The sequence below is a fragment of the Geotrypetes seraphini genome, chromosome 17, assembly GCF_902459505.1.
Source record: "Geotrypetes seraphini chromosome 17, aGeoSer1.1, whole genome shotgun sequence".
Classification (NCBI taxonomy): Eukaryota; Metazoa; Chordata; class Amphibia; order Gymnophiona; family Dermophiidae; genus Geotrypetes; species Geotrypetes seraphini.
In genome coordinates, this window is record NC_047100.1 from 5,970,882 (window position 1) to 6,237,841 (window position 266,960).

General features: G+C 43.0%; 2 protein-coding genes and 1 long non-coding RNA gene across 10 annotated transcripts; 1 reads left to right on the plus strand and 2 right to left on the minus strand.

Moving 5' to 3' along the window:
- Nucleotides 1–8,033: 8,033 nt before the first annotated feature.
- COL7A1 (collagen type VII alpha 1 chain) lies at nt 8,034–177,759 on the minus strand. Of its 8 annotated transcripts, none has more exons than XM_033926742.1 (119): nt 177,472–177,759; nt 167,155–167,239; nt 165,782–165,962; nt 164,407–164,566; nt 163,282–163,375; nt 160,897–161,058; nt 159,840–159,991; nt 156,282–156,411; nt 155,429–155,548; nt 150,322–150,471; nt 143,253–143,372; nt 142,212–142,358; nt 135,638–135,754; nt 135,367–135,516; nt 133,136–133,261; nt 132,275–132,421; nt 129,057–129,182; nt 128,468–128,611; nt 127,993–128,118; nt 126,980–127,123; nt 126,539–126,664; nt 126,150–126,296; nt 124,972–125,094; nt 124,438–124,584; nt 124,192–124,328; nt 123,237–123,363; nt 121,003–121,146; nt 119,651–119,817; nt 117,704–117,730; nt 113,857–113,883; nt 112,918–113,010; nt 112,255–112,326; nt 110,641–110,676; nt 110,507–110,551; nt 109,944–109,997; nt 108,938–109,051; nt 107,187–107,213; nt 106,951–107,004; nt 104,591–104,662; nt 101,988–102,047; nt 100,974–101,009; nt 99,816–99,860; nt 98,307–98,342; nt 96,878–96,922; nt 95,291–95,326; nt 93,997–94,032; nt 93,528–93,560; nt 93,059–93,130; nt 92,465–92,524; nt 91,470–91,505; nt 91,151–91,231; nt 88,997–89,032; nt 87,030–87,074; nt 86,871–86,942; nt 86,675–86,719; nt 85,174–85,200; nt 84,753–84,785; nt 84,050–84,130; nt 83,251–83,286; nt 83,074–83,109; nt 80,652–80,732; nt 79,278–79,313; nt 78,279–78,350; nt 77,495–77,539; nt 75,166–75,201; nt 73,579–73,614; nt 72,163–72,267; nt 71,095–71,130; nt 70,036–70,071; nt 69,549–69,596; nt 68,588–68,623; nt 66,866–66,997; nt 65,867–66,076; nt 65,339–65,374; nt 62,953–62,997; nt 62,238–62,309; nt 61,054–61,098; nt 59,364–59,426; nt 58,929–58,973; nt 56,686–56,721; nt 55,119–55,154; nt 52,615–52,659; nt 51,688–51,720; nt 50,718–50,780; nt 50,318–50,353; nt 49,316–49,396; nt 47,381–47,449; nt 46,942–46,977; nt 45,645–45,686; nt 43,484–43,528; nt 43,236–43,280; nt 42,913–42,948; nt 40,772–40,831; nt 40,064–40,189; nt 39,598–39,669; nt 37,851–37,886; nt 36,331–36,390; nt 35,559–35,603; nt 35,433–35,468; nt 33,600–33,635; nt 32,227–32,283; nt 31,582–31,653; nt 30,915–30,986; nt 29,375–29,410; nt 29,206–29,286; nt 28,212–28,265; nt 27,171–27,224; nt 27,023–27,085; nt 26,835–26,897; nt 25,823–25,939; nt 24,313–24,390; nt 23,771–23,824; nt 23,002–23,050; nt 21,464–21,472; nt 19,452–19,547; nt 18,173–18,286; nt 16,880–16,942; nt 13,847–14,041; nt 8,034–13,032 (listed from the first exon to the last, which is right to left on the minus strand). In XM_033926742.1, the coding sequence occupies exons 2-119, from the start codon at nt 167,228–167,230 to the stop codon at nt 13,010–13,012; spliced, it is 8,937 nt and encodes a 2,978-aa protein (XP_033782633.1). In that variant the 5' UTR covers nt 167,231–167,239; nt 177,472–177,759; the 3' UTR covers nt 8,034–13,009. The 8 variants fall into 8 exon arrangements, 7 of the variants coding, with proteins under 7 accessions (XP_033782633.1, XP_033782634.1, XP_033782630.1 ...); XM_033926743.1 differs by having other exon boundaries at nt 13,853–14,041; nt 117,704–117,733; XM_033926739.1 differs by having other exon boundaries at nt 117,704–117,733.
- On the plus strand, nt 42,397–149,761 carry LOC117351455. The gene is made up of 3 exons (XR_004537417.1): nt 42,397–42,526; nt 110,539–110,660; nt 148,790–149,761. It is a non-coding gene; the product is annotated as an uncharacterized LOC117351455 (long non-coding RNA).
- A 44,914-nt stretch (nt 177,760–222,673) lies between the features above and the next one.
- Nucleotides 222,674–246,615, minus strand: LOC117351136 (cytochrome b-c1 complex subunit 1, mitochondrial). The gene is made up of 13 exons (XM_033925988.1): nt 246,462–246,615; nt 244,609–244,749; nt 241,304–241,390; nt 237,320–237,449; nt 235,299–235,497; nt 231,229–231,308; nt 229,791–229,906; nt 228,254–228,397; nt 227,943–228,103; nt 226,865–226,950; nt 226,320–226,408; nt 224,383–224,458; nt 222,674–222,925 (listed from the first exon to the last, which is right to left on the minus strand). The coding sequence occupies exons 1-13, from the start codon at nt 246,525–246,527 to the stop codon at nt 222,861–222,863; spliced, it is 1,440 nt and encodes a 479-aa protein (XP_033781879.1). The 5' UTR covers nt 246,528–246,615; the 3' UTR covers nt 222,674–222,860.
- Nucleotides 246,616–266,960: the final 20,345 nt, after the last annotated feature.

Here is a 266,960-nt window from a genome sequence, read left to right on the forward strand (position 1 = left end):
TGGAGAGTCAGTGCCTGGTGTATCCGAAGGATCCGTCTTTTACCTTGTCCCACCCTAGTCTAAGCTCAGAATTTGCCTGTTTGATCTAATTCCGAGGAAGCCTGTCCATAGTGAGAAGGCTAGGGTCTCTTTTGATGCTTGGTGCTTTTTTTTTTTTTTTTTTAATATTATTTATTCAGTTCATTATTTGTACCTGTAACTATATTTTTTTCTGGAGATTCTGAGCACAAACTATTTCACAGAAGAGCAAAAATGCTTAGGTGAAGAGAATGACACGGGGAAAAAATTTGTCCCTGCGAGCTTGGTCCCGGTCCCTTAAGCTCCAGCCACTCCAGCAGCCCAAGCAACTCCCTCCCTGCCCCTTCTACAATCGTTGATCCAACAGCCCTCCCAATCGCAGGTCAAATGCAACCCCCCCCCCCCTCAAAACCCTGCAACAGCCCCTACTCTTTATCAATGAAACTTCTAAGAGGCTGGTAGGCCCAGGGCAGGAGTCTCAGGGGTTTTTCTGTTGTTTTTTTGCCATTTGATCCGTGATCATGAGGGCGCCGTGGGCTGCTGGACCTGCGATAGCAAGTGGGGGCTGCTAGCCGGGAGGGGAGGGGAGGTGGGGATGGAGGAGATTGGGATCCGGAAGGTTCGCCCCCCACATTTCGCCCCCAGCAATTCGCCCCTCACATTTCGCCCCCCACATTTCGCCCCCAGACACATTTCGCCCCCACACATTTCGCCCCCGCACATTTCGCCCCCCGGATGTTTCGCCCCCACACATTTCGCCCCCGCACATTTCGCCCCTGAGTGTCAGACTATTCCTCTCGCAGGCGATTTCTTTGCCGACACGACGGCGCTCTCGATGAGGAAGAGGATGGTGGGGGCGGCCCGCCCGGAACTTGCGTGCGGGTCCGCCCGCCTTAGAGCGCTGCGCCTTCTTGCCGATCGGCTTTCTGCCCTCGGCGTTTTTTAAACTTGTTGCCGGCTCTCCCCGCGTGGAGCTGGTGCAGGAGGGGGGGTGCGGCTTGCAAGGAGTCGGGGCGTCGGCCGCGCCGGCTTTCAGGGCCGCCGACTCCCTCCTCCCTGGCCGCAGGTTGCTTTGCCGTTCGGGGTCGGCTAATCGTTGGGGGGGGCGGCACCTCTGCCCAGGCCGCGGGCCGCGTGTGAGCTAGCGGCTCGCGGCACCGAACAACTCTCTTCCTGGCAACTATATGAGCGGGGCGGGTCGCCCCACACGTGCGGGCTGGTCCGCCTGCCCGGGAGCGTCGGATCGGATTCCTGCCCTTAGCCGGTAGTCTTCCCTCCTCTCATACCGCGGGCCGCGTTGGAGCCAGCGGCCCACGGCGCAAAAACGCACCGTACCGGCGCTCCCCTCCTCCCGGCCGGGCCGCTTGGGGGCTCCTTCTCCCCCTCCGGCACCAATGGCCGACCGCACCAGACCGGCGCTTCCTTCCTCCCAGGCCGCGAGCCGCGTAGGAGCCAGCGGCCCGCGGCAAAAAAACGCATTAGACCGGCGCTCCCTTCCTCCCAGGCCGCGAGCCGCGTTAGGGCCAGCAGCTCGCGGCGCAGAACGCGCGTGCCGGCGCTCCCCCTGTAGCGGCTGGCGGCGCCGACCGCAGCGGACCGGCGCTCCCCTACTGCCGGGCCGCGTTGGGGTTGTCTGCTCGCGGTGGCGTTCGGGGTCGGCTAGTCGTTGGGGGGGGGGGCCGCGCCTCTGCGCGGGCCGCGTTTGTGCTGGCGGCTCGCGGCGCCGAGCGACTCTCTTCGCGCTGGGGGGCGGCGCCGGCGTTCGGGGGCGCATCAGCATACTCCCTGACTCCTTAAAAAAAAAACCGCTACAAATTCAAAGTGCACAGCTGGCGGCCCTGCAGCTCCGGACTTCCCCACACCTGCTCTCTCCCCCCCCCCCCGATCACTATTATTTTAAATGTTATGGCAGCCACGGCGCTGTATCCATCGGAGGAGACTTCTAACCTCGGCCTGCCCCGGAACTCTTCCTGCAACAGCAACTTCATGGCCGAGGTTAGAAGTCTCCTCCGATGGATACAGCGCCGTGGCTGCCATAACATTTAAAATAATAGTGATCGGGGGGGGGGGGGGAGAGAGCAGGTGTGGGGAAGTCCGGAGCTGCAGGGCCGACATTAGAGGCAGTGAGAACAGCCAGCTGTGCACTTTGAATTTGTAGCCTGCCGTCGTGTCGGCAAAGAAATCGCCTGCGAGAGGAATAGTCTGACACTCAGGGGCGAAATGTGCGGGGGCGAAATGTGTGGGGGCGAAACATCCGGGGGGCGAAATGTGCGGGGGCGAAATGTGTGGGGGCGAAACATCCGGGGGGCGAAATGTGCGGGGGCGAAATGTGAGGGGCGAATTGCTGGGGGCGAAATGTGGGGGGCGAAACTTCCGTGAACCGAGGAGATTTGTGGCAGTGATCCTTTACTGTGGGAACAAGGCCCTTTACTGCTCCCACGGGGCAGTGAAAAGCCTTGTTTCCTAACCTGCAGCAAACGCCCACATTTTTCCCCCATTCCTGTGGGTTTGCCATGGCTTACCACTGGAAACAGTCACTGTGTCATTCTCTACTCTGGAATAAATTGGGGCCACCTAAATGTTAGGTTGCTGAAGGCCATCTAAGCACACTTAGGCAACACTAAGCATGATTCTATAATGGGCACCTACGTTTTATATAATGGGTGTCTATATTGGTGCCTAACTTTAGGTAGACTTTATTGAATCAAGGCCTAAGTGCATACTGGGACAGCCTGAAGGCCCATCAACCCCACTATTTTGTTTCCAACTGTGACCAGAAATAAGCAGTGGATTTTCCTCAAATCCTGTCCATCTTAATAATAATGATTTATAGACATTTCTTCCGGGATCTTGTCCAAAGCTTTTATACACCCTGCTAGCTAACAGCTTTTCCCATGTCCAATGACAATGAATTCCAGATTATAATTACATGATAAGTGAAGCAATCTATTTTTCTGATTTGTTTTAAATGTGCTACTTAGCAACTTCATTGAGTGCATTTGATCAATTTTGTGCAAAATGCAAATCACAGGTCAGTATTTGCCTGTTAATGCTATACTGAAGCAGTGACTAGCATCTTGTGCTGTTTTCAGATAATTAGTCCTGTTTCTTGATCAGTATTAAGAAGCTTACCAAGTAGACTAACCATCCTAGTTCAAAACTGCTAATGGATATGAAATAAATGTATCTGGATGAGCTTTCTTTCACCTATGACAATTAAGAGAGCCACAAGTAAGAAGCAGAATAGCTACCACATGTCAAAAGTAATAATGAAAATGTACCTACTATAGAAGTAGTCCTCTATGAACATGTCTATTCAAGCTTAATTCCAGATTTTAGTTGGAAGATGGTTTTCTTCTCTCCTTTTTTTTTTACCTGCACAAAGCGTCAGGACATGTCTACAGAGCTTCAATGTACTTTGGCCAGTGGTATCACATCTCCTCATCCTTATCTCATAGTGCTACTAAAAGCCTTGGAGCCTGCCCTTGGTGATACTGTAATTTGCATTTCTGAAGAAGATTGGTTCGCGTGTGCACAGGGGCAAAAGGTTGCAATTATAATTTGTTTTTGTGTATTCAGAGCAGTTTTATTTTCACATTAGTAATTGTTGATCATACTGAGATTTTTTGTGTTGGTGAGCATATGGTGAGAATTGTGGGGGAAAAAAAGCTTTATTCATTCAGGTTAAAGGGACATCGCCAACATTTCCACATTACCTTAGAGCAGTGGTTCTCAACCAGTGTGTCACCACACTGGTGTGTTCCCAAAAGAGATGGAAACATAAGAAATGCCACTGCTGGGTCAGACCAGCGGTCTGCTCACGCGGCAGCCCTCTGTTCAAAGACCAGCGCCCTAACTGACACTAGCCCTACCTGAGTACGTGCCCTACCTGAGTACTGTGCCATAAAATATTTTTTGGGTGTAGACAGCAAGCCAATGTTTCTTTTACAACCATCAGTGCCTGCTAGCTGGGAAGACCAGCAATTTTGAGAGTCATGTTCTTGAAATTCCTGTAACTGGTCTCTATTTCTGTTTCCCCACTACCCTCAATAATAACTGCTGCCTCCAGCCCTAGCTGAAAATGTTGCAGGTCCGCTGTCCATCGATGCTGTTTGCTATATAGTTTTTGAGTGGCATATTTACAGGTTTTTGTGTTGCTTCACAGAATCTGACAGCGGAGGGATTTTGTGGTGTTGTTACTGAGGTGAAATTTGAATACAGATCATCTTCCCTTGCCGACCTTCACATTTAACGACCGCATGGACTAATGGCCAATTCTCCAATTAGGGGATGTAGATTAATATTTCTGCGGCTCTCATAGGCCGCCAGCAACTTTCTCCACATGTTGCCAATAGCCAACCCAAAAGACTTTCCTCTGCTTTGCTTTGCACAATACTGAAGAGAGAAAGAAAGATACGCTCCCATGGGAGCCCTAGAAAGGGAGGAGAAGAAATGCTGCACAAGCTGGGAAGGAAGGGAGGGAGGGAAGAAAAGAGATGCTACATGGATTGGGAGGGTGTGGAAGGGAGGGAAAGAGCTGCTACATGGGCAGGAGGGAAGTGGGTAAGAACTAGTGGCAGCTTTTCACTTATTGACCAATTTACTTAAAGACCTAGTCATAAGAAAGGAACTTCTTCGTTGGTTGCGATACTGTTTATCAAGAAATAAACGGTTTACAAAAATATAATGTACTTAAAAAACTAAGAACATATACAATCAATTAAAAGAGAAAAAAAATTGCAATAACAGGAAGAAAAGATTTCTTCAGATGAAACAATGTTATTTCCGGTTCACGGAAGTTTCGCCCCCCACATTTCGCCCCCAGCAATTCGCCCCTCACATTTCGCCCCCGCACATTTCGCCCCCCGGATGTTTCGCCCCCACACATTTCGCCCCCGCACATTTCGCCCCCCGGATGTTTCGCCCCCACACATTTCGCCCCCGCACATTTCGCCCCTGAGTGTCAGACTATTCCTCTCGCAGGCGATTTCTTTGCCGACACGACGGCAGGCTACAAATTCAAAGTGCACAGCTGGCTGTTCTCACTGCCTCTAATGTCGGCCCTGCAGCTCCGGACTTCCCCACACCTGCTCTCTCCCCCCCCCCCCCCCCGATCACTATTATTTTAAATGTTATGGCAGCCACGGCGCTGTATCCATCGGAGGAGACTTCTAACCTCGGCCATGAAGTTGCTGTTGCAGGAAGAGTTCCGGGGCAGGCCGAGGTTAGAAGTCTCCTCCGATGGATACAGCGCCGTGGCTGCCATAACATTTAAAATAATAGTGATCGGGGGGGGGGGGGGGGAGAGCAGGTGTGGGGAAGTCCGGAGCTGCAGGGCCGCCAGCTGTGCACTTTGAATTTGTAGCGGTTTTTTTTTTTTTAAGGAGTCAGGGAGTATGCTGATGCGCCCCCGAACGCCGGCGCCGCCCCCCAGCGCGAAGAGAGTCGCTCGGCGCCGCGAGCCGCCAGCCCAAACGCGGCCCGCGCAGAGGCGCGGCCCCCCCCCAACGACCAGCCGACCCCGAACGCCACCGCGAGCAGACAACCCCAACGCGGCCCGCGGCCCGGCAGTAGGGGAGCGCCGGTCCGCTGCAGTCGGCGCCGCCAGCCGCTACAGGGGGAGCGCCGGCACGCGCGTTCTGCGCCGCGAGCTGCTGGCCCTAACGCGGCTCGCGGCCTGGGAGGAAGGGAGCGCCGGTCTAATGCGTTTTTTGCCGCGGGCCGCTGGCTCCTACGCGGCTCGCGGCCTGGGAGGAAGGAAGCGCCGGTCTGGTGCGGTCGGCCATTGGTGCCGGAGGGGGAGAAGGAGCCCCCAAGCGGCCCGGCCGGGAGGAGGGGAGCGCCGGTACGGTGCGTTTTTGCGCCGCGGGCCGCTGGCTCCAACGCGGCCCGCGGTATGAGAGGAGGGAAGACTACAGGCTAAGGGCAGGAATCCGATCCGACGCTCCCGGGCAGGCGGACCAGCCCGCACGTGTGGGGCGACCCGCCCCGCTCATATAGTTGCCAGGAAGAGAGTTGTTCGGTGCCGCGAGCCGCTGGCTCACACGCGGCCCGCGGCCTGGGCAGAGGTGCCGCCCCCCCCAACGATTAGCCGACCCCGAACGGCAAAGCAACCTGCGGCCAGGGAGGAGGGAGTCGGCGGCCCTGAAAGCCGGCGCGGCCTACGCCCCGACTCCTTGCAAGCCGCACCCCCCCTCCTGCACCAGCTCCACGCGGGGAGAGCCGGCAACAAGTTTAAAAAACGCCGAGGGCAGAAAGCCGATCGGCAAGAAGGCGCAGCGCTCTAAGGCGGGCGGACCCGCACGCAAGTTCCGGGCGGGCCGCCCCCACCGTCCTCTCCCTCATCGAGAGCGCCGTCGTGTCGGCAAAGAAATCGCCTGCGAGAGGAATAGTCTGACACTCAGGGGCGAAATGTGCGGGGGCGAAATGTGTGGGGGCGAAACATCCGGGGGGCGAAATGTGCGGGGGCGAAATGTGTGGGGGCGAAATGTGTCTGGGGGCGAAATGTGGGGGGCGAAATGTGAGGGGCGAATTGCTGGGGGCGAAATGTGGGGGGCGAACCTTCCGGATCCCGTTATTTCCTTGGGGGTATCCCTGCAAATTCTTGATCAGAATTCCTGTTTTCTACGAGCCCTCTGAAGTACAATTTTTCCTTGAAGGGAAAGGAGTCACAATGTCTAGTTCTAACTGATCTCAAATTCCTGGGTCTAAGGGCTCCTTTTCCTAAGGTACGCTAGCGTTTTTAGCGCGCGCTGCATTGCCGTGCCCGCTAATCCCACGCGACGCACCAAGAAATAATGCCAGCTCAATGCTGGCGTTAGCATCTAGCGTGTGCGGCAACGCAGCGCACGCCAAATCCACTAGCTTAGCTTAGTAAGAGGAGCCCTAAGTATTTAAGAAGATGAACCACTTCCCGTTACATATTTAATTTTTCTTTTCATTGTAGACAAATCGCTCCTTTTGATATGTTGAATAAGAGTGCTGTTAGGAGTTTTCTTGCATTGCTAAATCTTTAGTAATGCTTAGGAATTGTTACTGTATCTTTGTGGCAAAACTCTGTTTTCCTGTACATTGAATATTCTCTTTGATGTAGGTGTCTTTGCAGTTATATGAGAAGCATTTTAAAGGGTAAATAAAGGCTCATGGCCTTGATGTTCTGCCTGTCTGTAGAACAATTCAAGTAGTTTATATTCATTACATGCAGGTATTTTCTCTGTCCTTAATGGGCTTGCAATCTAAGTTTTTCTATCTGGAGCAATAGGGGGTTAAGAGACTTGTCCAGGCTCAGAAGGAGCCGCCCTGGCAACTGAATCCTGCCCTAGCCATTAGGTTACATGCTTTAAACCAGTGGTTCCCAACCCTGTCAATTGGGTTTTCAGGATAGCCCTAATGAATATGCATGAGAGAGATTTGCATATAATGGAAGTGGCAAGCATGCAAATCTGCTCCAAGCATACTCATTAGGCCTATCCTGAAAACCGACTGGCCTGGGGGGTTCTCCAGGACAGGGTTGGGAACCACTGCTTTAGAAGATCTCCCTTAAAAAAAAAAAAAAAAGTATTTGTATCTGTTCAAACTGATATGGCTTCACCAAACTTCCAATACAGTTTCTTGATCATATCTCTTCCGCTATAAATGACAATATTATGATTAAGACTTAGCCAAACTATAAAGAGTTTTACCTCATGCAAAATTGTCATTTCTTTAATAAGACATTAACTCTTTTTGTCTGAGGCCCTCCAAGTACCCACAAATCCAAAATGTGGCCCTGCCAAGGATTTGAGTTTGAGACCACTGCCTTAGTTCCATGGAAAAGTGCAAAGGACATGGAAAGACAAATCTAATTAGGTCATATTCCAAAAGACAACCAGCAGATGACAGTCTGCATGATTCCCGCAATGCCTAACAATGCAGGTCATGACGCTGTCTTTCCTTATGCATTGGCTGTAATTGAAAAATTTCATATTGCAATTTTAAAATTTTAGTCTGAAAATAACGCAAGTTGAGTCTGGAGTATTGCAACATTTTATTTGTAACAGTCTTATTTGCATCCATTTGTGTCACACAGTTTTTGATGGCTGATTAACATACACAAATTGAAATTGTGGAAGAAATTCGGAAAAGCACGTCTGATCCCTTCATAGCAACCACTGAAGGCAACCCTCACTGAATCTTACATGAGTGTATACAAGCAAAGAGATCAAAACAAGGTTTATGTTTATTTGGGATTTAATGCATCACTTTTCATACAGGAGCAGTGCAAGGCAGTGTATACAATAACTTTTACAGAAAAAGGAGGAAAGCAGTCCATATATTGACAGGATGGTAGTGGGGGAGGAGGGGAAGGGGGAGAAGGAGAAACAATCAGGCTTTTCCAATGCAAGCATGGCCCATGATGTCTAAGACTCACCAAAAGCTCAGGTGAAAAGACAGATCTTTAAGCGTGATGTCGATCAGGCTGTCCCTTGAAAGGGGATAGCAGCAGCTGGGAATAGCCTGAAACTGTGGTATGTGAAATGGCCCTTTACTTAAAATACATGCAACTTGGAAAATAACAAGAATGGGGCCGCTTACTCTCTACAGCTAGGGTTACCAGATTTTCCGATGTAGAAACCCGGACACATGGCCCCACCCTGTTCTGCCTCTAGCTCATTTCCATTCTGCCCACGCCCCCCACCCCCCCACCCAAAGCCTCGCCTTTCTTCTCCAACCTCTGGGCCCTGTCTGGAGGGCCTCCGAGCATGTGCTCAGAGGCCCTCCAGACTCGGCCAGAATTCTAAAACCCAGACAAACTACCGGGTTTTGGAAAGTCCACCCAGACAGTCCTCTAAAAAGAGGACATGTCCGGGTTTTCCAAGAGTTTGGTAACCCTATCTACAGCTATCATGCAAACAATGCAGAGTGTGACAGATGTTCTGTTAATTACAGGTTGTTGTAGTAACAAAACCGGTTGTGTATGAGAATCAGAACTGGTTATAAAGTTCCATGTTACATTATTAAATGCATTGGTTATTGTTGAGGAATACATGGTTGTTGGGGCTGGAGCAGTGTGTTGCATAAAATAGTGATTTACGTGCAGACATGGCCTTTTATATAACTGCCTTCATTGTATGTGGGTGGAAGTACACCTGCAGTGCCATTTTTACACGGAGGAGAAACTCCCAGGGGCAGAGTTTAGAAATATAGACATCTTTATATATATATAATCAAAGGATCTGCAGAAGTTAGCAGCTGAAAATGTCTGCAGACACTTTTCCTGGGGCAATTTTCAAAGTGAAAGTCGATCTCGCAAAGGCCTTGGCATGAAAAGTGTCTTTATGCTTTCATCAATGCAGGTGGTTACGAAATTACCTCCAGAATTCTCAGAACATAGCAATAGCACCATAGAGTAGCTGCCCTGATGAACTTCTATCATGGTTAAGAACCATGTATTAAGCATTATACAATATATATTTATATAGAAACATGTTCTCTAAAATATTTACAGCTTTATCTCAGAAATCTCAGCTCTTGCTGGAGATCATTTCCTTTATTCAGGGTCAAGGTGAAACTTTTTCAAGTGAAATTTTTTGTTCCAACCTCATCTGGCAGCTGTCAGTTATCACTCAAGAGCAGTAGAATGCAAATGAAGTACCCTGTATGGGACCCTTGAGTCGTCTGGCAAAGCCCAGATATAGTCCATGATTTGACAAAGAATAGTAGTATCATACTGAAGGGCGTAACTACAGTTGTGACGAGGGAGGTGTCCCTTCACCAGAAACCCCAAATTTAAGGAAGACAACCTGGGTGTAGGGTGACTTAATTGAACTTTGGTCCTCTCAGAGTGACACAAAGAATCCTGCATGGATAGTCATAGCTGCTTAGATAAGTTATGTGGGGTTGGAAGGGATGGGTTATCCATTATATATGTGTAATATCCCTTTTCTAAAGAGTTCTTGAACAGTAGAAGTGAAAGACCGTTGGACTACAACTGATCTGAGGAATATTTGCATATAATTTGCATATGGACACTGCAAAGATACCTGGGAGTTGAATGCTGGCATCTAGCTTAATCCTCAGTAAGTCCAACCTTGACCGGTTGTGACCAGTGGTAAACTGTGTAACCAGTAGAGCTTGGAGTGACCAGAGGGACCAGAGTGCTCCAGCTTGATGACTGGTAGAGATTGGAGTGACCAGAGAGTTTAGGAGAGATAAGTGTGCTCCAACTTGATTGACCATGACCAGTAATGAACTGTGTAGCCAGGAGGGACCAGAGGGACCAGAGTGCTCCCTTCCCATCCCTTCCAAACCCACATGGCGTATGCAGCTATGACCATCCATGCAAGATTGACTGGCCATGACTGGTAGTGAGCTGTGTGACCCAAGTGACCCGAGGAAGTTAAGAGGAACTGGAGCGTGGCCAGATGGAATCAGGTGTGATACCCATTCGACCTACATTTTGAGGTAGGCAGAAAATTGCAGGATGAGTTCAAGGCGCAACAAAAGTGGAAATCATACTTTAATGGTAGCTTCCCATTCATGGATTTGCTGCTGCCACATAGAGTTGCTCTGTATAATGCTGCAGACTGCATCGTGCACTTTAAAAAAATGTATTTAGCATGTAGTTTTTTCAGTAGTAGCTCAAAGTGACTTACATTCAGGTACAGGTGGTGGCCTGCTGAGGCAAGACCCTAGTGCGTTGCTAATTAAGTATGGGAAGGTACGATTTGCCATGGGTAGACTGGATGGACAGTGAAAATCTTTATCCACCATCATCTACTATGTTAGCATCTCATGCTTGGTTATATGAAAACAACACAGTGGATGGAGATTCTCTCCTTATCCTAAACCACACATACCATATCTACTAAAGCAACTTGGTCATGAACATGTGACATGATGATTCTCTAGCGTTCAACAGAAGCTACATTTTGCAACAGTTTTCTCCATTCTTCTCTCGGCCTCTGAATTCTATTCTTAAATAACTAAAATAGTGTTTGATAAACTAATAGGCAAATAAGAAACTATCTGTAATATATGAGGGTCAATTGAAAAATTTCTGGTCTGACCAAGAAAGAGCAAGATTAGCATCACAATTCTATATCTATCTGACAGATGGCATTGACAAATATCTACAGCTAGATCTGATGTCTACTTATGTTGCGTCAGCCTTTTAAAGTGAACAATTGCTCCACTTTATAAAAATGGACAAAACTGAGTATTGCACCATGATGAAATTCTTTCATTTGAAGGGAAAATTGCCTACTGAAATTAAATCTGCGTTAGATGCAGTGTATGGTGATGCGTCTCCTCCATTTTCAACGGTGAAAGCGTGGGCTGCTGAGTTTAAATGTTGCCGGGCTAGCATTGTTGATGAAGAACTCTCCGGCCATCCAAAAACACCAAAATGGTTGATGAAATTCACGGAACGGTGATGGAAGATCACCAATTAACCTTAAATGAGATAGCAGAGGCTGCTGACATTTCCTGAGAATGTGTACACTCCATCCTAGATGAAAATTTAGACATGAGGAAGTTGAGTGTACAATGGATGCAGTGTTTCCTAACTGTCGACTAAAAACAAATTTGATTGGACATTTCAAAAACATGTTGAGTGTTTTAAGCACAATGAGAATGACTTTTTGTGATGGTTTGTGACTGTGGATGAGACTCAGGTTCATCTTGTACTCCTGAGACAAAACAACAATCCAAACGATGGACAACAATAGATGAACCGACTCCGAAGAAAGCGAAAATGGCTCCATCAACTTGGAATGTAATAGCAACCGTCTTTTGGGATTTCCATGGGATAATTTTTATTGATTATATGGAAAAGGGAAAAGCCATTATTGGCAAATATTATGCTGGCTTATTACAACATCTAAGCACTGAAATCAAGAAGAAATGTCCTCATGTGACCAAAAAGAAAGTTCTTTTCCACCAGGACAAGGCATCAGCTCATACATCAACAATCATGACAGCAAAATTACATGAATTGCAGTTTGAATTAATTCTTCATCCACTGTAATCTCCGGATTTGGCCCTGTGCAACTACTGTTTCCAAACCTAAAAAAATGGCTGTCTTCAGATTCTGCGGTCATAGATGCTGTAAATAGCTATTTTCCCAGTTTAGACATTTTGTATTTTACTGAAAGCATGAAAGGTCTGGAAAAATGTTGGAGCAAATGTATTGAGTTAAAAAGAGACGGTGTTGAAAATAAATTTCATCCCCCCTACAAAAAAAAAAAAAGAAGCTATTTTCTTGATTAGACCAGAAGCTTTTCAATTGACCCTCATAAAAGAGGTTTATGAATGTGCACATTTCTCAGTAAAAATGCTATTCATTGCCTACTCGGAAAAACGATGCAATGGTGGAATTACAACCAGAAAACCACCCCAGCCTGGCAATCGTGTTCCTTACATGCCAAATAAGCCTATAATTTCTACAGTACAGCTCTAAGAGCAGCTCTGAGGATGGTACGCGTGATCATGGATAAGTGATGGTAAAAACGATAGCAGAAACACTTTGACACCACCACCTGCCTCTATCCCAATGCACTTTGAACTAATATCATGTAAAAATCACTAGTAAATATAATAAGTTAAATGTTTCAGTCTGAACCTTTACAGAAAGCCATAAGACTTTTTGATGTTTTCATTTGATAAAAATTTCACCTTAACTTATGTAAAAACATTACAACGTTTAAAAATAGCACCATTTCTCTGCTACAGCAATAACGATCATGCACCAGATATTACAATCATCATAATACTATTAAAATGGACAAGATCAATTTCCCAGAGGTCAAAATAAAACCCACCTAAACTCCTTCCCATTTGTGGCACATTCTTTGTGAAGTGGATACTTCTTTGAGCTGAATTCTAAGGAATGTTCTCTCAAAGCCAGGCCACTGATTCTCTCTCTTTCCCCAGAAAACTGGGAGCAATCTTGACAAAAATATTACAAATGGCACACTTGGTTTCTGGCTTTGTTCGGGGTGTATTTTTTGTTTTAGCTTTTTCCAGCTGTTGCATCTGCAAAGGAAGTAAAAAGAGCAATTCTTTAGATGTCTTGACTTGTTATGAAGTATCTAAATGGATGACTTCGTGGCCAGCAATATTTCAATTAGTCTACGATTACAGCAGATTTAAAAATAAATCATTGGTTAATCCCCCCTTTTACAAATACGTACCATGTTTTTTAGTGCCGGCTGTAGTGGTAACAGCTCTGATGCTCATATGAGCCTAGGAGCTGATATCGCCACGACCGGCGCTAAAAACCACGCTACGCTTCTGTAAAAAGGGAGAGGGGTGGTGGTCATTATATTCTATGGACGCCTTAGCATTTTTAGCGCGCACCAAATCAGCGACTGCTAAATCGGTCAACTCGCTTTCGTAAAAGGACCCCATAGTGCGTTTTTCTTTTGGACTTTTTTTTCCCAAAACTGGTTCAAAAAGACTGATGTACCGTGCAAAACCACTTCTAAGAAATGGCCATTTTTGAAACAAAAAGACATTTTCCCCATTTGGAAAACGTGTTCCGCAAAACATCCAAAATTCGATTTAGACATCATATCGAAAATGCCCCTCCACATCATGTTGTTTCCTGAATGTGAAAATGTTTTGTACAGAAAAGTCATACTTGATCATTTCTACTTCCAGACCGGGGGGCATTTCTGGACATGATGTACATGTGGCAAGTGCTACATAAATCTATCCCATAGTGATTTAAACTACCAGCATTTAAATGTTAAGCACAGAAGAAATTGAAAATAATAATAATAATTATGGGATCAGAACCTAAAACCGTCCCCAGGATTTTCAATGTTATCATCAAACTCCAACCAACCCTTACGCCATTGGCTTCCTGCTGCTCCCATGTCTGTGCACTGGAGTGTACAATCCTCCTTTGTCTCAAAGCGGTTCAGGTTCCCGCCACAGCCACTGTAGATGAACAGTCGACACTCAGTCATCTTCTGGTTATAGTACCACTTCAGGGTGTATGTGGTGCAGTCTCCCTCATCCAGATGTAGGTTGCAAGGATCTGTTGGGCAAGGTGACAAAACTGATGCTTTTTAATGCTCCTTGCTGAATGAGAAATCTCTATTCCTGGCCATCAACTAGCAATATTTACTAAATGTATAGGAGTTATTCAGAAATAGTTTTTTTTCAGAGAGGAAAAAGAACATAAGAATAGCCTTACTGGGTCAGACCCATGATCCATCAAGCCCAGTCACTATTACCTGGCCAAAACCCAAGGTGTAGCAATATTCCATGCTCCCGGTACAGGGCAACCATTGGCTTCCCCCATGTCTTTCTCAATAACAGACTATGAACTTTTCCTCCAGGAGGGGAAACTTCTATCATCCAGGCCCTTGTATCTCCATTAGTCATCGCCTTTCCTGTCCTAGACTATGTTCAGGAGCTCGGGAAAATATGCGCATCTAGAGAAGTGACTTTGAGTGTTTGTCACGGGCTGTTTCATTGTCTTCTGCCCATTTTAAAAAGTGCTGGTATCGGAGCGTACCTCCCGCCTAACATCAAAAGTGAATTTAACTACGCCAAGTTTCTCAAGAAACTAAAAACCTCTCTCTTCGACTCTACTGGCAACTAAACCCAAAATCCGTTACATCAATCCAAAGCCAAACCCAACAGACTCCCAGAGTAATAGACGCATGGCACCACTCTCTGTCTTATTACCCTGGATGATGACTGAAACAGACTCTACCTACCTCATGACTTGCTTCTTCTAACTACGCTAGCTCTCCTGTCGCATATGCTCCTCCCCTTATGTTCCTTTAATGTACCTCCCACCACACTTTAGAGTTGTATCAATCTCCCTTAATCATACAATGGTGACCCATCAAATGAGCGCAGGACAATTGCACGCAGGAAAATTACGGCGGTGGACACTTTTTTGTCTTTTTGAGGGTTACAAAGAAACCCTCTTTTTTGAAAGGGGGTTGGGGGGACCCCCCACTTTAAAAAAATTCACTTGCTATCTAGTGTTAGGGTAAGGTTTATAGCATGATTATGAGAGCCCTAATCATGATATAAACCTTACCCTAACACTAAGGCCCTGATTTGCTGATATTCCTCAGACCCCACCCTTGGGAGGGGCTTGAGATGCCTCAGGTGCCTCAAGCCCCTCCCAAGGGATGGGGCCTGAGGAGTCGTCCTGTGCGCTTGTCCCTGCGCGCAATTGTCGGTGTACCCACACAATACATGCTCTCTATCGTTTCAGTTCCCACCGATCTTAGCCTATGCTTCTTAGCCTTGCTGTAATGTATACCTATGCTGTAAAATATTCCTAAGATTCCTTTTTTATCGCCCCTTTCAGTTCTGCTTGTTCCATTTTGTAAGTCGCCTTGAACCGATGTAGGCATAGCGCGACCCATAAATCCCAAATTAATTTAGAGAATGTAACTGGTAGCCTCTCCAGGATCTGCACATTTCCATGAAAGCGTTCATTGGTTAGGCATCACTTTCTCACATCCTATCTACAAGATATCCTTGGATTCTCTTGAACAGAGCTGTTTCCTACCTCTGTCATTCACACTGATGCAAGAGATTTAATTTCCAGCTGAATCTTTATGCAGCTCATTTACATAATATAAAGGAGAGTACCCTTCTTTGATCCGTTTCCCAGTATGTGTATTTATTTGGATTTCTCTCAGGACTTTTCATGGGTAGTTCAAAGTGAGTTATATTCAGACTAATCTAATCTAATCCTTAGGTTTGTATACCGCATCATCTCCACGTTCGTAGAGCTCGACGCGGTTTACAGTAGGAGAAATAGGAAGGAACTACAACAGAGGGTTAGAGGAAGAAGTGGGAAGAAAATTTAGAGGACTTGGGATGCCAAGATATAAGAGTTTCCTTGATTCCTAAGTTGGAGGGAGACTTACATTTTTTGAGAAAAGCCAGGTTTTCAGATGTTTGCGGAAAACTTGGAGAGAGCTCAAGTTCCGAAGAGGGGAGGTAAGGTACATTAGATAGATTTTGAGTCCACCAGGACAGACGGGGAAAAATGCTTTTGAGTACCTGAATAAATTCATGTAAAACTGTTCTGAGATCCCCTGGGAGAATGATATAGAAAATTGAATAAATAAATAACCCCTTCTTTACAAAGCCGCAGTGAGTGTGGTTTAGCGCTGGCTGCGACAGTAATGGCTCGGATGCTCATAGGAATTCTATGAGCGAAGGAGCTGTTACCACCGCGGCTGTCGCCCTTTGTAGAGGAGGGAATAAATATGGTAGAACAGGCGATCAAGTGGATCTAAAAAATGGATCTTGAAATGAGCGTCTGAACATCCTAAGCTGGTTAAGCATGGGGTCCTTTTGCTAGGGTACGCTAGTGCTTCTTAGCGCGCACTAAGTGCTAACATGTGCCTACGCGTCCATAGGATATAACGGTCGCATTAGCACGCGCTAAGACGCACTAGTGCACCTTAGTAAGCATTTCAAGTTTCTATTAGACTTTGATGAATTGCTTATTTAGTTTTACTAAGCGACATACAAAAATCCAAAATTAGTAAAATATAAACAATGGGGTAGACAATTGGACATACAGACCAACTAATACAAAGAGGGGAGAGGGGAGAGAACTACAATTTAGTATTTTTAAAGTTGAGAGGAAAGACATATATGGAAAGAACAATAGGACAGGGAATTTAAAAAGAGAAAGAAGAGGAGAAAGGAAGGAAAAGGAAAAAAAAGACCCCTTAGTCCTCTGGCCAAGGAAGAGGTTTGATAAAAGCATCCATTCTAGTCTCCCGAGACTTGATGCATTTGCATGTATAATATGGGAAGAGTGAGGTTGGATGAAGGGGTGACCGAGTCCCACTTTCATTGAACGTGAGAGTCATTGAGAAGGTCTTACCTTGCTCAGAGGTATCTCTTTTATGTCGTCTGTGCTCAGGAGTCACAGTTGAGGTCATCACGTCTAGAAATAAGAAGCAAAATAGTGATTTATGAATAGTTCCCAACAGTGGCGTAGTAATGGGGGGGGGGGGGAAGGGTGGCATTTTGCGCTGGCACTCCTCCTCCTCTCTGTCCCGCCTCCTCCCACTCCTCCCCTTGCCACGCAAGCACCCCCACCCCTTCCCTGTACCTCTAGTAGTTCAGCGCGGCGAGCAACACCACCAATGCGTTCCTGGCAACCGCGTCAGCTCTCCTGCTGACATCCCTTCCGGGTGCCGCGCATAGGAAGTGTGATATCAGAGGCGGGGTCGCGGGATGCATATTGAAAGTTGTTACTCGCAGCGGTGAAGAACTAGAGCGATGGGGGGAAGATATGGGGGGGATAGTTGGGATCGAGGTAGGAGTGGGGGGGGGCAGAGATGAGGGTGGGGGAGGGGAACCTACGCCCCGGGCGCATCTCACCCTCGCTATGCCACTGGTTCCCAAACTTCTAATGGAATAAAAAAAATGTTAAGGTGACAAGCTGAATTTTAACCAGCATTTGAAGATTATGACGCTAACCTGTAAGATGAGCCATCCAAAGAATCACAGGCTCGGAGAAGGAGAGGATCTCTTTGCACTATTCTGCAGCTATCCACCCCTCCCCCCCCTAACTGGGCAGACTTGGTTAATTGGTCTTTTTCTGCTAGGGTCTACTATTACACTTCTCCCTCCGTATTCGCGGTTTCAGCAATCGCGGTTTCGATTATTCTCAAATTATGTCAGCTTGCATTGAGAAATTGCCGATTCCAAGCGTTTGCAGAGAAAAATCACCGACTCCCGGCACTTTCTTCACCGTGTTTTGCCTCTCCTTCAGGAACAGGCCAGGTCTCCCGCCATGTTATTCGCAGTTTCACCATAATCACGATGGGTTTTTAATCGAAAACAGCAAATAACATATGAAAAAGTTATTTGCGTTTTTTCTGCATTCGAGCATACGGAGGGAGAAGTGTACTTTCAATTCAAATGCAATAAAGGCCCGTACTGAGATTAAGTCTGTGCTGGAACTGCAAAATAACAAGTTTACCAATCACAACATTTATGGGGAAAAAAAAAAAAAAAAAAAGCAATAGCCGTGAGATGCCTTACTCAGTGGAACCTTTCGTTACGTAAAATAAAATCCAGCCTAGAGGTGGGCAGAACGTGACTCTCTACTTAACAGATTCTAGACATTGAAATCTGAGGAGTTTATAGATGGGATAAGGAGACTCACCGTCCATCAATATGGATCCTTTGGTCCCGTCTGGCTCTATTTCTTCCTTGAAGTCTTCCATGCTATACATGTTCTCGTATTCAGGGTCATCGGTGTTCACAGCCGGTTTCTGTCCTACAAAATGGACATCCCTTTGTCACCTCTTTTAACATCAGGGTCATAACAACAGGAGAAAAATGAATGATAAGGAATTCTCTATGCCAAATAATGACAGGTTGGGAGATTCGGGATATCTAAGAGGGTAAAGTTAGGGGGGTGGGTCTTTAGTGTGGGCAGACTTGATGGGCTATGGCCCTTTTCTGCCGTCATTTTTCTATGTTTTCTATGTATGGTAGAATCCCTATTTGCAATTTGGACGTGCAGAAACTGGTATTTAGACACACTGGTATTACAGTACATACATTTAAATCCTGATTTTAGAAAGTTTGATATATGTGTTCAGATTGCAAAAACATGCATATGGAAAGGCAATGTGTTTTGGGCAGGGTTACAAGAATTCACATACATGCTCCAGAAGGGGAATGCATGCTTAAGTTCTCCAAGATTGATATGGAGATTTACAGCTGCTCATATTATGTGCGTTTTTGTTTTACTGAAAATATGTCAACATGTTTTGTTGTTTATACTTTATTTTAGTGGGTTTTAAAAAATAGCTTTGGTTTTGCATTAGATGGTATATCAAATTCATTGAACTTGAACTTATTTTGTTTAGCAGTCTTCTGGAGGGATTAGGGAGGTCACCCCCTTAATCCCTCCCGTGTTCCCCCTCTCTCCTCCAAAAGCAACACTGGCAAATTATATCAGGCTCTGTGATAACCAGAGATTTCTAAAATCGAAGACATGCACATAGAGTTGTATGTTATGAAATATCAACACACACGTGTGTGTGCCAGGACATACTGTACATACGCTTGTTGCCAAGTTGTCTCCACTGATATTGTAGACGTTGGCACTGGGCGCTGTTGCCAGCAAAAGCATGCATTCCTGCATGCATTGTAGAAAAGGCTCTGTCTACATCCACAGAGCCTTTTCTGAAAGGCTAGCAGAATTCGAGACGTCTCAGTTCTATCTAAAATCTTCCTTGTACCACCATATTTTACATAACCTGCTTGGAGAATGAAGCTGGTTCCAACTTGAGGTTCTAAATGCCTTTTTCTCTAAATGCTAATTGTTATAGAGGGAGCAAACTGTGCTGCAATTATGTATTGGCGGGTCTGTCTGAGGAAGCAATGCAGTTAGTACTTCTTGCTTGGCAAAGAACATAAAGGACGAGACTCACCCTCCTCTTCATCAGTGCGAGAGAGCTTTAGGACTGGAATGAGACGAGACTTAAGAGACAGGTACGATGGGGAAGACTGATAGTCAGGGAGAGCACCTGAGCGGTACAAGGACACAACACACAGCTGAAGGAGAGGTTATCCAAAGCAGGGAATACTCAAACACTGCATGCATTAATTGAACAAAGGAAGGGCAGGGCCAGTTTTCAAAATCAGTGGCGTAGTAAGGGGAGCAATCCATCCCAGGGGACACCGGTGCCTTTCCTCCTCTCTGCCCCTCCCCCGTGCCTCTTTACCGGCCTCAGCTCTTCTGATGTCACTTCCTGGTCACAGGACCACGACATGATGTCAGAAGGGTGCCGAGGCCAGCACGAGCAGCAGGCGGAAGGTGCTGCTCGCGCCGGCAAACATTTCAAGAGGTAAGTGGGACGGGGGAGGGGGGGGAGGCCACAGTGTGGTTGGGAAGATGGGGAGGTTCATGCCATGGCGGGGAAGACTGGGGGGCGCACGGAGCGACGATGCCAGACGCCAGCCTCCCTTGCTACGCCACCACTGACAGGGCTCTCTCATCACAAACTTCTTTCTACACAGGTATATGAAAATGCATAAGCCATTCCATTAGCAGAGCTCAGTCGTCCCTCCTCATTCCCTTTCAGTTATTATTCTACTTTCTGGCTCTTGCATTCTTCCTGCACCTTATTTTTCTATTTATTTATTTTTAGCATTTATGTACTACTTATAGCATAAGTGGTTTACATTCAGGTACTCAAGCATTTTTCCCTGTCTGTCCTGGTGGGCTCACAATCTATTTATTGTATCTGGGGCAATGGGGGGGGGGGATTAAGTGACTTGCCCAGGGTCACAAAGAGCAGTGTGAGTTTGAACTCGCAACCTCAGGGCGCCGAGGCTGTAGCTTTAACTGTACCACTTTACAAATCAAAAAGTAGCAAAAGTGGTCAAGTGTAGGTCATTGTGACATCACCGATGAGGTTGGCTTATTGGTGGAATGAGGCGTTATGATGTCACAATACCAGCTCTGGTTATCAGATGCTGAATATTCAATTTTCTATCCTGTTCTCCCAGGGGAGCTCAGAACAGTTTATATCAATTTATTCAGGCACTTGAGCATTTTTCCCTGTTTGTCCCAGTGGGCTCACAATCTTATCTAATGTACCTGGGGCCCAGCGTCACAAGGAGGAGCATGGGATGTTTCTCTTTGCGCTGTGTGAAAACACATTTGGTTCTTACATCTGTCTGGCTGGTGCCACATCCGAGTTTGCTTAGGTGATCCCCTGAAGCATTGATCAATGAAACTGGGCGGTTGCAAGAACCACGACACCAGCCCCAGTTGCCCGAGAGATCATGACAACACATTTGTTCACCAAGAATTGCTCTGTGCTAGCAAAGTCATCTTCAACCGACAGCCTATGCGGAGTTCTCAGCTCATCTGCTTCCAGGAAGGAGATTTATAGACCAGTCCTGAATTTTGGACTGCCTCATCCCATTTCATTACAAGGTCTGCAGGTAGGATCAAAGACTACAAATTCTACACTGCTTTGAAATGTAACTTCATGACCAGGAAACAAAAACCCCTCCCTTCTGGAACTGGGTACCCTGGCAGCTCTGGCATATGCATAGGGTTACCCGACATCCCCCCGACATGTCCTCCTTTTGAGGATGTCTGGTGGTCCGGATGGCTTTTCAAAACCTAGCTAAATCTTAATAATAATATTGTCATTTATAGCTAAAGAGACATAGGATCAAGAAACTCTTATTTTACTTTTGTGATTATGATAAACATATGGAGAGCCTCAAAATAGGACCTGGCGGGCTGCATGTGGCCCCCGGGACGCGAGTTTGAGACCACTGCTTTATAACAATTCCCATAGCTACTGCACAACTGGACACCAGTCATTTCAGCAATACATCCATGGTGTTGCTTGGTACAACAAACTGAGACATGTTTTCCTTCACGAAGGATATAGAAATGTGCAATTCAAAGAAAGGGACTGACCTCCACAAGCTGCAAAGAAAAGGAAAAGACCAGAAAGACAGACATTAGCAGCAATATAGACACTGGATGCATCGATGTTCATACAACATTGGCATGCATTTTTCCTCAGGTGCTAGCCTAAATTACCGAGACCCTACAAACTCTTTATCCCAAGAAGCTGCATTATGCTATACTCTTCAAGAAATCCCTGAAAAAGTCTTAATACTATGAGTTCCTTCCCTCTTCTTCCTGACTCCCCTGAATCAACCCGCTCTACTATTTACTCGCTCGGGAAATGACCAGAGATCTTCTTTTGTAACCCACCTTCTCTAACTCTTTTGTAATCCGCCTTGAACTGCAAGGTAATGGCGCAATAGAAATCTCTAATGTAATGTAATTACTAGAAAATCACAGTGGTCGCGCTGGGAAATTATACCCTGAAGACTCAAAAGAGACTCAGGGAATGATGGTGTTGTGTAGTATCGAGCTGGGCAGGTAATTTCCGGAAGCAATTTTTCTTTGCAGACCAGTATACTCTCTGGGGGGGGGGGGGGGGGGGGAAGGTGTTCGCTGGGGATTAGTACAGGTAGTACTTAATTGGGGACTCCTACTTACATACCAGCTGGAACCTGGTATAAATGCCAGGCATTTTGGTGCAAAAATGGGGCTATTCTATAACTCTGTTATCCCGCCACTCTCCTGCCCTTGCCCTCTTTTGAGTTGCACACCAGGGGATTTAGAAGCGTGGGGTTAGAGAACAGGGAATGGGAAGGTATGTGTGCAAATTTCAATTACTGCCAATTAACTGCATTAATTAATTGCAATTAATTGGCTTGTAAGCTAATTCTTCTGTGCATGGATCTTTGATCTGTATGCAAACGTTGCCACTAAAATCTCAGTACTATATATAGAATCCAGGAGTTAACTAGGGCCCTTTTTACAAAGCTGTTCTAGTGAGCATTTATTTTTTTAAATGTAATTATTTATATACCAATTATAACCTAAGTGGTTTATCATATTTCCTTATCAGTCCTGGCGGGCTCAAACTCTATCTAGTGTACCTGGGGCACTGAGGGGATTAAGTGACTTGCTCAGGGTCACAAGGAGCAGTGAGGGATTTGAACCCACAACCTAATCACTGTGCCATGCACTCCCATAGCTCCCTTGGCATGGCTCATGCAGCAAAGCCCTTAGCAATCGAATGGGCTATAGGTGCATTTGCCATGGCAGAATTGCTACCATGGTTTTGTAATAAAAAGGGCCCTTAAAGAATATTGTAAGTTACATATGGCCCTGCCAAACTTAGGGCTTGCACTTATGCTAGCTCTATAAATGGCGTAAAGTGAGTAGGGTTACCAGCTGTCCGGTTTTCTCTGGACATGTCTTCCATTTAGAGGTGGTTTGTGTAACCTTTTTGCTGGTCTCTTTTTGGGGGGGTTTACCAACATTGTACAGTCAGAATGTGAAGTTTGCATGGCTTACGCTAAGTGATAATAACCAGGATTTAAAGCGCTGTGTAATCTGAAACCGCACTGAATTATTCTAGCTTCCACACTCACCGCAGTGCTGACTCATCTCCTGTTTGACAAACCCACGAATCTCCTCTTCCTGCAAAAGAAATTTGAAAATGTTAAAAAAAAAAAATCCTTCACAATTGACAATAGAGTTGCCTGATGATTTGCAAATGAACCCAAGTGGCTGATATACGAGAATGGTAGGTTGCTGGTTTCTCAGCCATTTGCACGCTTTTCTCTTCATGTCTTTAATTTCTAGAGAAATAAAATTGCAACATGCTGAAATTTTATGCTTCAGTCAATTGGTTTGGACACTTATGTAACTCTCTTTCCACAGCTTGGGTGGTAAAATTATGAGCAAAATCAAAGCATTTGGCCTTAAAATCAGGCACGCTGCTGGCCTCAATCACCTGTAGTGGAAGACTATTCCAGCGATCAACCACTCTTTCAGTGAAAAAGAATTTCCTGGTGTCACCTCGGCGGGAAACTATGAGGTGACACCAGGAAATTCTTTTTCACTGAAAGAGTGGTTGATCGCTGGAATAGTCTTCCACTACAGGTGATTGAGGCCAGCAGCGTGCCTGATTTTAAGGCCAAATGGGATCGGCACATGGGATCTATTCACAGGGCAAAGATAGGGGAGGGACATTAAGGTGGGCAGACTAGATGGGCCGTGGGCCCTTATCTGCCGTCTATTTCTATGTTTCTATGTTTCTATGTGATTTGCCTGGGGTTACCATAATGCTTTGGGTGAACTTTTGCTTCACATCTCGCTACTGAAACAATGCGGTATCTGATAGGATCTTTCCCTCACCGTCATTCCAGGTGCTCCTTTTTCTCCTTTCATACCATTCAGTCCTTGATTGCCCTGAAAAAGAAAAATCAACATGGCTTTGTGACAAGAGCAGAATTCCCCTACATGGTTATGCCTCCTAACGGGTTTTTCTCCTGTTCCTGGCCCTCTTTCCTGCCTTTTCTATTCTTTAGATTTTTTGGCCTACCTTTGCCCTCTTGCATTAACTGTTGTTTACCATTGGGATTTCACCTGTTGGCGTTTCTGATTGCTCTAGTTGGGTCAGCATCTTTCTTCTGGTTCTCCTTTCTGGATCTCCTCTTTCGTTTTCTTTGAATCTGCATATCTTTCTGCAAGGGTTATTAGAGGCTTTGCTACAGTCTAACAACATCAGCGCTGGTGATATTCCTTTCCCAGGCCGGAAATTTAATTCTGCAGAGCTTAGACGTCTGCTGTATCTCATCTCAACCTCATTCAGACCTTGTTCGTAACCTTCACCCCAGTTTGTGAAAATAAAAAGGCAGCCTGCTAACAAATAAGTCAAAAATAATATTTCTTCCGACCTGTTCTCCTCGCTCTCCAGGACTTCCTGGGCTTCCTCTGGGTCCTGGAACACTCTCACCTGCAGGACCCCGTTCGCCCTGTTTCAGAAAAGATGCAGAAGAGAATTAATAGCATCACATTTTAACCTTAGATCATGTTTCAGAAGCACCCACATGACTACAATGCAGGGCTTCTGTAGCAAAATGGCTTCCAAAGAGCTTTTGGGACCCAGGGCTTTGGGAATGTGCCATTTGGTTGGCTCTGATTACGATGTGCGGGAGACAAATTTTATGTTGTTCATGTGGGGGGTCTGGAAGAAGTGAACTGTTATAAACTTACCCCAACGTAACGACAGTTGGAGCTGTTTAAATTGCCCCTTTTTTATAGAAATCAGCTTCTGGAGCTGTGGAGATTCTTTGTTGAAGGGGCATAGTCGGCTTGAATCCAAAATTTAGCTTTGCTGATCTGTACCTTGTAGGTATGTGGTGGTAACATGTAGTAGAAAATATCCTTCAGAGTATTGGCATAGTAAGGGAGGGGGCGGGGGGGGGCAGTCTTCCCTGGGCGCCATCTTAGTGAGGGTGAAAGCGCCCGCTCTCCTCTCTGCCCCCCTCCCCACCACTGCTGTGCATGTGTGCTGCTTCCCTTTCCCCCGTAACGTTTCTGGTGCGAGCACCAGCGTCGGTTCTTCCTCTGATGTCACTTCCTGGACCTGCACCTAGGAAGTGACAGAGGAAGAGCTGACGCCGATGCAACAGCCGCTTGGGGGTTACTGCTTGCGTCAGGAACATTACAGAGGTACGGGGGAAGTGAAGCGGCCCATGCGCAGCAGGAGGAGGTGGGGAAGGGGGGCAGAGAAGAGGGCATGGGAGGGTCACCACCGCCCCAGGTGCCTCTCGCCCTCGCAACGCCACTGCTTCAGAGTATGTGGTGTAACTGCAGCACAATTCAGGCTCCAGTGTTCTAGTGCAATGTGCTCACAGGAAACATTTTAACTAGCTGAATATTTTAAGTTGATGAGGATACACTGTCTGGTTCACTTTTACTAGAAAGTGAATACCGATGGTGAATATTAACTAGTCACTTATCTAGTTAACTTTAGGTCAGGTAGTTTCCTGACCAGTCTTAACTGGACAACTTAAACTGGACAGTACTGAGCATCAGTGTCTGGCCTAAGTTTAACCCTGCCTTCATTGTGCCTCTTCACCTTCCCGTATTTAACCAGTCTGTCATTTTCAGTGTTGGCTGAAAATGTTTGGGACATTTCGGTGGCAGTTTTGGTTTTGGCTGAAACTGAAATAAAAGTCGGTTTGGCTGGCCTGTAAACATAAGATTTGTCCAAGTCACTCCTGAGGTTACCAGGACAAATGTTTGTGTGATTAGAAAGGCCCAGGAACATGTTAAGTATCTGCTACTGTCTGAGAAAGAAAGGTTAGAGAAGGAGAAGGAAAGCAAAAATTTGCCCTTTCCTTACCAGTGATCTGGTGCTGAATGAAAAGAAAATGTCAGGATGGAGCTAGGGAGTCTTACTTTTTGTCCTTGAATTCCTTCTGGGCCCTTGGAGCCAACTGGGCCAGGAGAACCAGGAGGTCCTGCTGCTCCATCACTTCCTCTAGGACCCTGAGGTCCAATAGCACCTGGAGCACCCTGAGGAAAAAAGTGATAGATTAAATTCTTGATTGACCTCCATGAAATTGGGTAACTAGATTTTCCCAAAGGACAATCCGGACCCATGGCCATGCCTCCAGGCCCACCCAGTTCAGCCCCATTTTGCCTGTGTCACGCCCCCGTTCCACCCCCAGACGGCATGCGCGGACGCCCCTTTCCGACGCGATTTTGATGGGAAGCTTTTCAAAACCCGGGCAAAGTTTTGAAAAGCCGTCCGGATTCCCAGACATGTTCTCGAAAAGGAGGTCATGTCTGAGAAATTCGGATGTCTGGTAACCCTACCACGAAATATAATATATTTGCATGCATCTGACTTATCTAGTGCTGAAGAGCGGCAAAATGTGTTAGTTGTATTGTCGAGTTGTTTTCTCCTTATTCCCTCCCCTCCTTTTCTCCCCGTTAGGGTTAATTTATTCCTATTCCTTATCCTCTTTTCTTATAATGCATAATTTGTAACCTAGTTTTTTTGCAATTTCACCCTTTGTAAACTGCTTGAGTATCTATGATTGGAAGTATATTAAATAAAGTTGAACCTTATATTACTTCACTGAATGAATACGACTATAGCGGTGCATTGTTCTGTTGGACATCAGTTTTTTTAAATTAAATTGCGTCTTTTTTGCATTAAAACTTTTGAGTCGTTAGCTCTAGTTTCCTTACTGTTTCCTGAGTGAACCAACCTGTCTCTTTTGCTTTTGCAAACAATGCAACTACATACATTGGCGTTTGCCATTTCTTGACAGCAAATTTTAATTACACCTTAAATGCGTATAAGAGCTCACTGTCAGCCAGCGCTCTGCAGTCTTAACATGCCATGCAAAGAACTTATCTACTCATTGGTAGATCCTCAACTCAACTCATGGCAAGAACTTACCCGATCCCCTTTTTCTCCCTGATCCCCTTTGGAGCCCTGTTGACCATCAAAACCTCTGTCACCCTGTAAGAAGAAAATGAAGAAAGAGAGAATCTCAGAAGGGTTCAAAAGGTTTCTTCAGAACCATTATGGCTAGCGGAAGCTCTGCTTTTTAATCTCTATAGAATGTATATTGATATAAACCTTACCTTGGGCCCGACGATACCTTCTTTTCCGGGAATTCCTGAAGTTCCAGGAATCCCTGGTTCTCCCTAAGAAATAGATACAGCAGCCGTTAATTATGACTCTCCCAAAGGTGTTCAAGTGCTCTTAGGAGTGCATGATGCGTTTCCTTACCGAGTCTCCCTTTCTCCCTGGAGGTCCATTTCGTCCAGGAATGCCTGAATCTCCCTGGAGTGAAGAGACATGATAAGCTCGTGCGATTTGTGAATCGTGGTCACAGAATATTTTCACGTGCATTCCTTGCCATCAACTACATGACGCACATAACTCTACTGGGGCATATTTGTGAAAAGACTTTAGACATATATTACCACAGTAATTTTGAGTATGACACAGATCTCCAGAATTCCCTTCAGTGACCTTTATAAGTTTCAAGTTTAATTAATTGTAATATATCGACCATCGACATGCACCTGGAGCAACTCTTTGATAATTCTTATTACCCAACTTTTATCACCTTAAGATCTCGACAACTCTTTGGTACTTCTTAAGTAACTATTATGACATCTCTTATGCTAACTTTTATGTTATTCTTGATAACTCTTATATAAACTGCCTTGAACCGCAAGGCATTGGCGGAATAGAAATCACTAATGTAATGTAACTTTTACAGGACAATTCCATAAGTGGGCTTCTGCATGTATGCAGCACTCGAGAGCGTGAAGGTACACACTACCAGCCTCTATCTATTCAGTGGCGTCGCAAGGGCGGAGGTGATCCTCCCCCAACCCACTCCTTTCCCCGTACCTCTAGTTGGTTCACCGCTGCGAATGACAACATCAATGCGTTCCTTGAGACGTCACTTCCTATGCGCGGCACCCGGAAGTGATGTCAGCGGGAGAGCCGATGCAGTAGCGAGGAGCACGTTGAAGTTGTTGCTCACTGAACAAGTAGAGGAACGAGGGAGGGGAAGAGAAGTGGGGGTCATACGTGTAGCGAGGGGGGGGAGTGGGAAGAGGCAGAGGGGGGCATGCCGGCACCCCCACTAACATGGCACCCTAACACGCTACTGTAACTATCTATCTTTATCTGCATTTTTCAGATATCCAACTTATGCAGTAAAGACTGCTGAAAATATAGTTTATATGACTAGGTTTATCCCAATTTTTACAGCTCAGATTCCGAAATATCTCTCATCATTTTCCACTGTCGTACCTTATCTCCTTTTTCACCGTCCTGCCCGCAGTTGCCTTTCATACCTCTTTCACCCTGAAATGCACAGCAAGATCACATCCTCAGTCTACAAAACAATACCACAAAGACACCCAAGTACCCGTTCTTGAGTACCCGAGTAATGAGGTTTTCTAAGAAAAGAAGGATGAATTAGGTTGACAAATAAAGACCCGACACCTGCCCCACTTCATGTTCCTTCTCCCGCCCTGCTCCTCTGTAACCAACTGACTGCACTGTGGCTGCCATATCAGATGAAAAAAAAATGACACTTGTACGTATATTCTATGATTACACTTCTCCCTCTGTATTCGCGGTTTTAGCATTTGTGGTTTCAATTATTCACAGTTTTTAGCTTGCTGGCTCCTCCCCCCCCCCCCCTAATTACATCTGCTTGCATAGAAATTGAAGACAGTTTTCAGAATGAGAGGAGTGCATTATTAACCCATTATTACACATTTTGATTTTTTCTTTATTTATTTTTGTCACTTATTAGTATCACAATTATGGAGGAGACAATGTGATGTACAGGGCGAACTCAGTTAGGTTGAAGTGATTGAATATATGAGTTGTCAGCCTGGGGGTATACTGCTGGAAATTTTGATTGTTTGCAGCGCCCCAGTACTGAGGTCTTCCTCTTTGGCAATTTTAGGTTCAGAGTTTTTTGTCCTCAGTAAGGAAAACACTAAGCACAAAACCTATGCAAAAACCCACGCAGAACATTAGCATATCATAATATACTAACTCCCATGGGGCTGGCCTAAGGGATCTGACCAATCGGAATCTTAGGTTCCCTGCCGCAGCAGCTAAACTGATCACGGCAGGGAGATTCCCTTGCCGCAATCGGCTCAGCAGCCGAATCTATTTGAAATGTAGACAGCTACCAAGATCCTGAGAATAAAAATTGCTCGTTAATATGACAAGGTTCTATCTGTCCAGCAAGCGGATTCAGATATAAAGAAAAACAGAGGTATCCAACCTTCGGGCCTCGCATTCCTGCAGGCCCAAAGTCTCCCTTCTCCCCTCGACTGCCTGGAATTCCTTCTTTGCCTGGCGAACCCTGAGAAAGAAAGCAAAATAAAGTGACCTTTCATGGCTGTAGTGCCATATAGAAGCAGATGAATTAGTGTCTTGGGAAGGGTCCTTACTGATTCTCCGGGTTCCCCAGGCTGTCCAACCTCACCCTGGTAAAAAGACAACATAAATGTTCACATTAATTTAGTTATGCTTGCATTTTAGTTACAATGTTTGCTCTTTTTTACTGTCTGTCTTCTCTTCCTCTTCTGTTTATGACTTCATTATAAAGATATTGCAATGAAGGATGGCACGGAAAATTTTGAATAAACATAACCCCTCCCCTACCTCCTAGGCTACTAATGTAAATGACTAGCTGCTGGCTCATGATCGCCTGTCTCTTTAAGAGGGCGTAGCTGGAAGGGACTTAATGCTGCTGAAATTTGTTTACATTAGTTAAGGCGGGGCTTGCGATGATAACAGGTGGAGCCTGAAATAGTACATACATAAAATCTGGTAACCCTAAGAAGGGGCCAGGGACAAGAACCTCATGCCTGGGCTGAGTTTTTGGGTCAAAATCCACCCCAGGAAGGACAAATATCCTAAAACAGATAATAAAGGGAGGAGACACAACATGAGGGAGAATAACAGGGCTGTTCATCTCAGCTCACCATCTCAGGTTCATTTTCAAATGCACATAGCTGCAGTTGAAAATGAGACAAAATCTGCGCAGTCCAAAATGTTTCTGCCTAGATTAGGCCTGGCTTTTGGATTCTATGGATCAAAGGCTAAATTTAACCACTGCGTGCAGAAAATCAGTATGAGGTAACTAACTCTTCCCCTCATCCTATCCTAGGACTGCCCATTTTTTCAATAGCTGAAGCCAGCTGTTCTGAGAGAAGAAATGTTTCCGCTGTTGAAAATGCATCTCAGCGTGGGGTTAGGGGCAGGACTGGCAAGTCACAAAAACTATTTTATAAGAGAGCTAAGATCCATGGAGCCATCACAACCCTAGTTTACACTGTCAACTGAATAATCATATTCCTAGAAATAAAGACCGCTTCTTTTCAAGAAATTCCTGCAAACAACTTAATACCGCTAGCTCCTTCCTACTCTCAATACCACTTCCCAATTCCCTAAAGCAAACTCATCTACTCTATCTCCTCTAGAAATTACCAGATATCTTCTTGTAATATGTTTTTTGTAATTCTTTTGTAATCCACCCTGAACCGCAAGACAATGAGGAATAGAAATCTCTAATGTAATGTAATATCTAGATGCCTCCTAGGCCCCTTGAAAATGTATGCAGAAGAGGGGCCACAATGACTTTTTATGGCAGTAAGCGGATATATACATTCTTGATATAGTTTATACAAAGCGGGTCACAGCAATTACCTACATAACAAAACAAACATCTATAAAACAGATAATTACAAAACATAACAAATATCTACATAATAAACATCTATAAAACAGACAATTACAAAACTAATCAGCATCCAGCGCTCAATTATACAATGGAATACTCAGTCCCCATATTTCATTTTGCTAAATAAATATCATTTTAGTAATCCTTTAAAATTAGTCAAATTTCTATGCTGACGTATGTATAATGGAATTTCATTCCACTCATGAAAAAGTGCTCATTTGCGACTTCAATTGTATCCTTCTTACCTTCTGACCCCCAGGCCCACGGGCCCCTGGGAAGCCTGAGGAGCCATTCTCCCCCTGCTCGCCTTTCACTCCCTGTGCAACCAGACAACATATGATCATTTGATGTAATGGAAGAGAGAAAGAAAGTTGTTCAACACATTGACAAAAATAATCAGATATGGAATTTCTGCATACACATTTCTTCCATGCATGTCCATTGTAGATATTTTGAAAACCTGATTGCCTGGGGGGGTCCCCTAGAAAAAGTCTGGGAACTACTGCCTTACAGAGGTTTGTACCTTTAACAAACAATCTAATATTACCATTCCAAATTTTGGTAAGTGTTCTCAATAACTATTGTTAAAATATTTTCTGTGTACACATCATCTAAGATGGAGCCCCAGTCACTTCTGTATCTGCTGGCACTAGTGACCCCTAGTGGTAGTCTTGCAGTACTAGTGCTAGGAGGATCAAGCTGCCTATAAGCCCTAATTATGTTATAAACCCTGTTATTACCTTTCCTTCTCTTGATAAGTCATATTCTGAAAATCCATAGTTTTAGTCTCATATACAGGCTTGATTTGTCATTATATCAGTGATATTTGCGCAGAAATCCATACTATTCCCTTCCCTCTTTCTGACACCCTTTCTTCCGTCTTCCTAGTAGAAGACTCGGTTGAACTCATACCTTTTCTCCATGGATGCCTTGATCTCCTTTATCTCCTTTTCCACCTTCTGATCCTTTCAAGCCACGATCACCCTAAAGGGCAAAATGAGGCAAAGGTAGAAGTTCTCACAGTTTTAAATCCAGGCTGGCTCCAGTTTTAAATAAATGGCTGGATTGCAAAACATACTTAAACACCCAGAGGACAATTCTAGAACATAGGTGCTAAACATTTACATGCCCATTGGTTAGAATATTGGCATACATTGTATGTATGCACCTACATTAGAAGGTGACCGAAACAGAATCTGTGGCCCAAACAGAAGGTGAAACTGGCCCAGCCCCGAAAATAAGAGCAGCCCTTATGCTCTCCCTGCTTCCACTTCTGCCCCTATTCAAAGAACCACAAGAGCTCTCACTCTCACTTCCTTCCTGTCCCCCCCCCTACCCATGGGCTGCAGATCGCTGCTGCCTGTGCTGACACCAATTCCAAAATTAAACAAACGTTCTAGAACATCTTTATGAGATATAATCCAGGGCTTGTAAAGTGCTTAATGGTTTGCACAGTGTGGCAAACGCTTCACCGTAAATCAGTCTACATTTAACATTCACACCCTATATCTCTGGTACAGTGTTTAACCATAGCATCAAACTCCATTTGGATCTTACAAGTTCTCCCTTGTTCCCTTTGGCTCCTGCAAGTCCTTCTACTGTAACTGTTTCACCCTGCAAAAGACCAAGAAACAGAAACCAGAGAGTTACAAGTCGCAAGTAAGAGTTCTTTCCAGTTGCAGTATCAGAAAGAAATGAAACATCTATTCTTTACAGTCACATTCATGGTGCAGAAGATACAATGTAAATGTTAAGAGGAGCTTAGGCAGTAAATTCTAAATTGGAGAGACGGTGATCAAACCCAACATATCCTGCAGCATCCATACCATCTATTCATCCACTTAGATACGCAAAGTGAGCTGATAACTCCAACATATTAAACATATCAGGGCTAATCTAGCCCAGCATCAGTCATGGTGAATGCATGAAACAGAGTGCATATGGAATTCTCCAACCACCATTTCTGTCATGCCTGCTTTAGGACAGTCAATCAGAGCCTTAGGCCCCTCCCCGGATGCAGCCTTCTTAGTCTTGAGCGGATAGGTTTAACACCAATTGCTTTGAGACCATCACCCTAACCCTAAAGAAGAAGTTGAAACGTGATTGCATCGGGAAGGGTGTTGCTGCAATATAAGCTAAGTCAATAGACCACTATAAGATGAATATAGAACAGAAAATACTCGTAACATAAAAAATACTTCAAAAGATAAAGAGGATTAATGAAGAATGGAGCCAAGTTAAGAGCTAGTCACTCTATCGGCAATCTGAGGAGCCTCAATAAAAATACATACAAGTGTATAGGTTTGCACTTTAGAGACTCTCCGTTGCTCTGAAAGATTTTGCATATATTGCTTGATAGATAGGCATGTCATTGACCCATCTATTCCCCTCCCATGGCCACCCTCCCGTAGTAGGTGTACATGACAGAAATTGCACGCTCATGTCATAGAGTTCCAACTAAAGGTAGCTGTGAGCTTTACTGCTAATTGGTGTCAAGTAATTCTGATTGAGGCCAACTGCAGTCTATTATTGCTCATTAATGCCGATTATCCGTTCGCTATTAAATTAATTTATATGCATAACTGATCTAATTCTGTAACTTGCACAAGCAACTTTCCATGCTAAGCGTACAGTTGAGTGCACAAGTTTATACAATCCAGGGGATAATGGCTCAATAATACATCCTTAAAACATACATATTTATGTACCACTATGTATCAGTTTGCTCATAAATATAGTTTACTTTGGGCAAGGAAAGGGTAAGTCATGTTGGCAGTAGTTGGGGGGAGAGGGGGGCATTAGCACCATCAAGATTTGGGAGAGGAGAAAGTTCTGTCCCCCATGCCCATCCCAAATGACGCTTATGATTTTGCTTTGTGAAGCTTGATTGCCATGGATCAGTAAAAGTCCTTGAGAAAATCAGAGCTTACCTTGTCTCCTTTCTGCCCCAAAGGCCCAGAGTCACCCTGTTTGATAAGAAAAAAAACAGCTGAGAGATATCCTGGTACAATATAGAGGACAGAACATATCAAGATAGCACCAACCAAGCATTCTCTAGCTTGGGATGGACGCATAAGACAGTGCTGTAGTGACTGTACAGACAAGCAGACATTGCTGCCATAATGGGCTGGAATTCTTAGCAGCACTTTATAGTTATTGGGTTCTAAGCTAGGAATCATTTCATCCAAATAATATAACCTGACTGGAAGAAGTTAAAATCCAGCGAGTTCCCCCAGTTGCAGCTATGTAAAGTTCCGGAATGCTATATGTTAAAATCTAACGGCTGACTTGGAATGTCATATCTAAGAGAAATTTTAAAAATGTATAGTTGTTACAAATTGAGAATAAAAGGACAGCCACAAGTATTATTTTCTCCTTAGATAGCTTTCATCTGCGCCATATACTTCTGCCCGTTTTTGGTTCTGTCTGTACTAAATGCTGTGGGCCTGATTCATGAAGGTATTTCCTTATTTAGATAAGAGTGGTATAATATTGTTTGTTCCCCAATTGCCTGAGAGACCTTAAACTTGACCAAAAAAAAACAAACCAGGACATAAAACAGGACAGGCGGTCTGCAAAATCCAAAACGGTCATCAACCAAAATGAAGTAACCAAAGTCGTTTTTTTGTTGCAAAGACTCAGAACACATTAAAAAACCCCGACACAGGCCGTGTTTCGCTCAGACTTGGGCTGCATCAGGGGTTAATAAAACCAGGTGGTGTCGAAACCCAGCATTCGCCACATCTTGTGGGAGCGCAGCACGCTCTTCTCAATTTCACACTGTCCGGCCCGGAGCTTCTCTTCAGCCCTATTGTGTGAAGAAACTTGTCACTGTGTTAAATGACAAGACATTGAACCCAGTGGCGTAGCGAGGGTGAGAGGCACCCCTTCCCCGCCCTCCTCTCTGCGCACCCCCCTTCCCTTCCCTGTAGCTCTTCACCACCTTGAGAAGCAAAGGTGCTGCCCGCACCCACGTAGGCTCTCCCTCCAACATCACTTCCCAGGCAAGGGACACGGAAGTGACATCAGAGGAAACGCTGAAGCGGGCGCGAATGGCATGTTGAATTTGTTGCTCACGATGGTAAAGAGCTACAGGTACACTGGGGGGGGGGGGAAGTAAGGCATGCACGTGACGGGGAGGAGGGGTGCTGGCACCCCCACCAAGATGGCACCCGGAGCAGTCTGCCCCCCGCATCCCCTTACTACACTTCTGATTGAACCCATCTATGAATACCAACTCTCTCCTGGCCACATGTCTATTTAAATTGTCTTGCTGTTTAAGCTGTATCTGGATTCACAAATTATTTCATCAGGATTATGAAGGGGTAAAGTCCAAGAGATATAGGGAATGAGGAAAGCATACTGATTGTTGTTGTTTTCCAGGTCTCGCCGCGTCTGGGTAGATAGAACCGACATTTCGGCCATCATGCTGTGGCTTTCTTCAGGGTATGCTGCAAGGCCTGCAGTTTGTCTTTATATATAGTGGGTTCACTGACCTGATTGAGAACAGGGGAGGACCGTAGGTCATGAATTTGAATTTTGGCGGGAAAGTACGTTGGTCTCAAATATGGAATGTGGCGGGAAAGTCTGTTGGTTTCAAATTTGAATTTTGGTGGGAACGTCCATTGGACACAATTTTAAACTCTGGTGGGGAACTCTGTGGTTCTACCTACCCAGACACGGCGAGACCTGGAAAACTTCAACAAATCATGACGCCAGCTGCCGAAGCCTAAGAAAACAAATAGCATACCGATAGCACTTACTTTGTCACCACGTTCTCCTCGATTCCCTGGAGGCCCCTAAAGCCAAACAATAAAACGCAACTGTTAATGTACATCTGCATTTCCCTGTCCTTCAGATGCAGAGATGAAAGCGATACTATTACTTACAAGTAGCCCACGATCTCCTTCCAATCCTGGACGTCCGTCTTCACCCTGACATCAATAACAGAGGGGAAATGCCTGAAGCAGGTTGTGAAGGGAAGGAAAACAAGAAGACCAAGTAGAAGAGAGGTCAAAAAGAAATAAGCTAGGAAAAGAGGCAAAATGAACGTGTTGACAAGGAATAAATGGGAAGGAAAAGAGAAAGGAAGGAGGAAAAAGGGAAGGGACTGTAATAGGGAAAAACATTAAAGGAACATTGATTGTTGACCATAAAAGTGCTTTCCTTTTAATGTAAAAGGGATAATTTTTGGACATACAACTTGATGACCATCCAAAATGTATCCTTCCACAATGAGAAGGAGCCAGGGAAATTCCAAAGGCATCCTTCTACTCTCTGGACCAGGGGTAGGCAATTCCAGTCCTCAAGAGCCGGAGCCAGGTTAGGTTTTCAGGATATCCACAATAAATATGCATGAGATAGATTTGCATCTCAAGGAGGCAGTGCATGCAAATCCATCTCATACATATTCATTGTGGATATCCTGAAAACTTGACCTGCCAGTGGCTCTCCAGAACCGGAATTGGAAACCCCTGCTCTAGATAAATTTATTTGTGGAAGAGGACCACATAAACAGCAGTCCTATCTCTATATGGATATAATTCATCCATATCAGTGGAAAATTTGTACACTGGATACCTTATCTGGATATCCTTATTCATATTTGGCCCTGTTGAATATTATCCGCTGTTGTGTATATCACTTCAAATTGCTACATACTCTTGGTCCTGGGTCCCCTCTTTCTCCTCTTGGGCCTGGTTGGCCAACTCCTGCATCACCCTAGATGTCAGAGAGAAAAAGGTACGAAGATGTCCTTAATTCAATTGCAAAAGAAATTATACCGTCTTCAGTCCAAAATGGAGAACGTTATTAGTTTCAACAATCAGAGTATCATTATGGCCCCCTTATATCAAGCCGCATTAGGGTTTTTTTAATCGGCAGCCGCTACAGTAAAAGCTCTGGTGCGCAGAGGAATTCTTTGAGCATTGGAGCTTTTACTGCAGTGGCTGGCGATAAAAAACCTTTACGCAGCTTGATAAAAGGGGGCCATAATGTGTTCATCTTCCACTATTATGGTTGTAAGTGTAATTATAAGAAAGTATCATTGATAGGAAAGTCAGATTAACATAATATAATAATATACTTGTGTGTAGGGTAGGAAGAGATATTTCAGTTATTTATCCAGGTAACCAAAGTTAGGATTCAAAATGCTCCCCTGCCATATAGACCTCACTGGCTTAGCCAAACTTCCCCGTATAGTTAGAAAGCAATTAGGGGAGTGCAGGGTAGCGGTTACAATTTAATTAGTTAGCAGGTGAATCGGATAATTGTAAGTGGGCGCGTTCAGCAATCCAACTTAACTATGTATATTGACTCCCTTATTTCCAAGTAGGTATCAAAGGCTTAGGTAGATTTAGGGGGCAGCTTTTAAACCCTGGAGTTTGCTCTTATGAACCGCCACAAGCTCATTTGTGAAGGAAAACGCCCTGTGGAGTTTTTATTTGGCAATTTAGGCTAGCAAGGACTGGCCAGAGATCTGCACCTACACCAGTCCAGTTCCTCCAACCAGTGGGGTAGTTAGGGTGGGAGGTGCCTGAGGTAGTGGTGCCCCCCCCCCGCCCTCTGCCCCTGTTCCTTCCACACCCCCATGCCACACTCGCACTGTCCCTTCCCAGCTCCCACACCTTTACATCTTCACGAACACGAGCAGCTTCTCTGCCTGCTGCTTGTGCTGGTTTTCCCCTCTGATGTCACTTCCTGGCCCCCATGACCCAGAAATGATTTCAGAGGGAGCAAGGCCTGCGCCAGCAACAGGCTAAAGTAGTTGCTTGCCCTGATGAAGATTTTTAAAGTGGTACGGGGGGGGGGGGGGGGAGGGAGAGCGTGAACATGACATGGAGGGGCAGAGAGGTGCCAGCGCCCCCACTAAGACGGAGCCCAGGGTGCATGTCACCCCCCCCTACACCCTCATTGTGCCACTGCCTTCAGCCATTAGACCACTTCTCCTCCCAGTTTTATGATGGTTTTGGGGTGATATATTTGTTAACTTTTATTTTTGTAGCCTTAATTCTTCTAAGACAGAATTTTGAGAAGAGGCTGGTTTATCTGGTGATGGTGGTGCACAATGCAGATAGAATTATTTTTCATCTTCACTGCTACTTTGCCCTAAACAAGCTTTGCAAAAGTGAAAGATGCTTCAGTTATTGAGCAATCAGTAAACTTGTGAAACCAAATCCTACCTTATCACCTTTCAGGCCTGCAGGACCTTGAGAACCCTACAAATGAACGAGAGGATGCCAACATACTGAATGAATGAAATATACAAAGTAGCGTGTGCCATGTTTATCTCTAGTCCCAGTATTACCCTCATGTAGCCCCCCCCCCCGTAAAAAAACAGTTTACAAATCCAAGCAGAATCCTACATTGAAGAATCAAATGTGTTTTGAGTTGCCAATGCAAATTTGGACACATGCCAATTTGAATATGCATCTTAGTTGAATAATGATGCCAATTAGTGCTGACAATTGGCATCGTAACAAGCAAATTAGTACCTAATTTTCAGGAGACGAGGGCAAAAATGTCAGTATTCTGTAAAACATCACCTAACTTCTAGGAATGCCCTCTGACCTTCCCATGGCTACGCCCCTTTTGAGCTGCACACTGGAAAAGACAGGCACAGATGTTATGAACAGCGACTAGGGCAGATGCATGCGCAAATGTAAATTGCTGCCAATGCCAATTGTTAATGCATTGTGAATTAATTAATTTGCATGCGAATCTGTTCGGTAGCATGGAATGTTGCCACTCCTTTGAGATTCCGCATGGAATCTTGCCACTCTTTTGGAATTCCGCATGGAATCTTGCCACTCCTTTGGGATTCCGCATGGAATTTTGCTACTCTTTGGGGATTCTGCATGGAATGTGCTACTCTTTGGGGATTCTACATGGAATCTTGCTACTCTTTGGGGATTCTACATGGAATCTTGCTACTCTTTGGGGATTCCGCATGGAATCTTGCCACTCCTTTGGGATTCCGCATGGAATCTTGCTACTCTTTGGGGATTCTACATGGAATCTTGCTACTCTTTGGGGATTCTACATGGAATCTTGCCACTCCTTTGGGATTCCGCATGGAATCTTGCTACTCTTTGGGGATTCTGCATGGAATGTGCTACTCTTTGGGGATTCTACATGGAATCTTGCTACTCTTTGGGGATTCCGCATGGAATCTTGCTACTCTTTGGGGATTCTACATGGAATCTTGCCACTCCTTTGGGATTCCGCATGGAATCTTGCTACTCTTTGGGGATTCTACATGGAATCTTGCTACTCTTTGGGGATTCTACATGGAATCTTGCCACACTTTTGGAATTCCGCATGGAATCTTGCCACTCCTTTGGGATTCCGCATGGAATCTTGCTACTCTTTGGGGATTCTACATGGAATCTTGCTACTCTTTGGGGATTCTACATGGAATCTTGCCACTCCTTTGGGATTCCGCATGGAATCTTGCCACTCCTTTGGGATTCCGCATGGAATCTTGCTACTCTTTGGGGATTCCGCATGGAATGTGCTACTATTTGGGTTCTGCCAGTGTGACCTGGATTGGCCACTGTACAAACAACATACTGTGTTAGATGGACTCTTGGCCTGACACAGTATGGCTGTTCTTATGCTCCTATCTGTCCTGTGTGCTCATATTTTGGAGTGCATATTGTGCTGACCTACAGTATATAGAATACAGGGACATGCCGGTGCTCGGACATGGGACATTGAATGGTCCTTAAAAAATGCTGGCCACCAATGGCTGAATATTGACTGGAATAAGATGCGACTGTTTTGTTTGTTCTGTGAAATGACACAATAAACAGAGTTGCCAATTTGTTTCACTTCTGTCCTTTTAGCCTATGCCAAGTGTTTTTACTGCACATCCCTATTAAACATCTGTAATATTAAAATTATAGCATGCATCTGTGCAAGACTTACCACTGGTCCAGCGGAACCAGGTAAACCTTGTGCTCCTGGGTTTCCATCTCTTCCTTGGATACCAATCAAGCCCTTCCAAGAAATAATGAATCATAGCGTTGCTTAATAATTGGATTAAATATATGTGTTACAGAGAGCTGAAGTCCTTTACTTATTCTATATCAACACAAATATCCGAATGTTATCCAAACGGAAGCATCCATTCTTTCTCACTCGGTTTCGTCTGATCCAGTCGACTCAGTCGTTAGCATTGATGGATTCATTTCTCCTTCATCGGGTCAGTGAATAAGTATCATATACAATTATCTAATGACATTTTTATTGTAGTAAATCCCTATGCTGGAACCCTACAATCCATTAATGGTACAATATGACTGAAAATGACTCTTCGGCTAAATTCTGCCTGGAAAGAAAGTGAGACCTCTTAAAAGGCGTGACGTGAAAGCTGAAAAGCCGTCCATTTTACCCTTTCTCCTGATGGTCCTGGGGGTCCCTGATGTCCGTTTTCTCCTCTAAGTCCTGGCACACCAGGGGTGCCTACATGGCCAGGAAGACCAGGGGGTCCGGGAGGACCAGGTAAACCAGGATCTCCCTTAAATTGAGACAAAGGAGCAGTTTCATGCTTTTGGAAATGTTACAATTATTATCCTTCAGCCACAATCTTTGTTTCAAACGTCTATTGACCGAGCTTCCTCTTTCTTAATTTCATCTTCCTCTTTAATTGCCGCAGTTCCCCATCTCTGCCACCTTTTTGTAAGGTTCATAGTCATTAGCGCGCAAGACAATTGCACGCAAACAAACGCGCGCGGTCAGATGCACGCAAGTCTTTATAGCGCAAGACAATAGTGCGCTGGGCGCAATTGTCCTGAGCAAAGTCGTCTTGCGCTGAGTTGTCTTCGCGCAATTGACTTGCCACCTTTTATGTACATGTATCCAAAATAAGGTTTAACCTCCGACTTTCTTAATAAATTGCTATTTTTAAAATCAGTTTATATGTTACATTTTTGCATAGGCTATGTATTAATATAACATTATTGCCCCTTCCTTTTTGACTATCTAATATGAAAAATTCAAAATATTTTCAGCAATTTTTTTTTTAAATTCCAGAAGACTTCAAAAAGGATGCTTTGATTTAAACTGTAATTCTTAATACGATATTGCTAAAGATGCTTACCTTCAGACCTTGAGGTCCCACCTGTCCTGGGGAGCCCTGCAATCCAACACCTGCTTCACCCTGGGTGTGCAAGATAAAAACATATTGTACTACAAACCTTGTATATCCACAGTCTGGGAAAAAAACTAACAACAACACAGTACACATAAGACAGAACAATTCAGAAACTTAGGCCATTGGATGCAGAAAAGTTCTAATCGTAGCAGAAAATGGTTCAACAGATAGCGTTCATGGTCACTGGGAAAGATTGGTATGAAGAAAGAAACTCTCTCTGTCCCATAAATCATTTAAAGATCAGCTGCTACTGAACGGAGTCATTTGGCTGAAGAACATAACAAAGGGGTTGCCATAATGGGACAGAACGAAGGTCCATCAAGCCCAGTTACAAGTACCTGGCAAGATCCCAAAGGGTAAAACAAATTTTATACTGCTTATCCTAGGAATAAGGATAAGGATTTTCCTATGTCCATCTTAATAATGGCTTATGGACTTTTTTTTTTAAGGAAATTATCTAAACCTTTTTAAAACTCTGCCAAGCTAACTGCTTTCTCTTATCAAATGAGGGGGAAAGTTATTAATGTGGGCGAACATTATGAGAAGTTATTTTATTACAATTTGTACTGTTTTAGCACAGGAGGGGCCTTAAGCAACCTGGGCCTATCAGAGCCTTAGGCCCTTCCCCAGTGCATTCCAGAATGCACTGAGGAGGGGATGGCCCGCCATTTTGAAGAGGCGGGCCTGCTGGCCGGAGGGAGTAGGCATCCCTCTGGCCAGCCATCGTAAACAAGGTGGGGGGGGGGGCGGTGGGTTGTCAGAGGCTTGGGGGGGGGTTGGGGGTTGTGTGGCGGCAGGAGGGAGTGGGCATCTCACCCACTGTCGGGGGGGGAGTTGCTTGGCAGTGGAAGGGAGTGAGCGAGCATCTCTCCTGCTGATGGTGGGGGTGTCGAGGGTGGGGGCCATTGCTTGATGGCAGGAGGGAGTGGGCATTTCTCCCGCTGCTGAGGGGGGTTGCTTGATGTTGGTGGCAGCGGGAAGGAGTGGGCCTATCTCCTACAGCTGGGGAAGTGTCGGGGAGGGGAGCATTGCTTGGTGACAGGAAGGAGTAGGCATCTCTCCCACTGCTGATCTTCGATTTGGGATCTTTTTAAAATAATTTGTGCGTTTATTCTGTGCATGTACTAATTGCTATCACCAGCAATTGGCACATGCAAATTTAGCAACCCTCCGCCAAGCTCATTTGCATGCGTGGGTTTTTAAGAATGATTCGCCTTTTTTAAATCATTACAATAGCATCTGTGACAGTGGCCTTTTGGATTTTACTACAAACATTTGAGAATCGTCCATTGCATCTCTTTTTATTAGGAGGACGGAGTTATCGCTGTTAGGCTACTGCTAAGATGCGTTATTTTACCATTAACTCAAGCTAGGTTCTAATAACGGGTAAATTAACCCATCTTTTTTTTTCAGTTCAATAAGTTTTATTTATTTAAAATGAATAAAACACTATAAAAAGTACAATGAGCATGGCGGAACATAGCCGTGAATACGGAGAAACCAAAAATAACTTTTCATATGTTGTTTGCGTTTTTTTGTAACAGCCAGCGTTTTTACTATTGAAACCGTGAATAACTTCCTGAAGGAGAGGCAATATCGGTGAAGACGGCAGCGATTTTGAGGGTGAAAGCATGGAAGCAGTGATTTTCTGAGTAAATGCTGGTATGCGCTAAACTTTTTCATCGGTACAGCACAGTACAGGTACTTTTATCATGACGTCATTTTTTGGGGGGGGGAGTCAGCATGCGAAAATTCGCGAATAAGACAAGTTTTAATAACATTCAGCAGGGTGATTTGTCTATGACGTATTTGCTGAAGGAGAATATTAGATAATTTTATTTTTATTGAACATTGCATATATTATAAAAAGTAACAAACGGGGAATTAATACAATGGACACTGTCATTGTCAAAATTCAAGTACAAAGAAGACCCTCCACCAATTAACTAGCCCACCTTAAGGAGCGGAGGGGGGATGTTAAGCAAACAATCAAAAAAGGGACAGATGTTCTAATGAGTTATCTCATGTTGTATCTAGGAGGGAATAAAACCTTAGCACATCTGTCCCAGTCAATAGTCTGCACTTACTTTATCACCCTTGGTACCATGTGGTCCTTTTGTACCCTAGAAAGATCAAAAACAGAAACATGAAAACATATACACGAGTCCCTATTCAACCCAGAGTGGTTAGTAGGTTGTTTTTTTTTTACTCCAGGCTCTTTATAATTACAATTAACTGTAGTCAATATTTCAAAGGTAATGCCATGCTCATGTTAATTCCAACTGAAGTTGAGTATGGGAATTGTCACTAAGGCCCATATTCTATAAACAACACCTAACTTAAGTGGAAAAAACTGTTTAAACTCTTGGCGTAGAGGAAACTGTGCCCTGCTGCCTTTCCGGTCACTTACATGTTCTCCAGGATCTCCTGGCTCACCAGCTCGACCAACATCTCCCTGCGAAGCAAACGGAGAAAAACCAAATGTCACAGAGAACTGCTAAAAAGAACGAGAAGATTAGAACTCCATCTTCACTATGGAAAATCTGGTAACCCTACTTTTGACATGTGGATGTGATATATATATTTCCACATGAAAATCATGGAGCAAAGTTTCTAAACTAACCCCCACCGTTTCATGCTAGATATTTGTCTACTGACCTTTTCTCCTTTGAGGCCTTGAAATCCTCGCTCACCTCTTGCACCCTGAAGAAAACAAACAGAAAAGATGACATTCTGGGTATCCCCAGCGCTTTCCTTTTGGAAATCTAGCAACTTTACCCCTCTCCATGGCAGGCCAAGGGTGTGTCGTCAAGCAACGCACACAACATGGAATACTATTCTTTTAAAAAACTTTTTATAATCAAGGTAACAAGGATTACATTATCCGATTGCCCTCATGCAACCATTGAACTACTACCATTTCCAACAACACTTAATGAAAGACATTTCACACTGTTCATATATCATGAAACTGTACATATTCAGTACCATCAATACAGGGAAAGGAACTTAACCCACCCTATTCGCAGACAGCACATACTGCTCGATTGTCACCATACCTTCCATCGCACCCTCAAATCAACAATCATCCATCATTTGCCCAACCATGTAGCCATCTCTGTTTATACTCTATGCAAACATTATTGGGACCACCATGAGATTTCACTGGGATTAAAGCCACTTAGACAGTTTCCATTTTTTTTTCCACTGTACTTGCCGTCACGTTTATAAGTTTATTGTTCTGGACTCCTATTGAAAAGAACACATACTGAGAAGGATGAAGATGAAGAATGAATGTTGAATCATTCATCAGATATTGTACCATGTTTCTCCAAGGGTCTTACAAGAGTTATTTGAAATTTACCAACCTAGAAGAAACCTAAGATCTGAAAATACAATGAGATTGAATCTAGAGGTTGTCTATTGTGCGTGCTAGGATTGGAGCAGCAATGATGTCAGTGGCTGGTGCGAAACTTTGGAATACCCTGCCTGGTGTATTACGATTTTGTGTTGGGAAGATTAACTTTAAGAAAATGTTGAAAACGCAGCTTTTCGTTCATGCTTTTCTATGCTAATGTTTCCGCAGTCTCTTCAGTTTTAAGAATACTCTGTGTTGAACTTAACATTCAACGTCTTTCTGCATTTTAAATGTTGAAACCCTGATTTGAGAATGTTTGTATTGGTGTTGTGTCCTCTACCATGGAGGGGGGATGTGAAAAATTGTGCCTTGTCTATTGTTGGTGCCATATGTGTACTGATTAAAGGGCAAGCAGAATAATATGTACGTATGCAACGTGTAAAACACATAGTTTTATACGGTATATAAATTGTTAAATAAATTTTATGTTATGTGGAGGTTTTTTTTTTTTCAGACCTACGAAGATACGGGTTCTAAAGTACGCTTTGTGAGTCCAGGAGCCAAGTTATTGAGGTCCGTTTTTCTCCACTGTTCACGTTATTGTTTATTTGTCTCAGTTATGTAAATCTGAATGGAGGGTCCAATAACACTTACACAGCAGTGCCTTTAAATTGAATATAATATATATTGATCACATCTGCGTCTGGAGAATTTGGTGTCTCCATCCCTGTTTCGACAAGCTTATCCTCCATTAGTGCATGGTTATAAATATAGTGAGGAGAGAGGCATCTTCGATATCTCGGGTGTATGACCCAAGAGCAAACACAAGTAAGGTGTGAATGAGCTACCCTCCGCCCCACTTTCCCATCAATCTTGTGGGTTTCTGTGTGTAATCCTTACCCCATAGATGCCGATAGGTCAGCCAGTCTTTATCTGCTCTTCTGCCTATAAGTGCATAACTCAAAAACAAGCCAATTCACGCATTCCTACCTTCCAACTACCCATCAGTTGTGCATTCCATAGAACACTTAGGCATGCCAGCTTGCAACAGCCGTTGACCTGTCTGTCGTAAGTGGGCACACCCAATGCAGCTTTGCGTGAGCATTCTTTAAAGGGCTGTTACAGAATTAACGCTAAGTACACCCCTTTGTAGCACCTACATCTTGGTGCCCAGTTATAGAATTGACCCTAGAGATTTTATCAGCAGAAAAGCCTCTGTTCCTATTGAAGCAAGGGCAATAAGAAAGAGAATAATGAGATTTTTAAAGCCCAAATTTCAACCTCAGTGGCACCGTCTTGGTGAGAACTAGGCATTTGAAAACATAGCAGAGAGTTAGCTTACTGACGCCAAATGTATGCAAGCAATAAAGGAGCACTATTAAAGGGAAGTGTGTAATCCATAGAGAGAGTTTAAGAAATGAGAAATACTGAATTCAAATGTACAGTAAAGCCTTCACTTACTGGCTCTCCTAGAGCCCCCTCTGCCAGAGCACCAGGAGCTCCCTAAAAAAAGCCAAAAAAACCCAAAATTATGATTAAGAATTCTAAATATTTCAAATGATCCAATTAACACAAAAATCTACAGTGATTCTCAAAGTCCATAACTGCAGCTGTCAGACGGAAACATAGAAACATGATGGCAGATAAAGGCCAAATGGCCCATCCAATCTGCCCATCCACAGCATCCACTATCTCCTCCTCTCCCTATCGGCTTACGTTCTTAACATTTGCATCTCCTCTTCCTATAGGCCAAGGCTCTTTAGACCTGCATTGTGGGGTCATAGAGCTTTATGGTTATAGAAACAGAAATACGATGGCAGATAAAGGCCAAATGGCCCATCCACAGCATCCACTATCTCCTCCTCTCCCTATCGGCTTACGTTCTTAACATTTGCATCTCCTCTTCCTATAGGCCAAGGCTCTTTAGACCTGCATTGTGGGGTCATAGAACTTTATGGTTATAGAAACAGAAATACGATGGCAGATAAAGGCCAAATGGCCCATTATCTCTTCTCCCTAGAGGCTGAAGCTCTTTACACCTGCATTGTGAGGTCATAGAACATTATTGTTATAAGATAAGGCTCTTAACACAGATAAAGGCCAAAAGGCCCATCCAGTCTAACCATTTGCAGAAACCATTCTCTCTTCCTCTCTCTAAGAGATCCCACATGCCTATCCCAGGCTTTCTTGAAATCAGTCTCTGTCTCCACCCCCTCTACCGGGAGACTGTTCCATGCATCTACTACCCTTTTTGTATTTCCTTAGATTACTCCTGAGCCTATCACCTCTTAACTTCATCCTAATAGAAACAGAGATAGGAAATAGTGGTAACCATATCACTCTGTAAAAGTTAAAATCAGAGCTTCTGCAGCAAGTTTGGGAGTCAAAAAGGTCAGGTTTACTTACATTTTGTTTGATCCTGCCTCTATGGGAATTCAAGCCTTAAGAATCAGTATTAGTTCTCTGGGATTCTCTAAACTGCTAGTAAAACTTGGATTTAGATATGGATTTTGGATTTGATCAGTTGTGGTAAGCAATCAAGGTGGTTTCTTTTGTTTATGACAAAAATGAACTGCGATTGAGACATTTATTGGTGGATCATTGATCACGGTTAATATAATTCACTTCTCTTCTTTTTTGTACCCTACAGGGATGTCCTTAAGAGTTGGGTATTAGTTCCTCAACTGCACCTGTTCTTCTGGTCATAACTTTGCTATGGTTTATGCATTTCTACACCATCGGAAAGTTGTTTCTTTACCTTTTCCCCTTTCATTCCAGGAGGACCAACAGCAGCCTTATTTCAGGAAGCAAACAGAAGATAGTATGAGTTAGCATGACCACAGAACCAGCGCTCTGCTTACTAAGCCTAGATTAGAATGAGCTAGTCAATGTCTGAGGAGCCAAATTTGCATGTAAAAAAACTGGAATCAGGAGCCACAGTTGATATTAGATAACTTGACATTAAAGTATTAATTATGTTCAACCATTGCACCCTTCCCATTAAAAAGGCAAATGGAAGGGGGCACTCAATGCATCTACATTTTTACTATGGTTACCATTCAAGGATCAGAAGATGACATAATTTATAATCGTTAGCTATATGGCGTTAACTTTGGTCCATCAGGTTATGTGGCTTAATGTCATTAAAGTGACCTTGATCTTAGTAGCTTTAGGAAACCAAAATATGTCTGGATTACCTCCCCTAGTACCCCTGCATCTCCTGGTTCTCCTTTCGGTCCAGCAGGTCCTGTTGGTCCCGGAATACCCTAAGAATAGAACATGTTGTGAAAGCCTAGGGTTTCATTAATCAAACAATAAATGTTAGCCTTAGTGTGACCAAAAAGGTTCAACTGCAGCTGGTCTCTGGTCTGTTATTAAGACATGGGGGAAGCCTCTGCTTGTCCTGGATTGGTAGCACGGAATGTAGCTACTCTTTGGGGGTTCCAGAATCTTGCAATTCTTTGAGATTCTGCCTGGAATCTTGATACTCTTTGGGGTTCTAGAATCTGTTGTTACTCTTTGGGATTCTGGAACATTGCTACTATTTGGGGTTCCAGAATCTTGCAATTCTTTGAGATTCTGCCTGGAATCTTGATACTCTTTGGGGTTCTAGAATCTGTTGTTACTCTTTGGGATTCTGGAATGTTGCTACTCTTTGGGTTTTGGCCAGGCACTAGGGACCTGGATTGTCCACCGTGAGAACGGGCTACTGGGCTTGATGGACCATTGGTCTGACCTAGTAAGGCTAGTCTTATGTTCTTATGAAATGCCAGGAAGACCATAATGCAAAAATCAGGATGGAAAAAGTGCTACACAATGGGTGAATGCTAACTATACTATTTGAAAAATTATGACTACAGCCAGGTACACAATGCTGCAGATAATATCATAGGGAATTATTATCCAAATATTTTAAATTTTAGGAGTTATCAACATGAGTCTGCTAATCAGAACATCTCTACCCACTTATCTCCCCTTATGATCCTCTCCGTGAGCTCCGCTGAGCTGGTAAGTCCCTCCTATCTGTGCCCTTCTCTTCAACTGCCAACTCCAGACTCCGTCCTTTCTGCCTTGCTGCGCCGTATGCTTGGAACAAGCTGCCCGAATCCCTACGGCGGGCTCCGTCTCTGGCAATGTTCAGGGCCTAGTTAAAAGCCCATCTCTTTGAGAGTGCTTTCAACTCCTAACTCCTCTCACCTTGGGTTCTGCTCCCCTACCCTCTATGTCATGTCCAAGTTAGATTGTAGCTCTTCTGAGCAGGGATCGTCTATCAGTGTCAAAATATATAGCGCCGTGAACGCCTTTTAGCGCTATATAAGTGATTAGTAGTAGCCAAATGGGCTACTGAGGATTTACATTTATAGCTTGTGGTGTAATATTCAGTTTATTTCCCCCCTTTGCTCTTAAATTTACAGAATGCTCTCCATCAGTGGGCCTCATAAAAATGTCTCTTTTATTTCTACCATGGGCCACTTCCCCAATAACACAGGCAGACAAATGGAACAGCCACTGATACCAGTGTACCCTCGTCATGATTTCTTCATATATTTATGAACAAATCCTCTGGAGGCCCTGTCTATTGATTTAATTGCCGAATAGAAGAAATCCAGATTTACCTAGATTTATAAAAGTTTCAAGTTTATTATAAAATTTGATTAATCGCCTATTCCAAATTCTAGGCGATGTACACTAGATAAAGATACAAAATTATGGGAAACATATCTCACAAACATGAATCTAGACAAGTTAGATCGACAGATACAAACATTTCTGGACAAAATTTAAGTCTGTTAAATATAATAACTTATACAAACAATGTCAAAACAAGAGGGAAAATGATTAAGAAATTACAATCGGTGTTTAAAAGCAGTACGTTTAAGGTAAAAAACAAGAGGAGGGGAAACAGATGTAGATTATAATGAAATATATGGGTAAAGAGAGTCAATAGCATTTCGTTTACTCATTATATGCGTCTTTAAAGAGAAAACTCTTAAGTTTGCTCTTAAATTTGTCCAAATTCTTTTCCTCTCTTATATATAGTGGAAAAAATAGTGTGACGCCTCGTGTTAATAATTTTCAACGAGGGAATGACCTTGTGCATAAAACTGTATGAAGGATAATTGTATAAATACCATTTTTCCAGGCATCCCCATTTCTCCATCTTTTCCCGGTAATCCGTCTCGTCCAGATACTCCCGGTTTTCCCGATTCACCCTGGGAAAGGAAAAACCCGTTTCACTCTGGAACTAAGTGTAATCCAACCCTGCAAGTCTCTTACATCTGACTGAATAAAAGGCAAGTGATTAACACATTTGCCGATCATTTATTTGCTAGTGTTTAGTGCTTAAGAAATCTTTGCTTAAAATAAGATAAAAACAGTTTCAGCCTGTTCTCCATATCACAGATTTTAAAATACTGATACAAATTTTAGTATCAAGTCATGTAAATTATTGCAAAAAAAAAAAAAAAAGGTGAGCAGAGATTTCAAAAGCAATCAAACTGTCATAGGTCATTGTTAAAAGCCAACATGTATATTATGCTTTAAAAAACGCCCCCCCCCCCCTTTTTTTTTACAAAAGTGCAGAAGAGCGTCAGCCATCCATCACGCTCAATGCTCTGCGCTGCTCTGATGATCATTGAGCTCCTATGAGCTTTGGAGCAGTGCAAAGCATTCCACATGTCTTACGCCGCTATAAACCTCTTCTGCGCTTTTGTAAAAGGGGCGAGGGGAGAAGAGTTTAAACTGCCCGTCTCCTATATGTTTATTTGCTTATTTCTCCAGAATGGAGAAAACATGGCAGGAACAGGAAAAGGATGCTGGGGAAAGCTCCCTCTTTATCGAGGGTACCACACTGGTTATTTATTTTGTCACCACAGTTTAAAACAATAGCTCTTGTTTTTAAGGCTTTGAAATATATTTATCTGACCAACAGGCTCAGCTGGAGTCTATGCTCAAGTGAAAAAAAAAAAATTGTGAATTCAGGACTTAAGGAACCTCATAGCTTTACCGCACTTTAGTAAAAGACAGCGAGTCTCTTGATATTGATTTTCACAAGCATAAAACTGTCAATACATCACTATGAAATTTGACCAGTAGAATCATATCTACGGGAGTTTTCAAATCAAAGGGCTTACCACTTGTCCTGGTACTCCAGCGACTCCTGGGGGTCCCTAAAGGAGAAAAAATGCTAAAGGTTTTAAAGTCTAGGATCTGTTTACTACCATGTAGAACTCAAATGTATCTGCAGGAAGAACTGAATACGGGGAGGTGCTGAAAAGTTCTCAGCCCAACCAAGAAGAGAACGACGTGGATATGGTTCGATCAATGATCCGAAAGAATGTCAAAACAGAGAATTCCGTTTCTGCAAATTGGCACTTAATGAAATAAGGTAACGCTGTTTTCAGCTTCTGTGGCAAAATAAAGCTCAGAATTTAGAAAGTTGGTTGGCACCCCTTCGTTCGTACAGGAGAAAGACAAGACAAATACTCAGGGAAAAGATAAATATTTCATTACTAGAAAATTAAAAGAACATACCACAAGTCCAGGTGGACCGATAGGTCCTGGGGGGCCAACATTTCCCTGAACACCTGGCAAACCCTAGAGAAGAAAATCCAGGTTGTAGGTTAGTTCCTTTCTTGGTAGCTATTGAAGGGGGATGTTCTCAATGGGGACTACTGTTAAGACGTGTTATTTGACCACTAATTCGTATAATTTTATGCAATGAGGCCTAATTATTGGGGTTATCAGTAAAATAGCACTCTTAATAGCTCTCCCCCTGCCAATGCTAAACTGTTGCTTTAATTTTTTTTATTTGAAAATTTTTGAAGTGTATACTGTGAGTCTATAGGACGCAGAGCCAGTTTAAGCCCCCGTAGACCCGCCTAGGGGGGAAGTGACACAGGAGGGGCAGAGTCAGGGGTGTGTGGTCCAGGAAGCATAAACGCTAAGGAGGCCCAGAGGTAGGAAAATCTGGATCTCTAGCCCCGACTCCAGGCTCGCCTAGTTCCGCCCCCAAGCTTGCCCTAACCCCACCCCACTCCCCCCCCTCACTGTCTGCTCTTGTCGGGCAGGGAGGAAGTCCACGCATGCGAAGATGCTATGTTATGACGTCTGCTACATATTTCTAGGCCAAGTTCAACATGGGACCTTGACCCAGCTAGAGTCCACCTGTAGAGCATGTTATGGCCACGGGAGGATTTTGCTTCTATTATATTCTCCCTTGCCTGTAAAATTAACAGGACCCCCTATATTTTACATTCATCTAAACGCACTATTCGGCTCCACTTTGTCCAGACTCTTAGTCCGCTCTAGCTCACATTATCACAAGAGAAAAAAGTGAAGGCAAGTTGCTGATGGATTTCCAAAAGAAGGCTGCCAGTTCACATATTAGAATCCTATTCAAAGGCCAAGATGTTGGATAGAATTTCCAATTTGTTCAGGATCACTCTTAAGGCCTAATAAATTCCTTTGTATACAGTATGTGCAACGAAGGGGGTTTTCTTACCCGCAAGCCAGTGCCAGGTTCTCCTGGATTTCCCTGCAATTGGAAAAAGGACATCATGACTTCTGTATTTTTATCTCCAATATTTGGAGCTCAATATTCAGATGACGGCGGTGAGCATTTTGTTAGTCGCCGACAGTGTTAATCCCTGACCTTCAAGGCTGAGCCACGTCTGAGTACTGGTGCCAAATATCCTGGTTTAAGCAGCGATTACGTGCGATATCCATCACTTAATCACATACGCAACACTGCATAAAGATAGAACTGACTTTTATATGTAGGTGCAGCTTATAGAATCTGGCCATTAGTGCCACTGAATGTCATGGGATAACCTGGCACAAGCAATTTAACCAGCCAGGAGCCATTTCTGGCCAATGAAACATCTATCTATCAAAGCATTTGGTTCTCATAGTGTAGGAAAACAGCACTTCTCACATGGTCCTGTCCTGAATTTCTAAGATACATATGAAGACATTTTGGGGGCTGGGTAATTTTTTTGAAGCTTCTTTATTTTTCATTTTAAGCCTATTTTACATCTGGAAAAAGGCTGTTATCATATTGAGTGGAGTTTTGCAAAAGAGTGGGTCTCCTGCAATGCATTCTCAGGGGCACAGTACGAGGAACTAGAATATTCTTCCTGTAGGATTATGGCTGAAAACTAAGTTATTGGGGTATACTGCAATGTGTGATTTATTATAATTGTCAGTATCTATTGTGGATACAGCCAACAATAAATATTTAAATATAAATAAATAACATTTTGTGGCTTCAATTGAAAGCCTTATCTATCTCTTCTATAAAATAATAGTAGTCAGAGCGAATGCATTCACTAGTCATACTAAAATGGTCGACTGGTAGATTCTTATTCATAAGAAATAATGAGAAAGAACCTTCTATTTCTTAATAAGATACACAAGCGCTCAGAGATACCTTTACTCCAGGAGGGCCCTGAGGGCCTACAGGGCCTAGGAGACCCTAGAGAAAGAGAAAAAACCCAATATCAGAACAAACACTAAATGCCTGATATCCATCAACTATCTCTATTTCCTACATAGCGATAACTCCCGGCCATATTTATAAAGAATTACAAAATGAAATTTTAAGAAAACATCTTGATATTATAGATACAAGTATGCTATAATTTCCAGAATGAGAAACTAACCCCCTCTTTTCCTAAGGTGCGCTAACCGATTAGATCACGCTAATTGAATTAGCACGCGCTAACATGGCTAGCATGCCTTAGAAAAAGGACCCCTAAGTACAAAGAGAAAAATTACAAGATTGTGCAAATTTCTAAAACACAATACACGGAAGGAAGGGAGACATCAGAAAATTAAACAGAGCATTTGATTAGGTAAATTATATACCGCCTATGAAAGGATATCTAAGATGTATCAACATTATCCCTCGTTTTACAGAACCGTGCAAGAGGTTTTTAGCGCTGGGCAACGCGTCAAATGCCCTGCACTGCTCGAACGCTCATAGGAACTCTATGACCGTCGGAGCAACGTAGACCATTCAGCCACACTGGCCGGCGCTAAAAACCCGTTGCAGGGTTAGTCTCTAGACAATATGTTATGTAAGCCTTCAGTGTTTCTCAACTCAGGGATATCCACAATGAATATGCATGAAAAAAATGTACATATAATGAAGGCAATATATGCAAATCAAGGTTATGCATATTCATTGTGGATATCCTGAAAACCTGACTAGCAAGGGGGAGTACTCCAGGACCGAGCTGAGAAGCACTGATGTACGGATTCAATGTTAGCATTAACCATCTCTTTCCCAGCAATATTCTAGGATTCAAAAAAAAGCTTCTATGCTGTTTAAGGTCCACAAAAATAAATATTTAATTTACAAACTTCAGCGAGCACTTGCATGGAAAATGAAGGCAAAACGTTGCGTCGAAACGAAGAGGGATTCAGAGAGCAAACCACAAAGGAACATAAAACAAGCACAAAGGGCCTGGTTCCACAGATAGCAAAGATTTCTTCCAAATTTGGATGTTTCTAGAAACATCTGGGAATACTCAGATGCATAAGAACATAAGAATAACCTTACTGGGTCAGACCAATGGTCCATTAAGCCCAGTAGCCCGTTCTTCCGGTGGCCAAAACCCAAGGTGTAGCAATATTCCATGCTACCGATACAGGGCAAGCAGTGGCTTTCCCCATGTCTTCATCAATAACAGATTATGGACTTTTCCTCCAGGAGCTTGTCCAAACCTTTCTTAAAACCAGCTACGCTATCCACTCTTACCACATCTGCTGGCAACGCGTTCCAGAACTTAACTATTCTCTGAGTGAAAAAAAAAAATTCTTCCTATTGGTTTTAAAAATATTTTCCTGTAACTTCATCGAGTGTCCCCTAGTCTTTGTAATTTTTGACGGAGTGAAACATCGATCCACTTGTCCCCGTTCTACTCCACTCAGGATTTAGTAGTCTTCAATCCTATCTCCCCTCAACCATCTCTTTTCCAAGCTGAAGAGCCCTAACCGTTTTAGTCTTTCCTCATACGAGAGGAGTTCCATCCCCTTTACCATCTTGGTCGCTCTTCTTTGAACCTTTTCTAGCGCCGCTATATCTTTCTTGAGATAAGGAGACCAGAATTGAACGCAATACTCCAGATGCATTTACCCATAGGCAGCTGATGGGGAAATAATTTTAATGGCCAGTTCTAACTGGGTTTCAAAAAGATGGTGTTTGAACTGTTGTATTACAAATTGTTTGCTTTAAAAGAATTCATTAAAACCTCTTTTTTTATATATATTTCTGGTGATTTTAGTCACCTTTTCCTAGAGAAGGTCATATATGTCCCAGATTATACCATCAAAGCCTGCCGAGATATCCGGAAAAATTGCCACAATGGCTAAATGCTCCTCCAAGGGAAAAAAGCCAGTGATCATTGCTAGAAACCATCATTTTTGTGAGAGGTGACCTGTGTAAACCATTTTAGTCTTCCGTTTTTACTAAGGCTTGCTAAATGCTAACGTGTCCATAGAATATAATGGGCGCATTCGTATTTAGTGCATGCTATTTCAGCTAGCATGCCTTAGTAAAAGACCCCCCCCCATAGTCCACTCTTCCTTCACCCTTTACAACTAGAAGTAAGAGCACTCTGGCTGACCACCGAGTCCCAGAGAGGTCTTTAAAAGTACATACCAAAAATAGGATTACCTCACTGAAAAGGCCTATATTTCACTTATAAATTAATTGATAAAATTAGGGTGGGCAGACTGGATGGGCCGTGGCCCTTATCTGCCGTCAATTTCTATGTTTCTATGTAATCAGCAGGTGTCTGAAATTGTATGATTTCCCGATTTGAAGTGAGCCCTAGCCATGTGTCAAAAATGTCAACAAATATATTGCAGAACTTGAAAGATCATCTGAAGTGACTTTAGTGCTATCATATGAGGATGCGTAATACTTACGGGCGGTCCTTGTGCTCCTGGATCACCAGGGTTCCCCTAGGAGAATAGAGAAAAAGTTAGTCATCGTTAAACTAGTTCTGACAATGGTATTCACTCCCGTCTTGCTTTCAAGATAGGCATACAAGCTCTCTCATACATAATCATTAGAGATATCCCCCAAACATGACCCATTGGCAGCCTTTGGTATTCAATCCTTGACTGAGTATCAAGGATTTATGAGATGGGCTGAGCTGACCCCGAAGCTGCAGAAATTTTACTGATTTTGGATGGAGGCGAGTTGCTAGAAAACACAGGTCTTTAGAACGGGCTGAAAAGTTGAACTCTGGATCACATAAACTTGACAGGAACAGAAATGTCTTTTATTCATCAGTGAAGATGTGCTACAGGGTATGAAGTCAATGATGTGTCTTATTTAACATGCCCAGGACCTCAAAGATAAGTTCATGTTCATTCTCGTTGAACTAGGTTCTGTAGGTGTGATTTATTATTAACACACATTAGGGCAGTAAGGGACGTGTAAAGACAATGATGGTCCCATGGGCAACCATAGTTCAGTAAATACACTGAATGGTTTGCTTTGAGGGTGTGAGCACTTTACAATTTAAATATATTTCTGTGAATTATTTTGGGCATTGTTTCAACATGTACCATAAAAGACCTGAAATCATAGGAACACACTGTTCCACTTTAGAGGTAAACCATTGTGCACTAAAGCAGCTTCTGTGGAGTCAAATCATTCCCAATAGCTCATTCACATCTTGTTTGTTTCAAAGTAACGTCTGACTGTTGTGCCAAGCGGCATGCAAAAGTTTCGTACCATGCAAACAGATGCTTATCATGGTGCTTGAATCCCAGCAGAATCCTGGTTTCTAGCAATGGAATACAGTACTCCCCCGAAATTCGCAGGGGTTATGTTCTGGGAGTGACCACAAATTTTGAAAAACCGCGAATATTGGATGTGGTACAAAATAACATTATCCTTTAAGTGTGACCTTGCAGAGAGAGCTGAGGACTGTTGCTCTTCTAGGCACACTAGGAACAGCAGAAATCCCTCCCAAGTACGAGAGCCAAGGGCAGATAACAGGAAGGGAAGACCTCCTTTCATACTTACCAGGGCTCCAGTACCATGGTGCTTCCTGCTCTCAGCACCCAGCCGTCGAACACTTCCGGATTCTGATCATGTGACTAAGGGAAGCCAACAGGCTCAAACCGCGGAAATAGGCGTGAGTTGGAGAACGTGCAGCAGTGGAGATGAGTTGCTCCCTTCAGAAGCTTGGTGCACTGAGACTCAATATATGATAAAAGTTGTTAAAAATTTGCAGGGGAAAAAAATGTGAATGACTGGGGTGGGGGGCGTGAATTCTGAACTGCGAATTAACAGGGGCGTACTGTATAAAGGAAAGAATTGCCATGATAGACCTTTGCATGAACTAAACCCCTTGACTAAGCAATATTGTACTCTAACACATGCAAATTCTACTTAATAATGTTTTTAAGAGATAACATTTCAGTTGGCAAAATTATTATCATCAGATGGCCGTGAGATAGAAGAAAAAGCAAAACCTACCGGTCTGCCTAGCACTCCCGGAAAGCCTGGCATACCCTGAAAATATTTAATTCAAGCCAAATAATTAGAAAAGAGCCAGCTAAAGCGTTCCCAAGTTGGTGTAGGCCTTCATAAACAGAAGTAATGCAAGGACCAAGCTGCACAAGACGATGAGATGGACAGACCAACCAACCAACCAGAGACAGTACAGAAACCCATCATGACCAAGAGCTACGGAAGCCAACTTGAGCAGTGGCTCAGAATGAAGGCCTTCTACATGGGTTACTTACAGCTGGGCCAGGAGGCCCTCTAAACCCCTGCAGGCCCTATATTGAAGGTAATGGACACAAAACAGCAACATATCAAAAAATATAAAACACTTACATTTTCAGAATGCTCGTTTTAATCAAATTTGTTTGGAATCAAAATGTCTCTTACTAACATAAGATGGCCTGCTCCTTAACAAGTCAGACCATTTTTTAATAAACAGCATTCACAAGAGCACCTGTTATCCATAAAACAATTCTTATATATGAACATGTAACAAATATATCTTATCAACCTTCACAGTTAGTAAGGTGCTATAATTGTTGCAAACTAGTTTGATTTTAATGAGCTGCTTCGTCACTGAAATATATTAGCATGGCCTTTCAAAAGGACGTCCAACTCAGAATTTGACGTCCAAATCAAAATGTCACAAATGATGCCCATCTCATAAGAAATATAGCCTTTTCTAAAATATATGCTATTCATGTTCTGGAAATGTCCAGCATGAACAGCCGTTTTACAAACTTAAAAAGTCATTTCTACTGTGTTGGTTCCCTCAAAACATTGCAAGGAAATCTCAAGGATGATGTTGGTTGTCGAGGAGTGGACAAGGGAATTTAAATTGAAACTAAATTGTTCTTTGCAACTCCAACTAAACTTACTGAGGATTGTTTGTTATTGCATGAGGTACATGAGGTATTCTTTCTACTTTAAAAATATTAGGTGTCTTCTTGGACAGAAATCTTACTATGCAAGCACAAGTGGATGCTGTAGTGAAAAAAGGGTTTCTCTGGACTATGGAAATTGCGTTCATTAAGGGCTTTTTTCGTGACTATGATTTTCACTTATTAGTTTGATCAGTTTTGGACTACTGCAATATAGTCTATTTCGATGGTCTACAAAAGAATTTTCAGAAACTGTGGTTAATTCAGAACTCCACAGTACGACTGATTTTTAATCTGAAGAAAAAAGGATCACATTACTCCTTATTTTTGTAAACTACGCTGGCTTCTGATAGAGGCCAGGATAGTTTTCAACTTTGGCTGTTTTTGTTATAAGGCACTTTATGGTCTATTGCCGTGTCACCTGACTGATCAATTTGTTTTTAATATATTGAGGCGCCCTTCACGTTTTTCTGTTTGTTTTTTTAATGTTTCCTACTGAAAGGAGCTACTCTAAATTGAAATATGTGGAAAAGATGTTGGCTTTTCAGGCTGCTAGTTGGGCGAGAAAACTAGGCCCTATAATACAAGCATCTGTACCACAGAATGCTTTTCAAGATGTTTTTTTAACAAACCTTAGGCTTATATACCGCATCTCCTCTATAACAGTAGAGCTTGGCACGGTTTACAAGAAATCAGATTCCTATAACAGGGGAACCTCCCTCAGGTTTATTAGAAACAATTCTGTATTTATAAATAAATACTTTTGCAAATTTAGGGGTCCTTTTTATTAAGGTGCGCTTACTCATTTAATAATAATAATAATAATAACAGTTTATATACCGCAATACCGTTAAGTTCTATCCGGTTTACAATAGATTAAGCGAGGTACAAATTGATTGAATTTAAGAGGGGAGAACAGGAGAGTTAAAAGGACCGGAAATGCATTGTTGAGGAGAAAGAGATTAATAGGACAGAGGAATCACTATGGAGGAGAAAGAAGATGAGTGGGTCAGTTGTCTAGATACTTTAGGAACAGTTGAGTTTTTAGACGTTTTCTGAATTCCTCATAAGTAGTGGGCGAAAACAGTTGATCTACGTCTTTACCCCACAATGCTGCATGGTGTTTTTTCAGTTTACAACCTCTAACTGGGGGGGAAACGAAGTAGGAATGAGAGCTTCTCTTGTGTCTGTGTCTTAGTGTCTGCTAAGGCATCCATTAAATCTGATGGGCGACTTAGCATTTAGCATCATGCACCTGGCTTGGTTCGCTTCCTAACCAATAAAGAAAGTATGGGATAAATGGATTTTAAGTTATCCACTAGTTTTACTCACCGGTTTCCCTTCTGACCCTGGGAGTCCCTTTTCACCAGGAGGACCCTAGCAGAAGCAAGACATTTAAAAGAACTTGGAATGATAATTGAAGTGACATTGATGTTACTGTGCATCTTAGGGACAGCACACAACACAGCAGTGATAAGGCACTATTACATAGAAACCTAGAAGCAGTTAAAGGTCCCAGTAGGAATGTTTAAATCAGTGGTTCCCAACCCAGGCCCGTCGGGTTTTCAGAATATCCCTAATGAATAAGCATGGAGCAGATTTGCATGCTCGGCACCTCCATCATATGCAGATCTCTCTTAAGCATATTCATTAGGGCTATCCTGAAAAGGGTCCTCCAGGACAAGGTTGGGAAGCACTGGTTTAATTGAACAAGTCCCATGATACATTCAGTGAGCCACAGCTTTATACTGGGAGGCAGACACTCACCAAAGTGCCATCCCTGCCTTTTTCTCCAGGTTCACCTCGGTCTCCTTTTTGTCCTTCTGCACCCTGCAATTGAAAGAGGTCACAAAAGCAGAACAGTGAATAGGAAGCTGTAGAATCTGACATCATCCTTTTAGCTCTCATCAGCATGACAGAGTTCATTTATAACATCATCATGATCATAGCTATCGATCTTGGATTTGGTTAAAATTAGAACATCCAATCCTTTATAAATTACTGGTCCTGGTGCATCTTTGTATAAACAATAAGGCTCCAAAACATATGATGGATAGCGTTCTGCCATACGAACCACAGTGCATGTTGCGCTCAGTGACTCACGTTGACCTACATATTCCGACAGTGAAACAGCTGTGACTAGCCGTGTCTAGAGCTAGCATATTTTCGTGTGTGGGTCCTCGGGAGTGGGATGAGCTTCCGGGATATTTACGACAGCAATCTAGTTTGAGTAGTTTTAAGAAAATGTTGAAGAAACACCTCTTCTGTAAGATGAAATATGGATCTTGATTTATAGTTTTTTTGATGCGAGGCACTGGTAGCCTCTTAGTAATTTGAGAAGGCTTTACATTAATATTATTACACTCCTTCCTCCTTATTTGCGGTTTCAGGACCTGCAGTTTTGCCTATTTGCCTTTTTTTTGTGTCGGGAAACCCCCCCCCCCCCTCTAGTGAATCGACCTTACCTGGTGGTCTAGCGGTGATGCGGGGCGGGAACGATCTTCCTACATTCCTGCCCCATGCAGAGCCTTCATCAAAAATGGCTGCCGTGAGTTCCTGTGGTCTTACGAAGACTACAACGGGAACTCACGGCAGCCATTTTTGAAGATGACTCTGCACGGGGCAGGAGCGTAGGAAGATCGCTTCTGCAAAATGTCACCGCTAGACCACCAGGTAAGGTCCGGGAGAGCCGGCCCAAAAGTTATTCGTAAATTTTCAATATTCGCGGCTCAGATCTGTTCCTAACCACCGTGAATAAAGAGAGGGGGGGGAGTGTAGGTTATATTGATGTTTGATTTGTTGTATTGTATGTGATTCTGTTTGTGTATGTACTTTACTGTGACCCGCCTTGGGAAAGGTGGGATCATTTGAACTTCTGTTTTTTGTTCCCATCCCCATGTTACATTTTTTATTGTAATCCGCTTAGATTAACTTTGGTTTTATTATTAGCAGTATATCAAATAAATTGAAACTTGAAACGTAAACCAGCGTGGGCCTTTCCCGTAACAGGTTACTTCCTTCGGTCATGGACTGTTGCAATTTGCTCATCGCTATTTAACCAGTCAGTGGCCATTTCTGACTGGTTATATAAGAATGGCCATACTGGGACAGACCAACCATGGCCAACCCTAGATCTCAAGAAATACAACAGATTTTATGCTGCTTATCCTAGGAATAAGCTTTGAGTATCGTAGGGAATGTGTACCGATATCGGGTTATGCTAATATTCTATAGGCACCCAGATGCCGTAGTTCAGAGCTTAGAGACCTAAAATGCTCATTGCTTTCAGGTTCTCCTGCCAATGTTTGGATTTAGATTTATTAAGTAATCTTTATGACATCAACTAGGAATGGAAATTAGTTGAAGAGGTAACAATGGCAGCTGGTCAAGGCTTTTCTCCTTTTAGTAACAGGCAGACGGCAAAAGGCAAGTCGTGAAGACTTAACTATACTCAGACCTTATCTCCTTTGGGTCCCCTCTCTCCATCCACTCCAGGATCTCCCTGCACATGAAGAAAAAGACCACTTATTAAGCATGAAAGGCAAAACCACCAGTAGAGATTGCAACTAAAGATGATACTCGGTAATATCTTAAGAGTCTTCTGCCTACCTCATTCACAAATGCAATGGGAGAGAATTCAAACTATTTATTTAATTATATACCACTTATATTCTAAGTGGTTTACATTCAGGTACTTTATCATATTTCCCTATCTGTCCCTATCGTGTGCGTGCCTCCCATACCTTTTGTTAAGTGCCCCCCCCCCTCCCCCATGCACTTCTTCAAAATCTTTGGTGGTAGCAAGCAGCATCTCCTAGTTGCTGCTCACGCTGACTTCAGCTCTCCCTCTTGCATCACTTCCTGTTCACATGACCAGGAAGCAATGTCAGGAGAGCCAAGGTCGTCACGAGCAGCAGTCAGGAGATGTTGCTCGCTGCCACCAAAGATTTTGAAAAAGTGAATAGGCGGAGGTGGCAAGGTGCCGGTGCCTCCACTAGGCCACTGCTTGTATTATACCACATGAGTCAACTTAGGAATCACTGGGGAAACGCAAAGCCTGCCGAGAATATTTCAAGAAGAGGCATGGCATCCTGGTTTTACAACGCTTGTAACTTTGGCCTTCTTTTACAAAGGTGCGCTAAGCGTTTTAGCACGCGCTAAATCAACACATGCGCTAATCACTAATGCGTCCATAGGATAACATGCAATTTAGGGCGTTTAGCGCGCCCTAAAAAGCATAGCACACCTTTGTGAAAGAGGGGTTTATGTCACCGCCTGGAATTCTTCATCAGCCACCATTAGGGCAGAAGAGCTGTCCTACTTAAGATTTTCTTCCTTTTTCTGTTTTTAAGATGACCAAATCAGGTCAGCACTATTTTATCCCCCCATTGTTGACATTTGCTGCCCCACCAAATGAGTTGTGCACAATTTCCCTGCCCCCCCTTTTCCAAAATGGGAATTATGCATTGATAGCAGGGGTACCAGCCTTCCTTATAAATTAGGGGGGGGGGGGGGGCGTTCCTTAAACCATGCAAACTACTAATGAAAAAGGAACTGTATATTCCTTCATTTTAAGATCTAATACAGTACTGCGATCCATCTGGGTTATAGGGAAACTGTCTCCTGTTCTTTGATGCTGACCTTTGCTCCCTTGAGTCCTGGATTTCCTCGTTCTCCGGGCAACCCGGCATCAGATCCTGCCACTGATTCTCCCTGGGAAGGAAAGATGCATATCAAATCATTCTTATTCTCTATTAATCTGGGGGGTCCTTTTACTAAGCCGCGCTAAAAAGTGGCTGGCGCTGTATTTCCACGTGCTGAGTCCTCTTTGTAGCGCAACTCTTACGATGACCGATAATTTTTATTATTAGTGGCCATGCAAAATTAGCACAACAGCCCTCAATGCCACCTCTGTAGCAGATGTTAAGGGCTCCCGTCCTAATCCTACACTAATCAGTCAGTGTGAGCTAATGCCCACTACTCTGTGCCCCAAAACATGCACATTGTATTCTTTTACATGCGGGAAGTGCGCCCCGATCCCGCTGTTAGCTTACTGCTCCTAAACAGCTACCACTAGAGCCATTTTTAGGCAGCAATAAACACGTTACCCTTACCACCGCTTCATTAAAGGGCTCCTTAATTTTCTTTGAAATTTATTACTTTATTGTTCAGGTTAGAAATGTGTTTGGACTATACGGTTTCAGTAATACATATTTTCTCTGCCATGAGGGGATTTCATTCCCTCCTGATCTGTAAGCTTAATTGTGTTGCTGTATTAGCTTTGCCACAAATGAAAATGTATTTACGTCTATCATTGATCCTTTTCCTTAGCTACTTTGGTACAAATGATTTTTACCTTGGGGCCTGGAGGACCCACAGGGCCTGGGTTTCCTTCCTTCCCCTGCAGAAGATAGAAACATATTGAACACATAACAGTTCTCAAATATTAAAACAAGCTGCATTGCTATATATTAAAAACTCTTGAAGACACAATTATTTGTTGAACCGTTTATGTGAATGAATTGCCTAAGAATAATCATTAATGCAAGATCAGAGACTTTCTCAAGCCGCTTTTAGAGCAGTGTCCGGCAAACTTTCTCGAGCCGCAGCACCCCAAAGGTGGTGGCCGTGGCTTGAAGCACCAGGAAGAGTGCAGATGTCACCGTGATCATATCACGTGCATGAGCGACATCATCAAGTCGACATCTGCGCATGGCCAAAGGCCCTCCAGATGGGCTTGGATTTGCCAGTGTAGGGGGGGGGGGGTTGCCAGCAGAGAAGAGGGCCGGCGAGAAGGAGAGGAGCTGGTACCCGCTGATTGCCTACAGGACCTGTAGGCAGTCAGTTGGCGCCGGCTCCTCTTCTTCCCCCCCCCCCCCCCCCGTGTGCGTCAGCACATCTGAAATCTCAGGAGGCACACAGATTGCGATATACTGCTTTAGAGGATTGGTCCAGCATAAATAGGACTAAAGACTCAAGTAGGCTAGCATTATTTCATATACATGTTTTAATGGTTTATATGTTTTTAATAAATTGATTGATTGTTCTTAAGGCTGATGCGCAATGTCCCTTCCCCACCGAAAGAGGTGGTGGAGATGAAAACGGTGACAGAGTTCAAAAAAGCGCGAGATGGACACAGGGGTCTAGAATCAGAAAATAATAGTAAATATTGAAGAACTAAGGCAAGTACTGGGCAGACTTGCACGGTCTGTGTCTGTATATAGCCGTTTGGTGGAGGATGGGCTGGGGAGGGTGTAGATGGACTGGAGTGAGCTTTGACGGAGACTTCAGTAGTTGGAACCTAAGAACAGTACCAGGCAGAGCTTTGGATTCTTGCCCAGAAATAGCTAAGAAGAAGAAAAAAAAATGAAATTGAATCAGGTTGGGCAGACTAGATGGACCATTCAGGTCTTTATCTGCCATCATCTACTATGTTACTATGTTATATATGGGGTTGTGTTTTCCTTTCTGTTGTGAGAAGACATCTCTCATTTGGGTAACTGGGGCTGTACGAGGCGTGTGTGTATGTATATATAAGTGTGTGGAAGTGCCTATGTATAGAAAGACACAGACTGATGGATCATCCTCGGTAGGAGCTATTCCATGGGTGAAACACTTCCAAAAAACACTGTGAAGAAAAGGAAAACAGGAACTATGTTGGTGGATCCATAGAAAGTGTTATAGGAGACCAGGGTTCAACTCTCATGCCATGAGGCTGCCGGCACTTGAGAGGCTGCGACCGCAGTGTTGCTGGCCCTCGAGAGAAGGGAGTCTCAGTCATTGAACAGCAATGGTGATAGTGAATGGAGAATCATGGGGCCAGATCCCGGTGCTGGTTCCCATGAGCGAAAAGTACAAAGTTGCAGGAGAAAACTGTTGGACCAAAATAACTGGGCTAATGGTCTTGAAATTGAATCCATCCTGTTATCCAGCCAGCCAGTATAAGCAGGCCAGCTATTAAGATAAGCCTCCCTAGAGTAAACTTGACAATGCACCTTACATCTGTGCTAGGAAGACCACCTCTGGAGATAAGGGGGAGGCCATCTTCCACGCCCTTTCAATCCCGATATCTCCACTGCAAAGCCAATCGGTACAAATTTGGTGGGTGTTTGATAACACAAATACAGTATAATTCATTGGGAACTGGCCAGTTGCCATTAATTAATGGACAACGGAGGTTATTACACGATATGCTCTCCTTTATTCCCTCCACCTATCTCTCCTCTTCATCCTGTTGAACCAGCCCAATCCCTGTGATCACAGGGTTCCAGCTGGAGCCTGTTGCTGTAATGATTGAGCTACGTGAGTTGAAAGGGATATAAAATAGCTGCAAGTGGGCCACGTCTGAACCTCAAATGTACTTACCGTCCCCCCTCACCTTTTTTTAGCTCAATCTGATTGCAACTTCATTTCCCTCCCTTCCCCACTTCTTTCCTGCTTGTTTCGTTTGTCTTCTCCCTCCCTCATATTTCAAGTTTATATTTTTCTTTGGTTTTTATCTTTTATTATTTTTATGCATTCATTGTAAACCGCCTAGATCAGACATGGGCAACTGCAGTCCTTGAGGGCCGTAATCCAATCGGGTTTTCAGGATTTCCCCAATGAAAATGCATATTCATTGGGGGAATCCTGAAAACCCAATTGGATTTTGGCCCTCGAGGAAACATAGGGAAACTGTTAGGTGATAAAAGCTTCACAAAACGCTGGTCTATAATGGCGCTATTTATTCATTAGTTCCTTACTTGCTGTCCTTGATCTCCCTTTTCACCCCGAGTCCCCTATAAAGAAGAGAAAGAATGTTATATACATTATTTGAATAAGCTACAGGACTCTGGGTTTTAGTAGAAAAAAACCCATATTCTCCTCTTCCCAAGGAACAGATAATAATCCATCCCACTACAATAGAAGAAAGAATTTAAGTCCTACAGTTCCTTTCATTACAATCAAGAACAAAGCAGTGTACAAAACCAATTCCTTGAGCTGGCTAGCCTTTTACATTGTAATCCACACTGAACTATCCCTAGCTGAAATGGAATATAAAAACTTGCATTGTATTGTAGGGCAGTGGTCCCCAACCCTGTCCTGGAGAACCACCAGGTCAATCGGGTTTTCAGGATAGCCCTAATGAATATGCATGGAGCAGATTTGCATGCCCGTCACCTCCATTATATGCACATCTCTCTCATGCATATTCATTGGGGTTATCCCCAAAACCCGACTGGCTGGCGGCCCTCCAGGATAGGGTTGGGAACTACTGCTTTAATACTCACTTTCTCGCCCGGTCTTCCCGCCTCGCCAAGTTCTCCTGCTCGGCCCGGCAGTCCTGGAATGCCAGGCTTCCCTGGCTCTCCCGGTTGACCAGAGGGCCCTGGGACGCCAATCTCTCCAACAGTTCGTCCTGGCGGTCCCATAGGGCCAGGGTCACCATGGTGTCCTCTATCGCCCTTCTGCCCTCTTTCTCCAGGAAATCCTATTACACCCTAGAAGAAGTGAGATACATTTTCTTGCAGTTTTAACCATCGCGCCGCTTTAACTTTATAATTTGTAAAATGTTACAGATCTATACGTTAATTCTGGAAGTAGCCATAAAGGGCCCCCCTTTCTACAAAGCCACAGTGGCGATTCTGCCATGGTAAACACCCCGAAACCCATTCAATTCCTATGGGCTTTGGTGTAGGGTTACCAGATGTCCGGATTTCCCCAGACAGCTTTTCAAAACCCGGCACTCAAATCGCACTTCTGCCCCTCTCCGTCCCCCACCTCGCGAGCGCCTTCAGTTCACCCCCCAACGTACCACTAGCTCTTTGCTGGCGTGAGCAGCAGCTCCAACCTGGTCCTTGAGCCGGCCTTGGCACTCCCCTCTAATGTCACTTCCAGGTCCCGTGACTAGGAAGTGACATCAGAAGATGAGCCGATGGCGGGCAGCAAGTTAGAGATCCTGCTTGTGCCGAGGAAGCTAAACAGGTCCGGGGAAAAGGAAGCCAGCACACGCGGGTGGGCGGAGAAGAGGGCGCCACTGCCCTGGGCACCTCCCACCTTCGCTATGCCACTGCCTGGAACTCTTGCCTATTAATCTCGCTGCAGGAAGTGGTGGGTTGAGATTAAAAGCTGTTTGTGATCAAGTGGAGGCAGAGATAAAGCTAAGCAGTGGCTTCCGAGTCCCCGCTTTCGCAGGACATTCCCGATTATGGGTGGGGATCTCCTGCTGAATGCGGGACACTTGGCAAGTCTGAGATAGTGATTCCATAAGACATTAAAAATGTCAGTACATCTTTGCCAGAGTATCCCTTCTCTCCTGGATTTCCTGGTTCTCCTTTCTGCCCTTTTCGTCGTTCAGAGACGGGGATAAGTGATCCGGAACTTTCATCATAGGTGTCCAGCATGTCTTTCAGGAGCGAGACCTGCAAAAAGAAAGAAGCCACGAAGGAAAAGAAGAAAGACTACTGAAGTGTTGCAAAGGCGTTTCAAAGTATCTTCTACATTAGGTCTACCAGACGTCCGGATTTCTCCGGGCATGGCCTCCTTTTCGAGGACATGTCCGGGGGTCCCGACGGCTTTTCAAAATCCAGCACTTTGTCCGGGTTTTGAAAAGCCTCTGTCCAAATTGCGTCGGGAAGGGGCGTGCACGGATGCAACGCAGTGACATCACGCGCACGCAATTGAAAATAATAAGCTTTGAACTGGATTTTCTTTTTGGTTTTAATTTAGTAAGGAGCATTCCACAATGCAGATGCCAAATAAAAAAAAATGCACAATCTCCAGTAGATGCAAGATGAGCCCTAGAAATAGGAGCTATGACCACTCTGTTATCATTTAGCGATCTTAATAATCGACTAGGAGGATAAAACAATACTAAGTGGGAAAGATTATGGAGGCAGTAACTCAAACAAAAGTCTATGAGTCAACACTAAAATATTACTAGTTAGCGGCTAAAAGTTGGCCAACTATATACCAGTTGGACTCTAGTCTATGGCCCAGAAATATCAAAGAAGAGACAAGTTAAGTTAATCATGTATTTTTAATGAGAATAACTAATGAGCAGATTGGATGAACCATTCAGGTCTTTATCTGCCATCATTTACTACGTTGCTATGTTACTATATCACAAGATAGCTTCCAATTTTAAGTGTTAACCAGCCAAGATTAGTGGCCAAATTGGGCCATGCTTAAAGCAGATCTACCTTTGGCTGCCTAACTTAGCTGGCCACTGCTTATAATTGACTTAGCCAGGTAAGTTTGAGTTGGCCAAAAATAAGAAAGGTTTGGACAATTTCCTGGAGGAAAAGTCCATAGTCTGTTATTGAAAAAGACATGGGGGGAAACCAATGCTTGCCCTGGATCGATAGCACGGAATGTTGCTACTATTTGGGTTCCAGAATCTTGCTATTCTTTGAGATTCTGCATGGAATCTTGATACTCTTTGGGGGTTCTAGAATTTTTTGTTACTCTTTGGGGTTTCAGAATCTCGCTACTCTTTGGGGTTTCGGAATCTCGCTATTCTTTGAAATTCTGCAAGGAATCTTGATACTCTTTGGGGGTTCTAGAATTTTTTGTTACTCTTTGGGGTTTCAGAATCTCGCTACTCTTTGGGGTTTCGGAATCTCGCTATTCTTTGAAATTCTGCAAGGAATCTTGATACTCTTTGGGGGTTCTAGAATTTTTTGTTACTCTTTGGGACTCTAGAATGCTACTACTCTAAATTTTTGCCAGGTATTAGTGACCTGGCTTGGCCACCATGAGAATGGGCTACTGGGCTTGATAGACCATTGGACCAGATATTCAATGCTGGAAACGGCCCGGTATTGAATATCAGTGGTCAGCACTGACTGCAAGAGTTAGTCGGCCTGCCTCCCGCAGTCAGAATATAGGCCCCTAGGGCACTTAGGTGTTACCTTATAGAACGCCTAATGCACACAGGTGCCGGCTTATAGAATTTAAGTTAAATTAAGAACAAGTTACTTGGAATGCGCCTACCTGAAATACTTCCTTACCTTAATCCCCATAGAATCCAGAACTCTTTCAACATTCTGGGGAAAAAAAAATATTGCTGAGGAAATGTCCTGATATTTATGCTAAAGAAGGATAGCTTACGCCTAGTTGGTAAGGAGATGTTACTAACCCCCCTCCTTTACAAAGTCACGCTAGCATTTTTAACGCCGGCCGTGGCAGTAACAGCTCGGACACTCATAGGAATTCTATGAGCGTTGGGACTGTTACCACGGCGGCCGGTGCTAAAAAACGCTAGTGTGGCTTTGTAAAGCAGGGGGCTGTTACTATGTCGGTATTCAACCTAGCCACTTAGATCTTCAGGTTATCCACAGAGAATATGCCTGAGTGAGGTGTGTTACCTGCCTTCATTGTCTATAGACCTATCTCATCCATAATCGCGATGGGTATCCTGAAACTTCGCCGGCTAGGTGTGTCCTGAGAAGACCCCAACAAAACAAAAATGTGGAAACCAACAATGTTCAAAATCGTCTTTTTATTTCTTCAGCGAGAGTTAAAAACACAATCTGCATTTGTATTGCATGAACCCAACACGGGCTGTGTTTCGGTAAAACATCTTCCTCAGGGGTCCAATGGAAAAGGATGTTATAAAGCCAAAATGTGGAGAAATCTAGGTGCTACAGCACATAACCTCATTTACTGATCTTCCAGCAAGGTTATGTGCTGAAGCGCCTATATTTCTCCACATTTTGGCTTTATAACATCCTTTTCCATTGGACCCCTGAGGAAGGTGTTTTACCGAAACACGGCCCGTGTTGGGTTCATGCAATACAAATGCAGATTGTGTTTTTAACTCTCGTTGAAGAAATAAAAAGACGATTTTGAACATTGTTGGTTTCCACATTTTTGTTTTATTGGGGGTTGCCATTTTCCCTGTGGAAACTTGGGTCGTTTTCTTTGGTTTTTGGTGTCCTAAGAAGAGCCGCTGCTTTCAAATCAACTTACAGGCGAGCTCCCGTGATCTCCTTTCTGTCCAGGATCTCCAGGCTTTCCCTGTGAACAAAAATAAAAACGGAGGAAGAGAAAGGTTTTTATTGTAGGGAGTCTAGAAAATATGAATTTACTGTCAGAGGAATCACAGAACCATAAACAGAATATTTCAAATTAAATAGTTAAGTGCTGGTTGAAAACATGCCTGTTTATGAAAGCATTTTATTTGTTTTGAAGAGAAATATTTTACAGTTCATATGGGGTGAACTATCTATTGGCATTATGCTATTTTTCATGATTGTGGGGTCCTTTTATTAAGGCGTGCACTAAAGATTAGCACGCGTTAAAATGCCAAGGCGCCCATAGAATATAATGGATGCTTTAGCATTTAGCGCGTTATTTTCCACCGCCTTCATTAACAGAGCTAGGGGCTCATTTACTAATCCTTAAGCACAGTAAAAGACCTCCCCTGTCCTTAAATCAGGGCTGTGCCAGTACTCACCGGATCCCCTTTGGCTCCCGATTCTCCTCTCTCACCCTAAAAGATCAGAAACAGGAAGGCTTTAGTCCTGCACATTCTGTAGCTCGCAAAGGACTGTCTGATTTCTCTGAAGTCTTGAGCCACTTTACATACATGCATATTCCTTGGTGTAATTTTCATTAAGTATAGTGCAATCACATTGCGCAACTTTTCTGCACTTATCTGATAACTATTTTCTCTGGAGGAAATGCACTGGGGGGGGGGGGAGGTGAGTCTCTTTCAGCTGAAACAACTGTTCGCTGCTTAAATAGCGCTAAGCCGGCCAAGCACTTTTGTTGCGAGACAGCTGTTGAATATAATCACTGAAGTTCCGTGTATCGCAAACTGTGTGCCATGGCACAAGAGTGTGCTGCAGTGAGGTTCCAGGCATGCAACGAAAGAGATGAGTCGGTCACTGCTGGCACCAGCACCCCCCTCCTCTCAGCCCCCCTCAACCCGGCAAAGGGATTTCCAAAACTCGGCAGTTTGTCTGGGTTTTGGAAGGCCCCTGAGCTCAGTGCTGCATCTACAGGGCCTCTGAGCATGCATGGACGTTGACGTGATGACATCACCGGTTGACATCCGCGCATGGCCCTGAGTTTAGTGCGCTGTGGCAGAAAAGGTTTGCGAGACACTGACTTAGCAGATAGCATATAGGCAGCCATGTTGCATGGCTTAGCTGGTCATTTGTGAAATTTAGAGCACTAGCTGGCTATGTTTAGTGGCCAAATTAGTCTGGTCTATTTTTGGCCGCTATGAACTCAGCCCGTCAGCACTGAACATCGACCTAGCTGACCAGGTATACAGAGGCCAAAAATAAACCGAATATTCAGTGCCAGTCAGCAGAAACAGCCCAGCATTGAATATCCGGGCTCAGTGCCGACCACAGGAGTCAGCCCGCCCAACTTCCTTGGTCTGAATATCGATCCCTTTCTTTCTATGTAAACATTTATCCTCGGATTGTAAGCTGTTCTATTGCTTCCTATTTTTTGTTTGTGATAAAATAATGCTTAGTAAAGTTTCTGTAACAAAATTTATCACCTTAAGTCCAGAGATACCAGGTAAACCAGGGGAACCCTAAAAAGTAAAATTTTATCATCATTACATATACAAAATGTCACAGATAAGCAATAATTTATTCAAAATGTGAAACATCTGACGTGAGAATTTATATATACTAAGTAAAGAGACTGGAGTCTTTTTGAGTATACAAAGATAACATCCATCTGCTCTGCTTTAATCTTCCCTGCCTTTGGTCTTCCAATCACTTTGCTCTTGGTCATAAAATACAACTCAGATGATGTAAGACATCTTTCACCCTCTGTGGCAGACTCGTCTTCTGGAGGGATGGATGAGCTTTCTTTAAAAAGAAGTTTGGCCAAACCCCATGGGTTCTTTGAATTAATACTGCAAACTGTAGCTAGCAAAATCTGCAGCAATTCACAGTGCAAGCATACAAAATTTGCCCAGGATTTTATTTAGAGGTACATCAAAAACCATCTAATCTGAGTATCTTCTCAGTTGAAATCTCACATGTCTCCTCCTGGTTTGCATCAGAGTATAAAAAGGAGAATAGACGAACAAGACTCCACACTACGCAGCAGGAAAGAGTAAAGATGACAAAAATCAAGATGACCAATGGCGCACAGATGCCCTTTAATGAACATCTTCTGCATGACTCATCAAAGTGTAGCAGACATTTCTGGGTCTACAGCGGCTGAGTCCTCCTCCAGCAAATAAAACCTAAGGGCTATTAATGGTCAGGTAATTGACTGGACTGTTAAAAAACAAATTAAAAGACAAAAAAAATGTAAGGGCCAGGAGGCGCCTACAAAACACGGTGCCGAAATTGTATGAACTCGGACGCCTTGCGGCACCAAGCGTCAAAAGAGACAGTTATTGGCAGAGTTGGTGTTCGGTGTGATTCGACATTGAAGGTAGGTGCCCAAATTGTAGGCCTTTAAAACCTTGGTCTACATTTCTGGCGCCTGCCGATTACGTCGCTTCTTTTAGAATCCAGGCCTAAGTGTTTTCTCTCCTCATAACCTTCAATTTCTCCCTCCCTTTCCTAGTAAGTAGAGTCCACGGCTTGTAGGTGGTATGATCTACCTGGCCAGGTGGTCCAATTTGACCTGGCACTCCCGGAACACCAGGCGGCCCAGGAGAGCCTGTCAACCCAATATCTCCCCTTTCGCCTTTGGAACCATCTCGACCCTGTTTGATAAAGAAAAAGGAGATATTTTGGGATGTATTGCAACATGAGACAGCAATGAGGAACTTTAGTTGAACTTAATTTTGTTGACGCTTTGTTAACATTGCTTTACTAAACAAGTTTTATAGATAAACAATCATTTGGTGTTGAAAATACGAGTCTATGTAGTAGAACACTGTAGATGCAACATACTGAAACTAACACGTTTTGTGAAATATTAGCATTTCATCTGACCAGCAGCAAGAAGGCTCTTAAAATCAGTAATGAATGTGCCAGCAAACAACCATCCACCAACATCCATTAAGGCAGCAGAGACCCCCTCAGGCTCCTGGTAGAGGTGGTGGAGACAAAGACAGTGTCTGAGTTCAAGAAAGTGTGGGAGAGGAGGAGATAGTAGTTGCTGTGGATGGGTCATTTGGCCTTTATCTGCCGTTATGTTTCTAGAACCATAAACCACCATGACCTCACAGTGCAAGTGTTAAGAGCCTTGGCTTATAACAATAATGCTCTATGACATCACAATGCAGGTGTAAGGAGTCTTAGCCTATAGGGAGAGTAGGAGATAGTGGATGCTGCGGATGGGTCATTTGGCCTTTATCCGCCGTCATGGATAACAGTGGGACATGACAAAAAGCTTTCCACCAGAGCCAGTTGTATAAATTTAGAGATACTGTATTTTATTTCAGAGCAGAAGAGCGGTCTGAACTCTTTCCTAGCACTGCTGAATAGTTGTAAATATGTTGGACTATACCCTTGCCCCTGAAGAAAGTTTTTGAAACGTGTCGGAAGGGGTGGAGAGATTTTTGTAACAATATATTAACAATAGCAATAGAAAAGATAAGTACAAAGCATTTAAATAATAAGATGGTTTCTAAAATAGTGACATGTTATTGATCATTTTGAAAAAAAAATTTAAAAATTTAAAGGACCTGTGAAGATGTCTGCTTGAGTGTGTTAAGCTACCACACAGCATTCTGAGGTTCGAAGAAATTTGGATCCTATAATTCCCAGATGATAAGTTTTAATCTATGAATCCTTAGTCTCTTTTCATCTCAGCGATTTGTACAGCATTGAAGTTACTGTGCACTTGACTGGTCTATCATGAATAACTAACATAAGGCCACTTTTACAAAGCCACGGTAGCAAGACCTGGTGCAGCAAAAGTGATAAAGCCCAAAGGAACTGAATGGGCTTCGTCGCATTTGCCACATGGGAATCGCTACTGTAGCCTATAACATCAAGCAGACCCTTTTCTGGAACTCTCAAAGAAAGACGAGAAAATATCAGTATTCTAGAAGGATCAGATTACTTACATCTCTGCCAGAGACTCCTGGGTCACCTTTATCCCCCTAAGCATTAAAGATGATAAGGAACATATCAACAAAAATATTCCAGTAATGCAAATGAATGACTAATTTGTTTCTGCCCCCCTTCCATGCAAAGTAGAGCATTGAAGATAATACGCGTCTTCATTTTCCGACATTTGTTGAGGGCCAAGGCTATTGTGTCAACCTGAGGTTTGACAGTGATCTATACCAGAATCCCCTGTCCATCATACAAATAAAAAGGACAACATGAATGCCAGAGGGCCGGGATGCGATATAAAGAGAAATGATTTTATTTTTCTATAGGGACCTCATAATACACAATGTCTACCAGGCTAGCTACAGGAGTGGGGGTGAGGGCTTTCATTTTCTGTGGGCTCATTAAAGTAAATTGTCCTGTTTCTCTCTTTCCTTCCCACCCTCCAACTCAAACAGGGCCTCTTTCTTTTACTCTTCTCGTCTTTTATTCCCCTCCCTACCCCTCGGCTCACGCTAACCAGTTTTCCTTCTCTACAGGTTGATCCTTGGTCCCATCTCTCTCTCTCTTCATTTCTATTTTGTTAATCATCTTATCAGTAGTGTAGTAAGGGAGGGGGGGGGACTTGTGCCAGCGTCGGCTCTTTCTCCGACGTCACTTCCTGGACTCGCGCCTAGGGTTGCTGCTCATGTTGGGAACGTTAAAGAGGTATGGGGGGAAGGAAAAGGGCCATGTGCGGTAGGAGGGAGCGGGGAAGGAGTGGATGGGGTGGAGAAGAAGGCGGGGAGGGGCGCCTCTCACCCTCGCTACGCCACGGCATCTTATGGATCCAACTGACTTCGATTCTCCCTACCCTGCCAGCAATTAAGCTGCCTTTGGAGCATCTGCAGAGCGATGGCGGCGGGGCGCTGATAAGAGTGTCAGCTTGCTGCTTTATACTCTCCTTCCTAGTGCAGACTTCCGGTTAAACAGGAAGTGCTCAAGCAGATGCCACATAGAAAAGGTAGGCTGTCGCGCAGTCAGTGGATATGCCATCCCTCTCTTCAGCTAGCTCTCCTGCCCGAAAGGTTGCTAGAGTTTTGGTGGACCAATCTAGTGTGCTAGTTCCTGTGTTACGAGGAGGGAGGACAGCAGTTTATGAGATCTGGAGAAGATTTATCAGGGAGAATGTAGAAAAGCAGTCGTGCTTCTCCTTTCAAGCCTTTAGTAGCTCCATAACCTTTTCTTTGCTGTCAGTCCCTAACTTCACCACACTCTCCTTCTTTGAAATGAACTTGGCAACTCTGCTGGCTAATCAGAGCCACAGCCCAAGAATATCCCTATCCTGCTGGCAAGAAATGGGGGCAGGGGGATACCGTAAGGGATCTGGAGGACAAGGTGAAGGAGAAATAGCTTCCCTACGGCTGGGGTTACCATATGGCTCCAGAAAAAAAAAAAAAAAGAGGACGGACTGAGACATCCAGGTTTTACTTCCATGGAAACAATGGTGGCATCTGGCAATCCTACCTGCGGCGGACTTTCATTTTCCTCTCTGCAGCCTTTGCACGACTAGACTTGCACAAAAAAGCTGCACAAATAGTCCGTGCTTCCTTTCCTACCTTTCTCCCATCATCTCCAGGGTTTCCATCTTCTCCCTTAGCAAACAAAAATCAAAGACCAGCTTTTAACTTTTTGCCCTTTGATAGTCATCAAGCTGACATTCTGATATGTTTAGGGGCCCAATGCCAGGGATATACTGTATACTATGGCCTCTAAATTGAATCAAAAAACATATTGAACAGGAATCTTTGCATAAAGTTATCTGGTTAGAATGAAATAATTACAAAGAATGTGCTCAATATATATATAAAAAAAAGGCTGAGCGCCTAAATGTAGGGGCTCAAATTATGTGGCTTAAAATGTCTTTTATTTTCAGTCAAACTTAAGAACCAAGGGGGTAGATATTTAGCCTGCGGCAGTCAGTGTGGCTTTTAACCTTCTTACAGCTGCAGGCTGAATTAACTTTGGATATTCAATGCCAGACCATATCTGGGCCCCAGCATTGAATATTTGTGTGGTCACTTGGAAGTCAGCTGGGCACTGGTAAGAGCGGATAGTGTAGCTGGTTATTAAGAAAGTCATGGGGGGCAAGCCACTGCTTGCTCTGGATTGGTAGCATGGAATGTCGCTACTATTTAGGGTTCCAGAATCTTGCTATTCTTTGAGATTCTGCCTGGAATCTTGATACTCTTTGGGGTTCTAGAATCTGTTGTTACACTTTGGGATTCTGGAATCTTGCCATTCTTTGAGATTCTGGCTGGAATCTTGATACTCTTTGGGGTTCTAGAATCTGTTGTTACACTTTGGGATTCTGGAATCTTGCCATTCTTTTAGATTCTGGCTGGAATCTTGATACTCTTTGGGGTTCTAGAATCTGTTGTTACACTTTGGGATTCTGGAATCTTGCTATTCTTTGAGATTCTGCCTGGAATCTTGATACTCTTTGGGGTTCTAGAATCTGTTGTTACACTTTGGGATTCTGGAATCTTGCCATTCTTTGAGATTCTGGCTGGAATCTTGATACTCTTTGGGGTTCTAGAATCTGTTGTTACACTTTGGGATTCTGGAATCTTGCCATTCTTTGAGATTCTGGCTGGAATCTTGATACTCTTTGGGGTTCTAGAATCTGTTGTTACACTTTGGGATTCTGGAATCTTGCCATTCTTTGAGATTCTGGCTGGAATCTTGATACTCTTTGGGGTTCTAGAATCTGTTGTTACACTTTGGGATTCTGGAATCTTGCCATTCTTTGAGATTCTGCCTGGAATCTTGATACTCTTTGGGGTTCTAGAATCTGTTGTTACACTTTGGGATTCTGGAATCTTGCCATTCTTTGAGATTCTGGCTGGAATCTTGATACTCTTTGGGGTTCTAGAATCTTTTGTTACTCTTTGGAATTCTGGAATGTTGCTACTCTTTGGATTTTGGCCAGGTACTAGGGACCTGAATTGGCCACCATAAGAATGGGCTACTGGGCTTGATGGACCATTGGTCTAACCCAGTAAGGCTATTCTTAGGTTCTTATATTCAGACCAGTGTCAGTTAACTTGGCTTTTTTCTGTCCTAACTATATCCGCTTTCTTAGCCAGTTAATTGAAGACCCCACAAATACGGACCATGTTAGGTGCACATGACATGCTTATTGGATTTCTACTAACTTTTACACCAGCGAACTGGTGCTTTGAATTACAGTGATTATATCATTGCATATACAGTTTGGTACCTATGATTTTATAACTTTTAGACTTTTAGATTTTTTTAAATAATAATTTTTTTTAAATAAATTATTCCAGTGTTATCCAGTGACGCACATTTTTTTCATAGTGGAATTTGATAAACCACCTTTCAGTGGTTACAATCAAAGAGGTTCACATTTTATGTTTAAATTATGTTTACTAGTGCACCAAAACGAAGTAACAATTAATCACAAATTCAGAACGCTAACAAAAGTGAACCTAACTGGGCACTCTGGAAATTATCTGAAACTCAACCCCCCCCCCTCCCACCCTCAAAACATCATCCCATCTCAACCCCATGTTAAAGCAGAATATCATTGGACAAACCTGAAGCAAAAACTTAATTCAAGAACCTGCAATGTTCTGTAGGGGTGAGAGTAGACCAAAATCTCTTCCACCTCCTCTGGAAAACAACCCCTTTAGCAATGGAGAAATCCTGAACATCCAAATATTCCAAGGCTAAAAGAAAGTTCATTTGCCCTCCTGCCTGGTTAAACCCATCTGAACATTGGGCCCTAAGTTTTCAGCTAGTATTCGTCTAAATTTAGAAACTTAAAAGTATTGGATTTAACGAGACCTGTTAAAAAACTACTGAAAAAGGACAGTAATGAAAAGAGAGGAGACTCAGTCCACTCCGAAGAAAGCCACTTACATTCTTTCCATTCTGGCCTGGTTTTCCATCATCTCCAGGTTTGCCCTGAACATATAACAGAATTCATTAATGAAGAGAAGAAGACTTTCCCATCTAGATAACGGTACTTTCGCTGGTCCAATTTCAGCCACAACATTCTAATTTTAGTCATACTAATGAAAGAGGTTCCATGTGCACAGCCAACAGAAAGTCTCACAGATCAGTTTGCAGTAGTTCCACTGCACCACTCTAGAAATCGAAATGTAGTAAACGTAAGCCAAGTCTAGGACAATCAAGCCATTGTGACATCACTGATAAGGTTGACTCTTATTGGTGGAATGAGGCATTATGATGTCACAATACCAGATCTGGTTATCAGATGCTGAAACTTTTCACACAATTTATTTATTCAATTTTCTATACTGTTCTCCCAAGTAGAGAATGACATGGGGACAAATTTTTCCCCGTCCCCGCGGGAACTCATTTCCCCATCCCTGCAAGCTCCATCCTCATCTGCACAAGCTTCAAACACTTTAAAATCATAAGTGTTCGAGGCTTGTGCGGTTAAGGCAGAGTTTACAGGAATGGGACAGGAACAGCGACAAAACTCGCAGGGATGGGACGGAGAAATTGTGTTCCTGCAGGCACGGGGATAAATTTGTCCCCATGTCATTCGCTAATCCCAATGAATCCTCTGAAGAGGATTACCGTAATACACCAAAAAAAGACTGAAGGAGAGAGGATGTCAGTGGGAAAGGACCCTCCCTGTGGAAAGAACATCAGTAAAGAAGACCAAACTACTTACAGGTGAGCCTGGGGGTCCTATGGGCCCTAGTGGTCCTGGGGGGCCCTGCTCTCCCCTCAAACCTGCCAGCCCCTGCAAAGAATATAAACCACTGAAATTAAACAAAGTACAATGTTTATCGCTTACTGAAAACTTCTACACTGCTGCCAAAGACTGGTGGAGTCAATTCAGAGCAGTTTATATGAGCTTTGATCATCTGGAGGATGATTTTCCAAAAGGAATTTTCTGACGGTGCTGCATGTGGATTCCACACCTGCCGTACAGCAGTTGGATGGTCTGTAGGCACTTCAGTGCACACAGGTCCTGATTCTATAAAAGACATCTAAAGCTAGGCACCTAAATGGGCATGCCTAGCCAATCTAGGCATCTAAATTAAACCCCCCCCCCCCTCTTAATCCTCCACTGGGAAAGACGGAAAAATGCTTGAGTACCCGAATTTAAACCACTTAGGCCAGGGGTGGGCAACGAGGGCCGCAATCCAGTCCGCTTTTCAAGATTTCCCCAATGAATATGCACGAGATCTATTTGCATGCACTGCCTCCATTGTATGCAAATAGATCTCATGCATATTCATTGGGGAAATCCTGAAAACCTGACTGGATTGCGGCCCTCGTTGCCCACCTCTGACTTTGGCTATAAGTGTTATATAAATCCTAAAAATAAATAATTCATATTCTAAACTGTCCCCACACCCTGCTGGCTGAGGTCTTTTTTATTTTAGGTTTATCGCTTTTATCTTATTTCAAGAATAATAGCAAGAAGGCTATCAATATAAGCGATATTATCAAATTTTGTTTATAATTTAAAGATTCAGGCTGCTGAAACAGGCCATAGTGGCCGAAACACGGACATGTCGAGTCTTAATCAATACAATAAAGGACTTGAGCGTCACAGGCCACCTTTACTGGTTTGTTTGCCTTAAATGAACAAAACCATAAACATTTCAGAATAATTCTCGTATTCACCACCGTGCAGGATGCAGATGAATCCAATACTTACATCTCGACCCGGATCACCTTGCTTTCCTTGGTCACCCTAATGAAAAAAAAGTCTGTATTGGTTCCTAATTCGATTTTGTTCACATCTCTTTTAAGTGGCTAAAAAGTCAGATGCGTATTAATTGCAAAGCTCTGACGATCCATCCACCCACGCGATAGCCTCTGGGTTTTAGTAACACTGTCATGCCAATGTGTTATGTTGTTATAAGGGGCTATGTGATTGAAGAAATACAGTTTTTGCCTAAACTGTCAGTGCAGGTGAATTGAACTGTTTGCAAAATTACTGCTTTCTGAGGCAAACACATATATTGTATCCTCTTCTTGCAACAACATTTGGGTACAGCTATATAGCCTGTGAAAAGGGCAGCAACAAAAATTGCCAAGAGGGGTCATTATTAGGACATAGTAATTTTCCACAGGACAGACTAACTTGCAGTATCTCAACACCACATGTAAGTCAGCCCTGTAGTACAAGGATAGCACTTCTTATAATCAACCACACAAGCAGTATTATTTTTCCATCCCAGGAGAATTAGCTGCTTCTTAAAGGGGTCAGGCTGAAATATTTACCCCCCTACCAAAGCCTTCCCTTTTGCTACAACCTCCCAAGATGGCCTCCCAATGACAGATTCCATCCTGAACATCCTGTCCTCCTTCACCCAACTCATCTCCGCCCCCTAGGGTCAACTGTTATCATGGCAGGAGCGATCCGCAGTCCCACCAGCTTCTTCTGGTACCAGGTTCAAAATGGTGCTAGCAGCTCCCTGCAATAATCTTGTATTATTCCGTGTGCATGGTAATGAACTGTTCTGTATGCACTTGCATGCTCTCCATCTCATTGCTATGTATCCCATAGTACCTAACATTAACATGCATTACGGTAAATATAACAATATAATTTCACATTACTATCCTTTAACACATATTAGGGGACACATAATGCATGTTAGGGTGGTAATACACCTTAATAACTATTCTCCTAAGTGGTACTAATGGGATAATGAATTTCAGATCCCTAATTTGGTCCTTAATGCTCGTTAAAACCACATAAATATGTGAACTTGGTAACGTTTGTGCAAGTGTTTGTTGATGTTGCAGATAAAATTAGACAACTGCATGGAGAACAGATAATTAAACTTCATGATCCATGAAAAGTCTTGGAAAGTTAACTATACTTGAGAAGGCACACAGACATGTGGTGACCTTCCTCTCTGAGCACAGGCAGACTCATGAACAGAGGGCATCCCACCCATAGCCCTATAAGGGTATTTAACTCCAAGTGCCCTCCAAAAACCAGACTACCTTCTCAACCCCATCTCTCACTGTTAACCTTCCTCTTCCTAACCTTGATACCTTTCCCCCTTTGTCAACTTACCCTTTGACCTGGAGATCCATTTAAACCAGGTTTTCCATCCAATCCATTCCGTCCATCAAGCCCTGGAGAGCCCCTCTCTCCCTACAAAGATAGATAGAATGAGAACTTTGATTGCTGGACAGATAAATAGAATCCATGATGTTCAGTCTTGGTTCTTCGGGTTGCACTTATGCAGCTGAAATGATTTCTTGAGAGGACATCATGACTTCTGTCAGCTGCTCATTGGCTTGCCTGATGTTCTTCATCCCACTGGGAATCTGGATGGAACTGCACAGGATCCGGTGGAATGAAGGACACCAGTGAGGGCCTTATCCTAAGCAGATGTCAGCTTTCTACAGGAAAGAGGGAGAAAGCAGGACATAGGAGAATAGCCCGTTGATAGACTTATGACCAACTATAACATCTCATACTTGTAAGAAAGATGCTTATGTTCATCAGAGAAAGTTGCTTATTTAATTGTCTGGTGATGATCAGGTTATAGTGTTTCTTATAGACCTGTTATTTCTTGAGATAATGTTTTCTTCCAAAGGGCCATGAAAGACAGTATCTGAATTTCAGAATGCTGTCAGTTAATGTAGGAGAGAGGAGGACCTTTTTCTTGTGCCTCTCGCCCACACTCACACTAATGCAAACAGGAGAGAAAAATTGCTAAAAGCAGAGCTACTCTCATAGCAATGTGAGTGCACTGTCCCCCTCTCCCCACCCCCAGATTTTGGAGAGATGACGGTTGTTTTGTTGGAGTAAACTCTTTTGGGGGAAGTGAAGAATAAGGCCGCATTTTGATTTTTTCTCTTTTAGGCTCCTAGTGCAGTCATTCGTTCTAAGAACTTTAGATTACCGTAACATATTTAATTTATCCTTATGTAAGAAAAACATCGAGAGGATGCAAACTATTCCAAATACCGCAGTCCGATTGATATTCAATTTGCAAAAGTTTGATCATGTGATGAAATATGATAAATAAATGCACTGGCTGCCAGTAGAGGCAATAATATTAAGTTTGGTTGGATCTGCATGGTCTTGAACCCAGTTATCTTCTCGATCATTTTGAATTTGTTAATAGAATACGCCCTACGCTATTTGCCTTTGCTTCTATAAAGGGATGTGTTTATAAACGATTCTTTAGTAGAATTCTATCATATCAGGCCAGTGTATGGGATAAACATCTTGGTAATTTTATATTAACAATAACAACAACTTTGATTTGTATACTGCAATACCACAAGCGGTTCAGAGCGGTTTACATATACAGCGATGTTACAGAAAATATTGTCAAGTACATTGGTAACAAAATTTCAATTACATTAGTAAGCCGAGAGAGGTTAGGTATAATCGGAAATATGTCAGAGATATAGCAAGGTGGGAAGGAGTCGGAGAAATTTATCACAGAGATTAAGCTCTAACACCTATTTGGCATTTAGAAAATTGTTAAAAACATACTTATTTGATACTGTGAATGTACAGTATCATTGTATATAGTTAACTGAGAGGTAGTTGGAATAAACTGTGAGCACAGGGGAGCAGAAAATACAAACTGCAATCTGATATTTTAGTGGGTAACTATGGGCTCCTTTTACTAAAGGGCGCTAGCGTTTTTAGCGCACGCGGGAAATTACCGCGCTCAATGCTGGCGTTAAGGTCCAGCACGCACGGCAATGTAGCACGTGCTATTCCATACGTTATTAGAGGGGACAGCAGAGCTGAACATGCAAATTGCCAGCTTCAGTGCTGTGAGGGAAATCAGACATCAATGTTATTTATTCACATAAATAATGATATTATTCAAAGCTGAAGGGTGAGGATGGAGGCATTGGAATATATAGATATTTTAAAGAAGCAGCAGAAATGTGTTCAGTGGGGAAGGCAAACTCTTCACCACAACTAAAAGGGCTAGAAAGGAAGCTTGGTGGATATAGCGGCAGATGATCCCAGGAAGCTTGAGCGGAATGGCAAGGTCTAAGGTGGGAAAGAGATCTGGTGTCAGTATTTCCCTGGACATGTCCAGGGGTCTGGATGGCTTTTCATCCCGAGACTTTGCAGACGCCCTCCTTATGCAGGCCCGGGCTTTAAGCTTTTCAAAAGCCGGACAAAGTGCCAGGGTTTGTAAAGCCATCCAGACATACCCTCTAAAAAGAGAACATGTCCGGGTAAATCAGTAACCCTGAAAAGACATTCCAGGGAGATACAGGCAAACAGCTGAGGTATCCATGGAATAATATGTCAGAGGGATGCACGGGAAACTCTTCTTTTGGTTTTCACCATTTCGGTCACTGAATTTCACAGCAGGCTAAATTCAATAGTGAAACATTTTGTTACTTTTTTTTTGGTGTTTTGCATAATTTCAGGTGAGAAATGACACAAAATGAAATAAGGAATGTTTAAAAGCAATAGCAGAAGAAGCCGAGAAACATAGCGCGTTTACCTTCTCTCCTGCCGGACCTTTGTCTCCAGAATCACCCTGCAGCGTTCAAAGACAAAAACAAGCACAGCTCAGATCTCACAAGATGCAGCGCCATACAAGAAAACAGCACAAAGGCAGACACACCGAACAGACGCGATGTGACACAGATCAGAAGCCACAGAAAGAAAGATGCCTTACTCGAGGTCCAGGGAGCCCTCTAGGTCCTTCGATCCCCTGGAAAAACAAATAAGAAATATGAAGAGTGAGTTCATCCCCCCCACCACGATAGCGGTTATTAGCGCAGGGCTCCACGCTGCTCCCGTTGCTCATAGAGCATTCCGTGGAGTTCCCTGCACTAAGAACTGCTATTGCGGTTTCGTCAAAGGACAAAGCCAAGGCTATATCTAAGGGCCTGTTTTTACAAAGCTACGCCAGCGGCTGCCGCGCAGCAACAGCCCCAAAGCCCTTTAAATCTCTATGGGCTTCGGAGCCTTACCGCGCTGCAGCCGCTAGTGCGCCTTTGTAAAACAGGCCCTAAGTAATTTATAGGCAAAAAAAAAACCACATTAATAATCATAAAAAAGTAAAACAAATCAGTCATAAAAAATTAAAACTGTCTTCCTCCTTTTGCTACTCGGAGCTACTCGTGTTTGGGACTGTCAAACCGATGGGCATTTTCCCCTTTATAATTTATACTTTTAATATAATTGTTATGTTAGTGGGTAATATACAAATCCTCCAGGCAGCTTACAGTCTCCACAGCATTTCCCTTTTGAAAACCAAGGGGGCACTTTTGTGCCAGATACAAACGGACTTCCTCACAAAGCGTGTGCAGCGATTTCTTTCACGGGCAAAGCTACACAGAAGATGGAGCAGTGCACATGGTTTTACCTGCTCTAGGAGGCGGGGCAATTTTCAAAGAAGATTCTATCTCATTTTCTATCTTTGCCATGTATTTTTTTGCTTTCACATGCATTAAGTAGCAGATAATTCTTACCCTTTCACCGGGGACACCCGCCTGGCCAGCCTCTCCCTTTTGGCCTTTCATTCCTTGCTGTCCGGGGTCACCTGCATCGCCCTTAAATATTTTTTAAAAAATCCAAATGTTTTGTGTCAGGTAACAGATATTCACTGTGACCTAGAAGTCAAATATTCTGATCCCTTTAGATTCTGCTACTTATGACGCTGTTAAGTTTCCCAGTAGGGATTTAAATGGAAGATATTTTCAGCTCATTTATGGACTTCAAGGCCAAATTTCAGACATTTTTCAATTGAGTGGAGCAGGCGAGCCAGCTCATGCGGCAAGACGTAAAGGCATGTTAATTAATGCACATTCCTTTTTTGTTAGCGATACCAACAGGCAGACCATTACTTCTACGTCTATTGTTTGTTTTCAGCCTTTTGGATGTACAAAGTAACGGATTGCTGTTTTTGCCCTGGAACATTTTAATTGCTTAAATAGAAAACCATCTTCAATTACATGAAAAGTAGAAATATGTTGAATATTTTAAAAAAGAAAGGCAATTGGGGACTGGCTGAGATCAAAAACAAATCAGTAAAGCTTTACCGAGAAGACTCCATGGGCTGATATTCCAACTATGATGGATTTCATAAAATTAAGTGAAAACATACTGCACACGAGAGTTTTTCACAGGCATATCAGAAATGCAAAAATAAATAAATACATGCTGTCACTTTACCTTTTCTCCTCCCCCTCCTCTGTCCCCGTCACCCTAAAAAGAAAGAATTAAGGAAAATAAGAAACATTTTATTAATGTCTTTGGGAAAGGTTCCCGACTTGCTGGTAGCATTTCGAAAGCAAGGGCTCAGACAGAGAACAAAATAATCTGGTTTTCATATTTATGAGAAATGTCCAAAGGGAGGTGAGAATTCTAGGCCCCCGACTGATACGTGCCAGACTTTTTCACTTGTTCGTTTCACAGAGCAATGCTGACCTCACGCGGAAAATGCCAACCCCACCCGCCTGCCTATCTTCTTCCACCCTCAGAGATGAGCGCTGTTGTGTGCTGGAGATCCCAGAGGAAGAAGAAATCGGGAAATAAAAAAGGAGGCGTAAACCTACAGAAATAGATAAAAAGCAAAAAGAAACATGTAGCTTACAGGTCTTCCTGGAGGGCCTTGAAGTCCCTGCAGTCAAGAAAAAAAAAAAAAGAGGTTAACATATTTGGGCAGATTCAGTAAAATAAGGATTTCATAAGTGATGAAACATCCCAAAAATTACCCATGTGAAGAACAATTATAATAGGAAGCTCACATTTATGAACCACTTGAGTATGCAAAATATACCGAATATGGTCACTTATCCATGAAATCGACAGCAGGGTTACTAAGTGCTATTCTGTCGTGGTATGTGTATAGATTATAAATATGAGTGGAGTATGGGTGGGATGTGGACAGCACATGGATAGTGTGGGCAGGCATGAAGCATAGGCAGGTTGTGGATGGAGCATGAGCAAGAGATGGGTGGGGCATGGGCAGGATGTGGGCAGAGTAGGGGCGGGACATGGGTGGAACGTGGGTGGGATGTGGGTAGGGCTCCAACGTACACATGTAACTGGCAGAATAGTGTCAGTAACAAGTGCCCCTTATGCATTTATACCACCGCAGCTCCACCAGCTCTGTGAATTAGGCTACTGCTCTATAACGGAGGGTGCCCGGATGCCGTCATAGAATAGGCTCTCCCGGTGCAGCGCTGGGGCACTAAATAGAGGTACGCATTGATAGACCTGCCCCTGATATAAAGTGTCACTGTTCATATTGGCACAAAGACCTTGCACCGGGTGAGTTTCGCATCTGTTCTCAATGTGAAAATACCTGTGTAGCTTTGCTTGAAACCTTGCTCGGGGGGTACAGTTATGCTTTTTTTTTCACCTGATCTCCATATACGCAAGGAGGAGCCTCCACTTATAAGGTTAGGGTTACCAGACGTCTGGAATTCCCCAGCCATGTCCTCCTTTTTGAGGACACGTCTGGGGGTCCGGATGGCTTTTCAAAACCCGGCACTTTGTCCAGGTTTTGCAAAGCTTCCCATCAGGAAGTGGCATCTGCACGCGTGACATCATTGCGTTGTGTCCGTGCATGCGCAGATGCTGGGGGGGGGGGGGGGGCGCAACGGGGCATGGCACAGGCAGAATGGGGCAGGTCTGGGGGGGCGTGGCCATGGGTCTAGATTTTCCTTTGGGAAAACCTGGTAACCCTATATAAGGTATATGTTAAAAACTTTAAAAGGTTTCAAGAAAAGGTTTATTTAGGGCCATCCGGGAAAACTCAGACATGTCCTCTTTTTAGAGAACTGTCCGGGTGCCCGAATGGATTTTCAAAGTCTCTCCAGGTTTCCTGAGCTCGAGACTGCGTCTGCAGGGTCTCCGAGCCCGCGAGGATGTGATGCAGTGACATGTGATGTCATCGCGTTGCATCCGCGCATGCTAGGAGGCCCGAGCTTGGGAACGGCAATGAGGGGACAGAGCTAGGGGCGGGACTGGAGGCAGAATGGGGCAGAGCCACACGTCCTCTTACCATGGAGAAGAAATCTGGTAACCCTAAGTTTAACCAAGTTGAAAAAATGTAAAGATCAGATGTAAATAAAGAGAAAGCAACTCACTGGTTCTCCTCGGTCACCTTTGTTCCCAGGAATTCCTGGATTGCCCTGCGGACACAAAGATAAAACAGAGTGAAGCAGGCGTAGAGAAAGAAACTTCTGACCCTTCAATGGAGGGTAACTTTATGCTGGTGCATGCCCAGGAGCCAGCTTTGAGGGGGCCAGTATTTTGCAAGGTCCTTCATTGTGCAGCACTCACATTTCTTCCCGACTCTCCCGGGTCTCCCAGGTCCCCTTTCTCTCCAGGGTTGCCACGGGCGCCTGGTAAACCCTAAGAAGAAAAGTCTTACGTCAATGCATTCAGGTAGAACTGTGTCGAACATCTGACAGCATGCTACATAGTCATGTTCATTCTTACCCTGGGACCTCTTTCTCCATTTTTGCCTGGAGTACCAGATTCACCCTAATGGGGGAAAAAAGAAAAATTGCAATAAGTTAACAGCAATACAAGAAATGGGCTTACCGTGTGCTAATACAGGACTTTCACACATACTAAGACAATTTCTGGCATGTCCCTAACATACGACTACTAATGCTTACCATTTCTATAGTGCTACTAGACATACGCATCACTGTACATCAAAACACAGAAGAGACAGTCCCTGCTCTAGAGAGTTTACAGTCTAGTCAAGGCAGACAAACTGGACAAGATGGTGCGTCTATACATTGTGCTCAGGTGGGGTAATTACAGAGGGAATGATAAGACAGATATTGGTGCTTAGCAGGTGGGTTGGAGTTTAGAATTGAAAGCAGCTTCAAAGAAGTGGGCCTTGAGTCTAGATTTGAATACTGCCAGAGGTGGAGCTTGACTATGGAGTCAGGCAGTTTGCTCCAGGCATATGGTGCAGCAAGATAGAAGGGACATAATCTGGAGTTGGCTGTAGAGGAGTAGGGTACAGATAAAAGAGACTTATCCAATGAGCAGGGTCCCCGAGGAGGAGTATGGGGAGAGATGAGAGATACTGAGGAGCCACAGAGCGAATACACTTGTAGGTCAGTACGAGGAGTTTGAACTGTTTGCGGAAACGGATAGAGAGTCAATGAAGTGACTTGAGAGGGGGGAATGGGGGCTTAGCGACATCGACGGAATATGAGGTGTGCAGCAAAGTTCTAAGCAGATTGAAGGGTAGAGAGATGGTTTAGCGGAAGGCTAGTGAGAAGCAGGTCACAGTAGTCTAGGCAAGAGGTGATGAGGGTATGGATGAAGGTCTTGGCAGTGCATTCAGAAAGGAAGGCTCTGAATTTAGCGACATTGTAGAGAAAGAAACGACAAGTTTTGGCCAATTGGATATGTGAAGAGAAGGAGAGAGACGAGTCCAAGATTACTCCAAGGTTGCGAGCTGACCAGACAGGGAGGGTGAGGGTGGTGTTCACGGAAATAGAGAACGGGGGAAGAGGAGAGATAGGTTTAGGTGGAAAGATAAGGAGCTCCGTCTTGGCCATGTTTAATTTTAGATGGTGGTGATACATCCAGGTAGTGATGTCAGCCAAGCAGGACTGAATGTCTGTCGAGATTTGAGATGTAGAGAGATAGATCTGCAAGTGGTCGGCATAGAGGTGATACTGAAAGCCCTAGGAGGGCATAAATTTTTCCATTAGCACATAGGACTTGCAAAAATATTAACACAGTTATACTTGCCACTTGCTCTTTCCGAGGGACTAAGGGGGGGGACTTCATCAACGAGGGCTAAGCAATTTAGCATGTCCTAACTCCATTAGCACATACTAATGATTAGCTTATATTAAATGCTAAGATGTCCATTATATTCCTCAATCATAGTTCCCATTGATAAATTCCCCTGTAAGTGATCAAGTTTCTTAAAAAATTTGTTATACTGCTTGTCATAATTCTAAGCGGTGGACAGGCTTCCTAAAAATGGGATTCTACTTACAATTAAAAACAGTGGATGTACGAAAGACTAACTGACGTACAATAAACAAGAGGGTAGAGGGAGAACTCCATTAAATCAATAGGACACGATAGAGTAATACGAAGTGGGGGTCTTATCCAGAATAGTCAATTAGAGAAAAGTTTCCAATTTCAAAGGCATCTTTAAATAGAAAGGATTGGGATAGAGTTCCAGAGTAAGGGGGGCAGTTACAGAGAATACAGAAGATCCCACGTTAAGCCCACATTATCCAGTTAGCACAAGGTACTGTGCTTGCGCTAACTGGATAATGCTTCCGTGCCCAGTCCCCACCCAGTCCCCCAGGCCACAGCCCCTCCCAAAAATAAGTAGCGCATCCAAAGTCGAAAACTACCGCAAAACCCTTTTTTTTCTCACATCAAGCATTAGCATATTTCCAAAAGGAGCCACATCTTACCGGTGTTCCTTCGTCTCCTTTTTCTCCCCGCTCACCCTAAAAATTGAGAGTTAACCCAGAAAAGCAAAGTTTAAGTACCGAATGCAAGAAATCCGTCGCTTATCGCCTCATATGAGACACACTGAAGCAAGAATGCTTTTTACTTTTTATTGCTGTCTCTATAAAGTTTTATTTGGGTTAGTTCTAATTTATTTTCATAGACCGCTCTATTTAAAAAGGGAAGATCTTGCTTCTACCCGGTCTGACCAAGTATGGCTATTCTTATGTTGTTATAAAGATATGTCTACAACAATTTTATATTCATCTGGCTTTGTAGCCTAAATTTGCAGTGTTCTTTCTTGCTGGGTGAGGATTTACTGGCATGTGCTTAACTATCTTATTGAGGTGTCATTATATCCCTGGAGGCAATTCTGTAATTTGGCACCGCAATGGGACATGCTTAGCGCCACTAAGTTAGAACCATAGAAACATGACAGCAGATAAAGGCCAAATGGCCCATCCAGTCTGCCCATCCACCATTCTCTGTTCCTCTAAGAGATCCCACGTGCCTATTCCATGCTTTCTTAAATTCAGACACAGTCTCTTATCTCCACCACCTCTTCTGGGAGACTGTTCCACGCTACCACCCTTTCTGTAAAAAAGTATTTCCTCAGAGTACTCCGGAGCCTATCATCTCTTAACTTCATCCTTTGCCCTCTCATTGCAGAGCTTCCTTTCAAATGAAAGAGACTCAACTCATGCACATTTATATTACTTAGGTATTTAAACATCTCTATCATATCTCCCCTCTCCCGCCTTTCCTCCAAAGTATAAGTCTGTCCCCATATGCCTTATGACGAAGGCCACACACCATTTTAGTAGCCTTCCTCTGGACCGACTCCATCCTGTTTATATCTTTTTGATATATGTTATATCTCCAGAATTGTACACAATATTCTAAATGAGGTCTCACCAGGGGCATCAATACCTCCTTTTTCCTACTGGTCATTCCTCTCCCTATGAACCCTAGCATCCTTCTGGCTTTCGCCGTCACCTTTTCAACCTGTTTGGCCACCTTAAGATCATCACATACAATCACACCCAAGTTCCGCTCTTCCGTCATGCACATAAGTTCTTCACTCCCTAATCTGTACCGTTCCCTCTGGTATTTGCAGCCGAAATGCATGACCTTGCATTTCTTAGCATTAAATTTTAACTGTCAAATTTCAGAGCATTCGCCAGGTCTTTCTTCATGTTATAGAACATTAGCGCAAACCTACTTCAGCTTTCCTAAAGTTAGGTACAAAATCACATTGGCAGGTGTAGGTGTGTCAATCGAGACGTACAACTGCTAGCAATTCTATCACGTGCATGCCAGCTACACCCTATAGCACTTAGGTGCTACACCGTAGAATAGCTCATCACGCTGATTATTGGCGCTAATGACATGTGCAAGTGGCAAGTACATCTAGGCAACCATTTAGAGAATTGCCCCAATTATGTTTTATATTTTTTGATAAATCAACTCTACAAGTGGTTAAATCAAAATTCTAGAGCAGGCAAGTACTTCAAAAAATAGCACATATAGCCAAAGTCCCTCATCAATAGTGTTATATATGACCATCTCACACACGATCAACAGAACCTCAGAAGCGGCTTACTTTCCATGAAAAATAACGGTTTTGATAGCCACAAGCTTCCTCACTGGCTCAGCTTAATAACCTTGAAACACTCATAATATATTGAACTTATCTTTTAGTGCACGGGGGCTTTTATCTAAAGACAAGCTAAAAGATAAGTTCAATATATTATGAGCACCTTATATTAAGTGTTTCAAGGTTATTAAGCTGAGCCAGTGAGGAAGCTTGTGGCTATCAAAACCGTTATTTTTCATGGAAAGTAAGCCGCTTCTGAGGTTCTGTTGATCATGCGTGAGATGGTCATATATAACACTATGGGAGTGTGTTGACGAGGGGCTTTGGCTATATGTGTTATATTTTTTGATAGTAGCACATTTGAACTTTTATTTATTAATTAATGTCTATTATTCTGTGCGATATTTAGGATATCGTATGGTTTTTGTCTTACTGCTGTTATTCCTTTGTCCTTTTTCTCTGCTTTGAGTTTTTATTTGGAAAAAAGCAGATTCCAAATGGCTGAACGAAATGAAATTACCTCTTTTCCTCGCAGCCCGATCTGCCCGAGAGGTCCTGGTTTACCTGCTTCTCCTTTTTCGCCCGGATCCCCTTGGTCCCCCTGAAACAAAACGTCACATGGAGAGTAGCTGTTACTGCTACATCAACATTTTTATAGTGCTACAAGACATCTGTAGCACTATATAGGAAGGTACAACAATGACATGCTCAAACAAGATGCAAAAGATGATCCTACATTCCAGAAATGCTTATTTCACTGCAACACAAATACATCTTGTAACTCCACAAACCCTTAACACACATCTGGAGACACTTCTTTCCTACAAGAGAGAAATTACCTTTGCTCCAGGTTTGCCTGACAGACCAGTAAGTCCCTAATGAAAAAACACAAACCAAAATATTCACACTCAATTTATAAAATATATATATATTTTTTTTTTATTAAAAACAAACAAGGCACATGATTAGGTTGTTACATGCATGAAAGCCCAATGAATATAAACACAACACCCACTAAGTTGCGAAGAGACAAAAAGTCAACAAGTATCACAATTTTAAAACACCGCAACACCCAACTACTTCCTTATCAAGTCCTCACATGGACTAAGAGAAATGAAAAGAGAATAACCCCCACTTCTACGAAACTCCACTAGCAGTTTCTAGCGCAGAGAGCCGCGCTGAATGTCCCGTGCTGTTCCCGACACTCATAGGAACTCTGCGCTAAAAACCGCTAGTGTGGTTTCGAAGAAGAGGGGGTAAGTGTTCAAGTACTCACCTCGGTCCTAGGTGGAGGGGGGTTTACTCATTTTCTTCCCCCCTTCTGAAACTGCCCTCCACACACACACGCTCCCAGGAGTGCTCCCCCTCATCAAAACATACCACAATTAGCAACCCAAAGCTCCTCTATTACAGCGCATGCATATTAGGCACGCAGAGCTTTCAATGGGACCAGCTTTCTCCATGGGAACTTTAGGGCATGCCCCCAGCCTGCCCATAGCTCACCCCACCCCACCCATAACTCCTCCCCAGTACATCTCAATGGCAGCCTGCTGCACCAGCAGTTGCTTCCCCTTCCAGTGCCAGCAGGAGACGCCTTGATGAAATGCCATCTCCTGCTGCCACAAGACCAGTTCAACAGTTCTTACCACACGACTGGCCCCTTGGCAATAGAGACGACATTTTATTAAGGCATCTCCTGCTGCTGCTGCAGGAAGGGGAAGCTGCTCAGCGGGAGTGCAAGAGATGACCCACAAAAGTGGGACTCTCCCACTGAAAGGTCTGCACCCTCTAGGGTTACCAGCTTTTCGGGATAATAAGGCCAACAGTGACTTACCCTTTCACCTGGCTCCCCTTTTGATCCTGGTTCACCAAGAATTCCATAACCAGAGGGACCCTATATTAGAAAGCAGAGAACAAATGAATGGATGCTGATCTTTGTAGGCGCTTGCAGGCACTGACCTTTTTTAAAATGACTTTTTAATTGGTTTTAAATAATGCAATTACCGCTCCATATATCACCAATTAAAGCAATTAAATTAGGCTACAGTAGAGCGCCTACAACCGCCTAACTTAGGTCACCGTTTTGTAGTATCGGCCCCTTAGTGTTTTCTAGCTGTCTCTGTATAAAATTACCCACATAGAGTAAATACATGCATTTTGCACCTTCTTTCGAGCAGGTGTCAACTTTGACATTGGGGTTTGTAGTCTGTTGGAGCTGGTTCTGGGTCCCTTTATAAAACAGGCAGATCTTTGGATCTCTCACCTATCCTCCCTGCTATATAATTACCCCATAATGTCTTAGTAGGAAATTATATACATGGTCATTAGGGAAAAGATATAATGATTGACCTTTACATAAAAGATTTTCCTCTGCTCTACCGCTGATAAAACTGTAGAAGGAAACAAAGATTTTTTAAATATAACTTACTCGTTCTCCTTTCTCTCCAGGCTCTCCTCTGGAACCTTTGGGCCCTTCTTGCCCTGTAGGGCCTCTGTCACCCTGAAACGCAGAAATACATTAAAATATAGTAGACTGAAGAACCTGTGATGTACTAAGTAGCAAGATACCAAGAATATCTTTAATCTCTCTTTCATTTTACTTGGATAAACAATATGCACTCTTACAGTATAAGGAAGCAAATCTTTATTTAAGGATTAGTAGCCTAGATCTCTTCTCCGTTCTTATGATTTGACAGTGCTGTAAGATCATCCCTCTACAATACTCCTTCATTCTAGTTGCTTCAAAAGATCATTGTACCGTTGATGAAGATTAAAAATGTACAAGTGAAACTCAAGAGCGCTATGACCTAGTGGGCAATCTCTTTAGATCTCATGATTCTTTAGTAAACTAAATTAATATAGTGATAAGATTCATGTCTTGAACTTGAAGCAATTACCTTGCCGCCTTTGCTTCCTGATGGACCACCTTCCTGAAACGAACAAACGGAGAGGTTGGATTTTAGAAGAATGGTCTCCTGCAAGCATATAACCCATCCATCTACTGAGCAGCATCTGAGGAGATCAGATCAGATGAAGCTCCTTCTTATTGTGTTCCTTTAATCGCACTCTTCTTTATCCCTTTAGTAATGTCTCACTTCACGCCAACATCGCCTACTGTACCTCATGGTGTTATAATGACAGTCTAGCCATAAGTACTGCTGGATCTCGCCACCTGACTTATTGTAATGATGAATTGTTTAGCACAAGTTAAAGGATTGTCCATCATATATGAGTGAGTCTCAACCACCAAGAATTATATTATCTATATAGAGAAACCCAAATTATTATTAATTCCTCGGTGCTTTACTCCCTGCAATATTCTCTGCAATCCAGGGACATGACCTTTAATTTACAGGAATCACTCACCAATTGTCCAGGTTCACCCGGCGGGCCTCGGTCTCCCTGATCAGAAAGAAGAATGCAAAGTTTAGCAGGTGTATAACGAAAATGCCTTACGTGGTCTTCCTTGATACCACACAGCACAGACATAGTAACTATTATTTCCGGAGTCAGTTTTCAGCCCTGAAGTCACTGCATTAATTTGAATGCCTAAACTAGTCGGTGTGCATGCAACTTAAATATTTAAGAAGCCAGTCAGCACCAATAATTGGCACTAGTGAAAAATTACGTACACAGCTTTCTAAGTGCATTCTATACAGTGTGCAAATCTCAGAGTGTGGCCAGGGGAGGCGCATGGATCGTGGGCACTCCTCAGAGGTAGGTGCATTGCTACAGAATACGACCAAGCCACATGCAACTTAGGCACAGGTATGTAGGCCTGGTTTTCATTAGCTTAAGTAGGTGCGCCTAAATGTCAGTGACACATACGGCCATTAAGCTCAATTCTGTACACTGTGTATAACTTCTATAGAATTCTGCTTAGCGCCATCCTTTTCGATACCAATCTTTTAGGTGCCAAATAGAATAGCCCTAAGTGGCTGGATAACTTCCATTCTTGACTCTCTCCCCCCCTCACTCCCCCAACCTAACTCCTAATTATCTAGATCAGTGTCTCGCAAACTTTTTCCGCTGTGGCACACTAAACTCAGGGCTGCGAGTGCAGGGACTCTGAGCATGCACGGAAGTCAACCGGTGATGTCACATGCATGTGCGTGACGACATCACGTCGACATCTGCGCATGCTCAGAGGCCCCGTAGACGCAGCCCTGAGCTTGGGGGCCTTCCAAAACCCGGTCAAACTGCGGGTTTTGGAAATCCCTCCATCGCCGGTGGGGGAAAGGGGGCAGAGAGGAGGGAGAGGTGCCGGCGCCAGCAGTGACCGACTTGTCTCTTGCGCAACACACCTGGAATCTCGCCGCAGCACATAGTTTTCAATACACTAATCTAGATAAAATCCATCCATCTGGCGATTTAAACGGCCTGCGATGATCTGGATCATGTTAGAAAATACACAGATAAGTGAGTTATGCATTTGCAATGGGTTTGCCACCTGTTGGTGAATACGTAACCTGCTATGAATATTAGGCTATCTTATTTTGTCTATCTAAATATGGAAAGTTTTAAAAGACAAGTTAAACATATGAAAGGACCAGTATGAAACATTCTTTGATTGGAGAGTTTTTCATTGTGGTGCTGTCGTGTGGCCTTGTCACCTCACTTACTAGTCAAACGTTAAGAAAAGAACTCGGAGACTTTTTACCTTTTCCCCTCGGGGTCCAGCAGTCCCTGGTGCACCCTGTTATGGAAATTTGAAAACAGGCAGGTCAGATAAACATCAACTCCCCCCACCCCACCTCCCCCCCAAAAAACAATAATGAGGTCAATTCCATCTGCAGCCGAGCACATAACGTCATATTTTCTACGTCTATCTTTCTGCGCATTTTCAGCAGAAGTCTTGTTCAGTCATCGATTCTGAGTTTGTTGGACTACTGCAATGTTATTTATTTAGCCTCTCATAAAAGGAATATCAAAAGACTACAGCTTCTCCAGAATACGGCTGTTTGACTGATTTTTAAGTTGAGAGAGTCAGAGCAATGTGACAAAGTACTATTTAATATAGAAACATAGAAGATGATGGCAGAAAAGGGCTACAGCCCATCAAGTCTGCCCACTCTGCTTACCCACCCCCTGTCTATGCCCTAATGACCCAATTTCCTTATCTTGACCCTCGTAGGGATCCCACATGGGTATCCCATTTATTCTTAAAGTCTGGCACGCTGTCTGCCTCGATCACCTGCACTGGAAGCTTGTTCCAATGATCAACCACTCTCTCTGTGAAGAAATACTTTCTGGTGTCGCCATGAAATTTTCCGCCCCTGAGTTTGAGCGGATGCCCTCTTGTGGCCAAGGGTCCCTTGAGAAAGAAAATATGTCATGTCATGTTGCATTGGCTTCCGGCCAAGGCACGGATACTCTTTCAATCGGGATGCTTCTGTTTTGAAATGTTGGCGGGCCTTGTACCAAATTATTTCATTGGTCACTTCCTTTTCATCGAGAGAAAATTAACCCCACGCAAGCTTACAACATTTGCATTTCCTTCAGTTAAAGGTTGCAACCATAAGCGCTTTTTCCAAAGAATTGTAGCCTACCAGGTTGTATTATGGAAAAGGAATTTTGGTAAACTGTTATAGGATTCTAGTTCTTATCAGTTTTTTAGAAAGGCATTGAAGACTTATTTGTTTGATAAATTATATAAATGAGTTTATAATCTGTTATGCCTGTAGAGCTCTCTTATATTGTAAACTGCTTTGAACTGAAAGATACAGCGGTATATAAGTGTATTTTTATGCTATGTTATGTATTTAAGAGTCACAAAATATAACAAACAATTCAGACGCCAAACGTTTGTTCACACGAAAGAAGAAAAAAAACCTCAGGTCATGGTGGGTCATTGAACCAACCCTACCTCCTCTGCATCACTGGCAAATCTGGCCAAAAATATTTTTATACTACGAAAATGCTAACAATCACCAATTTGAACCTAAGTTCAAATCCAAGCACCTGGATGAATGATGCAACACTGGTTTACACTAGTATTTTACTGTATCGGACAGAAAATGAGCACCCAGATGCTGCCATGGAATTAGGGTTCCAGATGTCTGGGAAAACCTGGACGTGCCCGGAGGGATTTTCAAAACCAGGAATTTGTCCTGAGGCGACTTAAGGCTTCTAGCTGGCTTATAAAGAATAATTAACACATGTAGATAACTTGGTGGTTGTAGAAAGAATGTTTTAAATTGTAACCTATTTGACCCTCAATATTATGTGATATTCAGGTTCAACTTACTGCATTCCCTGTAGGTCCAGATGGTCCTGTTGATCCTTCTGTCCCCTGAAATAGCAAAAGAGAGTCCCTAGCAGTATGACTAGAATAAAGATACTGAGTAGAGTACCATCTTTCTTAAGTGGCCCCGCCTCAAGAGAGGCAGCATAGTAGAGATTAAGGCCCTGATTCTCTAAAGCTTTCCGTGACAGTAAGAGTTGTTAAAAAGTGCTCTTACGGGCCCAGAAAGCTCCCTTCCAGAAGCACAAAAAAGGGTCTCCACGGCTACTACTATTAATTATTTCTACAGCACTACCAGATGCACGCCCCAATCATCGCAGCAGCCACCGAGATGCCAATGCATTCCAAGGAGCTCATTAGCATCCTGAGTTCCCCTTTTGATGCACTAAAGGGAACACCCTCCCCCCCAACTCTAACGAAAAATAGGGCCCAACATTTTCCAGCAGCTTTAAAGCTGCCAGTAGACGGTGTGCTTGTGTTGTGTGAGCACAGTGCACCCATAAAAATAAATAAAAACAGTAAAAATAAAATAAAACAAACATGGAGTGACTCCTGTCCATTCCCCCTCCTTCCGTCCCCCCCCATTTCCCTCCACTAGCCTGGAATCTCCCCTCAGCTGAGCCCCACAATGAAAAAAACACACCTGGTAGTCTAGTGGGCTACCGCCCCCTATACCTTTTAGTTGAAAATGTTCGGCAGGAGGGATGGCAGACCTTCTCTTCCCAGTGCATCCTTAGATGCGATGGGGGGGGGGGGGGGCTATGGTTCTTATTGGCTTATGCGCCTATGGCCTCTCTAAGAGAAGGCAGCCATTTTAGTTAGCAGCTCTGCACACAGCAGGAGCATAGGAAGATCGCTCCTGCACTGGCTTAGTACTACCAGGGATTTTACAGGTATGCTTGTTACTAATTGGAGAGGTGGGAGGAAGGTGAGAATTGTTAGAGTTGGCCGGGACAGGAGGCGGGAGGGATCCCGCCTATCCTGGCCCACCAGGGATTTTGAAGGTATGCTTTTTACTAATTAGTGAAGTGGAGGGAGAGAAGAATTGTTAGAGTCGACCAGGATAGGAGGCAGGAGAGATCCTTCCTGTCCTGGCACACCTCTGGATCATCAGGTCTTATGGCAGGCCAGATGGAGGCCTCCAACAGGTCTGGGGTAGGGGGTGGGTGCTGACCCCCATTTTGGGGCCCAAATTCCTCGGTTTATATTTGCTCAGGGTCACAGGGAGCAGTGCAGGATTTGGACCCACAACCTCGGGGTGCTGAGGCTTCAGCTCTAACCATCACAACACACCCAGGGACTCATGACACGGAGACCAGACATGTATATTTGCCTAAGACCCAATATAGACCTTTTTGACAGAGTGTAACCTATTAACATGCAGACTCTAGGTTATTTCAAGTGCTCAATTTTGCTTTCATTGGAGGCTTACCTTCAATCCAGGCTGGCCAGATGATCCCCGCTCTCCCTAATCATAAAAACACAATGATAAAACAATGCAGAAGGGGCGGGACTGGGGTAGAATGGGGCGGGACTTGGGGCATGGCCACAAGTCTGGGTTTTAGCTTTACAAAATCTAATCCTAATCCTAAACTAGCCTAATTTTCAAGATGTCCTCGATGAATATGCATGACATAGAATCACATGCAATGGAGGCGTGCACATCTGTCCCATGCATCTGCATTGTGGTCATCCTGAAAACCTGAGTAGATCATTGTCCCCTCTAAGCAGAGTGGGAGTCCTCCACCTACAGTCCTGCCAGTGGGTGGTGCTATTTCACTATCACATTTTCAATAGTGAGTGACCAGCAAGCTCTGCAGGACTCCAGAGGACCTGCCTGTCTTTAACCATTGAAAACACAATACTGAACCCACCTCCCCCCTGGAAGCAATGCAGTTGGAAGGCATCTGCTCAACTTAGAGGGAACAGTGGGCTGGATGTGCTCTAAGGACTAGGTTGATAACCAAATCGTAGGAATGTAAGTTAGCTGCTTAAGGTTGAAGATTCAAGCTAACTAAGTTGACATCTTCCAGGAAATCTAGGCACACGTGTTTTTGACTGGCTGCATGGATCCGTCTTGGTGGCAAAATTTAGCTGGTTGGGGGGAGGGGGGAGTGATAGAATACTCAAAAATAGTGGATTAACTGCTTCCTCCTGATTTTACCTGGCTAAACTTTTTCAAAATGTCTTCCTAAGCCACTGAAGCCAATACAAAGAATGTTGCTGGTATAGAATTAAGGGGAATACCAAAGCAAATTTCTGATTTATATAATACACTGCCCTTGGCAGATAGTAGAAATGGAGTTCATAAGTTTTTAGACTTCAATATGGTTTATTTAGTGATATCCCTCCTTTAACAAGGTGGGTTTCACAACAAGAGTATTACAGGGGTGCATGGCAGTTCCATAAGGATAGTGAAATACACCTCCAGTAGACACTGGCTAGGATGCAACCAACAGTTAATCAGTCCAGAAAAGCAAGCAGATTAATGGTGTTACATTTCATTGGCTAGGCCAAGCTCCAAAGCCTCTAATAAGGCATCCACTTTGAACTGTAGATGGCTTTTTTTTTTTTCATTTTCATTGATTCTTTGGGGGTAGGGGGTTGTTTCACAGTTTTTGTTAAGTGTGCCTGGTGAAGTGAACCTTGGATATACACCTCAGGATACTCAATGAACAATGACAGTAATTGCAGGAATATTCTGCTGAACACTTAATATCAACTTGATCTAATTACTACAGGAGAATGAAGAAGTGTAGAAGCAATAATATTGACCAGTGCTGTAATTCTACAATCAGTGGTTCATGCACTGGCTTCCCAGTGGATTTTAATCAATTAAAGCACTGATTAGATCATAAAGAATCCCTGAATCTCATGTCTGCCAGCACTCAACCCCAGCAGTTCCTTGCCTAAGTGACGCTCTGTCAGAAGGAGGTCTCACCTTCTCTCCGGCTTCACCAGCCTCTCCAGGAGAACCACGATCCCCCTAATGCAAACAAAAAAATATGTAAAGATGTACTAGGTTGTCACTGTTGTCCCCAATTTCTTCTCTTTCTGACTGGGAATTTTCACTGGACAATATCTCTCTCCGCCCAGTATCCCAGTATTTCCAGACATAAAGAAAGGTAGTAGAGATATATTTCAGGCAGCAAAAAGCGCCAGTGTCTACAAAGAGAGCAATATATGATTTATCTGATTTACATAAAGGTGCAGTGACATGGTGGCATAATGTCCCTATGTCATAAGGTACAAATATAGGATATATCTACAGTATATTTTAATCTATATCTATCTATATTCTTATTTACATATATAAACGTAAATGGGAGAGAAGAAAGAGAGGAAATGAAAAGCTGAGAAGACAGGGGAAAGGAGAAAGAGAAGATAGTTATTGAGTTGAGATGTAATCTATAAGTCGAGATCGTATAATCTTATGATATTTGCTGATGTATATGATTTTTAAGATGTTTAAATTCTGAAATGTGAATGTGATAATGTGAGCTGCCTTGGATAAAAGCAGATTAAAAATGTCTTAAATAAATAAATAAGAGGAAAGGGAGAGAGGAGACGGAGAGAAGATGAGAGAACTGTCGAAGACAAGCAGAGTTGCTGAAAACCATAGTGCTTACAGTTTAAGAGAAGGTGAGCAGAAAAAGCCGGCTTTTGACTGTTTTCTTGAATATAGCAATGGAAGAGGGAAGAAATTCCAAAGGAGCGGACGAAGGTATGAAAAAGCTTCTCTCTGTCTACCTCAGGGTCAAGAAAAACTGAAGCAAGTCACTCGGATATAGGAATCAAACACAATACAAATTCCTGCTCCCTGGACAACGCAAAGGAGCTTACTTCATATCGGAGAGGCTTCTATGCACTTTGGCATTTTACTCGGTCCGATGCATAAACCATGCAGGAGAGAATCAACTAAGTGACAATAAGATTATAGAACAGAAAACAGAAAGCTAATTCTGTATTGAATTTTTGCATTCATGATGAAAGTGAATTTCCTTGCGCCTGTTCTTCCCTGCCGCCTCCAAAACTCTCCACCCTCCAAATGTTTGCCTAGCGAACATTTTCCATCTTCACCTTTTCTCTCATTACTTACTTTACTGCCTTGTTCACCAGGAGGGCCTCTGGGACCCTAGAGAGGATGCAAAAACAAGAAAGCAATCATGCGTTGGTAGATGAACCTTGATGAATCAACAGGGCAGTTTCAATAACTCAAAACTATGAACATTTTACTCACTTTAATAATGTATAATCGAACTTGCCAGAAACTACTGTCTAAAATGAGCAGAATACAAACTAACCACAGTGAGCAATTATTCCGTTAACGGAGCTTTCGATGATGATTAAGGGATGCAATTCGTTAAGGGGCATTAACCACATTAGCACGCGCTGCTAAGATACCCATAGGAATATAATGGGCATCTATTAATTATTTCTTTAACACTACAAGACGTACGCAGCAGTGTACAGCGTCACAAAGGAGAAAGACGCTGCTCAAAGGAGCTTACAATCTAATGCTAACATGGTGCCCCTTGGTGAATTCCCCCCTAATTATCCTCTGAATATTAGAGGCCCAGTGTAAAAGTCACCTAGAAACTGCAGTGACCTCTGGTAAATAACCTGATCACTGGAGCAGAGCATATCATTAATGCCTGCACAGACTTGCCCCTCTCCTTTCAGTTGATTGGGCCTCTCCATGTGAGGAAGAGCTTCCAGAGATTCACAGTTTAAAGGATATTTCATCTTGCTCTCTCGAATATACAAACATCACCATTTGCTTCCAGTTGTGTCCCTCAACATTTTGCTGAGTCGGTAAACACTAATACTTGAAAATGACTCCTGATAACCCCGACTCAGCAAAATGTTGGGGGACATAACTGAAACCAAATGGTGGTGTTTGTATATATGAGAGTGTGGCTCGGGACAATATAGCTACCTCATATTTCTTTTGAACCAACGGTTGCACGAATACACAGTTTAACATGACATGTCAGGTTAGTTGCTGGTTATGTAATGTTGAGCAGTTAAGGTCACCTCCATCCAAAAGTTCCCATGAAAGGAAATATACAAGAGTTCATTTAACGAAGTTACATTTTGGACTCTGACTCACTCGATCGCCGGGATCTCCTGTACGTCCTGGTAAACCTGGAAAACTTTCCCCTGCTTCTCCCTGTAAAGGAAAAGTCAATGATCATAGAATGAAAATGAGCTGCACCTACATTTCTTAATGTTGCGAGATATACCAGCAGGGCATATGACCCGTATTCCAAGAAACCACAATGTGTTCATAGGATTTTAACTCGTGCACACGTGATTTATCGTAATATATTTGGGAAACTGAATATTCTACCCTCTGTGGAATTTGATTCTTCAAAGAAAGGAAGCGGCACCAGTGGTTTTGGACTTCAGTTCTCTCGACTAATGCAGAGGTGTCCAACTCCAGCCCTCGAGGGCCATAATCCAGTCGGGATTTCAGGATTTCCCCAGTGAATTTGTATGAGATTTATTTGCCTGCACTGCTTCCGCTGTATGCATATTGATCTCATGCATATTTATTGGGGAAATCCTGAAAACCTGGCCTGGCAGAGTTAAAGTTGAGCACCCCTGTTCTAATGTACTGATGAAGAATTCAGTTTTAGTGTTTCTGTGTAGAAAGTTTATACTCCGGGGTTAACTTCAGCATCTATCCTTCCCAACTCCCCTTCCCCCTCATAGTCCAGCATCCCCCCTTCCCTATCCTCCTCTGTGTACACCCGTCTTCTAAGTCCCACCCTATGTTCAGCATCTCCCCTTTTCTTCCCTACCACCCCCCCTGTGTCCAGCATCTCTCTGTTTCCAGCTCCTTCCCTTTATGTCCAACATCTCACCTTCCCTTTCCTTGTTCTCCCATGTCCAGCATCACCACTTTCCTTTTCTATCTCCTCCCATTGACAGTGCTGCTGTATCGACACTGCTTTCCTGCCACTGCCTGAGCATATGGCACAGTTGTCAATGCTGTGACAAAACGAGTCTCCCTAGCCCCAAGATGGAAAACTGTGTGCAGGGGAAGAGACTGCCTACGCAAGCGGTGCTCCCCCGAAACGGAGTCCCGTTGGACGTTTGGCGACTTTCTGACTGCTCACCAGAGAAGCTAAGTATCTTCCTGTGGCTTCAATAGATTGAATTTGGACACTTGGTTCTTTTGCCCCCCTGGTTCAAGGGAAGAGACTGCTCGCAGTGCACTTTTGATTTGTTTGCACAAACAGCACTTTTGAGTTATTTAGCACTAAAATTCACAGGAGAGCCCTAGGATGTTTCACAGTTGACACCTTCTAGGTGCAAACCAGTGGCAGCCGTTTCCTCCTGAGGTCGGAGGTTGGTTGTGTGACTGAGGGCTCTCCTTATAAATTATAAATTATTTATTTACTTTAATTGAGTACCTTTATACTCCGACCGCTTGCGTAGGCAGTCTCTTCCCCTGCACACAGTTTTCCATCTTGGGGCTAGGGAGACTCGTTTTGTCACAGTTTTGTTTAGCTCCCTATTTTTTCGGGTTTGTTTTTGATACAGTTGTCAATGCAGCACAGTATGGCACTTGCTTGCACTCAAAAGTATGTTAGAGGAGTCAGATGTGACAGTGTTGAGTGCGGGAAGGTGATTAAAGGCACTGGACTGGACTGACAGTTGCTCTACGGTTCTGCTGTGCCCTCCAAATTCTTCTGCCTTTGAGAAAGGGTTAGACCTGAATAGCTTTCACCTTCTAATAGCTAAGAAATTAACAGGGAGAGCTAGAGATGATCAGAGGATTATGTTTAATAGCACAACTGCTTACCTTACACACATCATGAATCTCTACAAAGAAGAAGACAGTCCCTGCTTGAAAGAGCTTACAATCTAAACAGACAAGACAAACAGGGCAGCTGGCTGGGTTGGTGGACAGTGGGGAGTAGGGTTAAGGATTGAAGACTATATCAAAAAGGTGGATTTTCAGTCTGCTTTTAAACAAGGGAAAGGGCTTGGCGGACAAACTCGGGTAATTTATTCCAGGCAGAGGGGGCAGCTAGATGAAAGGAACAAAGTCTGGAATTGGCAGTGGAGGAGAAGGGTACAGCTAAGAGCGGCTTATCTGAGGAACGGAGTTCTCTGGGAGAGAGAAGCATGGAGAGATATTGAGGGGCGGCAGAATGAACACACTTGTAGGCCAGCAATAGGAGCTTGTCGGTTAATAAACCCCAGTAAATAAAAAATATAATTAAAAGGGTAAAAAGAGAGTGAAATGATATGAAGTGTAATGACTAAGTTGTAACTTGTAACATATCCATCCCAAAGTCTACCCGAGTATGAAAAGGATTCCAGGTTATAATGGATATTTTAAACGGGCAAATGAAGAGCTGACATGGCGAAGAAACAAAAACCCAAACCTCCGCTAAGCCTTTGAAATTTAGTCACGCGACCCAGTGGCGTAGAAAGTGTGAGCGGCGTGCCCACGTCGGTGTCAGCTCGCCTTTTGACATCACTTTCTAGGCGCGGGTCCTGGAAGCGACATCAGAGAGAGTGATGACGCGGGCCGCAACCTCGCGACAGGGAAATAAAAAATATAAGAGGGAAGGCATGGGCATGCATGTGTGACATGGAGAGGGGAGGAGGAGGGGTGCCGTGCCCGTAGCAAGACAGTGCCCCCTGCCCCCCTCACTATGTCACTGACGCTACCATTTCATCACCTCACCCACTTACCTTTTCTCCCTTCTGTCCAGAAAGACCAGATGATCCTTTTGGACCTGCAGAGCCTGGCATCCCCGGAAGACCCTTTAGAATAACAGCAGAAGAACACAATGAATGAGCCAAAGTATTTGTAGACATTAAAATGATCACAAATTCTAAAAAAAATTGACCATGTTACCCCTCTGTTGAAAAAGGCTCACTGGCTTCCGATAAAATATAGGATTTCTTATTTTAAAAATGTCTCTATTAACATTTAAAACATTAATAACTACCCCTCCCCATTCATTGATAAATTTCTCATTTTCTATGAACCCTCCCATACACTTTGATCAACAGATTTTGGATTATTAACTGTTCCATCATTAAGAATAATTAATACTAAAGGTTGTCGCTCCTCTCGTTAGTCAAAAGTCTCCATTTAGTTTTGTTATCTGCATTTTAAAATTTTATGTTATTTTTTTACCCCTGAATCTTTTTTTTTATTGTAATTCGTTTAGAAATCCTGATAAGCGATCTTATCAAATTTTTAATAAAACTTGAAAAAAAAAAACCCCTTGAAACTAGTGAACCAATATTAACAATAAAAAAAAAGATTTGAACACTAAACTCCATCCTCAGGAGCATCATCTTTTCGTGGTCCCTTCAGTTGGCCAAGCTAGAGAAATTTCACTGAAAAGGTGACGCCTGCTACGCTTTTCGTAAATCTTGAGGTCTCCAATATTGGTGAACTTGAGAGATTTCTGAGGTTCGTGTTTTATTCCTCGATTTTTCAGATGATGATCATTTCTTCTAATTGACGTTTCCCTCAGAGCTCTATTTCTGCACAAGAGCATTGCTTGATTTAATTTGGAAATTACAAAAAGAAAAGAGATGCTAGAGTGATTTCATCTAGAAATGGAACCGTTTCACATCAGACACCTTTTTTTTGAGGAATAAGTTTGAGCACATAAGAACATAAGAATTGAATGTCCATCAAGCCCAATATCCTGTTTCCAATAGTGGCCAATCCAGGTCCCAAGTACCAGACAGGAACCCAAAGAGTAGCAACATTCAGAGCTGAGATTGTGATGTCATAATGCCTCATTCCACCAATGCCTAAGAGCCAACCTCATCAGTGATGTCACAATGGATTGATTGTCCTATACTTGGCTCATATAAGTACATAAGAGTTGCCGTACTGTGACAGACCAAAAGTCCATCAAACCCAGTATCCTGTTTCCAACAGTGGCCAACCCAGATCACAAGTACCTGGCAGAAACCCCAATAGCAACAACATTCTAGAGATGAGATTGTGATGTCATAATACTTCATTCCACCAATGCCTAAGAGCCAACCTCAGCAGTGATGTCACAATGGCTTCATTGGCCTATACTTGACTCATATAAGAATTGCCATACTGGGACAGACTGAAGGTCCATCAAGCCCAGTATCCTGTTTCCAACAGTGGCCAACCCAGGTCCCAAATACCTAGCTAGATCCCAAGTAGTAAAACAGATTTTATGTTGCTTATCCTAGAAATAAACAGTGAATTTCCTCAGGCCACCTCAATAATGACCTATGGCCTTCTCTTTTAGGAAATTATCCAAGCCTTTTTTAAACCTTGCTAAGCTAACTGATTTCACCACATTCTCAGAGTTTAATTACAAGTTGTGTGAAGCAATATTTTCTCTGGTTTGTTTTAAATCTTTTTAGTAGCTTCATGGCATGCCTCCCTAGTCCTAGTATTTTTGGAAAGAATAAACAAGCAATTCACATCTCCCCTTTCCACTCCACTCATTATTTTATAGACCTCTATCATATCACCCCTGAGCCGTCTCTTCTCCAAGCTGAAGAGCCCTCGCCGCTTTAGCCTTCCCCCGCACCGCCGCGACCAACAACTTCAACGTGCTCCTCGCGACTGCGTTGACTCTCCCTCCAACATCACTTCCTATGTGAAGCGCCCAGAAGTGACATTAGCGGAGCTGACACAGTCCCAAGGAAGCCCCACCCTCCTTGTAGTACACACTATATAGAGAATTGGATCTCCGGGAAAGATAAGCACCAGAAATTTAGGCCAGAGATTTCCAGCACTTATCTTTGTCATGAATCACACCTGTGGAGGCATGTTATGTCGCCTAACGTCACTTACGGACTTAGCCATGCCCACAGTAGCATTAGGCAACTTCAAGTGTCTACATAGTTGCTATTCCAGCGCCAATTTTGTAGCCGCCAGTAGACACCTTGATACTCAGTTAAAAACATCATTCGAACCGTGTTTTTTTTACTGAGCACGGGCGCCTAAAATATCATTGCCATTTAAAGAACCCTGGCCTCTGTGTATAACGGTCATCATTTTGGAAAACAGATTCTTGTTGGGTGAGTTACGTACTCACCGGTTCACCTGGCTCTCCTCTGGAAACTTCACCATTTATTAGTCCAGGGGGTCCCTACAGACAAACACAGATGCTCAGTTTTATTTTTCCCATAGAACAACCCTGTATTCCACAGGCCGCTGCACGCTCGCGGTAGCAGAGAAAAACGGACCTCATAGTTGCAAACATAGTGAATCCAGAAACATAAACCCTATGGTCCCGCGGTTTTAAGGCATGCAAAGAAGAAATTCACTTACTCTCTCACCTCGTTCTCCTCTTTCACCCTAGAATTGGGAAAACAGGGCACACGATGTAGGATGATCAATTCCATAGGTTGACATATCATAACTTACAGCTTTTACCATATGAAAAGGCTTCATGTGTTGTGTCTTCGGGCTTTGCAAAAGGGGGCCTAACTGGCAGAAGCCAAGTCTCAAAATAACCTGTTTATTTTGAAATTAGAATTAATGGCATAGAAAGGTTGGGGGGAGGAGCACCAGCACCCCGGGTGCCTCTCACCCTCTATACGCCACTGATTAGAATATAACTTTAAGGGCCACTTCCTCCCTGTTTTACTTACATAATGCCTATGTAATATCTATACCAGTGGTTCCCAAACCTGTCCTGGGGGACCCCCAGCCAGTCAGGTTTTCAAGATATCCCTCATGAATATGCATGAGAGAGATTTGCATAGCTGTCACTTCCATTACATGCAAATCTCTCTCATGCATATTCATGAGGGATATCTTGAAACCTGACTGGCTGGGGGTTCCCCAGGACAGGTTTGGGAACCACTGATCTATACAAAGAAACGGGTGACGCATCAAAACCACATGAGAATCGCACGCAGACAAACCTGGGCCGACAATCACGCGCAGGACATCAGAGCGCTGGATTTAAACTCAATTTAAAAGCGCGCCGAGGGTGCTTTGAGGGTGTGTGTGTGTGGGGGAACTCCCCCCCCCACTTAACTTAGTAATGTTGGCACTGCTGTTGGGGTGTGGGGGGGGAATACCCCCCCCCCACATTACAGAGGAAACTGAACTTTTTCCCTAAAAAATAGAGAAAAAGCCCTATTCCTCTATAATGGTGGTTCCCCCCCCCAAAAAAAAACACAACCCCTCTCAGAGTGCTTTCAAATTTAGTTTAAATCTGGCGCGCTGATGTCCTGCGTGCGATTGTCGGCCTGGCTTTGTCTGGGTGTGATTGTCTCGCGCGGTTGTAACTATGAACCAAGAAATGAGATGAGCAAGATGCCAAAAGCCAACCAAACAGGTACTTCATTATTGTGTGTAGTCTTTAAAGACAAAAGATCCCAACTAGGATCCCAGTTTCAGCGTCCGTGGATGCCTTCCTCAGGGGACCAGAAGATGCTACTCCGAGTTGCAAGTTGTTGCCAGTCGAGTACAGAACATAGCACCGGTGTCGTGAGCTGTGGTCAAGTTGTTGCCACTGAGGTCTAGAGCACAGCTGACTGGCAACATATTAATGAGATCTGGTCCCCTGAGGAAGGCATCCACGGACGCTGAAACTGGGATCCTAGCTGGAACCTTTTGTCTTTAAAGACTGCACACAATAATAAAGTGACTGGTTGGCTTTTGGCCTCTTGCTCATCCCCTTTCTTTGCGTCGCTGTTCAATTTTGTTTGCTATGTAATATCTATGCGATGCAATGTCTGAGGAGTTGCACATTAATTCTGAACAGCTGGTTAAGTGCCAGTGTTTCAAGTGTAATGAAAATACAAATGTACTTTCTTTTAAGCCTCCGCAGTTGGTGTCGTGATCGATGTGGCTTGTCCAAGTCGTGCCAGATTCAGGTAAGAGGAGCTGATGTTTTAGCCTGAACATAGCCACCGAGCAATGGTTGAAGCATCTGTTCTCCTCATCCAGATGTGGCACAAGCCAGAGAGCCAGAATAATCACAGCTACTTTACACGTATTAAATGCTCAACCCTGCGGTTTCTGCACAGATGCTGCTGTGCTCTGATTTGATTTTCTTTCATTCATACCTTGATAGATGTCCCTGGGGGTCCTTGTGGGCCAATATGTCCCGGAGTTCCAGGAAGCCCAGGGTCTCCGGAAATTCCTCTCTGTCCAGGGAGTCCAGGCTGACCAGGAATTCCCTACAGTGAAGAGACAGACTCTAAATTTTGGTGTATTAAAATCCATAAATCATACCGATTTTGTTGGAGTTTCTGTTTAAACAAAGAGTGACAAAGTAGCTGGTATAGGCTGTCGTTTGGAGGTCCTGGGAAACATCAGCGACATATCCCATGTCAGTGCATATCATTGGGTCATTAGGGCATAGACAGGGGGTGGGTAAGCAGAGTGGGCAGGCTTGATGGGCTGTAGCCCTTTTCTGCCGTCATCTTCTATGTTTCTATGTTTATCATTAATAAATAAAAAATGAGCAGAAAAGGCCACAATATTTTTTCTTTTTTGGGGGGGAGGGGGGAGTTGTTTACTGATAATATTGCACACTCTTTGCAAAAAAAGGCACACACTTAACAAAACTGATCTGGTAATGGAAAAAAGGCCAAGAAAACTTGAATAAAAATGAAAATTCCTGGAAAAAAAGTACAAAACAAACATTTTCTGGTTGTCCAAACCAAGGCAGTAGGAACCGAACTCAAAGAATCTTGGGCTTATTCTTACTTCTGGCCAGTCTGTAATGGAACAGCTAGGACATAATATGGTAGGGTTACCAGACGTCCAGATTGACCCAGACATGTCCTCTTTCTAGAGGATGTCCAGGCGTCCGGATGGCTTTTGAAAATCATTGAGCTTGGGGCTGTGTCTGGAAGGCCCCCTCGCATGTGCGGATGCCCTCCAGACATGTCCCCAAGGAAACAAAGTATGTGTGGAGCTGGGGTGAGGGCAGAATGGGCAGAAGAGAGTGTGGTCTTGGGCAGAACGGGACAGGACCAGAGGGTGGAATGGGGCAAGGCCACACACCCTCTTTTTTTTATTAGGAAAAAATCTGGCAACTCTATGATAAGGGCTCAGGTTACTCACTGGATTTCCAGGGTCTCCTTTCCTGCCTTGCAACTCTCCTGCACCAGGAACTCCCTACACAAGATAAAAGAATCAGAACCCTTGAATCATATATTCGAGTACTCGCTGTTCTACCTCTCCAGGCTCTGAACAAAACAAAGAGGATTAAGAAGGCTTTCTTCAGATGAAAATAAATTCAGATTTCTACAGGATCCTGGATTCTATTGCACAAGATTCTTGTTACAGCACTTGGAAGGGCCAAGTAATATATTTCAGCCAAGGTTAACCCTTTGTTCTGAAGCTTCACCCAAGGCGCAGACCCTGAGAAGATGCATTAGCCCCTTCCTCACATGGGTTAATCAGTGCAGAACATTTGATTCTAATGTGCAGAACACAAATGATTCTAATGTGTAGTATAATGGATAGAACGAGCTGAAACCCAGTGTTGGGCGGCTCTCTTGGTATTTTGGGAGTCCACTCAAATCCAACACTTAACTAATTGCAGGCAGATTTGCAGAAAACATGTGATCATGTTCCATGTTTGAGAATCTTCCTGTAGCTATCTACAGCCGTTAACAACTTACCGCCTCTCCCTTCTCTCCTTTTGTTCCAACAGATCCACGTTCTCCCTGAATTAAAAAGATAAGAATGGTGAAAAGAAATGTGGAAGGCTCCAGCCCGAATAATGTTCTCACATAGAAGCAGTGGCTTTACTTACAGGATTTCCTCTCAAGCCAGGTAAGCCTTGATTACCCTAGAAATGAAATGGAAAAAAGGTAAGTTGGACACACCTAAGTGGTGAAATGCTCAAGAGTGAATTAAGAACAGCCAGTTTTTATTTATTTACAAATACATGATATTCCATCGTATGAGGAAAGACTAAAACGGTTGGGGCTCTTCAGCTTGGAAAAGAGACGGCTGAGGGGAGATATGATTGAAGTCTACAAAATCCTGAGTGGAGTATAACGGGTACAAGTGGATCGATTTATCACTCCATCAAAAGACTAGAGGACACTCGATGAAATTACAGGGAAACACTTTTTAAAACCAATAGGAGGAAATATTTTTTCACTCAGAGAATAATTAAGCTTTGCAACGCATTGCCAGAGGTTGTCGTAAGAGCAGATAACGTAGCTGGTTTTAAGAAAGGTTTGGACAAGTTCCTGTTATTGAGAAAGACATGCTTGCCCTGGATCGGTAACATGGAATATTACTACTCCTTGGGTTTTGGCCAGGTACTAGTGACCTGAATTGATCACCTTGAGAACGGGCTACTGGGCTTGATGGACCATTGGTCTGACCCAGCAAGGCTATTCTTATGTAAACATAAAAAATGGTTACAATCTAAAAAGCACATTTAAAACTAGACACATGTATGAAATATCAATCGATGTGCCATAGTGAGCAACGGGGGTCATGAATGCATTGTGTGGTTTTGCACCCTATTGAGCTTTTCATGTGCTCGTTTTTCTATGCATGCAAAATAAAGGGTATGGAAATGCAGTCCATGAAATTTAGCAATGTTCAGAGTGAATGCGTATCCTAATAGCTGGGGAGCCTGCTTCAAATCCCACAGCTGCTTCTTGTGATCGCGGTCGAATCATTTAATCCTCCCCCTCTCCATTGCCTCAGGTACAAATTTAGGGGCAATTTTACTAAGCTCTTGCAAAATCTGCATTATCCAAAGAGCATGCATTACTGCAAATGCACTAGTTGGGTAATGCTTCCATGACCATTCTCTGAACCACGATGCACCTCCTGCAAAAACTGTACATAAAAAAATGCAGTTAGGACGCAGGAAAGCAGAAATATCTGCAAAATGCATTTTGCCAGACCGGCTTCCTCAGAGAACTCAAAATAAACTTCTAAATATAACAAGTAGTCTTCTTCTTCCTCATACTCTGCTGATCTCACTTCCTTTTCCTGTTCTACCTGACAACGGTTCTGAGCACATTTCAGTCAACAAGAGATTAGTGAAAATACAGGGGTACCTTTTCTTGTTTGAATAACTAATAATACAAGTCACTTGAAATATAGACAATGTTAAAGGTCAGCTGCTATTTGCAATTTGATAACTTTCTGTAACATTTTTAACTCTATACTGAACTCTAGGTAGCAATATGATGCTTGTAACCTGCCTAGAACTCTGGTTAGTAAGGATTTGGCGGGATATAATATTGCACATTTAATAAAACATAACATTCCAGTCATAAATGGAGACCTTGGAAATTAAATCCTTGGTGTGAAGGAAAACCAAATTGTTCTTGTTGGTAGGATTTAAAATCAGATCAAAGCAATAACAAAAGAAAAGAATGAATGATCTGTGACTTACAGGTAGGCCGGGGGAACCTGGGTTGCCAGGGCGACCAGGACTTCCGGGTGAACCATCTGCCCCTGGGAAACCCTGGCGTGGAGAGAAGAGCAATATTTCCTTTACTTTGCAAAACCACCATCTTCTATACAATTAACTGTCCTGATTGTTAATGTTTAGGGTGGTGGCAATAATGAAATGATAGTGGACAAAGAGAAAAATCCAGCAGTGCTAAGTTCCCCCATTTCAAGTCTGAAGGTTTTGGAACAGTCCTGGATTTCTGACCACCCCTTTCTGGTGCATTATGGTACTGGCAGCACTGATTGCAATGGGCAGGATGAGGCCCTATAAGTCCCCCGCTGTTCGGGATTAAATTCAAAACCGGGACCGTCCCAAAATCTGCAGACTTGAACTGGGGAATCTTGCCTAATTTTGAAACGACTCTTCTGTCTCTGCAAAGAGATTCTTAGTGCCACCTTTTTTCTTGTAGAGAATGATCTTGGCCAAAGCTTTAGGTTTTTCTGATCCTCTGAATTAAAATGGCCGCTATACACGTGTTTCCTGCTCTCTTGTAATCCACCCTGCTGACCTGGATAATTTAACTGAATAAGGATAAGGAAGGAAGGAAGCCTGAACAGAAGATACAGTTCAGCACTTGAGACCACATGTTTCTTGGCTACCTACCTGCTCCCCCTTCTGTCCTTGGATCACTTTAGAGTCTCCAGGGGGTCCGCGTGGCCCTGGAGGACCTGGAGATCCTGGTAAACCATTCTGCCCCTAAGCAAAAAATGTATGAAAGCATAAATAATTACTACATGTTACTGTATCACAGGGGTGATTATTTTCTTTAAAATGACTCAAAAGCAATATCTATGGTGGACATATGCTGGATTGTTTCTCTTCTGCAGAGGTTCACCCACCATGGCCTTGTAGTTTCTCTTTCTTGGTTGTCTTGCTCACTACATTTATTTATTTAAAAATTTATATAGTCAGCATATGCAACAATTCTATGCGGATAACTTCAGGGACATATATAACAAAATAAGAAGAACATAAAAACATACAGTTAGACAAATCAATACAACATAACAAAAAAGCATTAAAACATAAATCACTAAACTAATAGCAATATTATCTCCTAAATAAAAAAACACACTAAAATCAGTTTTAAAAAACCACATATAAAACCAAAGTTCAAATCTGACAGCACCTCAGATATCCTGTACAGTCCCAGGATCTACCTCCCAAATTAAAAAGGCTCGGAATCTAAGAGAGAAGGAATAGCAAAGAACCAGAAAAGCCAGTGTTTGCTTCCTATATCTCCCGCTGACACTCCTTTTGACCTCTGCCAATCCGCTTTCCTTCCTGTTGTCCCAGGTATAAACTACCCCCTGACATTCATCCAATCTTTCAAGCTCCCTGTCCCGTTCATGTCACACACACCCCTACCCACCACTGATTAGCACTTCGCCAAGTTAACCCAAGCAGGAAGAAGCTAGGTTGCATTTCTTACTGTTAAAACTTTGTATGATGCTGCTAAATATACTAAAGTTAATCCCATGTTATCTTACACATGGTGAAAAAAAAGAGATTGCATTTATTGACAGAATAAGTAATACTTACAGTTTCACCTTTCAGTCCCTTTTCTCCCTGAAACACCAAAAATCAGAACATGATTGAATTCTTCCCAGATCAGCACGTGGGAAGCAGTTCTATAATGAATTCAGCTCTAAAAACAAGGAGCTTACACAGCCCAGCCTTCCTGTAATGCTATAAAAGCATGAACTTTGAGCATGTTGCATGTTTTATTTAAAAGCTTGATATGCCGCTCAACCTTATCAGATCAGGATGGTTTACAGTTTCCAAAAAAACAAGTTTAAAAGAACTCCATTACAGTAACAGTAACAGAAAGATCTAGCCATGATCCATTCATACTACTAGTCAACATTCTTAAGGACTAATAGTACAATGTTTTCACTCATTTCTTGGAGATTTATACCTGTACTGAGTCTGCTTTGCAAGAGTCCCTGTGTATTTTGCACCGGATTTACCCGGACATGTCCTATTTTTAGAGGACTTCCCGGGCATCTGAACGGCTTTTCAAAACCTGGCATTTTGTCTGGGTTTTGAAAAGCTTCCAGCTCAGGACCGCTTCAGAAGGACATCTGTGCATGTGCGTGACATCTTTGCATCACATCTGTGCATGTGCAGATACCTTCCCGACATGGCTCCGAGCACGAGAAGAGGTTGGAGGGGAAAGCCGGATGTCTGATAAACCTAACAATGTCACATGCAGCACCCCTGAGAGATTTAGCACACTCCATTATTCTATTCCCTTAGAATACATGTGTGAAATCTAGGGCAGTGTTTTTCAACCTTTTTTGGGCAAAGGCACACTTGTTTCATGAAAAAAATCACGAGGCACACCACCATTAGAAAATGTTAAAAAATTTAACTCTGTGCCTATATTGACTATATATAAAGTAATTCTCTTGAATAGGAATCAAATAAACACAAAGAAAGTATTTTATAATTACTTTATTATGAAATATTAAGTAAACAGAATAGTGAAAAATTATAAAATACTTTATTCAGTGCGAAACCTGGGCCTGTTTGGCTGAACACAAAGCTGATATTCTGGCTGGAATCGAAGAAAGACACACACGTAGCTCTTCGTCAACAGCTCTCAGTCTCTCTCTGTATTTGGTTTTTATAGCATACAAAAATAGACAAATATACCCTCCATCCTTTTTATTAAACCACAATAGCAGTTTTTAGCGCAGGGAGCTGCGCTGAATGCCCAGCGCTGCTCTTGACGCTCATAGGCTCCCTGCGCTAAAAACCACTATTGCGGTTTAGTAAAAGGTGACCATATTGTAAAATATAGACAGCAGATATAAATTCAGAACTGTGCATAGTAAGTGAAGGGAAGTTTTCATCTCTGGGAATTTACCCAGTTAACTATTAAGTTATTTGGGCAAATTCCTTTGAAAACTGTGGTAATACTGCCTCCACTTTGCTAAATTTAAAATAAAATCATTTTTCCTACCTTGTCTGGTGATTTCTGGTTGCACTTTCTTCTTCTGACTGTGCATCCAATCTTTCTTCCCTTCTATCAGCCTGTATGCTTTCTCTCCTCCACACCTCATTCCCTCCCCCAACTTTTTCTTCCTCTCTCCCTGACATTTCTTTCTGTTTCTCTTCTTTCCTTCTGTTTCCCTGCCTGCCCCCTTTCTTTCTTTCTCCCTGCCGTTCCCCAAGCCACTGCCGCTGCCATCGGGGAACAGGACCCACCAATGGATAACAGGCCCCAAAGCCGACGCCGACGCATGCTCTCCCTGACGTCAATTCTGCAATCGGAGAGGAAGTTCCGCCCAGCCAGGCAGCGATTGGCTGGCCCGAACTTCCTCTCCGACTGTAGAATTGACGTCGGGGAGAAGAAGACTTATCGGCTCGATAGATTAGATCGCCAAGACAAAGTGAGTCCTGGGTGATCGACTCACTTTGCCTTGGCGAGCTACTGGCGCCCCTGCCTCGGGCCCCCTGTCAGCTCCGGGCCCCTGAATGCAGGACTGGTAGTACTGCCCTGATGGCGGCCCTGCGGCACACCAGGCAACATCTCGCGGTACACTAGTGTGCCGCGGAATAGCGGTTGAAAAACACTGATCTAGGGTCACCCTATGGCTCCAGAAAAAGCAAGATGGACTTAGGCATCTAGGTTTTACTTCCACTGATTTCTATGGAAGTAAAACTTGGATGTCTCAATCCGTCCTCTTTTTCTCTGGAGCCATATGGTACCCCTGAAAGCCTGCTTGTGTTTTTAGCCACTCTCAGATGAAGCAAGTTTGAACCAAAGACATCTAGCTGGGGGACTACCTAGGACCCCCTTTTACAAAGCAGCGGTAGCGATTCTCTCAGGGCAAATGCACCATAGCCCAGAGGAACTGAATGGGCCTCAGTGCATTTGCAATGGGGGAATTGTTACTGCATCTTTGTAAAAATGGCCTTTAGTTACCCAGTTAAATCCCGTTGAAAACTGTTCTCAGTGCTGTGCGTTCAAATGTATAATACAAGCAGTTTCAGACAGTGGGACTGCAGCCTTGTGAATAATAATCTATATATATAAAATCAGAGGTATGTATGTGTGTATGTGCCGCGATCACGCAAAAACAGCTTGACCGATTTGAACGAAACTTGGTATGCAGATCCCTCACTACCTGGGGTGATATGTTCTGGGGGTCTCGCGGCCCACCTGTGCACGTGGGCGGAGCTACAAACATAAAATCAGATTTCACCCATTAATGTCAATGGAAAAAATGTAAAAAGCTGCCATTCTCACAGTAATTCAAAAACGGCTTGACCGATTTGAACGAAACTTGGTATGCAGATCCCTCACTACCTGGGGTGATATATTCTGGGGGTCTCGCGGCCCACAACTCTATGTTGCTTGCTCAAGGGTGGGTTCACCCAAGAATTTATATGTTCTTGCTCCAGGAGGTGAAACTAAAATTGTTGTTTATAATCACGTTTTGCGTTAGTTGTATTGTATTCATTTTGTCAAATATTTCACATTATAATTTGAATATTGTACTTTTTATTAAGCTGTAAAAAAATAATTTCATTCACCACTATAAAGTATCTTTATTTAAATCCATTTACAGTGTTATTGCTATAATTAAATACCCGTGCAACGCCGGGGCATCAGCTAGTTTTCTATAATGCTATACATTTTTTAAAATACATTTAGCCACCAGATGGCAGTGTAAGTAGGCACTTCACCACATTAATTAATGGAAGGGGTTTTTTGTTTTTTTACAAATGTTAGATAAATAGTTTGGCAAACCAGTAAAAGCTTTGTAGATTTGTTGAATCAATTTAGCAAACTTTCTTTAAAAAAACTGATGATGCAATGACTAGATGATTTTGTATTGGCTTTCAAGAAGTTTCACTCAGTTTGTCTGGGTTATAGTGAGGAAAGCCAAAGCAAATTCAGGCGATATTTAGTAAATCTGCATTGAATACGGTTGGGGTTTTGCTAGATTAAAAACTGGCTGGTGAATCTGAATCAAATCTCAACCCAGCTGAAAGGTTAAGCTCAAATTTTCCACTCATCCCCGATTACCAGTCAAAGCAGGCTCTGTCCAGTTTCCTAGAGATTTCTTTGAGTTGAAATAATAATCTTAACATCATTTTAGCATCACTGGCTATTTCTAACGTTAATGTTTTTCACTATTGCAAATCCTCTTCTAGGTATACAATAGCTTTTTTATTGGACTAACTCAATGCATTTTATGATGATCTTTCGAAGGTAATCCGCTTTCTTCAGATCAGATCTAAAGAAGAAAAGTTACCTTTGTTGCCTTTGTTTTTTTAAAATTTTATTTCTTTATATTACCTTGGAAAGTGGACTAACACAGCCACCACACCATTTCACTCAGGTATAGAATAATAACAAAGAAATATGACTCACCCTTGGACACTGGATGGCACAGCTCTCCTGCTAACGGAATAGTGGGGAAAGAAACAGAAATTCTAAGTTAAAATTTGGCTCATGCTAGTTAACCCTCTCTCCCCTTTTTACAAAAGTGTAGAGCAGTTTTTAGCGCCGGCCGCAGCGGTAACAGCTCTGAAGCTCATAGGAATTCTATGAGCATTGGAGCTGCTACTGCCACAGCCGGCACTAAAAAACCCACTACAGCGCACTACGCTTTTGTAAAATGGGGGTAAGTCACAGTATTGCTTTGATTTCTTAATTTTTTTTCTTTATGGTTTATTTGGGTTACCAGATATCCAGATAGACAACCAAGTCTCCAACCTATTGACAACAACCCCAGACTACAAGATGTTCAGAAAGGAAATAAAAACTATACTCTTCAAGAAATCCCTTAATAAAGCTTAATACCATGATAAAGCTTAACCCCCCTCTTACCATCCCCTCCCTAACCCCAGATCCTACTTTTCCCTCTCTTGGAAACCTTCTCTGATCTAACGTTGTAACCCTTCTTCCATAACTCTTTTTGTAATCCGCTTTGAACCAAAAGGTAATGGCAGAATAGAAATCTGTAATGTAATGTAATATCCAGGAAAACTCAGGCATGTCCTCTTTTTAGAGGACTGCCTGGGTGTCTGGACAAATCTTCAAAACCCAGCAGTTTGTCCGGGTTTTGGAAGTCCCTGTGCTTGGGGCTGTGTCTGGAGGACCTCTGAGGAGGTGTGGATGTGATATTACGATGTCACATGCTTGCGCACATGCGTGTGACATCATTGTGTCACATCCACTCATGCTCGGAGGCCTGGGCTTGGGGAAGGAGAAGAGATGAGGTTTGTGAGAGGGGTGGGGCCAGGGGGTAGAACAGGTTGTGGCCACGTGGCCTCTTTTTTTCCTGAACCAATCTGGTAACCCTATGATTTGTCATTATGCTTTAATACATAGAGGCAGAGGGAAGCACCATGATCTCAAAGACTGCCCAACCTGCTTTGTGGTTCTTTGGACTCTATGGTTGCCTGGGAGATTCGCTAGTGGTAGTTGTCATGTTCCTGGCCTGAAGGCCTCTCCCTCGGTGTGGGAGATCTGAGATAGGTCTGGGCCTCTCACAGTTGAGATCTAGCCCTGACTGGTCTTACAGTGACAAGATGTAACAGACAAATTCATGTCCCATCCAAATCAAAATTTAGGTAAATGGGTTTCCAAACTAAGCCATCACTCTGATGAGGGAACCAGGGCTGCAAAAGAATGGCTTCCTGGTTTCCAGAAATCCCTTTTCCAGTCTAGAAATTCAATCAGATCCATCCAGCACTTCAGCTTCCCCCATTCCTAATGGCTAGAGCACGGTTCTCCTTCCCCACTGGATCCCTGGTTCAAGCCCCAGCAGTTGGGCTGTTCCAAGGATTTCACCGGGTGCCAAACAAGGAGTGAAGCACTGCTCTTGAGAGACTGCAAGCCATTTTGTCTAGCACAGAGCTTCCCAAACTGTGGGTCGGGACCCCATAAGTGATCACAAAACCTACATTTGAGATTGCAACCTGGATAAGCTCTCCACATGTGCATTGTTATTCTGTACTTTGGGGGGGGGGGCAGCTCATACAATTTTATTTGGCCATGATCATGGGGTCACAACCACAACAAGATTGATAAGCACTGGCCTAGTAACCATCCCTTTCACCTATTTGCCATCTGATGGTATCAGAGTCTAGTTGCCTGACACTTCCCTCACTCTTCTTCCTGAAGAAAGAATAAGCCAGGCTAGCCTGAAACCACCAGCAGCCCTTCCACTCCTATCATCTAGAAATGTTCCACCCAAAATGGACAAAGTTTACCCTACAGGTCCATGAAGGGGATCTATAATACTCCTGCAAATTCTAGACGAGGAGGATGTCATGTTTCCTGTATTGGCCACTTCAGTAGAGTTTTTTTTACCTCCTGAGCTGCGATACTGCAGAGAGTGTTCATCAGACTGCCTTCAAGCTGAGACAAGCTGTCTGCGTCTCTGGCAAAGAAGAGGTTCTTTTGGTTTAGGTCCGAGACAATTCGACGCAGCTGCTCTTGATCTGCTCCATCAAATCCCACGGCCAGAACTTGGATCCCTGCAGCACAACCCCAGAATCGATCAGAAATAGATTAGCCCTACAGAATGTCCTCAGGACCTCAACCTCGGCTACATCTGTGGTGTAAACTCTGAAATTGTGCTTTGGAAAAAGTGCAAGGTTGTCTGCTGAAAGAGAGAGCATCTTGCATTGAGATAGATAGATAGATTTTCGGGAGAGGGAAATATGGGAGTGTTATGTGTGTAGAAAACTGGCAGAACCATTTCCCTCTTAACGGGGGGGGGGGGGGGGTGTTAAGAGGGAAAGGGTGTTGCCAGTTCTCTCCTGCATCTTCAGGTTTCCATATCATTTGGAGCCAATGGTGAGATGAGGTGCCAGAGTAGAGTTAACAGATATTCTGTATGGAAAATCCAGACCCCTAGACCCCCCCTGGCCCGCACAGTCCCACCTATCCCTGCCCTGTCATACCCAGTCCCGCCTCCCCCCTTATCCGCGCATGCACGGATGCCCTCCTACCCAAAAGAAAGCTTTTCAAAACCCAGACAAAATGCCGGGTTTTGAAAAGCCGACCAGCCTCTCCCCCCCCCTCCCCCCCGGGACATGTCCTCAAAAGGAAAACATATCCGGGGAAATCAGGACGTTTGGTAACCCTATGCCAGAGGCCTTTATTTTTAAGCACCCAGGGGGGGTTCACCCTTTTTAATACCCTTCCCAATTTGCTTTAGCCAAATCATTGCAATGTTAGCTTTCAGGAGACGGATCCTTCTGGAACCGGCCTAGATGTCGTCTCATGATGGCTAGGAATCCCTCTCTACCAGGGGCTGTGAATGCCAATCCAGAAGTCTGCAGGTAAATATTCATGGAAATACCAACTCCACAAATAGTTTGAGCACATCTAGGCACACACTTTTCCCAATTTGCAAAAACATCCTCACTCTCTGCCCCCAGAGAGTAAATTTTATTTTTTTAGCATATGGAGAGCGCCCACACATGGCAAAATTAATGCGGGATGCCTCAGCACACCTCAGGGTTCACCAATTTTTTCTGTGATAAGCATACACTTACAAGGGCCCCTTTATTTCTCAAGAATTATCTAACATGAATTTTGATTCATTAATACTTGGTAATAACGATCCATGATGCTCAGAAAAATGCTGCTGCAGTTGCTTTTATGCTTTCCCTGGGCACTTTCGAAGAACCCAAAGAAGCAGAGAAAGAATTTACCAGCTGCCTTTATGTCTCTAGCAGGCTCTAAGACGTCATCGCTGGAGGGGCCATCTGCCAGCACCACCAGGATTCCTGGCACACCTGGTCTCCTTCCAAAGCTGGGCGTAAACATGTTGTTCTTGGCATATTCTATGGCGGCACCTGGAGAAGAGAACTATTTCAGATAAAATGTTGGACCAGAGCTCCTGAAAACGGGGGCAGCAAAGATCCTGCCTCCTGACCCTTCCGGGCACTCCCATAAGACTTCCAGAGATATGAAAAGTCTTGTCTATTTGTCAGTGATTGTGCAGAGCCCGGCTGTTACACTAATTCGGCTGCCTCTGTTACAAGACTCTCTTCGACACCTCGTCCACCTACCTCACGAAGCACTTCATTCTTCAGGACCATCCCCGCCCCTCCCGCAACACTCTCCTATTCTCATTCCCCACTCCTAAGGGATGTCGATACAAGAAATTCCTTGATAGGACACTATCCTTCCAGGCAGGGATCTGGACCGACACATTAAGCGCCCTCTTCCTGAATTCCCCATCTTACCAATCCTTCAGAAAATCTCTGCAATCCCACTTATTCAACAAGTTTATCTGATCCTTCAAAATCCTTCGAAACCATCCATCCCACCTACATTCCCAACATCCACCCCCTCCTTTTTCCTCCCCCCCCCCTTCTAAACCATTGCTGTAATCTTCATTTGCCACGATACCTGCGGTATGCATATTTCTAGTTTACTGTATACCGTCTTGAACTGAATAAGTATGATGGGATATAAATAAAGGTATTATTAATCGCCTTTCAGAGCCATAATACATGCATTTATAGACAGACTTTTGATCCCATATGACCCTCCAAGAGCTTTAAGATCTATTTCTCAATTCAATCTTAACATTCCATCTTTAAAAATAATCGGTACACATTGCACCTCAATTTTTTCTGTGACAGCCCCTATGATCTGGAATACTCTTCCTTTACACTTAAAAATGGAAAAAAAACTTAAAAAATTTTAAAAGCAATTTAAAGTGCTTTCTTTTTAAAGATGCTTTTAATTGATCAACTGTATTTTAGAGATTAACTTATTCTTGTTTATTACATTTATTTTCCCAGTCCCTTTTGTGTTTAACTTAAATGTTTCTCACATTTTCTATATCAATTGTATTTCTCCCCCTTTTCCTATTCGTGTTTAGGGGCCTTTCGGTCCATATTTACCTAGTATGTAATTGTTGTAAGTCTTGTAGTTTTTTTTATATACAAATGTATGTTTTAATCGTTAAATTTCTGTCTAAACGTTATCTTATATTTTGTTCAACGCTTTGTAGTTTCGAAAAAGCGTTTAATCAAAAATCTGAATAAACAAACAATAAACAAACATCCAGTAGAATTCCTCTTTCCTTCGGCTTAAATTGAAAACTGACACTAACTCACAGAGTATTAAACATAGATGGAGTCAACCCACAAAGCAGAAGTGTAAACTTGCACGTGACCACCGACAGTGAAAATACTTAAAGTCATATTATGCAAAGGCAAATAAAGATATAGAATCTCTATATAATCACCGTCACTCAAGGATGTCATCTCATGAAAAAGCACTTATCTCGTCCAGCTAAATCCCTACGGGACCCGTTTCGCCTGTGACGGCTTCTTCTGGGGTCTTAGGTTAACAACTGGTTTTCTGTGCAATAAACAAATTCATGAAAATACTTTTGAAAATCGCACTTCTGCTTTGTGGGTCGAGTCTGTTTATTACTCTGAGTTAGGGCTCCGTTTACTAAGGTGCATTAGGGCCTTAACGTGAGGAATAGCACACGCTAGACCTTAACACCAGCATTGAGCTGGCGTTATTCTAAAAGCGTAGCGCGCGGTAATTTTGTGCAGGCGCTAAAAACGTTAGTTTTCAACTTAAGTCACATAGATAATTCATGTTTAAAAAAAAGAAAATTGTTTTAATCGATGATACATATTCACGTACACAGGAGAGATTTTTCTAGAGTCTGTGATCAAAATCTGGAACCGTAAAAGTTTCGGAGTCTTTCTTGAATGTTCAAGCTCCGAGCAGGTTTCTGAGACTCTTTTCCTCAACATATATATATTTTCTAATATAGAAATAATTTATATCGAGTTAGTAACTATCACTGGGTTTCTACCATTAGTTTTTAATTTTAGTAAATACACTAAGCTTCAGAGCCTCCCCAGCGCTAGTCTTGCAATTAACGACAGAAAAGTGCCTTCGTAAGGTTTACCAATGGATGTTCCACTGGGCTCTTCAAATGGAATACTTTGGATTTGTTTTAAGACCGCGCTTTCATCACTGGAGCGATTGAGCAGGATCCAAGACCGTCCTCTGAAGCTGTAAATGACCAAGCCCACCTGCATCACAATTAAAAAAAAAAACCACCTAATTAGAGAGCATGGATCACTTGTGAGAAGACAGAAAAAGCTAGAATAAAGTGTGAGTCTGAGAGAAGGCAAGAGGGAGAAAACAGGTGCACTCAGAAAGAGACAATGAAAGTATGAGACGAGAGTTCGAGGACAGAGGTCCCTGGACAGTTTTCAGCGCTGGAGTGGACACAGACCTTTAAAATGGGTAAGACATCCATTTTAAATGACCAGATTTTCAGCCACAAAAACCTTCTAAGTGTCACTAAGGATCATCCAAGTATAATTTTAGAGCCATTTCTAAATAATTCCTGGCGTCTGGATAGTGGCACTTAGATATGTACATTTATATGCGTGGGCTTTATTTATTAATGCTGTGTTAACTAGTAAATATTCATTAACTCACATTAATGTGCATTAATTTGAGTTAAGGATTTAAAGGACAATTCTACAAAAGGCAGCTATATTTGGAATCATGAAAAAAGGTAGTGTTACTAGATTTTCTGCTTGGAAAATCTGGACCCCCTTAGACTCACCCCCAGGCCCGCCCAGTTCCACCCATGCCCGCCCCATCCTGCCCCAGATCCGCCCTAGCCCCACCCCACCCCACGCTGCCTGCTCTGGTCAGGCAAGAGGACATCCGCACATGCAACGCGATGACATGCGTGCGACATCATCACGTTGCCCTCCTGCCCAATGGCAATTTTGCGGGAGGCATTTCAAAACCTGGACAGACCCCTGGACATGTCCTCAAAAGGAGGACATGTCCAGAGAAATCCAGGCATCTGGCAACCCTAAGAAAAGGAATATCTGTATTACCTGGGTAGCAGCAGGCCCCAGTCGTCCTAGGGAAGAAACTACATTTGTAAGGAAACTTTTCACAGCTTCTTCGTTATAGGCGTTATCTCGGGTTCCGTGCACCAGAAAGATGATGTCTGCTCGGCCTTTCCCACACACTAGAGAAGCAAACAAGGACGTTCCAAATCAGAAAGAGTGAGCGTTCCGAAAGAGTCTTCTCAATAATTCCAAAGAGGATCCAGCACTCTGGATCGGAATACTAATTACCCATTCTAGCAGATATCAACACTGGCTCACTCTCACGGTTTCCAACAATAGCCGAAACTTTGATTTCGTAGAGACCACCGGGTTGTGGATTGTCAATATCAAAAGAGTTAAGATTCCCTCCAATCAGACGACTTGTCTCAGGACCATCTAAAATATGAAAATTACACAAGGAAACTTTGTCTGAACACATTTGTTTAGGACACGGATTAGTCTTCTAACCATTATCATTTCGTGAGAAATGCAACTGAGCAAGATTTCTAATACAGTTTAGATGATGCGTCTTGATCCATCAGCAGATTTTTTTTTCTTATTCCATTCTTGTATCTTGCCCAAACACAACTATGAAGTGATTTAGCATTCTGAATAGTTTGGTGTGCACAGGTCACTTCAATGGTATCACACCATTCAGGGTTATTGACTGAGATGCGCATTTTCCGCTGCCCCTGAATAATCGACCCTACAGAGGACAGAGAACTGATGTGCTACTCCAAAGGCCATAGATTGTACTAGCACTTGTGTAAAATAATTTAGTACCTTCCAGTCTCCAGCTGACACGATAACCACTGATGCCCGTCCTGACATCCCAGGCAACTTTTATTCGATCTCCTGTCGATTCTATCACATGAAGGTTCTCGACAGTCCTAACAGGCATTTCCGCTACCAATATAATCACAGGAGAAAAAATGAGAAAAATAAGAGCATTTGGCAGAATGATTAGTTTGAGAGCTCTTTTTATGACATATGATCCAGTGAGAGGTTACACCCTTCCTAGAATCTCCTTCCTGTAGCCTGTACCCATCGCCCTTTTATAGTAACACAGTAAATGAAAGCAGATAAAAACCCACCTGGCCCATCTAGTCTGCCCAACAAGGTGAACAGAGCTGTGCCAGCCACTCTGCGTGAACCCCTTTACCCTTGCTTAGATGCTGGTATTAAGTCTCCATCTTGCCAACCATAGATTTTAGTTTGTCATAATTATTTTGTTTGTTTTAATTCATGTGAACCATTTAGTTCTTGAGTGGTATAGAAATTTAAAAAAAAATAATAAATAAACAGGCAGTCACACATGATGGAGTCTTGATTATAACCACATATCATCCCCAAGTATTGCTTACAGTTTTCAACTTCAAGATGTCTCTTCCTTCCCCCTGAGTTGCATAACACCCTCCTTCCAACACATGGCAATTAAGTGATCTACAACACTGGAGATGCTGAAGCTTTTCCGGTCTTTGTGGGCCACAGACTACAGGGTCTGACTAGCATCGGTCTCAGTTCCCCCAATGCTGGAGTTGCTGAAATTTGGCAGCTAAAATTTAATTCCAAGAAATGCAAGGTCGTGCATTTGGGCTACAAAAACCCAAGGGAACTACAGTTTAGGGGGTGAAGAACTTATGTGCACGACAGAAGAGCGGGACTTGGGTGTGGTTATATGTGATGATCTTAAGGTGGCTAAACAGTTGAAAAGGTGATGGTGAAAGCTAGAAGGATGCTAAGGTGCATAGTTTACTAGTAAGACAGTTTCTTTTTCTCTCCTAGTAGAGTTGGACTGGTTTGTAACTGCTGGTTTAAAGCAAAAAGCTAAAACCCCTTTTCTGTATTTTGAATGGTCCCCTTCAACATCAAACCTTAGCAGGCACCCCATATTGTTCTACATGCACCCTTCATCTGCTCCATCCCCCAATAGCGTGTAGAAGGAAGGAATGAGAACTTACGTGTTGCAATGGTGATGGAGACAGGATCTCCTTCCCGGTTTCCTACCAGAGCTGTCACCTGCACAGAGTAGCTCATGCCTCCTTCCAGGTTGACAAGGTCAAAGGTATTGCGATTTCCAGGCACTTCTTTCATATGTTCAGGTCCACCTTAAAATATATAAAGAATAATCATTACATTACTGACTTCTATTCCGCCTGTACCTTGCAGTTCTAGGCGGATTACATCAGAAAATAACTGGACATTTCCAGGAAAAATTACAATTTAGGGAGCTGGTTACATAATTGAGTCTTGGGGAGAAATTACAAGATAGGTAGAAAAATGAGGATTACATCAGAAGAAAACTGGACATTTACAGGGAAATTACAGTTTAGGGGGCTGGTTACTTTACCGTCAATCTTGCGCCACACAATCCTGTAAGCAGTAGCTCCTGGAACTCCAACCCATGTCACTCTGATGACGTTGTTCCTTGACTCTAGTACCTGGAGCCTTGTCACTGTTCCTATTTGCTGAGGATCTAAACCATCAGGGAAAATATGAAGAGAGCAAGAAGGAAGATTAAAAGAGGAGAGAGAAGAACAAACAATCCTATAACTATGCTAATCATTTTACTTTATTACTTAAGGAAACTATAGGTGCGCCTGCCTTCAGTTTGTGTAAGCTTTTAGCACAAATCTATGCAGCTAATTCAATTCTTCCCCCCCTCCCCCTATCAAAGGCCACCTCTGCAACATATAGGCCAGTTTTCAGACATCCAAAACACAAAGAGAGCTTCTATAATAACTACCATAATCATCTAAGACATATATATATGAAATTGTTGAGAACCCACCTGTTCTGGCACTGACAGAAACTGGGCTGCCTTCTCTACTTCCAACCAGAGGCAACACTCGGATAGTGTAGGTTGTATCTGCCTCTAGATCCTTAATATCTATAAATGTGATGTCTCCAGTTACCGTCTTGGAGATCTCAGCACCTACAGGCAGAAAAGACTCTTCTTTCAGTCAACAGAAATGTATCATTCAATTGATCTGGTCCTTGCGATTGACGCTCTGTGTTTGTAGATGAGCTCTTAATTTGTTGTGAGGCAAATTTGTACACAACTTTGGTCCACTTGTAAAGTTGTAAGACTTCTGATGCAGGCATAGTTGCCAAAACACAGCCAGGTCGAGTATGTCCAATATTTTAAATAAACCTTCCATATTTTACAGCACTCGGATCCGTTTCCTTGGTGCCTCACTCTTTTCTTGTTTAATGCCTTAAGTAGACTATATAGAAAATACGAGAAGAACCAGCTCTGTGGCAATGTCAATCAGACCATGCCAGAGTATTTTGCAGAGGCCTGTGTCCATTACAAACTTAGGGTCCTTGTGTGGATCTTTCCTGTGCCCTAAGACCATTTTTACTGCAACAGTAGGCAGATTTTCCTATTTTTGTATTAATAGCTAAGTACTAATGGTGAAGTAGGCCACAGATAGAGCAACAACGTGGATCCAAGGAAGCAGATGTATTAAAGGGCCCGACACAGCCTGTGTTTTTCGGCATGTACCTGCTTCAGAGGTCACAGTTATGTGTCACAGTAGTATGACGCTTCTTGTGTCAACTTTATCCATCAAAATATAAAAATGTCCAATGGATTGATAAATTCATGGAACACGTTGGCTTTGAATATCAGCACCTGTGTCTTTATTTACCAACCATACACCAGTTAGTAAACAGGGGCAGAAGGAGAAGAGAGAACAAACGCCCATTCAATTTCTGAAAGAGATCTTGTACAACTTTTCCAGCTATTGCCAATTGCTATGCTATGTCCAGTTGCTAAAAGAAAAGACGAGTCTGACCTACCATCACTACGTCTCCAGAGGATCCTGTATCCAGTGGCCCTGGCAGCTGCAGTCCACGCGATCTTAATCTGGTTAGAACCTGTTTCCATCACACGTAGGTTGGTAACACTGCCAATAGGAACATCATCTAAAAGAATCGATGAGAAGGAATTAAGCTTTCAGAACCCAATTCTCCTGGAAAGATACCATTAGGCTGCTTTACATCTGACAACTCTCTTTACTTCAGCATTAAAAACTCATGAGAAGTGGGCAGTCAGTTTCCATTAAAATGGAGTTCTGGTACAAAATATTTGATTTTCTAACTCCAAACCAAGGTACGCTCAGTAGAATCATTTTTTTTTTCATACCAAAAGAAGACTTTACTTCTGGTGTTCAAAAATCAGGTGAGTAGTACTATCTTGGATCAAAACAAAGCTATTGTGTTTCCCCTGCTGGATTCTTTGTGTGATGAGAATATCACAAGACGGCTTGTTCACCTGTCCTGGCCGAGATGGTGGTAGGAGTGCTCTCTCTGTTCCCCATCAGAGTTGAGACCCTGATACCATAGGCGGAGTTTGCTTGCAGGCCATCAATGCTGAATGAAGTTTGATCAGCTGGCACAACTCTGGAGAACTCACGCCCTACAAATCAACCAAGCCAACAACTATGAAGCAAAATGCATAACACGTGGGTCAATAATTAATCCTCTATGAACACCGAACCTTTAGTGAATCTCTTCATAAAGGCTGTTAATAAATCCTAATAAGCCAGTACATCTAGGTGAGTGATGTTTTCCCCAGTCCTTATAAACCAACCATTACTGTGCCACCCACAGGGCCTTTTTACTAAACCGCAATAAAATTTACACTTTGATTTAACTTGGGTCTTTACAGTGAGATAGTTGCAAATTTAGGAGTCCTTTCACTAAACCATAGCATGAACTTTACTATGCGTTAACTGCAAAGATACCACAAAGCCCCTTAACGCAGTTGTGTGCTAGCAGTTACCATGCAATAAAACATGCACAAAGTCCTTAACACGATTTAGCAATGGGGCCCCCGTGTGATCTCATACCCAAAATCTTACCATCACTGTGCCGCCATGTGATCTTATATCCAGTCGCTCTGGCTGTTCCAGACCATGAAATCCTTATATGGTTGACTCCAGTGTCAATCACACGCATGTTTGTGACTCCAGGCACAAATGTCTCTTCTACGACAAAAGGAAGGAAAAACATTGTAAGTGCTTACAGTTCCAGAATGGAAACATGAGACATTAGTTCTGATTTAATTAGAGGCTGTTGGTGATTGGTTATGAGTAGAATTTTTAAACACAACTTGGGATCTAGCTAGGTACTTGGGACCTGGGTTGGAAACAGGATACTGGGCTTGATGGACCTTCAGCTGTCCCAGTATGGCAACTCTTATGTTCTTATATTCTTACATGAGCCAAGTAAATGCCAATCAAGCTATTGTGACATCACTGATGAGGTTGGCTCTTAGGCATTGGTGGAATGAGGCATTATGACATCACAATCTCAGCTCTGGAATGTTGCTACTCTTTGCATTTCAGTCTGGTACTCGAGACCTGGGTTGACCACTGTTGGGAACAGGATACTGGGCTTGATGGACTTTCCGTCTGTCCCAGTATGACTATTCTTATGTTCTAACAAAGCAAAGTCTGATAAAATGTTTTTGGCTTTTTTTTAATGTCACAAATGTTATAAATATTCAAATCACAAACAGGACATGCACAAAGTATCCGCCTTCACATACAGCTCAAGCTCCTATTGCTGGCCTACAAGTGTGTTCATTCTGCTGCCCCTCAACATCTCTCCTTATAACCTCCCAGAGAAGCCGCTCTTAGCTGTACCCTTCTCCTCCTCTGCCAGTTCCAATCTTTGTTCCTTTCATCTAGCTGCCCCCTATGCCTGGAATAAATTACCCGAGTTTGTCCGCCAAGCCCCTTGTTTAAAAGCAGACTGAAAACCCACCTTTTTGATATAGCTTTCAATCTCTCTGCCCTCCAACCCAGCCAGCAGATTAACCGTTCCCCTTAATTGTATCCATGACATCTTATTTGTCTGTCTTGTCTGTTTAGATTTTAGCTCTTTCAAGCTGGGATTGTCTTCTCTGTGACTCTGTACAGTGCTGTGTACGTCTGGTAGCGCTATAGAAATAATTCATAGTAGTAGTAAATGCATGACAGAGCAGTTTCATGCAAACTGTTGGTACTTTAGTTTCAGTGACTGGAATCCAAAACAATTCATAGTCTAGGCAAACTATGAATGAAACTCACTTATTCCCCAGCATCAAAACCAGAAACTGCAGCGTCAACCATTTGCTATATTCAGCTACAGTGGTTTACGAGCATAATTTGTTCCAGAAGCCTGCTCGTAATCCAAAGTACTCGTATATCAAAGCACATTTCCCCATTGAAAACAATGGCAACGCTGACAATTCGTTCCACGACCCAAAAGATGCCAAGGAACTGGGAGGACGTGGCGAGGGGTGGCCCAGGGGTGTGTACCTGTCACCTGTCGGGTGCTACAGTTTCTAGGTGGCCAGCCACGCACAACCATCGGGGTCCTTGTACAGCTGCAGGCAGCGCCGCTTCAAGGAGATACCTCTTCTGTCCGCCAGCCAGCCAGCCTTCCACACCACGTTGGAGAACCCCTGAGCCCACGTAGCTGAGCACCATCCCACATGTGCGTGACGTTAAAAACACACAACGTCGATAAAAACACAACTATTTAATAGGCTAGAATCTTAATGTTGTTTATGCGTTAATCTAATTTTTTATCCTATTTTAAATTGTTTGTATTTCTTTCTATAGTTTACATTTTATGTACTGTGCTCGATTGTTGTGAACCGCCTAGAACTTTCAGGTATGGCGGTATATAAAAATAAGATTATTATTATTAGACATAATGCGCAGTGGGACGGCACTCGGCTACGTGGGCTCGGGGGTTCTCCAACATGTGCGGAAGGCTGGCTGGCGGACGGAAGAGACATCTCCTTGAAGCGGCGCTGCCTGCATTTGTTTATCGGGGCGGCGCTCGGTTTGTGAGACAAAAGTTTGCTGAGTTTTTTGCCGCAAAGCCGAGGTTTGACTGTATTTCTTAATTTCAGGAATCTGCAAGTGGTGATACATTGCTCTCTAGATTAGGTTATTGTCATTTGTTGTTGATAAACCAGACCAAATGACAGCTAAAATACTGTTTGAATCTCTGAGACTGTATTGCCCAGTATTCAAGGGACTTCATTGGCCTTTGGTGAGCTTGAGTTGAAGATCCTGGCCATGGCGTTTGTTGAAATCAAATGTCTTCCAGTATTGGCAAGATTATTTCATCTGTATCTGCTCCAACCCATTCCACAAGTTCTTTGCAGGATTTAACTTTCACTCGTTCATGGTCCTTCAGATGTGTGCTTAAAAGTGACCATGGACAGGCGTTTTCTTCCATTACGTCTTCACTGTGACCACATGACTTGCAAGCAACAAATTCCTATCTGGGCTTTCATACGTAATATAAAGCCTACATTTCCCCAAAGTGTTTCTTTAGTTATTTATTTTAAGGGCGGAATCTTGTGTTTTAATATGACTGATTCTATAATGTTTTGTCCAATGAGGTAAATAGTATTTTATGATTTATGTTATTATAAATTGCACTAGATGGTAGGGATAAATCAAAAGGAAAAAATAAATATTTATCATTTAGTGCTTATTCTGCCTTATCCAAGGCAGATTATGATTATAACATAAAAATAAGAACCTAAGAATAACCATATTGGGTCAGAACAGTATCCTGCTTCCAACAGTGGTCACAGTATCTGTCAGAACCCCAAAGAGTATCAAGATTCCAAGCACAATCTCAAAGAATAGCAAGATTCTGGAACCCCAAATAGTAGCAACATTCTGTGCTACCGATCCAGGGCAAGCAATGGCTTCCCCCGTGTCTATTTTAGGAGCAGACAAACCTTTTTTTAAACCCAGATATGCCAACTTCTGTAACCACATCCTCTGGCAACGAGTCCTATGACTTATCACCAACCCCTCTCCCCCAACAGTCCTAGGTGGCCACTCAGAGCCTTGCTTCAGGCCTGAGTGGACACTTAGCTGTTCACATCCGGTGGTGCACATGACCAAGAAGGAGGCTGACTGACAATGAGAAATCCTCCATACGACTGTTTTACATCTTGTTCCTCAAAGTCTTTTGAGGAAAGATTCAGCACTGACAAACTAGCAGCTGACAGCTACACCGAAGTCTTAGAATTGCTGTACCTTATAAACCTGGGGTGTCTTACCTATACGTACTTGAAGGGGAACAGCACTGCCCTCTCTGTTTCCAATCAAAGCTGAAACTCGCAGGTTATAGGTGACTTCCTCTTGCAAGTCATCAAGTTCAAGGGTGGTCTGTGAGCCTGGCACCCGTCTGACCCTTTCAAATCCACCTGTGTTCAAGAAACAGTGAATTCATAAAACCTCGGTTACACTGTATGTTTATAGAAGTGATTTTGCACCAATGCTACATTTAAGGTTTCTGCTCCCTCCCCCTAAATAAAAAATACATATTTTCCCCTAATTGCGAGAGTTCCAGAGGGGAGGAGACTAATTTCCATCTTTAGCCATAAAACTAGGGTTACCAGACGTCCGGATTTCCCCAAACATGTGCTCCTTTTCGAGGACATGTCTGGGGGTCCAGACGGCTTTTCAAAACCCGGCACTTGTCCTTCCTGATAAATGACCAGGTTGGGGGCGGGGTTGGAATGGGACGTGACTCAGGCAGAATGTGGCGGGCCTGGGGGCAGGGCCATGGGTCCTGATTTTCGTTCCTGAAAATCTGGTAACCCTACATAAAGCCTGTAATCTGATTCCTCTGCCTGGGATTTAGACCCTCTCTAACCCCTTCACTAGGCCTTCAATTCTCTGGCAGGAAGCCCTTACAGAAGGAAAAAGCAGGACTTGTGAACATTCACAGACTCAGGCCCATACTGAGGTCACAGTGGGGGCCCCCAAGTGACAGATGCAGCCATGTTTCTGTGACCCCTACCCAATGATGATATGACCCTGTTTGGGGTCCTAAGCCACAGTTTGGGAACCACTGCTCTAGAGACTCTGACAATTACCCTTCCCAAGGCTTTCATTCTCTTGAAAAAAATTCTTACCGTCAGAGCTGTGAATCACCACCTTATACTCAGTAGCCCCTGGCACGCCGATCCAACCTAATCGGATTTTCTTGCCCTCACTGTGAATCACACGCAGGTTGGAGATGCTTCCGACAGGTGCCAACCCTATAAAACGAAAAAAGAACAGATCAGTAATATGGGAAATTGAGTGAACCAAGAAGTGAATGTGTTAAGGGTGAAATCCGGAAGGATGCAAATTGATGAAATCATGCGCATTGTCAGCTTAGAAACCCTTCACGAATGGTGAAACAGTAACTTCTCTCATAAATATGTGCAAAACATCCTAGTTAGTTCCTAAAATGTTTTATTCTGGAATGTTTGTTTTTAGGCTTATAGGGGGATGTTGCTCATCAGTTTAAAACAAAATCTAGAATATCTATTTTCTCACTTGCCGGTAAGAATCTCTTGAATTTAATTCCAGGTATAATGAGATTATGCAAAGACCGTACGTTTTTCAAGAAATTGTTAAAAACGCAATTGTTTGTGGACGCCTCTCTCTAACTCTGTGGTTATTATTTATTTACTGCATTTGACAATGTTTGTTTGTGGATGAAAATGTTTTTGTCCAATCGCTTAGATTTACGCGATTCATAAATTTTTTAAAAAATAAATAAATGTTGCATTTGAAATCCTCCCAGGTCAATTTTCAGCCTAAGAGGCCATCTTCTATTTCAAAATGCAAGCTGCAGATATCTGAGGGTTAAAGCTAATAATAATGTTTTATTGAGAAAAAGAGATAAATATGATTTTTGTGTGTGTCAAAATATGGTATCGATATACAAATATGAGTATAAAGCCACTGAGAAGACCTGCAGGACATGTATGACTATTCGTACAGAGATAGCTGGAGGTTATGAACAGAAGTTATCAATGTGGGCTATCGCTATTACCTGCTGTTTTAACACAGACTCCGTTTTGGACAACGAGATCTAGTTACTAATAACTGGGATTAATAGAAAATAATCAGTCTTAGTTGTATGCCAGAAATCAGAGTCGCTGCAAGCCACTACGACATCACTGATGAGGTTGGCTCTTATTGGTGGACTGAGGCATTATGGCATCACAATCTCAGCTCTGCTGCCCACGGAAGTTAACAATGTGGGTTACTGTACCACTAATTCATGCTATTGGGTCCCATTTTAGGCAACAAGACTTGGTTACTGATGACTGGGGTTGACAGTAAAATAGCACTGCTTAACAGTAGTTCATGTTGATAACTTCCCTCCCTGATTAAAGAAAACAGAAATGTCTTTAGAAGTCAAAATCACTGCTCCATGTAATAAAAGCGAACCAAGCATTCTTCTAGTTGTACATCTACGTGACAGCCTCTCTCATGCCCCGCTAACCAATGGTGTAGTAAGGGGGGAGCAGGGGGTGTAGCACCCTGGGCCTTGATTCAATGGGGGTGCTAGCATTTCTCCTTCCCCCTCTGCATGAGGGGGGGGGTCTCTTAAATGCATTCTCTGCTTGTACCTCTACTAGTTGTCACAGTCAGTATGCAGAATCTTACCCCCCCCCTCCGCTGCTTGCACCAGCCTCAGCCATCTCTCTGACATCACTTCCTGTTTGCAGGACCAGGCAGTGATGTCAGAAGGCAAGCTCAGCCGGTCTAACTAAAGAAGGTACAAGGAGTGAAGACTACATTTAAGAGATACCCCTTCCCCATGCTGGGGAGGATGCTGGGTGCCTCTGTCCCTCGTTGTGCCACTGCCTCCCACACTCCACCCATGTGAACAACTCCCCTGCAGTGGTGCATTATGTCACTTATGTGTGGTCTTACAGAAAAGCACTTAGTGGTCTCTTACCCATGAAAGTGCTGGAAATGTGGTTTTATCCTGTTTTATTTGCACGTGCAAGTGATATGAAAAAATAAACACCCTTTTGTGTTCAGTTCTGGTCTCTTTATTTCAAAAAAGATATAGCGGCACTAGAAAAAGTTCAAAGAAGAGCGACCAAGATGATAAAGGGGATGGAATTCCTCTCGTATGAGGAAAGACTAAAGAGGTAAGGGCTCTTCAGCTTGGAAAAGAGACGGCTGAGGGGAGATAGGATTGAAGTCTACAAAATCCTGAGTGGAGTAGAACGGGTACAAGTAGATCAATTTTTTACTGCATCGAGATTTACAAAGACTAGGGGACATCAAAATCATGATAGGGACATGAAAACCATGCATCATAGTGCAAGATATGTATGTTGCAGTATTAATTCACCTGTCTGAGATATTGTTGCTGGTGTAGCTATCTCTCTTCCATCGTAAAGGGTGTAGAGTGTAATCCGGTACGCAGTACCCGGTCGAAGACCTGTGATATCATAGTTGTTGGTGTTGGTGGGGAACGACATAGACTGAGGCGATTTAGAACCTGTGAGCCAAATGCAAGAACATTCATTTTTCAACTTAGCAATAGTTCTCTAAGCTGAAATTTTCAGAATGGAGACAGAGACAATCCTCCGTGCGGCACTAAGGCCATTGACCCCGGTTACCTGTGGCCCTTCTCCATTCTAGCCTGTAGCCCCTCGCTTCGGGAATTATGTTCCAATTCACTCGGATGGATGAGGGACCTAAGACGACGACACTCAAGGTCTGCATTATTCCTATATCTAGACAAAAGACAAAGAATATATTTCATGTCAGCTAAAAGGCAAAATTTGCTTAAACGCCAGGAACCCAACACGATGACATTGGAGAACCTGTCCTGCCACATGGAAACAGGTGCATTGAACATAATAATAGCAATGCTGCTTTGATGTGTGGAATTCTGGAGGGCAATTTTAAGACTGCCCAAATTCCTGTAACATCCTCACATACTTGTTGCCTGGGGTCTTTGTATCAGTTTTCAAAGCGAAAGTGTGTCTACTTTCACGTTGAATATTGCACCTGCAAGTTCCAGTTCTACTATTACGATTACAGTTCAGCGTTGAAAATATCAGTGTCCTGCACCTTATTAGGACTCTAGGGGCGAGCTCTTTAGAGAACCACTGGCTTTTAATTGGATTGGTGAGATACATCTGGGACTTTATATTATTAATTGCTAGGATTCATTTTGGATTATAATGCTTCTATTAATTGCTTCATATTTCATATGATTTTTTTCATCATGCATTGGTTTTTATGAGGTTTTTTTTTGCTTTGCTTGGTGGGAAACGGTTAGGGTTTGGGATATTAAGCGTTGCTCAGCTGCTTATGACAGTCCTGTTTTACCTCCTAATCGAAAGCCTAGAGTTAGACATGCAGGGTGTGTTAAGAGAAATTGTCTGATAAATTGTTTGATTTTATATAATATACAGGGAACGAGACCACCTATGAATGTCATTCTTCTGTTAAAATATGTTCTCCTTTTTTAAGAGCAGTCCCTCAAGACCATCTGGTTTCATCTCTAAACCCTCCTACCCCAGTGCCTTGTTTAGATCAGTCTGCAATAAGACCTTTTTGAACAATTAAGGGATCTTTTTAGTAAGGTGCGTTAACCATAGACTATAATGGATGGCTTGGCACGCTAAATCAGTTAACGCACTTTAATAAAAGGACCTCTTAATTGGTGATACTGCACTCGTACTGTAATTTCCCTTTTGACCTGTAAAAGACAGTTAAGTTAGGCATCTAGATTGGGATGCCTAGTTGATCCAAGCACCTAACTTAATTGTTTACAAAGCTTATACCAATAACTAGCAAATAGCACTTCATAGTTGGCTTAATTTGAAAATAATTGGGTGGTTGAAGCCTAACTCGATAGGCACCTACCAGAAAGTGGGTGTAGTTAAGGGTGTATCATGGACATGTCTTGCATGTAGGCCCTAAAATGGAGTTAGGCGCCTGGTATTGTCCTAGGTTCCAAATGCTGAAGTTGCCATCCAAGCTCACTCCAGTCTATCCAACCATCCTGTTTGCAGGATATCTGCCATAAAGTCTGGCCAGTAACATCCTCATGTTCCAAGTTAGTGGAGTTCCCATTGATGCCCTCCCCAGCCCAATCTTACACCAAATCATCACATATGGGGCACAGACCATGCAAGTCTGTCCAGTACCGGCCTTAGCTCATTAATTTACATCCTTCGTTTTCTAATTAGAGATCGTCTATGTTTATCCCATGCTTTTTTGAATTCCATCACTGTTTTCTTCTCCACCACTTCCCTCGGGAGGGCATCCAGGCATCTACCACCCTCTCCGTAGAGCAGCTCTACAGTTCCAGACTTTTTAATGCTGTCCATGCATATTATGAGGACAACTTTGATTTGATTTATTTACTTCATATAGTAATTATATTCACTATACTTCATATAGTAATTATATCATGTTGTGGAAGTTGGTTGCATTGTATTGAAGAGAGGGCAGAGTCACCGAGCTGAAAGGAATTTATCAAATAGGCACGCTTTCAGTCGTTTCCTGCAGGTGAGGTAGTTCAGTTCTATTCTTATGGTTGCTGGAAGAGCATTTCAGGTTCTTGGAGCGATGTACGTAACCTCCAAAAACTATGAAAACCACTCTTCAGAGAGCCATCCTGTTGCTCCAAGTAGTGTACTCAAAGAAAACAGAGAAGGCGACCAGGTGGTATTCAATATCTTTAGTCTATGGAGACTCGACACGCACATGTTTCGGCCCGAAGGCCTGCCTCAGGAGTCTTAATGCTTTGATCAATACAGTATATGTTGACTGTTCAATCTTATAAAATTATGATTGAGTCATTCACCTGGGTTAATCTCCACATTGTGGACAAATTTTTGTAGTGATCATTCTTATTGATGACGTAGGTGTCGAGTCTTCATAGAATAAAGATATTGAGTACCACTTGGTCGCCTTTTCTGTTTTCTTTGAGTATCTGCCTTGATAAGGTCGAATCTCCTGTCGCTTTGTATCCGAGTAGTGTACACTGCAAAGCTCTTTCAATAACATAAATAATTTCTGAGGACTGTTAGCCTAATGCCAAGAACCTGTCATTCAGTCATGCCCTCTTATTCTTGAGAATCTGTTGTTGATAATAAGCACCCTGAGGCTGATAAAGCTGTTTAAGTTCATCTGATTTAGCTTTACACCATTTATATTTTAATTGTCCCATTTAGCGATGAGCAAAATAAAGATCCTGATGAAACCAGCCACAACCTGCCCCTGTATGAGGACTGAATCAGCCCCACCATTAAGTTTGTAGACCCAAAAGAACTTGATATGCACAGGTCTGCAAATAGATGTTGACAAGGAAACACCCTTATTTTTTGTTTTTCAATGTGTTTCCCTTTCCAAAACTGCCATTGAGATGGTAATTTGGGAAAGAGATTTGCTATATAGTTTGCATGTATAGTGTTTGGAAGTAGAATGAAGCAGACATGCCCTGCCCTGAGCAACATTTAAAGGGTGATCTTCCATGGGCAACCTTTGAAAATCAGAGGAACCTTTGAAAATTATCTCCTACATTGTAAGAACATAACATAAGAATCGCCATACTGGGACAAAATGAAGGTCCATCAAGCACAGCTTCCTGATTCCAACCTAGATCACAAATACCTGGCAGAAACCCATAGAGTAGCAATATTCCAGAGCTCCTAGTGTGACGTCATAATGCCTTATTCCACCAATACCTAAAAGCCAAACTCATGAGTGATGTCACAATGGCCCGACTGTCCTATATTTGGCTCACATAAGAATTGTCATACTGGGATAGACCAAAGGTCTATCAAGCCCAGTATCCTGTTTCCAACAGTGGCCAACCCAGGTCCCACGTAGTAAAACAGATTTTATGCTGCTTATCTCAATTATGGCCTATGGACTTCTCTTTTTGTAAATTAACCAAGCCTTTTAAAAATCCCGCTAAGCTAACTGATTTCACCACATTCTCTGGCAATGAATTCCAGAGTTTAATTACATGTTGTGTGGATAAATATTTTCTCCAGTTTGTTTTCAGTCTATTACTTTGCACTGTATGTCCCTTTTGTTGAGCATGTGGATGCCAATATATTGGACAATGAAATCCCCAGAAGTTAGTCCACAAACCGGTTTCTTATACTGTTTCCTGACAGTGCATCTTTCAAGCCATTTTGCTAGTTTGAAATGGTTTTTATGTTAATTGAGTGACAGATTTGACTCTGAGATAAAGAGCAGAGGCTTTGGAAATCACCGAGCTGGATTTCGGAGGCCTACGCTGTTGTGTGCTGACGAGGTTCTGGAAGTCTCCTGGTGGTTTAGTTAACCTTTCTTTTATTATCGGGCCAGGCACTCTGTACCTGTATTCAAGTAAGCTATAAAAAGCTCAAAACATGTATTGACAAGGCAGGAAATGAAGGCTCAAAAGATTATGCCTTGTGAATAAAAAGTAATAGAATTTGCATAACTCTCTTCTCTGTGAGGCATATTTCTCTCGTCACAGAATTTGGATTAAATGCTGAAACAGTTCTGGTGTTTTTTAATACACGTATCCTAGAGTCTAACAGCTGACTGTAGAAGGCCTCTGAGGGAAGCAGCCTCTACTTTCAGAGAGAGAGAGAGAGAGAAAAAGAGGGAGAGAGAGAGAGAGAGAGAGAAAGGAAGGTCTCAGGGAGATGCCAAAGTAGACATGGGAGAAGAGGCCAGAGGAGAGAAATGTGTGAGAGAAAGAATGCAAAGGCGAGATAGAAGGAGAAGGAGAGAGAAAGGGATGAGAATGGAAAGGGGGAAAGGAAAAATAGGTGGAGATTCAGGGTCAGCATACGTGAGAGCCACTGGCTTGTGTAGGTGCCGGGGATAAGTTGTAGAAGCTGGAAGTCTAGCTGAAAAAGAGAGGAAAAAGGACACAAGAAGATCCGAGAGAGATAAGAAAAGCCACTGAGGGGAAGGAGGTGGAAAGGAACAGAACGTCTGGATTTCTATGAACATGTCCTCCTTTTTGAGGACATGTCCGGGGGCCCGTCCGGGTTTTGAAAAGCTTCCCGTCAAAATCGCGTCGGAAAGGGGCATCCGCACATGCACGGAGGCAATGCGGTGACATCATGTGCACATGCGCTTGCGTGTGACATCGTTGTGTCATGTCTAGGGGCGGAACTGGGCAGGCCTGGGGGGGAAACTCTGGTAACCCTAGGGAGGTAATAGTGGGGAGGGTAAATGAGAGAAGGTGAGACAAACCAATCTGGGAGGGAGAGATAAGAGGGTGTTACACAAAGAAGGGTGACCAACTAGGAACGAGGCAATCGTTTTTCTGTCTAGGGCCCTTTATCTTTAATATATGCATGGGGATTGGAGCTGTTTTAAACTCCCCTATGTCACTAGCTATAATTTCTTTTTCTTTTTTTCCTGCAGTTTATGTGTGGGGGCTTTGCCATATTTTCAAAATGAAAGTATATGCATAGTTCAGCTTTGAAATGTACCACAGGAAAACTATGGGGGGGAGGTTGATATTTAGTGTGGTTTAACCAAACTGAAGAGGCTCCTGCTCAGTTAGACCAGACTGACTGGGCCAGGAGCAGTTATTCAGGGCTGAGAATCTGCTCTAAGTGCCAGGGCACTCTCTCGCCTCTCCCCCCTCCTGGGGTGTCTCCCTCTTCGCTTGCTCTCCTACAAAGAGGCCTCTTCTTCTCCTTCTCCACGATGACACCACGATTGTTCTCCTCACAAGCAGCACCGCTTCATGTGGGCGTGAAAGTTCTCACAAGGGGTTAGACAGCCCCCCCCCCCCACCCCCAGCACTTGGAGTGAAGCCAGGAATGACATGACATCAGCGTCTCCATCTCTGCTCAACAGCTCTTTACTGATGTTCTACAATAGAGGCTGCTTTTAGCTTCATTGAAAGGAGGTGTTCCTGGGGGGCATCTTCAGGTTGAAGAAGGAAAAATAAAGCCCATAGGCTGCGTCTTTGAAATTGAACCGCTTTTTCCCCAAGAAAAAGTACCTGCACAAAAAAACAACAACCCCAAAACAACTGCCAATAGCCACACAAATTTCAAAGCCACAATATACGCACGGTTTCAGTTTAAGAACTTGTGGTGCAAAACCTACAAGCAAAAAAGTACTTATGCACATAAGAACATAAGAATAGCCTTACTGGGTCAGGCCAATAGTCCATCAAGGCCAATAGCCTGTTCTCACGGTGGTCAATCTAGGTCCCTAGTACCTGGCCAAAACCCAAAGAGTAGCAACATTCCAGCATCTCAAAGAATAGCAAGACTCCGGAACCCCAAAGAGTAGCAACATTCCAGCATCTCAAAGAATAGCAAGACTCCGGAACCCCAAAGAGTAGCAACATTCCAGCATCTCAAAGAATAGCAAGACTCCGGAACCCCAAAGAGTAGCAATGTTCCATGCTGCCAATCCAGGGCAAGCAGTGGCTTCCCACGTGTGTTTCTCAATAACAGACTATGGACTTTTCCTCCAGGAAATTGTTCAAACCTTTCTTAAAACCAACTACGCTATCCACTTTTACCACAACCTCTGGCAATGCGTTCCAGTGCTTAACTATTCTCTGAGTGAAAAAATATTTCCTCCTATTGGTTTTAAAAGTATTTCCCTATAACTTCATCGAGTGTCCCCTACGCTTTGTAATTTTTGATGGAGTGAAAAATTGATCCACTTGTACCCGTTCTACTCCACTCAGGATTTTGTAGACTTCAATCCTATCTCCCCTCAGCACCTTGGGCCTGATTCTGGAAATGCCATGGGAGGTGCGTGCAAAACAGCTCCTACTGTGTGTCAATCACCGGTAGGCACTGCGTCCAGAATTCCATCTATTTTCTTCTACAGATGACTTAAATGTAGGCCAGCATTTCACAGGCCTACTTTTAAGGTGTCTGACTTGCGCCTATGCATGCCTAAGGTCACTTCCAGTGTAAACCATGCCTACGCCAGCCTTAGGCATCTTTAGGCATGCCGAGACATCTCTACATGCGTGAACAATACCTACATTGTAGGCGCCCTTTAACCCATCAATTTTTTTTAAACCATGTGTCCCGATTGGTCTGTTAGATATCAGTAGGATGCCTATCGCTGCCTTCAATCAGGATGCCCTCACCTTACGAGGCAGCGATCCTGTAGAAATGATGAATATCAGACCATATAGATCTTAAAGCCACCAAACCATAATAAAGCAAAAGGCTTAGGTACCTGTTTTTACCGTTGTCGAGGTGGCTGGTCCTTCTGTTGTTCCATAAAGAGGGGCGATCGTCACACGGTAATCTGTGTTGGGCTGGAGGTTCTGGATGGCAAATGCATTCTTGTTTGCTTCCACGTCATGTTTCTGAAATCGCCCTTCTGAAATGAAATATCATAAGGGCGCACCGTTTTAAAATATCAACAATATCAGTGCTATCATGTATGTATCATGTATGTAGGGTTACCAGATTTGCATCTGAAAAAAAGAGGACGTGTGGCCCTACCCCGTTCCGCCATGCTTCTGTACTTCACGCTTCTTCCACCACCATGCCCAATATTTCTTTCTCCCTCGCTGTTCCCAACAATTCACCTCTTTCTTCATTTCTCCATGTGCACTGTCTCTCTTTCCCTCTCACTCAGGCACCCATGCCCAACAATTTGCCCTTTCTATTCCCTCCCCCACCTCAGCATCTCTTTCTATCACTCTCTCCATTGTTCCATCCTCTCTCCCAAGTTCATGCTCCCTCCCTCCTTTCTTCCTTCCTTCCATCCTTTGTCCGAAGTTTGGGCTCCCTCCCTTCCTTCTGTGTCCCAACATGACCCTGCCTCTCCCTTCCTGTGCCAACACAGCCCTTCTTCCTCCCTTCCATGTCCCAATGCGCCCCTCTTCATCGTTCCCTCCGTGTCTCCCGCAGGTGTTTATCTCCTCTGGCTGGCTCTCTCCTCCCTTATCTTCATGAAGCCATGGCAGCTGGTTCCTGCACGCAGCTCGCGCAAGGGAAGGCTTCCGGGTCAGCTGCCAACCTCGCTGCAGCTTCGTGAAGAGAAGTGTCACTGGGAGGAGAGAGCCGACAGAGGAGGTAAACACCCGCGGGAGGGTTGAGAATCTCTGCCTTAGAGGGGACAGTGCATAGGAGGTGCAATAGAATGGAATCAAGAGAGGCAAGAGCGATTTGCTGGTCATCTCGGTTCCAATGAAAGTTCAGCCTCTTCCTGATGTAGACAGTCAACCGTTTGCTGAATTACATTGAGTGACATAATCTAGATGGTTACCTGACAGGAGCTCCCACGAGATGCGGTATCCGGTGGCCCCTCTGACTCCTGACCACATCATCACCATCCCGTGTGAGGAGATGTTGTGAGCCATAAAGCGCTGGACGCCTTCCAGTTGCTCTGTTTGGAGAGAAATGTGCAAACATGAGATTAAACCAGTTATCATATTATGAGCGGAGAACGAGTCTGGAAGGAGGTGTTGAGGTCTGCCTTGCAGAGTTAAGGCTCGGAGGTGCTTAAGCTCGCTCTTTAGAGGTAGAAGTACTGCTTTTGTTACGGCTGCTCAGCAGATTTCAAGTCGCTCTCGTGGAATGTGCAAACAGTCTCCCCAGCAATGTTCCCTCTAAGCTGAGCGCATAAGCGATCGCTCACTATTTTCATTGGCGTCGCTCATCATTTTTCTCATGTCGCTCACTAAAATACGCAGTGGGCGTGACTGAAATCGAGCGCGGGCGGAGGTGAGAGGAAGCGGCGGCGGCTCAGGCCAAGCGCTGGCGCGGCACCACATCTTGATTGATCTGAGTATGGGGAAATGAGGTCAGTGGAATGCATAAGGTCAGTAGATTTCAAAAATAGACAGTTCTGGTTTGCGGGATTGTGATGATCTCCTCAGGCGACGCCGTGCCTGCGCGTCCTCCTCGAAGCCTTGTTTTTTTCCATCCGCCGCTCCGCACCGTCGCCTGAAATGTTTTTCGAAGCTTCGGTCTGCCCTGCTCGCCTTAGTGTATTTTAAGTTGAAAGATGCAGCGGCGGCTCCTCTCAAGATCCCCCGACTGCATCGGACTTCCGACGCAGGTGGGGATCGTGAGAGGAGCCGCTGCCACGTCTTTCAGCTTAAAAATACACTAAGGCAAGGCAAGGAGCAGGGCAGGCCGAAGAACAGCATGAACATACCAGTAAGGCTGGGGACTCGCGCATGCGCACTCCTGCGGCCACGGACCTACACCTCACAGAACACGCAGATAGGAGTGCGCATGCGCGGCTAGCGTTTTATTATATAGGATTAAGTTACTTTAAATATTAAAGAATTCATTATTTTTAAATAATTCATGGCCACAATCTCACGGGCACTCGTCCTCCGCGCCTGCTCATAAATTTGTGGAGTATGTAACTTGTCGCTCGTGCATATTTTTTTTTTGCACACACCTCATCAATCCTTAGAGGGAACATTGCTCCCCAGTACCTGCCGGAGAGAAACACGCTCATGGCTCAAAATCTGTATCAAATCAGGGAGTTTGATTCTTGTATACGTGCTGGGTTTTTATGCGAATGGCCTTCAATCCAGCAGCGATATTCAGATCACTAACCTGATAGCTAGCCAAATAGAATAGCAAACTTGTATTGATAAACCTTGCACTGTAACTAGGGCAATTTCTAACCTAACTCTATATTATGTAGGTTTAACCTGTAACCCGTTCTGAGCTCATTGGGAAAAACGGGATAGAAACACTGGTCAGTGCTGATTCCCGGATATTTATTGCCAGTAAATCAAGAATATCTAGTGGTGGGGTGGGGGTGAGGGGTTATCTCCATTAGCCAGCACTTTATAAAACACAGACCATTATAGGTTTAGTATCGGCCCCATGATTTCTATAGATGTAAAAGTATTTATTTGTGGCCCATATGGTGGTTATACAGTGCTATTAAGAAGGACCGCATGCATTGCTGGCTGGTTTGGGGTTGTTCCAAGCAGTCTGGGCCTGTCCCAGCGCTTCCTGGAACTTGTCGTATAAAATCCTAACGGGGGTATAAATAAATGGCCTGGCAGGTGGCCCAGACTGTGGAGCCAGCTGCCAGCGGATCCTCCTATCTGCAAGAAAGAAAATTGGCAGGAAGCTGAAAGGCACATATGGAGGAAAAATTTCTACTAAGTCAAAAAAAAACCCTTTCAAATAATAAATGTCTAGCATTCAAAGGTACCCAAATGATGACAAGAGTTGAGGGCCTGAATTAGGGAAGGGGTAAAACGCAGACCTGACGGACCTCGCGGATCTAAAACCACACGTCCTTAAAAATCTGAGGTCCGTGTCCGTGCCACTTGTAGTTTCTGTCTCTGACAGACCTCGATGAGATTTTAGCGCTGACGGATCCGTCTCAGCATAGGGAGGGAAAAGTATTAAGATCCGTCAGTGCTAAAATGCCATAGAGGTCTGTCAGAGACTGACTCCTTCTCCAAGAAAGGCAGAGCAGAGGGGTACATCGAGCAATTCAGAGGAAGGAAAGCAGCCGAGGCTCTACCTCAGGCCTACGATCCTCAGACTGAACCCCGGCAGCACCCAGCAACGTTTGGAGACCTCTTTTCCATAATGCACGTCCCAAACCTATGTCCCCGCTCTCTTTGTCTTTCCGAAAACCTATACATAAGAAGGCTTCTGCTTTGCCGCTCCAGCACTAGTCTCTGTCTCTGACAGACCTCGATGAGATTTTAGCGCTGACAGATCCTAATATTTTTCCCTCCCTATGCTGAGACGGATCCGTCAGCGCTAAAATCTCATCGAGGTCTGTCAGAGACAGAAACTACAAGTGGCACGGACACGGACCTCAGATTTTTAAGGATGTGTGGTTTTAGATCCGCGAGGTCCGTCAGGTCCGCGTTTTACCCCTTCCCCCTGAATTATCACGGCCTAACATGAAGTAAAGACTTGAATCTTGCACAAACATTTGTTAAGTATAAAATCAAACTTGCAACATCTAGTTTTAAAGTGAGCACATCTCCTGCTAAAGATATTTGTTGCTAGATAGCTGTGTTTGAAACAATGTTTCAGACAGGGAACTTACTGAAAATTGAAACATGTAACAAAAGGAAATAGTCCACACAAGGAATCTTAACTGTTTTTTAAAACAATGTTTGTATACACCAGTGGTCTCTCAAGCTTAAACCCTTTGCAGGGTCACATTTTGGATTTGTAGGTACTCAGAAAAAATAGTTAATGTCTTATTACAGAAATGACAATTTTGCATGAGGTAAAACTCTTTATAGTTTGGCTAAGTCTTAATCATAATATTGTCATTTATAGCTAAAGAGTCAGATGATCAAGAAACTGTTTTATTTTACTTTTGCGATTATGATAAACACACTGAGGGCCTCAAAATAGGACCTGGTGGGCCGCGAGTTTCAGACCACTGGTATACACATAGGAGAGCCCGAGAGCCCTTGTCTCAATGGACGTCTGTAATGCGGGGATGGAGGGCCCGCATTTCCTCCCATGGAGAGGGCGGGTGTAGGAGGGACAGGCGGAAGCTTAGCGGTGGGAAAGTTTTTCCCGCCGTGGGGCAGCCTCCTGATAGGTGAGATGCGGGGCAACAGTCGGGCGGAGCATATAAAGCCGGGACCTCGGAGGACCCGGCATCTTCCTGGGTCCTCTGAGGCGGCTTGTTATTTGAATCTGTTCTCTATAGGTGAAAGAAATACATTTTCACTCCTTATCATAGCCTCACAAAACTGGCTTGTTATTATCAGGGTATGTATGTCATTTCAATTTTAACTTTGCTTGACTATTTTTGACTTTTAAAGATTTATTATTTATCACTATTTGTAATCTTTTATGTTAATTATTTGACTTATTATTTTTATGTTTTATGATATTATATGTTTTAGGACTCCTGATGCAGGCTCTTTAGCCAAAACACGTTGGGTGTTGAGTCCATGATTTGCCAGATGTTCTTATGATTGTTTGACTGGTTTACACATGTACTGTACCATTGGTTGCTATTAAAGTGGGTTTTGAAGACCAGGCTCGTTCTGCTCTCTTCCATTGGATTCTGCAATGACCTCTTTTTTTTTTTTTTTATGCCCTTATTTGCCAAAATATGGGGAGAGAGTGTTATGATTTCACTAGCATTTTTGAGAATCCTGGGTTCAATTCCCACTTGCCCAAGGTTGCAAAGTCATAAGAACATAAGAATAGCCTTACTGGATCAGACCAAAGGTCCATCTAGCCCAGTTTCCCATCTTTGTGTAGGTCAATCCAAGTCACAAGTGCCTGGCAAAAAGCCAAATAGTAGCAGCATTCCATGTTATCATCCCATTTATGGATATTTTCCTCCAAGAATTTGTCCAAACCTTTTTTTAAACCAGCTACATTAACCACTCTTACCACATCCTCTGGCAATGCGTTCCAGAGCTTAACTGTTCTCTGAGTAAAAAATATTTCCTCCTATTGCTTTTAAAAGTATTACTCTAATTTCATCAAGTGTCCCCTAGTTTTTATAAATCTTGATGCAGTAAAAAAAATAAAATAATAATAATTAAATAATAATAATAATCAATCCACTTGTACCCGTTCTACTCCACTCAGGATTTTGTAGACTTCGATCCTATCTCCCCTCAACCATCTCTTCCAAGCTGAAGAGCCCCAACCTTTTTAGTCTTTCCTTATACGAGAGGAGTTCCATCCCCTTTACCATCTTGGTCGCTCTTCTTTGAACTTTTTCTAGTGCTGCTATATCTTTTTTTGAGATAAGGAGACCAGAACCGAACGTACTGTGTAACCAATAGCACTATCACAATGATAATTACGAAGCATTAACAACAGACACTGAGGCACTGCCTTCCATACTGCTAGGACTAAAGCCTTTTCAGTTGAGACCCCCTTGCTTTATAACATAGGTCAGGTCATGTTCACCCTCACATTGTTTTCTCCAATTAAGCAATTTCTTTCAAGTGAAGAGAAGAAAGTCTTCTTGTCTAATCCACAGTGTTCCATCAGCTTTGTCCTGTCTTCTGTACCAGCTTGAATGGGCTTCTGGTTAGAACGATGGCCTAGATTCACTAAGCCCACTGATCCTACCCGATCGGTGGGCGATCCATGATTCTCAATGCGTCCTCATGCAAATGGGGGCGATCGGAGGCACGCCCTCCACCGACCATGTGGATCGCTACAGAGTGAATCCTGACGCATGTGTAGACTATCTTCTTTGCCTGTAGATGGTCTGTGCGTGCTTACAGAGCTGGAAACTTTTTTTAAAATTTTTTACTTTGCGAGCCCGTGGTTTTAACCTGGTTTAAACCCGTGGGTTAAAACCACGGGCTCGCAGTGCGGGGAAGGACGAGCAGGAGAGTCAGGGCAGAGAGCTGGGCAGTCCCCAGCAGTCGCTTCTTTATTGATCAGCCAACCCAGTTGGTGTTCATGATTTTGGTTAGTGAATTGCTACCTTCCTATTTTGCATGTCGTTTCCCCTCATTTGCATGCACAGATCAGATCAGAAGATGACCGGCACAGAGGTTAGTGACTCGGGTCGGAGAAAAATTGGGTCAGTACACAATCGCAGACATGATCGGTGGGCTTAGTGAATTTAGCCCCATCACTATCAGATTTCAAAGGGAAAAAGGTGATTATGTTCTCTCCTCCTCCCCTTAGTAGAAACACTCCCATACTTGAGTAGAGAAAGGGCAGATGGTTTATCGAATTAGACAGCACCATCCAATATATCTTTCCAGATGCACATTATAGGAAGATGCAAGGGATACATCAAAAACTTCTTTGTGCTAATAATTATTTACATGACCACAAGGGTAAATTTCTTGCTTTTCCCAGGAGGCTACAAGAAATGAAAGGGAAGAAATGCAGTGTTCAATTTTTATGAGGGTATGGAAAGGAGAAGAAGCAAACCAGTATTAGCCGGGGGTGCTGGAGAAGTTTGCAAGCCATCTGCACACTGCTCCCAGCATGAAAAGGATTCCAGGTCCACCCTGATCCACTTGAGTCCATCCAGCCACCGCTCGACAGAAGATGCAAGTCTCATGGGATGTGTGCTCTATTTCACTATATCTATTATAAAGTCTTGGGTCAATCTCCAGCTTATCTGATTAATTCATTTTCCTTTGCTGTTCAAAAACATTCACGTCAAGCTCGTGCTTGTTTTTGGTTTTTCCCCATTGGTGAAGGGTTGCAAGTTCAAAAGATTTCCTGAACGTATGCTTTCATGTCAGGCTGCCAGCTGGGACAAAGAATTTAAACAACTATCTCTTATGTCATTCTCATATCTGGAATTGAGAAAATGTTTGAAAACTTACTTATTCTCTAGATTTGGGGGTAATTAAATTCCATGACGATTGCTCGGTTGGAAGTAGATGTAATCTTTTGTAAACCGCACCGATCTGCAAGGTCGTGTGGTCTAGAAGTCAATTTTTATGTTATGTTATATATTCTTAGGGTTACCAGATGTTTGGATTTACCCAGACATGCCCTCTGGACAAATTTATAATAAATCGAAAGACCTTCCTTTTAAGGACGCTTATGATAAGTGATCTCCAGACTTTAGAAAGAAGGAAGAGCATCTCCCCCTCCTACTGTATTGACCTTTATTGTCTCTCTCTCCTATCGCAAACTGTATTTCTCCCTCTATCCCCCTTGTTTCAATATGTCATTTATGTCTGTTGTTGTCCAATTATGCCCCCCTTGATTTTATCTGCTCATGACTTTGTACACCGCCTAGACAACTTTTAAGCGGTATATCAAATTTTAAATAAAACTTGGAAACTTAGGACTGTCCAAGTGTCTGGGCAGGTTTTCATAAGTTGTCAGTTTCTCCGGGTTTTTGAAAACCTCGTCTCTTTGGGCCGTGACTAGAGGGCCTCTGCACATGAGCGGATGGAACACAATGACGACGCACGCATACGTGGCTTTGCTGAGCTGTTGAGGTCCAGTACGGAATCTACTTCTTAGGACAGGAATGGGCAATCGTAGTCCTTGAGGGCCGCAACCCAGTTTTTAAGATTCCCACAATGAGTATGCATGAGATCTATTTGCATATAATGGAAACAGGACGTGCAAAAGTCTCATGTGTATTCATTGTGGAAATCATGAAAACCTGACTGGGTAGCAGCGCCGCTGGGTGAAACCTAACCTGACTCCAGATGATACCATCTGATTTGCTACAACCAGATGCTTTCGGAATGTTTCATTGGACGACTGATAAGATTTGAGGCAGGACTTGGGGGAATTGCACTGACGTGTACTTTGACCTTTGTGTTTTGTCAGGTTGATTGCATGGTGCTTTATGGACTGCCTAGGTCCCTAGGAAGTGTCTAAATTTTTCAAATAAATATTAAATAAATGCTGCTTACGTGTTCTTCCAGTAATGGTTGACGAAGCCCCCATTTGCTGCAGATACAATGGGTGAATTGTAATGATATATTCTGTGTTGGGAAGCAGGTTGAGGAGGGTGTCCGAAACGGCACTAGCGCTCAGAGTCTTCGCTTCTCCCTGGACATCGCCTGCAGCCAACCAGAAACAGGAAATAAATGGAGAGACGGTCTCTTAGGCTCCCTTAGAGAGAGAGTTGTTATTCAGTAAGAAGAAGCTTAAACTCACTGGGCTACGTAACCACCATGTGTTGGTTTTTTTTTTCTACGTAGCAAATCAAAATAGACAAGAGAAGCTCTGGGTTGACAACACGTTACACTAAATTGTTCTTTTGGTCTGCTTCATCATGTATCTCAAATCCTTTCTGTAGAGAAAAGCCCTAGGGGGTTAGCTGAGAGGAAAGCCCCAGATAGTGGCATCTCCATGATGAAACTCTGTGCCAGGAATATCCAATTAAGTAATACAAAGCTCCAGTTTTGGCAGGGTTGATGTGGCTACCAACTGGCTGGAATGAAAATCATCTCCGACTCAGACAGCCCCATAAAGAGCCGTCTGATGATCAAGTGCTTTCAATGAGCCAATAATGCCTGCTGGATGGCTCTGCACCTTTTGTTGCAATCTGACAAACCGTCTGGCACGCTTTCACAGAGGGTGGGGAACAGTGAATGTACAGACACTGAACAGATTGAAAAACTACTAGACAGAGCATCAGCAGAAGAAAGACAGAGCCGAAGAGGACCAGGACACCACGGTGGCAATTTCCAGACTGTCCCACAGGGTTTACATGTGTGACTGATAGAAATAAATAAATAAATGTCTACCTACAATCACTTTCAAATCAATAGCGTAGCCAGGCGGATGATTTAGGGTGGGTCAGGGGGGGGGGCCAAAGTGGGTGGGTCAAAAATTTCAGCTTTACCCCTCCCAAAAGCAAACCCAAATTTAACATCTGCTCCTCTTCTTCTTTCCACGCCACCCCCCTTTAAAAAAAAAAAAAAAAATAGCATGCCTATGCTGGCAGGGATTCCAAACCCCCCCCCAGCTGAAGACCTCCTCCCCACCAAAAGAGTTTACATGTTAGCGGTCACCAGCACTATCCTAGAACCGCTGCCACCAGCCTCCTCGTGCACAAGTGTGAAAACTAAGCATGCACACAAGGGAGGAAGGGGTGGCCTGTGGCGGCAGCAGCAGCTCTGGGACAATGCCGGCGGCCACCCAGCATTCCAATTCTTTTGGGCGAGGAGGATGTCTTCGGCTGGCAAGTCTTGGCGATCCCCGTCAGCCACACTAAAGGAGATGAACTTACAGGTGGGGCCTTGGCCTGTTCAGACCCAACCGGACCTAAACCACTGGTTCAGATCAGCTCTGGTGACCAAGTACATGAGGAACATTTGCATCTGCTTTTTAGGTGTTCATTTTTCTTTACCAATTTTTTATTGTCTCTCTATGCAGATTACAAATTATTCAGGTACTCAGGCATATTTCCCTATCTGTCCCGGTGGGCTCACACTCTATCTAACGCACCTGGGGCACCAATATTCCCCCATCCCCCATTCTATAACTCGGAGCCATATTTACATGCCAAGTGCACGCGTAAATTATAGCATCCTAGCTTTTACTGATACATGCATTAGTGCTAGCTGGGCGCTGAGTGGTATTCTAGCACTGTAGAGTGGAACTTGCTGAGCATGTATATGCATGGGAGGCACACTGGGTTAGGTTAGCATTTATTCATATAACTTATGACTGAACTTTGGGAGAGTGTGGCAGAGTGGTTAGAGCTCCAGCCTCAGCGCCCTGAGGTTGTGGGTTCAAGCCCACGCTGCTCCTAGTCACTTAATCCCCCCATTGCCCCAGGTACATTAGATAGGTTGTGAGCCCACCAGGAAAGACAGGGAAAAATGCTTGAGTACCTGAATAAATTCATGTAAACCGTTCTGAGCACCCCTGGGAGAATGGTATAGAAAATTGAATAAATAGTGTGAACAGTTTCAGCCTCTGATAACCAGAGCTGGTATTGTGATGTCATAATGCCTCATTCCACCAATAAGAGCCAACCTCATCAGTGATGTCACAATGGCTGGATTGTCCTAGGCTTGGCTCACTTTGGCTACATTATGATTTCTAGAGTGGTTAAAGCTACGGCCTCAGTACCCTGAGGTTGTGAGTTCAAGCCCACACTGCGCCTCATGACCCTGGGCAGGTCACTTAACCTCAACCAACTCCTGAACTTTCTCACTTATATTCAAGCAATGATTTACTTATGCCACAATTTCATTGAAAGTTTCATGCACATCACATCTGAATGAAATTGTGGCATAAGTAAATCATTACTTGAATATAAGTGAGAAAGTTCAGGAGTTGGATTTGATTTTCTTTCTCATTCCTGTATAGAAGATTTTTTTTCAGGTCACTTAATCTCCCCATTGCCCCAGGTACATTAGATAGATTGTGAACCTGCTTGAGTGCCTGAATGTAAACCACTTAGGCTAAAATAAATACTATATGTTACACACTGCAGGGTCGTATTAGGCTAGTGGCAAGGGCGTAAGTGGCTCAGCCCAAATGTAAGCACATAAGATGCCGCCTTTCACTCATATTCTGTACCAGAATCTGTGCACCCAGATGTTGTTATAGAATGAGCACTGTGTCGTTCATGGTGTGCATAGAGCAGAAGATGCCACACCACTGAGAACTGGCCCTTCTAAATGCTGCTAAAATTATGGGCACATTGCCTGTTGGAGGGAAATCAGTCTTCAAACAAGTTGCATGTCGAAATCACCTTGAAATACTCCTTTCCAAGGTTAATAGTGCCCAGTGTATGCAGAGCGTTGTACAAGAAACCTCCATGTCGCCACCAACCCTAGAGAAAGACGTGGTACAGCTGAGCAGAATGGCTTCTTGGTGTCTTATGAGCTTGAATCCAGGCCTGGCTGGGATTTTTCCTTGTACACGCTGCAAGCACGCCCTTTTCATTCTGACCTATCGAATTATGTCCTTGGTTATTGTAAGCTGTTGACAACACTCTCCAATTAATATGTTAAATTATGTTTCGGGGATAAAAGTACCGGTGATGTGAGGTAAGCCACTGCAGGAGCTGAGCCCTGCTTGCCTGAGGGGGAGCATTCTTTCCTGGGGAGATGACTTATCTCAGAAGGGTGTGGCGATGTGCTGGGTGAGGCCTGGCCGGGAGATGTGCCAGAACCAGAAGCAAACACGCTCAAGTATGTCTGTAGGCAGGGGTGGCCAACTTCTCCAGGTGCGAGGCAGCTCTGCAGACGTACAATGTACTGGGTGGGGGACACAGGCGCTCGCCTTTCATCTCTTTTCTGCTCGCCTTACTTCTCTTTTCCACGCTCTTTTTCTGTTACTCTTCCCTTGCTTCCTGCTCTCTCTTCTCCTCTCTTCTTTCACATTTCTTTTCTTATATCGCAGTCATAGATTTACTTCGGCCTACTGAAGGGGGGGGGTGGGTGGTTCTCAGCAGTGATCTTACAACAACACATGGGTAGAAGCTTCCCATGCTCCAGGGTATTCTTCAAAGGTCTTCAGCTCATAAGGCACTAAGGGGTCCTTTTACTAAGACTGACAGAGAAAATGACAGCAGATAAAGAGACCTGAAGAAGTCTGCCCATGAGCTACATGCATTATAAATTCATGATTAAATTAAATTGCCTTTTTTCCTTTGATATTTTGTTTCTCGTGGTGTGGATTAATTTTATATAGATGTAAGTACATAGAGGCCCAGATTCTCTAAATAGTGCCAGTTTTTTAGGTGCTGGTAGATGCCAAAGTACTGTGAAAAATGCTGTTTAAACAACGTTTTTCACAGATTTTCAAGGTGCTTACCAGAACGTTAAAAAAATGTGCGCCAGAATTGGTCCTCTGTAGGTGCTTTACAGCGTCTTACGTCGCTGTAATTATGGCTAACGCCGGAAGTGGTATTAGAAATTGCCTTTTTTCCTTTGATATTTTGTTTCTCGTGGTGTGGATTAATTTTATATAGATGTAAGTACATAGAGGCCCAGATTCTCTAAATAGTGCCAGTTTTTTAGGTGCTGGTAGATGCCAAAGTACTGTGAAAAATGCTGTTTAAACAACGTTTTTCACAGATTTTCAAGGTGCTTACCAGAACGTTAAAAAAATGTGCGCCAGAATTGGTCCTCTGTAGGTGCTTTACAGCGTCTTACGTCGCTGTAATTATGGCTAACGCCGGAAGTGGTATTAGGGGCTATAAAGCACCTATAGAGGCACGATTCACATCAATGGTAGGCACTGGAAATATAGGCCTGGAAAACCCTGGTCTACGTTTTGGGCGCCAACCTTTGCCCGAGGCACAATTCTCTTAACCAGCGCTGTCGCGTGATTGACATGATTGGCAGCTGCTGGTTAGAGAATCCGGGACAGAATGTTTAGAAACTATTCCAATGAGGGGGGGGGGGGGGAAATGTTTAGCTCATGGCGTTAAGAAACTTGTAAGCCAACCTCAAAGCCATATTTGCCGCTCCGGGCATTGAATATCCAGGGGAAGGGCTCTGACCCGGAATTTAACCAAACCAGTTAGTGGAGATATTCAGTTATGCTTATATTATCAGTGATTGGTTGGCTCAGTGGAGACAAAACCTTTTGAATATTGGGCCCAAGGTTTCTGGTTGACCAAAAATTTATTTATTTATTTTTTTTAAATAAGACACAAGACAGTCCCCTTCCTTTAATAATGCGTAGCGCAGGTTTTAGCACCGGCAGCGGCGGTAAGTGCTCCGACGCTCATAGGAATTCTATAAGCGTCGGAGCAGTTACCGCCGCTAAAACCCGCGCTACGTGTTAGTAAAGGAGGAAGAGTGTTTTGATGCAAATATCTGTCTTAACAGAGATAGATCAAAAAGGTATGAAATCAAAGGGTTGCATTCTCAGCCACGGAGGAGTATGTTATTTTCCAGGTGCTATAACTAATGCTACTGTGGCTGAAATGACAAGACGATTGTGATTTAACCCAATTAATAACTAAAAAATATCCTGTGAACCCACAGTGCAAAACAAGACAGAAAAGCTCAGCCTAGCCTCTGGTGTTCTTAGGCCTTCTCCTACCTCGACTTGTGTACGTGATCCTATACCCCTGCAGTGATTCTCCTCCTGGTACCCAAGCAAGCCTGAGAAAAGAAGGACCTGCCTCTGCCACACGGAAGTTTGAAACTCCAGTCAGAGCCACTGAAAAGAAATCAGAGAGGTATTAGTAACTTAAGACATGAAACACCGTTCTAATATATGATTTAAGTGAGTGGTTTCTAAACCTGTGCTGGGGGGCAGAGGTTCCCCAACCAGTCAGGTTACCAGACATGTCCTCTTTTTTAGAGGACTGTCTGGGCTCCCGAATGGACTTTCCAAAACCCGTCAACTGTCTGGGTTTTGGAAAGCCCAGACAAGCTCTGGCAGCATCTGGAGGGCCTCTGAGCATGCGCGAATGACATCACACACATGCTCCAGGCCCTCCAGATACGGCTAAAGCTCGTCAGGGAAGAAATGAGGCTGTGTGGGGCAGGGCTGGGGGCGGAAAAGGGTGGGACTGGAGACGGAACAGGGCTAGGCTTGAGGCAGAACTGGGCGGGGCTGAGACAGAACTGGGCGGGGCTGGAGGCAGAATGGGGCGGGGTCAGGTGTCTGAGGTTTTGCAGAAGAAAATATGGCAACCCTAGGTTTTCAGAATGTCTGCAATTAATATTCATGCACTGCCTCCACTTCACATAGATATTCTCATCCATATTCACGATGGGTATGCTGAAAACGTGAGTGGTCGAGCGTCCCCCAGGACAGCTTTGGAACCCGTGACCTAAGCAATGCTCTTCTCCTTTCTCCAAAGCAAATGGAATTCGTCATGCTTTTAAGCCCCCCCCCCCCCCATGCCTCCCTCCCCAGCAATCCATAAAAAAACGGCTTGACTTACGAGTTCGCCCCTTGCCAGACACCGATTCGCCAACATTGTTGGCATACTGAGCAATGACCGTGATCTGATATTCGGTCCCGGCCTTCAAACCTTGAAGCATTGTAGTGGTTTCACCCGCTGTAAGGCTGAGCTGTTTATGAAGAGCAAAAATCAGTAGATTGCTTAAAGGGGCCACAGGACGCATCTCAATGAAAATCTTTGTTCGTACGCTTTAATGTTGGACTTTAGCAGCATGGGGAAGTAATTGGACAATTCGTCAAGTTTTACATAGAAGACATTATGCTGTTTGGGGTGGGGAATGAGGAACTGAAGAATTTTCTAATGATTTTTAGGATTTTTTATTTTCTGTATTGTCCAATTATCTTTTGTGCTTAGAAGTTTTGTAAATATTGCCTCTCAGAGATTTCCCATATAAAACAGAAGAGAACGACAGAACGTGGATTCATGTGAGGAAGGGTAATTTCTAAAGTCATTCTCAGACGTTTTACCTGTGGTAATGCAATATGTGATTTATCCAATCTGTTGGATTTACAAATCTTCCCCATGTTGTTGAAGATGAGTGCAGACCTGTGTTCTGCACAAATGCCTTAGGCCTAGATTCACTAAACTCACCCTTCCGATCCGATCCGTGGCCAAGTCTTGCCAGGCGACCAATTCACTAAACAGTCCTCATGCAAATGATTTGATCGGAGGCACACCCCACACCAACCGCACTGATCGCTGTAGAGCGATCCAGGCACATGCGCAGACCATCTTCTCCACACAAGCAAGGGTAAAATCATTGAAACAGAACACGCTTTAGCCAGAGCTGCCGCCAGGAACAGAACACGCTTTAAAATCATTCAAACAGAACACGCTTTAGCCAGAGCTGCCGCCAGGAACAGAACACGCTTTAAAATCATTCAAACAGAACACGCTTTAGCCAGAGCTGCCGCCAGGAACAGAACACGCGTTAAAATCATTCAAACAGAACACGCTTTAGCCAGAGCTGCTGCCAGGAACAGAACACGCTTTAAAATCATTCAAACAGAACACGCTTTAGCCAGAGCTGCCGCCAGAAACAGAACACGCTTTAAAATCATTCAAACAGAACACGCTTTAGCCAGAGCTGCCGCCAGAAACAGAACACGCTTTAAAATCATTCAAACAGAACACGCTTTAGCCAGAGCTGCCGCCAGGAACAGAACACGCTTTAAAATCATTCAAACAGAACACGCTTTAGCCAGAGCTGCCGCCAGGAACAGAACACGCTTTAAAATCATTCAAACAGAACACGCTTTAGCCAGAGCTGCCGCCAGGAACAGAACACGCTTTAAAATCATTCAAACAGAACACGCTTTAGCCAGAGCTGCCGCCAGGAACAGAACACGCTTTAAAATCATTCAAACAGAACACGCTTTAGCCAGAGCTGCCGCCAGGAACAGAACACGCTTTAAAATCATTCAAACAGAACGCGCTTTAGCCAGATCTGCCGCCAGGAACAGAACACGCTTTAAAATCATTCAAACAGAACACGCTTTAGCCAGAGCTGCCGCCAGGAACAGAACACGCTTTAAAATCATTCAAACAGAACACGCTTTAGCCAGAGCTGCCGCCAGAAACAGAACACGCTTTAAAATTATTCAAACAGAACACGCTTTAGCCAGAGCTGCCGCCAGGAACAGAACACGCTTTAAAATCATTCAAACAGAACACGCTTTAGCCAGAGCTGCCGCCAGAAACAGAACACGCTTTAAAATCATTCAAACAGAACACGCTTTAGCCAGAGCTGCCGCCAGGAACAGAACACGCTTTAAAATCATTCAAACAGAACACGCTTTAGCCAGAGCTGCCGCCAGGAACAGAACACGCTTTAAAATCATTCAAACAGAACACGCTTTAGCCAGAGCTGCCGCCAGGAACAGAACACGCTTTAAAATCATTCAAACAGAACACGCTTTAGCCAGATCTGCCGCCAGGAACAGAACACGCTTTAAAATCATTCAAACAGAACACGCTTTAGCCAGAGCTGCCGCCAGGAACAGAACACGCTTTAAAATCATTCAAACAGAACACGCTTTAGCCAGAGCTGCCGCCAGGAACAGAACACGCTTTAAAATCATTCAAACAGAACACGCTTTAGCCAGAGCTGCCGCCAGGAACAGAACACACTTTTAACCCCGCGGTTAAAACCACCGGCTCGCACTGTAGGGAAGGATGGCAGAGAGTAGGAGAGTCAGCAGAGCTTGCCTTCTTGTGCTTTTTGCACAAGGGAGATGTGTTTAAAATGTTGGTTTACTGGGATTTCATGGCTGCAGGGCTGGGATTTTCAGGGTGGCAGAGAGCAGGACAGTCGGCAAGGACGTGAGTGACTGGTCCTCAGCAGGATCGGCCAGCCCAATCGGTATTTCTTCTGTTTAGTGAATCACTGCCTTCCTACTTTGCATGCCATTCCCCCTCATTTGCGGATTGGATCGGGGTCACAAACTGGTTGGAACACGATCGGTAAGCGGAGTGAATCTAGGCCACAGCTCCCAAGAGTTCATAGAGAATCACTTTTGCAAAATCAGAGATGTGTCTTATTTTGCCACATTTTTGATTTTGGATCGCAGTGGTTCCCCGACGTCTTCAAATTGTGGCAAATCTAGTGTAAATTGTAAGCTGTTAATTATATACTATGTATGATTAACCTGTAACCCATTCTGAGCACTTTGGAGACAACAGGATAGAAATCGAAATAGATAAATAAACCCGTGTTGATCCAAACTGCCCAGCTTTGTAGTTGAAGTGTAATTATTCAAGAGCAGATGTAATTGCCCCAGACAATCATCGGCTTCTCTGAGCATGCATCAGAAATTGAAAGAGCAGAAGATTAAATGGAAAGGGATTGGGACTTGTGTACAGCACTCCCCCGAAATTCGCGGGTGTTCCGCGAATTTTGAAAAACCGCAAATACGGTTTTTCAGCTGATCGAAGGCAGGAGAGGGCACCTGGGGTGCCAGCGGGTACTTAAATTGTACTTAAGAAACCGGGCACATTTTCCGACCGCCTCTTCCTGGTACTAAAGTCATGGTTACACCAATCAGGAGCTGCTTTGATACGCCAGATAGCGTGTCCATGACTTTAGTACCAGGAAGAGGCGGTCGGAAAATGCCACGAACTACTGAGTCTGCAATTAGCAAACCGCAAATTCGCGGGGGTTTACTGTACTGCCTTTTGAGGTTTTACAACCGCATTCAAAGTGGTTTACGTACAGGTTCTTCAAGCATTTTCCCTGTCTGTCCCAGTATCTAATGGAGGATTAAGGGACTTGCACAGGGCTTAAACCCACAGGTTGTAGCTTAACCACTACACCAAGGCTTTCTCCTCCTCAGCCAGTCTAATATTGAATATCTGATGGAAAAAGGACATGCTTTAGTGACAACAATATCAGTGAGAGCATCCAAGCTGGACAGTTTGATTGTAAATTGAAATTTGTATTCATTATCCTGGTGGCCAAAATCCAAAACTAGATGCGGGTATGTTTTGGGTTTTTTTTTTTCCCCAAACGGATAAAGAATATTTTCCAAAGAAATTCACCTCCTTCCGTTCCGTTGTGATCTGTTGCCCCAGACTAGTAAGAGGAACGTACTGGACTCTGTATCCTGTGATGGGTCCACCTGCCCCAGTCCACTGAATTCTCATCGAACCAGATGTTTGCTCTGAGATACGTAGGTTGGATGGTCCTTTAGCTAAATGAACAGGACCAAATGACAGTTAGAGGAGGCCGGGGAGTAAGAAAGACACTGAAATTTAATGTGGAGGCGTTTTTTTTCCTCAAAGCAGACACACTAACGCTGGCTTTTACTTGGGCTGGCGAGGTAAATGCTCCAACGCTCTACCGTGGTTTAACAGAAGGAATCCAAAGTTCCATAGGATACTATGGTACTTTATATGTCTAAGTGCTTTGAAAATGAGCCCCTTCATCACTTAACTGGTTAATTTAAAGTGGATTTTCAGCTAATTTGTCTAGCAAATGAGGTCACTGAATACACAACATAACAGCAGTGGTTATGTGGTTAATTTTAGACCAGGTACAGCAGCAAAAGTATCTTATATGTCTAGAATGATAGACCATGGGTTTTCAGCCCCTGGCACCGAGCCCTGCATACAAATCTGGTGTTCAGGGCACCCCAATATGCAAATTAACCCAGATGTGCTGCCAGCCAAATATGCATAATTATGCCAAATATGCAAATTAACCCAGGTCACTGCCAGCACAGGCACTGGTGCTTTTCTGTCTCCCCCCCCCCCCACCCCCGGCAATGGAGGGATTTCCAAAACCCAGCAGTTTGTCCAGGTTTGGGAAGGCTTCCGAGCTCAACCACATCTACAGGGTCTCTGCGTATACATGGACATCAATGTGACACCGCCAGTCAACGTTCATGCCTGCTCAGAGGCCCTGTAGACGTGGGCACAAGTTTAGTGTGCCACGGCAGAAAAAGTTTGCAAGACATTGCTTTATTATCAAGGTTAGATAGGATGGAGGAGGGAGGGAGAGTGAGGGGAGAGGAGGGGTCCAATTGTTGGCCAAAATCTACTCCTGGATATATTTTCAGAAACGCAACAATTTAACACTATAGAGGTAACTCCTTACTGCTCTCTGTCTCCAGAAATCCTCCTGTGGTGGTACACACCCTCTGAGAGACCAGCGGTAGAAGTGACCCAAGGATCTTGAAGTCATTGACATAGAAAAAGAATTCATCAATCGGAGAAGAGGCAACTCTTTTCAGTTCTCGGGTGTCAGCATTCTTTATCCCTGAAGCACAAGGAAACCATTGTAGAGAGAAAGATTGGTGATGAAGTATTGTAGCAAGTCAAGGACTTTTGAAGAATGACTAAAGAAGGCTGGAGAAGAACCAACTTAAGGAATCCCCAGTGGCGTACTTAGCATATGTAACACCCGTGGCCCATCATTTTTTGACACAGCCCCCCCATCTGTATGAAAAACATGATTTTTAGCAACAATCCAAACATCACACAAGAGTATACCGCAGTGAGAAGTACAACATCAATACACCCACTGTAAAACTAAACAAGCCAGACTAGTACAGATCAATCCTGCAGTCAATCCTAACAGAAAACCATGTCTTTTGAACACACAGAAAACATCTTCACCTAGTATGGAATATGTAATCACAAACTAACCCCTCCCCCTTTTACAAAACTGTAGTGTGGATTTTAGCCACAGTGGTAACAGCTCTGACGCTCATAGAATTCTGAGCATCAGAGCTGCTACCACCACAGCTGGCGCTAAAAAACGCTCCACAGTTTTGTAAAAGGGAAGATAAAATAAAAATATATAGACAAAGGTTAAATTGAACCACCAAGAAGCTGGACTTTGCATACAGTGCAACACGACAGAAACAATGACACATGTCTTCTAAAGCAATTTTTTTTTCAGCCTTTGTCTTCTCTGGTTTCTGCTTTCTTCATCTTTTCTCTAAAACGTAATGACCTCTCCCTCTTCGATATACTAAGTCTCTCTAAACTTCTCTGTACCAAGTTCTTCTACTTTTCTTTGGGGTTCCTTTCTATATCAATTCCTGTAAACGTGCTGAGCTCTGCTTCTGTGGAGATGATGTGGTATACAAACTTAAGGTTTAGTTTAGTTTAGTTCTTGTTACTCTCTTCCTTCCATCCACTGTCTGCCTTCTCTCTTTCCCTATATGGCATCTTCTCTCCTTCTATGCCCCTTCCAGAAGCTGTATGCCTCCCCCTTCCATCTCACCTTTCCCCCCCCCCCCCATTGTTCTGGCATCTCTCTCCTCTCCTTCCCTCTTCCACACCTTTCCTCTGCAATCCCTTCCCCCCCCCCTCATTTTCCTTTTCAATTTATTTTCTGCACCTGTCTAGATTATGTTCTTACTACCCTGTCATCAATTTCCTTTTTTACTGTCTACCTACAGCTTGCCACCTCTTTCCCTCACCCCTCCACTATTTCATTATCTCAATCCTTTCCCCCCATGTGCCCTCCTTTCATTTATCCCCTCCTTCCATCATGTGCCCTCTTTCTCTACCCCTTCCATCTAGCACCTTCTCCTCTCTCTGTCTACTTCCATCCAGGGTCTGCTCCCCTCTTTCTTTCCTCCCCATTTCCTGCCCGCATATGCTCCCTTATCTCTCCCATCTGCACTTCCATCCAGCATAGGCTCGCCCTCTACCCTCCCCACCACTATCCAATGTCTGCTCTTTCTCTTTCCATCCACCCATCTACCCCTTGTCTCTCCCTCCCCCCTTCCATCAGCATCTGCCCCCTTTCTTTCCCTTCAGTATCCTTCCCCCTTATGTCTCTCTCTCCCCTTTCCCTGCACACCAATTCCATCAGCACCACCCTTCCATACCTCCCTTTCTCTCCACCACTCTTCCATACCAGCAGACCTGCTCTCTTCATGCAGGAAGGTCCCGAGCTGACTGCATCTGCCGGCTCTGCTCTGGAAGAAATTCCATTGGAGGTAGTGGACCCGGCAGAGGCAGGGAGTTGCAGCAAGGTTCTGCGCTGACTGCGGCTGCCGGGTCCACCCCCTCCAATGGAACTTCTTCTGGAGCAGAGCCAGCAGATGCAGTCAGCGTGGGACCTTCCTGCACCAAAGCAAGTACGTCGGAGGGGGTGCAGGACATTCCAGACCTGGCCGGCTGTGGCCCCCCCCTTTGGTCCGCCACTGGGAATACCCAAACCCAATGAAATATAATTGACCCCATTGAAACACGTATTTGAGCTAAGCCAACACATCAGAGGCTCTTCCTAACTGTCCTAAGGAACCTTGAAAGAAACGTCCCTGAAGTTCTGAAGTTAATAGAGAAAAGCCGCCTCCCACTGAGATGTATTTCTTTAGTAGTCATGAATAAATAACTATTGTAAACAATTTCAAGGGAGCTAGATAGAAATGATTCGCTCGGTTGGCCCGACTAGTCTTTGTTGAGTCACTAAATTTCTCACAACCTGTATCTCTTGTTCAGCTCCAGCAACTCCACAACTCACCCACTGCAAAGACTTTAACATCCTTATTCTTCAGTTTTAAGGACGGCTCGTCTACGTCATCTTGAGATTTTCCATCTGTTATCAAAATAGCAATCTACAAATAAAATGTGATGCAGTAGAATGAGAAAGCATCATTTATGGGCTAGGACATAAGCTGGTCTTTTATTCCAAGCGCATCTGCCAAGACACAGTGTAAGTATGATATTTTTTTGCAATCGCTTCTTTATTTAGTTTGATTTACAGTACTCCCCACAAAGTCGCGGTCCCAGTTGTGCGCGGTTTTTCCCTCCGCAATTCCAGCATTTAGAAAAATATCCTCCGTCCGTGACCTGAGACCCCCACCGTGCACATCCACCAGCCCGCGACATCACCGATCCGCTCTTCCTAACCTGCGATCACGGCCCGGGTCAGAGCCACAAGTGCCACTGCCCACATTGGCACTCGCAGCAGCCGCCGCTGCCCCTGCAGCCCTCTCCTGCCTCCGATCCCCAGTCCTCTTCTGCATCCAATAATCGCAGTTTTTCGCAATTCGCGGCCACTCCAGGAACATAAGCCCCGTGAATTTCGGGGGAGTACTGTATATCCCACTCTTACAGAAAGCTCAGGGTGGATTTCCCTTGCCATGTCCTCCTTTTTGTTGACCTGGGCAGCAAGGGGCACATACATGAGGCTGGGGGGGCAGGAGAGGGGCAATGCTGCTCACCCTTGCTACGCCACTGGAAATGATGTGGTAAAATAATCTGTCCTAATGATAGCCCACATTGATAACTCCCCTCCTCCCCCCAACTCCTTATCGATAACTCCCCTCCAACTCCTTCTCAATAACTCCCCCTCCCCCAACTCCTTATCAATAACTCCCCTCCCCCAACTGCTTATTGATAACTCCCCTCCCCCCCAATTCCTTATCGATTACTCCCCTCCTCCCCAACTCCTTATCAATAACTCCCCTCCCCCCAACTTATTGATAACTCCCCTTCCCTCCAACTCCTTAGCATTTGAGTAAAGGGTCATATAAAAGGAATGTGACTTCAGCAGCGCCCCATTCCTGCAAAAAGGAGCAAGAAGCTATTTACAATTATCTATAAATTAAAATGAGAGAAGGGACAATATTAAAAAAAACTCTACCTTTGACACACTGGGTCTGATAATAGTTGGGCCAAAGAAGTTATCAGCAGCGTATCTCAGACCAGCACCTGTCCTCGTGTTTCCACTCTTATACCCCAAGCTACGGATGGCTTCCATAACTTCCGTTCCGTTGGCATACCGAGACAACGTAAACTCTGTTCTGGAGCAGAAATCAAACCAAAATAGATAATATGGGATTTGATCCATTCTTGCCATAATAGGAGGCAGAGCAGCTACAGGGCTGTAGTTTCATGTTTATTTTATGGATCATTTTAATTGGTTCAATGTTATGTTACCCTGTGATGTTTGCAATACTTATTAACTTTTTAAATGCTCTTTGATTAGATTACTCTACTGTATTTTATGCTTTGTTTATTAATCGCATATGTATCATTTCATATGAATTATGATTGTTAATATTGTCCTTGTCTAGTTTTATTTCCTATTTAAATTGTTTCAGAGAATATAAGGTCCTTTTACTAAAGTGCAGTAAAATCTGGGTTTAATGCATCGTGACACAGGATTTATCACTTGAAAGCCCAGATTCAACACGGACCCGTTGGGGGGTTCCATTAGTGCATGGTACCTGCACGATGTTAACATGAGACCTCCTATATATCTTGCCCAAACTGACATATATAAGCAAAATTAAATCAAACTGAACAACTCACACAAAACATAGAGTTCCTATGAGCGTCGGGAGCAGTGGATTATTGAGCTTGGCATCTTCCCTCTGTGGCCAGTCCAGGCCACGTTAAAGATTTTCCTTCCTCTTCTATTCTGCGCTAGTAGTTTTTAGCACAGAGAGCCACACTGAATGGCCCTTAAATATCACTGTGTTAGGGCAAGACGACCCTCTAAAAGTCATGTTATGGGGCAATTAATGTGATTTAAGGCCCTAATACAGCTTTCCAGCCCTAATATAACTTCCCCCTGAATCCCCCCCCCCCCCCGAATGTCATGGGAACTATAGGAAAAATGCAAAACTAGAGTTAACATGGATCATGGAGCACAAATAGTTTTTAGAAGGGAGAAGAATGAATATTGAAAAGCATAATCTATAGTTCCCAGTTGGGATTCTAAAAATGATATTTTGATTTGGATCAGGTGGATATGGAAAGTTCTGCTTGCCGACTGAAATATTTGTTTAATTAATTTCATATATGCTGCCTACAAGCCCAAAAGCTATTAAAGTGGAGAAGCACCTCTGTCCGCATGGATACATCACTGGATATTAGCTAAAGGTAAAAAATATATTTTCTTAAAATACGTTTTATAGCCATTGACAGCATAAGATAAAAGAAAGGGAAAAAAAAGAGGTCACAATGATAGCAGAGGAAAGAATTACAAGGGCCAAAACCCCTAAAGATCTCACCTGGGATCGTCGCTGTACTGAACAACCCCAAAGCGTACCCCATTCTGACTGACCACATTGACAAAGGGGATCACCAGCCCTTCCATAAAGGTTTTGATTATTTTGAAGTTGGTCCGTCCAATGCTGGAGGATCCGTCCACCACAAACACGACATCAGCGGCGTAAACATTTCTACACGTTCCTGAAATGGAAAAATGGGAAAATGAAACGCAGAACCAGGCAACGAGCTAGACTTACGGTCGACGTGAAAACGCTCAGGCCCTTTTACTAAAGTGGGGGTAAAGTTTTATCATTGCTGCAATGTCAGTGCCCAAATAACTGGATGGCGAGGGCAAAGCCTCTGTGGGAGTGTTTCCAGCAACTACCCAGGCAGTTACTTTGAAAGGTAATGTGGATGCTTTCACCACCTCCTACTGAGCTAGCACTAAGGGGAAGATCTCAAAACTAAAATGCGCCTGTAATGTGCCCGCTAAACTGGTTCCAGCCGGTTTAGGGCGCATGTATTTTAGCAGCAGATTATTAAAATGGCTTATCATGGTCTTTTCTGAGTTATCTAGGAGTCTCCGATACTGCCATGCAAATGTAGTACAACGCGGTCATTAATATTAAAATGAGCACTCCAGCTAATTCTCTATAAATCGCCGAGTAATTCCCTAACCTCATTGTGCCACATAGGTGGCCAAAATTTGCTGACCGTTCTGAGCTGTGGTAGCCTTAGGCGTCTGGGAGGAGCCTTAAGTGTCTGGGCCAGTCAGAGCTTTAGGCCCTTCCCCGGTGCATCCCAGGATGCACTGGGAAGGGGAAGGCCCACCGTTTTGTAAGAGGCAGGCCTTCAAGCCAGAGGGTAGGCGTCGGACTTCTTGAATAAGTTAGGGAGAGATGGGGGGGGGGGTGATGGCAGGAAGGAGTGGCCATCACTCCTGCTGTGTTGGGGGGGATTGAGCGAGCGCGGCAGGAGAAAGTGGAGTTTAAAAAAAAATAATGCTGGTGTATTCTGCACATGTTCTGATTGCTACAACCAGCAACTCATCTCAAATAAATTTAGTGAGCCTTTGCTCCACTCCGTGAACCTCATTCGCATGCGCTGGTTTTGGAGAATGCCTTGTCTTTTTAAAGTCGTTACAAGAATGGCACGCATTAAAAAAAATTCTAGCTTGCATTGAAGACATTTGTTTGAATTAAAATGAACTCGCGAGTCAAGCCTAAATTCCCAAAGTGGCGGCAAAAGGCAAAATGTAATTGTCGCCCTCCTTTCAATCAAACTTCAGACAGGGGTACAGCCTTGGTGGTTTACCACTTGAATGGCCCCATCCTTCATCCTCATCCTCCCTGAGCCCCTTAAGGTCAGGGAGGATGGCTCATAGTCGAGTTACCTTGCTGTCCTGTAACTTCTTTAGGGGCGAAGAGCACAGTTTGTAGCACCGTGAATAGCGGGATCCAGCCTTTCATTGTTGAAACCTGGAAAGGAAGGACAAGGGAAACAAGACAATGATTCGAAATGAACCGAGTAGCACATCTTTTAGATTTATCTAATAAATAAGAATGCGGAGAGCATAAGGCTCGTAAGGAAGAAGGACTCTTTTACTGTGCACTCATTGGGGCTAGATTCAATAAAAGGTATTCAAACACCAGCTCTCGATGCCTATCCAGAAAAGGGGTGTGGCCAGGGGAAGGACTTAGGAGGTTCAAGGATGTCCCTGGAATTTGCATACAGTGTTCCAGCTGCTACAAACGGTGCCCACCTATGTAATTTATTTATTTAAAACTTTTTCTATACCATTTACGTCAATTAAAACATACATTAGATAAAAATAAACCATATCCTAAAATCTACATAATAAAACATTTCCTCTCTTCGAGTGTCAACTAATAAATCACAAAAGTACAATGGCAAACATGGCAAAACAGATTATTTTCTTCACCATTAATAGACTCATTTCTTTTCGGCTCCATATACAAAATCTTGCCATTACTGAATATTATTATCGGCTCCAGTATCCAGATGTGGTGCTGAATATTTGAATATAGAACACCTGCAGTGCCGGTGTTGAAAATAACCCTGACTCTGATGGGCTGAATATTAATCTGCCTTACTGCACTTCCGAAGAAAGATTTGAACCAGCAGAGAGGAAATAACACCCTCCTGCACTGAGGAATGTGGTGGCTTTGTTTCCAAGGAAGATGCGTTTCCTCCCCTAACATTAATCACCTCGGGATCCTTTAGTCTAGGGGGCTGTTTCTTCGGCTCCTTCACGCTCCAGAGGATTCAAATGGCCTAGTGGTTTTGTTTTGTTTTAACAATGCTGGGCACTGGCCCTTTTCTTATTAACCTCCCTCGTGACCTTCTAGAGGCGCAAGCGGTATCGGCCAACGTGATCCGACGTGCCCAAAGGTGCATAGACGTGAATGGGGACCACTTTCACTATCTGGGTAAATGAATAAAAACAATCCACTTGCTCGTTCATCTCGTCATACTATCGCCGGCGGCGGGCTACTTTTCTGTGGCCCACCCTGTAAAAAGCAGGTGTAAATATCCATGTTCCACAGAAAAGCTGCCCCTGAACATTTCTGTACCCAAGCATATACAATGCACCTTCTGATCATTGCATGTGTTCAAAATCCTGAGGGGCATAGAGAAGGTGGACAGGGACAGATTCTTCAGACTGTGGGGGAACCACAAGTACAAGGGGTCACTCGGAGAAAATTGAGAGGGGACAGGTTTAGAACAAATGCGAGGAAGTTCTTTTTTACCCAGAGGGTGGTGGTCACATGGAAAGCGCTTCCAGAGGTTGTGATAGGCCAGAGCACACTACAGGGTTTCAAGGAAGGTTTAGATAGGTTCCTAAAGGATGAGGGAATTGAGGGTTACAGATAGATGTAGAGGTAGGTTACAGAAATGGTCAGAAACCACTTCACAGGTCACAGACCTGATGGGCCGCCGCGGGAGCGGACCGCTGGGCGCGATGGACCTCTGGTCTGACCCAGTGGTGGCAACTTCTTATGTTCTTATGTTTTACACTAACCTGTGGCACTTCCCTCCTTCAGTACTTACTGTATGTTACTACCTGAATCAGTAAGGGCCCGATATTCAAACCACCATCACTGGCCATCTCACAATTTAATGCATAGCCAGCTAAGTGCTATTTGGCCAACCAGGAGCCATTCCTGGCCAGTTAACCAACACTGAATATTAGGCAGTAACTCTCCAGTTAAGATGCTGAAACTGGGAATATTGTGCATTCTTGGCTGCAGTATGCAATGGCCTAAGATGGACCCACTGTCTTTTAAAAGGGCCTGTAGTGGAATTAACTAACTCCCCACCTCTGACACTCATGATTTAATACCTCCAATCCTTGCCACCAATATCCCAGGAACCTCCACTCGGGCATCTCACATATCCCGGATTGCATAACCCTCCATCCCCGAAGTCCTAAACAGCCCAAAGGGAATCAGAGGAGAGTGCAGGCTGTCACCTGTGCTTGACCAGGGAGGATTGGGAGAGGGGACAATGGCAAAGATCCCTAGCAGGAAGTCCCTGGGAATATCAGCGCTCCTGGGATGGAAATATAATTCCAGCTATCTTTCCATGAACAATTCAGATTGAAAAGTTAAATGCAAACTTTATTATCCAGTTTGTATAATAATGAGGTGCATTAATTAAGTTACATGGTAATACTTTAAAATGAATAAGAGCAGTTAACTTATCGGGGTTTAAAAAAGGCTTGGACAAGTTCCTAGAGGAAAAGTCCATAGTCTGCTATTGAGAATGAAACGGGAAAAATCATTGCTGTTCCTGGGATTGGTAGCATGAAATCTTGCTGTTACTCTTTGGGATTCCGGAATCTTGTTGTTACTCTTTGGAATTTCGAAATCTTGATACTCGGGAATTCTGCCAGGTACTTGTAACCTAGATTGGCCATTGTAGGACAAGGAAACTGGGCAAGATGAACCATTTGTCTGCCCCATAATGGCTATTCTTATGTTCTTTACACATGCATTTGAATGATTTGCGTCTCATTATTATTTAGCTCATTTTGCTTAACAAAAATGTGCACAAAGGGTAAGTAATAAATGTTTTTTGCCATTTAAGGTGTGAAATCTGGCAAAAAAAGGATCATGCATTATCCCTCTACGTACCCCTTCTCTGATCCAACCATACCTCTGGGAATTCCCAATTTCTGAACAGACAAATATAGCCAACTAATTAAAACATAGATAACTATATTTAGCCACTCTGCCAGGGAAATTTTGCTAATGCTGAGTCCCAGGTGGCTAAAATCTCAAGTTAACTGGAAAGACCTTTCCAAAAAAATCCCTCCACAGCATACAGCTACTCAGCACAAAGAAGACAGTTCATTTTTATAAAAGAGACAGCTGAGGGGAGATAGGATTGAAGTCTACAAAATCCTGAGCGGAGTAGAATGGGTACAAGTGGATCGATATTCACTCTGTCAAAAATGACAAAGACTAGGGGACACTCGATGAAGTTACAGGGAAATACTTTGAAAACCAATAGGAGAAAATATTTTTTTCACTCAGAGAATAGTTAAGCTCTGGAACGCGTTGCCAGAGGTTGTGGTAAGAGCGGTTAATGTAGCTGGGTTTAAAAAAGGTTTGGACAAGTTCCTGGAGGAAAAGCCCATAGTCTGCTGTTGAGACAGACATGGAACGCTGCTACTATTTGGGTTTTTGCTAGGCTTGGATTGGCTGCAGCAAAGATGGACCATTGGTCTGACCCAGTAAGGCCATTCTTATGTTCTTAGACTGAGCAGTTGTACAAATATTAAGTGGTTTTGTCTTATGTGTATCTGTAAATGATTGTATGTGTTACTTGGAAACCACCCAGGTTTTCAAGCAGGGTATGAATTTTTTAAATAATAAAACGTAAAACAAAACATTTTCTTCATTTTTTTTAAAGGACAAGCGTCGCTATTAGAGCTCCAGTTAAGGAGACTGGAAAGTGCTAACTCCAAGCCACCCCTCTCTCTGTGTCGTTTGCTTGTTGCCTTTGTCTGAGCCACTGGTAACCAGTTGGGAGAAGGCGGTGTTGCTGTCGCCAGTAGATTCTCAGAGCCCAGTTCATTGCCTATTTTGAGCGCTTTTGTAAACAGACCAGGGCATACGTTTGCGTTTCTCATCTTGCTCCTCATTGCAAAATGGACTTGCACATTGAGAAGGAGGTGGCGTGCCGCTTGCTTGACGTTCGTTTCACATGCAGTACTTCTGTGCATGTAAGAAAAGGGTGACTTGGGGGTGGGGGGGATCACATCTGATGGCCTTAAGGGAGCCAAACAAAAAAAGGCAACAGTGAAAGCCAGAATGACGCATGGGTATATAGGGCCACATGCTAAAGCTGGTTGAATGGTGCAATATTGGTCACTTATTCATTATCACGAGTAGGTTTTACATCCGAAAAAGCTATACTGTATAATTTACTATGGGTTTAAGTCTCCTAAAGTTTGTGGGCTGCAGATGTGCTATTTCTAGCCAGGTCATTTGTTCTCAAATGAATAATGACATCAGGTAAAATGATACCCGGTTCACATTACCCTTTTTGGAGTATTATCCCTCTTGGTTTTATCAACGGTTATTATCATTTCAAGCTATAATCTGGGATAAGGATTTTATTTATTTATTTAATTCCTCTCCTATCCTGTTTTCCCCAAAGAATTCAGAACGGGTTACAGGTTAAACATGCATAAAATACAGTTAACAGGTTACAATACGACATAATTACAGGACAAGTTTACGATACAAGGCTGGTGTCCTAATTCGACACATACTTATAAGAACTGCCTTACTGGGTCAGACCAAAGGTCCATCTAGACCAGTATTTCATTTTCATGGAGGCCAATCCAAGTCACACGTACCTGCCAAAACCCCAAATAGTAGCAGCAATCCATGACACTGATCCAAGGCAAGCAGTGTCTTCCCCATGTCTGTCTCAACAGCAGATTATGGACTTTTCCTCCAGGAACTTGGCCAGACCTTTTTTTTTAAAACCAGCTACATTAACCGCTCTTACCACATCCTCTGAAAACGCATTCCAGAGCTGTCCAGCCTTATCAGATCAGGGCCGGTTTACAGTTTCCAAAACCCAAAATTTAAAAGAAGTAAAGGAACTCCATTAAAATAATAGCAAAGGCCAGGGTTACCAGATGTCCGGGAATATTTTGTTTGGATTTTCACTTTGGTTTTGTTTTTGTTTATCTCTTCTTTATAGTTTAAAATTTGTATTAACATTTATCAACCACCACAAACTATAAAAAGACCCCATTCCCAACAGGGTTCAAACAATTGTTGAGCTCCCAATGAACCTATGGAGCAGACTGACAAAAGGCTACACCTTTTTTTTTTTTTTCAGCAGCTGTGTCGTCGTACTTCCGTATAAAGTAAACAGCATTCCACCAGATAAGCTCAGATAAACAAAGAAACATGATGGCAGATAAAGGCCAAACGGCCCATCCTGTCTACCCATCCGCAGTATCCAGGATTTCCTCTTCTCCCTGTAGGCTAAAGCACAGTTACTTACCTGTAACAGGTGTTATCCAGGGACAGCAGGCAGATATTAAGGTAGAACTATTCTTCCATTTGGTTCAAATCGCTAACTCTATTAATATATCAAAGAGTTTAACTTCAGTCCTGAGCAAAATAGCGGACAACGCCACAGACCACGAAATTATAAGCTCACGAGTCAGTGGAACCTGAAAATTAAAAATAGTATCAACTCTTCCCCCACATTGACCCCTAATTCTGTTGTGCATTAGAACATGCAACAGTATATGCTTAAGGGTCCGCTCTTCCAGATTACAAGACCATTTATTCGGGGTTTTTAGCTTGTCCGTTTGTTTATTGGTTTTCTGCCATCTGCTAAAACCACATGGGGTGCCATAATGACAAAAAAAAAAAAGTTCTTCCTTTTTTCAGTCATTTCATTTGTAAATGAGGAAAAAAAAAAGCTATTGGTATTTCCCTGCTGTTTAAAATTGACAAAATACTCTATCATGCACTGGGTTATTCTACTTCTGACCCGGAGCCTGCAGCATCTGGTACCCACGAGGAAAAGTTAATACAGTAATCACATATATCATGTGATCCGAAGAGCCCGACAGTGCAAGCTGAAGTGCGGATTAGGGATGTTTACCTGGTTTCTCTATTAGGAGCCTTTAACGAAAACAGAAAGATTCCAGTTTCCACATGAAGAGGAGACCACAGGCACAGTTTTCAATGTGATTCCGTGTCCTTTGCCAAAGGCAAAAATCTTTTCAAAAAGGGAGATCTTGACTTCCTAAACCATGCGTGCCTTGAGATGACTGTCTTTCAAGATCAGCCTTTATCTATTTATCTGTACCCTTTGGGCAATGTGAAGCCTCTTTTAGCAGGATGGGACTGAGAAGAGTGAAAATGAGAACATTAGTCATTTGTGCTAAAAAAAAAAAAATCCATTTGTGTGGTTCAACGGAAAACAGAAATGCATTCCGACTGATAGAGCCATCTGCAGCAACTGAGGACAAGAACGCGATTGATGCACGGAATTAGAAATAACCGCTGAATATTTAAAATTACAGCTCATATGGAAATCACTTGACTGAAAGGACAAGAATTGGTTTTAGAGACGGTCGGGTCCTTTTGGCATCATGGAGGGGTAGCCTAGTGATTAGAGTAGGGGGGACGACAATCCAGGAAGCCAGGTTCAAGTCCCACTGCTGCTCCTTGTGACCTTGGGCAAATCGTTTAACCTTCCAAGGTCTCGAGCAACTTAGGGGCCCTTTTACTGCATAGTAACATAGTAGATGATGGCAGATAAAGACCCAAATGGTTCATCCAGTCTGCCCAGCCTGATTCAATTTAAATTTTTTTAAATTTTTTCTTCTTAGCTATTTCTGGGCAAGAATCCAAAGCTCTGTCCGGTACTGTTCTTAGATTCCAACTACTGAAGTCTCCGTCAAAACTCACTCCAGCCCCTCTACACCCTCCCAGACATTGAAGTCCTCCCCAGCCCATCCTCCACCAAATGGCCATATACAGACACAGACCTACTGGCCTTAGTTCTTCACTATTTACTATTATTTTCTGATTCTAGATCCTCTGTGTTCATCCTACGCTTTTTTGAACTCCGTCACCGTTTTCCTCTCTACCACCTCTCTTGGAAGCGCATTCCAGGCATCCACCACCCTCTCCGTAAAGTACAATTTCCTAACATTGCTCTTGAATCTACCACCCCTGAACCTCAAATTATGTCCTCTGGTTTTACCATTTTCTTTTCTCTGGAAAAGATTTTGTTCTACGTTAATACATTTCAAGTATTTGAACGTCTGAATCATATCTCCCCTGTCCCTCCTTTCCTCTAAGTTGTACATATTCAGGGCTTCCAGTCTCTCATCATACATTTTTTGGCACAAACCTCCTATCATTTTGGTCGCCCTCCTCTGAACCGCTTCAAGTGTCGCATTAGGATAAAAACTTGTACTGTAACTGTGACAAATTTAACCTGTAAACTAAATATTATGGATATTGGTATTAGATCCCTAGTATGTGTCAAGTTAGGATAAAAACTTGTACCAGAATCACCACTCCCCCCACCACAAAACTTGTACTGTAACTATAACATATGGTAGCAATCCTTTCATTAATCATAGAGAATGATTCCTACCAGCAATTACTGTATTCTTAATTGAATCCAAATAATAATGTGACGTGCTCAGACCACAACCAACGTGCCAAGTGAGTAGACGCACCACAGGTTGCCGAAGGGACTATCATAGCATTCGCTGTCCCCAGCCACCAATTCAAGAAGACAATTGCTAAATACGTTAAAAAAAAACAAACAAAAAAACCTTATCTGAATCTCCTTGGTGGAAACAGCATACATATTGGCAACCTTGTGACCTGTTAGCTGTATATTATGTATGTTAACCTGATCTCCAGAATAAAACACTGAGCTTGGCTAGCTGTCAGGGGTTGCTGGTCTCCTCCTTTATAACCCCCACCACACACATATACACCCACTTTTACAAATCTGTTGCATGGTTTTCAGCATCAGCCACGATCATATGAGCGTTGGAGCTGTTACCGCCGTGGCCAGTGTTAAAAACTATGCCACAGTTTTGCAAAATGGGGTGGGGTGGGGGACGTAACATAACATTGTAACAGAGGGCAGATAAAAGAGCAGCATTGTCCGTCTCATCTGCCCCAAAGCGGCCGGAGTTGTAGCTGCTTGATCTCCTCGTAGCGGGGCCTGATGCTCTGTGCACTTCACATGCCGCTAGGGGGCATTTGTTTTGCTTTGATCCCATTCTCTTACTAGCCAGAGATCCTTTGAGTTCAGCCCGCGCCTTTTTGAATTCTGTTCAGTGGTCCAACCCAGCAGCTCAGAAACAATGAGACAATCAAAAAGATTTCCTCCTACTGCTTCAGCGTCACACCCACCCCATCCTAGGATTTGCTGGGGGGAAAATGGAGCACAAGCTCCTGGCGTCACGAGTTCTTCCTTTCAGACATGAGATGCACACTGCTGCCCTAAGTCTTTCATTGTGCGGGTGCTGGAAAGTTCTCAGCCCAACCAACCAACATCCTAAATTCTGAGCGTTATTTTGCCACTGTGGCTGAAAAGAGGGTTATCTTATTTCCTTAAGTGCCAATTTGCAGAAACAAAATTCTCTGTTTTGACATTGTTTCAGATCATTGATTGAACCATATCCACGTCATTCTCTTCTTGGTTGGGCTGAGAACCTTTCAACACCTCCCTCATATTAATGATTAATATTTTTATATCAAACCTAATGTAGTATAACCCAGTGGTATATAACACAAATATAAAAATTGAGCGGTACCTCGCTCAAAAAGAACAGCGTTGGATCAATAGACTAGACACTTTGTGGCCTAAGGGCCTTAATAGGTCGTTGGAATGGCAACATTTTTACTAGTAGCCATTCTTTCAAATGTGGAACGTGCATTTGCCACGTTCCGATGATGTCAACACGTTGCGACGGTAACTAGACTATATAAAGTTGTTGCTGCCATTTTGGCACTGTTTGAAAAGCTGTGACCGAATGCATTGATGTGAGTGTTGTACTATTTAAATTTTTTAAAATGATGTTTTCTCTTGGGTTTGTGAATGTGGATATATTAATGTTTGTATTTATTTGTAGTGAGGATGTGTGTGGTAATGTCCAGGTGGCCCTGATGCAGCGGATGCATGGATTTCCCGCGAAACGCTGGCCGCGTTGGCGAATGGACATGATTTGAGATTTTACTATTAAAACTCCGACAGTGAAGACTACTAAACAAATAAGATAAGTTTTTTCTGGTCGAGTTTTTTCAAATTTTGATATTACACACAGTATTTGATGCAGATTTTTTGATTAAGCAAATATTGAGTGGTGTAGGGTTTATAGTATAAAATAGCGATTAAAAAATAGCACTTATAAAATAGTTTTAAAGGCCAATGATTGGAGCAGGAGCATTTCTACTACGCGGATTGTCTCAGTTTGTGACTGCATTGCTGTGCGTAGGCTCCATTTCTGAGGCCATTTAGGATGCCTTCATAGATGAAGGTTTGATAATACTGTTGTGTATTGTATGATATAGTGGTATTTTGCTAATTTTTATATTAATATTTTTATATGCCACATATCCTGAGTGGTTTCCGTTAAATATTTTAGTCCCCAACCCCCTGAAAAGCACGCTGATCTTCCAAAGAGATCTTAAAAGAGCAGTTGGCATTGGTTTTTCAAGCAATTCACCAAGGGACACTATGACATCTTTCACACGCTGTGACATTACATCAGCCCCATTGATCCTTAAGATCAGAGAATGCGATGCGTTTATCTTTTGAAGAGTTATAGCATGTGAGGTATGCTAGTACCAGGGCTATGGCTATTTCGGTGGCAGAGGTCAGGCTTTGGAATAATCTGGTTAGACAAGTGAGAATGAGTAACAACTTTCAGAGTTTTAAAAGTATCATTAAAAACATCTCTTTTTTACTGCTACTTCAAGCAGTGACTGAAGCAACGAAGTGATTGATGGAAATGTTATCTGCATATTGATTTGTTTGATCATGTTTTAGACGGTTTTTATCTTATGATTATGTTTGGGGGTTTTCTGTAATTCTCTTAGGTATAAGCAGAACATAAGTTTATTCAATAAATAAATAAACCTGACAGAATAGCCTAGAACACACCTTGGCCTTTTAGTTGGTATTAAGTGGCATTTTCCTCTGGATCTCTGGGACAGAACTGACATCCTGTCAGCGGCTACTACTAGTTTTGGAAAACAAGGAAGATTTTTAAAATGTCTAATCTTTGAAGCACGTTGCTAATCTCTGTTTGCACGTTATTTTGATGAACAAAACTTTCAGATCAGAAAATAGAAAGCTTGTACATGAAACCCAAAGCTTCCTATTACAAAGTTGAAGAGCCGTGCACATCTTGAAATCTGCAACACAGCTGTACGAGAAGAGTCAGCGGAGGCTTTTCTGCAGTCATTAAATGATGTGCTTTCCTGCAATTTACAAGACAAACTCCCAGCGTCTCTGTGCAGTCGTGGGAAAGAAACACTTGTTTCATAGGAGGGAATCTTTTCAACATTTTAACTCCCAGGTCCCTGCAATATTCCCTTCCTTCCCCAAGAGACTCATTTCAAGAGATGTAACCCTTGTACAGAAAAAATAATATACACATAGCTTTTACCTTTTTCGTGCAAGCATAATCCAAAATGTGGGAGGGTTTGCACGCCTGCTTTTTGAGCACGTTCTTGGCAAGTTTGGCTGGTGCACGTTTTTTCTAACTAGCCACGATCCTCCTCAGATTTCTGGACAGCCTTCTTTCTTACGATGCACTTGGGGGGGGGGGGGGGAGATTATTTCAGGCAATGCAGAAAAAAAAAAGCATCTGGAGAGAGTCCCAGAAATGTTTGATTTAGGTTTCTTGTCTGCTTTTGGTTTTCTGATTCTTCTTCTCTCTTCGGAGTCCACACTTTTTCTTGCATTCTCCCAAGTGTCAAAAAACCTCACAGCTTTGCTAAAGTTAAGCCTATTTTCCAGCCCCTGCACCCCCAAGAGCCAATGAATGGGTAGCTATTTAAATCCTCCAGCCTCCCCTCCCAACTGCTCTCGGCTTCCAGGTGAAAGGGGTTGTGTTTTTTTTGTTTTTCTTTATTTCTTTGACACACAATTTCTTTTCTAAAATTTCCTTGCATAAACCACACCTGCCCCCTCCTCCCTACCCACTTTTTGTGTAAAGAACTGTGACTTCCCCTGGCATCCAAGAAAAAAAAGCAAGCCATCATTCTTCCTCCAAACCCTCCTGCCTGACATAAAACAGAAGGAATCAGGTATTATTCTATAGAAGACAAGATCTAAAGAACTTTAAAAAGAGATTTATTTGCGTGTCTGCGTGAGAGCAGGTACAAGAAGTTCAGCCATGTTTCTCAAAATCCCAGCTCGATCAATGCAAGTTCTTGACAGTGTTTTCAGCTGCTACTTTTTGGGGATTTGAAAGACGCAGCTTTTATTCGTCACTTATTTTATTAATCATTTGGCACTTGCACCGTAAAAACTGTAATTCATTTTTCTCCCTCTTTTTATTCTGAGGAGGCCAGGTAGCTTCTCTTTGAAAATTAGGCACAAATTTTGCACGCTCAAAGTAGCAGGCTACTTTGCAATCAAAGGGCTATTCAAATTTGGTGCCGAGGGGAAGCGGAAGTTTATTTGGCATTCACTCCCTTCGCGCCAATAGAACAAGAACCTATAAAAAGTGTGGAGAAGTTTTGTAAGCTGAAATGCTAAGGGTTTTGCTCACAACAGTAGACTTGAAAGTTAACTTACCCTTTCTGAGTTTATACAGCTGACGATTCCATTCTCACAGGTTTAAAATGAACATAGTATTTTGGATCAGTTTGTGGTCATCCGGTTGCTGCAGATTGTGAAGCTAAAAGTGGTAATGAGAGGGAGGTCCTCGGCGGGAGGTGGCAAGGCTTTTGGTAGACCATTGCCATCTGAGTGCTCACATGGTTGTAGGTAACATTAGCGGAGTTTAAAAAAGGTGTGGAGAATTTCCCAAAAGAGAAGCCCATAGGCCATTATTGAGATGACTTGGGAAAATCCACTGTTTATTCCTAGGATGAGCAGCATAAACTCTGTTGTATTCCTTGGGATCTTGCTAGGTACTTGGGAGTGGGACCTGGGTTGGCCACTGTTGGAAATAAGATGCTGGACTTATGCCCTTTGTAACCGTACCACCCCCATGGCTCTTGGAATAGTCCTACTCCCATAGTGTCAGACAGTTATCATAAGAACATAATAATTACCGTACTGGGACAGACCGAAAGTCCATCAAGCCCAGCGTCTTGCTTCCAACAGTGGCCAACCAAGATCCCAAGTAGTAAAACAGATTTTATACTGCTTATCCAAGGAATAAGCAGCGAATTTTCCCAAGTCATCTCAATGATGGCCTATAGATTTCTCTATTAGGAAATTATCCAAACCTTTTTTAAACCCCGCTGAGCTAACTGATTTCACCACATTCTCTGGCATTGAATTCCAGAGTTTAATGACATGTTGTGTGAAGAAATATTTTCTCCGGTTTGTTTTAAATCTACTACTTAGTAGCTTCATCGCATGCCCCCTAGTCCTAGCATTTTTGGAAAGAGTGAACAAGTGATTCACATCTACTCTTCCCACGCCACTCAGTATTTTATAGACCTCTATCATATCTCCCCTGAGCCATCTTTTCTCCAAGCTGAAAATCCCTAATGGCTTTAGCCTCTCCTCATAGGGAAGTCCTCCCAAACCTTCTCTGTACCTGTTCTAATTCTGCTACTGTGCCTTTAAGCAGATGCTTCGTCCAGTCTGTATGTTACTCCAGTTTCACTGGAGTACACATTGATGATTCAAGTTCTGAGTCATTCCACCCACCTATAGACGTGTCTAAAGCACCATGTAAAATCCCAGGATAAAGCAAATGCCTGGTCTCATGGAGACATTCCTTCCTTTACCCATTCGTTGCAGGACTGGAGATTTTCGTTGCTGCTTGTTGCGGCTGCTGAGTCATTCACTTCATTCCATTTCCAAAAATGTCCATTAAAGCAAGAGAGCGTGAAATTTTGGACGGGGTCACAAAGTTCTGCGACAGTCTACCAGAAACTTCCCACGGTTCTTTTAGGGTTCAGACTTGCTATTTTCAGGGTTACAGTCTACAAGTGCCACTGTTCACAGGCTATGAATCAGACAGGATTCCATCCAAGCACATTACCACGCAGAAACGGAAAAACATCTCTGTTGTTCCCTCTCTCTTATTACAAGCATCGAAGTTGAATGTTTGCAGTGGTAGGCAACCAACAATTCAAACTCTTCCTTCCTTCCAGAAAAGGAATCAAAGGAGTCAAGAACTTTAGCCAATCTTTGGCTTTCAAACTGCCTCAACTATGGAATGATCTCCATTTTGAGGAGCCCTGGTCCTTTTCAAATCTTCCGCAAATCTTTAAAAACTGTTCCATTTGATAAACATTTTGAAATTCTTGTTGTTTTTGCTTCAGTATTTTTCAATGATTGTTAACCGAGTCGAGCTTCCTTTGGTTGATGACTCGGTGTATAAAGCTAAGTTTTAGTTTAGTTTCGTCTACTTGGATAAGCAGAAGTTCAAAATTAAGAGGGGCAGAAAATGACTAAGAACCCAACATAGCCATGTTTCAGCACATACCTGCTTTAGGGGTTAAAGAAGTAGAAACTTATCTTTATATTGCTTCCACAATGCCCCTTCACCTGCAGTTCCCACTTGGCCATTTCAACCATACTTCAAATTCAAGAGCTGCTGGTGCTTGATCCCTCATCCTCACCTGTAGAACGGGCTGATGTCACAAAGTTGTTCAAAGCTGTTAAATCGCAAGAGGACCTTGGGAGACTGGAAGACTGGGCTTCAAAATGGCAGATGACGTTTAATGTGAGCAAGTGCAAAGCGACACATGTGGGAAAGAGGAACCCGAACTATAGCTACATGACACTGCCCAGGAATAGGATCTAGGTGTCATCGCTGATGATAACGTTGAAACCCTCGGCTCAATGTGTGGCTAAGAAAGCAAATAGAATGTTAGGAATTATCAGGAAAGGAATGGAAAATGTTATGCTCTATGGTACAGCCGCATCTCAAAAGATATATTGCAGAATTAGAAAAGGTACAGAGAAGGGTGACAAAAATGATAAACGGGATGGGACGACTTCCCTATGAGGAGAGGTTAAAGCGGCTAGGGCTCTTCAGCTTGGAGAAGAGACGGCTCAGGAGGTCTGTAAAATACTGAGTGGAGTGGAGAGGGGAGATGTGAATCGCTTGTTCACTTCTTCCAAAACTACTAGGACTAGGGGGACATGCGATGAGGCTACTATGTAGTAGATTGAAAACAAACTGAATATAACATAGCATTTGAAGATCGCAATACCTTGCAGATCTATTGCGGTTTAGCAAATTTAAGAAAAACGGAACCTCTGCAGCGAACTACAGTGGTGCCTCGCATAAAGAACGCCTCGCACAGCGAACGCTGCACACAACGAACTTCATGTCATGATTCATACAACGAACTTCGTTTCACACAACGAAGTTGCCCGAGCTTCCACGATCGCTGCCGATGTATTGCATCCTTCCGCGCAGGCACTGCAGGCAGTCGTTAGTCACTGCGCTTAACGCGTTTCACATAACGAACTTTTCGCATAACAAACTTGCTCCTGGAACGAATTAAGTTCGTTGTGTGAGGCACCACTGTATAAAGATTAATCTTACAAAATCATTGCATCTAAGTTCGTTTTTAACAGTCTCCTAAAATTCATTTACGAGGTAGAAGTGGAAAATAACCGGCAAAGGCCAATGTCCCAGGCAGCTGCATGAAAGGAAACCACTGTGGATTCTTTCAGTTTTGTGCTTTCCTCCCAGCCCAAACTCTTGCTTTGTGGGAGTCTCTGAGACCTGGACATGTGTACGTGGTTTGGATAAGAATAGAGCATTCCTAGATGTAAATACCGGTTTTACATAGCACTTAGTGCATGTAATCAGGTCTCCCCCCCCCCCCCCCGCCATCATCAGGACCATTTAATGTACATTGCAACAATCATATCAACATTATGATTAAAAGGGGCTGGTGAGATTGCCAAGAATTCCAGAGCTTGAATTGAGGCTTAAATAATGGAGTGAGAACTGAACACGTTGGAGATGACTGAGGAGAAGGCTTTGAATTCAGCACCGAACTTCTTTCCCTTGTTATAAGGATGCCGGCAGTAATTGTAGCTGCTTTGAAAAGATAGAGGCGGCCTAGCTCGCACGCATAATTAAACTAAAACCTTTTGCTTCAATGTTATTTTCATAACAATGGCCTTTGTCTCCTGAGGAACTCTCAAGGATCTCTTGTTGTACCTGCCCAATTATGATACGGCCCATCCCAACCGTCCGTTTCCTACATACATACCAATAATATGCATAGTGATGCCTATAGGCGGTGGAGATACCTGGATGCAATTGTGTCTTTTGCAAACTCACTGTGGATACTCGGAAAAGCTGATTGATTGGGTGGGTCTCGAGGTCCTGCAGAAGTTCAAGGATCTCATCGCCAGCAGTTTCATGCGGTGTAACCATTGTCGCTCCCTTTTTCATGAGTCTCCTTTACTGTGTTCTCCAAACAAATGTTAAGATCCTCTATTTTTCATCCCTTTGGGCATATCTTCAGCTGGTCACATTGGTTCACATTATTTGCGTCATCACTGGCTATTCTCTAAGGGCCGCTAGGGTCAGACTTGGCATTAAGCATAGGATTCTGGTTTTCAGCCCCTACAGACTTTCATACCACAACCAAATCAGCTCAGTAGTAAAAAATACTGCTTCTACAGACTGTGATTAATCAGAGCTTTAGCAAAAATGTTAGAACCGGATGCCTTAAACATCTTAATTCACTCTTTAATTATCTCTAGGTTCGATTGTTGTAATACACTGTCCAAGGGCATAACACAGAAAGAATTGAGAAGATTGCAAATAATACAAAACACGGCAATAAAAATTATCACCAATTCTAAAAAAATATGATCATGTGGCTCCACTTCTGAAAAAAGTACATTGGTTACCAATCTCTTATAGAATCAGGGGCCCTTCTGCTCAACTTCGCGGTGATGGTGCAGAGCACAGGCAAAATCTATGAGCATCGGAGAATTTAGCACTCTGGGCCGCGGTAGAAACCTCTACCACAGCTTAGTAAAAGGTGTGTGTGTGTGTGGGGGGGGGGGGGGGGGGCGGATATTTTTATAGGGATATTTTGAAGTAGGATTGATATGCCATTCTCCATGCCTCTAAATGGATATTGTAGTTTATAACTAAAAGCCAATCTTTGTGAAATCTTCATATCCTGAGATCCTAAACAACACTTCCCTTCTGGACTCACCTTCTTCAATCTACAGAAGCAAACAGCAAATGAAAGGTTTACTTGCAAAATAAAATTCTCTCAGGTTCTGCAAGAAATGAACATTATTTGACCAGATTCCAGACAGCAATACCCTTGGAGCTGTGAGGAAGGTGGTGTAGGGAGAAATCAACTTCAGTGCTTTTGAAAAGAGCATAAGAATTGTCAGACCAGTGGTTCATCGTGCCCAGCGGTCCGCTCACGCGGCGGCCCTTAGGTCAAAGACCAGTGCCCTAACTGAGACTAGCCTTACCTGCAGATGTTCTGGTTCAGCAGGAACTTGAATCCCTGGGTGTCATCGTAGACAATACGATGAAACCTTCTGCCCAAAAAGCAAACAAAATGCTAGGAATTATTTTTTAAAAGGCTATAGATTATGTTTGAGTTTACTGTAAAGAGTTTAGTAAGCTAATCAGGCAGCAGTAGAGGGAGGGCTGCGCAGCGAATTAGTTTAAGAAGGGAGATTACAGCTGTGTTTGAGATGGAGAGATTTAAGAGGAATGCACCACTCCGCTTTCTCCTGCAAAGATTTAAAGAAGAATCATTCCCCATCGTCAGTTGCAGTTTTAAAGCGCTCCTTGGCGTATTTGGGAACTCTGGTTCCACCCAGAGACTCTAGGAATTTGCATAAATTGTCAGGGGTCCAGTCAAACACTACAGGTAGTGGCGTTGCCAACAATTGCACAGGCCAGAAGGATAAGGAACATAAGAATAGCCTTACTGGGTCAGACCAATGGTCCATCAAGCCCAGTAGCTTGTTCTCACGTTGGCCAATCCAGGTCACTAGTACCTGGCCAAAACCCAAGGAGTAGCAACATTCCAGAATCCGAAAGAGTAACAAAAGATTCCGGAACCCCAAAGAGTAGCAATATTCCATGCTACCGATACAGGAAGTGAAAGCTGTGTCAGCGCAAGGGAGTAGAAGCATTTCAGTGGCCCATGCAGCAAAGTCATAGCATTGACCAGTGGAAATAGCTAGAACGACAGCACCTACAGAGCCCAACAGGAGCCAGAGGAAGTAATAATCACCACTACTAATCATTTCTTTTTTTTGCAAATCATTTTTATTAAAGTCAACCAGAGGAACACACAGGATACATAATAAACATAGGACCGCTTAATGTACACAGTGTTGTACATAGTATATGCAGGTAGTTCCGCGGTCCCTAGGGTTGGCAGATTTTTGGTCCAAAAAAAAAAAGGATGTGTAGCTCTGCCCCCTGCTCTGCCTTGTTCTGCCCCCAGGTCTGCCTCTCTCCACCCCCCCCCCCTACCCTAACTCTGGCTCCAGACAAACCTCATCTCTTCATGGCCAAATCTGGAAAGCATCTTGCTCAATGTATTATGTTCAGCCATATTTTGCTGGCGTGTGGTATGAATGCAATTGTTCTGCAGTTGTTACAGTCCTTGGTGTCACCTTTCTTCAGTATAGGTATGAACAGTGATCTTCTTCAATCAGTTGGCCATGCATTTTCCTTCCAAATCTTTTGACAGCCGACTGAGGGCCATGATAGCACCTTCTGAGCCTTTTTTTCAATAAAGTTTTAATCGCTGCTATGACTTCTTCTTTTAAAATATCTGGGTTTTCTTCGGCTTCATTTTCCAGTTCAATTTCCCCAATGTTATCCTCATTGCCTTGTTTGTATAAATTTTCCGTATATTCTTTCCTTCTATTTTCAATGCTTTCTGGATCATTCAATATTATTCCACTGGCGTCTTTAAGCATCCCCAGTCGAGGTTGGAATTTCTGTCACAATCTTTTAATCTCCCGAAAAGATAATCTGTTTTTTTTTCCATTTACATGTTCTGATTCAATTTTCTGACAAATGTCCTTCTTTGTTTTGCCGAACTTGACGTTGAAACACTGGGTTTTACTTCCATTGAAAGCAATGGAAGTAAAAACTTGGATGTCTCAATCCGTCCTCCTTATTCTGGAGCCATATGGTTAACCCTACTCTTTCCTCCTTCCTTCTCTGAATCGGAGTCAGCTACAGCCATCGCTGGCAGCTTAAAGAGGCCACGTCCACAGAAGTATGTGGTTTCCCCATTCTCAGGGAATCCCCGCTCCTCCCAGGCTGAAGACGGTGGTTTCCTGAACTGTTTACTTTTTGACAGCAGTTTCTCATGCCCATGTTTCTATCTGACTACAAACATTTTCTATCAGTTGTTATGTGCTCTAAGGGGTTAATACAATGGCAATGTTTGCATTCTATAATGTATGCAAATCTAAATGCAATACACACTAGCTTCATGCAATATAACACCGACACGAGGTCATATCTAAAAATATATTTTACTGAGTTTACTTTAAACTGCTGTCTGTATCAAAACTGTATACATATTTATAAACACACACACATGTGGCTTGCAGGCTGCCGAAAAGTTGCTTTTTTTCTGTGGGTGGTCTATCAGGAATGACAGGAAAGCTTGCTGCGTTCCTTGGAGCTGCCCTCTGATAGCCACAGAATTTGAGGACAGGTGTGTTTATTGCATGCCACGTATGTGTGTGTATTTGTACATGCCTGGGACAGTCTGTGGGGCTGGGAAGAAAAGGCAAAGGTCAGCAGAATAAAGAAGCCTCTGAAAAGAAAACGCCCCCATCAATTATACAGGGTGGGCCACAGAAAAGCAGCCCGCCTCTAATACCGGTGCCAGAATGATGGTGTCCTCCCTGGAACCGCGAATAGTGATTGTGGAAGGTACATAGACACGAACAGGGATCACTTTCACCATGCGTTGTAACAGGTGGGTAAGTGAATATAAAGCAATCCACTTGCTCGTACATCTTGTCATACTGTCGCCGGAGGCGGGCTATTTTGCCGTGGTCCACCCTGTCTATTAATCCCCTGCAAATATCATCTGATACCCTATGAAAGCACTGGAGGAACTTAATCACTTCCCTTCTCGGCTCGACTTTATCACCTCCACCCCAGACTTTTGGCCCTGGCACCACCAAACAGAAATCCAGGCATCTTAGACCTTTTGCATGCCTGACCCTACCTGACCTGAGCAAACTTTCCCATTTCCACTCTGGTAGGCAGCTCTATGGCTTCCTGGTTTCCTGCACCTGTGTCTGTTTGATGGAAGGTGTGGGGAGGGGGTAGCAGGGTGCATGCTGAAGCCCCAGACAGACACCACTTTGCCCTGGGTGTAATATTAAATATATGGGAGAAAGATTAAGACAAGTGGAAAGACTGGATTGCTGGATGCAATGTCTGATAGAAAACTAACTATATGAGCTAAGACGTATGTCCGAGGGAACAATTTGCCAAACAGATTTTATTAGGTAATGACTAAGATTTTTTTTCCCCCACCGGTAAAATTATACAAATAAATCAGAATCTGATTCCTCATTTGTACGACCTCAGTTTGAAGAAACAAGTCACAGGGGATATGAGAAGTTTGTAGAATGATGAATGTTGTGGAACAGGATCCTAGGAAACGGTTTGTTACCCTTTCAAGTCACACTAAGCTAAAGAACAGCAGATGTAACTCAAAGTTGAAACATTAAAGCGGAATTTGTCGCTGGATAATGTGGTCAAAGCTGTCAACATGGCTACGTTTAAAAGGTGTGCGGACAAGATCCGGAAGGAAAAGTCTTTGGAAAATAATTAGGAAAGCCACCGCTGATCTCAGCCACAGGGAAAGGATTCACCTTTTGGGATCCTGCTGCGTCCTCCTGACGCTGACCACTATCAGAACTCGATGCTGGACTCAGTGGACCTTTTGTTGCAACACAACGCTAGGAAGTTACCATTAAGATGGATTATTTAATTATTGATTCCTTATGTATTTTCCCGCAGATTTTAAGGCCTCTTTGAATGTAAATTGCCGTGAAACCATTTGGGCATAGTGCAATTAATAAGTTGTGTATTAAATTAGATTAGACTTAGTGGATAAAGATAGGTTGTTCACCCTCTCCAAGGTAGAGAGAATGAGAGGGCACTCTCTGAAGTGAAAAGGGGATAGATTCCATACGAATATAAGGAAGTTCTTCTTCACCCAAAGAGTGGTGGAGAACTGGAACGCTCTTCTGGAGGCTGTTATAAGGGAAAACACCCTTCAGGGATTCAAGACAAAGTAGATAAGGACAGGTTGTTCACCCTCTCCAAGGTAGAGAGAACGAGAGGGCGCTCTCTGAAGTTAAAAGGGGATAGATTCCGTACGAATGTAAGGAAGTTCTTCTTCACCCAAAGAGTGGTGGAGAACTGGAACGCTCTTCCGGAGGCTGTTATAAGGGAAAACACCCTTCAGGGATTCAAGACAAAGTAGATAAGGACAGGTTGTTCACCCTCTCCAAGGTAGAGAGAACGAGAGGGCTCTCTCTGAAGTTAAAAGGGGATAGATTCCGTACGAATGTAAGGAAGTTCTTCTTCACCCAAAGAGTGGTGGAGAACTGGAACGCTCTTCCGGAGGCTGTTATAAGGGAAAACACCCTTCAGGGATTCAAGACAAAGTAGATAAGGACAGGTTGTTCACCCTCTCCAAGGTAGAGAGAACGAGAGGGCTCTCTCTGAAGTTAAAAGGGGATAGATTCCGTACGAATGTAAGGAAGTTCTTCTTCACCCAAAGAGTGGTGGAGAACTGGAACGCTCTTCCGGAGTCTGTTATAAGGGAAAACACGCTCCAGGGATTCAAGACAAGGTTGGACAAATTCTTGCTGAACCAGAACGAACGCAGGTAGGGCTGGTCTCGGTTAGGGCACAGGTCTTTGACCTGGGGGCCACTGTGTGAGCGGACCGCTGGGCGCGATGGACCACTGGTCTGACCCAACAGCGGCAATTCTTATGTTCTTAACCCCAGTTATTAGTAACTAGGATTCATTGCATATATTTGTATGTTGTCATTTAAATAAGAAAATAGTTTATAGTTTATTTATATTCTGCCTTTAAACAAAGTGGATTACAGCCCAAAATTCACATTTAAAAAATAACTAAACAAACATTTTATTACAATCAGGTACTTTATGCTATTTCTCTATCTGTCCTGGTGGGCTCAATCTCTTGTCTAGTGTACCTGGGGCAAGGAGGGGATTAAGGAGCAGTAAAGGATTTGAACCCACAACCTCAGGGTGCTGAGACTGTAGCTTTAATCCCTGTGCCACACACTCCCCACATGTCAAAAAGGCATCAACCAGCATCCTTCATCTTGAAAATTGAAGAGTCTGAAGAGCTTCTTAGCTATCTACAATGAATCCAACAGTTTGGATTTTCTTTGTAGGTTGTTCCTTTTTCTTTTTTTTTTAGCTAAGGCGAAAGTTATTAATGTGCTGATTTAAATGCCAGCTGCAAGAAAGGTATAGCGTCTTACTTATCTTTCTTAATTAATATTAAGTGCTTTTGTTGACTGTAAATAGTACAGAGTGACTAATTTTAAATTCTCTTTTCTTTTCATCTGCCACCTTTCAATTCTTTAAGGTTCTCGGTGTAACTCTTTCCTCAGAGACAAAGAGATTTTTGTACTTTTATTAAGGTGATCATGAATAGATCGATGTCTGTCATAGACCATCCTGTGGGAACATTGAATTCTTTTGCCTTTAAGCTGTTTTCAGTCATTTCATTGTAGAAATAATTGGATAATAATTCATTGTTCTGAAGGAGAGTTGAACGCTCACTGGCAAAAATTTAACTGCACTGTCTGTGAATTTTGAGCTAGAGTATGATTAGTTCCCAAACTATGGCCATGAACCCAAATGAGTTCTACAGCAGCAAAAAAACATTCTGGGAGAGTGACAACATTGGTGGGGAACACTAGGACTTCCATATCCAGAGGAGGGCGACGAAAATGATAGGAGGCTTGCGCCAGAAGACGTATGAGGAGAGACTGGAAGCCTTGAATATGTATACCCTAGACTAGAGGAAAGGAGAGACAGGGGAGATATGATTCAGACGTTCAGATACTTGAAGGGTATTAACGTAGAACAAAATCTTTTCCAGAGAAAGGAAAATGGTAAAACCAGAGGACATAATTTGAGGTTGAGGGGTGGTAGATTCAAAGGCAATGTTAGGAAGTTCTACTTTACAGAGAGGGTGGTGGATGCCTGGAATGCGCTCCCGAGAGAGGTGGTGGAGAGTAAAACTGTGACTGAGTTCAAAGAAGCGTGGGATGAACACAGAAGATATAGAATCAGAAAATAATATTAAATATTGAACTAGGCCAGTTACTGGGCAGACTTGCACGGTCTGTGTCTGTGTATGGCCATTTGGTGGAGGATGGACAGGGGAGGGCTTCAATGGCTGGGAGGGTGTAGATGGGCTGGAGTAAGTCTTAACAGAGATTTCGGTGGAACCCAAGAAATAGCTAAGAAGAAAAGATTTAAAAATTTAAATTGAATCAGGTTGGGCAGACTGGATGGACCATTCGGGTCTTTATCTGCCGTCATCTACTATGTTACTATGTATATAAACAATTGAGGCTTGTGTGGTTTAAATAGGAGGCAGAGTCTGCAGTGGCACTGTTGATCAATGCTAGAAGTCAGCCTGTTAGCTTGTCTGTCACAATTATAAGCAATAGTCATTACTCACCTAGATGCAACTCCTGAGTGGAGTAGAACTGGTACAAGTGGATCAATTTTTCACTCCATCAAAAATTGCAAAGACTTAGACACTACATGAAACTGCAGGGAAATACTTTGAAAACCAATAAGAGGAAATATTGTTTCACTCAGAGAATACTTAAGCTCTGCAACATAATGCCAGAGATTGTGGTAAGAGCGGTTAGCGTAGCTGGTTTTAAGAAAGGTTTGGCCAATTTCCTGGAGGAAAAGTCCATAGCCACTGCTTCCCCTGGATTGGTAGAATGGAATGTTGCTATTATTTGGGGTTCCGGAATCTTGCTATTCTTTGAGATTCTGTGTGGAATGTTGCTACTCTTTGGGTTTTGGCCACGTACTAGTGACCTGGATTGGCCACTGTGAGAACAGGCTACTGGACTAGATGAACCGTTGGTATGACACAGTATGGCTGCTCTTATGCTCTTTTGTGTGCCAAGTATAGGACAATCAAACCTTTGTAACATCACTGATGAGGTTGGCTCTGAGGCACTGTGGACTGAGGCATTATTATGACATCACAATCTCAGCTCTGGAATGTTGCTCTCATTAGGGTTACTTAAGAACATAAGAGTTGCCACTGCTGGGTCTAATCAGTGGTCCATTGTGCCCAGCAGTCCGCTCACGTGGCAGCCCTCTGGTCAAAGACCAGCGTCCTAACTGAGACTAGCCCTACATGTGTACGTTCTGGTTCAGCAGGAACTTGTCTAACTTTGTCTTGAATCCCTGAAGGGTGTTTTTCCCTATAACAGCCTCCAAAAGAGCGTTCCAGTTTTCCACCACTCTCTGGGTGAAGAAGAACTTCCTTACGTTTGTACGGAATCTATCCCCTTTTAACTTTAGATAGTTCTCCCTACCTTGGAGAGGGTGAACAACCTGTCTTTATCTACTAAGTCTATTCCCTTCAGTACCTTGAATGTTTCGATCATGTCCCCTCTCAATCTCCTCTGATCAAGGGAAAGAGGCCCAGTTTCTCTAATTTTTCGCTGTACGGCAACTCCTCCAACCCCTTGTCCATCTTAGTCGCTCTTCTCTGGACCCTTTCGAGTAGTACCGTGTCCTTCTTCATGCATGGCGACCAGTGCTGGACGCAGTACTCAAGGTAAGGGCGCACCATGGCCCGGTACAGCGGCATGATAACCTTCTCCGATCTGTTCGTGAACCCCTTTATCATTTCCAGCTTTCTGTTTCTGAATCTTGCTATTCTTTGAGATGCTGGAATGTTGCTACTCTTTGGGTTTGGCCAGGTACTAGTGACCTGGATTAGCCACTGTGAGAATGGGCTACTGGGCTTGATGGACCATTGGTCTGACCCAGGAAGGCTATTCTTCTGTTCTTATGGACTTAATGTGTATCTTATTAAGAGATAACAATCATAGCTTCTACTTATTTACAGAATCCAATTTAAGATTCTACATCTGACCCACAAGACCCTCTTGTTCTCTGCTCCTGCCTATCTCTCCTCATTGATCACACTTTATTCTTCAGTAATAGCCCTGCATTCTGCCTTTGAATCCCATCTGTTCACTGTCCATGCCTGGTGTCCACTCACCACGCAACCTTCTTTTGGATGGGTCCAGCCCTCTGGCTCGACTTTCCCATCCTGCTGCATATGAAATCTTCAGACCTGCCATGAACATATACCTATTTCAGCCATCTTACAGTCAGCTTCATTGTTTCTGGACCCCCCTGAATTTTCTCCCTACTCACCAGTTCAACCACAGCCATGAGGGGCCTTGGAGGCCTGGTCCCCACATAATGGGGCACCGGTTTATGAGAGCAAATCGGATGACCATTTTATGCCACAGTGAAATATGCCAGACAGTAAAAGGGAAGGGCCAGCCACCTGCTTCTGAGTCATTTGCACCTGATGCTCCCTATCATGAACCCAGGTGCTCCGTTTTACCTACAGACACAATGCAAAGTCTTTTCTGAACATCATGATGCAAGTGAAGCATTCACTAATCCAAGCAGCAAAACAATAAGAATAGCCTTACTGGATCAGGCAAATAGTCCATCTAGCCCACTGGTCTGATCCAGTAAGGTTGCTTTAGTGCATGCTTCAATTGCTTAGGCATTCCTTCTTCCAGTGAATGTGTTTTCCACTGTGCTTCTTGGCTCACACCCTTCGCTCCCACATTCAAAGGCCTGAAAACAGCAATGTTCTGTTTTCCAGGCTACATCTGGTAAAAATCATTTGGGCTTTTTGTGATAATGTTATTCACCAAAGTCAGAAACTTAATTAACCAGTGGTGCTAGGTCACCCTGACCTGGAACATTCTGTTGCCAAATTGGACCCTCTTCAAACTTGCTTTCTTTTGCCCATCGAAGCTGAAATGAAAGGCGGAGGCCATTGTGGGCCTGACCTGGTACTTGATTTTAGAAAATTGTCACTGTAATTTTCTAGTCCTTATGGCTCTAAATAGTCAGCCTGCTTCCCCCTGTAGGTTTGAAACTTACTCTGATTTGCAAGGCTTAGTTTTTGGAGGTTGTGGAGTATGCAGTCTGCAGAGAACTAAGAAAGTTCTGTCAGAGCTGGGGATGGAAAACCAGGAAACTAATCAGAAAACTTAGATTTTCTACTTCCTCATAAATATATTTCTGCCTTTATTTGGAAAGATAAACCCCCCCAAACTTGCACTTAAAAAACTTAAAGCACCTAAAGATAAAGCAGCCGTTTTCCTGCCTGATTTCTTTACTTATCATAAAGCTTTTATTATACAACAGGCTAGCCAATGGTTCTCTTTCTACTCGAGCTATTGTCCACTGTGGTTGCAGTTAGAATTGTCTTTACTTGATACTTCCACATCGTTCGTGCCTCTACTAACCTCAGATATACACCTCTTAGGAAAAATAATCTCATTATTTCCAACTCTGTTTATTGGATCTAGATAAACTTCTAGAAATTTATATTCTTACCTCCAAATGAATTTCTCTTTGGCCTAATCCCCATTTTCAGATTGATAACTCTCCCATCTATTGGGCTAAATGGACCCGGATTGCAATTTGGTTTCTGGGTGATATCTGCAATTTAGCCCTATAGCTCCTTTCCTTTGCTGAACTTCAAACTAAGTTTGCCCTACTGGCTTCAGCGTTCTACCAATGGCTTCGGCTCCTTACTTTCACTGCAGATGCTCTTTCCCTGATCTTCTTGTTTTCATCATTGTCGACAAGGGGACATATAGCATCAAACATCTATAAATTGTTCACTAACTCCCTGTTTAATACATGTTACCTGTTGGTGGCTCAAAGAATAAATGCCTCTACTTAACATGCAAGTACTCAGGGATTCAAATCCTACTAGGGGGAAGCCACTGCTTGCCCTGTATTGGTAGCATGGAATATTGCTACTCTTTGGGTTTTGGCCAGGTACTAGTGAACTGGATTGGCCACCGTGAGAACGGGCTACTGGGCTTGATGGACCATTGGTCTGACCCAGTAAGGCTATTCTTATGTTCTTAAGATTAACATGAAGCCCTACCACAAGCCCTTGATCTTCTCCCTTGTCTGCAACCCCCCCCCCCCCCCCCAGTACAGAGCCAGTATCTCATGTCTGGTTTCTGTTGAATGCATTCAGAGGAAAGAATTTGGTGGTACAATACCAGCTTTTCACAGAGCAGTAAATCCTTCAGATCTGATCCATTCAGACCCAGCCCTGAGCAGATAGGAGATTTCAGGTACTGGAGAGATGGATTATATCACCCTTTCCTGTGAACTATTACATTACATTAGAGATTTCTATTCCGCCATTACCTTGCGGTTCAAGGTGGATTACAAAAGAATTATAGATGGTGAGTTACAATGGAAGATTATTTGTCATTTCTAGAGAGGCAAAGAGAAGTCCGGTAGTTTTAGTGTGGCAGGAAGATGGAGGTAGGACGGTAAGTGTGAAGTTATTTCTGTTTCAGGAATTTCTTGAAGAGTATAGTTTTTATTTCTTTTCTGGACATCTTGTAGTCTGGGGTAGATATCAGTAGATTGGAAATCTGGTTATCTAGTTTTGCTGCTTGAGTGGCTAGAAGGCCATCGTATAATTTTTTCCGTTTTACTTCTTTGATTGGGGGGGGTGAATGGGGTGTGTGTTTTTCTATGTCTGATTGAGGTGGTTTGGATGAGGCGGTTGTTCAGATAGGTTGGGCTGTCTCCATTTAGGGTTTTGAATAACATACAGTAGAATTTAAATAGTATTCTTTCTTGTATTGGTAGCCAGTGTGAGTTGATGTATGCTTCTTTAATATGGTCGTGTTTCCTCAATGAGTAGATGAATCTCAGGGATGTATTTTGGATTGTTTGTAGTTGTTTGGTCATAGTGGCCGGGCAGGGGAGGTAGAGGATGTTGCAGTAATCTAGTAGACCTAGGATTAGGGATTGTACTATAAGCTGGAATTATGTTCTTTCGAAGAATTTCCGGACTTGTCTTAGGTTTCTCATAATTGCGAAGGATTTCTGTATTGTTGTATTTATTTGGGGTTGCATGGTGCAGCATCTGTCTATAGTCATTCCTAGTAGTTTTATGGTGGTTTGGATGGGATAGTTGGTTGAGTTGATTTCTATATTGGTTATGGTTGGGACTTTGTCATTTTCGAGGAGGATGAATTTAGTTTTTTCTGGGTTGAGTTTCAGTTTGTGATCTTTCATCCAGGTTGCTACTATTTCTAATGTTCGGTGTAGTGTGTTTGTCATGGCAGTCTTTGTCTGATCAAAAGGTATGAGAATGGTAATGTCATCTGCATAACTATAGGTGGTTATGCCTAGATTGTCCAGGTATGTTCCAAGAGAGGCAGTGTATAGGTAGAAGAAAGTAGGGGACAGTGGGGATCCTTGTGGTATGTCACATGGGTTGGACCAAGGTTCAGATTTTTTTACTCTGTATGTTCTGGATTTTAGGAAGGCTTCAAACCAAGAGTATACTTTATCTGAGATACCTATTGCGTCCAGAATTTGCAGTAGGAGAGGAGGGAGAGGAAACAGAAGCAGTGAAGGGAGAAGGGAGAGGAAACAAAGGCAGTGTAAAAGGATGGGACCTTCCAGGTGAAACTTGTTTATTCATAAATCTGTTATAGCTTTCAGACACTTTTGGCTCTTTATAACAGCATTTCTCTCCTAACCCCTTTCCATTCCCTTTACTCCTTCCTTTCTCCATAGCTTCATTACAAGTGTCTGGCCCGATCACTCGCCCTTCTCCCACTTACAGTTACTACCACTATTTGTTATTTCTATAGCACTAGCAAATGCACACAGCACTATACATTAAGCACAAAAGAATTTGTAAGCTCTTTCAAGCAGGGCCCATCTAATCCTTTCTGTTTCTTCTTGCATTCTCACTCCTAGCCAGCAACTCCTTCCTGTTCCTCTCCCTACAGCTCCACTCTCAGCCTGTCTCCATCAGCAAGCCTCTCTTCCCCTTACAACTCTTTTCTCCCTCTTCCAGCTCTTCACAGCACAATTTTCCCAGTCAAAAATCCTTTTCAATCCTCTTCCCCCCTTCCTAGCTAAGCTGCAGTCCTGGAAGGCCTTTTAAACCTACTATGTAGTAGTTTCATTGCATGCCCCTCTAGTCCTAGTATTTTGGGAAAGAGTAAACAAGTATAGAAACATGATTGCAGATATATGCCAAATGGCCCATCCAGTTCAAAACATGATGGCAGATAGAGGCCTTGAGAGTGATACTTTCTCAACCACCTTTCCTCCTGCGCCAGGAATTTGCACCTAGACACAATGAAATAGAAGTTCTAAAAAGCTCTTACTGTGAAAACCTGGCTGGCTCACAGGGTTGAGTGCTGAGTTAGTAGCAGGAGGCTGAGGGTTCAAGTCTCAATTAAGGAGTAGGGGCTAAGTGAGGAAAGAAGGGTAGCCTATTTTCTGATGTTTTTTTGTATGTCAACTACTAGGATATGAGCTCAAAGATAGAGAAATAGAAGTTCCATAAAGCCCTGCTGGCTCGACGGATGAGTGCTGGGTTAGTAATAGGAAGCTGAGGGTTCAAGTCTCTGCTAAGGAGTAGTACTTAAATGATGCATTTTGCATCAACGACTAGAATTTGAGCTGATATGGAGAAATAGAAGTTCCGAAAAGTTCATGCTGTGAAAGCCTGGCTGGCTCAAGGGTTGAGTCCTGGGTTAGTAATTGGAGACCTAGGGTTCGAGTCTCAGTTAAGGAGTAGGGCCTAATTAATGCATTTTGCATCAACGACTAGAATTTGAGCTGATATGGAGAAATATAAGTTCCGAAAAGCTCTCAGTGTGAAAGCCCGGCTGGCTCGAGGGTTGAGTGCTGGGTTAGTAACAGGAGGCCGAGGGTTCGAGTCTCAGCTAAGGAGAAGGACTTAATTGATGCATTTTGCAACAATGACTAGAATTTGAGCTGATATGGAGAAATATAAGTTCCGAAAAGCTCTTGGTGTGAAAGCCTGGCTGGCTCGAGGGTTGATTGCTGGGTTAGTAACAAGAGCCTCCAATGGTTTGAGCCTCCAAGGGTTCAAGCCTCAGCTAGGGGCTGTTAATGGGCCCACCGGAAGAGGAGCACCAGAGGATGAGTGGTGGGCCCACTGGAAAAGGAGGAGCAGCATGGAGACCGGAAGATGAGTGGTGGGTCCACCGGAAGAGGAGCGATGGAGCAGTGTGGGCCCACCAGAAGAGGAGTGATGGAGCAGTGTGGGCCCACTGGAAGAGGAGTGATGGAGCAGCATGGAGACTGGAAGATGAGTGGTGAGCCCACTGGAAGAAAAGTGCAGTGAGGAGTTATATAGTGGATATGAAAAAAGGAGGAGGAGTTTATGCTTAACTCTTAGCATCTGGGATAAAAGTTAGAAGCATAACCCCCTCCTCCTTTTTTCATATCCACTATGTAACTCCTCACTGCACTCCTCTTCCAGTGAGCCCACCACTCATCTTCCAGTCTCCATGCTGCTCCATCACTCCTCCTGTCTTGGTGCTGCTCCATCACTCCTCTTCCAGTGGGCCCACACTGCTCCATCACTCCTCTTCCAGTGGACCTACCACTCATCTTCCGGTCTTGGCACTGCTCCATCACTTCTCTTCTGGTGGGCACACACTGCTCCATCACTCCTCTTCTGGTGGGCCCACAACTCATTCTCCACTGCGCCTCTTCCGGTGGGCCCATTGACAGCCCCTAGCTGAGGCTTGAACCCTCGGTCTCCTGTTACTAACCCAGCACTCAACCCTCGAGCCAGCCGGGCTTTCACACCAAGAGCTTTTCGGAACTTATATTTCTCCATATCAGCTCAAATTCTAGTCGTTGATGCAAAATGCATCAATTAAGTCCTTCTCCTTAGCTGAGACTCAAACCCTCGGCCTCCTGTTACTAACCCAGCACTCAACCCTCGAGCCAGCCGGGCTTTCACAGTGAGAGATTTTCGGAACTTCTATTTCTCCATCTCTGAGCTCAAATCCTAGTCATTGACACAAAATGCATTAATTAGGCCCTACTCCTTAACTGAGGCTCGAACCCTAGGTCTCCGATTACTAACCCAGGACTCAACCCTTGAGCCAGCCAGGCTTTCACAGCATGAACTTTTCGGAACTTCTATTTCTCCATATCAGCTCAAATTCTAGTCGTTGATGCAAAATGCATCATTTAAGTACTACTCCTTAGCAGAGTCTTGAACCCTCAGCTTCCTATTACTAACCCAGCACTCATCCGTCGAGCCAGCAGGGCTTTATGGAACTTCTATTTCTCTATCTTTGAGCTCATATCCTAGTAGTTGACATACAAAAAAACATCAGAAAATAGGCTACCCTTCTTTCCTCACTTAGCCCTTACTCCTTAATTGAAACTTGAACCCTCAGCCTCCTGCTACTAACCCAGCACTCAACCCTCGAGCCAGCCGGGCTTTCACAGTGAGAGATTTTCGGAACTTCTATTTCTCCATCTCTGAGCTCAAATCTTAGTGGTTGACACAAAATGCATCAATTAGGCCCTACTCCTTAACTGAGACTCGAACCCTAGACCTCCAGTTACTAACCCAGCACTTAACCCTCAAGCCAGCCAGGTTTTCCCATCAAGAGCTTCTCGGAACTTCTATTTCTCCATCTCTGAGCAAAAATCCTAGTCGTTGACACAAAATGCATCAATTAGGCCCTACTCCTTAACTGAGAATCAAACCCTAGGTCTCCTGTTACTAACCCAGCACTTAACCCTCAAGCAAGCCAGGTTTTCACATCAAGAGCTTCTCGGAACTTCTATTTCTCCATCTCTGAGCTCAAATCCTAGTCGTTGACACAAAATGTATGAAAATAGAGACTACCCTCCTCTCCTCACTTAGGTCCTACTCCTCAGCTGAGGCTTGAACCCTCAACTTCCTGTTACTAAGCCAGCACCCAACCCTTGAGCCAGACAGGATTTGATATCAAATGCTTTTCGGAACTTCTATTTCACTGCGTCTAGGTGCAACTTCCTGGTGAAGGAAGAAAGGTGGTTGAGAAACAATCACCCTCAAGGGATGCAAGTGGCACAAGACAATTAGTCAAGATTCAAGTTTTATTTTAATTTGATGAGTCGCTTAATTTAATTTAATTTTTACTAAGCGGATTACAGCATAAAAACTAACATTTATTTTAATATATTGTTAAAAAAAAAAAAAATTTAAAACAGTAGTTATAATTGACGGACATATAGGTAAAAAACACTAGGTAAAAAAAAAAAACACAAAAAAAACACTAGGTTAAAAAAAAAAAAAAAATCAGCAGAACTACAATTTAATTCAATGATCTTTATGGTTTACAGGCATGTACTCTTGCTGTTGAAGAATCTATTTTATCTGCTGTTAGTTTTGGCTTATTTTTTTAATACCAAAATTCAAAAACTGAGGTTTACGTTAGTTGATCCTATTAATCAACATTGGTGTTTTCCTATCCTCCAAGGGGCAGATGCACCCAGAGTAGATCTAAGTTGGAATAATTTTACATCTATTGACTGGCAAACCTTTAGTAAGTTCTACAATAAGTATGTTAACTCATACAGTCGACTTGATAGCTGCCCTCCAGATGTTATGAAAGTTGCCCCGGACAACTTCTATTTCTCCATATCAGCTCAAATTCTAGTCGTTGACACAAAATGCTTCAATTAGGCACTACTCCTTAACTGAAACTAAAACCCTAGGTCTCCTGTTACTAACCCAGCACTCAACCCTTGAGCCAGCCAGGCTTTCACACTAAGAGCTTTTCGGAACTTCTGTTTCTCCATATCAGCTCAAATTCTAGTCGTTGACGCAAAATGCATCAATTAAGTCCTTCTCCTTAGCTGAGACTCAAACCCTTGGCCTTCTGTTACTAACCCAGCACTCAACCCTCGAGCCAGCCAGGCTTTCACAGTGAGAGATTTTCGGAACTTCTATTTCTCCATATCAGCTCAAATTCTAGTCGTTGACGCAAAATGCATCAATTAAGTCCTTGTCCTTAGCTGAGACTCAAACCCTCAGTCTCCTGTTACTAACCCAGCACTCAACCTTCGAGCCAGCAGGGCTTTCACAGTGAGAGATTTTCGGAACTTCTATTTCTCCATCTCTGAGCTCAAATCCTAGTGGTTGACACAAAATGCATCAATTAGGCCCTACTTCTTAACTGAGATTCAACCCTTAGGTCTCTGGTTACTAACCCAGCACTCAACCCTTGAGCCAGCCAGTCTTTCACAACAAGAGTTTTTCGGAACTTCTATTTCTCCATCTCTGAGCTCAAATCCTAGTCGTTGACACAAAATGCATCCATTAGGCTTTACTCCTTAGCTGAGACCCGATCCCTCGGCCTCCGGTTACTAGCCCAGTATAGAAACATGATGGCAGTTAAAGGCCAAATGGCCCATGCAGTCTGCCTATCTGCAGTAACCGTTATCTCTTTCTCACTCTGAGTGATCCCACGTGCCTATCCCAGGCTTTCATGAATTCAGACACAGTCTCTGGCTCTACCACCTCTTCCGTGAGACTGTTCCATGCATCTACCACCATTTCTGTAAAAAAGTATTCCTTTAGATTACTCTGGAGCCTATCATCTCTTAACCTCATCCTATGCCCGCTTGTTCCAGAGCTTCCTTTCAAATGAGAGAGACTCAATTTAAACGTCTCTATCATATCTCTCCTCTCCCACCTTTCCTCCAAAGTATACAGATACGTCTTATGACGATGACCATGCACCATTTTAGTTGCCTTCCTCTGGACCAACTCCATCATTTTTATATCGTTTTGAAGGTGTGGCCTCCAGGATTGTACACGATATTCTAAATGAGGTCTCATCAGAGTCTTATACAGGGGTATCAATACCTCCTTTTTCCTATTAGCCATACCTCTTCCTATGCACCTTAGCATCCTTCTAGCTTTCACCCTCACCTTTTTCACCTGTTTGGCTACCTTAAGATCATCACATACAATTACACTCAATCCCCGCTCTTCTGTCGTGCACTTAGGTTTTTTACCCCTAAACTGTACTGTTCCTTCGAGTTTTGCAGCCCAAATGCATGACCTTGCATTTCTTAGCATTAAATTTTAGCTGCCAAATTTCAGACTGTTCTTCAAGCTTCACCAGGTCTTTTTTCATGTTATTCCCCCCATCCTAGTAACATAGTAGATGACGGCAGATAAAGACCCAAATGGTCCATCCAGTCTGCCCAACCTGATTCAATTTAATTTTTTTTTTTTTTTTTTTTTTAGCTATTTCTGGGCAAGAATCCAAAGTTCTACCCAGTACTGTGCTTGGGTTCCAACTGCTGAAGCCTCCTCCAAAGCTCACTCCAGTTCATCTACACCCTCCCAGCCATCGAAGCCCTCCCCAGCCCATCCTCAACCAAAAGACCATATACAGACACATACCGTGCAAGCCTGCCCAGTACTGGCCTTAGATCCAATAACCAGAGCAGCACATTGTTTAACATTTGGCGCTCCTTAACCTCTAAAAATGACTCCTCTATTCTCCCCTCCTCTCTAGCAGCGGACGACCTAGCAAAATTCTTCAACGAAAAGGTTGCTACTATAAGAATCTCTTTTCCATCAACAGTCACTTACAGTTCTCTGGTGCTCAGCGACACTAACCCTATCCCAGTAGACAGATCCTGGACAGTTTTTAAGCATGTATCCGAAGCCCAGGTCTCTAAAGTGTGTCACAAATTATGATCCTGCAAATGTGCACTGGACCCGTTCCCTTCCTACCTTTACGAGAAAATTCCCGTGCAGGCTATTTCATCTCTCACCAGACTTATCAACTCAGCCTTACTATCTGGCCTATTTTCCATCCAAATGGGACACATTGCCCTGACCCCACTTCTGAAAAAAGCTGATCTAGACCCATCTTCCCCTTCCAGCTAACGTCCTATAGCAAATATTCCTCTCCTGACCAAAATGCTTGAGGCTATTATATCCACTCAGCTCTCATCTTACTTAGAGAGATTCTTCATTCTATTACCTTGCCAATATGGCTTCAGACCCAGTTTCAGCATTGAATCTCTGCTGGTCTCTTTAATCTCAAAGATCCAACAACTTCAATCTCATAATACTAAAATTCGATCTATCTGCGGCCTTTGATGTTGTCCACCACGATATCCTAATTTACCAACTTTCTGAGATAGGCATTGATTCCACAGTCTTAGACTGGTTCTCGATATTTTTACGATCCCGCTCTTACACTGTTAACATGAATGGAACCATGTCTTCTCCTTGGAGTCCACTATGTGGTGTTCCCCAGGGATCACCTCTGTTCCCTATTCTTTTCAACATTTAAGTGTCTTCTTTGAAATTCTTCCATTTATCTCCCTTTGGAACTCTATTTACATATGCAGATGGCATCCTTGTCCTTCTCGAGATAGATTCGAACCTCACGAACCTCACTGAAAATATAATAGCTTGCATAATGAAACTCCAATCCTGGGCCTTCTCTGTACAAATGAAGCTGAATGAGTCCAAAACAAAACTACTCTGGCTTGGCCCAAAATTAGATCAGTTACCCATGCTCATTCCCACACTGCAGATCGAATTCTCAAGCAAAGTTTTGGGCATCATTATTGACTCTACACTTTCCTTTAATGATCATCTCAACTCTCTGGTAAAAAAATGTTTTTTTAGTCTTCACATGTTGAGGAAAGTGAGATCCTGCTTCTGCCAACAACATTTTGCTGTCCTTGTACAATCAATCATTCTTTCCAGACTGGACTATTGTAATTCCATCTATCTAAGTCTAACCAATAAAAATTTTCAAAGACTTCAGCGGATCCAGAACACTGTGGCTAGGTTGATCTTCGCAAAAAGCAAATTTGACCATGTTTCCCCGCTTCTATCAAAACTTCACTGGCTTCCGGTGATTTCTAGGATTCACTTTAAATGTACCTGCCTAATATTCAAGATCCTACATGGCATTCTTCCTCCCCTAATTCCACTATCCTGGAATTCTTCAAGACTTGATACTACCAGAACCGCCCACATACTCAAACTATCTTTCCCCTCGTTAAAAGGCATCATGAATGCCCTTTTCTTCAAATTCACTGCCTCTTATCTGTACCCTTCTCTTCCACTGCCAACTCCAGACTCTGTCCCTTCTTGCTTGCCGCACCATAATGCCTGAAACAGGTTGCCCGAATCAATACATCGTGCTCCGTCCCTGGCAGTGTTCAAATCCAAGCTAAAAGCCCACTTTTTTAAAACTGCTTCAACTCTTAACTCCCCCCTCACTGCTGTCAGATACCTAGACCCACTATAATCTCCCCAACCCTGAGATGTTAGCTCTTCTGAGCAGGGACTGGCTATTGTATGTTAAAATGTACAGTGCAATAGAAATTATAAATATTAGTAGTAGACTTTAGGAGAGGGGTAACATGAGTATAGCAGTTCTCGTGCAATATGAGACACGGCTTCCATTTGTATTTCTTTGAAATGTATTTTGCTGTTTTTATGACGTGATCTTTTCAATATGCATTGGAGATGGTTTTTATTTGCTCGCATTATGGTAGAAAAGTGTGAAATACTTCCAATACTAAACTAAGATTACCAAACTGAAAATCTATCGCGGTCTCGTTGGTTCCTTCCAGTGCATTTCAGCAAAGTCAATATCTCCTGCATTGGCCATTTTCCTTCCCGCTGTAGCCGTCACCTGCTGATCGTTCTGTGGCAAGCTCGTCCTTACAGCGGCGGAGGAGAGCGGCGCATTTCAATCAGAGGCAGAGGCCTGCGCTAGCCTGTATTTCAAAGCCGAGGGAGACGAGGCGCCTGTGGCGTCACTCATTTCACGAGACAAGGCCATAATGACAAGGGGCCGACATAAATGTGTGTCTTTCTGTTCATTTTCTCTCATTGTTACTTGCTCTGTAGTAATTGCAGTTCATACTGGCTAGGTAATGACATGGTATGTGATGATATTTGCTCTCTTTCCCCCCCCTAATTGTGTATTCTTTACTTTCAATTGAATTCCACTAAAATTGAGATTTCCTGTTTCATGTATATAATATATATATTGTCAAATCAGTAATTTAATTCACCTTGCACTAACTTGCCTACTTCTCCTGCAATGGATGAGTAACTGTGCACCCAACATTTCAAAGCAGAATATATGAAGGAGAAAGATTAAAAGAGGCATGTACATATGAACATAAGACTAGACATACTGGGTCTAACCAATGGTCCATCTTTCCACAGTGGTCAATCCAGGCCAAAAGTAACTATTTTTTGAATGAAAATATATTTCCTCCTATTTGTTTTCAAGATATGTAACTTCATTGAGTGTCCCCTAGTCTTCATAATTTTTGAAAGAGTAAAGAATCAATTCACTTTTACCCATTCTATAGTATACCTCTCAGGATTTTGTACCTCAATCACATCCACACCCCCCCCCAGCCTTCTCTTTTCTAAACTGAAGAGCCCCAAGCTCTTTAGCTTTCTGCATACGAGAGGAATTCCATCTCTTTTATCATTTCAGTTGCCATTCTTTAAACTCGGAATGCAGTGATAGAGTTTGAGGGCATGTAATCCTTTGTAAACTTTGTGTCTTGATAAAGTGATCTTTATTTATTACTGCAGAAATATTTTTCGCATATTCATTTGATCACCCTTTGGATTCCAGTTGTCATCCAACTTAGTGTACGTTTTGAGACTAGCCCAATGAAGTCCCGGTAAATTAGTTTGGAGTTGGAAGCCAGACACAGTCTTCCAACTTGTTGGAAAGGACTCACGACACGAAAGGTCAACACAGAGCTGTTACTCTGTTCTTATAAACAAGAATAAGATGTTATTCTCCCCCAAAAGCAGCAATATAACATAAAATCAGATTTCTAGAGCACATAACCATAGAGTTGTTTTGGTTGGCCTGCGACTTTGTCCAAGTTTTTAATTTTGGCCCACTGTGTATTTGAGTTTGACACCCATGCCATAAAGGGTTCCTAGAATTTGAAGTGGCATGAACTGCCAATGACATCACGGGAGCTTCAGCTGAATAGCCATGGGGCTGCAGACATTCGGTTTCCAACTTTAGTGACTCAAGTGCTGCAGGAGAGCTCGTTCAACATGCACAAACCTGTTCAGAAAGGTCTGGACCTTTATCTACTATGGGAAAGTGCAAATCTCATGATTGTCTAGTCAGCAGCCTAGTGTGTGGTCTCTCCCGTGATCCAGCCCAGCCTTCATCTGCCCAGACAGATACTTTTGAAGTGTAGACCCTCCTAGGTCAATCATAAGATAAATGCTGACTGATGACAAAGCAAATATATTAATTTATAATATACTAGCTGATCACTCGGCATTGCCCGGATATTTATTTATCCCAATCTTCTATTAGACAGGAAAAGGAATCGTGGACATCTTCATTTTTAGCTGCAAGAATGGTCCTCTCTAACGGGGCTCAACTCGGACTTAAACGGCATCGGGAGTGTCAGTATTCATCTCAGCGAGCCCAAAAAGTATGATTAATTTTACATGTCACCTCCTTCCCACCCTTACAGTATTTTTTCCCAGATAGTAAGTCATATGTATACCAAGTTTGGTTGAAATCTCTCCATGTGTTTCAGAGTTATGCTGGAACACACACACACACACACAGATACATCCGATTATATATATATATAGATAAGTCCTATAGGTGGTCTTTTACTAAGGATTAGTGCCTGTTATCTGCCAAGGGACCCATTCTATTGCTATGGGGACCTGAGACAGTTAATATGCATTAATTGTCAATAAAAGATCCCCCTAATAATGCCGATAGACCTAGAGTGCAAATCAACATTGAACTAAAAGGATTTAAACACAACCAGCTCCAAAACAGGATATTTGGCAAGTAGTTTATCTCCGTGTTGGAAAAGCATTATAAAAATTCCCCATATCCGTTTTGTGTTAATGCAATGATAGGAATCTCTGGGTGCATTCCTCGGTTGTCTCTCGATAGTGTACCTCATAAGATGTAATCTCTCCCAATTAATGACTCCGCCACACAGCTGTTGCTCAGCATTGCCTTGTTCCCTCAAACTCTCTCCCCTCGGTGACTCTTGTCTTCTTGCCAGGACAGAATTACCAGCGGGTATTGCAGACAACACATTTTAGCTGAATTTTATGGATGATCCTAGACCTCCCAGTTCTGACAAAAATGAAGACATCATTGTTTCTCGTCTGTAGATTCTCCAGAAAGATCTTTGCCTAGCTTTGTACTGGAAGCAATGGACTATAAAGACCCTTTTTTCTTGTCGTCCCCCCCATTCCTAGCAGCAATCAGACCAATGAAAGAAATGATGATGGCTATACCAGCCCCTTTGAGCAAGATCCAAGTGGAATCCGTTACACATTTTACGCAAGGACTGCTCAAAATGGGAACACATAAGTCCCTATTATCAAAAACTTCATTGGCTGCCCCTAGAAGCACGAGTTCTGTTTAAATTTTTCTGTCTTTGTTACAAATCAATATTTGGTCTGGCCCCCACGTACCTGGTTTCCCAATTTAATCTGGATAGAATTCATCTGTTCACCAATCCGACGATAAAGGCCTGTCACTACAAAAGATTCCTAGACAGAACGCTCGCCTTCCAGGCAGGCAAATGGAACGATTGGCAGGGTAAAATTATCACGCATTCCTCATCCTACCTCAATTTTAGAAAATCTGTAAAAACGAATCTGTTTAATCAAATTGTAACCTAAGAATTTTTATAAACTTTCCTTTTCTTCCTTTCTGTAAGCTTGTATGCGATGTCTTTGTATTGTGACCACTTCGCTGTTTGTTGAGCTCTTTTTGTTGTAAACTGCCTCGAATCATCATGGCTTATATTTGATAACAATATAGTGTAAACTCTTCGCTGATTGTCCAGCACATCTTGTTGTAAACCGCCTCGAACTTTCATGGCTTTGGCGGTATATAAGAACAAAATTATTAGTATTAAAATTGTTAATGACATTTCATGAAGTCTTCATTGCGGAAATCAGAACCCTGAGAATAACTGGAACATCCTTCAAATATGTAACTAATACTCAGTAAAATAAAATAATGAAAGAGATTAGGGAATGAGTCTCTGTTTGGATGGTACATGAGATCGAGACACAGCACCGGTAAAACTGGGGACAAATGATTGGAGTAGAGTAGTGTTTCTTATCTCATTCGTGGAGTGTCCCCCTTGCCAGTCAGGTTTTCAGGCTACCCACAATGAATATGCATAAGCTTGGTTTGCATACACTACCTCCATTGAATGCAAATTTCTGTCGTGCATATTCATTGTGGATAGCCTGAAAACCTGACTGGCAAGAGGGAGGTGGGGGGTGGGACGGCAAGGGGGGGGGGACTCCAGGACCGAGATGAGAAACACTGAAGTACAGCTTGTGTGTACAGTGTTCCCCTGTGAATTTGCGGTTCACGAATCGCAGACTCGGTAATTCGCGGAATGCTCCGACCCGCCTCTTCCTGTACTAAAGTCAGGCTACACCAATCAGGAGCTGCATGTCAAAGCAACATGGAGTGTCCGCTCTGATGCAAATCTTGGCATCATCCACAATAAGGCCATCCTTACCATCTAAACGTTTGGCAATGTTGCTCTCAAATATATTGAGCAGAATCGGCCCCAGCACCGACCCCTGAGGCACTCCACTGCTCACCTTTCCTTCCTCGAGCGAATTCTATTAACCACCACCTTCTGTCTGTCAACCAGTTTCTAATCCAGTTCACCACCTTAGGCCCTAACTTCAGCTTGTCAGGCCTCCTGGAAATTTAGCTTTGAAAACTAAACACATATGTGAACATTTAAACTGTCTTCCTACAATCCCCACCGCAGATGGATTCTTCCGTGTTACAGAACAAAAATTCTCATTCACCTGGTGATACCGATAGAGGCCAGAATTATCTTCAAATTCGGATGCCTATATTATAAGACTTTTCGGCACCTCACCCACCTACCTCCTGAGATACTTTGTCCTAAGGGTTAAACCCCCGTTTCTCTCGCAAACCATTACTATTCGCTTTCCCGAACCCCAAGGGATGCCAATATAAAAGATTCCTAGATAAAGCACTGTCCTTCCAAACAGGCATCTGGAACAATTGTAGTGCAATTTCAAAACATACAAAAAAACCTCTCATTGGTGGCTAAACAGCCTTTTAGCCCACCATGCTTTATTCACTACTAAAGTTCAAGAGAAAACACAAAAATAACTTTTCAATTTCAAGACCTGGAACCTGCAACCCGCTTGCACTACTTGGACAGGTTCTCCACAGTTCTCCTGTGATTATGCAAATTTAGAAAAAAACAGTGATTCTTAACTCTTCTGGTATTCTTAGTTTTGTGAGGCAACACCACCTTATCAGAAACAGCATTTTTCCTTTCCCCAAACTCCTCAGGTTCCATTTCAGCATCATTTGTAAGCATTTCTTCTGGCATTTCTGTATCAGATTCATTATTACCTTCAGAAGAATGATTAGAGGTTTCTGTCCTCTGAATCCTGGCTGGCACAGGTCTGCTTCTCTCCAAGGATTCAGGTATCCTGTAAGCTTGTGGCTGTCGCTGCCTGCTTTGGCCTAGAATGAACCTGGATAACTTCTCTGCTCATTAACCCTGTCCCCAGCAGAGCTGATTGCAGGCGCTAATCCCTTTGAAGGGTTTGCTATCACCTGCCTGGTGCATGCTGGTCCTTGTAGTTCTTTGCTTTTAGCATTCCCTACATTAGAACTAGGTAAGTATAATCAGGTCCCTTTTAGGTTGCCTTTCACTGGGGATAAATTCTGCAAGGCAGTTTCCCTAACCTGCCTACTTCAAGGGGTAGGTTTAGGGATACTTTTAGAGTACTGCAGAGTTTCTTCCAGCATGACAGGACTCTCCCTGTCACAATATGCATGAGGCAGATTTGCATGCCTGTCAACTCCATTATATGCAAATCTCTCTCATGCATATTCATTAGAGCTATCCCGAAAACCTGACTGGCTGGCGGTCCTCCAGGATAGGGTTGGGAACCACTGCTCTACAGTTGCTGTAAATCTATTATAATGCATTGCTTCTAGATCAGGGGTGTCAAAGTCCCTCCTCGAGGGCCACAATTCAGTCGAGTGTTCAGGATTTCTCCAATGAATATGCATGAGATCTATTTGCATGCACTACTTTCATTGTATGTGAATAAATCTCCTGCATATTCATTGGGAAAATCCTGAACACCCAACTAGATTTCAGCCCTCGAGGAGGGACTTTGACATGACACCCCTGTCTAGATTCTGTCCTTATAGGGTTACCATATAGTTCCAGAAAAAGGAGGACGGATTGAGTCATCCAGGTTTTACTTTCAATGGAAACAAAACCCAGATTTCTCATTCTGTCCTCCATACTTCCATTGCTTTCAATAGAACTAAAACTCGGATGTCTCAATCCATCCTCTTTTTTTCTGGAGCCATATGGTATCCTTACTTCCAGATCCCCATTGTCACTGGCTCAGTGTTCATTTATATAATTCAAACAGAGAGAGACCATCTGGTTATTAACAGAATAAGCAGCTTCCCTCCTGACATTTATGTCATTTGGGTTTATAAATGGCTATCTATGGTTTGTATATATCATGGTTTATATTATGCAAACAGATTCAAAGAGAATCAGGAGAGAAAAAGCAAACAGGCGGAACAAAGGAAAAGACTGAGACAAACGAGGAGAGAGAGGGCAAAACGCAAGTATGTGTTTTAACTTGTTGCTACTTGAAAGTGTGTCGGCATGTAAGCAGATTTCTGAGTCACACGCACTCAAGCATTTTGGCATGGATGTGGAAGTGCTGGAGCTTTGTGGGTGCCAGTGATGTGGCAGGAATGTCAATCATTATCTAAGTGGAGTGCAAGGGTCCCTCCCCCAACCTTTTTCATGTAAAATAATTTTGGGTAAAAATTATTCCTACTTATGTGTGATGAAATGTTATAACTTCTAAACCATCATCATTCAAGACACCATACAACTACAAAAGGATTTTCAAAAAAGGATTAACATAGTGTTAGTAATGCCCAACGTTGCGAAAAGCAATAAAATACAAATTTTTATCCATTGAGCTGGGTCCATTTTCTTTTTTTTTCAGTTCAAACTGTTTATTGGCATTTAAGTAGTAGAATAAACAAGGAACACAACCAACAAGGTAAGTTCAAGCAATAACAAATTATTATCTATCAGGATTGCCAAGTATAGCCAGCGCATTACTGAAACTCAAAAAAAATATATACAAAGAGAAAAAAAGATGAGAAATCATACCGTAAGCAAAAATAATAATAAATGACAGTTCAGCTACAAAAACCAGAGTCTCCTGTCCTACTGTTAACCATTTGTGGACACAAATATGGAAAACGATCAGTGACATTCTACACATCTCTGAGCTGGGTCCATTTTCTGCAATTATATACATTTGAGTCAATATTCTAATGTTGCAGTCATTATACTTAAAAAAAAAAAAAGAGCCACAATGGCATTAAAAATCTGGATAAAAATACTTATGTGGCGTATATACTCACGAGGCGAGTCTCATTCAAATAAAAGGAAACTCTGGAATGAGGGGACATAGGATGAAGATGAAAGGGGAAAGATTCATAAGTAACCTCAAAACTATTTTTTTTTCACAGAGAAAGGATAGTGAATTCATGCATTGGCGTAATAAGGGGGTGTGAGGGGTCAGTCTGCCCTGGGCGGAGTCTTCCTAAGGGCGTGGCACCCCTCATTCCCTCAGTCCCTCCCCCCCCCCCATACACACTCCTCCCCTTGCCACACGCATCACTTTGCTTCCCCGGTGTGAGTAAGCATTCCTTCAGTACCCTTGGATGCACTCCATCCAGCCCCGTCACTTTGTCCACCATTAGTTTAGCTAGCTCTTCACGAACAGCTGGGATATATCCCTAGAAATGTGGATAAGAACAGACCGACCAATCAGGTCTCTTCTGTCACCATCTAGGGACAGGAAGAGGCGCATTCTTGCCGTTATACTAGGTGATTTCCCGCTGCACTAAAATACTTTTCCACCACTGTTTCTAAAAACAACTTTATTAACTGGGATAAACTCTTCCTGTCAAATACTTCAACGCTATCAAAAGACAGCCATCTCCCACCTGGCACAGTTGTGTAACCAATTTAACTTGTAATTCTGCAAAGCAGTTGCTGCTTTTCTACCAGAACCTCACCATCAGGTGAGATGGGAAAGAGAGGGGAGAGTAGTGAGAAATCCAGCCAACACCCACTTTCAGGTCTGTTTGCTTTTTAGCACAAGTACAGAGGCACAATTAGGCATGAAAAGGAGCAGTGACAAGGAGAAAAAGAAATTAACACAGTGCAGCCTAATGGCAGAACAGACAGGTGACTCAAGAGGTTTGAAAAACCCTTCCTGGTGGCACAGAGTACCTCTTGTTGGGCTTAGATCTTTCCAAAAGTAAATGTAAACATGTCTGTATTTACCGAAGAGGATATACGCAGCATACTGGAACCCATCAGGCTATATCCTGGAAATGAAGACGGGAAACTGACAGGGTTGATGGTCAGTCTAGAAGAGGTATGCAGGCAGATTGATAGGCTAAAGAGTGATAAATCCCCGGGACCGGAGGGTCATCAAGGAACTGAAAGGGACTATAGCTGAACTGCTTCAACTAATAGCCAACCTGTCAATCAAATCAGGAAAGATTCCGGAAGACTAGAAGGTGGCGAATGGTACGCTGATCTTCAAAAAGGGTTTGAGGGGAGATCCGGGCAATTACAGACCGGTGAGTCTGACCTCGGTACCGGGAACGATGGTAGAAGCGCTGATAAAGGACCGCATCAATGATCACCTTGACGGACACAATCTGATGAGGACCAGCCAACACAGTTTCAGCAAAGGCAGATCTTGTCTGACGAACTTGCTGCACTTCTTCGAAGGAGTAAACAGGCGGATAGACAAGGGCGACCGGTCGACATTGTATATCTGGATTTTCAGAAGGTGTTCGACAAGGTTCTGCATGAATAACTACTTCGGAAAATTGAGAGCCATGGAATCGAGGGTGAAATACTCACGTGGATTAAAAACTGACTGGTGCATAGAAAACAGAAAGTGGGGGTAAATGGACAATACTCAGACTGGAAGAGCGTCACCAGTGGTGTGCCGCAGGGCTTGGTGCTTGGACCTGTGCTCTTCAACATCTTTATAAACGATCTGGACATTGGTAAAATGAGCGAGGTGATTTAATTTGCGGACGATACAAAGTTATTCAGAGTAGTGAAGACACAGGGGGATTGTGAAGATCTGCAAGCTTGAAAAATGGGCATCGACATGGCAAATGAGGCTCAACGTGGATAAGTGTAGTGATGCATGTCAGTAACAAAAATCTCATGCACGAATACAGTGTCTTCCTTGCTGCTCTTTGGTGTTTTGACCAGGTACTAGGGACCTGGATTGGCCACCGTGAAGACGAGATACTGGGCTACATGGACCATTGGTCTGACCCAGTAAGGTTATTCTTATGTTCTTATTCTTAGTCGATTTTGATAAGGATCCGACTCCTAAGCGATTGGTTGTTTTCTAATAAACTTTCACTCAATGTTTCCAAATCTTGTGGCTTACTCCTTCCCATTAAAAAATCCGAAACATTACCAGGAACAATCTACACCAAATCCACGCCCCTACTTATGGATACTAAAATAAAACTACTGGGTGTTACTCTAGACAGAGATCTCACTTTCCATGATCACATAAGTACAGTTGTAAAAACATGCTTCTTTAAACTTCGTATCATTCGTTCACTTATTTCCACTTTAAATACTGATTCGATCACTATCCTTATTCATTCTCTAGTCATTTCTCATCTAGACTATTGCAATTCATTACTAAACGGACTACCCCAAAAAGAAATCCGCCGTCTACAGATAGTACAAAATACCGCAATTAAACTCAACTACAAGATGGGAAAATTCGAACATGTTACTCCGCTCCTAAAGGAAGCACATTGGCTCCCGGTTACATACCGCATAACTTATAAAATCTTACTGCTTTCTTTTAAAATCAAACTTTCACATCTACCTTTATTCCTGGACAAATTACTAATACCCCAAAGTTCTCCCCGTACCTTACGATCTGCTGACCAAAAACTCCTCTTCATTCCCTCCATAAAAGAATCTTACTATACTAGGAAAACAAATTTTGCTATAACAGCCCCTACACTATGGAATTCTCTCCCTCAATCTCTTCGAGACGAAACTGATTTACCCAAATTTAAAACTAATCTTAAAACTTTCCTATTCAAGGATGCCTTCAATAAATCCTAATCTTTTATATCCACTTATCTACTCATCCTTTTCAAAAATATCTTTTTCATTTCAGCGCACATCATTTATACCATGCACCCTTCTCCTCCATGTTCTAACCCTTCCCTCTATCTCATTTCCTCAAATATTATGTAACTTTTTCCCTCCTTCCCAACTTTCCTCACAGTCACGTTTGTCAGTATATGTTTAATGTGTTTTTTATTAATTTTTCCAATACACTATTAACTAGTTCTAACTTTCCTTCTTATTAATTTCTTGTTGTTCTTTTTTAAATTGTAAACCGGTCAGATATTTGTTTTATGATCGGGATATCAAAAATCAATAAACTTGAAACTTGAAGTACAGTCATTTCATGGAATCTCTTTCAAAATCTGAAATTATTGAAACTGAAATGTAGTCAGGGGACCAAATGCACCATCCCGGTTTCCACCCTTAAGTTCCTCAGAGAGGGATGGGCCACTTCAAGCCTGGGGATCTAGAGCTCGAGGGCTACTTAACCTCCAGGAAGAAACTAAAGAGAATCTCAGAACTAAGCATTTACCCTACCCCAAAGCTATAAACCCAAGGCCCACAGTCAGAGCATGTAGAAACGTCTTTGAAATATATAATTATCTGACTTCGCTGGCAACTGCTTTCAAATGGCTTGCAGCAAGAAAGATGAGAGAGATTGTATACCACACAATTCTGTCCACAGTGAAAGCGTCAGAATAAAGTGATTCCTGGTGTTTGAACTCTTCAATTTCAAAAGCTCTCACATACGGAGACAGTCCAAACTACCTGAATAACCGCCTCATCCACAACACCGCAACCAGACATAGGAAAACTCACACCCCTCAATGAAGGAGGTCAAACGGAAAAAACGATACGATGGCCTCCTGGCCACTCAAGCAGCCAAACTAGACAACCAAATTGCCAATCTACTGACGGCATCCCTCGACTACAAGACTTTTAGAAAAGAAATAAAGAAAACTTTGAGAAAAGAAATAATACCGCAAGTCTCAAACTCCACCTCTCACTAAAGCCAACTACCCCAAACAAATAACCTTACCCATTTCTCACTCTTTTTGAAAATGACCATTTTTTTTTTTTTTTTTGTAAGTTCTTGTTGTAATACATCTTGGATAATTCTTTTGTAATCCGCCTTGAACTGCAAGGTAATGGCGGAATAGAAATCCTTAATGTAATGTAATGTAATTATATTCCATGAATACTCCAGGACAGAAGCACTTGTTCCTTTTTGGACACCCTATTCAGAGGTGTCTCCTCCCGCAGGAATAAAATGGCATGACATGAAAATGTATCTGTCGTGAATGACCAGAGGGTAGGAGGCGCTCGGAGCGGTGGTGCCCCCACTCCCCGTGCCTTCCTCGGCACTATTGGTCACTATTTAATATAGATTTGTTTTTTTTTAAGTGTTCCTTAAGACTCTACCTTAGTCTTTATTCCCAGTCCTCCAGGGCTTCCAACACTTCCTGTTTTCAGGATACTCCAAATGATTATGTGTGAGATTTGCAAGCAAACTGGATTGCATTTATTGATTTGATATATCACTACCAGGGGGTGCTGAAAAGTTCTCAGCCCAACCAAGAAGAGAATGACTTGGATACGGTTCAATCAGTGATCTGAAACAATTGTAACCCCTACCCCCCCCCCCCCCCCCCCCCGTAGAATTTCATTTCTGCAAAGTGGCAAACTAACACAGAATTTAGGAGGTTGGTTGGTTGGGCTGAGAACTTTCCTGCAGCCCCTTGTGACAACAAAGCATTAAGTGGTTTACAAATAACGGAGACAGTTCTCATAGTACATAGCATCATAGTCGTATTTTAAACCATTTAAAATAAATACAACATATCATTAACAAAATGGCGCTTTGCCAATAAAAACTATCTACATTAATAAAGAGCCTAAAAATCTAGCCTGTTGGCAGCCCTCAAGGACTGGGAGTGAAGACCAGGGGCTTTAGAGCACGGGTCCTCAGATCCAGGATTCGAGGGCCACAACCCAGCCCTATTTTCAGGATTTCCACAATGAATCTGCTTCCATTGCACGCCAACAGATCTCACCCACATTCATTGCAGAAATTCTTCAAACCAAGCTGAGCTGTGCAGTGGCGTAGTGGTGGAACGCCCCAGGTGCTATCTTGGTGAGGGGGTCAGCACCTCCCTGCCCCCCGCCCCATTCCTCTTTAAATCTTCACCAGCGTGAGCAATTACTCTGGCCTGCTGCTTGCCTGGTTCTCTCTGAAATTACTTCTGGGTCACGGAACCAGGAAGTGGCGTCAGAGGGAAAGCCAGTGCTGGTGGGAGCAGCAGGCAGAAGCTGCTCGTGCTGGCGAATATTTAAAGAAGTATAGGGGTGGGGAGGGAAAGAGCAGGGAGTAGTGGTGTGGAAGGAGCAGGGCAGAGAGGAGGGAGTGAGAAACCCACCGTCCCAGATGCCTCTCTTGTTACACCATCGGGGCTGTGGGACTTGAGGACCTCTAGAGCAAAGCATATTATTTAATTTAATTAATTTTCTATCCTGTTGTTCCCAAAGATCTCAGAACAGGTTACGGGTAGTAGGAGCTGACACAGCTGCTAGGAGCACAGAGTAGTGTGGCGTGTGGAAGAAGAAAGCTTAAAACTAGAGACAGCGGCGGCGGGACTTATCCAAGAGCGAGACAAGACAGTTACTCAGCATCCAGCACACAGCTGTTATTTTTAACAATGTGCCCTAGCACATCTGCTGTGTCAGTACTGGCACGAAATCTTACACAGGATGAGGGAGCAGACATCTCCAAAGATTTATCTGATACAGAGGATCTCGGGGGAATGGGTTTATTCTCTGAAACTGAACATATGGTTACTAGATTTTGGCAGGTTCAGGGGACAGACAGTAAGTAGTAATATGAAGTCATTTTTGCAAACTCTTTTAAGCAGCTGCCCCTGAGACTTTGGAAACCACTAAGCTAGCAAGTCCCTCTACTGGTTTATATCGTCTATGATATCGCCTATTTTCAGGGCGTGTGTGGCACGGTGGTTAGAACCACAGCCTCAGCGCCCTGAGGTTGTGGGATCAACTCCCATGCTGCTCCTTGTGACCCTGAGCAAGTCACTTAATCCAATACTCCAAACACCTCGGGGATATACTCACTTGTTCCCTAATTAAAAGGGATTAACTTTCAATATAGTGTTATGTTATCGTAATGTATTCAGCTCAAAGGATACCACGAGGAAAGAACCACAGACTCCTTGCCTAACACTGCAAGCTGTTTTCATGAGCTACCTCACTGGCTCAAAAACCTCCTCCTCCCTATGTTTATTGATTTTTAGAATTTCATAATCAAATAATTAATTTTATTATTTATCATTTAGTAATAAATCATTTTATAATTTTTAAATAAGTTTTTCTATTTAAAAAACCTCATCAGAGCTAAACACTACATTCCAGACTTAAAAATTAATGGAGGTGATAGGCATGCAAGTCTGCCCCATGCGTATTCATTAGTGCTATCCTGAAAACCTGACTGGCTGGTGGTCCCCCAGGATAGGGTTAGGAACCACAGATCTAAACAGCTCCCAAAATGAGTGAAGCCGTTGCTCAGCCAGCCAGTCTGTCCATACGATTCAAATGCAGTCTGTGACTTGGTACAGATTCTGTTTAATAATAAGATTTGTGCAGCTGGCATGAAAGGGCTTGCTCTCCGTCTATTAGACAGATAAAAATATGCCAGAGTTTGATACCTGCCTTCATTATCTGTTCAGCTATTTGGCCCGGTGCCCTGCCTAGTCAACATAAAACATGAGATAATCCAGGATCCAGCGCCACCCACCCTAACAGGCCTATACCCGGTATCTGTCTGTTGCCATAGCAATCCTATTAAATACAGCATAACCCAGCCTGAGCCCATAACCCCCTACCCCTCAAACAGAAATAATACGTCAATGGCTAGGTTTGCAGGATCCTATAGTCTCCCCCCTCCAAAAAAAAAAAAAAAATGTGAACGGTGAAGAATACCTGCTGGTTAGTCATTTTCTGTCTTTCTAATTTCTCCCCAGAGAAAGTGAAGACAGGTATCTCATTATAAATAGATGGTTATGAAAAGCCCTCTCTTTTTTTAAATAGACACGCTTAGTAATGCTTATCTAGAATGAGATGCACAAGAATGAAAACAGGATTATAGAAGGGCAGCTGGTAACACTACCTTATAATATGATTGCTAAATGATACGAGGCCTATTTTTACCCTATTCATTTGAACATTTCATAGCAGCAATTAGACTCTTCAGATGCATGTTTGCCTAATAACACTCCACAAAGTCTTAGGCCTCACACTTTCATCAAGGGTGTGTAATAAACCCCTCCGAAATCATGCAATCTGGCTGCCGTCTTTCTACCTAATTATAACCTTGCTGCAGCACTCCTAAGCACCATTGTGCAAACACAGAAACATTTCAGCGGCTGCCTCAAACCGAACTGCACAAGAAAGGCAAACACCAGCTATAGAGTGTGGCATAGTGGTTGGAGCTGCACCTCAGCACCTTGAGCTTATGGGTTCAAACCCCATGCTGCTCCTTGTGACCCTTGGCAAGTCACTAAATCCTCCATTGCTCCAGGTACATTAGATAGATTGTGAGCCCACCAGGACAGACAGGGACAATGCATGAAGTACCTGTATGTAAACCGCTTTGAATGTGGTTGTAAAGCTACAAAAAGCTGGTGTACAAGTCCCAGTCCCTTATGTCATAATGCCTCATTCCACCAATATGAGCCAACCTCATCAGTGATGTCACAATGGCTTCATTGTTCTATACTTGGTAGTACCCCTTGGTGATTCGATGATCCTGCATCACCAGGGTCCTCACTCGATCAATTACAATCTCATTTCTGGATGTTGAGGGCCTACTAGAACGTGCTTCACTCTCCACTGATGTGCGGCCATCTCTGAAGTGGTTGTACCACTCCTTTAGCTGTGTGGTGCCCATTGTTTCGTCCCCGAAGGCTTGTTGAGTCTTGTGGATCGTTTCTACTTGGGAATCGCCAAGCTTTACACAAAATTTAATGCAGTAGCGTTGTTCAACTTTTTTTCTGTCATTTTGTCAAAAATGAAAATCGGACGGCGCTCACTTACACTTCCTCACTCATCAGCGGTCTGCCGGCAACTGACAGCTTCTGTAGGCGGGAAAAATAATTCAAGCATGCGCATTAGGGTCGCCTACATATGTGCACCAAACCATGCCTCCCTAGCTTTATTTGTTTACACAAGAAAAATTAAGGTCTGATACTTTTTGAACAGCCCTCGTATGTATACTTTGGAGGAAAGGTGGGAGATGAGAGATATGATACAGACATTTAAATATCTATATGGCACAAATGCACATAAGGTGAATCTCTTTCAGTTGAAAGGGCATAGGATGAAGTTAAGAGGAGATAGGCTCAGGAGTAATCTAAGGAAATACTTATTTACAGAAAGGGTGATAGATGCATGGAATAGGCTCCTGGTAGAGAGGGTGGAGACAAAGACTGTCTGAAGTCAAGAAAACATGGGATAGGCACATGGGTCTCTTAGGGAGAGGAGATAGTGGATGCTGTGGATGGGCAGACTGGATGGGCTGTTTGGCCTTTATCTACCATTTTATTTCTGGTGCTTACCACAGCTTTGTAAAAGGAACCCTTAGAGAGGAGACAGCAAAAGATAAACTCAGAAGTTCTTTTTGCTAGCTAATTGAAATGTCCTAGTAAAACCCAGCCTATATTTTCCATAAAGCAACATCTTCTTGGATGGGCAGATACCATTTTCCTTTATAATACAGAATATGGACAACTGTAATTGTTGCACCGAGTATTATCTTGTGCAGTGGTCACTATGAAACACAGTATTTCTTGCTACTTCCTAACTTTTTTGCATCTTCTTGGCTCCCTACCAAACAATATAAAATGTTATCTCTTCAAGTGTTTGGCAGAATAGAATCGCTGCAATTTTCTCTTTGACCTCAAATTTTGTAGAGCAAAAGTCAAGCATTTGTACTTTTGCCATGAAATTCCTGAACCCAAGCAAAACAGAGATTCTTTGGGTTTCTAACAGAAGTGGATAAATACCTGACTTTAAAATACCTTTTGGGAAGTATGAACTCCTCCTAAAATCGCAGGTCACAAATCTGAATCTTGAAATACAGCTACACTAATCACTCACTCCGATCCCACAAATTCAAACAACCTTTAACAATTGTCTCTATAATATACGGCAGCTATGAAATCTCTCTCCCTATATTGAAAAGACAAGCTTGACCACAGTAATGCATGCCATGATACCATCATGACTAGACTACTGTAATGCAAGGCTACATCTAGTCCAGGTGCTTTATGGATACAACTCGATCTGACTGCATTTGAAGCTGTTGCAAAGGCTCAAGGGGATAGGTTTGCATTCTATAGTATTGAAATGGTTTAGTTCTCAAATCGCTCATGTCTGGTGTCTTGGAAAAATGAAACGTCAAAGGGTTGGTTACATCAGGCATAACTTAGGGGTCTTTGTTATCACTAATCCTTTTCAATATGTATTTGGTGCCTCTTGCAAAACTGTTAGAATCTTGGAACATGAAGTCTAATCTAATCTAGGATTTGTGGATTGCTCTGTGCCTATAAAGGATCAAGGCAATTTGCAATGTCAAGAACCCATGCATACCACAAGGAGCTACAAAGAACAGTTATCATAATGGCTAATGGTTAAGGGAGACTACAGTAGACATGAATGACATTAACTGAGGACAATATGGTCTGCTGGTTAGAAATTAATTTAAAAAATGAATGGAAGCTCCATTTCTCCAGTGACGTCAAGTGAGTTGATGCTGAATCAGTTATGGCTGCTTATTGTATAGAAATGCTTTTAGATTCTGTCTGAATTTTAGATAGCAAAGTTCCTTTCTAATCTCTAAAAGCAGGGTGTTCCATATATTAATGACATAATAGGTAAACAAAGAACTGAAGAAGTGCTTGTGAAGTAGTGCTTGGAAAATAGGTGAATAACATCCTCCGATGAGCGATTGTTGCAAATGTGGAATAAGATGCATGATGCTTTGAAGACGATCCTAGAGGCCATGGGTAACCTGTGGAGTTCCATATCTTTGCAGATGAGTCAATTGCTAATTTTTGTGGGGAACAATCAGAAAGCAGCAATTACGAATCTTAATGTACAACTGAAGAGCTGTGTAATTGGTTAGCGGAGAACAATTCTAAATACAGAAAAAGCCACAGTTAATGTGCTCATCCTGTAGAAACGCTGACATTGAAAGTTGAGCCAGAAATCGATGGACAACCAATTCAACTTAAGTCTGAAATTACTACTTTAGGAGTGAGTTGTGACTCTTGAGTTGAGTTTGAAACCACAAATAAGTCATGTCATCAAGTTGGGTTTTTACCATCCGAGATTGTTGTGTCAGCGGAAACCTATTTTGATGGTGGAAAGTCTTACTAAATTGATTCATGCTTTCATCACTAGTTTAGACTATTGTAATGCATTATTCTTGAGAGTCCAGTAAAAGTATTTTGCTTACAATTGATTCAAAATTCAGCTGCCAGGCTGCTAACTGGAGCACACAGAAATATTATACAGTTTTGTGTGAGTTGCTTTGGCTGTGACTACACAGATTGAATTTAAGCCATTATATTTAATTTTTAAGGCCTGGCATCTCCTGTTTCCTAAGTATTTGAATAAAAAAATTGTTTAAATATCAGCTAAGAAGATCCTCACAAGGCGAGCAAGACAAATCAAACTAGATATTAAAAGAAAGAGAGCTCTCTCCTTTGTGGGGCCGACTCTTTGGAACACTGTGGGGCTCCTTTTCAAAGCACTTAGACGTACAAAGTTCCATTTACTATGGAACTGTAAGTCTAAGTGCTTTGAAAATACACCTCTGGGTTTTATGAGGGTCTGTCATTTTGAAAACTGAAGTCAGTTTTATCTCAGCAACATTATGGATTTTGTTGATAACCTTTCACTGAAATAACTGAAGGCTTCTAGTTTAGTAATATCACAATTTTTGAAGCTTTTATTGTACATTTCTTGACTTTGAGCTTTATTGTGTATGATATATAGATATATTGTGATGTATTGCATTTTTTGAAGTTTGTAGCTTTGTAAACCGCTTAATACATTGGCACAAGCAGTATATCCAAATAAATTCAACCCAATCCAAAATTCAAATGTCATCTCGCTCTCCCTTCCAGAACCCTGCTTAGAACGAATTCTATTTCTGGCCACAGGGTGGAGGCTTAATTCATAAGAACTCCTTTCCCTCAGGCGCTGTGAATTCTCCCTTCACAGTATTCCCAGATGAACTGAGAAGCAAAGCTGCGACCCTCCCCATGGCTATGCTGCACTGAACCCAGCCCCAGCCTGCATTCTTGAACATGCATTAGTCTTTTGAAAGGTCTCGCCTTTACCTACAATGCTGGGGTTTATAAAGCTAATTTTACTGTTGGCAGGCTAACAAGATACTCCCTTTTCACTTGTAGTAGCTTAGCCCGTGAAGTTATCTGCTTTTGACTTTTGGAAATCTTTTACTGCTCGTCTGCCAAACATGCCTGGACCACTGCCGATGATTAGATGGAATTCCTGAGGGTGTGTAGTTAGACTCAATAAATAAAAATCAAAAGTATATAAAAGTTAAAAGAATAAATTAAAAATCTATACTCAAGTGGTGCCACCTTATGGAGACTGGTTTGAAAAGAAACTAGCATTTGAAGATTTAGCCATTTTTCTAGGGCAAATATTATCAGCGATATGCCGCTTTGGACTGTTATAGGGAGTAAGCAGGTTATTACACTACATTACATTACATTAGAGACTTCTATTCCGCCTGTACCTTGCAGTTCTAAGCGGATTACAATTGAAGATGGCTGGACATTTCCAAGAAGTTACAAATTTTAAGGAAAGATACATAGAGATGCTAGAATAAGAGATAGGGTTAGATGCATAGTAGAGGCTAAGAGGGTAAATTTAAGGAAAGGGGAACATTTGAGGAAACTTGTAGGGAGGGAGAAGATTAGGGTTGGTTATATGGTGGAGTATTCAGGAAGGGGGATTTTATGGAGGAGGGGGGATAAATGTGGATTTAGATTGAGACCTGTTTATATGAAATCACATCCTTTTCCTACCGAAGGCTGAACAGCCAGCTCTCCATTGCCAGGACACTTTCCCTCTGGTGTTGGGAGTGCAATGGTGAGATTACATCCATTAGTTCAGCCATAAGAATTGCCGCTGCTGGGTCAGACCAGTGGTCCATCCTGCCCTGCAGTGCTCTAAATGAGTCCAGCCTCATCTGAAACTTCAAACTTCTGAAAATCTACAAGAGCTCTTAATGGTCCAGTCAACTTATTCCAGTGTTACTCCTATGAAAGAGATATTCGAGTCAACCATTTTTCCTCATTCTGGGGAGGGGGGAATGGGGGTCTCGACTTATATTCAAATATATACTGTATATGTTTCTATGTAGGAGTTTATGGAATCCACTTTGTGCCACTAGATGGAACACAGAATATTTATTTTAGGTTGTCTAGAAAGAGCAGACTAGGCAGTTACCTAAGGTGGCAGCAAGCAGTTTTTGCAAAGCAAAATAGTTCCCTACAGCTATACACTCAAAGAACCATCAGAACATAAGGTAGATAAAACTATAGTGCATAGCCTAGACTAATTGATCTGAAGTAATCAAGGCCATGCCTAGAGGAGGAGGTTAGGCCTGCCATCCTCACTACAGTCCACCAGAGGGAATGGCACCACAGGGAGCTCACCATATCCCATAAAGAGCTACCCCTTCTAATCCTTGGGCCCTGGTCTTCAAGAGGACCAAAAGTGTCTCCAGTCTTTGGGCTGACTCCTGCTCCCTGAAGCTCTTGATAAATCCTGAGACTTGTCCTCTGGCAGCTGCTGGGGAAGGGTTTCCCCCACAAGTGAGCTTCTTTAAGTCACTGTTAAAAAGCAAACTGCCCCTGAACACAAACTTACTTCAGTGTGCCTTGGAGGCAGAATCCACCGTCCAGTGCCAGAACCAAAGCCACCAATGAGTCACTACAAGCTTGGGCTTCAGAACATTTGCTTTTTATGAAAGGACTTTACAAAAAGAAAGGCCATACCAGCCCATCTGTACGTTAATTTCAACTAGGAACAATATATCTTAACTCCCCACAGGCAAATAAGCATTGATTAAGACAAGGCCAAAGAAAACAGAAAAACAAACAGACATCCACGCCATTTAAATTATATTTATTATTTTTCTGTCATAACGTTCTACAAATTGAGAAAAGTAAAGCATGGATACAACTGCATCCTGGGCTTTTTTTTTTCTGCAAGCACATCATGCCTTGGTTCCACTCAAAGCTCCAGAATGTTGCCCCCCTGGATCTCCACAGTCACAGTCTCGCAAAAGTGTAGCGCTCAGAAACGCAGCCAATACATCGCACTCCTGATACGGTTGTAGTCAGGCAGCTGTTCAATGGGACCTGTGTTTACAGAACACACAACAACGAATTAGTGATCCCGCAACCAAGCAATTTTTCTTAGATTTAGCTTATGTCATTTCAGGGGTAGCTCAAGGCCAAGGTCCATTCGGGTACAGCAGCCACGCCTCTCTGCCTAAAGGACTTAGAAAGTAAGTTTCTACCTCGGGCAAAGGAAGAGAGACGATTTGCCCAAGGTCATAAGAACATCTGTGATGGAAATGGAATTTAAACCCCTGGCTTCTCCGGTTCTTAGCAAATAAAATCAAGAGACCTAGTCACATGTCACTACAGCTAGTTCCTACTTCAATGCGCCTGGCTGAAGATTAATGTAATAGCTGAAAGACTCCATCACAAAGTGACGTACAGATGTGGCCTTTGTCAGGTATACTGCCATTTTATTTATTTATTTTACAAATTTCTATTCCGCTTATAGACTAAGTGGGTTACAATAACCACACATATAAATAATAAAAACAGCAAATCAAACAAGCTTTAAAATACAACCTCGGTTTGCGAGTGTTTTGCAAGATGAGCAAACTGTAACTCGCAAACCAAGCATTGACTTGATTTGTGAGCCCCCATCCCCGGGAACCGGCTTTGTTGCTCCCCCCCGAGGCCACCTGCGCTGCTCTCCCCTTTCTCGATCGCCTCCTCCCCCTCCACTGACCGGCTCTGTCCTTACTTGTGCACCGCCGGTGTTGGGAAGTGCCTGCCGCCGGTTTTCTGCATGCTCAAGGCCTTCTGACTCTCACCCTCTCCGAGATCCTCATGAGATCTCGAGTCGGGTGTCGGCTCGGGGGTCACGAATCATCCGAGTTGCCATTATGGCCTATAGGGAAAGTTGCTTTGATATATGAGCACTTTGGATTGTGAGCAGGCTTCTGGAACGAATTATGCTTGCAAACCAAGGTACCACTGTACATCAAACTATTTCAAATTCAATGTTAAAAGGATATTAACATCTCCTCTAAATACAGCTGCTTGCGCAGACAAGCAATAGTATACATCTATGAAACTGTACTATTTGGAAGAATTGGAAAAAACGCATGACCCTGTACACCTACACAAAATTAAATGGAGATTATTAGCAGATGATGCGAGTCCCCCCATCTTACTGAGTAGCTATGTGTCTTTCATATTTCACTTTAATGATTTTCTCTAAACAAAAAATGGAATGCTGCTTAACAACTTTGTGCCCTAGCCCTGAATCACTTTTCTCTCCAAAACTAGATTTTCTAAGGGCACACGTGTGTCTTGAACAAGCCTTTGCTTATCTATGAGAATAAACCAAACCAAACCAAACTACAAGAAGTTATATGCATCACAGGCATCTTGGATTAATAAAAAGTGAAAAAATGAAAGCATTAACATCATATAATTTTCTTCTCTGCCTCATTCCTTAAGCCGCGGGGTCCCCTCTGTACCTAGGATTGCTCGATAAACACAACCTCACTTACCAACACCAGCGACAGCTGGGCACCTGTCATAGAAGTACTTCGAGCAGACCTCCTGGATTCTTCTGGCATCCACGGCCTGCATAAGATAGGCACAGAGGAGACATGGCTCAGAAAAACAGTACAACATTCACTCTGACATGAAACCTAGCTATGCTGCAGAAACAAAGTCAGAGAAAGAATGAAGCCCAACTGCTCAACAGGGATGTTTAGGGTATTGCTCTCCCTGGTGTAAGAAATTCATGCCTAACCATGGAATTACATCTTCGTTTCCTGTACTTAGGATTAATAAAAAATGTTTTTCATATTCAAAACACAAGCAAAGGTTGAGGTGTAAAGCTGCTAAAAGGTACATTTCCTGTGTGCTATAAAAAAAACATATATTTCCCCACAAAGCCGTTGAGTATCAAAACACAAGGAGCAGTGTAACGGCTGGAGAAGCAAGCTGAGATTCAAAGACCCCAGAAAACAAATCCTACTTCTCCCCCCAACATGCCAGAAGAGGGCTATGGGGCTTTGGCACATGGCTTTCTAAAAGAGGGGATTAGTTTAGTTACAATGATAAATGAACATAAATGCCTTTAACTAAATGGTGGTCTTCATCTATGAAATACTACCGGTATTTTGCTGATAAGGGAAGAATCAAATTACCTCCTCTTGTACGAGGAAAGACTAAAAAGGTTGGGGCTCTTCAGCTTGGAAAAGAGACGGCTGAGGGGAGATAGGATTGAAGTCTACAAAATCCTGAGTGGAGTAGAACGGGTACAAGTGGATCGATTTTTCACTCCGTCAAAAATGACAAGGACTAGGGGACACTCGATGATGTTACAGGGAAATACTTTTAAAACCAATAGCAGGAAATATTTTTTCGCTCAGAGAATAGTTAAGCTCTGGAACACGTTGCCAGAGGATGTGGCAAGAGCGGTTAATGTAAATGATTTTAAAAAAAGGTTCGGACAAGTTCCTAGAGGAAAAGTCCATAGTCTGCTGTTGAAACAGACATGGGATGCTAGCATGGAATGCTGCTACTATTTGGGTTTTTGTCAGGTACTTGTGACTTGGATTGGCCTCCGTGAAGATGGGATGCTGGGCTTGACGGACCACTGGTCTGACCCAGTAAGGCTATTCTTATGTTAAAAGGGACTAGTTATTAGCAATGCACTTAACCTGAAGTAATGTGAATTTAAAGTGTAAAAGTTCATGGATTTGATGTACTGCCTTTCTGTAGTGTTTACGTCTATTTCATGCAACTGGTTAACACACATTAGTAAATGAGGCCCTTAAGACTGTAAGCCCCTAGGGGCAGGGACATAGCTACTGTACTTGAAAAGTAATTTGGCTTGGGTTTGGAAAGGCAAATTATTAAATCCAGAAGTCCAAGCCCAAGTTCAACTCCAAGGTTATTGTATAGGCTGGCTGATTTGAAAGAACATGATATATTCAATACTGTTTATAATTGAGAGAAATGGAATGGTGGCCGTGTTAGTCCAATGTTCAAGGTAATAGTAGAAAGGGAAAAAAAACTTTAATATTGGACTAATTTAATGTAGTTTAAGATTAGCTTTCGAAGGTAACCCCTTCTGATCCGAGGATAAAGGGCTTATCTTCGAAAGCTAATCATAAACTACTTTACGTTATTATAATAAAAAAGTATTTTTTTTCCTTTATGTTTGTCTTATCTTATAACTAATTGTAATTGATTTTGTAATTCTGGAGGACTGCTCTCTTATTTTGTTAACCGTCATGAAACACGCTTGCGAGATAATGTAACGTAATGGGAACAGTAGCAGATGTGCATGACTCAGGATGCCATGGAGTCTATGTTCTCAGGGCAGCTGAGATGACTCTCTGGGATTGATTCACTTGAAAAAAGGAAAGCCCCCCAGATGTTTCAAGTGTAAGATTTGTCATTTCCATAGTTCCCACCAGCAGATACGTACATCGATTTGGGCATCCAATTCTTCCAAATGAATCCGATGTCCATAATTCAGGATGTGGCGGCCAATATCCTCACATACTGGAGTTGTTCCTACAAAAGATTTCATTCCTTCATTTACTATAACTACAAACATCGCCCCCAAAGAAGCCTTTCAACATCTTGGATATGGACAAGAAACTGAGCCAAAGGGTTAAAGCTGTCAGGAATCAGAAAATATTTACAGAAACTGGTCACCAGATGAGTTTTTAAGGAACCAGGAAAAACAGTTTCTCAACCATTTTTTATGGCTTCCCTTTTTGATGATAATTATAGGATATTTTAATGCCTATATCAGACATGGGCAACTCCGGTCCTCAAGGGCCGGAATCCAATCGGGTTTTCAGGATTTCCCTAATGAATATGCATGAGATCTATTTGCATGCACTGCTTTCAATGCATATTCATTTGGGAAATCCTGAAAATCCGATTGGATTCCAGCCCTCGAGGACCGGAGTTGCCCACCTCTGCAAGGCCTATATCCATGAGGCATCACCTTCTCATACATACCATCCAGTTGAGCAACCAGGGCAGTTTTCAGGCTGTTCTTGGCTCTGTTCACCTCACTGTCTGTGACACTGGTACACAAGCGCATCCTAGAGGGGGAAAAGCAAGACAAAATAAAATGTCTATTCGAACCCAGGAGTCCGCAAGGTCCACAACCCAGCCTGGTTTGAAAAGATTTCCGCAATGAATATGTATGAGATCTATTTGCATTCATTACTTTGTACATAGTCATTGTGGAAACCCTGAAATCCAGGCTGGGCTGTGGACCTCAAGGTCTGGATTTGAGGAGCCCTTTCGATGGTCTCAAATGAAAAAGACTACAACAAATTTCAGGAGTACATTCAAGATATTGAAGGGAATTGACTTAGTAGAGAAAGAGAGATTGTTCACCCTTTCCAAGTTTATTAGGATTTTATATACCGCCTATCTGGTCCTCAAGCATTTTCGCTGTCTGTCCCGTAGGCTCACAATCTAGCTAACGTACCTGGGGCTATGGAGGATTAAGTGACTTCACAAGGAGCAGCGCTGGGTTTGAACCCACAACCCCAGGGCGCTGAGGCTGTAGCTTCAACCATCACGCCATGCTAACGTTGGAAAAAAAAAAGATTGCGTATAAACGTAAGGAAGTTCTTCTTCGCCCAGAGAGTGGTAGAAATCTGGAATAGGGGAAAGCACCCTTCAGGGATTAAAGGCAAGGTTGGATAACTTCCTACTGGAAAAGAACATACGCAAGGGAGGCTAGACTCTAATAGGGCATTAATCTTTGACCTAAGGGCCGCTGCGTGAGCAGACTGCTGGGCACGATGGACCACAGGTCTGACCCAGCAGCGGCAACTCTTATGTTGTGCATTCTCTTACTCTATCAATTCAAATACTGTACTACTGGCAGCGACTGTGACGGTACACCTGCAGAAGGTTGCCAAGCATGTGTGTTCCAGTTTTCTGTGGGGGGGAGGGGTGCCTAGTTAACCAATAGTGGACAGAGTACTGCACGGTTTTGTTTTTAGTGTAATAGCTTGTTTAATCTCAGCTCTTTAGGCCGTGCTTTCCAATAACAGAACCAACGCCGCCTTCCACTCACCATTCACCCTGGGCCACATGAAGCATGTCTTCTATGTTATGCTTATCAGTCACAAAATGGATTCCTAAGAGCCCTGTGTCCGAGTAGCAAGTGCTGAAAGTTTGGAAACCTTCACACAATTTGAATTGTGCAGCAGTGGTAGCGAGTTTGCTGGAAAGATGCTGGAAAGGAGCAAAAGACAGTTAAAAAAAAAAAAAAAAAAAACACAAATAAACCCTTAGCAACAAAGTTTGCAACAAAAGAGTACGTCCAGCGATACTGGGCGGTCAATCATTTTACCCGGAATTAAACAAACAACGCTTCCCGCTCACCTGTTCTCCTCCATAGGTGCGGTCATAATTCCCAATTATTGAGTTGGCAACAAGAACCGCCATTTTGTCTGGGCTATTCCAGTTGGGTCCTTCAACAGCAATAGCAATATGAGCCAGAGGTAAGGAGTCATCCCTGACACGAATCTGAAACATATACAAGACAACAAACGAGCTTCACAAGGCCCATCACCCCCCCTGCTTCCGAATGCCCACTGGTTACTGATCAATCAAAGAATTTCCTACAAAATTGTTTTAATAACGTTTAAAACAATTCATTCCAAATGACCCCAATTTATTGAGAAATATCTTATTCCAAATGAGCCATCCCGCATCCTTCGATCATCTGATCGTAAACTGTTTACGGTCCCTTCCCTTCAAATAATTGGAACCAAGAGGAACGACGTTTTCTCAGTTGTAGCCCCACAGCTCTGGCCTACTTAAGAGTCATCTATTCAAAGAAGCTTTCAACACTTGATTTAATTCCTCAGTTTCTTTCCAATTCCTTCTCAGAAACAAGTAGTATTGCTCCCTTTCCTCACTTCGCTTCCGTTCCTATCAAATTTGTAGTTCCAACCTTTTTCCCTTTTGTCTCACGTCTGTCCATTACATCTGTCCCCCCCTCATTATGCCATTCATTCGATGATGTTTCTTTTAATTGTACTTTCCCTGTTAATGTCAATAGCATCAGTTTATTTTTTATCAGGTTTTCGTTAGTTTCCCCTGTTTTTTTATCCTGTAAATTTGCTTGGAAATTCGATAAGCCATCAATCAAATTTTAATAAAAACTTGAAACTTATCACTTAAGGGGTCCTTTTATCAAGCTGTGGTAGGGGTTTAACCCGCGTTAAACCGCCTGCCGCACTAGCCGCTAACACCTGCATTGAGCAGGCGTTAGTTTTTTAGCCGGCCACGAGGGTTAGCGAGTGATGAAATGTCCGACACGCTAACCCCGCTAGCGCGGCTTGATAAAAGGACCCCTAAGGATTCCCCCAAATAATCATACTGGCATTTCAGTCATTAGGGGGCCTTTTTTTATTTTTATGTATTTATAAATTTCAAATATTCAATTCAAGATTTAACTTGTACAGAAAGCGATTTACAGCAAAGAAAACAATTTTTCCCCCCCTAGTTATATAAGAGAATAAGTCCACAATAAGATCCAAGATGTAATATAAACGGAATAATAAGAAAATATTAACAGAAGAAGCGTGGTACATGATTAACTGATATACAGGCGTCTAATACATTTAAAGCCCTCATTTCTTTTCCTTCTCCAGGGGGGAGAAAGAGAGAAAACCCGTTAGCTGATATGGCTCAAAGAAATTAGGAGGCCTTTTTATGAACGCCTAGTGCGTGCTAACGGATATTAGTGGGCACTTAATACCACATGGTCCACAGGCATGCGAATGCTGTCCATCCTAAGGATTAGGAAAAGGGGTCCTTAAATATTTTAAAACCAGCAGACTTATCTCCAGTTCTGCTCCCCGTTTACCTGCTCACAGCTTACTTGTTGATTTCAAAGTGGGCGTTAATTTACCTCACTGCCCGTGAAGCGACAGGGCGCCAGGACCGGCATGGTGTCGTCCTTGTATTCAAAGGAAAGGCCAGCAAAGTGTCGCTGCGCAAGATCACGCAGCTCTTTGTGAGTGATGCCTGAGAAAAAAAGAGGAGAGAGAGACATCAAGAGCAATGCTCAAAATCCCGCGTTTCATACAAGCACCACAGCAAAGTTTCTGAAATTGTGTTAATTACGCAGCACTTTTAGATATGTTTGAATTATTTTGCGCAATTTATTTTCCTAACAAAATATTTAAAGTCGTTTTCCAGCCATGCTCTGTGCCTGAATATTTTGTTTGGCTCATTTGGGAGTTTGGAAATTTCAGTGTGAACAAGGAAGGTCAGTATTGTGAGGAAGGCACGAGTACGAGACATAGTGAGGAGCTGTAGAGTGAATATACTCCATCATGGGGTAAATCTCTCCTGTCTGTACCCTTCTCCTCAACTGCCAACTCCATCCCGTCTACTTTGCGGCAGCACATGCCTGGAACAAACTGCCTGACAGGTTCCATCTCTGACAGGATTCAAATCCATGCTAAAAAGTCCTAACTCCAACCCCCTTGTAAAGAGCCCATATCTGTTTGTCATATGGTTTACTTAGCGGGTTATCAGAAAAATCTTCAGGGACTCCGCATCATACAAAACACGGCAGTCTGACTAATTTTCAATCTGAAAAAAATCACATCATGCCGCACCTTCTAACCAAAGATTACGTAGGTTACCGGTCGAGGCCAGAGTCAGATTTAAGTTTGGTTGTATATGCTATAAAGTCTTACATGGTTCAGCACCCGATTATCTTGTGGATCATTTTTTAGTCATTAATTCACTACCCCCAAGATGTAATTGTAATTTGTTAGTTAGCTGAGTCTCTTCCCCGGCAGTTCAGGAAATTATTGACAACCTACTTATTTAAGAAATGGTTGTAATTTCTAGGTCTTTTTTTATTGTCACTGTTTCAATTTTCTTTTGTAAACCGCATAGAACTCCTAAGGTACTGTTTATGTTATGCATTCCCTATCTACCTTCTCATTCCCTTGTAATGCCCTACCTGAGCAGCATGTATAGATTTACCCTTTTGGTCCTGTTTGTCTGTCATAATTAGATTGTAAGCTCTTTCGAGCAGGGACTCTCTTGTGCGTTTAATGTAGTGTGCTGCGTGCATCTGGTAGCACTATAAATAAGAAATGAGACGAGGAAGAGGAACGAGAAGGGAAAAGCATTATGGAATAATGGAAGGAACAGGAGAAGAGCTGAGTTCAGAAATGTTGTCTCAAAGGAAGGGGAAATCTAGAGGGAGTACCATTATTGCTAGCAGAAACTGGAGACTTTTCACCGGTCTGCACGAGGAAAACCACACCAAAGGCGAACCAGGCCACAAATACCAAAAGAAATAAGACCATTAATGGCAAACACCTCACCTCCTGCTGCAGCCAGCACCATCCGAGGAGCCTTATAGTGAAGATTAATGTACTCAAGTAAAGCTGCTCGATTGAGACTCCTGAAAGATGTGAAACAGAATGAGGCTCAGTCGTTTGGGACGTTGAAACAAGCACACAGAGTGTGTCGACTCTCTCTCCTCCCTCCCCAAATCAAGGAAACCCTTTGGTATCTCTGGCTTGACTTTCTAGCCGTTTCTCTTTTCTCAGTCCTTTTGGTTTTCTTTACCGTTTCAATTCTCTATTTTTTTCTGTCACCTTCTCTATTTCTTCTTTCTCCTCCATTCCACCTCTCCCCTGCACATTCACTTCCTGCCTTATCACTGTCCTTCTAAATTACCTTCCTGGATTTCTTCTTCTCCTGATAATTCAGGGTCATCCGTCTCCATTTCTGGAAATTCCTCATCCTTTTCCTCCTTCTGCCTTTCCCCTCTCAACCACTCCTTCTCTCCCCTCCCCTTTGCTCTCCCATCTCTCTCCTTACCCCTCCTCACATTTCTCACTTCCACCTTTGCACCCTCTACTTGTTTGACCCACCCTTTGTATTCTTACTCCCAGCTCTCCTCTCATGTGTGATCACTCCAAAGCCCCTTCTCCCCTGCTGTATTTCAGTCAGATGTCCCCCCCCCCTCCATCTTTACTCTTCTCTTGCTACCACCCTTTTATCTTTTTTCCCTGTCTCCCAACTCCTGTTACCCTCTCACACTAATACTGTAGTCTCTTTCTTTGTCCTCTTTTGTCCTGCTTTCACTCCTACTTCTTCAATGCCCCTCACCCGTTCTTGGTCTTCCCCTCATACACAATCTCAGGAGTCAGTCCCCATGGGAACTCATTTTTCCATCCTATCCCAGCGAGTTCTTTTCCTGTCCTTGTCTCATTCCTGCAAGCTCTGTCCTCATCTGCTTAAGCCTCAAACACTTTGAAATCATAAGTGTTTGAGGCTTCTGCGGTTAAGGTAGAGCTTACAGGAATGGGGCAGAGACAGGGACAGCCACAAAACTCATGGGGATGGGGGACAAATTTGTCCCTGTGTCATTTTCTACTCAGGACCCCAAGAACATCTTTTCAAGCCTTTCCTGCAGAGCAATTCACTCTGCTAGCCAGAACCAATCAAAGATAGGAAACAGCAAATCATCGGCAATTAGTTTCCTTCTAATTCCTGTCTCTGCTCCCACCCTAGTGCTCACCCTGTTCCGAAGCCTATACTAAGGAACAGTTGGTAAGCGGAAGATTTGTATGATCAAAGGCTCCTAGTGAAGGCTCCTAGTGACCCAGAGTCTGGTCGCTCAACCAAGTGCTACTGGATTCCCAGATATAGCAGGTGAAATCAGGAATGCTCACATTTCTTACATCCGATGTGAACATTAGCTGCACTGCACAACCAATTCAGTACTCAGACTTCTAGCAAATAGATAGCATTCATGTACTTGTAAGAACAATTTTGATGACAACTACAGGCTTTCTGTACAGGATGCATTCATGTGTCCATTGTATACATCCACAAGAACATATTGCAACAGAAAAACAAAAAAAAAAAATTTATGCTATCTATTCTTTCTTCGGCCCATTCATTTGGGAAATGATTTCCAAGTCTTTTTCTGACAGTCTAGTACCTACTGCTTGGAAAACAGCTCTCGTCTTTCCTAAACTCAAACAATTCAACTCAGATTCTTCTCTCCCCAAAAACTATCGCCCTATTGCCAATCTACCTTTAATCTCCAAACTTACTGAAAAAATCATCCATTCCCAACTGACAGAATTCCTTGAAAAAACCCATGCTTTACATCCATGTCAAACAGGCTTTCGCTCTTCACATTCAACAGAATTATCATTACTAGGCCTCATCTCAACTATACAATACTACCACGACCACCAAAAATCCGTTATTCTAATCTCTCTTGACTTGTCCGCAGCCTTTGACACTATTGACCACCCTCTTCTTATTGCCAGACTAAAAGACTGCGGTATTACAGGTTCTGCACTTTCTTGGTTTATATCATACTTTCACGAACGTAGCTCTAAAGTCCATATAAAAAATGAAACTTCTTCAACCATATCACAAACCTTTGGAGTCCCACAAGGTTCAATTCTATCTCCACTACTATTTAACATATTCCTCTCTCCTCTTCTTACTTTAGCACAATCCATAGGATTTACAATCTTTGCCTATGCAGACGATATACAACTCCTCCACCCAATCAATACTTCTAACATCTCAGATATAAAAGACATAAACAATAAATTGGACAACATAAATGACTAGCTCTACTTAAACAAACTCTCACTCAATATTGATAAATCCCGAGGGTTCCTACTTCCAATCAAAACATCTGAATCTTTATTGGGAACAATCTCTATTAAATCTATTCCACTACACATTGAAACTAAAATTAAACTACTAGGTGTCATCTTTGATAGAGATCTTGCTTTCCTTGATCATATTAGTTCAGTCGTAAAAGTCTGCTTCTTTAAACTCCGCATCATTCGATCACTAATTTCTATCCTGGATTCCGACTCAATTAACATTCTGATTCATTCTTTAGTAATTTCCCATCTAGATTATTGTAACTCTCTTCTCAATGGCCTCCCCCAAAAAGAACTACGATGTCTTCAATTAATACAAAATACTGCAATAAAACTTATTTACAAAAAAGGTAGATTCGACCATGTCACTCCGCTTCTAAAAGAAGCTCATTGGCTCCCTATCACCCACCGCATCACCTATAAAATCATCTTACTTTCTTTTAAAATCAAACTTTCCCACCAACCTTCATTTCTTGACAAACTCCTTATACCACAATCTTCCCCTCGAACTTTAAGATCATCTGATCAAAAACTTCTCTTCATCCCTTCCCTAAAAGACTTCTACTATACCCGTAAAACAAACTTTGCAGTAACCGCCCCTACATTATGGAACTCTCTGCCACAATTCCTCCGCGACGAACAACAATTAGCCAAATTCAAGACTAACCTAAAGACTTTCTTATTTCAGGACGCTGTCAACCTAACCTAGATCCTCATCTTTCTTCTTTTTTTCTTTTTTTTTCTCTCCCTCTCTTCTTTTCTTTATTCTTTATCTCGTCCTTCCTCCTTCAAGCAACTATTTGCTAGTACAACGTCCCCTTACCCCTACGTTCTATCCTCACCCCACTTTCTCCTTCTCATCTAAATAATGTAACTTTTCCCCCTCCTCCCCTATTACCCTCACTTTCTAGTTTGTCTAGTCCAGTGATTCCCAACCCTGTCCTGGAGGAACACCAGGCCAATCGGGTTTTCAGGCTAGCCCTAATGAATATGCATGAGAGAGATTTGCATATGATGGAAGTGATAGGCATGCAAATTTGCTTCATGCATATTCATTAGGGCTAGCCTGAAAACCCAATTGGCCTGGTGTTCCTCCAGGACAGGGTTGGGAACCACTGGTCTAGTCTTTGTCATTCATGTTCAACTTAGATATCTTTATACACTTTCTACTATTTTTAATCTCCCTTTTATATTTTATTGTTAACCGGCCAGACATTTGTTTGATGGTCGGGATATTAAAAACTAATAAACTTGGAACTTGGATGATACCTGGTATGTTGATTTGTCATGTCTGCAATACGACAAAATCTTGTACCATTTCTAAAATCTTAGTAAATATATTAAGAAAAAATAGATGTGAATAGTTTATGCCCAGCAGAAATGTGAAAAATGTAACAAAAGGCATAGAATACTACCTTTCGACTTTTACAGAAAACAACTTTTTTCTGCTGTCTTGTGATAATTTTTCAGAGAAATGAAAAACAGGAAAACATCCAAATACCTCGGCAAATAACATTTCTCCTTTTTAAACTAGTGAAATATTGCACAGTTGTCAAGAATTTGCCTTTTTCTGCCTTTTGTGCAGAGATTCTTCCATTATGGTCTACAAATAGCTTTATAAATATATCATTATGGCATAACACAAACTGTGATAGCTTCATTCTTTCGCTTCAAGCAAAATAACATAACCAAACTACTTCACAGCATAGTGTAAAAGCACTAGACATTCAGCTCCTCTGAGCACTCACTTTATATTTGCAGACAATCCCAAGACAGATTGGCTAAGAGGGGTCCCCTGGTAAGCCGTGGCATGCAGGTAATCAAAGACCACATCTTCCAGGCAGCTATCAATCTCCTCCATTTCCTGAAGAATAACCTGACGCTCCTCCTCTATTTGGGAATCCTCCAAACTGCAGTTCTGAACGACATCGGCCAATATTTCAACAGCTGAAAGAGACATGAAGAGCCTTTTTTGGTTCAGCTCTTTTGGGCTTCCAATTCAATAAGAATTATGACACTGTGAACCTCCATCCTCAGTTTCCCCCATCTAGTCCAACAAATACAGCGATAATAGCCAGCCACAGACTGTGGCTCACTCCAAAACCTGGACGTAAGTGTATCCTTGCATCGCTCCTGCAGCATATCCAGGAGTGGAAATTTCTTCCCAGTGAGACTCCAGTTGAACCCCAGTTAAGAGTGAGAGCAATAAATCTACTTCTAGCTCAACTTTGTATGTTTACTTTATTCTACTATAATTCTTCAGTTTGTAAAGGATGCAAGGAGTCCAGCAGGCAACAAACCCACAAAAACCAATCAGGAACAAGGAAGTGGGACGGAACACTGGGCCTTCCATTCCACCAAGGTACCAAAGCCCAAGGACCAGACCAGAATCCACAAATGTCTAAAAGACTGTTTATTAAGCTCAAGAAGACAAAGTCCAAACCCAACACAGTACCATGTTTCAACGTGAAAAACACACCTGCATCAGGGGTACTCTGAGGATTTGGCATCTATTAACCAATGAGGCCTTGCATGTATACACAATAATCCAATGCACGCAATCGATACCCTTCAACGTTGGATTATTGTATATAGATACTTGCAAGGCCTCATTCTTGGTTAATAGTAGCCAAATCCTCAGAGTACCCCTGATGCAGGCGTGTTTTTCACGTCAAAACATGGTACTGTGTTGGGTTTGGACTTTGCCTTCCTGAGCTTAATGAACAGTCTTTATGACATTTGCGGATTCTGGTCTGGTCCTTTGGCACCTTGGTGGAATGGAAGGCCCAGTGTCCCGTCCCACTTCTTTGCTCCTCCTCATTCTTCATTCAGGCTGTGCCACAGAATCTGGTATAGCACTATAATATAAGACAACAGCACCCGACTGGGGTATTCTCCTTTATGGCCATCTGTAAAACAATATAGTCATTACGCATAAAACAGATGCAGTTTGCAGGAGGTAATTTACAACCCTGCTCTGAACATGGCAGTTCAAGGGCCCAAAGGAACTACTAAGAGCAGCTCAAAAAGTTTCAAAGCTCATAATTCATGTAGAATAATAAATCAGGATGCGCTGTATATTTCTGAATGCTACAGAAAAAGACGTTGGTACAGAATTCCATGAACGTTATACTGACAGGACAAAAGCTTAACCCCCAAAAAGAGGCCTGCAAAGATGATGTATAAGGTTCAGGAGCTTTAATGTAGAAAGCAAACTGTTGCTTTCCAAAGACTGGTTCACATTGGTTAGAGAAAGAGACCCGACACAGTCTGTGTTTCGAAAAACACTTCAAAGATGTTGAAATTCGGCAAACCAAGAACCATACGGAGAATAGCAGTAGAACAAAAATGGCGAAAGGCTCCTGTAGTGAAACGTAGCTCAGGAAGGAACAAGCGCATGTGTTCTACCTTGTACATCATCTCTGCAGGCCTTTTCTTTTGGCTTTGCTGTTTGACTTTGTCATGTAATAAGTAGTCAACAATGCAATCAACAAAACAGCAAGCGTCATAAGTCCTTCTTTAGGCCATCAAAACATAACTCAAGTTCCATTCATTTATTCTTTACCCCCTTCATTTGCGTTCATTCCCTGTTCTTTTAACTCCATCTAACTAGAAAACTGTGATCCCGATGCTCAAAATTCAGCAACAGCGTCCCCGCAATTAAGTGTTAAAAATTCATTTCCCCACTCAAAGAGAATCAGTCTTTCCTTTAACAGCACTGAGGCACTGAAAACAGCTCACTTGGCATGGCATGTAATAGTTTGCACACCTTTGGGCAGATCCTTGGACTGTGCTTTCATGTAGATTGCAGTCTGCTCACGAGATGTGTAAGCATTAAGGTGGGCACCCAGGCTTGCCACTTCTTGCTCTAGGACGGCCTGAGGACGTTTTTTAGTGCCCTGAAAGGAAATACATACAATACTATTTCTATATGCTGGAAGCATGAAATTTGACACACTGCTGCTCATAAGAACATAAGAATTGCCGCTGCTGGGTGCTGAAGGGGATAGACTTAGTAGATAAGGGCAGGTTGTTCACCCTCTCCAAGGTAGGGAGAACGAGTGGGCACTCTCTAAAGTTGAAAGGGGATAGATTCCGTACAAACGTAAGGAAGTTCTTCTTCACCCAGAGAGTGGTAGAAAGGCTGTTATAGGGGAAAACACCCTCCAGGGATTCAAGACAAAGTTAGACAAGTTCCTACTGAACAAGGACGTACGCTGGTAGGGCTAGTCTCAGTTAGGGCGCTGGTCTTTGACCAAAAGGGCCGTCGCGTGAGCAGACTGCTGGGCACGATGGACCACTGGCAATTCTTATGTTCTTATGAAACCAACCCTACCTGCGTTCGTTCTGGTTCAGCAGGAACTTGAGTTTATTAAAGGGGTGTTATACCACCAAATCAAACTTCAAGGCGGTGTACATCCAAAGGGTAAAAACATAGAATTATAAATACAGAACATTTGTTTCAATTGTCAAACAAAGGACCAACAAGAACATGAGGAAAATGGTAGAACTACATTATTTAAAGTAAAAGCAGAAAAAAGGGGAAAGAAAAGATAAGGTTAGGGGGCTAATGCCAGGTAAACAGATAAAAACCCGATAAATTGCGTCCTTAACAGGATGGTTAGACATTTAAAGCGTTTTTAATTTGGATTTGAAGTAAGTTCAAGAGGTTTCTGACAAAGGGTTCAGTCTGTCAGTGTCAGTTTAACAGAAAAGGAGAGTCTTCACTGTTCTGCCCAAAGCCATCGGTGAGTCTAGTCTCCTAGTTTGTGTAGGGATGAAGTGACTGGGTGAGGTTTTGCATGCAGCTTCCATTTGGAGGGATCTCCCTACGGGGATGCCAAGACGTCTCTCCTCTTCCGAGCGGAGTGAGCAGCTGGGGGGGTGTATGGTCATAGTTTGGCAGCGACGCAGGCGGGCGTTTTGTGGTGCAAATTTTAATGTGCCAGGATAAGGGCCAGGGCCACTTGGAGTGCTGCTGTGACGGGGTCATGGAAGCTGGGATTATACAGGAGGCGGACAGCTGAGTTCTGCACTCTTTAGAGGCGTTTCAAGTCTTTAGTGGTGATGCCGTTAAACAAGGAGTTGCTAATTAATTTACTAATTAAGTCAGGCCTATCTTTAGGTGCCTCTTATAGAATTTCCTCCGTAGTGACCCTTTTTAGCTAGAGCAATTGGAACTTCAAGAAGGTAGAATTTTTTAACCTTAATAGCGGGAGAATCTGTGGGCTTTATAGGAAATTGGGCCAGGAAGATATTGCGAGCAGGGCTTTGGGGCAATCATTTTTGCTTTAACATTTTTTCCTTCATAGATGTTTCTCTTTATTGTTAATAGTAGAATAAAGTATATTTTTTGCTCAGTATAGTATTTTCATTTGTTCATAGCTATTTTTCCTGTTATTGAATAAGTGGTCATCTTATTTTGTAAGTAATTATGAATAAAAATTCAATCAAAGACTATTGAAGACGTTTAAGTTCATTTCATTGTTAATGTTCAGGAATTTTGTTTCTTAAACAGGTCCCATGGCAATCTGAAAATCTCACCCCTGGTGTGCTCAACTATGGAGTAGAGAGTTGCGCAGGGACAGAAATCCCACCCGTCCCCGCCAAAGTCCCACCCGTCCCCACCCGTCCCCGTGAGGAATCCCTCCGTCCCCACCCGTCCCCGCGAGGAATCCCTCCGTCCCCACCCGTCCCCGCGAGGAATCCCCTCCGTCCCCACCCGTCCCCGCGAGGAATCCCCTCCGTCCCCGCCCGTCCCCGCGAGGAATCCCCTATGTCCCCGCGAGGAATCCCCTACGTCCCCGCCCGTCACTATAAACTACAGAAATAGTTATTTCATTTAATTATGCTACTGAATTAAAGGCTCTGGTAGAAACCCATTTAAAAATAAGCAAAAAGACTTTATTAATTTGGAAATATTAATTGGGAAGAATACATACTTTGTAAACGGGTTTCTACCAGAGCCTCTAATGTTTATAAATTTTTATCAACACAACTAATATACTACTTTATCCTTAAGCAAAAAAAAATAAAAATAAAAATTTTTTTTCCTACCTTTATTGCCTGGTTTCTGCTTTCCTCATGTTCTCATTCAGTTCCTTCCATCCACTGTCTCTCTTCCTTCTGCGTCTTCCATTTGCTCTGTTACTGTGCCTCTCCCTTTCTCCCCCCTCCCAAATTGGTCTGGCACCCATCTTTTTCCCTCCGCTCCCCCCATAGTCTGGCACCTCTGTCTTCTTCCCTGCCAGCGTCTTCTTCCCATTCCCTCTTCCCCATTTCCTTTCAGTGTCCTTCTCCCCCACCATCTTTCCCATGTCCTGTCAGGCAGCATCCTTCTCCCCTCTCTGCCTTCCCCATGTCCTTTCAGCGGCCTTCTCCCCCCTCTGTCTTCCCCATGTCCTTTCAGTGGCATTCTCCACCCCTTTGTCTTCCCCAGTGCTTTCAGGGTCCTTCCCCCCCCTTCCTCCCGTTTACCCCATGTCCTTTCAGCGTTCTTTTCCACCCCTTTGTCTTCCCCAGTACTTTCAGCGGCCTTCTCCCCCCTTAAGCGTCTTTTCTTTTCCACTCCACCTTTCCTCCCTCCCTGCCTCCACCTTTGTGGCGCTTTTGCACCCGACCGACAACAGAACAGGCCCGGTCGGACAAATCTCCCTGTCCTGTAGCCGCGATCTAAATTACCTTCTTACAGCAGCTGGAGTAGTGAAGCTGCTGTAAAAGGTAATTTAGATTCGCGGCTACAGGGCAGGGAGGTTTGTCGGCCGGGCCTGTTGTCGGTCGATCGGGGGACCTGACCGGCTGTGCACATTCTTCGGGGCGGACCGCCCCCTCCCCCCTCTTTCGTTCGCCATTGCCTTCTTCCTACCTGCCCTGCCGCAGCCGCACACAGCCGACCGGAAGTCTTCCTGATGTCAGCGCTGACGTCGGAGGAAGGGAGGGCTTTGCTTAAGCCCTCCCTCCGACGTCAGCGCTGACATCGGGAAGATTTCCGTTCGGATGTGTGCTGCGACAGGGCAGGTAAGGAGAAGGAGACTACCCTCGCGGCTCGACCAACCCCGCTGCGATCCAACCCCGCAGGAACCCTGCTACCCTCGGAGGCGTCCCCACGGGATCCCCGCGACCCTAGGGGGCGTCCCCACGGGATCCCCGTGACCCTAGGGGGCGTCCCCACGGGATCCCCGTGACCCAAAGGGGGAACCCGCGGGATCCCCGCGGGTCCCGCGAGATTCCCGTCATCCCCGTTCCCGTGCAGCTCTCTACTATGGAGGCCCTCAGAAGAGGGAGATAGTTTTAGAACAAATGCTAGGAAGTTCTTCTTTACCCAGAGGGTGGTGGACACCTGGAATGCGCTTCCAGAGGGGGTGGTTGAGCAGAGTACGGTTTTGGGTTTCAAAAAGGGATTGGACGAATTCCTGAGGAGTAAGGGAATCCAGGGGTACAATTAGAGGGTTACTATACAAGACAAAATGCTCTTGAGTAATAGATCACTACAGGTCATTGACCTGGGGGGCCGCCGCGGGAGCGGACTGCTGGGCATGATGGACCTATGGTCTGACTCGGCAGAGGCCATGCTTATGTGCTTAAGAGAGAAGACCTGGCACCTGATCAATACATAAACCATCAACCTTCAAAAAAATCAAAACTGCAGAAATATAGCTAATACAAGAAAAGATCCATTCCGCTCCCTAAGAAATTTATAAAATGTACCAGTTTATGACGTAAATGGGTCTGAAATAATCCAAGGAAAACTTACCTTAAATGTCAGGTGTTCAAGGAAATATGCGGCACCATTGTTTTTTACTGTTTCATAGCGGCTTCCAACACCAATCCAAACACCCACCTAGAAGAGGACATGGATTTAACACAGTATCTGAAAAGAGTAGCTACAGAAAGAAAGTACCCGGTCGCTTCCGGCTCTTTTCTGTATTTAAATTTCTGAGGCAAAGAACCTTCTTAGTGCATTTTAGAAATTTGACTGACATTAATTTTAATGTGGCTGACTGACAGGCTAAATGCAGAGAAATGCACTTCAATACTTCCCCCAGAATCTACTGGCCTTGCTCCTTGTACGAATACCCTTTACTGGTAATGGATCAGTGAGACCTAGGAATTTATTTCTCATGAAAATAACTGTATTTATAACAACTGTTAAAACTCATTGTATGTGTTCATACTCTTGACGTTAATACATGTCAAACACTCAGTTATATTGTCCAGTAAATTTATAAACAAGGCTCAGAGGAGTTTTAAAAATAAGGCAGGCATTTAGACCCCCATAGCAAACTCAGGTTTGTGGGTGACAGACATTGTAGAAAAGTCTGCTACATCAATACGCAATTAAGGTGTTAATGTACTCTCTATATATTGATTGTATGTGTAGTTTTTACTTTGAACTTTTGGTATAGCGGTATACAAAAAAATAACGTAATTTGTCATGAACTAGTAGTTTTGCAAAAATGTTACATGAACTTTAAAACCAAACAATAAAAGATAAGCTAACGCATAACTCCGAGAAATTTTGAAAGTTCCCCAAGTTCTCCTATCCGCCTCTCTCAAAAATTTACTATTTACCAAGTAGACTATCGGCTCAGAATCCAAACCAGCAGAACTTATCTGCCGATAGTCTAGATTTAATAAATTTCCTGGAGAGGTGAGAAAATGAGGCACCGGCAACTGCTATGTTGCTTGTACAATTTGCTATCGATTTGGACAGGGAATGGACGCTTTAAAAATAATGAGAATGTATCCAGACGTGTCGCGATCTACCCAGAAGAGAAGAAACCAGTTTCTCATTTTGAGACCTTGGGTATTACAGTTGGGTGCAACGTTCATTCCGAGATACCCCTGTAAATGTGTGATGGTCTATCAAGGGAGCCTCAACAGTTGACAAAGTTTATTTCTGCTAAAGAGCAAGAGTAGTAGTTCATGAGACTCCCTACTTCAGTTATCAGCTCAGTGAAGTGAAGTTTTAGAGCCCACCAGCCACACCTTTATTTTCCTTTGTATATGTTAATTGGTAAAATTTCAGTAAAATCATAGCTGTCCCCCCATCTTATTAAGGACTAACTATACAACCCGGTATAATTGATTCCTGGGTTTAGTTCTGTATCTTTAAACTTATGGCAGGAAGTTTCCTGATATATTTGTTTATGTATCGTTTTCTATTTCTTTGTTTTTGACTAATGTTTTGTCAAAAGGATAAAATGCAAATAAAGAATTAAAAAAAAAAAGATAAACTAACGCAATGATCACATCAGCTTGTATGCTTGTTCTTGTCTTTGGGTTTTGGAAAATGTTTTTTATGCATTTTCATTTCCGCTATCACCTTGGGTGAACTTTTGTTTCAGAAAAATAGTTTGATAAATATCTCTAATAAATACTTTGGACTTGGATTTTAGATTCAATAACTCTCCTTTACCAACCCAACCTCAAGGCAAATCATACTTGGGTAGTGTAGATATGCTCTTGCTTCCCAGCTGGATTCTAGAAATAGTGCCCAGAAAAGATGGGCCTTGAGCACAATTCCTGTGCCCTAGCTTTGGGCGCTAGACTTACGCTTGTTGAACCTTGGTATAAAAGCTGGCATCTAGGCTAAGCCATTATTCAATAACAATGCAACCTTATGGATGTCCCTTCCATGGCTCCACCCCATTTTGGAGGTACATGCTGAGATGTTATAGAACAGTGTGCAGCCAGATGCACAAACAACTAATTGGCGCCCATTAATGCCAATTAGTGGTTGACAAGATCTTTGGCAAATTAAGCTGCATGCCCAAATTTGGGTACCAGGGATAAGTGGCCTAATTGTCCTGATTTAGTGCATTAAAAAATATGTTAAATCTTGTGTTAAACACCCAAGAGATAATGCAGAGGAAGGGGTTGGGGGCTACTCACTGCAGTTTATTTACATTAACTGCAAAACTAGCAGATAATTAAAAAAAAAAAAAACCCCACACAAAAACAACCCAACTATACCTCAAAAGTACAGGTAACTGCGTCCAGGTTGTCTGCCACAGTGTTGAAGTTTATCATTACTTTGTCCCAACACGTTAACCTCACAATTTCCCCCAAATAACAAGCATTCCCACAAACACTGCCACTGAATTTTAAACTTATGTTCCAACTTGGTATCATTTGCATATTAACTGCAAAACCTTACTCTGTTTTAGCAAACAGGCCCCTAAGTTTGTAGGTGAGAATGAAGGGCAAAGTGACTTTCCCAAGGTCACAGAATGAGTGCGAAGAGAACCCTGACTAGAACTGATCAAGAATTTGCCCTCCTGTATGAAGAACGTGGGATATTTCTACATGAGCCACCAGAGTAAACCAGCACTGCAAACTAGAGGCAGAGGCTTTAAGCAGGTCAGCAATACATAGGCCGAGGGGGCAGGTATAGCAGAAGGATCTGTGAGAACATGTTCTCTTTTCCTCTATGCTGCTAGCTTTCTGACTCTTCCTGCTTGCTATCAGCTGTGTTGTCTTCTACAGCCCTTGCCATCTCTGTTTCAAACTAAGCAGAAAATCCTGTTGCATGTTAAGTCAACTTGAGAAATAGATGATACCCAACCTGCAGAATAATAAAGCAAACTACTGGAGGGGAAAGATGGGAAGTTGAGAGAGGAACCTAGTGGGAGCAGGGAGGACTATAGATGTGTTTTATTCTCACCTAATTTGTTTTGTCCTACAACAAACAGCAAGCATCTGGCAAGGAAAAGGGACAAGAGAGAATTGAAAGCTTGACTGACTAATGCTTTGGTCTTTATGAGTATTCTAACAAACTCAGTTCTGCTTTTTCTAATGGTTAGAGAACTTGCCAGTTATTTTAAGAATGGATGTGCGAACACAAGAAACACAATTTAGATATGATCAAACGTGGATTTTGATCCCAAGCAACTATTACAACTAACAACAATAATATGAGTAAACTACCATAGAGGAAAATCACATTTTTCTTATGCCTCCTCACCCAGAAACATTCTGAGAAATTCACAGTCAAAACGTTACCAGTACTGTACCATACATATATATATATATTTTTAAATTGAACTATAAACTTACTGTGCAAGTGGCATGGCCAGACTCCTCCGAGGCAATACGCAAACCATTCTCTAAGGTGGACACCTGGGTCTCAGGAATGTTATGGAGTGCCTGAGCATATGAAGCAGTAGCATGGTTTCTTTGTAATCCCAAAAATGCTGGCTATTAAAACATAAAAACATAGAAGATAATGCAAACTACAAATCATATGGCTTACCAGTTTGCTTATTCACATCAGCCTTCGTGGTCTACAATCTCTTCCCATCCCTCAGAGATGCTTGTTCCATGCATTCTTGAATCCAGATACTAAGGTCCAAATTCTGTAACTGGCGCCTGTTAGCCACCTATTTTGAAGGCGCCCAACTAGATAGGTGCCTATCTAAACTGAATAACAAGCTCAATTAAGCTTTGTAATCAGCACTAATTGAAACATAGGTGCCTATCAAGAAAGAGCAAAAAAAAAAAAAAAAAATAGGCGCTGTGCATGATAGGCGTCTTGTTACAGAATCGCTGCTCTTAAGCGTGCTTAAGCGCTCGCATGGGCGCCTAAGCTTTAGTTGTACCTACAGCTGGCCTATTTATTGGGCCGTTCAGCGTGATTCCCTATACAGCACCCAATTTTACTTGAATTGTGCTGAACGGTGCCTAATTCGGCACCTAACTTTTGGGCACTTCTTATAGAATTTGCCCTTATGGGGCTCATTTTCAAAGATAGATGTCCAAAATACTGCATAAACTGGCACTTGGGCATGTTACTAGTCAAAATGACCAAGTGAGCATTTTCGAAACTGACTTTTTAGACATCTTTCTGTTCATTTTTGTGTTCAGTGCATCTAAATCTTAAGGGGGCGTGTTAGAGACATATTTGGGCAGGATTAAGGCAAGCTTAGTGCCTGGATGTTTTACAGCGATGATTAAATACTATACAAAACTTCCAGGGCATAATTTGGATGTTTTAGGCTAGACCTGTTTTTAAAACAAGGTACACAAACCGACCAGATGACCACTGATGAAGGAATGAAAATATGACCCCTACACACTGACCCCCTCCCACTCCATCAAATATCAGCACAAAACAGTACATATCTGTCTCCATGACAGCTGCAGATAGTATGGCCACTCCTAACAGCGCTGCAAGCAGGTCTCTAAAGAGCCTGGCGGCCAGGGCCATGCAGTGAACTGCAGAAAAAGAGGACCCAGGCCCGTATGCCACCCTAAATAGTCCATGTGGTGGAAAGTGTAAGCCCAATAAAACCCCACTATACTGCCATATATGCACGAGATCAATATGCATACAATGGAAGCAGTGCATGCAAATAGATCTCATGCGTATTCATTGGGGAAATCCTGAAAACCCGACTGGAGGGACTTTGACATCCCTGTCCTACATGAAGTCAGTCTACACCAGGGATGGACAACTCCAGTCCTCGAGGGCTGGAATCCAGTCGGGTTTTCAGGATTTCCCCAATGAATGTGCATGAGATCTATTTGCATGCACTGCTTCAATGCATACTCATTGGGGAAATCCTGAAAACCCAACTGGATTCCGGCCCTCGCGGACCGGAGATGCCCATCCTTGATCTACACCAGTGGTTCCCAATATCCCTAATGAATATGCATGAGAGAGATTTGCATACCTGTCACTTCCATTATATGCAGATCTCTCTCATGCATATTCATTAGGGATATCTTGACAACCTGACTGTTGCAAGCTGAGATCCAGATCCGGATTCTACCTATCCCCCGCCCCCTGTGACCTTCCTCGGGGCTTGTAGGCCTTAGTCCCCTCCTCCCCTTCCCCTCCCCGCGGGGTTCTTCAGTCGCCTAAACCCGAGCCCTCGTTTCCCTCCGCCGCCAGGGAAGCGGCTCCTCACCGAGCAGCTGCGAAGGAGAGCGCTGGCCACCGCCGCCCCGCCGGCTCGACACACAGAGGACGCCATCTCCTTCCCCTGCGGGCGCCGTGACGACAGAGGACAGAGGTGGCGGCGCCTGCGTAGTGCGGGGAGGACGACAGGGAAAGAGAGAGGGGCCGCGAAGGTGCGGGCGCGCAGAGCTCCCCCTGGCGTTGGGAGGTCACAGCTTCAAATCTGCTGCGCAGCCGCAAAGCGCAGCGGCGCGAGGGTGGCATTTGACAGCTCAGGCAACGGCATGGGCGCCTAATTAGGTGGCAACATGCTGGAGGATGCCTAAACCTCCCCGAGCTGCCTCTTATGGGTGTAAAAAACATAAACAAATGGAAAACCCCCCTGGAAAGTAAAAGATACAGTATTTCAATTATAGTGGCGCCATCTGGTGGAAACGGTAAAAAAAAAGACTGAATGGACTGGCTCCCCGCGCTAAAAACTGCGATAGCAGTTTGGATAGAATAGTTTATCACATTGACAAATTATGATGTAAACAACTTGATAGGCATTGCAATCGGATGAATGATGTATATTGAAACCTTTATTAGTATGTGGATCTGTGAAGGAATTAATACATACCATACAGACAGAGCAACAACCGCAGGCTGGTTGGCCAGTGTGTGCTGGTAGCTGAGTGTCTGAGCCAGGTAAAATAGATGGTATCAAGATCTTATATAGATTCCTGTTTCTCATATGGGCAATAGTAAGCCTCGCCTTTAAAGCATGAATGGCGACCAGACAACATCAACAATATTTTATATAAGGAAGAAAAGAGACTCAGTTATCAGCTTAATACCCTTCACTATTATGGTCTGAATGCTGATATTTATTATATTGCCTTTTTTATACGTTTAAACATTACATATTACAACTGTTTTAAACATTTATTTATTTTAATACATTTTTTTTCACTTGCAGTCTCTTCGTTGTCCTTTGTGATTATTTCCACCAGATGGCGCTATTGTATATTAAATACTGTATATTTTACTTTTTGCAGTCTATTCACATTCACTGTCTTTTTTTTTTTTTTTTTTTTTTACCGTTTCCACCAAATGGCGATATTACTACATTACTATTCTACATATATTTTCCCCATCAGTTTCAGCTTATTTAAATTGTATGTTTATTTTCTCGCACACGATTTATCTACAGGTTGATTTTTATTTTATTTTGCTATGTATTTGGGGGTGTTTTCTGTATTGATTTACCCCCCTCTACTACGAAACTGCCATAGCAATTTTTAGCGCGGGGAGCCGTCTTTTCTATGCATGTCCCCAGGAAGGTAATTGGATTTTCTTTCAGAGATAAGTGTAGAAGAGAACTTAAACTGTAGCAGATAAACAGGAAAATACCCTTCCCCCCATTACAAAAGCACAGCGTGGTTTTTAGTGCCAGCCAAGACAGCAAGAGCTCCTACACTCATAGAATTCCTATGAGTGTAGAAGCTGTTACCGCCACAGCTGGCGCTAAAAACCACGCTATGCTTTTTTAAGGGGGGGGGGTTAGTGTCTATTAAATGCTGGAAGTGCTCCTTGATGCCTCTGTTGCGGTAACTGTAAGATGCTTGAGCAGTCGGGCACATGATGGAAAGATGTTGTAGATGGTAGACAAGACACAAATGATGTCATTTAACCATAGTTCATAGAAATCCAAAAGCAGCTTCTGCAGTTGTTTTTTTTAATCACTGAATTCAGTTGCCAGTTGTCTAAGATATAAACCAAGAAGAGGACTTCCTTATTGTATAATCATCCTACCCAGAATGACATGTAGCATAGAGCAAATTGCTAGGAAGTTCTTCTTTACCCAACGTGTGGTGGACACCTGGAATGCGCTTCCAGAGGACGTAATAGGGCAGAGTACGGTACTGGGGTTCAAGAAAGGATTGGACAATTTCCTGCTGGAAAAGGGGATAGAGGGGTATAGATAGAGGATTACTGCACAGGTCCTGGACCTGTTGGGCCCCGCGTGAGCGGACTGCTGGGCACGATGGACCTCAGGTCTGACCCAGCGGAGGCGTTGCTTATGTTCTTATGGATGTTTCCAAGAGACTAGCCTGTGGTAGGCCTTTTTATATATTCTTCAGTCTCTTGAAAACAACCATATTAGACCCAATTTGCTCTATGCTAGTTGTCTAAGATGCATCAAATTTTTACATACCTATGTGTATGTCTACCGTCGCATTAAGCACCTCTTTATAGAACAGAACTTACAGTAGTTGGATTTTTGGCCTTTACATGAATATGTACACACATTTGTGCATATATGTCATTATTCTAATCATGTACAAGTATATCTGGCCCATAAATATCAGCACCCATTTTAAAGAATTGCCCTTATAATGCCAAAGTGGTCTATCTGGATTTTTAGTGGCATTATCTGGATAATGCTGCTGAAAATTCAGGTATAGATCCGGTGAATGGGATTTATCCAGATGGCCCCGCTGAATATCGACCTCAAAGTTTTAAAGTCTCTTCTAGCATCTAAAAAATTGTTGAGCAAGAGTCTCTGATGTCAGGAACATCCAAGCCACTGATCTTGACGTCAACATTCTGAACCGTTTGATAGGCGAGTCACCTCTCTTCCAATGCACTCTCGTACCCACTGCCTTCTTCAATTAGAGTCGTGTGTCTAAGAGAATCTATTAAAGGTGAAAGATTGAAAAAAAAAGAAAAAAAGAATAGGTTACCAGATGCTTTTAATAAATGCAGAAAAATCAGAACCTCCCTGTATTTCTGCAGAAGTAGAGTCTGCCAAATCATTTCTCTGTTCAACAGTTTCAAGAATGCTAAAAGAGGTTTCCTCTATTGACATAACTCCAGTAAACGTCTAGTTGACATCATAGTATCAAGTCTGACCACTTTCAAAGAACCAGCACTTGGAAGGAATTCTCCTAGTAAGTGCTGAGATTGCTGAAGATATTTGATTTTTGCTTAGCCTTTCTGGAATAGCAGATGTAGTGTACACACTGGCCCTCATTTTCTAATAATGCTTACCATGTTTGAACATGATAAGAACATTCGAAATGGCATACTGGCTCAGACCAATGGTTCATCTAGCCCAGTATCCTGTTTCCAACAGTGGCCAACCCAGGTCCCAAGTACCTACCAGTAGCTAGATCCCAAGGAGTAAAACAGATTTTATGCTGCTTCTCCTAGGAATAAGCAGTGGATTTTCCCAAGCCATCTCAATAATGGCCCTTGGACTTCCCTTTTAGGAAATTAGCTAAACCTTTTTTAAACCCTGCTGAGCTAACTGATTTCATCAAAGCCCATTACATAAAATGCGCTGGAATCACATACTAAGCATTAAAAAACAAGGGCCAAAGTAACATTTATGCTTGCAAGGTTGTTTTTCCTTTAACTTACATTTTTAAAAACCTTTATAGAAACAATATCCACAAAGTTGACTGAAGCAAAGTCCAGGATGAGGGAGTGGAAGTTCGGTTTCCCTAGGCCTAGAGAGTCCAGTGTGGGTTCATCTGGTGTTGTCTCCTGCGTGGTCTTAGCTTGGGTTTCTGGGCCTGTTACTCTTTTGCTGATCACTGCCACAAATCCTCTTTCCTGGAAAAAAAAAATATTCCCAGGGGTGATATTCTCTTTTAAATGCTATCAGAAGTGGGTGCTGTGTTGAAGACAGGAATTCAGAATTCAAGTTTTTCATCAGCTGCTACTTATCATTTCTAGGTATAGAAAAGATGTCAGCCAATCAACTCACCCCCACCCAATACAATCTGCAAATATCACTGAACAGCAGTTTCTTTTTAAAGGTCAAACATTGTAGCGTTGATGTTACAGAAATAGTTTTGTGCTTGAAAAGTAGATGTGCAGATGGCATCTTCAGATCTCTGTGTGTGCTTTTCCTTCCCTGTCCTAAACACACCCCTAGGAATGCAATCTGTCAACAAGCTAAAAATCCATGCCTTTTTCCACATCGCAACACATAACCTTTTTAGCAACTGTGAAGGCAGACAATATTCTGAAAACTAATTCACACAATTAAAACCATTAGTACCTGCATCAATTGCTTTGAAAATTGCACTCATGTAGCTTATAACCAAATGATTGTCTGCGATTGAATGCACATGAAAGGCTATTAATTAGCACATGTTATAGAGCCATTAATGCACATTAAAATCCTATAACACACGTTACCTAAGCCTAATATGCATTATTTCACTATAACGGCAGAAAAATATGAACCAAAGTACATAGAAAAATTAGATTATGATATGTAAATATATGCAAAGCAACCAATTATTATGCAGAAAGCATAATGCAGCTTTCAGTGAACTTTGCAAGTTGTTTTTTATGCAGTTAACCTCACCTTCAGAGTTATTGACTTTAATAATCAAGAGCAATTTTAAGAGTAAATTGTAATTAACACCCCCTCCTGGCTCCCAATCCCTTTCCAAACCTCCTCCAGCAACCCAACTGTCTCCTGCCCCCCTAGGAGTATCCTTGTTGTGTAGTGAGGGTTGAGGACAGTGGTTTCTGGATGCTCCTGTTCTAGCAACTTCCTGTTTCAAAATGGTGGCCTGAGCCCCTCAGCAGTAGTATTGCAGTACTACCACTAGGGGTCAGGCTGCCAAATAAGCACACCTCAAAGGGTCAGTAATAGATGCACAGTTGGAATTTATCTCATACTTTATATATTACAACATACTGGGACAGGTGCTGTTTAACTTATTTATAAATGATCTGGAAATTGGAACAACGAGTGAGGTGATTAAATTTGCAGATGACACTAAACTGTTCAAAGTTATTAAAACACATGTGGATTGTGAAAAACTACAGGAAGACCTCCAAATGGCAGATGAGATTTAATATGGACAAATACAAAGTGATGCACATTGGGAAGAATAATCCAAATCAGAGTTAACAGATGCTAGGGACCACCTTGGGGGTCAGCGCTCAAGAAAAAGATCTGGGTGTCATCGTGGACAATATACTGACACCTTCCGCCCAATGTGCGGTGGCAGCCAAGAAAGCAAACAAAGATGATAGGAATTATTAGAAAAGGGAAGGTAAACAAGACTGTTATAATGCCTCTGTATTGCTCAATGGTGCGACCTCACCTAGAGTATTGCGTTCAATTCTAGTCTCCTTATCTCAAGAAAGATATAGTGATGCTAGAAAAGGATCAAAGAAGAGCAACCAAGATGGTAAAGGGGATGGAACTCCTCTCGTATGAGGAAAGACTAAAAAGGTTAGGGCTCTTCAGCTTGGAAAAGAGACGGCTGAGGGGAGATAGGACTGAAGTCCACAAAATCCTGAGTGGAGTAGAACGGGTACAAGTGGATCGATTTGTTATTGCATCAAGATTTACAAGGATTAGGGGATGCTCGATGAAGTTACAGAGAAATACTTTTAAAATCAATAGGAGGAAATATTTTTTCACTCAGAGAATAGTTAAGCTCTGGAACACATTGGTAGGAGCAGTTAATGTAGCTAGTTTAAAAAAAAAAAAAAGGTTTGGACAAGTTCCTGGAGGAAATGTCCATAGTCTACTGTTGAAACAGACATGAGAGAAGCCACTGCTTGCCCTGGATCGGTAGCATGGAATGCTGCTACTCTTTGGGGTTTTGCCAGGTACTTGTGACTGGGATTAGCCTCCATGAAGACGGGATATTGGGCTTGATGGACCATTGGTCTGACCCACTAAGGCTATTCTTATGTTCCTAATTATAACGAAAGCTTTCTCAACATAACCATATCGGTTACTTGTGTCCTACTCCTGTAACCAGCCTAATCTCTCGAGAACAGTACTATCACCCCTGCTTTTGCCTTACCTGTGCCATGGACCTTGCTTCAGTGTCTACAAAGCCACCATTGTCTTGTCCTGTCATCTGTTAGTGATGAAGCAGAAGGAATGTACTGTTACACTAAAACATGAAAACATGAACAGTAATTGTGAGATCATTGTGTGTCATTCCTCATCTGAAAAGAGCCAAAGTTGTAACCTAAGAACAGGACCTGGCAGAGCTTTGGATTCTTGCCCAGAAATAGCTAGGAAGAAAAAAAGAAATACACCCCAGCAACAAATTTTTAAATTGAATCAGGTTGGGGAGACTGGATGGACCATTCGGGTCTTTATCTGCTGTCATCTACTATGTGCATGTGGCTCCCCCCCCCCCCTTCCCCTGTACCTCTTAGTTGCTCACCGCCACGAACGGCAAGAACTTACAGTTGGGTTCGAAAGATGACTGTGAACAAGGCGAGCACGATGGACGCGATCAGCCCCATGTCCATATTAAGGAGAAGAGTAGCCGAAAAGGTCACCAGCCAAATTAGCTGAAACACGCAAGGAGAGGAAGCCATGTCACAACGGGAGCTTTTTCGCACAAGGCAGTAATGCTTGCTTCATTTGTACCATGGTAAAATAGTCCTTGCTATGTTCTTCTGCTTAAGTAACAGTCTAAATTTAAGACAATGTAACCTTTAATTTAAAATGGACTTCACTCCGCCCCTACCTCCTTACCAGGTCTGTTCTGTTGCACCTCCAAAGGACGCAGACATCTCCAAACTGCTTGAACAGACCCTTCAGGTTCACAATGACAACAGCAGCCAATACCGCCTACAGAAAGAGAGTTCCCAAGTCTGTATTTAGTCCGTTTGTATGTTACACTATATCCATGTTCCAGTTCCAGAGGTTAAGTGAGAAATGACTTTACATACAGGAATAATCCACCCGATATGCAGCGCTGTTCAACCAGCCAGTCAGTTAAATAGCATTTGACCGACAAATCGCCAATAGCGGGACATTGCAGGCTCTCTTTGCTGAATATTAGAGGTTAATGGCGAAAACTTGGCCAGCTCTATCGCACAATGGCCACCAATTTTAAGCACGAACCGGCAGAGCTCGGCAGCCAAATTGACAATTTCACTCGATTACAGACGGGATGAATACTTATCTGAAATTGAACAAAGATAAAACTCAATTCTTATTAATTGGCTCCAAAGACATAAAGGGAATGTTTAACCTTAGAATCATCTTTAAAATTGGTAGGAATGATTCTAGACAGCAAACTGACTGTGGAAACTCAGATTAATTAACTTGCTAGAAGTGAGTTTTGCACTTTAAGAAAATTTGGAAGTGTTTGTAGCAAGATTGATTTAGATTGATAGTGCAAGCACTAATATTAACACCCCCCCCCCCCTCACACACACACTGGAACAGTTTTGACACTCATATGAGCATTGAAGCTGTTACCATCGTGGCCAGCGCTATGGTTTTGTTAAAAGGGTGAGGGGGAATTACTGTAACATAGTTTATCTGGGAATTCCTAAATATCTGCTTAAATGTTTGCAGACGAAACAGAATTCAGCTATTCAATTCATTTATAAATTAAGAAAATCAGATAGAATTACACCAGAAATGATTGCGATTATTGCTCCTGCTCTATCTAGTTGTACATTTTGACGGTCAGGAAGAGAAAAGATGGTGCACTTGGGAAATCTTCTTACCGCTGCATTGAAGCCATCCTGAAGCAAAGCTCTGGCACTCATCATTAAAAAGCAAAGGAATGGGTGGCCAATGGAATTTTCCAGAATGGACAATTATTTTTGGTTCTGTAGTAAGTTTTCTATATCACTTTTTTTTTTAAATGATTCCAATTTCATAATGCCCATTCCATTCTAAATCCAAACCCTGAGCCCTATGATTTCTACCATAGAAGCAGGAACCAGTGTTACCTGCTCAAGGACTAGCATTCAGGGGCCTCAGAGAACACGAAAACACTTGTTGTTATTGTGAAAAATAGAAACTAACTTTCTTCTTGCAAGTGTTTAGAGCAAATCCCCAAGGTTAGATTCAATTAAGACAGAATTAATCTGAAAACAAGGACTAATCTTCTGCTTCGTTGCCGATGCACCTGATCCAATGTTTTGGCCTATTACAGTGTTCCAAAATGCGCAAAGACTTAGATAGGCTTGCCTTGATTTAAATGGTAATTTTAATGAGATGAATAGCAAAGGCAAATGCAAAGAAAAAAGGGAGGCACAAGGCCAGAACGGAAACAAATGTGTTTTCAACAACAACAAAACAAAGTCACAAAATCAGCAGTTACCTTGGGTAGGTCTTGGAACAACTCTCCAGCTCGCAGAAGGATTATGAATATGACACAGCAGGACACAACACTGGCCAACTAGAATAATACAGAAGGGAAAGAGATGATAATTCAGTGCCAAGCTGGAGCAGAGATCTGTCAGAAGGCACAGTTTTTCCACCTAAAAATTGGCCCTAAGCTTCCAAAACTAGAATAAGGGGAGAACGTAGGCTTCTGCTAAGACAGGTTATTTTACTATTAACCACAGTTATTAGTAACTAGGTCTCACTGCATAAAATGGACCCTGTGCTAAAATCGATACAATAAACGCATCTTAATGGAAGCCCACATTGATAACTATGGGGCTTATTTTCAAAACAGAAAGGTAGCCAAAAAAATGGCTTTAATCCAGGCTGGATGAATAAAATGAATATCGTGAACGGTGACAAGAGTCACGATAACTCAGTGACCAATTCTCTGCTGAAGTTCAGACGTTCCCTAATGCATTTCCAACAGTGGCCAACCCAGGTCCCAAGTACCTGGCAGAAACCCAGAGTAGCAACATTCCAGAGCTGAGATTGTGATGTCATAATGCCTCATTCCACCAATGCCTAAGAGCCAACCTCATCAGTGATGTCACAATGGCTTGACTGTAATGTACTTGGCTCACATAGGAACATAAGAGTTGCCCTACTGGGACAGACTGAAGGTCCACCAAGACCAGTATCCTGTTTCCAACAGTGGCCAACCCAGGTCCCAAGTACCTAGCTAGATCCCAAGTAGTAAAACAGATTTTATGCTGCTTATCCTAGGAATAAGCAGTGGATTTCCCCAAGCCATCTCAATAATGGTCTATGGACTTCTCTTTTAGGAAATTATCCAAACCTTTTTGTAACCTCGCTAAGCTAACTGATTTCACCACATTCCAGAGTTTAATTACACATTGGATGCGGTCTAGAAATCGATTTTATGTTTATGTATTGGTGGGTTTTTTCTTTGTATTGTCTGGCTATTATGTATATTGTTGCCCTTTTCCACTTTGGATAAAGGCAAAATATAAATTATAAACTATAAGGTGATACCTTTTTATTGGACTAAATTAATAGATTTGATTTTTTTTTTTTTACTAGCTTTCAAAGGCAACACCTTCTTCTTCAGGTCCAAAGATGTCGCCTTCAATAGCTAGTCAAAAAATCTATTATGTTAGTCCATTAAAAGAAAGCATAATCTTATTTTCTTTTCCATTTTCTTTTATTTCCTTGTATTACTTTAGAAACCATAAAACCTCTCAAACGAGATAAACTGAGATTTCACTTGTAGGTAAAGCCACTATATTGTCTTTTCTATGTTAAATCCATTCTCTGAAGTCTATGCCCATAATCGAATCAACCAGCAGAAAAAGGAATGAGCAAGCAATGAGCTTGTTCTTACCTTGTGGAAGCTGGATGATGCCAACACTAAGTCCCGATATTAGATCACCCACTAACCACTCCCTGGTGGGATAACGGGGCAGCCAGCGAAGCACCGGGAACACTTTTGGCAGCAAGGATTTTGCATGTGCTTGGGGAAAACCTAAGAAGGAAACCATGATAATTGGGGGGAGGAAACTGATCACCTTGCTACATTAATGTAAGATGAAAGAAGCCCCCACCCCAACCCTGGAATTTATTTGTATCCATAGTAAAATAAAAGAACAGAAACCCCCATTCCCAGTGCATAGTCAGTTCAGTGGCCAAGTAATAGACACTTGTGACGGGATGAGGAAGAAATACGAGTCATTGCATCCAAACATTTGCATTCTACGACCCACTGAATACAAAAGAATAGGAATCACAAATGAATGACATGGAGTGGGACTGGAGTGGCTTACGAATGAGGAAAAGGTGGCTTATGTGACAGTTGTATAACAGACCGTTTATCGTACATGTGGGATTTTAGCTAAGGGCTCCAGTCCCGTCGTATTACAGTTGTACAGTCCGTACAATTAGAGCTGCCAACTTTATGGCCAATTGACAGTCGCCTTGCCAGTTTAAAACTTCTCAGAATAAAAGAAAACGTCACCCTCCTGCAGTGACCCAGTCCTCTTATTTTGGAATAAGTTCACAAATTTATGTGCGAAGACCAGAATTTAAAGAGAACTTAAGGGTCCTTTTACTAAGTGGCTCAGTTCCAAATCCGTGGGTGCTAAAAAAATACTGCAAAATTTTTGTTGGAGGGGGGCATGTCTGGTATGCATTTCTCCGCTAATCAGTTAGCGCATCTATATTATTGTACGCTAAGGGCTGATCGTGGCAAACGCCAATCGCAGGCCCATCACACATCGGCATCTTAAATAGAATTACGTCTACATCGCTTAAATACCTGTTTGTTCAAGCTTTTTATTTAAAGTGAATATATAACAGTGGTTGAGTTATGTTTTTACAGGTAGATGGTTTATTAAATTGAAGAATGATGATACTTATGAATTCGTTTGAATGCCGATAGAATATTGTCCACTTTGTATTTTTCTCCATTTGATATATGTTTCTTTTTGCTATTTTAATTTGTATGGAAATTTGTAAGCAGCCTTGGATGAAGGCGGATTAAAAATGTTTTAAATAAAAAATATAGGTTAACATTTTGTAGGCCTGCATTTAAGATGTCTTTTCTCAAGCTTATGGAGATGCTTAAGCATGCCCAAGGCCACTTCCGGGTGAAACCACGCTTACGCCCCACCTTGGGCATGCTTATGCTTCCATAGGTGTCTCTGTAGATGCCTACAATTTGTTCTAAAAATGTGCCTCCCGATTGGCTGTAGGATGCCTACCGCTGCCTGCAATCGGGATGCGCATTTTGAGAATCAGGCCTTGCTGGTTGGCGCAGGGTTACTGCATGAGCCCTTAGGGCCAGATTCTATAAACAAGTGCCTAAGCATGCCTACATTTTAGGCTGTGCTCCGTGGAACTGCCAATCAACCACTAGGCACAGCTAATAGAATCATACCTAACAGCGCCTAACACAGTATATCATGTTCTATGTCATATCGGGCTCCTCCCCGCTATGGTTGTCTGTATCCCTTACATTCGGCCCACCTCCCCATCTTTAGTCACCATGTCGTTGCATCTCTTTTTTTTTTTTTCCTACCTTACTTTTCTTCTTACTTGGCTCCAGAATGAAGGCTCCGTGTTCCGAGAACTTGGTGCGATCTCCTCCAGCTCTGCCTCACTGAGCGCTGAGGGCTTTTCTTGGTGGCTGCCTTGCCAGTCCGGGAGCTGTGTTTTCTTCTTCACGATAGAACCAAGATAGAACCCTCTAAGCCTCCACCCAAAATTAACACTGGGCCCTCCGCAGGCTTGATTGTCTTCTATGGGAGCAACATAAGAATTCTCCAACATTAGCTTTTGAAACCTCAGGAAAGAAAGGTGTTTTAAATCTCTCCAAATCTCCCAAGTTCCTGTTCACCTGACCAACAACACATATAATATAGAATGACAGAGAGGAGATATTATTTTCACAGGGAGTAATACATTTAATACAATATAACAGTATGGGACTTCTACAAGACCTTTTCAAGATTTTTAGAAGCATTTGAATCTAAGAAACTCAGACTTCTTCTAGAAGATAAATTTCTTTAGCAATTCTGACTTCCTTCAATGTAACTTTATATTTTGCAGGTGGCGTGATATATTTTATTTATGACTGGTAGGATATTTTTCTAAAGAAGTGCAAGAAACAGAAGAAGTTGCAGATAACAAAACACTGGCTCTTGCGGCTTAAAGTTCTCTGATCCAGGTATCATTGCAAACCAGAAGCTTTGGTTTACAACGGATGAACCTACACCTATTTCAAACCACTCCCGAGCTCCCTAAATGGCCCTCTGTCTGGAGATATTCAATAGAACATTTTGTTTCGTGCTGGACACAAGATATTTGAACTAAGATATTTTGGGAAGAGTCCATTCTGGAATTAAAGCTACACATTATAAGTAACTTACCATGTCTTTTAGGCTAATATGTACTATACAGCATTGCAAGAATCAGGTTTGGTTCTCAGAGCCAGTATCCATTTCCCAAGTAAGACAGGGCAGGAGCAGTTTTCATGAACCCTGCCCATAGGGAATGGAAGTCTCAGCCACAACACAATGGTGACCCCTACTGTCCAATCAGGGTGTCAGGTAGAAAGTTCCAGAAAGGGTCACAGTCTACAGGCCCTGCCAAGGACTATCACAGCAATAGCTGGTTGAGATAGGGGTGGGGTAAAGAATAGTGCAAGAAACCCAAACTATTGCATCGAATCATGGAAGATTCCATAGCCCAACAGTGGAAAATTCCGGGTGAGCCGGAAGCTCAAAGAAGCAGGAGGAAATTTCCAGGCCAAAACACAAAGAGAATGGCTGAGTGAAAAGGTACCTCAGTGAAATTCTAGAGTCTGTTGTCACTGAAAACCAGTATTTTGTCATCTGGAAGAAATTCACTTGTCTTTTGATTTTCTGTTTGTGGCTTTGCTATGATGCTATATTAAATCACATCCTTTCCCTGGATCATTTCTGAGGCAGCAATTTGTACTTATTCTTATGTTCTTCTACATAACATGGATAATATTGGCACATAAAGACCTGTGAGTTTACCCAACAAAGTGGACAGTGTTGTATCTGGCCTGCTACAAAGGTTCCATTTCTTCATGATTAAAAGTTGGCGTCACGAGCAGGGCAGTTGGAAACTTGCCACCTTGCCAACCTCATATAAGGCCTCTTTCACAAAGCCGCTGTAGTGAGTCCCAGCACGGCAATTGCGACGCAGACCATTCAGTTCCTATGGACTGTGTCGCATTTGTCGTGCCGGGACTCGCTACTGCGGCTTTGTATGATGTAATCTTGAAACATAATACCATAATATCGTTGTATTTCAGCCCTAAGAATGTCTTCTTCTCCCCCATTTATTCATTAAACTAAACTAAACCTCACGTTTATAGACCGAGCCATCTCCATGGAAAATGGAGCTCGACTTGGTTAATAATTATAAACTAAGAACAACAACAACAATGTTGAAGATTTAATCCAAGAAGAGAATAAACTGAGACCGAGAAAAAAAACGATAAAGAAAGTTAAGAGAAGCGAGATGTTAGATACTTAGAGAATAATAATGTTTTCAGTATTCTACAGAATGTTTGAAAAGAATTTAAATCTCTTATTTCAAGTGGAATTGCGTTCCAAATCTCCGTTAGTTTGAATATATAGGAATTCACTAGTTATCCTTTAGATCTAATTCCCTTAAAAGAAGGGAAGGAGAGTTTTAATCTTTGTGTATGTCGCAAGAACATAGATCTTTGGGCATTCCAAGTTAACTCATGCTGCTTATCCTAGGAATAAGCAGTGAATTTCCCAAAGCCATCTCAATAATGGCCTATGGATTTCTCTTTTTTAAACCCCACTAAGCTAACCACATTCTCCGTCAACGAATTCCAGAGTTTAATTGCACGTTGTGGGAAGAAATATTGTCTCCAGTTTGTTTCAACTCTACTACTTAGTAGCTTCATCGTATGTCCCCTAGTCCTAGTATTTTTGGAAAGAGTGAACAAGCATTTCACATGTACCCCTTCCACTCCACTCCGTATTTTGTAGACCTCTATCATATCACCCCGAGCCACTTTAGCCTTTCCTCATCCCAAACATTTTATCATTTTCGTCACCCTTCTCTGTACCTGTATCCTCAACAATGACACCTAGATCCTTTTCCTGGGCAGTGACTCCTAACAAAGAACCCAGCATCACATAGCTAGAGTTTGGGTCTCTTTCCCACATACATCACTTTGCACTTGCTCACATTAAATGTCATCTGCCATTTTGATGCCCAGTCTTCTAGTCTCACAAGGTCCTCTTGCAATTTAACAACTTTGTCTCATCAGCTAATTTAATTATCTCACTAATTATTCCCAATGCAAGTAGGAAGGTGTCCCATACAAAAAAGGTTTAAAGGCTAGAAGTAAAGTTATATACTCACATTTTTAGAGCTTGCTTTGTTTGATGGGGTACAGAGAAGACTCCCAGAGCCTCACCTTTCAACAAGCCCAAATCATTTTGCTGCCAGAAGATCAGAACCTGGGCATTGATTGCAGACTAACTGCTCTTCCAGGGGAGGCAACTTTTTATACTGTTCAGGTGAGCATTGTCCTGTGTAATGTAAAAGTCTAATGATTATGTGCCAGGAATTTATAGCAAAAAAACAAAGGTATATACTATAATCATCTTTCTGATTCTCTCAAAACTTGCTGACCATATGGTGGATGAAAAGCACTTGCAACGTATTTATTTATTTTTGCTTATTTTGGGGTTGTTTATAAAATACTGTATTTGGTATTTTCCAATTTTGCACATTTTCCTCACCTCTAAAGTTTCCACCAGCCATTTGATAAGGACATGATTATAGAAAATATTTGGTCTTAACAACCAAGGTGCACTTCCCAAATGATTAGAGAAGTCAAAAAACACATTGTGAAATACAGCATAAAGCAGCTATTGTTTTCCTTCTGCCGTATTTACAAGTAGCTACATGAAAGATTATCCTTTTATTAAAAGAAATGTGTACAGAAAACAAGCATTATTGAACTTGGCTCTTTATAACGCATGACTCTTGCTGTTGCACATAAAGTTGTTTAGTAGATTGCAAAGGGTTGGGACCACAGTTGTTCCAAGGAGAGATATTAATAGAAAATGTAAACTCTCCCAATATTTTCAGATAACAGCAGTTTTCCCGGATAATGGAACATATGAAGTAAACTCATTTTCAAAGAAGAGATATTTTTCTGGCTAATGGAATGTGGACCGAAGTCCAAGATAGTTTCACATAATGGGAGTTTTGGGATAAAGGAACTCCAGAGAGATGATCGCCCCCAATTTCTATAAATGGTGCTCAAAATTTAAAGAACAAATTTGGGCATGCACCCAGTTTGTGTGTGCAATTTAACTGAATACTGAGCCAAACGGCGCCAATAATTGGACAGTAACGATCAATTATTGTCATGAATTGACATACTTTGAATGTACGCACGCATCTTCCTAGATGCTACTCTATAAAGATATGTGCGTAAATTTCACAGCATGCAACCAAAAGGTGGCGTGGCCATGGTAGGATCATGGGGAAGTCAGGGGCATTTACTAAAGGCGAACGCAGTATTATAGAATATGGGAGTCCAACACCTACCACGACCAGGCGCTCTAAATGCTCCAACATTTCTCTGATGCTTATAGAATTCCTATGAGCATTGGAGCAGCATCGGAGCATTCCAGAAACCTCTACTATGGCTTAATAAAAGAGGGCCTTAGGAACAAAGATTTACACCAGGTTTCAGTTGGTGTAAATCCTCGCACTCAAGAATGGGCATGGAACCCAGCCCTAAGCACCATTTATAGATTGGTGCACAATGGTCATTTTTCAGCATTCAAATTTGGGCGCCAAATATAAGTTCTCAACCCAACCAAGAAGAGAATGATGTGGCGCCATGAAACTTACAAGTTATCCCTCACTTTTTGTTTAATGATATGAAGTGAAAAGTGTCAAGAAAACTGAAGGTTTCATGGCTCTCCATCATTCTCTTCTTGGTTGGGCTGAGAACTTTTCGTATTGTGATGTCATAATGCCTCATTCCACCAATGCCTAAGAGCCAACCTCATCGGTGATGTCACAATGGCTCGGTTTCCCTATACTTGTGCCCATTTACTAGATGCATTTGCCTCACTGAAGCAGTGTCAAGAAAAGTGTGGAATAATTTGTAAGTTTCACGGCTCCATATCATTCTCTTCTTGGTTGGGCTGAGAACTTTTCAGTGGCCCCTCATACTAAACTTAGTCCCTACTGTATATAGAAAATCCGACTGTATATAGAAAATCCATTGACCAATGGAAGATGTTCTTCAATGACCTGGTAATTCAGCCATCCTTTGTCATTGATGGGAAAAGGGCCTACCTCCCTATAATGCACCTATGTCAAGTCTTGAGTTGCTACAAGATACTGTATACAATAAGGTCACTGACCTTTTTGAAGCACAGTTTCAGGTTTTTTGAGGAAAATTGATATTTTCTTTCTTTCATGCCCTGTTAAAAATTTCTGCGGTCTAATCTATTTGAATGGAGCTTTCGGTCTTATAAATTTTTACAAATTCATTTATCGTTAGTGCATTGGACTACACAGAAAATTTGGTAAAATAGAAGATAGGTAGACCCCCCCCCCAGCTCTTGTCCCCCTCTCTCAATCCCACCCCCTCTCTCTGTCTCTCTTTTCTCTTTCTCTCTCATTTCCACCCTCTCTCTCTGTCTTTATCCATCTCTTTCTCTCAGTTTGACCCCCTCTCTCTTTTTCTCTCTCATTTCCACCCCCCTGTCTTTATTCATCTCTTTCTCTCAATCTGAGACTCTTTTTCTCTGCTTCTCTCGCTCTCTTTTTCTTTCATTTCTACCCCTCTCTTTCTCTCAATCTGTTCCTTTTTCTCTTTCTCTCATTTCCACCCCCCCCATCTTTATGCCTCTCTCTTTCTCTCAAAATGACCTGCCCTCTCTCTCTGCTTCTCCCTCAGTCCCTCTCCCTCTCTCTCACTAAGCCTTTATCTCATCAGTACTGACGGCCTTTTCAGAGAAATTCTCCACAGATATGTATGTATGAGTATTTGCATAGAATTCTCTCAGCACTTACTTCTAAAGCTACAGTGGATACATTTCTATAGAGGAAGGGCCTAATGAACAGCCTTTTTGCGGTCTCAAGCACATTTCAGTAATCATCTTATTAAATATTTCCCCATGCATAGTACTAGATTTAAGCCCCTCACTGCCCTGGAGCATATGGACAGCCAGCTGCCCCCTCCATCCACAAGAGGGCATAGGGTAGCAGCTGATGGCAGTTACCCACAGATGCTTGCTTACTCTGCCTATTGTAAATCCACCCCTAGCTGCGCAATACTGAGAAAAAGTGGCAAGAAAGTCATAATGATTGATTTATTTACAGCGTTTTCTAATTGACGCAATCTCCAAAGTTCTTGGCAGCTAACAATGAGAACATCTCTACATATGATATAATTTCACCGTATTTCATTAAATTACAAGGGTTGCCAGCAAATGCAAGGATTTATGTTAAGCATTTTATTATGATTTAAAATATTCTATATGTCCAGGTGCCATATTATTTAGTGGAATTGATTTCATAACTTTACGGGAGCAATTCTATCTTCAGTTTCCCTCACCAAAGACAATTAGATCATTTGTTCAATAGGGAGTGATCTCTCTATTGTAATAAGATCAGTAGCTCAATATGTTTTTAGAAAACTTTTAAAGACATTCTTGTTTTAAAAAAATTGTATCATGAAATTTATCATCTTCTGCTATTAATGTTCTATTTGAATATTTGTCATTGCGTTATGTTTAACTAGGTTTGTTCCCAGTGATAGAAATATATTGTTGTCTGCCACGAACATATAAGTCAGAATGTAATGTAATATATGAGCATTATTTAATATTAAAATACATCAACAAATGTTAACCTATAACATTTTATTGCAGTCTGAAAGCCTGTTTAAAGATCAGAACATAAGAGCCTCAGAGACTGAAGATCCATCAAGGCCAGTATCCTATTTCCAACAGTGACCAACCCCAGGTCACAAGTATGATGGAGCTGGCAAGATCCCAAGGAGTAAAACAGATTTTATGCTGCTTATCCTAGAAGCAAGTCCATCTTAGTTTTGATTTATGGACTTTTTCTTTTAGGAAATGATCCAAATGTTTTTCAACCCAGTGGTTTGGGACACAAGCAAGCTGAATTGGGCAATGCCTGTCCATGGCTCTATGTCTATCACAAGCAAGATATCTAAGAAGCAATAAATAGTTACTTTGTAACTTGTGGTAACCATTAGCAAGTTCCATAATGAATGCTAATTCAGACACAAACTGAATCCCCTGGAATGGGATGAGAAATCTGCAGGGAATGGGGCTGGATGTTTGGTCTTCCCTGGACATGTCCTCCTTTGGAGGACAAATCCGGAAGGCTTTTCAAAACCCGGCACTTGATCCAGACAAAATTGCATCGGGAAGCAGGATCCGTGCATGCATGGATGGATGGAATGCGGCGACATCATTTCATTGCATCCATGTGGATGCCATCTAGGGATGGAACAGGGTGTGACAGAGGAGGAACCTCACTTTAGTAAAAGACCCTCTAAATCCATTCCAGACTTTCTTAGCTTAATCTGTATGTGGGCTTGATGGACCATTGGTCTGACCCAGTAAGGCTGTTCTTATCTTCTTAAAATAACCCTACTTAAATATTCTTAAATCCTTAGTCCAAACGTTCCTAGTTTTTAACAATAAGACTGCTTCCTAGAATCTTTTGTTGAGCTCTCGACCTATCAACCAGTTTTACAGCTCCGTCCTGGCCGTTCAGATTTGTAAATAGATCCTTTACGAGGTGGTTATCATTAGCAACAAAAGTGCCTGAAGGAGTCTTAAAATTGCTGTTTCTTCTGACAGATATTAATTACCGACTAATCCCCTAGAGAAGTACAGAGAATGTTTGCGTGAGCAAAGTCTCCTTTCACTATACGAGCCTCATGTCTTCTTGTCTCGCCGGCCCATATTCCTTGCATGTTTCCTTTGCATTTTGCCAACATGCTCAGGTGAGGCAGTCTGCTAGGAGACATTCAGTAAGATCAGTCATAAGGTGAAGTGTACACATACATAGGTGAGCAGGGATAATCCCTACAGGTCCTTCTGGCCTTTACATATAAACCCAACTTCCCAAAGCTGGTATTTAAACGTGTATGGAACAGAGGAATAACCTAATTGTTAATGTAGTGGGTTTGGAACCTGAGGAACTGAGTTCAGTTCCCACTTCAGCTCCATGTGACCCCGGATAAATACCTTAACCCTCCATTGCTAAATAAACACCTTAGACTGTGAGGAAAAAGTACCCGCACATAATTAATGTAAACTGCTTTAGTTGTACCATAGAAATCCATAACCAGGAACAAGGGTTACCATATGGGTCCTGAAAAAAGAGGATGAATTAAGACATCCGGGTTTTCCTGCCATTGCTTTCAGTGGAAGTAAAACCCGGATGTTTTAATCCATCCTCCTTTTTCTGGACCCATATGGTAACCCTAACCAGGACTAAAATCTACAAGTGTGTTGCCTGTTTAGGTGATAGGCTCAGGAGGGTGGTAGATGCATGGAACAGTCTCCCAGTGGAGGTGGTGGATGCAAAGTCTGTGTCTGAATTCAAGAATGCGTGGGACAGGCACTGGGATCTCTTAAGGAGCGGAGGAGATAGTGGACGCTGCGGATGGGCCATTTGGCCTTTATCTGCCATCATGTTTCTCTTCCACAACATTTTTTTTTCTTTGGCTCTTTCTTGTCTACTGTAGATTAATGGGGCTTTTGTTGTATGTCCAAACATAAACCTTTGCACAGTTCTGTAATTATAGAAGTACCATGGCCATAATTTTGCTCTTTGGTAAAACTCAGAGTCTGACATCCAAATTTATCTTAAAAAAAAAAAAAAAAGCATTCAGTCATTTTATTTCTGTATTTATTTATTACTTGGGTTTCTGATGTGCTGGATCTCCAGGAAGAAGACCAGCAGAGTACGGCCCTACATGTAATATTACATCCACAATAAGTTCACAAGGAGCCAAACTATACTTTGGAGGAGATATCCCGCACCCTGGCTATATTTAAAAACAGGCAATTTTTGAAAGAATCCACTGGCTCACTGGCAGCCAATTGGTTCAAACAGAAACCAAGATATACTCAGGGAAGGATTAAGGCATAGATAAACTAGGCAGGAGCCTAGAGCCCAGAGTTTAGGAGGGGATCTCCAAGATCTGCTAAATCAATGGTAACCCCAAATAGATGATTGTTCTGGTGAGCTTCTAACCGAAAGAAGGGCGAAGAGAGGGAACATAGCCACCCGTGTCCTCAGAAGTGTCTCTTTTCTTTCCCCCCACTCTACTCCATGCAACATCTTCCCATTTTCAGGAGTTAACGAGCAACACTTCTTACCTGCTGCTTCTTCCTCTGTAGTCAGAACCACACAGACCTTCATTTATAAGCGTTTAACAATCTGTTTATATTGGTGGCCCAACATGTTTGTTTGCCTAGGGCCCACAAATAGTTAATTCTAGCATATTGTATTAAGCAGGATATAAGGGGGGCCCATAACCCACTATGTATGAGACACCCCTTGCCTGGGAAACCTGAAAAGACACTAATATATAGATAATAAACAATGAAGCTAAAGGATATAGAAATGCTTCAGAAATACAGTAAACAAATATTGCTTGGTTAGCATTACTGGAAAATGTTCAAGTTTTTAAATAGATGTGTGCTCCAACATAGAGGAAGTACCTATGTACTAGAGCGTGTGAACAAGGTTAGTGTGCCCTAAATGAACATGCCGTTACAAGATATG

Coding starts and splice junctions, on each gene's coding strand:
- LOC117351136 (XM_033925988.1), bottom strand. CDS start 246,527: ATGGCGTCCTCTGTGTGTCGAGCCGGCGGGGCGGCGGTGGCCAGCGCT. Junction 229,907..231,228: donor GGTGCTGGCTGCAGCAGGAG/GTGAGGTGTTTG, acceptor TTTTTTTCTCAG/GCATCACTCACAAAGAGCTG. Junction 222,926..224,382: donor CCCAGCTGTCGCTGGTGTTG/GTAAGTGAGGTT, acceptor CTGTAAACACAG/GTCCCATTGAACAGCTGCCT.
- COL7A1 (XM_033926739.1), bottom strand. CDS start 167,230: ATGAAAGGCTGGATCCCGCTATTCACGGTGCTACAAACTGTGCTCTTC. Junction 155,549..156,281: donor GTCTGGCAAGGGGCGAACTC/GTAAGTCAAGCC, acceptor ATTTCTTTTCAG/TGGCTCTGACTGGAGTTTCA. Junction 42,949..43,235: donor CAGGAGATCCTGGAGAACAT/GTAAGTGACCGG, acceptor TGATCTTTCTAG/GGTACAAAAGGACCACATGG.